General features: G+C 49.1%; 3 protein-coding genes and 3 long non-coding RNA genes across 20 annotated transcripts in view; 4 read left to right on the top strand and 2 right to left on the bottom strand.

Moving 5' to 3' along the window:
- LOC120101758 (uncharacterized) overlaps window positions 1-2,510 on the bottom strand; it is a 5,034-nt gene extending 2,524 nt beyond the window's left edge. The window contains exon 1 of one of the 2 annotated variants that reach the window (XR_010064999.1): window positions 2,374-2,510. This is a non-coding gene — a long non-coding RNA (uncharacterized LOC120101758). Of the gene's footprint in view, window positions 1-2,036 lie in introns of both variants that reach the window. The other variant, XR_005502662.2, reaches the window with a different exon arrangement.
- Window positions 2,448-16,720, top strand: LOC103691935 (uncharacterized). The gene is made up of 3 exons (XR_591789.4): window positions 2,448-2,592; window positions 15,697-15,899; window positions 16,584-16,720. It is a non-coding gene; the product is annotated as an uncharacterized LOC103691935 (long non-coding RNA).
- A 21,879-nt stretch (window positions 16,721-38,599) lies between these two features.
- LOC108350618 (uncharacterized) lies at window positions 38,600-42,155 on the top strand. Of its 2 annotated transcripts, none has more exons than XR_001837468.3 (3): window positions 38,600-39,432; window positions 41,395-41,524; window positions 41,997-42,155. It is a non-coding gene; the product is annotated as an uncharacterized LOC108350618 (long non-coding RNA). The 2 variants fall into 2 exon arrangements; XR_010065112.1 differs by having other exon boundaries at window positions 38,600-40,669.
- Window positions 42,156-71,126: 28,971 nt separating this feature from the next.
- On the top strand, window positions 71,127-193,917 carry Nol4l (nucleolar protein 4-like). 12 transcript variants are annotated; one of them, XM_063285085.1, is made up of 12 exons: window positions 107,480-108,878; window positions 113,697-113,784; window positions 118,717-118,872; window positions 124,587-124,698; window positions 131,772-131,881; window positions 165,884-166,025; window positions 181,477-181,736; window positions 184,215-184,400; window positions 184,481-184,672; window positions 184,848-184,970; window positions 185,490-185,691; window positions 189,547-193,917. In XM_063285085.1, exons 3-12 carry the CDS (start codon window positions 118,801-118,803, stop codon window positions 189,762-189,764), a joined length of 1,617 nt encoding a protein of 538 aa, XP_063141155.1. In that variant the 5' UTR covers window positions 107,480-108,878; window positions 113,697-113,784; window positions 118,717-118,800; the 3' UTR covers window positions 189,765-193,917. The 12 variants fall into 12 exon arrangements, with proteins under 12 accessions (XP_038962600.1, XP_038962599.1, XP_063141156.1 ...); XM_039106677.2 differs by having other exon boundaries at window positions 107,486-108,878; window positions 181,477-181,754; XM_039106672.2 differs by lacking the exons at window positions 107,480-108,878; window positions 113,697-113,784 and adding an exon at window positions 71,127-71,447.
- A 3,316-nt stretch (window positions 193,918-197,233) lies between these two features.
- Window positions 197,234-265,148, bottom strand: Asxl1 (ASXL transcriptional regulator 1). Of its 2 annotated transcripts, NM_001427647.1 has the most exons (13): window positions 264,613-265,148; window positions 258,770-258,852; window positions 256,607-256,609; window positions 254,226-254,334; window positions 209,300-209,420; window positions 209,127-209,224; window positions 208,161-208,254; window positions 207,510-207,662; window positions 207,219-207,382; window positions 207,028-207,124; window positions 204,460-204,565; window positions 203,175-203,799; window positions 197,234-202,011 (listed from the first exon to the last, which is right to left on the bottom strand). In NM_001427647.1, the coding sequence occupies exons 1-13, from the start codon at window positions 264,667-264,669 to the stop codon at window positions 199,138-199,140; spliced, it is 4,584 nt and encodes a 1,527-aa protein (NP_001414576.1). In that variant the 5' UTR covers window positions 264,670-265,148; the 3' UTR covers window positions 197,234-199,137. The 2 variants fall into 2 exon arrangements, with proteins under 2 accessions (NP_001414576.1, XP_063139907.1); XM_063283837.1 differs by lacking the exons at window positions 258,770-258,852; window positions 264,613-265,148 and adding an exon at window positions 233,922-233,985 and having other exon boundaries at window positions 197,236-202,011; window positions 256,607-256,640.
- On the top strand, window positions 263,574-267,115 carry LOC134486328 (uncharacterized). Its single transcript, XM_063285211.1, has 4 exons — window positions 263,574-263,594; window positions 264,482-265,101; window positions 265,827-265,863; window positions 266,804-267,115. The coding sequence occupies exons 1-4, from the start codon at window positions 263,574-263,576 to the stop codon at window positions 266,822-266,824; spliced, it is 699 nt and encodes a 232-aa protein (XP_063141281.1). The 3' UTR covers window positions 266,825-267,115.
- The last annotated feature ends 13,437 nt before the right edge of the window (window positions 267,116-280,552 follow it).

Genomic DNA, 280,552 nt, shown 5'->3' with positions numbered 1-280,552 from the left:
ACCTGCATTACAGGCAGTTGTGAGCCATCAGATGTCACCACTGGGAACTGGACTTGGGTCTCAGGAAGATTAAATCTGTGAGTATGTGTTCTTTTTTTTTTTTTTTTTTTTTTTTTTTGGTTCTTTTTTTTTTTTCGGAGCTGGGGACCAAACCCAGGGCCTTGCGCTTCCTAGGTAAGCACTCTACCACTGAGCTAAATCCCCAGCCCCGAGTATGTGTTCTTAACCACCAAGCCATCGCTTCAGCCTTTTTTTAAAAATTAGTTTTAATTTCTAAAGTTTTAATATTCTTCGTTAGCATGTATTAACTATGCACAATAATGGGTTATGCCAGTCATACACATCCCAATGCTTTTATTCTTCTTCTTTGAGACAGGGTCCCACTATGGTCTTTGCTGGCCTGGAGCTCACTATGTAGACCAGGCTCCTCAAGCACACAGAGGTCTGACTGCCTCTGCCTCCCAAGTAATGGGATTAAAGATATGCACCACTGTGCCCAATTTGCATAATGTGCTTTAGTCATATTCATACACATACGCGCACACATACACATGCACATATACACATGTGCACACACACAGTTACTCTCTCTTGCCTCCCTCCCACCCCCACTCCCATTGCCCCCTCCCCCTTCTTTTTTTTTTTTTTTTGGTTCTTTTTTTCGGAGCTGGGGACCGAACCCAGGGCCTTGCGCTTCCTAGGCAAGCGCTCTACCACTGAGCTAAATCCCCAACCCCCCTCTCCCCCTTCTTAATGTCCTCCCTGCTTCTCTGATGTCTTTTTATTTGGGAGACCCAATGAATTTCACTAGGGTTGTTTCCAGGACTTATGTTTTATTTCATTTTATTTTTTGAGACAGGGCCTTACTGAACTGCCTGGCTGACAATGAACTTGGAATCTTTCTGCCTCGGCCTCCTAAATCTCTGGAATTACAGTATAAATATGTGGCTGATACCTCCATTAAAAAGTCAGTATGGGGTTGGGGATTTAGCTCAGTGGTAGAGCGCTTGCCTAGCAAGCGGAAGGCCCTGGGTTCAGTCTCCAGCTCCGGGAAAAAAAAAAAAAAGTCAGCATGAAAAAATTTAAAAATTAACATATTAATTCTATGCAATGATGGATTTAATTGTGACAGTTACATATATAATCTAATGTCCCCATCCCTTTACTTAAAAAGAAAACTATTTACAGTTAGATGACAGTAAGACACACCTTTAATCCCAGCACTCAAGATGCAGAGGCAGGCAGATCTCTGAGTTCAAGGTCAGCCTGGTCTTGTACAAAGTAAGTTCCAGGACAACCAGGGCTACACAGAGAAATCCTGTCTGGAAAAACCCAAAAATCTATTATAAACCAAGCATAGCGGTACACACACACACACACACACACACACACACACACACACACAGAGCAAGTGATCTCTGAGTTTGAGGCCAGCATGGTTTCCATAGTGAGTTCCAGGACAGCCAGAGCTACATAGTGAGAACCTGACTCAGAATAAATAAACGAATTAACTAACATGTTACATTTTATTTATTTGTGTGTGTGAGGGGTCAGAAGTCAATTTTTTTTTTACCAAAAAAGTGTGAGTTTAAGCTGACATTTTCATATACCAGTGCTTTCTATGTGCTCCAACAATTTACTCTTTTTCAAAACAGGGTTTCTCTGTGTAGCTCTGGCTGTTCTAGAACTCACTCTGTAGACCAGGCTTGCCTTAAACTCACAGAAATTCACCTACCTCTACCTCCCAAGTGCTGGGATTAAAGTTGTGCACCACCACTGCCTGGCCAAATGATTTTATTTTATCCTTTTTATTTTATGTGTGTTAGTGTTTTGCCTGCATGTGTGTCTGTGTGAGGGCGTCAAATCCCCTGGAACTGGAACTACAGACAGCTGTAAGCTGCCATGTGGTTGCTGGGAGTAGAACCATGCTCGTCATCGGGTACTTAGCCATTGCACTTAACCGCTGAGCCATCTCTTCGTTCAGCCCCTTCAAACAAATTTTTAAAATGATTTTTAAAATATGCATATGTGTGTACCTGGGTTTGGGGTTGTTCACTTGTGTGGAGGCTTGAGGTCCTGGAACTGGAGTTACAGGAGGTTGTGAGCCCCTGAGATGGGGTGCATGAATGAGCCCATCGTCTGAAGGCAGACTGCTGCACTCTTCGCTCCCCAGTCACCTCTCCAACCTCACCTAAGCCCTTCCACGGGCATTTGTCTGTCACTCCTCCCAAGAGCTATAAGCCGTAGGAATTCCTAGTGTTCTGATATACACTTGAGGATACAGAAGCCCAGAAGGGCTAAGCATCTTGCCCAAGGTCAGGAAGCCACTTACAGAAAGTACTCACAGGGAGATGGGTTGGCCCCAGTACCCACCTAATCTCTATGTGTGAGCCTACAAAGGTACAGAATAACTCTTTCGTTGCTCAGCAACGCGGCCATTCTCTGAGACACAGAACGTGGCCAGCGTTTCAATTCTGGGCCCTTGGCAAAATGTGTCTGGTCGAGTTCTTTGGGGCTTCGTTAAATGAAGTATGCTGGTCTCTTCCTGGGAAGATGCAGCTGTACGGAAGGGTGGCTTTGAGTCAGAAAGAGGTAGGCTGGCCTGTCCCTGCTCTCCTGTCCTCCTGCCTGTCCGAGGGCTTCTCAGTATTCTCCGCAGCTCCACAACAGCTTCACTAGTCAGTGAAGAAGATCTCGCCACCCTCTGTCCTCACCCAGCATCGCTGCCTGCAATCAGTTTCATCTGCTTGGAACCTCACCCAGTAGAACCACGCCCACCAGGGCCACACCCACCAGGGCCATGCCCAGCCCCTCTGGCCCGCCAAACAGAAGCTTCCCTAAGCTCTTGGAATGAAATCCAAGTTGACCCTGGTTTTTTGGCTCATCCCACCACCACTGCTACCCACCCCCCTCTCTGTCTCTCTGTCTGTCTCTGTCTCTCTGTCTCTGTCTCTGTCTCTCTCTCTCTTTCTTTCTCTCTCTCTCTCTCCAGGGTTTCTCTGAGTAGCCCTGACTTTCCTAGAACTCACTCTATAGACTAAGCTGACCTCGACTCAGAGATCCACCTCTGTCTGCCTCCAGAGTGCTAGGACTAAGGGTGCCCGCCACCCCTACCCCCCACCTTCCACCCCCACCCCCACCCCAGCCCGTTTCTTTTGCTGTCTCTTTCTTCTCTCCTCCCTCCCTCTCCTTTTTTCTTTCTTTGCTTCTTTCCTTTTAACTAACTTTATTTTTTTCACAGTCCATAAAGTCCTTTTATGTCCTGTTCCCTCTCCCCCAAGGCCTCCAGCCTGGCGAGGGGCCATCCAGACACAAGACTTAAACAGCCACTGGCTCCTATACCACAGGTGAACCTCCCGGTGCTCACCGAACACACGCTGTTCTGGACAGAGCATCTGATGGCCAGCAGGGGGCTGCTCCATAGGCTGGGCTGCTTGGCAGTCCTTCCTCCTCTGGGAGCTGCCTCTGGGTTTGCTCCACTGGCCTGGGCTTGCTGATTACCCTGTCCCTGGTTTGGAGCCAGCCTCCAGTTCCTGCAGCTCAGGGAAGGCGTTTCTCCTACTGTCATCACACACTTTTCTTCCCCCCTGAACTTTACATGCCCAGTTTTATGGCTTCAGTTTTGTGCAGCCACCATTCATGCTGAAGTCTTTCAGTTTTCCTGCCTGGGTGAATAGCTTTTGGCTTTGCAGCTCTCTTTAGGGATGCCGTGCTCCCCTGGTCCATCTCCAGCCCCTGCACCAAGGAACCCAGTTCTGTTTGTGTCCTGACAAAGATGGACAGAAGGCTCCAGGGTCTGGCCTTGTGTAGGCTCACAATACCCTGGCTGTCCCCATTTTTATGGAAGAACTCTGCAGGGTAACAAAAGTCTCTCCTGACAGACCTTTTTCCTTCTTTCCTTTTGGTGTTCTGATTTCATGTAGCCTAGGCTAACCCTGAACTCACTATTTAGCTGAGGGTGATCTTGAACTCCTGGTCCTCTTGCCTCTAGCTCTGAAGTACTGAGATTACAGATGTGAGACACCAAGTCTGGGTCTTTTTGTTATCCTGAAATAACTCACTCTCCTCTTACCTCCATCACTGAATGGCTGGGGTCATAGGTGTGTGCCCCATGCCTACCTCAAATGTTTCTCCAGCCTGGGCTAAGGATCTGACTCGGTGCTGGAGAGTGTGCCCTGCTTTTCCAGAGGACTCGTTTGATTAGCATCACCCATGTGAGGAGGCTCACAACTACCTTTAACTCCAATTTCAGGGATCTGACACCTCTGGTCCCCATGGGCATCTTTACTAACATGGGAGTACGCACACACTCGTGCGCATGCACACATGTACACACATATGTATAATCAAAAATAGTACAATTAAAAAAAAGTTTCTGGGCTTGGAGAGATGGCCCCGCCCTTAAGAGTCCTTGCTGTGCCCAGAGGACCCTGGTTTGATTCCCAGCACCCTCGTCAGGTGGCTCACAGCTGCCTGCAGTTCCAGTGCCTCCATGCATGCCATGCATTTAAACTCATTCAGGCAGTCATGCATGGAAGTGAGAATAAGTAAAAAAAATTTTTGAGTCAGGGTTTCACTCTGTAGCCCTGGCTGGCTTGGAACTTGCTTTGTAGATCAGACTGGTCCCAAACTCACAGAGAGCCACCTGCCTCTGCCTCCCAAATGCTGGGGTTAAAGGTGTGCGCCACTGTGCCCAGTCTTAATACCTTTCAAAGTTTCCTTTTAAAAATTAAAATTTTCGGGTTGGGGATTTAGCTCAGTGGTAGAGCGCTTGGCACAAGGCCCTGGGTTCGGTCCCCAGCCCCGAAAAAAAGAAAAGAAAAAAAAATTAAAATTTTCTTCACTATCTTGCTGTCCTGTCTTGTGAGACTCTTTCCTCGGTGTGTGTGTGTGTGTGTGTGTGTGTGTGTGTGTGTGTGTGTGTGTCTGTGTGTCTGTGTGTCTGTGTGTGTCTGTGTCTGTGTGTCTGTGTCTGTGTGTCTGTGTCTGTGTGTCTGTGTGTCTGTGTCTGTGTGTCTGTGTGTGTCAAGGGCCATGTCTTTAACACCAGGCTGTACCTGCTGCTGGGGAGAGGTTGGCTGAAGCAAGAGCGGCCCCAGGGGTGGGGCCTGATTAGAGACTTAGAACTTGCTGTGTGAGTCTGAGTCGCTACAGGAGTGTGAAGCCTTCCTGGGCTGCATCACGAGAGCTTATTTGGCATCTGGGGTCAAGAGGCAGGGCCTCAGTGACATGGGTGTGGCCAGGATGGACCTGGGTTTCACTGGGCAGCTCCAGAATTGACTCGACCTTGGCAGGGTGCACAGTTTCACTCTATGAAAATTCATTCATTGACTAGGATGACGAGGACCTGAGGGGAGGCCGCGTGGACCGTACTGACAGGATGCAGTTTGGGGACACGCAGGCCTCAGGACTTCTGGATTGTCACAATAACCTGTGTTCTGCATGCCCACTGGTCCTCAGGGGTACTTAAACAGGGCGGAGCCTTGGCAGGGGCTCTGAGCTATCACCCTATGTTCTCTTTTCCCTCAGAGGACCCCAACTTTGTTGCAATCTGAAAAAGAGGGCATCCCCTCTGTTCTCTGGGGAGCAAGTGATAGCTGTGGGGTAACTAACGGCTCTTGGCCAGCAAGGCTGATGACATGAGGTGAAGCTCCAGAATTCATGCACAGGAAGGAGGACCTACTGCTCAGAGTTGAGCTCTGAGCCCGCACATGCTCACACACACACACACACACACACACACACACACACACACACACACACAATCTCTGAACCCCACACATGCACACACACGCACACAATCTCTGAACCCCGCACATGCACACACACACACACACACAATCTCTGAACCCCACACATGCACACACACACACACACACACACACACACACACACACAATCTCTCTCTCTCTTCTTTTTTTTTTTTTTCTTTTTTGGAGCTGGGGACCGAACTCAGGGCCTTGCGCTTGCTAGGCAAGTGCTCTACCACTGAGCTAAATCCCCAACCCACACACACACAATCTCTGAACCCCACACATACACACACACACACACACACACACACACACACACACACACACACACAATCTCCTCAGGAGAAAGGCAGAAGGAAGCTTCCAGGGTCTGGGGGGATGGACAGCTGTCCCAGGGAAGGGAGTAAGGACACAATTCTGAGGGTGTTTCCAACTCTGTGGGACTCCCACCTGGCTGGGAGCTCACTCTCTGGAAATCTATACTGTTTGTACTGTACCTAGGCTCCCCTACCCCAGAAAGAAAAGGCTCTCTGGGGTGCCACCAGGAGGGGCTGCAGGGATGGGAGAACCCGGAGGATAACACCACCCGAACATCAAATGCTGTGTTCCTGGTCTCACTTTTCTGAACGCTGCTTCTGAAGGAGCTCACACGGTGGGGGGTTGGGGGGGTGTTCCGGGCTATGGTTTGCTTAGTTGATTTGCTCATTTGTTTGTGTGGTGCTGAGGATTAAAACCACACCCTCCTGCAGGACAGGCAAGCGCTCCACCACTGGGCTGCACCCTCAGCCCCCAGCTGCCTTTTCTAAGCTGGGAACCAGGGCCCCTCAGGTTGGACTTCACCTCCCAGGTTAGAAGAATCCAGCTTTGGAGGCACCCAGAAGCCAGATGGGCCTGGTTATCCCTTCCCACACAGGAGACTGAGAGCCTGCTCAAGCTCCCGGGGAGGGGGAGTGCCACCTCCCAGGGTGACAAGGGTCAGCTCTTCCCAGTCTCATTGCTGCACTCAGCAGTTCCCAAAGAAAAGCAAGAAACAAAGACAGCAGTGGAGGAATATTCTAGTTTCCAATCTTGAAAGGCTCATCCTGACAGGAAATTTATGGCTTACGAGTGACCCCCAGAGGCCACAGGACCTCTGGATTCCTTGAAGGCAGCAGCCCATTGGTAGTCCTCCATAGTAGACACATCTGGTAAAGCCTGGCCCTCTGTGAGGCTGCCCTTGGTCTCCTGTAGTTTGGCCCACGAGGACAGAGTCCAGGACCTTATGTCCCACCTGAGGCTTCAGGGACAGGTGTCCGAAGGACACCTAACCCTCATCCCAACTCACCTATTTCTATCCCTATATCATTTATATCATATAGATATAGATAAACTACATATCTGTACCATCTATTACCTATATATATATATATATTTATATCTACCTATATCTATGTATCTTTCTCTGTATTGTTCTGTGTTTATTCATAAAAGCAGTTTACATTTATTTAAAAAATTAGAAAACTACAGAGAGGTAGAAAGCATGTGTCACCCCACTGGCCAGAGATGGCGGCCGGGGACACCTTTGTTCAGGCCTTCTGCTGGAGGGCCCTGTGCACTGCCACCGAAGTCCTGTGTTACAGCTTGCCTTCCCCACACTTGGTTGTTCCAGGAGAGTGTTTTTTTCTCAGCATTACAATTTTCTTTAAAGTTATTTAATGATTCCATAATAGCCTATTAATAATTTATTTAGCCATTCCCCTATTTCCTTTTCTTCATTCTATTTTAATTCTCCCCCAAAGGAATTTAGTAGTTTAAAAATTATTCTTAAAAATAGGAATCCGGGAGCCAGGCATACTAGCATGTATTTGTGAATCCAGCCCTCCAGAGCCTAAGGCCAGAAGGTCTCAAATTCAAGGTCAGTTTGGGACATTTATCAAGACTGACTCATGGGCTGGAGAGATGGCTCAGTGATTAAGAGCATTGTCTGCTCTTCCAGAGGACCTGAGTTCAATTCCCAGCAACCACATGGTGGCTCACAGCCATCTGTAAAGAGATCCAATGCCCTCTTCTGGTGTATCTGAAGACAGCTACAGTGTACTTATATAATAAATAAATAAATCTCAAAAAAAAAAAAAAAAGACATACGTGCAGGTAAAATACCCATATGCCAAATAAATATTAATTTTTAAAAAGTTTCAGGCAAGTCAGACAGTGGTGACCTTTAATCCCAGCACTCAGGCAGAAAAGGCAGGGGGATCTCTGGTCAATAGACTGAGTTCCAAGACAGCCAGGGCTACAAAGAGAAAACTTGTCTCAAAACAAAACAAAAGTAGGACTAGAGAGATGGCTCAGTGGTTAAGAGCACTGTCTGCTCTTCCAGAGGTCCTGAGTTCAGTTCCCAGCAACCATACGGTGCCTCACAACCATCTGTATTGGAATCTGATGTCCTCTTCTTACAGGCAGAAAGCTGTATGATGTATACATAATAAGTTAATAAATATTTTAAAAAGGAAAAAACTAAAGTAGACTAAGATATATGGTAAGGCCCACTGGCCTCAACTTCTCTTTTAAAGATTTTTTTTTTTCGGAGCTGGGGACCGAACCCACGGCCTTGTGCTTGCTAGGCAAGCGCTCTACCACTGAGCTAAATCCCCAACCCCTAAAGATATTATTATTATTATTATTATTATTATTATTATTATTATTATTATTATATAAGCACACTGTATCTGTCCTCAGACACACCAGAAGAGGGCATCAGATCTCATTACAGATGGTTGTGAGCCACCATGTGGTTGCTGGGATTTGAACTCAGGACCTCTCGAAGAGCAGTCAGTGCTCTTAACTGCTGAGCTATCTCTCCAGTCCTCGACTTCTCTTTTTTTTTTTTTTTTTTTTTTTTTTTTTTTTTTTTTTCCGGAGCTGGGGACCGAACCCAGGGCCTTGCGCTTCCTAGGTAAGCGCTCTACCACTGAGCTAAATCCCCAGCCCCCTCGACTTCTCTTTTAACAAATATTTTATTGTATGTAGACCAGACGGACGGACCAGGAATCTCGAAGCTTCCTGGTTGGGTGATTTCGTAGAAGCTATGCTTTCCCTGAGCCTCTGTCATCTTTTCTGGAAAATGGAGCAGATGTGAGGTATTAGAAGCCTTAGCGAGGCTCACAGCCACCTGGCACAGCTTGGTCAAGTGGGGAGCACTTGAGAAGAAGCGTCAGCCCCGCTGGTGGCATGACCCTAGCATCTGTCTGTGGTGCGTCTCCCTTAGCAGGAGTCAGCCGGCCGATCAGTGGAAGGCCGTGGCCGTGGGATGGTCTTGTGCTGGGAGGCAGTAGCGGGTTGCCGATCCCCTGACACTCTGGCAGCTATCCCTGGCACCTTGCCTTGGCTCTGTCACTCATGTCCTTCTCCTGCTGGGAAGGGCACAGGCTGCACCTGGGGCCCAGCTGGGAGAGGAGCCTGGTTCCTCTGCAGAGTTGCTCTCCCATCTGCCCTTCAGTTCGGCTCTGCCAGCACTCAGCTGAGACAGAGACTCAGGCAACTGTGCACGGAGGCCTTGTGCATGGGGGGAGACGGCGGCCATTCCCCGCACCTTCCGTCTTCGGCTTATTCAGTTCGTTATTTAGTTGGCTTGGCTGTTTTCCGACAGGCTCTCACGTAGCCCAGGCTGGCCTTGGACGCCTGATCGTTCCGTCTCCACCTTCTGTGCTGGGGTTAACAGGTTTACAGTGCCTCCCCTCCCCTCCAGGCTTCCAGTAGGGGAGAAATAACGTTCCCTGAGGGAAGGGAATGAAATCTGTCTAGAGACGGCAGCTTGGCCACGGCCACTCACACTCTAACACTTACAAACGAGATGACCCAACACTACCTTCCAGACAAGAGAGGGTCTGGCCCAGAGCCCAGCTGGCTTTGTGCCGAGGCCTGCTGTTGACTCTGTGGGATATGGGTGAGTGGCTTTCTTCTCCCAGTCACCTGGGAAGCTAGGGCAGCTGCCTTCCGGGGTTCCCGGAAGTACCTGTGAGGTCACTTTCGAGGGGTCTGCCTGGGTCCACAGTGGTTGTCCCAGGTGCAGCGTGGTGAATCCCCCGGTCAGTCACAGCTTAGCCGTCTGCACAGTGGAGATGGGATACTACCAGTTGCCCCAGGTCCCGGGTAACAGAAACAGACTGTGATTCACAGGGTGTGAGTCTGACACACAGAGACTGCCCACTTGGCCAGGATGATGTGCAGGTTGCTGCCATGCCTCTGCTTCAGGCCTCCTGCCCAGGGCTTCTCTTCCTTGATCACACCAGGCCAACAGAAGGGGCAGAGTGACCTTCATCAAACTGGAAATGCAATCTCAGTGTCCCTGGCACAGAGTGGGTGGGGCACCTGTACAGCAGCTGCCACCAGCTCTCCTGATGGCCCCCAGGAAGCCTCGGTGCGGACTGGTCCTCAGGACGGTGGCTAGCTACTAGGGTCTCATCTGGCAGGCAATGACCCTTGGTCTCCTGCTCTGTCATCCATGATGCTCCAATGTCTCACAGCCTTCTGCTCACACTGTCCCCGATTCAACAGAATGCCCACAAATGCTTCGTGACTTTTTTTTCTTTTCTAGCTGTAAAAGTAATTCTTGTTTATTGCAGGGGGAAAAATCAGTAAATTAAAGTTAAGGGCCAGATATAATGGTTCAGCACTTTGGAGGAGAAAGGGGAAGGAAGGAAGATCAGGGGTTCAAGGTAATCTCTGACTACATAGCAAGTTGGAACAAGCTGGAGGCTAGCCTGGGCTAAATGAAACTTTGTAAAAACAAACAAACATAGTTCCCAAACTTTCAGGTGTTATGTGCATATGTCAACAGAATTGTTGTTTGTTTGTCTAGTCGTTTGGTTGTTTGGTTGGTTTTGGCAAGTATGGGGTCCTATGTTGTTTGCTTTTCATAAATGATCTGGAAAGAGAGGAGCTAAGAGCTCATACTGCTCTTTCAGAAGACTCAAATTCAGCATTCACTCCCCTGCTGGAGGGACTGAACACCCTTCTTTGGACTCACACAGGCACAGCTACAAGCATAAGTACACAGAGACATCACTTTTAAAAACTGCTAATCATGGGGGTTTGGGATTTAGCTCAGTGGTAGAGCACTTGCCTAGCAAGCGCAAGACCCTGGGTTCGGTCCCCAGCTCCGAAAAAAAGAATTTAAAAAACAAAACAAAAACTGCTAATCATTGGGCTGGAGAGATGGCTCAGCGGTTAAGAGCACCCGACTGCTCTTCCAGAGGTCATGAGTTCAATTCCCAGCAACCACATGGTGGCTCACAACCATCTGTAAAGAGATCCAATGCCCTCTTCTGGTGTGTCTGAAGACAGCTACAGTGTACTTATATATAATAAATAAATAAATCTTAAAAAAAAAAAAAGAAAAAAAAACTGCTAATCATGTTGGTTCACACTTTTAATCCCAAAACCCAAGTAAAAACGTCGGGCATGGGGTTGGGGATTTAGCTCAGTGGTAGAGCGCTTGCCTAGCAAGCGCAAGGCCCTGGGTTCGGTCCCCAGCTCTGAAAAAAAAACAACAACAAAAAAAAAAAACCAAAAAACAAACAAACAAAAAAAAAACCGTCAGGCATGGTGGGCTGTGTCTCCCTCCAACGCTAGGGAGGCAGAGACAGTGTCTTAGGGTTTCACTGCTGTGAAGAGACACCATGACTAGGCAAGTCTTACAAAGAACAACATATATGTGGGACTGGCTCACAGGTTCAGAGGTTCAGTCCATTATCATCAAGGTGGGAACATGGCAGCATTCAGGCAGGCATGGTGCAGGAGGAGCTGAGAGCTCCACATCTTCATCTGAAGGCTGCTAGTGGAAGACTGACTTCTAGGCAGCTAGAATGAGGGTCTTAAAGCCTGCACCCAAAGTGACACATCTACTTCAACAAAGCTACACCTCCTAATAGTGCCATTCCCTGGGCCAAGCATATACAAACCAACGGGGACAGGAACACAGGCAGGAAGAGCCTGGGGCTAACCAGTCAGAAAATCTAGTCTAACTGGTGGCCCTCAAGCCAAAGAGAGGTCCACTTCAATACAGGTAGTCGTGGTGGTGCATTCCTGTAATGTCAGTGCAGAGCAGGAAGAAGAAGGTGGGTCTTGGGCTGGAGAGATGGCTCAGCGGTTAAGAGCACTGACCGCTCTTCCAAAAGTCCTGAGTTCAAATCCCAGCAACCACACAGTGGCTCACAACCATCTGTAATGAGATCTGATGCCCTCTTCTGGTGTGTCTGAAGACGACAGCTACAGTGTACTTATAAATAATAAATAAATCTTAAAAAAAAAAAAGGAGGTGGGTCTTTATGAGTTCAAAGTCAGCCTGGTTTACATGGTGAGATCTAGGTCGGCCAAGGCTATATCTAGAGAATCTGTCTTGAAAAGGGGTGGGAGACGGTCACCCCAATCTCCAGTTCTCAAAGGAGGGAGATTTCTGAAGATGGCATTTAAAGTTGCTCTCTGGCCTCTATATCATGCACACACACTCACACACTCATACACAGACACAACATATCTCTCTTTCACACACACACACTCACACACTTACTCACACAGACACACACACACACACACACACACACACACACACACGTGCGCGCGCGCCTTTAAAATTTTTGACATGAAAACTGGTTATGGCAGCCCATTCCTCTAATCCTTGAGGAAGTAGTGGCAAGAGGACCAGGAGTTCAAGGACATTTTCCATTGCACAGGGAGTTAAGCCCAACATGACCTACATGAGTCCCAAGTGCTGGGACTGTCTTTTGACACAGAATCACAGGTATTCAGGCTGGCCTCAAACTTACTCTGTTGACAAAGATAACCTTGAGTTGTCATCCTCCTGCCTCCACCCCTGAGTGCTAAGGTTATAGTCATGAGCCAGGAGAGGCAGTTTAGGCTATGCTGGGGATGGGACCTAAGGTGTCCTGACTGAGTGTAAGACACACCCTCAGCCCCCTTCATTCACATTTGTCATGCTAGGGGGTTGTTCTACCATTGAATGATACTCCCCGTGCCTCCTTATTTTATTTTTTCATTATTATTTTTATCGTTCATCCTTTTTGATGATGTTATTGTTCCACATGGAAGAGGATGAACCTACCACAGAAAAAGAAAAAGGTTATTTTCGTGTTTTGTGCTGTCACAAACTATGCCATTATTAAAATCTTTATAATATGTTCCACCACACTTGAAGAATTCCTCATAGAATTTTCTAGAAGTAAAGTCAAGTCTTTGGACAGGCTTAAACAAATAAAATAAAAAAGAGGGCCCAGAAAGATGTCTTGGCAGTTAAGTGTCTTGTGGAGGATCCAAATTCAATTTCTGACACCCACTGTTTCTCCAGCCTTCATTCGAGGGAGATGGATTTTTTTCGTTTAAACTTTTTATTGTATGTGTGTCTTTTGCCTGCATGCATGTCTGTGCACCATGTGTATTCCTCAGAGGTTAGAAGAGGATGTTGGGGCCCTGTAACTGGAGTTATGGATGGTTGTGGGCTACCATGTGGGTGCTGCATAGCAAACTCCCATCCTCTGCAAGAGCAAGTTCATGATAAGCCATCTCTCCAGCAGCTTGAGGGACTTAAAAAAAAAAACCTATGAATAATGCTGCTCTTCACAGCCACATGAGTGTACCTGTGAATGAATGAACCACATGAGTGTATGTGTGAATGAATGAATGAGCCACGTGAATGCATGTGTGAATGAATGAATGCATGTGTGAATGAATGACTGGGCCACGTGGGTGAATGTGTGAATGAATGAATGAATGAATGAATGAGTGAATGAGCCACGTGAGTGAATGTGCAGCTCCTTTCTCTTGATTCTTTGTTATTTCTTGACATAGGATCTTGGCATGTGCTGGAACTCTTGATTCTCCTGCCTCAGCCCCTCAAGTGATGGAATTACAACCACGGACTCTCATACTCAGAACGTTTCCCTCTAATAAATGTTCTCTCTAATAGTTGTATAGTTTGGGCTTCCCATTTAGGTCTGCAGTCTGTCATCAGTTAATTTTTGTGCAGTTGTGAAGTAGGGGTCCGGTCCTCTTTCCCACGTGATTAATGTCTGCTGCCACATTTGTTGAGAGGTTGCCCTTTCCTTATTGATCTGGCTTGCTGCCTTTGTGAGCAGCTGACCTCAGGTGTGAAGGTCTATCCTTGGACTCTCAATGCTGTCTCAGATGTGAAGGTCTATCCTTGGACTCTCAATGCTGTTCTACTCATCTCTACCCACATCTCCTGATTACTACAGTAGCCTGGGAATTTTTACAATGGTAAGTATAGTACCTCCAGAATTGTTTCTTCTCTTTGTCTTTCCTTCTTTCTTCCTTCCTTTCTTTCTTTTTTTTTAAAATATTTTTTTATTTATTATATATGAGTACACTGTAGCTGCCTTCAGACACACCAGAAGAGGGCACCAGATCTCATTACAGATGGTTGTGAGCCACCATGTGGTTGCTGGGATTTGAACTCAGGACCTCTGGAAGAACAGTCAGTGCTCTTAACCACTGAGCCATCTCTCCAGCTCCTTTCTTTCTTCCTTCCTTCCTTTCTTTCTTTCTTTCTCTCTCTCTCTCTCTTTCTTTCTTTCTTTCTTTCTTTCTTTCTTTCTTTCTTTCTTTCTTCTCAGATCTTGCAGTTACAAATAATTGTGAGCTGTCATGTGTGTGCTGAGATTTAAACCCCAGTGTTCTGGAAGAGCAGTCAATGCTCTTCACCGCTGAGCCATCTCTCCAGCCCCACCCCAATGTTGTTCCTTTTTAAAGATTATCATTTTAACTCTCTTGAGTTTCTGTGTGAATTTTACCATTAACTTGTTCATCTCTATAAGAAACCAAGTTTCAGGCTGAGGACAAATCTTAGTATTAAGCTATTTGCCTAGCATACACAGAACCTGAGTGTGATCCCCAGTAAAACACACACACACACACACACACACACACACACACACACACACACACACACTATGTGGACCAACAAAACAGAACTCCAAGCTGTAATGTTAACAGGGGTTTCACTGAGACTGAAAACCAATGTGGAGTTTTATCATCATAATAGTATTAGGTCCTCAGATTCACGAATACGGATATTTAATTGATTTTGGCTATTTAAACATTTTAATCAATGCTTATAGTTGTCAGGGTATAAAGTTTTACTTCTGATAATTTTATTTCTAAACATTTTCTACATCTCCCCTTTTTCCTCACTACCTCCCTCCTTCCCCCAGGATAGCCTCTGGATGTGGCTGACAATGACCTTGACTTTCTGATCCTTCTACTTCCGACTCCCAAGTGCTGGGATTGCAGGTTCGCGCCAGTCATACCCAGTTTTATGCAGTTCTGGGGACTGAACGCAGACACGCATGCTAAGCAAACATTCTGGAGGCTGCTGTCCAGTCCAGCCTGTGTAAGGTGTTTGGAGAGCTCCATGAAAAGCCACTTGGTACCGAGACGCTCTGGTTCCAGTTTTGAGTCAGCATTGTCTCTTCAGCCACTGCCTTTCTCTAGGCTTGTTTTCACTTGTGTTTAGGAAGGGTAGTTCGCTCTTCCAATAATGACCTGCCCCACCCAACCTTAAACAAACAGCGGTTTCTGTGTCCGCCACTTTCCCAAACTGCCACCAGAGGGTGCTATAGACCAGCATTTGGCTGAGCTCCCGGCACGTCCCCTGGGACGTTGAGCCAACCCGGTGTTTTCCTGAAGCAGCGGGTTTTGCTAGTATGGGCTTCCTTGTAGCCACCTGCTCAGGCCCTTGTGAGTGAGCCCTAAACTCCTAGGATGATGGGGATAGGGGCGCACTCTTGAGGCCAGATCCCTGCCAGCTTTGATAAATGGCGTAAGGTCCCAGGGTTCCCCGTGTCATGGACGACAACCTTGAGTTTCTCAGCCTCCAAAGGGTTTCACACCTGGGTCTCACGATGGTTCGGTATTCCTTCCATCACAGAGTTACTTAGTAGCAAAAGTGCTCATCCAGTCTGCATGCCTGGCCGTCAAGAAGATTAATACGGCCCTTCAAAGACTTGGATGGATTTGTGGACCCTGCCGTCCTTGAAACCACAGTATCTGAAATTCCAGCTGCCTGGGAGCTTCTCAGAGGGTTCAAGCCTACATCCCCAGAACCTGAGAAGCAGTTCCTCCTCCAACGAGGTTAGAAGTTGCCTTTGTTTGGTTTTGCAATTGACCTCTCCCACTCCAACCCCCCCCCCAAAAAATCCTACTCAAGCCCTTGCATAGAGAGGCACCCGAACCTCCCTTGGAAGGGTCCTGTGCCTACATTCTTGATATTGTGAGAGTTGAGACAGAGTTAACTACTGTTCAGACCTGCTTCCAGCTTACTAAGCACCTGAGGCTGGCCAAAAGCTCCTGATCCCTTTGCCTCTGCCGCCCAGATGCTGAAATTATAATCGCATATCTCTGTGCTGAAAGTATTTTTTCTTTTTGTGTTTCCTCCCCCCCCCCATTCTTTTCTTCAGAGCTGGGGACTGAACCCAGGGCCTTGCGCTTGCTAGGCAAGCGCTCTACCACTGAGCCAAACCCCCAACCCCTTGTGTTTCCTTTTTAGTTAAGTTCGTTTCCTTTCATGATGCTGGGGAAGAACCCAGGGCCTTCCACATGCTAAGCAAGCACCCCCCTGGACCCATATCCCCAGATGCGTGACTGCCTTTTCTCTGATTCCAGACTGGGATCCCCTGGGAGGTAACGAGTCCCAAGTTCATCGTGGTCTCCTTTGTGAGGCCTGAGCCTGAGTTCTGCATCCAGTGGCCCGTTCCACAGGGAGGACCTTCATGAGCGTCCCACTCAGCATCTCTAATCACTCTATTTTGGTTTTAGTTTTTCAAGACAAGGATTCCTTGTGTCAGCCCTGGCCATCCTGGAACTTGCTCCGTAGACCAAGCTGGCCTTGAACTCAGAAATCTGCCTCTGCCTCCAGAGTGCTGGATTAAAGGTGTGCACCACCATCCTGCCAGTCACTTTTTTAATTAAAAAATAATTTAACTTAACTGTTATCCTTTGAAATAGCTTATTGCATTTTATGCTTATAAGTGTTTTTCCTGCGTGTATGACTGCGCACCATGCACATGTCTGGTATGCTGGTCAGCCAGTGCTCTCAGCCACTGAGCCATCTCTCCAGCCCGCCGCTGAGCTTTCTCACCTGCCCCTCTAATCTCCCTCTCCAGGGCACAGGCCTTTTGGAGTTGGGACGGTGGTGTTCTAGTGCCAGGCCAGTCAGAAGACCCCTGCGGTCGAAGGTCAGAGTATCTCATAGCAGTCGAGCTGATTCTGGACTGTTTCACCTGAGTTGTCCCCTTTGATGGCAGCTCAGTGGTTCTTCCAGGTGGGGAACCAGCTCCAACTCCCAGGACACGGGCATCAAGGCAGGGGCAGATGCTTCCACTGCCAGTGGGAAGTGAATGGGGCTTGGACTCTATCTCAGGTCTCTGGAGAGCCATCGAGCCACACGGCTGCCTGGAACTAACTTGGGGCAGGACTGGACAGTTTGGAGTCTTTTTTTCCCCACTCTGTGGAAACCATCAAAGGTTGGAGGTCATTTGTTTAACTTTCTCCAGACATGACTGTATTGTTAAGGCCAGAGAGAGTGTTGGGGACCTCTCCCTCTCTCTCGATGTAATAAAAATAGATCCCCAAACAAAACAAAACGGGAAAACAACTAAGACTCTAGAAGTCGTCTTTGCGGCTTTGTTCTTATTAGACTTGAACTCGAGAGCTCAGCAGTGACACATTTGGAGTTGGGGCGAAAAGGAGCCCCGCCTAGGCTCAGCACAGTGCCCACAGAACCCACCGCTGGTTCAGGATAGGGGCCACAGTCTCCAGCTTTGCCACTGCTCGCCTTTATCTGGGGAGAATTTGGGGTGGTGGGAAGGCGGGGGAAGTTGGAGGCAGGGCCGGCCAAGGTGGGCAAGAGAGATAGGGAAGTGGGGAGGGGGCCCGCCCTCTGGGGAGGGGTGGAGGAGGGAAGGACAACGCAGGACCTGCACAGTAGGAGGCCTCGCAGGCCCGGCCCCTCTTGTGGTTCCAGAGCTTCTGGTGCCTTCTATCCTTGCCAGGCAAGATGCAGCACCTTTAATTAGCACGCTGCAATCTCTCCCGATTCATCACCGTCGCAGTTTAATTAGCCGCAGGAGGCGCCCCTGCCCCCAGTTCTTGGCTGAGCAGCTGCCTCTCTCACAGAGGTGGCCACCACCTCAAAATGTCCCCTGTCACCCTCCCATACTCATTTCCCTCCCCAGAATGTGGGGTGGGCACAGCCGGCTGCCTGGCTGAAACCTCAAGGAGACTGTGGGGCTGAGACCTTTGTGCTCAAGACGCTAAGCAATGGCTTTCTTCTCGGGCCCCCTTACAGGTCAGGTTGGGCTGGCCTGGGCTGGGCCAAACCTCCAGTTGAATGGGGCTGCAGCTGAGCTGTCCCACCGTTAGAGATTGCTTTCCCCTTAGGAAGCTGGGGGGTGGGAGGTGCTGTGCCCTGCATTTCGATGCTGCTTTCCACATTTCTTCCTCTTCCTCCTCCCCAGGTGGAAGCTCAGAAAGCTGGCAGAGAAGCTGAGCCCCGGAGTGGGGCCAGGTCCTGGGACTCCACTCTAGATTCTGGGGCTTCGCTGGGAGACCTGAGGTGGAGGAAGAAACAGGGCAAGGCGAGGTGGAGCTGGGGAGGATGGGCCAACAGGAAGTGGGGACTGGTAGGCACGAAGCTTTGGGGTCAGACCAAGAGTTACACTATCTGTTCTTAGACAGGAACAGAGTATAGCAGCCGAATTCAGACAGAACCCCCACTCATCCCCCTTTCTCCCCAAGTTTTTCTCCCTGAAGACGGTTTCTAGGGTGTTTCTTTTCATCTCCTTTTTCTTCAGTGGGGGATGGAATGTTGGGCCAGGGCCCGTTCTCTGCTGCTTCACCATGGCTGACTGGGCCTTCTATGTAGTCTAGGCTGGTTTTGAACTGCCTGTGTAGCTAAGACTGACCTTGAACTTCTAAGCCTACTGCCTCCCCCTCCTAAATGCTAGTATCACCATTGGGTACCATGATAGTTTATTCAGTGCCAGGGGATCTCTCCCAGGAGTTTATGTGATAGTCAAGGGCTCTTCCAATGGAGCTATGTGCCCAGCCCTGGTTTTGTTTGGTTTTATTTGTTTAGACAGGATCTCACTAAGGTGGCCTCTAACTCTGTCCTCCTGGGTACTGAGGTTATGGGAATGCACCACCACGCCCCTCATTAAAGACAGGCTCTCACTGCTGTGTAGACTTACTATGAAGACTATGAAGGCCTCAAACTCACAGAGATCTGCCTCCCCCTCCCTCTGAGTGCAGAGACTAAAGGTATATGCCACCATGCCTGGCTCTGGGTCATTTCTTTTCTTTTTTTTCTTTTTTCTTTTTTCTTTTTTTTTTTTTTTTTTTTGGAGCTGGGGACCGAACCCAGGGCTTTCTACCACGGAGCTGGGGACAGAACCCAAGGCCTTGCGCTTGCAAGGCAAGCTCTCTACCACTGAGCTAAATCCCCAACCCCCATTTCTTTTTTTAAGATTTGTTTTTACGGGGTTTGCAAGGCAAGCGCTAGGCCCTGGGTTCTGTCCCCAGCTCCGAAAAAAAGAAAAAAAAAAGATTTGTTTTTACTAGTTTTGATTATGTGTCTATGTGTCTGGACGTGTGTGTGTGTGTGAACGCAGGTGCCCATAAAGGTCAGAGGAACTGAATCTTAGTGGAATTGAACTCAGGGCCTCTGGAAGAGCAGCTCCTGCTCTTAACCCTTGAGCCGCCTCTCTGATCCTGTTTTGTTTCATTCTGTTTATTCTTTTTCGTTGCTGTGACAGGAGCTTGTGATGTCTTGCTATGTAGTCCAGGCTAGCTGTAAACTTGCCATGGAGGTTGGCTTTCAAGTTGCAATCCCCCTGTCTCAGCCTCCAAGGACTGGGATGGCAGGCATAAACCGCAGAACCTGGGCAGCCCAACCATAACAATAACAACCATCAGGACCTTTGGGCTTCCGGGTGATACTTGTCAGGAAGCCTTGGACAGGTGACTTCTCTATACTCTTGCCAGTCCCTTGCCAAACACACGCCAAGAGCTCAGCTTAAGTCACTCACTCAAGGCTACACAGCTAATGTAGAACATGAACTCGAGAACCTCTAGTAACTTGTAAATGAGGGAAATGAGGCACAGAGAGGTTGAGCAACCAGCCTCGGGTCTCCCAGCAACAAAGTGAACTAGTACACAGAGTCAGCCTGACCTTACCCACTACTGCCAAACTACATTGTTCTAGGCAAGTCACCACAGCTCCTCACCACATCAGAGCCCCTGAGCAGTTAGGGTTGGGGATGTGGGCCTCCTATCTCGCTCCAGTGGCTGCTCCTGGAGGTCAGCAGGAGAGATATCACAGGAAGAGCCATGAGTCCCCGAGGAGAAAGAGTGTGGCATCTGCCTGCCCCAAAACCCTTGGCTACTTTTTTGCTGGCCCAGAACCCTCAGAAGCTGGGAGCCCAAGGACTCGGTTCTGGATACTGCCCCGCTATGAAGAGTAGGGCTGTCAAGAACAGCAGAAGGGGCTTCTAGCCACACCTTGCCCTGTCCCCTGTGTGGAATCTGTTTCTCCTGCTCTCTGCTAGATCCTGTGTGGAAAGTCCCATTTTTTGTGTGTTTGAGACAGGGTCTCATGTAGTCCAGGCAGGCCTCAAATGCCCTTCAGAGTAGAGGATGACCCTGAACTTGCAGGACCCTAAAATGTTGTTGGATCCTGAGCAGAATGCAGGGCAGGAGCCTATCAGGGGGCAGCCAGAACGACAGAGAGCACTGGCTTTAGACAAATTCAGGCCAGGTTTCTCAGGAAGGCATCCCACTGGCAGGGTGACCTTGGACAGGGGGACTATACCTTAGCATGCTCAGAACACTGACATTATCTGTGTGTCCTGACCCCAGATTAAAGACCATGAGCCACCACGGTCAGGTTCTGCAGAGCCTGGACTGACAGAGGCAAAAGTCAGGTTTGTTTTCCTTATTGGAGCCCCTCCCTCTCTTCCTTTTGAGACAGGCTCTGTATGACCCGGGCTGGCCTTCAACTGTGAAGTTGAAGAGGAACTTGAACTTGGGATCTTTTTGTGTTCGCCTCCTGAGTGCTGGGATAAGCCAGGCTTTTTATCCCGTGCTGGGGACTGAACCCAGGGCTTCACTCACACATGGCAAGTAAGCGCTCTACAGACTGAGCCAGATTGAACGGCGTCCTCTGCCCCTTCTCTTTTTTCTCCTCACATAGGCCAGGATGGCTTTAGATTCACAAATCTCTTGCCAGTGCTGGGGTTGGCGGTATGAACCACTACCCGAGATGGCTAGTTTCTTTTTTGTCATTTGTTTGGGTTTTGTTGTTTTGCAAGACGGGGTCTCTCTGTGTAGCCTTAGGTTTCCTGGAATTAACTCTGTAGACTAGGCTGGCCTTGAACTCACAGCTCTGCACCTTGAGGGCTGGAATTAAAGGCTTGTACTACTTCTGCCCAGCTCGGTTTCCGTGTCTACAATGTGGACCACTCTCCCTGATTCCCTTCCTGCATCCCAGGTCCTGAGAGCGTGGGTTAGCAGGAAGCCAGGGTCTAAGGGGCAAGATGGTGCCGAGGCCTTAGATCATGTGTGGTACATCTGAGGCAGCCGCACAGTCTGTGGGAGTAGGGGTACGGGGGCTAGAGAGGTGAAGATACTAAGTCCAGCACTACTATGACTTCACCACTGTGAGCCCCTGGTTTCTTCCTCCGTAAGATATTATCAAGATGAATCGAGGTCTTAGCGTGTGCTGGGCCTTTTCTATGGTGTACGGTAGCTGCTCAATAAATGTCGCTGTACTCCGTTGATTAGTTAATTAATACAGTTTCTAGACCAAGGCCATCTGGGAGATGTATCTGGTTGCCGACTGCTAGAATTGCTTAGATGTGGATGGGGAGGTATTAGAGGCCTCTTGAAAGTGGCACTGGCCCTACTCACTGACTCTGGGTCACGGGCTTCTCTGAAGGGGCCGGGCTCTTGAGGCTCGGACTCACCTTCCTTGCCTGAGGCTGGTTTGGCTCAACCCAGAGCCCTGACAGGTGTTTTGTCTGTCTCTGGGAACCGGAGGCAGCTGTTGGGGGTAGAAAGGGAGCTGAACCAAGCTCGGCTGGGCAGCAGTGGGTGCTTTGGCCATTTCCTGATTGGGCGAAGACTTTTGGGTTTTCCTTCTTCTTTCCCTTCGGCTCACTCAGTCCTAGAGAGACCGCTACGTGCTGTCTGTCCATCTGTTCACATTCACTGAGCACCATTTGCAGGTTCGGCCCAGCCTGGCCCAGCGAGGCTTGCGTTCTAGCTTTTGTGAGCATTTGGGTAGAAGGCCAGATGCCCAAAGATGTCCTGGGGACCAGGGTGGTGGCACATACCTGGAGTCCCAACACTCAGGAGGCTGATGCAGGAGATTCAAAAACCTGAGGCCAAACCAAGCAACACAGGGGAGTCCCACATCCAGGAAAAATTACATTTATCAGATTGTTTTTCCACAGTGGTGCTGGGAAATGAACCCAGGATGCCATACGTGCTAGGCAAGTGCTATCCTCAGGTTTCATTTTTATTATTTTTGTTTGTGTGAGACAGAGTCTCACTATGTAGATCTGCCTGACCTGGACTTTACTAGGTAGACCAGGCTGGCTTTGAACTCACAGAGATCTGTCTACCTCTGGCTTCACTGGGATTACAAGCTCATACCAGGACACCACTCCTGGCTATAAATGGCTACTTAGAAACTAGTTATCGTCATTAGTCATTACAGCGCCGTCGTGGATGCCAGAGCATGAGTGTTTGGAGTCTGTCCTTTCAGTTTTGGGGTTGAACGAAGGTCATCAGGCTTATCTGGCAAGCATCCTCACCTCACTGAGGTCTCCTTGAATTTTATCACCTGGGGACAATGACCGTGAACTTGACTCTTAAAGCCTCTGTGTCTCCATCTTTGAAGTCATTGTGAGGTTTGGTTGGTTTGTTTTGGTTTTTGTTTTGTTTTGTATTTTGTTCATGTGACAAAAAACGAGAACTCCATAGGGAGAAAGGTTTATTTTGGTTCTCAGTTTCACAAGGCTTGGTGTAACTTTAATTATTTCAATCCTTATTTTTAGTGATGGTTCTTAAGTGCTTTAACCTCCCTTGTAGCCCACCACCCACCAGAGGTAGTGGAAAAGAAGGGATACAGGGTACTGGACCAGTTTAGAAAGGTTCTTTGGGGGCTGGAGAGATGGCTCAGTGGTTAAGAGCATTGACTGCTCTTCAAGAGGTCTTGAGTTCAATTCCCAGCAACCGCATGGGGGCTCACAACCACCTGTAATGAGATCTGAGTGTGTCTGAAGACAGTGATAGTGTACCCACACACATGAAATAAATGACTTTCTTTTTCTTTTTCTTTTTCTTTTTTTCGGAGCTGGGGACCGAACCCAGGGCCTTGCGCTTGCTAGGCAAGTGCTCTACTACTGAACTAAATCCCCAACCCCAACTTTTTTTAATTTAATTTAATTTTTTTTAAAAAAAGAAAGGTTCTTTGGAGCAACTCCCGTCTGAAATCGGCAGTTCAGTTCACAGGTCAGCAGCTGCGGCTTGATCCACCCGAAAACACTTCACAGATACACCAGCAGTCCAGTTGATAGAGTCAGATTAGCAACAGCAGTGACACGACCTAGCAGAGAAAGCTAGGCCTCGGCCTTGGCAGGAGTCGGCAGGAGAGACCAGTGGGAATACCAGGAGATGTCCTTGGATGTGTCTCTCTTAGGGAAGCAAAGATCATCGAAGACTCAAGACCCACAGTATTGCACAGCTAGCTGTACCAGCAAGCCAAGCTGGGCCTCTATCACTCCGTGAAGTCCTATTTTTACCCTCCAAACATCACATGTCCTTCGAGTGCCTTGCCTCAACATGTGCATCCAATCAGCCCATGTCTCAGTTAGGGTTTACTGCTGTGAGGAGACACCATGACCAAGGCAACTCTTATTTTTGTTTTTAAGATTTATTTATTATTATATTTATACGAGAACACTGTCGCTGTCTTCAGACACTAGAAGAGGGCAACGGAGCCCATTACAGATGGTTGTGAGCCACCATGTGGTTGCTGGGAATTGAGCTCAGAACCTCTGGAAGAGCAGTTAGTGCTCTTTTTTTTTTTAATATTTATTTATTATGTATACACCATACACCTTTCTCCCTACATGTAGGCCTGAATGCCAGAAGAGGATACCAGATCTCAGCGTAGACGGTTTTGAGCCACCATGTGGTTGCTGGGAATTGAACTCAGGACCTCTGGAAGAGCAGACTGTGCTCTTACCCTCTGCACTCCAGCCCCCCCAGTCAGTGGTCTTAACCGTTGAACCATATCTCCAGCCCCAAAGGCAATTCTTACAAGGACAACATTTAATTGAGGCTGGCTTACAGGTTCAAAGGTTCAGTCCACTATCATCAAGGCAGGAACATGGCAGCATCCAGACAGGCATGGTGCAGGAGGAGCTGAGAGTTCTACATCTTCATCTGAAGGCTGCTAGCAGAAGACTGGCTTCTAGGCAGCTAGGATGAGGGTCTTAAACCCACACCCACAGTGACACAACTACTCCAACAAGGCTATACCTACTCCAACAGGGTCACACTTTCTTTTTTTTTTTTTTTTTTGGTTCTTTTTTTTCGGAGCTGGGGACCGAACCCAGGGCCTTGCGCTTCCTAGGTAAGCGCTCTACCACTGAGCTAAATCCCCAGCCCCAGGGTCACACTTTCTAATAGTGCCACTCCCTGGGCCGAGCAAACACAAACATGACAGCCTGAATCCACAGAAGCAGCAAGAAACTACGGCACGCCAACCAGTGCGTGCGTTTCTCTCTATGATGTTGCACCAAACGCAGCTCAACTACGAAATGTAAGGGGGACCAATACATGTGTGTTGTTTTGTTTTGTTTTTAAGGTTATAAAACTGCTTTAATACATGTGCGGTGTTAGCCAAGAATCCTTCGCCACACGTCCTTTCACGTGGTGCTTGCTTTAGCAGAGCATCCTCTCTCCAGTGTCTGCTTCAGCAAAGTCCCTTCACACGTCTGCCTCAGTCTTCCATACCTGTGTCCACTTGAATGAAACTTTCCTCCACATGTTTGCCCCAGCAAAACACCATCCAACTGACTTTCCAAAGAACCCTTGTTTCCCCTTCAGCTTGGTCAATGCTGACATCCTTGTTTCTAGGCCTGTCAGGAGGACACAGTGAGGAGGAACTACTGTCCTCGGGAGCCAAAGCGGCTGGGTCAGAGACGGGGTGGGGGATGCTGACAGAACATACCCCCAATGCCTCACCCAGTGACCCACATCCATGCCCACCTAGCATTCATTCAGCTCAGATCTCATCAGAGGATCCGTGACTGAGAGGCGAGGGCAGTGTCTTCATTGGGTCACCGCTTTTGTGCCATCAGCTGGGGATCAGACCTTCCACACATGGACTTTGGGGGCGGGGGATCACTTCACATCCACACCATCCATAACAACGGACTAACTGAGCCTGGTTTTGGAAGTCGTGAAGTTGAAGGAAGGGGTCACACAGCCACTGACCTTACACCCACTAGGGCTTCAAACATATTCTGCCACCAGACACCCCCACCCCCGCTATGACTACTTTTGTGCCCGTGAGGAGAACTGGCCAGGCTACAGCACCTACCTGACACGTTCTTGTGCTTCAGTCAGACCATAATTTAAGTATCCATCGTTTAAAAGTTGAGTTTGAGGGGCTGGGGATTTAGCTCAGTGGTAGAGCACTTACCTAGGAAGCGCAAGGCCCTGGGTTCGGTCCCCAGCTCCGAAAAAAAGAACAAAAAAAAAAAAAAAAAAAAGTTGAGTTTGAGGACAGACCCGGAAGAGCCCTGGAGAATTGGAGAGTCATCCTCTGCCCACACACCTGCCATGGCCCGTCACTGGCCCCAGCCACATCGTTACGCCCTGAAAGGATCTGGTCATTGTGTGATATAGCAGAGGAACCGAGACCTGGCGACTCCAGCCCTCCAGGTGTTCCTGGGCTCATTTGCTTGGCTTAAAGCCAAGTCATTGCTGCTGCTTGGCCCCCCAAGGAAGAGGTGGCCTCAAAAGACTGTTGTGCTGTCTACGGGAGGGACCTCCATTATGTTTCCACAGACTTGGGCAAAGGGAAACCTGACAGGGTGGGGAATAACTCTTCTGCTATTTTAAATAAGTGTTTCTCCCATTTGTGCCTGCTGTGGGCCAAGCCCTCCTCTGGGATATTGGTGTTTTTTAGTTGGCTTGTTTTGTTTTTGTGCGAGTGTTGGGGCTCAGACCTAGGTATTCTAGGGAGGCGCTCTTCTACCAAAATGCAGTCCTAGAGCCTTGAAGCTCTTCTCACTTTCTTTTTGAAAAGTTTATTATTGGGGGTGGGGCAGAAAAAAAAAAGAAAAGTTTATTATTATTTTAGGGTAAGATCTCTCTATGTAGTCCCGGCAAGACTTGAACTCACTAAGTACACCAGGCTGGCCTTGAACTCCTCACAGAGATCTGCTTGCCTCTGTCTCCCAAGGGCTGGGGCTAAAAGCCTTTGCACCTGTCTTTAAAGGTTTATTTTTGAGTATATACACCTCTCTGTCTCTGTCTCTCCTTCCCCTACCTCCTCGTGCATGCACCCGAGTGTGTGTGTGTGTGTGTGTGTGTGTGTGTGTGTGTGTGTGTGTGTGTGTGTTGTATATGTACCACGTGTGTGCAAGTGCCTGCAGAAGTCAGATAAGCTGTCGGATCCCTTGGAGCTGAAGTCTCAGGCAGTTGTGAGCTTCCTGTCATGGGTTCTGGGAACTGAACTCAGGTCCCCTGGAAGAGTGCTCTTAACAGCTAAGCCAACTCCCCAGCCACTGTGTGGCTTCTTGAAGACTTAAATAATTCCCGTTAGGGACTTGAGGACCCCTCGCCATCTGTACTCTGCTCGCCTCCCTGTTATAGGTCGGTGCATGAATTAAATAGCTTAGGCCTTTTCCTAACCGGGGCTCAAACCCAAGCCCTCTCACATGCTCGGCAAACACTTTCTCACTGAACTACTCTCGAGGCTGTAGTTAGGGCACCTCAGATCTCACCCTAAAACTGCCAAGAACCAGTTCTAGTACCTCCGCACACAGGGAAGCAGAGCCTGATTCAGAAGCGACTGTTCTGGTCGGTGACAAGTGACAGGACTGTGAGCTTCAGGTCCACGAATGCAGGGAGCCAAGGAGGAGCAGCCCAATATAGGCAACTGACCATCCAACCCAGCATGCTCCTCTCCAAGCCCAGGGGGCAGCTCCCTGTGTGCTGGGGAGAGCAATAGATAGAGAAGCCTGGACCTCTGCTTATTGACCGGCTGAGGGGGAAGGGAGCCTCCGTCTTCCCTCAGGCCTGGTCCCTCCTGTGCTCCGTTGGAGGCAGCTGCTCTGGGCCTCTCAAGCACAGCTGCCACCTGGTTTGTATCCTGTCCTTCTCTGCCCTCTGACCCTGACCCCCTTCTTTTCATCTTATCCAGCCCCTCCTCCGCTGGGTCCTCAGCCTCCTCTGGAGTCCGGTGGACCCTGGCATGAATCCCAGCCCAGCCTCTGCCCAGCACTGTGACTTTAGACAGGGGATAGCACCTCTGAACCTAATTCGTCCTCCTGAAACCAAGCTTCCAGACAGAACCTGCCTTAGAACCGGTTTGGGTCTGGTTCTGACAACCCACATATTTGCTTTGGTCTTCTGACCCAATGACTCGGGCTCGCTGGCCTCGGTTCCTTCAGCTGCAGAAGGGGACCAGACTAGTACATCAGAGATTTAGGAATGAACTGAGGAAATGCAGAAATGCTCAGGGTGACGACAAAGCCAGGGTGTGTGTTGGATTTATTTATTTTTTTTAAAGATTTATTTTATTTATATGAATACACTGTAGCTGTCTTCAGACACACCAGAAGAGGGATGGTTGTGAGCCACCATGTGGTTGCTGAGAATCGAACTCAGAACCTCTGGCAGAGCAGGTCGGTGTCTTAACCACTGAGCCATCTCTCCAGCCCCGTGTGTTGGATTTATTATCCACCATCCATCCACAATCCGGGTCTTTTGGACTGTTGTGAAAAGAATGGGATTCTGTGGCTTCTCCCCAGGCACCACATCGTTGGTCTCTGAGTCTTGTCTCTCCTGCTGCCATCAGACTAGACAGACTAGAAGACTCTGCTCTACACACACACACACACACACACACACACACACACACACACACACACTCACACACACACACTCACACACAAACACTCCTGATACAGGACGGAGCAAGAAGGAGAAGGACAGAGGAACAGGGGAAATCTAGGCACTGGGAGGAGGGATGGCAGGTGGTATTGTGTGACTTAGTGCAGGGTCTGCTGTGCTGGGAGGTTCAGTGAGAGGCTGCAGGGAAGACTCAGCCTCTCAGACCAACCCTCCTCAGCACTGGTTCCTTACATAGTGCGCCTGGCCAGTGGTTACAGAGAACACAGAATTGTTTTTGTAGTTCTGGGATTGAATCCAGGGCCATAGAAGCACCCTGTCACTGAGCTCCATGGCAGGCTGGGAAATAATTCTGGGAAATTATTTCTAGGCGAGAAATAAGGAGCTGGGATGTAGCTCCCAGGGTAAGGCCTAAGTTCACCCCAATGCAGCAGTAAAAGGAAGGCCTGGTGGGGCCTGGAGAGCTGGATCCCTGCCTAAGAGTACTGTCTGGTTTTGCAGAGAACCTGGGTTCAGTTCCCAGCACCCACACGGCAGCTCATAACTGTGAAATTCTAGTTCAATGGGACTGAACACCTCTTCAGGTTTCCATGGGTACTGTTCACATGTGGCCCACAGAGTTACATGTAGACACAGCACCCACACACATAAATCCATAAAATAAAAATGAATAGATCTTACCAAAATGTGCCAAGTACACATTACTTATTTATTATATATTTAACTTTCTGTTGTTGTTGTTGTTTTTCGAGACATGGTTTCTTCACATAGCCCGGCTGTCCTGGAAGACAGCTCTGTAGACCAGGCTGGCCTCGAACTCACAGAGACTTGTCTGCCTCTGCATCCTCAGTGCTGAGATTTAAGGCGTCCACCATAGTCCGGTTTCAGGTCTTCCTTAGATTTTGTCTATTTTCTTTTTTTTTTACAGTAAAAACTTGGAGCAGGGAAGTGGTGGCGTGCGCTTTTAATCCTAGTACTCAGGAGGCAGAGGCAGGCAGATCTCTGTGAGCTCAAGGCCAGCCTGCCTGGTCTACACAGAGAAACCCTGTCTTGAAAAACCAACAAAAGGGGCTGGAGAGGTGGCTCAGTGGTAAAGAGCACTGGCTGCTCTTCCAGAGGTCCTGAGTTCAAATCCCAGCAACCACATCGTGGCTCATGACCATCTGTAATGGAATCTGATGCCTTCTTCTGGTGTATATACAATAAATGAATTAATGAAAAAAAAGAAAAAAAAAAAAAACCAACAAAAAATGTCTGGGACGTAGCTCAGTGGAAGGGTACCTGCTTAGCATGCATAAGGCTCTCGGTTCAACCCCAGCACCAAAAGAAACAAAACTCCTGCTTTCTGTTTGCTAGGTGTGGTTAGCATTAACTTTCAGTGTGGATAGAATCTAGAATCACCTGGGAGATGGGTCCTGCCACGCCTGTGAGGGATTATCTCCACAGTCTTAATAATGTAGGAAGACCCACCTTGATCCTGGGTGTGACCATTCCCTGGACTGTATAAAATGTGAAGAAAGCCCACTGAGCATCCACCTGCAGTCGTCCCATCCCCTCTGCTTCTCCTTGAAGCCCAGGATTCAGTCCCCACCATAGCAGAAACCCAGTGTGGTGGTGCAGGCTTGCCGTCCTGGCATTCAAGAGGAAGGTCATTATCTGCAGGTTAGAAGCCAGCCTGAATTGCAGGAAACCATCTACAAACAAACAAACAAACAAGCAAGTCGTAGTGGGGAAGGGAGAAAATAGCCAACAGGTTCCACTGCCCCCTGAGGATCTGTAGGTAGTTTATGGCCACTAGGAGAGGGAGAAAGATTCTCTTCAGTGGTGTAGCCACTGGTAAGGTGCCGGTATTCTTGTTATTAACTCTTATCTGTGCAAGCAATTTTACTGAGACTCCCAGGGTACAAAAAAGAAGGAGGAGGAGGAAGAGGAGGAAGGAAGGAAGCAGGCAATCGTGAAAGTGGAAAGGACATCAGCTAGAAGGAGAGTCAGTGAGAGAGGTAGGGAGAAGGTCAATGGGAGATGAATATCACTGAAATACAGTACAGAGGCAGGTGTGGTAGCGTGCACATTTATTCCCAGCATTCAAAGCAAAGGCAGGTAGATCTCTGTGTGTTCTAGGCCAGCCTGGTCTATGTAATGAGTTCCAGAACAGCCAGGGCTACCCAGTGAGATACTCTACCTCAAAAGAAACAAATGACACAAAGCAAAATCCATAGGATAAGGGTTATAGCCATGGCTTAATGGACCAAAGCACTTTCTGCTCTTTCGGAGGATCCAGATTGGATTCCTAGCATCCACGTGGCCGCCTGTAACTCCCGTTTCAGGAGTTCCGACGCCCTCTAAAGGCCCCAGGCATGCGTGTGACACACAAACACGAATTCAGGCAAGATATTCACACACACAGACTAAAACCAAAAAATATTTAAAACTGAAAAAAAAAAAGCAGGGGGATGAAGAGATGGTTCAGTGGTTAAGAGCACTGACTGCTCTTCCAGAGGTCCTGAGTTCAAATCCCAGCAATCACATGGAGACTCACCACCATCTGTAATGAGGTTCAATGCCCTCTTGTGTGTCTGAAGGCAGCCACAGTGTACTCATGAAATAAATAAATACATCTATTAAAAATTAAAATAAATGTAGTATAGTTATACAATTGTGAAAATGTCATACTGAAATCTATTATTATATATAATTAATTTATGCTAATTAAAATTTTAACAAACAAAGGAAACGCATCGTGGCAGTCAGCTCACCAGAGAACCACTCTGAAGGGCTCCTCACTTCTCCCTGTATTTGTTCACATGTACAGACAAACAAACACTAACCTAGGGTCTGAGGAGAGCTGGCAGACTTTCAGCCTCCTGGGCAGGCTCAGTGGTAGAGCATTCACTTGACATGTGCAAGCCCCTGGCTTCAACCTCTACAAAGTGAAAAGCAACTCCTCTATTTATTTATTTTAGGCTTATTTGTTTATATATTTCACGTATGTGAATGTTTTGTGTATATGTACACCTGCACGCCAGAAGAGGACATCGCATCCCGTTATAGAGAGTTATAAGCCAGCTTGTGGGTGCTAGGAATTGAATGCAGGACCTCTGGAAGAGCAACCAATACTCTTAACCCCTGAGCCATCTCTCTAGCCCCTCATCTGTATCTATCTATCTATCTATCTATCTATCTATCTATCTATCTATCTATCTATCCATCTATCCATCCACCCACCCACCCACCCACCCACCCATCCATCCATCCACCCACCCACCCATCCATCCACCCACCCACCCATCCATCCATCCATCCATCCATCCATCCATCCATCCATCCATCTATTGCAATTAACAAACTGTTCCTTTTGTGTGGAGGCGAGAGGACAACTTGTGACATCACTTTTCTCTTCTCCCACATGAGTCCTGGGACTGGAACTCAGGTCGTCAGACTTGGTTGTAGGCACCTTTACCAACGGGGTCATCTCATTGGCCCCACTTTCTTATTTTATTTGTTTAAAACTTAAAAATAATTAAAAATAAAAATGTAAAAACATCTATTTCTGCATGGGGGATACACATGCACCATGGTCCCTGCACATGTGATAGTCAGAGGACGATAGGCACAAGTCAGTTCTCTCCTTCCACCTGTGGGCCCTGGGAGTTGAACTCAGGTCGTCAGGTTTGGTGATAATTACCTTTACCTGGGGAGCCATCTTGCCCGTCCTCTTCATTCATTTACTTACTTACTTACTTACTTACTTACTTACTTACTTATTTAATATTTTGTCTTTTTCCCTACCCCTTATTTAATATATTTTTATTGATAACTGTCTTTTGTAGCTCAGGCTGGCCTCAAACTCGAGATGTGGCTAAGGCTGACCTTGAACTCCTAATCCTCCAGCTTCCATCTTCTAAGAGGTGGGATTACGGTCTTGTGACACAACACCTGGCTTAAACAAACAAAATCAACTCAAACAATCCCCCAGAACGGAACTCCTTTAGTGGCTCCAGTCAGAACAGTAAGATGCTCTATGGCTTTTCTGGCTCTGGGCGCTGGGTTTGTACCTACTTGGTCTTTAATAATAACATTGTAGCAGGCACCCTCCCTCATGTGTAACTCTATGATCACCTTGCTCATTGTTATTTTGTGTTATTGTTGGTGGCAGTGGAAGTGTTAGTAGTTTGTTTACAGGATCAACTCCAAAACAAGAACAGCTAGGTAGCTCTGCTGGTCCTAGATCTCTCCAGGGAGCCTAAAGAGAGAGGGCGGGCTTCCAGGAGCCACAAGTCTCTGGACCTGGGGAGTGCCTCAGGCCCAGCTATAAGGACTAGCCAGCTCTTACAGAGGCCTCATGCTACCCCCATGGCCAGCCTCTTTGTCCAGTTGTAGCTACCAGTACGTTTGGCCTCCTGAAGTTCTTTCTCACCTTCTGAGCCTCCAAACAAGCTTCCACGGAAGTGTCTCCAGCTCCCCTCCACCCAGTCATGGTTGGGGTTGGTCTCGGTCCGTGTGTGTGTGTGTGTGTGTGTGTGTGTGTGTGTGTGTGTGTCCCCTCTCCTCTTCTCCTCTTCCTTCCTTTTTCCCTCTTTCTCTCCCCACTCCTTTCCCATCCCCTCCCTCTTCTCTCTGTTGTTTCCTCCAAGGTCAAGTTCAGGCAGGTAGAACTGGCTCCATTCAGTTCAGGTGAACGTCCGTTCCCTGAGAGAGGAATGAGTAGGAGAACGGAAGCTGACCACCCTGTAGAGGAGTCCCAGACACAGACACAGGGTTCCAGACCCAGTGCCAGGGATGAATGAATATGAGGCTTCCATGACTGAAGGCTGGGGACCTGGGGGTGCTGTGCTGGAAGGGAAAGAGGCTATTCTGGAGAGGCAGATGCTGTGCACACTGTAGAAGGAAAAGTATCGTAAACTCTGGAGCCCGGACGTAGGCTCACATCCTGTCTGCTGCTTACAAGCTGCATGACTCTGATCTTAGCTTCTCTGTGTCTTACATTTTCCAACAAAAAAATTAGGGTGTGGATGAAGCTATGGTTCAGTAGTGAGTGCTTCCCAAGCACACACAAAGCCTTGGTTCTATCTCCTGTACACATGCCACACCACACATACCACACCATCACTACCACCATCTCTCTCTCTCTCTCTCTCTCTCTCTCTCTCTCTCTCTCTCTCTCTCACACACACACACACACACACACACACACACACACACACCGTTACAATCACCATCACCAAACACAAATCAGGATAGTAACTACCCTCAAAAAGTGAGGAGCAGGCTTGTTTAAATTCCTGGAGCCAGGACATGCCCTATGGGGAGGCCTCTCCAACCTTACCCCGACCTTGCTGACCTCTGGGTGTTCAGGCACACATATGGGCTGCTGTCTCCTCCTGGGGTGGGGGTGGGGGTGGGGGTGGGGACACCAGACACAAAGGACACGACTACTCAAGGGCAAGTCCAAGCTGGGAGGATAGATACAGCTGTGTTCTTCATACAGCATCCTGTTGGAAGGTCTGTCGGGGGAAGGCACGAGCTCACTCTTCTGCCCTCAAGTCCAAGGTCATCCTCTGGTCACAGAGAGGCCTGCCCTGCCCTGCCCTGCCCTGCCCTGCCCAGAAGAATGGTGGTGGGCCCACCTTACAGGGTAGTATGATGCTGTTTCCTCGAAGCCAACCCTGACTGGTTTTGGAGAGAGGAAGCCACAGTTGATTTAGGAAGAGGGTCCTGGAGAAACCTGAGACACCCAACCCTGTCTGGCTCATAAAGATGCTGTCTCCCAGGTCTTGTCGGACCTCAAGTTCCCAGCCAGGAGGCCAGGCTCTTTGCTTTGGAAGTTTTGGGCATCATATATATTTCAGAAAAATATTCTCATTATAAAAAAATCTCAAACATTGGACTGGAGAGATGGCTCAGAGGTTAAGAGCACTGACTGCTCTTCCAGAGGTCCTGAGTTCAATTCCCAGCAACCACATGGTGGCTCACAACCATCTAATGAGAGCCGATGCCCTCTTCTGGTGTGTCTGAAGACAGCTACAGTGTACTTATCTATAATAAATAAATACATCTTTTAAAAAATTTAAAAACCGGGGCTGGGGATTTAGCTCAGTGGTAGAGCGCTTACCTAGGAAGCGCAAGGCCTTGGGTTCGGTCCCCAGCTCCGGAAAAAAAGAATCAAAAAAAAAAATTTAAAAACCTCAAACATTAATAAAGCACAGCCAATAAAGAGCAATCAACGTCACCCAATTTTCTGAGCTCTGTCCCCTCAGACTTGTGAGTTGGTGAGATGTGTAGACATTTTCCTGTGATGGGCACACAGCCCTAGTGCTACCCCTGTGCCATCCATGCCCACGTCCAGGTCCTGGTATTAGGTACTTGTCTGTTTAGGTCTGCTTCTCACAGAAACGCTAACATGCATGTTAGATGAAAGATGTTTTAGTTTTCACTGGGCACCTCGTGGACATTTTTTTGTGTGTCAATACATACGAAGTCACCTCCATTTTAGTAGCTGAGGAGTCCTCTTCCTTCTCTTTGTCCTCCTCCTACTCTTTGTCCTCCTCTTCCTTCTCTTCATCCTTTTCTTCCTCTTCCTCTTCTTCCTCCTCCTCCTTTGAGGCAAGTGTCTCCGGTGTTGTTCAGTCTGGTCTCATTCCTATGTCTCAGCTTCCAAAGTAGCTGGGACTGTAGGTGCCTGTCACTATACAGAGCCTGTCCCCAACTCCATAACATGAGCTGACCCCTCATTCTCTGTGCAAACCCTTGCAATGCTGGGGTCAGAACCCGGGCCTCTGTGCACCCTGGGCAAGGGCTCTACCGCTATGCTGCACCCCCAAGCCTGGACAGTCTGTGGTCAGTAAACATTTAATTCATCTCTAGTGTTTAGCTTTTGCAAGCAACCTGACAGGTTCACTGCGAGCTGAAGGAGTTTCTCAAGGGCAGGGGCTCACTAAACCTCTGGTTTCTTGAAATGCACAGGTACGCAAAACAAATTGCCCTCTATGAAATCTGACATCCATCCTATCCCATCCACTCCTAGACTCAAGTGGTTCTCGTGCCTCAGCTTTCCTAATACCTCGGACTATAAGACATGGACCAGCGCAACCCTACGTGTTGAGTTGACTTTAAAACATTGTAAATTTACACATGCACACACGCACACACACACACACACATACACATGCACTCAGAGAGAGAGAGAGAGAGAGAGAGAGAGAGAGAGAAACACTCATTGTATGGATGTATTTTCAGGTGCTACATCATGTAGGTGGGGGATCAGTGGACATCTCGCAGGAGTTGATTCTTTCCTTGTCCTTGGTGGGTCTTGAGGAGTGAGCTCAGGTCATCAGGCTTGGTCGCAAGCAACTTTACCTGTTGAGCCTTCTCAGGGCCCTGGAAAGACTTTTCGTTGTTTGTTTGTTTGTCTGTTTGTTTGAGGTAGGGTTTCACTTTGTTGCTCTGGCTGGCCAGGAACTCACTATGTAGACCAGGCTAGCCTCAAATTCTCAGTGATCTCCTTGCCTCTGTTTCTAGAGTGCTAGGATTTAAAGTACCCATCACATTCCTGGGTCTGGGTCTGGGTTGACTTGAAAAATGTTTTTATCATTTCATCTTGTATGTGTGTTGATGTTTGCCCACATGTACAGATGTAAATTCCGTGTGTGCCTAGAAGTCAGAGAGGGCTCCAGATCCCCTGAAGCTGGAATTACAGATGGTTGTGAGTCATCGTGTGGGTGCTGAGACTCAAACCTGGATCTTCTGGATGAACAGCCAGTTCTCTCAACCGGTGAACCATCTCACCACTTCCCCTGGCTTGACCTTCAAAGGCCAGGTAACCTGCCAGTCATCTTGGCTTGCATCCCTGGTGAGAAGGAGCTCTGACCTCCGGTTGGGATGATGTCAGGGGCAAAGGGAAGAAGTCCTCCCATTCATATCTCTTCAATGGCATTTTCTTGGGGTTCCTTCACAACAGATCTGGGGATGGCTTACCCAGCTTGGAGTCTTCAGTGTCTCAGTGTCCGAGATGCCTGAATTCCCACAAAGGCCGAGATGGCAAGACAAGAGGGCAAAGGGCTGGAGAGATGGCTCAGCGGTTAAGAGCACTGACTGCTCTTCCAGAGGTCCTGAGTTCAATTCCCAGCAACCACATGGTGGCTCACAACCATCTATTAAAAAAAAAAAAAAGAGACAGTCTGGACTGGACAGAGAACAGGAACCTAGGATTCTTGACTGAGAGGAGAAAAGGAGGATCGCTGAGGGCTTTGGGAGTGGTGGTGACAGGCTATGGTGCTGGAGAGCAGGGGTCAGTGGTAGGCTGTGGTATTCACTAGTTAGCTTGTTTCTTTCTTACTTGTTTTTGTTTTGAAACAGTTTCACTATGTAGCCCAGGCTATCTCAACCTCGCCTAGATCTACCTGTCTCTGCCTCCTGGGATTAAAAGTGGGTACTGTTACAATATAATGGCAAGTTATCAACTCTGATATGATCTATAATTACCTGGGAAGAGAGTGTAATAAGGGATTGTGTAGATCAGGTCGGCCAGTGGGAATGTCTGCTTTGGAAGGGGCTTATCTTGGTTAATTTTTAAATTATTAATTTTATGTATGTGAGTACATTGTAGCCGTCTTCAGACACACCAGAAGAGGACATCAGATCCCATTACAGATGGTTGTGAGCCACCATGTGGTTGCTGGGATTCGAACCCAGTAGACCTCCAGAAGAGCAGTCAGTGGGCTTAACCACTGAGCCATCTCTCCAGCCCCTTATCTTGGTTAATTAATGCAGGAGGTCCCATCCTGGCCATGGAAAGCATACTTTAAGTTTGGGTTCTAAACGTGGAAAGTGAGCTGAGCGAAGCGTGCGTTCTTTCCTCTCCGCTCTGGCCCATGGATGGGACGCGGTCAGCTGTTAGTTCCTGACACCTTGACTTTCCTGCTATGACAGACTGTACCTCAGAACTGTGAGCTTCAACAAACCCTTCTTCCCACAGACATTACTGTCACGGTGTTTTCTCACAGAAATAGAAAAGAAACAAAGACACTGAGCCTCTGCTTCCCAGTCTCTATGTAGAGACAATAGAACTTTCCCTCCAAGAGAAACCTCAGGGCAGAGACCTCCTGTAGAGGGACAGCCATGAAGGAACTTAGGACTGGGGATATCTCAGCGACAGATGGGTGTTTCAGCGTGTATGACATTCAGGTTCTGTCCCCAGCATTGTACAGTGGGAACGTCCTGGCTAGTGTGGCTACGGGCCTCAGTGTATATCAGGCCCCAGTTGTTATTGTTGTTTTTCCATTTCAAATGTTATTTATGTTTATTTTATGTGTATGTCTTACTTGCATGCATGGCATGCAATACCCGCAGAGGCCAGAAGAGGGCGTCAGATACTGTGGAACTGGAGTTACTCTCAGTCGTTAGCCGGTAAGTGGGTGCTTATGAACAGAACCCAGATCCTCTGCAAGAATAGCAGGTGCTCTTGATTACTGAGCCACCTTTTCGGCCCCAAGCACTCTTTTTAGTTTATTAATTAATTTACGTATTTGCTTCTTGCGTGCTTGCATATGTGTCTGAAGCACATGCGAACAGGTAAGACCCGGATCCCTTGGAGCTGGAGTTACAGATGGCTGTAAGCTACCTGATCTGTATTGGGTGCTCAGGAACTGAATCTGGGTCCTCTGAACAGCGAGTATTCTCAAGCACTGAGTAACTTCTCCAGCCACACCCCCCCCCACCACATACCATTATTTTTGGAGTGTGTGTGGCAGTGGTGGTGGGGTCAGGTCAGGGTTTCTCTGTGTAGTCCTGGCTGGCATGGATCTTTCTGTGTAGACAGGCTGACCTTGAACTCACAGAGCTCCTCCAGCCTCCTGAGTGTTGGAATTAAAAGGATTCACCATCACATCAGTTTTTTGGAGACAGGGTCTCTCACCATGTAGGCCAGCTGGCCTGGAACTGCCAGCTACATAGACCAGGCTATCCTCCCCAGTCTGCTCCAGAGGGCTGGGATTAAAGATATGTACCAGCACACCTGGTGCCAGGTACTCTTTGGTGCCTGTCCTGCCCCAACTCTTCTGTTACGCTGCCCTCATTGTCACCTGGGTGATTGTGAACCCTACACGTGGCTGGTGACTTGTGGCACTCCCTGACTCAGATGGCTGTAATTCAAGCTACAGCTCTCTGCGGCCAGCTCAGGACTCTCCTGCACTGGTACCCAGCTCTCTCTGCACACACTCAATAGACCTTATACTGTATGGCTAACAGACCTTAGCTAGGGGCAGCAGGACTCCACTACCCAGTGTCTGCTCTCCAGGAGCTGAGAAATAGCTGTCTGCTTTGGGCCTGGGGCTGGCTACAGCCTTAGTTTCTGATCTAAGATAGAAGAACTGGCAATCTGACTTGACAATTCCCAAGGGCCTTGTTTGTCTCCCCTTCCCCCCCTCCCCCATCCCCCATGCCCGTCCTCTGGCTTGTGTACCCAGTTGGCATAATGCGGAAGGGAAGGGTGTGGGGCTCTGTCCAGACCAGGGGACTGGCAAGAGGTTTGAGTTCTACTCTCTACTCTCCACTGCTACCCCTGTGATGGGCTTGCCTCTCCTCTCTCCACCTGGATAAATCACTTCATTCCAACAAGCCTCAGTTTCCCAGTCACGGAGAGACTTCCCTCCTCCTGTCCCAGTGGCCAGCTGCTGGAAGATAACCTGGAAGTCACTGGGGAGAATTATTGCCGTGACTGTACGTATGACACCTAAATGACATCGAGACCGAGATGCCCCCACGACAAAGGCTGGAGCCCTTGCGGTTTTCTCTGCTGAACAGACAGCCTCCCTGGGGTTGTCCAAGCACCAGCTTGAACTCTCCGTCAGCAGATATCCCCTGAGGGGCCCTGGACTATCTTAGTTAGGGTTTCTCTCGATGTAAAACACACGGCCAGAAAGCAACTTGGGGAGGAAAGGGTTTATGTCACCTCACAGATTATAGTCCATCACTGAGGGAAGTCAGGGCAGAAAGTTAGGGTGGAAACTGGATGCAGGGACTGGAACAGAAGTCATTCAGGGGTGCTGCTTACTGGCTTTCTCCTCACACTTAGCCTGCTTTCTTTTAACCCGGGACCACCTTTTCCGGGTGTGGCACTACTCACAATAAGGTAGGCCCGCTCACACCAATCATCTTCAAGAAATGTCCCACAAGGCAATCTGGTGGCAGTGTTTTCTCATTTGAGGTTCCCTCTTCCCAAACGACTCTAGCTTGTGTCAAGCTGACACAAGACTAGGTAGCATTGTGACCACGGGGAGGGGGAGGGGAGGACACGCAGCCTCTCTCTCCTACATCCTGTCCCTCTTCTTCTTCCTCTTCCTCTATGACCCACTACCCTGCCCTGCCACCTGCCCTACTTCCCCTGGGCCTGCTCCTGTCTCAGGAACTCCTAGATACTGGGATCCGGGCACACCTCCTCTGCCAAGTACCCTCCAAGGTCAGCCGTGCAGAGCACCGTGAGGCCAAGGGGAGGGAGAACAGTGGCCTTGTGCTCTGCAGCCTGCTGTCCCAGCTACTGTTCCAGAGCCCATGTGCTGCTGTGGTACACCCCACGCCCTTATCACAGGAAACCATCCCAGGGTCTCTTCCTTAGGCCATTCTGTCCTTCCCTCTGCTCTGACCTGTCCTTTCGCCCCTGTCAGGCCTTCTACAGGCTCCTGTCTTTCCTGCTGTCCCCAGACTGGGTGAGGAGGACGCCCCCCCTTCTCTTTAAGAGGGAATTTCTTAAGTCATAGCTGTGCAGGTCTGGAGGGGGCCGTGAGCCTGAAAGGCGAGAGCACCCCAGCTTCCCAGGTGCAGCGAGCCTAGCTGGGCGTCTGGCACCTTCTGCGCTCCTTAGATGCATGCTGGATAGTTGAATGGACACCCCTCACTACCCTCCACATGGCCACCCAGGGCAGTTAGGAGTCTGTGTGACTTCAAGCACAGCCAGACTGAGCTATATTTAGACAGCAGGGCCAGGGCGAGCTTCTGGGGCGGAGGAGGTGGCAGAGCCCTGCAGCGGGGCCCCAGGGGACTCCTCATGCAGTGGGACAGCCGCTGTGTGAGAGGCCAGAGTCATTACACTCCCACAGGCTCCCCTACCCGGGAAAGGCAGGGACAGTTTCCCTGGAGGCTCTCAGGCTGGCTTCAGAAGCAGCTCGAAAAATAAGAGCGGGTCTGGTTGGTCAGTTCTGACGCTGGGCCAGGCTGAGGGCAGGAGTTTGGGGGCTCCTTCGGTCAGTTCCTGTTCTGTCGGCTTGTCTTCCCTCCCTTCCTCTTCAGTGGGCACCTAGCCAGGCTAGCTGGGTGTGGCCAGTGGGCAGCCCAGGAGGGCTTCTCCTAGCCTTGGTCACCAGCTAGCTACCCAGCTCTGGGGCGGGCAGGAGGCAGGATGGATGTTCGCAATAATTACCCAGCTGCAGCTTCCTCAGAGCGGCAGCCATAGCAACGGGGCTGGCGCCCCAGCCGCGGCCAAGGGGCAGGGGGAGACATGGGCGCCTTGGGAAGGTCGGGGCGGGTGGCATGAGCCCTAGGCACAGCCCCCAGCTCCCTCTGTTGGCACTCTCACGGGCTCATTCGTCTCTGGGGGCGGGGGAGGAGGCTTTGTCAGCACCAGGAGGCTGGCATAGCCCAGGGGAGTCTCAGGGGAAGCGCCATTCCCCTTGCCAGGACCTGTGGGACAGTGAAAGCAGGTATGGGGGCGGGCGGGTGTGCCTAGACTTCCAGTACTTAGAGTTCAACTGGGCCGGTGCATGGCCCCCCTCTTCAGCTGCTAGCCACAGACCCAGGACGCCAAATGTAACGACCAACAATGCCATCCCTCTCTCCAGGACTGCTACACCCTGTGGCTGCTGGAGCTCCCTTAGGAACTGATGTTTATGGCTCAGACGCCCAGGTCCTCTCAAGGATTGGCAGGATTGGCTCTGCTTGGGCTTTTTTTTGTTTTTGTTTTTTTGTTTTTTTCCTGTGAGGGAGGGCCTTGGGACCACCAAATCACCTCACCCACTTTATTGTAGGAGGGCCCGCCTCCTTCCTTCCCTCCTGTGGAAGTTGGACTAGTGGGGACTGTTTGTGCTCATTTTATAGGCAGGAGAATGGAGGCCAGAGAGATGCTCTTGATTCATCCCAGGAGTCCCGGTCTCCGCAGGGCTGCGGAGCCGCTTGTCCCTCCAAGCTCTCTGGTTGTGCTGTGCATTGGTCAGCCAGGAGTTGGGACTCTGACCTCAGGGGGTTGAGTCAACTTCTCTGATCTTTGGTTTCTTCTTTGAAAGACTAGGGGTGGAGCAGGATGTGTCCCTGTAGACCGTGCAGGGCTTAAAGAAAGAAAGCAGAGCGAGGAGTATGGCACCTGGCTCGTGGGAAGTGTGAGCCAGTGTTACAGCTAGAGAGGTGTCTTTTCGTATTGTTGTTCCAACAGGGGGAGGCGAGCAGACCTTGATGTTTACCGAGGCCCCTTTGGCTCTGCCGGCTCCCTAAGGTTTTTCTGGGCTCATGCCAGCTGGGCCGGGCAGGCTCTGGGACGTGGGAATTCACAGCCCAGTGAGGAGGTGGGTGCTAATAGGCTAATCCCAGGAGTCCCAAGTCTTCCGAGTCGCACCACCGGTCTGAGGCATAGACGGGAGGGAGCAGAAAGAGGTGCGAACAGGCCCGAAATGGAGCCCTGGGTGGGGCAGGGTCCTGGAAGTTTGCAGGGACTAATGTCACCCCTGTGGGGGTGAGGGCTAGAAAAATCAGAAGAACATTTTAGAATAGAGAGTCCCTGGAGGATCTGAAGAGGGGGCAGGGTTTGGGGGCATAGGGAGACTTAGCTTGGGCTGGTTCGTGGGTCTTCAAGACCCTGAGCTCTAGAGCGTGACTCTGAAGTGCGCCTAGCTCTGTCCTGGTGGGGTTTTGTCTACTTGACACACAGAGTTATCTGGAAAGAGGGCGCTCAGCTGAGAAAATGACTCACCAGATTGGCCTGCCAGTGATCTCATGCGATCCTACAGGACATTTTTTTTAACCCCGTCCCCTGGGCAGGTGGTCCGGAGGTGTGTGAGAAACAAGAAAGCTACAAGGAGTAAGCCACAAGCAGCACTGCCCCATGGCTTCTGCTTCCTCTAGTTCTCCCTCTGACTTCTCTTCATGATGGACTGTGATCTGGACATGTAACCTGAAATAAAGCCTTTTCCTCCCCAAGTCATTTATGGTCATTTTTTTTTTGTCATAGCAATAGAAACCCCAGCCAAGACAGGCCTGGCATGTGTTATGAGTGAATGAGTGAATGACTTAATGATGGAGAGCCATCTTCTGCCCTAGCCCAGCACTCATGCCCTCTCTCTGCCTCCTCCTTTCCTCAGACTCTCTCCCAGGCACCCTAGCCTTCCTGACCGGCTTAGTCTAGTCATTTTATCAGTCACCTCCTCTGGGAGCCCACCGTATGAGGTGAAGGATCAGGAAGTAAATGGAAAAACCCCAGCTCAGCAAGCTTGCCACTGTGTGAGGAGAACATCCTCAGGAAGGAAAGCACACACCAGGCCAGTCAGGACACCACTGGAGAGTGGCGTTGAAGGATCAATAGGAGTGGTGTTGAAGGACCAGGCTGCTGAGCTGGAGGACAGCCCAGCAGGGTGTGCCATAGAGGAAGGTAGCAAATGTATTGAACTCCGACACTATGTCTGGCCAGTGTTCTGTGTACGCTGGTGAGAACTTTTTCATTGAAGTCCCATGCCTTTTTCTCCTCTTCCTCTTCTTCCTCTTTCTCTTCCTCTTTTTCCACCTCCCCCTCTCCTCCCCTCTTTCTAGAGTTTAGCCCTGCTAGACTCAAATTCATGGATGATCCTTCCACCCCAGCCTTCCAAGTGTCTCCAGCACCAGCATAATTCACTTTTATTGAAGGATTGAGGCCCAGATGTTAAGTGACTTGTCCAAGGTCACACCATGCAAACACCAACATCTGTGCTTTCAAATTGAACAGACATTAGTACAGGCTAAGCTGGACCATGGAAGTCTAGGAATCAGTACCCGGTCCTGGGAGAGCCACACTGACGTAGGGAAGGTGGCTGGGATGGTCCAGGCCAGCTTGGAGGCGGTTGTAATAGTATATAAGAGGGGTGGTGAGGGTTGACCCCAGTGAGAGGTATTTACAGAAGACTAGACAGGTTGCCTTTGGGAGACACAGAAAGGCAGGAGTGGTTGGAGAGGCTCCTGGTGGACGTGCGAAAATCAACTGGGGCTGAAGTTTGCAGAGTTCTTGGAGGAAGCTGATGCTCTCTCTTTGCCAGTTGGTTGTACATGCTAATGACTTTATAAATTCTCTCTGCGACATTATGTACTTTAATATTAAAAGGAGGAAAAGAAAGAAAAGGCAGGTGGGATAGGGCAACACTTAACCCAAATGAAGTTGCCTGAGGCTCCTATCTCAGGCCCGGTGCCACTACGGATTTCCCAGCAAGCCAAGGGCAGAAGGCATCACCGAGGGTGGCAGTGACCCTTGAGTGTGCTTGTAGCTGTTGTGGATGGAGAGCCCAGGCAGGGGGCTGCCCTGGGTTCCTTCTAGATGCTGCTGGAACTGCAGAAATTGGAGAAGTTTCTGGAAGCCTGGCATCAGCATTCCTTCTCTCTCTGGTTTCTCAAAGCTGGTCCAGTAAACTGAGCCCAACTCCGCCCCACTCCCATTCCCCTCACCCCACCACCCCAGCTGCCCACTGCAACAAGACAGGCAGGTGGAGGCTGGAGCTGCAGGTGCTGTGCGTGTCATTTGAGCCAGGAAATTGCTGCCCCTATAGGGAGGGGAGTCCTTACAAGAAGGGGGAGCTCCATTCCCATGGGTGCCTTCCAGTTAGCCCACTGGCGTCCCTTGGCTCTGAACCTGGGACAAAAGTGTTGCTCCATTGGCCCTGACCTGGTTATAACCCCCACCCCCCTCCTAGGCATCTGAAGCTATTGTGTATGTGGGGGCGGGGCGTGGAATTTGGTGGGAGGAGCAGGTTCCCAGGGTGCCTCAGTCTTGGGTATGAATCCTGACCCCAGTTAACCCTTAGGTGCCCATAGTCACACCTTGATTTCTCTAGTCATCAGCTGTTTTGCCTGTCTCTGGCATGGCAGAATGTGGAGGCTGGCAGGTGCCTGGCCAGAGATCCTGAAAAGAATGTGCTCTATTCCCCCACCCCCATTCTCTTCTCTGTCAGTGGACATGGGGAGAGAAGTGTCCCAAACTGATCCCAGCGGAACCACTAGAAGCCAGTGAGTCTGAACAGCCGCTGTGAAAGGCCTAATGTACTGTTAGCTCGGCGTCCAGATGGGCACCCAGTGCAGAGCCCGCCTAGCCAGATGGCCGAGGCCCAGGGGGCCAGAGTCGGGACTGTGGAGCACGGGCAGCTGAGGCAGCCCTGCTCTTTTGCTCTCTTGGCCTCTAGGCCCTGCCTTCTCCTGCAGCCTCAGCTGCCGTGGCCTGCCTCCAACAGGGGTAGTGGGGCTGCTGATCTTGACACCACACTCTGCCAGCTTTGGGAGCCCTGTCTCCCTGTGACCTTGTCCTGAGGAGGCACACAGTCTGTGCTCAGGAAGTAGCCCAGCTAGGTCATAAGGCCCAGCTTCTGCTTACGTGACCTACATCCTTTTCCAGAGGACCCCAGGGTTCTTGGTGGATGAGACCACCCTCAAAATCCCACCATGGCTGGCTGGCATTCCATAGGAGCCTAGGATCTACATTTCCTGCCCAGCCACTTCTGTTCCAACAAGGTCTCCTTATGTAGCCCAGGCTGGCCTGGAACTCCCGATCTGATCCTCTGCCTCCAGTTGCTGAGTGCTGGGCTGCAAGTGGGTGCCCCCCAGGTCCAAGCACAGTCCACTTTGAATCCCTGGACCTACTCTCGCTCCCACTGCTGCAGCCCTTCCTGCTCCTGTACGGCAGCTCCCTGCTCTTCAGTCCTGGCTTCCAGGCTGCCTGCTTCTAAGGGTCCTCCTCAGTAAGGACCTTCTACATGCCCTCCGTGTGCAGGCCTCCCCTTCCGTGGTAAAATCACTTGCTTCCCAAAATAAGCAGCTGATTTTTGTATAGGTAACAGATTTGCATAGCTCAAAATTTAAAAGGTGCAAGACAAGATGCAGAGAGAAGAAAGTCTGTGTGTAAGAGTGTGGGAGTGAGTGTGTGTGTGTGTGTGTGCCAGTGCATGTGTGTGTGTGTGTGTGTGTGTGTGTGCGACTGAGCCATTGCTCACTGTGTCTCCTCTTCTTTTCTTTCCCTTCCTTCCTTCCTCCCTCCCTCCTTTCCTTCCTCCCTCCCTCCTTTCCTTCCTTCCTTTCTTTTTTCTTTTGTAAGTAGACAGTAAGGTTGTGTGTGGTGGTGAGCACCTGTAAATCTAGCTCATGAGAGGCTGAGACAGGAGGATTTCCAGTTTGAAGCCAGCCTGGGCTGTGCGAAGACTGTTTAAAAAGGAGAGAGAGAGAGAGAAGAGAAGAGAGGAGCGGAGTGGAGCGTAGAGGGAAGGGGGAAGGGGAGGGGAGAAGAGACAGAGGAGGGAAGAGGAGGAAAGGAAAGGGGAGGGAGGAGAGAAAAGAGGCGTAGAAGACAGTCCACCACGCACCATACATGTGGTTTTACCCTGAGGTGAGATTTTGTTGTTTATTTTTTTTCACTTTACTGGTTTTTACTTGTAGAATTTTAAAGTCATATTTTAATTTTTGTTTTTTATTTTGCTGTTTGTCTGTTTTATGGTGCCAGGGGTTGTACTCAGTGCCTTGCGCTCATGAAGCAAGCATTGTACAATTAAGTGACAGCGGCCACAGCCTTATTTATCTGCTATTGGTTTTACATTGCTCAGGGTGGTCTTGATCCCTCTGTGTAGTCCGTGACTCAAACCTGAAATCCGTAAGACTGGACGATGTAGTTCAGGTGGCAGAGTTGACTCATGACTGAAAACCTGATTTGATCCTAGGTGTCACATAAACTGAGGGTGATGCTACACCCAGCACCAGGAAGGTAGAGGACAAAGGACCTGCAGTTCAAGGTCACCCTTGGCCACATACTAGGTGTGAGTTAATCTGGGCAACAGGAGGATTTATATTAAAAAGAAAAAGGGGGGGTTGGGGATTTGGCTCAGTGGTAGAGCGCTTACCTAGGAAGCGCAAGGTCCTGGGTTCGGTCCCCAGCCCCATAAAAAAAAAAAAAAAAAAAAGGGACTCATTGCTTCTGCCTCCCAAGTACTAGGGTTATAGGCATGCGCCATGGATCCAGCTTTAAAGGGTCTTTTCTTTGCGTTATATTTTCTTGTCGTCTGGATGTTTTTCTTTTTCTTTCTACATTTACCCACGGGCCAGAAGAGGGTGCCAGATCCCATTACAGATGGTTGTGAGCCACCATGTGGGTGCTGGGAATCGAACTCAGGACCTCTTAGAAGAACAAGTAATGCTCTTACCCTCTGAACCATCTCTCCAGCCCCTCGTTATAGTTTCTTAATGAGACAAGTTCCCAAGCGGCTCAGGCTGGCCTCTAACTTTGTCTGATTCTCCTGATTCCACCTCCTTAGTGCTAAGATTACAGGTGTGTGCCACCACACCCAGCTGATGTGGGGCAGAGAAAACAAAACAAGGCTTCCAGCATGCTAGGTAAATACTCTGCTAACCAGGCTACCTCCTCAGCCTAAAAGGGTGTTTAAAGAAACAAAAAAAGGCATAGTGGTGCCTGCCAGGGCTCAGGTGGTTAGAGGCATGCGGATCTCAGTGAGGTCGAGGCCAACCTGGTCTACAGAGAGAGTTCCAGGACAGTCAGGGCTTTACAGAGAAACCTTGTCTCAAAACAAAACAAAACTCACCACAGAGCATGCCCTGCACACACACACACACACACACACACACACACACACACACACACACACACACACACACACAAACACACCCCCCCGCCCAGGTTATTCCTATCACTCTCTGGCTTTTGTGACTTTGGGCTCTCACCTTCCACAGCTTCATTCCACCCAGCCCCCCACAGCCCTGCTGGCCTCTGACTGCTCTCTTGCAGAGAGAGGCTGCTCTCCTGTGTGTGGCAGAGCAGGCCCACCCCAGGACCTTTGCACTGCAGGACAGGCGCACCCCAGGGTCTTTGCATTGCAGGACAGGCGTACCCCAGGGCCTTTGCACTGCAGGACAGGTGCACCCCAGGGCCTTTGCACTGCAGAACAGGCGCACCCCAGGGCCTTTGCACTGCAGAACAGGCCTCAGGACCTTTGCACTGCAGGACAGGTGCACCCCAGGGCCTTTGCACTGCAGGACAGGTGCACCCCCAGGGCCTTTGCACTGCAGGACAGGCGTACCCCAGGGCCTTTGCACTGCAGGACAGGTGCACCCCAGGGCCTTTGCACTGCAGGACAGGTGCACCCCAGGGCATTTGCACTGCAGGACAGGTGCACCCCAGGGCATTTGCACTGCAGGACAGGTGCACCCCAGGGCCTTTGCACTGCAGGACAGGCGTACCCCAGGGCCTTAGCACTGCAGGACAGGTGCACCCCAGGGCATTTGCACTGCAGGACAGGTGCACCCCCAGGGCCTTTGCACTGCAGGACAGGCGTACCCCAGGGCCTTTGCACTGCAGGACAGGTGCACCCCAGGGCATTTGCACTGCAGGACAGGTGCACCCCAGGGCCTTTGCACTGCAGGACAGGTGCACCCCAGGGCCTTTGCACTGCAGGACAGGTGCACCCCAGGGCATTTGCACTGCAGGACAGGTGCACCCCAGGGCCTTTGCACTGCAGGACAGCAGAGCCACCCCAGGGCCTTTACACTGTAGGACAGGCCCACTCCAGGGCTCTATTCAACTGTCACCTGGCCAGACAAGCACCTGTGATTATCTTGGCTCAAATAGCCACCCTTCCACCTGTCTCTATTGTCCCTTCTTCTTCCTGATAGTGCTAATCACCGTCTGTCTGTGATGGGTTGTATTTGCTAGGAATTCATAGAATAAGCACTCAGACTGTCTTGGTAATGTTCCATCCCAGCACCTGTGTGCGTGTGTGTGCGTGTGTGTGTGTGTGTGTGCACGTGTGTGCGTGCAAAAGTGTGGGGAGATGCTAGATATCAAACTGGATGCCTCCCTCACATTAAACAAATGTCCTTTCATTTTGCCATACGCCAGCCGTTCAATCTCAGGATATATAAAACAAAAAACTGTGTAAATATTTGTTCTCTGAACAAATAAACAATGCTATGGATGAAGAAGTTTACGCGCGCACGCGCGAGTGTGTGTGTGCATACTTTTTGTCCAAAGTCAGCATATAGTCATTGACATTTAAGCACCTCAGTCTGAGACCTCCTTTGATGCCCAGTTCCTAGCTCTGTAGTCTGGGGCTGGAGTCTGTGGGCCCTGAGGTCCTCACTTCCATTGTAGGAACCATGACAAAAATGTGGTGGGATTTTTCTGGAGAGATGGGTGTTTCCTGAACACCACAAGGAGTCCCTGGCCTCTACATCCATTCCGAGTCCTACCCAGGCTGGCCCATTAGTAGCTACCCAGCACGTTGAGAAGACTCCTGGCCTTTACCAGTATTTGGAACAACAATCCCAAGGAAATATTTGTAAAATCCTGAATTGTCCTGAAGAACATGCCAAATTATTAACCACCCAGCAGCCCCAAAGTGTTCCTTGACAATTTATTCTGACACGTACGGTTTCATGAAAACTGAGTCCTCTAGGTTGGCAATGTGTATCTCTCTCCAAGCACCCCACCCTAGCCAGGGCGTTGATTGGGAAAACTCAGCCAGCTTTGATCTTTAAGGAGCATCTGCGAGAATGACTGGGTATTAAGGGACATATCCCAGGGACATAACGAGCCATGATTTCCAAAAACTGCCCAGCGTGGGACTTCTTAGGACTTTACTAGAACCTTGTCTGGGAAGACAGATCCAGCAACCACAGATTCTTTTTCCAGTTCTGGGGCAGTCCAGTCCTGCCCAGAGCTGCCTTCAGAAAGGCTTGCACATTGGTTTCATGTCCAACAGGCCCAGGGCTAAGTCCCAGTGAGGTGCTTCTCCATGTACGTCAGCTACAGTACTCCCACCTGCCCTGGGCCCTCAGGGGACAGACATGGATAGAGTTCGGTGAACTCAAATTTAGTCTCAGAAACCCTCACTTCCAGTTTGGGCAGTGCTGCATACACTGGTGTGTACAGGCAGATGTAGCTAAGTGTCCCCGGATCAATTACCATCCCTTCTGATCCAGTCTTCCTCATCTATAAGATAGGGGGAAACATCCAAACATGGGGAGATTTGGGCATCCATTGGCCATTATGGAGAGAGTATATGGGTAAGGCAAACAGACCCAACCCAGAGCCCACCCTTGCAGAGCTCATTCTAGATCAGACTCTGATGAGCTCAATAGATAAGTTCTGGATGCTGGAGAGGCTGTTCGGAAAGGAAGATGGGGAGGCGGCAGTGATGAGACATCATCTTCAATGGGGAGTCGGGATAGAGGTTTTTATTCCCTTCTAGAAACCAGGAAGATGCTGTCCCCAAGGAGACTTCTAGAGTCTAGTGTATACCGGCCAGGGTCACTACTCTGTCCTCCATTGTGTAGGCGACCTATCCAACAGGGATTCATTTGACCAAGGGCTCTTGGTGCTGAGAAGAGATGATCTTGATGGGTGGGAGGCTGTCATGAGGGTTCTGAGGCCTCTGGAAGCCACAGGAAGGTTCTAGGTGGAGGGAGGGCATGAGCGGCATTGCCATGGCTGCTAGAGGGAGCTGGCAGGGCAGGCACAAAGTAGGTGGTAGCCCAGTGTGGCAGGCAAGGTGGGAACCAAAACATGCAGGCCCCACTAAACTTAGACTGTTCTAGAAGATTCTCCCATCTCTCTGGGGACAAGTTCCAAGAGCCACAGGCTGAGACTGATTCCATTACCTCCCCAGCCTCTGACTCCAGGCTCCTCCTGGCTCCTTCCTATGTCCTTGGATACAAGTAGAGTGTGTTAGCCCAGGTAGGCCACTGCCAAAGTCCTCTGCCTGGACACCTGACGGTTCTTCCTCCCTGCTTTCCGGTTCTTTCTAGATGCTACCTTCACTCGATCAAGTCACCCAGAGACAACACATTTCACCTCAGCCTCCACCTTCTGGTTCCTGATTCTGTTGCAGTCCACCCATCTTTCCATCTGTTCATTTGTTCATTCAGTCAACAAACACTCACTGTGCCCAACTGCAAGTCTACCTAAGTGCTGCTTTTCAGGCATCTAATGAGGAACGAGACAGACAGGGCCTGGGCTTGTATAGGTCCGCACACCAAGGGCTTGTATAGGTGGCACAGCAGCCACCTACAAATGCCTGTGGTGTTTCAGGAATACTGTAAAGGTGTGGGTGGCATAAAGGTCTACGTGGTAGGGCCTGGTCCAGTCAGGTGGGGGTCCTGGGGGCTTCCTTGAGGATTTGGATACTGAGCTTCTGAAGTTGGAACGGACATCTCAGAAAGCCTGGTTACGGGGCTTGAATAGTGTGCCAAGTCTCTCAGGTGGGCAGGAGTATGGTGGATATGTAGTATGGCCTGGTCGATCAGTGGTAGGATCGAAAAGATGGGGATGTTGGGAGATAAGGTTCATGAACTCTATTTTGAGAGACTGTGGATGAAAGGAAGATGTTCCAGGGGAAACTGAGGCAGTGGGAGTGGGGTCTAATTTTAGAAATTATCTATCTATCTATCTATCTATCTATCTATCTATCTATCTATCTTCTATCTATCTATCTTCTATCTATCCATCTATCTGTTTGTTTATTGTATGGGTGATGTGTCTACATGTATGTTTGTGTACCAAATGTGTACAGTGCCCATGGGGACCAGAAGATGGCATTGGATCCTCTGGAACTAGAGTTACAGAGTTGCAGGCCATTATGAGCTGTTGTATGGGTGATGAGAACTGAACCTGTTGTCTTCTGCAAAACCAGCATGTGGTCTTAAGAGCTGAGCCATTTCCAGCCTCATAATGTATATCCCAAGTCTTTATCCTGCCCTCAGAGAGTGCCCCAAAATGTGGGACTGTCAGGGGCATAAGGAGCCCATTAGGGTTGGCATTCACACTTCACTAAGGTTGGACTGTCACCTCAAGAGACCCAGATCATCAGCTCAAGGCTCAAAGAAGAATCATGTCCGTCATCAGAGAGCCTTGTGCCTTCTACTATAGGCCTTTTGGCAAGTATCATAAAGGTACTCCTGGTTCCTGCAGATCCCCCAGGAGGTCCCGTATCTGAGAGGGGACTGGCTTCTGGGCTTCAGTCCTTCCTTGCAGACATACTGTCTGGTCCCTACCCACCCATCCCCATGGCTGCAAAAGAGACTGCCTGAGGACACGCATCTGTAATGGTCTAAGGGCCCTGAGATGCTTGCTTATTCATGCCCACAGCACCTCCTCAGTGTGTGGAGTTGGGCTGTGGCTGAAGCCTGTCCCTTTAAAGAGGACTTGGTCCTTCTTGCCCAGCCCACAGTCCCTGAGGAGTAGGAACTGGGCAGGCCTGGTGTCTCCCCTGGCTTAGACAGAATGGTTCCAACCTACCACGACAGCCTGGGAGCCACACCACCCTGAGAGCTTGCCTGGAGCCTACACTGAGCGGTATGACCCAACTGTGAAGCCCCTGAGCTGGGGTGACCAGTATTCTGTTTGCCAGGCCCTGAGGAGAGCAGACTGTGACCATCCATCAAGGCCAAAGCCATCCCACGCCAGGCAGGCAGCCTTCTGTGTGAGGTACTGCAGTTCCAGGCACCAGGGCCTGCCCCTCGAGGGACATAACTGTGTGACCTTGAGTGTCCCCTAATTTCTGAGAGCTCTCATTTCCTCAATGGTCCTTGAGGGCATGGCCCCTGCCTTGTCCACCTCAGGCCTCTGGGAAGTGCTGGCAGCTAGAAGGGGCTTGAATCTATAGTGTGTGATTCAGGCTGTGTGCACGGGCAGTAGCAGATGCCCCTGGGCCCCTGGATGGGCAGATTCGGGGCAGAGCTTTAGTGAATCAGACACAGGGCCTGGCCGAGCATGCGGAGTGGATGTGCGACTGTGAGTGTTCGAGTTAACGCGTGTGCAGAGCTGAAGAGTTGGGATTTCTCTCAGCTTTCAGAGGTCACCTTTAAGGGCAGGCAGGGCAGGGAGTCAGAAAAGGAGTTCAGGGAGTCCCAGAGTGGCCCCACTTGGCCCCTCCAGGCTGGATTTCTTGCCAGCAGAGAAAGATAGGAAGATTACTCCTTGCTCTGGGTTTCTAGAATCTCTATGCCAAAGTGGTGAGCAAGACTGAAGGGCAGATTTCCTTGTAGGCCCCCTCCTTGCAGTTACAGGGAGAGGATACATAGAAGATTGCTTGGCTTGTACCTGGCTCCGTGGTGACTGTTTGGTGAGGGAGGCAGGTGGGAGGGGAGGAGAGAAGTTACCAGGAGGAGGAGGCAATGCCATGGGGAAGAGCCAGGAAGTTTGGGGGTGACCTTGGGGACTAGACAGGTTTTCTTGGTCTCACATCTGGAGGCGCTGACCTGGGACAGCACAGACACTTCAGAAGCTCAGTCCCTGCGGGTGTGAATCTTGAGCCCCTCTGCCTGTTCCCAGAACTCATCACATGATAGAGACCAACGTCCAGCAGCCTGAGGAGCACACAAGCTATCCAAGGAGCCAGACTGGAGCCACACGTCCTGTCCCACACAGACCTGGGTCCTCTGTGCATAGAGCCTGAGGGTCTGGCAATGTCACCCAGTAAGCAAGCAGATCAAACCAGGACGGAGGCAGTCAGCTATGCCTGGGCTCCGAGGAACTTGTGGGACCAAGAACAGAATGGAGGATTTCTCCCCAGGGGGAGGACACACAGAAACACAAGGGAATTATCGGAGCTCTCCTCCCCCATGCCAGCAGGCTCACTGCCCACACTCTGGTGCCCAAGGCCACCAGTGTCTATCTGGCTCATGGCTTCCCCAGGGCCCTGTAGCCAGGTCTGCTCATTATGCGAAGGCCAAGGAGGTTCTGTCTGACTCCTCGGTGGCCCAGAGTACACACCCGAGGCCTGCTGCTGCACTGGGTGGGCAAGGGTCCGAGCCAATTCCGGGCATCAGCTCCCTCACTCAGCGGCACTGCCATAATTATCCAGCCATCCCCGTCAAGTGTACGGCAACCATAGCAACAGACAGATGTTCTGTCCCAGCCATGGTCCACAGCAAGGCAGGAGCCAAGCACGAAACTTAACCCCTTCCAGCTCACACAAGCAAAGATAGAACAGACCGGGGACTGGGGGATCTGGAGACCCAGGGACCCTGGACTAGGCACCCAACTTTACTGCTCTGTCAGCCGGGAACGGAGAAATTCCAAAGAGCCTAGCATTTCTCGTACTTCCTCTCCAGATTTACCCCCCTCCGCCTTCCTCCCCACTTCTTCCTCTGCTCTAAAATCGCACTTGGAGGTAGAGGTCATACTGAGTGTGGGTCTGAGTTAGAGAGCACCTGGCACAGTCAGGGGTGGGGTCGGGGTGCCGAGCTGAGCCCTGGCTGGCATTCTTATTTGCTGCGTGACATTAAGTAAGTGGCTTATCCTCTCTGAACTTTCAACTGCTGCCTTTATATACAGAGGTGTAGACTCTCCATCCCACAATGTTCATTGCTTATCTATTGTATGTGAGGCCCTGGGGAGACTGCAGGGAATGAGATTGTGGGGGCACTTACACCCCAAAGAGATGGGGGCACTTAAAGCATGGGCTAGCAGCCACCAAGCGGTTAAAAGGATGGGGAGCAAGCTTGGGACAGGCCTGTGTGACAGGTGATCAGGGAAGGCCTCTGAAGAGGTGGCCTTTGAGTTGCTGCCCAACACTGAGGACAATGGACAGAGTCTCTGGCAGAGAGATTGGCCAGGGTAAAGGCCCCATGGAGGGAAGGAGGGTAACTGGCTATCAAGAGAACCTAAGGAGCTGCAGAGAAGCTGGGAAGGGCAGGGCTCTGGGGTCCTAGGTGTGACCTGATCCTGGGAAGGTTCTAAGAGGTATAACTGGCCAACAACCACCATTTCTCTCCGCGCCCTCGACTGGTAATGTCCCAGCGGTCTGTATGGCTATAAAATTGAACTTCATCTGACAGCAATGCCCCGCTCAAGGGGTCAGGATGGTACCACACGAGAGGAGGAGGTCAGCCCCTCACTTGTTAGTGGGCTTTGCCCCAGAAGTTCAGGGCTCAGCCCATTCTGAGCACAGCAGGGCCCCACCCTGGTTAGCTATTAATTAGCAGAGTCATGGGGCCCCCTGCAGAGAGAAGCCTTGAGTCTCTGGCTCCCCATCTCCAGCAGCCCCAGGTCTGGCCTGACTCTGACACTTCCTGGTTTTATGGTACTTAGCTTCCATTAGCCTCAGTTTACTGTCCAGGAGAAAGGCTCAGTCTTCTTTCCACCTTGCCTCTGCTCACTCTGTCCTCCGAGGAGTAGCTGTCCCACCACTACTCTCCCTTTCTGCATAGCACAGGATGAGCAGGGCCTTTGCACCTATTGCCTGCTGTACTAGAGCATTCCTCTCTCGAACAAGTCGCTGGAACTTGGCCATGTCACTTCCTTGGGGAGACTGATCACTCTGCGTAACACTGAAGTATCTGCTGTTGTGTCTTCTCTTGTGTGTGTACACAAGGGTTCCATTTCTCTCTCCAACCAGGGTTTCTTCTGGCACTGTCCTCGGTGCTGGGGACGGAACAGGATAGGACAGACAGCCCCTGCCTGCCCTTGTTGGAGGGCAAGTGCTAATGGAGGGGACAGACAAGGAGAGACAAGGAGAGAGGGGTGGGGCTGCTAGCTGGGGCAGTGAGGCAGAACTGTAGCGGAGCAGAAACTTGAGTGGAATACCCTCCCTCCCCCCCAGTGCGCCTGGGAAGAAGGTCACAGGTTTCTTCCTTTGCTCCACTCTTGGCACCCTGCACTTAGTGAGAGTCTAGGATTGTTGTCGCTGCGAATTGGGGTCATTACAGGAGCTCTTAGGCTGGATCCACACACACCACTGTGATGGGAGGCTGAGGCTGAGTCTAGGCAAGGAGCACCAGTTGGGGAGATGGCTCCTCATGGAGGTGGGAAGGAGCCAGAAGGAGGGGCTTCCATGCTGTTATGACCGGGAACTCATCCCCAGGACTCTGCTGTAGAGCACAGAGGGTAAGACCAAGTGAAGGCAGGAGAGCTCAAGGAGCTTCAGGGAGCCTGAGCTGGCCTGGGTGATGTGAGGGACGGTGGTGACACTCTGAGGGATGAACCAGCACCTCGATGAATGAATGGCCTTGGCCCTAGGCACTAGCTAGCAGGCCACAGGTTTCATAATGGGCCAAACACAGGGCAGAAGCCACTATGCTCCCAGAAGGGACTAGCCACCAACATCATGCATAAAACGAATCGATCTGTCTGATGTCTGAGAGGTCCTGCAAGTGCCCAGGGGAGACAGCAGGTGGAGAAGGGAGTATGGTAAAGTTGAAGAGGAACCAAGGAGCTTGAAGAAATAGGCTTTGGTGATTAAGGGAGCTCAAGTCGTCAATATCAACACAAGAGACTCAAGCTGCCAGGGGGATGGTGGACAGAAAGGGAACAGAAGACCATTATGAACTCAGGCCTGGGCAGTTAGCCATACTCCTCACTTCACAGTCCAAACCCTGCAGCCCAGAGATGTCAATTCTTCTGCCTAGGGTCACACAGCCAAGCAGCAAGGGCGAGTGCCCTCCGGTCTCCTACATCTGTTTGTCAGGGGTGGTCAGATTAGTTCACAGAGCAGGCTACTGCCACGCTGGAGATTGGTGTGACAAGCTGTCAAGGATGTGGCCGTGGGAGGTAATGAGTGACCTCAGGTCTCTTGCTTCCTCCTGGGGCTGGGAGGCTATAGAAGAGTTGCCTTCAGATATCGAGTCCTGTCTGTCAGGTCTGTGAGGAGAGACTGACCAAAGCTAACATCCAAGTAAGGGTATGATAACCCCTCCCACCCCTGTGAGCACTTGAGCCTACAAGAAGGCAGGCATGAGGTTGGCAGGATGGGAGGCCTAGGGCTCACAGAGCTATATGGGTTCCTGCTTTGAAGTCTCCCAGGAACATTGGGAGCCCTAAAGAACCAGTAAGGGTGAAGAGGGAGGAATATCCTGAGAGACCCTTTCCTTCTCATCCCTGTCAGGAGTGGTCTTGCTTGTTACTGTGGGAGGATTCTAGGTGTCAGGAGTGCTCTGTCCCCCTCCCCCAACCCTCCACTAAGCAGCTCTGAGCAGATGGCATGTTTTCGCCCTGACCTAGGAAGTCAAGAAGGCTCGGTACCCTCCTTTCTTGGACTTAATTTGTTGTAGGCAAGTGCTCTAACCTTCCTAGCATCCTCTGGAAGCCTGGATGGTATCGAGTCCCCTGCAGATGGTTAACACAGACCTTCCTCAGAGCTTTCTGAGTTTGGCAGGGGAGGAGTCTGCACCTACAGCAGGGAAACTGCTCCTAGAGTTAGTTCCCACCAGGGCGGGGGCTGGGAAAAACAGGGCCGCCATGCTGAAGCACACTGTGGCGAGTCAGGGGTGGTGTTCTGTGATACATGTCTCATTGACCTGGGACAGACACTATGCATCTCATTCCCAAGTGCCTCCATTTGGAAAGAAATAAACTTAGCCCAGGGAAACATGGTAACCTCCTCTTACCACACATTCAAGCTGACCTCGAAGGACAGGGACTGGCCGCTTCGAGGACATCTGTCAGTGTCTGCCCTTACATCCCCTATCGGGCCCCAGCGTGAGACACTTCCTATATGTCAGGTCCCTAAACTGTCCCTTAAGGACACCAGGAAGACCCAGAAGGGATCTCATCTCCTCTTATGGGAAACGCAGAGAAAGCAAGAGAACATGTGAGGAGTTGGTGATCCTGAGCGGGGAAAGTCTTTTCTGAATGGAGACCTAGCGCCTCTCTGGAGGAGGAAGTACAAAGGCAGATCTAGAAGCTTTGCCTTTCTGTTTCTCCAGGTCCCAGTGAGGCAGGAGTTACAGTAGGCCCTTTACAGAGAAGGAAACCAAGGCTCGGCAGGCTGAAGCAATATGGTCAGGACACAGCCTATCCCTCGTCCAAGCACCACAGTCCCCACGCTCAGGAGGCAACGCTGCCCACATCCCCTGGCCTCTCTAGGAGGCCCAAGGTTTCCTCTGAGTGAGCCTCCCCAGCGCCCACTTTCACTTCCCAAAACTCAGACTTATTTTCGATCCTGCTGACTTCCTTTGTCACTGAGGACCCGGCAGCAGTAGAATGGAGCCGGCCTTTCCCAATGCCTTCTGGCGCCACCCAGCACGGTGGGTCTGCACCCTCCACAGCGTTTTTCATGTTGGTGTTGGTCCCTGATGCCAGCCTTCTCTTGGCCGTATATGCTGCTTAGCCCATGGCCCCATGGCCGAGGCTCTGTGGGGTGCTAGGCCTGGGGTCTAGGCCTGCCTCCTGTATCCTGGCCTTTGTGACTTCGTGCAGATGGCCGTGAACCTCCAGTTCCTTGTATAAGAGGAGACTCAGCAGTCCTCCTTTAGCTGCTAGGAGAAGCCCTCAGGGGTTTAGTGGAGTCAAGCAGCATGGAGTTCCCAACTGTACCCATAGTGGCAGGCGCTAATCAGGGCCCGAGCGCTTCAGACTCTTGTTCTCAAGAAGCTAACATTCTTTGGAGTGTGCGAGTTAAGAAAACCAGAATGAGAAGTTGGGGATTTAGCTCAGTGGTAGAGCACTTGCCTAGCAAGCACAAGGCCCTGGGTTCGGTCCTCAGCTCCAAAAAAAAAAAAAAGAAAAAAAGAAAAAAAAAACCAGACTGAATATGTCAACGAAACAGGATTTCTGGAAGCAACGTGGAATTTTCTAGAAAGATCTGTATGCTGTACAGGAGATGGAACCCGGGGCCTGGTGCATTCTAGGCAGGTGCTTAACTGTTGAACCACACCCCCTATCCTAGGCTTATCACCTTACATGGGGAAGTCAGGCCTCCTGAGGAGGAGACTGCGGTGGGCTGACATGCAGGTGTGACAGAGCACTGGCCTTGCAGCCACCTAGAAAAGGCCATGCCAAACAGAGGATACCATGTGTGCCTGTTGAGGGGCAGGAGAGCCATGGAGCTGTGCTGCAATGCAGGGTGAGCGGCTAGGGGACCAAGGCCATGCAGGGCAGGAGCACTGGGGCAGATGACTTTATTCTGAGAGAGGTGGAAATTTGCAGGGGATTTTGGAGCAGGGAGCTGGTGGTGTGATTCGCTTTAGTGGTCTCCTTCTGGACATAGTGAGTCACTATGGGGCCCAGCTGTGGGTCAGAAGAGACAAGGGAGGCAGAACCTACTGCCTGTGGCTTCAAGTGGAGGTAGCAATGCAGTGGAGAGACAGAGTCACACGTGTCTGTGGCTAGATCTGCTGTCAAGGGAGGGTCAAGCACGGCGGGCTTCAGTCAAGAGACAGGTAGCCTGGGCTGTGGCCACTGACATGGGATGATCTGGGCCAAGCAGGCTCTAGGTGGGACTAGGGGTTCAGGTGTAAATGCAACTTGCCAAGATGCCCAATGGCTTCTGAGTCAACAGGAGGCAAGTGAGACTGAAGGTGACAAGAGAGGACAGTGCCTTTGCCAGGCCTCTGGGCTTCCGTCTTACCCTCTTGCAGGCCAGGCAGTACCTGCAGTGCCATATATATATGTGTGTGTCTGTCTGTCTCTGTCTCTCTGTCTGTCTCTGTCTGTCTCTGTCTCTGTCTCTCTCTCTCTTTCTCTCTCTCTCTCTCTTTGTGCCAACCACAGGCCCTTTTCACTTAGCAGGTAGGACTCTGTTCTATGAGCTCTGATTTGGTCTTCCCAGATGTAACTAACACATCCTTTTACTTTGGCTGCTTCTCCATCTGTAAGAAAGAGTAACTGAGTCCCTTTGATTCCAACAGAGGGTCTGTAAAGTTTCCAAGATTCAGCCAGGGATTCCTGGCTATCTGGCTTCCTCTGCTTCTTTCTTACCTGATGAGATCTAGGGTAAAGCGTCTGCTCTTTTTTTTTTTTTTTTTTTCTTTTTTTTTCGGAGCTGGGGATCGAACCCAGGGCCTTGCGCTTGCTAGGCAAGCGCTCTACCACTGAGCTAAATCCCCAACCCCAGGGTAAAGCGTCTGATATTCCCTCCCTGTTGCCCTACCTGTCTTCAGGGGTCTCCCACACGCACTTCCTATGGGAGATGTAGAACATAAGCGTGTACTGGGACCTGGAGAATAAAACTTCCAAAAGGTCTGGGTGACCTGTGGTAAGCTCCTCTCCTACTCTGATTCTGCTTGGCCCCCTAGAACCTGGCAGGCACATGGTGTGACTGACAGCTGCACCAGCTGATGTCCTGTCAGGAAGAGGTGCTCTGCCCACACTCCTCCAGGTCCTGGGCCCCATACCTACACTGGCAGGTAACATCATCTCTCTGAGCCAGCACCTCTGTGCACCTTAGCCCCTGGGCCATTTAAAGCCAGGGACCACATGAGCCACTCTGGGTGCCACTTCTGCTTCTGACAATCACAGCATGTGGGCCACAGACTTTCACACAGGTGATCTGGCTTATTCAAATGGCCTGGTTCATAGAATGGTGGGGATGGTACAAAGAGCTAAACACACACACACACACACACACACACACACACACACACACACACACACACACACACTGAAGTCCAGGATGGCCTTGAACTTGGGCTCCTCCTTCTTTACCCTTCAGAGTGCTAGGTCTCTGGTAGGTGGCACTTCATCCGCCCACCCTGAGGGTTTGCCCACCCTTTCTGTAGTCGGTTGTGTGATCTTCTTCTTCCCACCAATACACCCCAAAACAGAGTTGATATGTGTCCTGCAGTTCTGGGACTCTGTCAAGCCCCAACACTTGGCAGGAGGCTATGAGAGAGCAGAGAGGTGGGAACATTCACAGTAAACAGCCGTCCATCATGGCTCCACCTTCTGAAGGAGCTTACAGTGAGGACACTCAGCAGCCTCAATTCTGCCCTCTGCAAAGGTATCTAGTGAGCAGAGTTGACCTGGCACTGCCTCCAAAGGTCAGTGGTCATCCGTCCACTGGCTCACCGGCTGCTTGCTGATCATCTGCCCAGGGCTGACACTGGGGATGTGACGGGATCAGGCCCAGTCAGCCCTTGCTCTCAGAATTCACAGCAAAGGATCATCAACCCAGGAGTCATGTGGATGTGAGGGCATGGAGGCTGTTATATAGGTGGGAGTGAGCTGGGGGGAGTCTGGGGGCTCAAGCAGGAGTGAGTGGATTTGTGGTGCGAAGAGGGGAGGGGATGTGCAAAGGCCCTAAGGTAGGAGGAAGCTAAGGAGCTCCAGCAAACAAGGTCAGCGGACCTGAAACCTTCAGGAAGAGCAGAGGAGAGCAAATCTAACCTTGTTGGGTCAGTAAAGGGGTTCCAGACCAGGACAGAAGGGGCTGTGGCAACCTTCCAAACAGCTCATGGCACAGATAGAGAAACGGAGACGATATTGGGTTAAGGACATGGCCAGGTTTACAGTAAATCAGGAGGCCCAGGATTAACTCTAAAGTTTCTTGGCTGCCCTGATCTTTTGGCCCCATGAGTGGCCCAAGAAGAGGGAGAGTGGCCATTAGCAGAGCAGCTGCCTAAGCCAGGGTCCTGGGTGGACACACTTCACTGATGGGTCCCTGGGCCCAAGACCAAGGCAAGGACTGGCCTTAGGACTCCTTTCCACAATGAGAGCAAAAGGAACCCAGAGAGGTTATTTGATCCAGCTGCTGTCTCCAGCCTCCCCCTGCTGTCTCATCCCAAGCCTCTGTGGCAAGTAGAAATGACAGTCCCCACTGGTGGATGTACAAAGGCAAGAACATAGTCACAGCCTCCTGATTCCCACTTTCAGGCTCTTAATGTCACCCATGATCTGGGCTATAGCCAGGTTAAGTGGCACTTCCTGATGTCTAACTGACATCTACCTAGATGCTGAGCTTCCATTTTCCTTGCTGGAGATGTGGGAAAGCCCTGTGAGGCACTTCATGGTGTCTGACTCTCCATCTGAGGTGAATTTCGAGGTAGGAGGCTCAGAGACCCCTCCCAACCCAAGACTGGTGTGGTCGTGTGAGGTAGGGGTGGGGGCGGGGGGGTGGGGTGAAGGCAGCAGACCATTTGTCATTGGGAAGCCTCTAGAAAGAGCACTCCAGGGACAATGTCCTTCTGGACAGCCCAAGGACAGACACTTCCTGAGAGACAACAGTCCTAGGCCCCAGGGGCAGCAAGCGCCAGTGGCGAGCCCAAGGCCTCAGCTCCCTGGTGGTCTCCTCTCTATACTGTGCTCCACCCCACAAAACCCAGTTCAGAGAGCTGGGATGAAATGCACGCAGGAAGAGGCCACTAAACTAAACAATCAGGCTTGGAGGGGGAGGCCATCTACTGCCTGGGGCTGCACAGACTCAGGAAGGGAACCCACCTGAACCAGACTTTTTTTTTTTAAATCACACTGGGTGGGTGGGAGGGCAGGAATTCAGGACCTGGCTACCTCTGAAATCCTGCACCTAGCATTAGCTGCTTTGCCTCCAGGGGCCATCACTCTTCTGTGGATTCAAGAACCTGTGTGCTCAGTATTGCCTGAGAAGGCCAAGGTCACAATGAGCCGGCAAAATTTGTTGAGGGCCTACTGCGTGTGAGACACTCTGCTAAGTGCTTTCCTGTATATCACTGTAAGAGTCAGGCTTCACTGTTCAGTTAACGTCATACAGCTGGTCAGAAGTGGTCAGGGCTTGAGTGCAGAAGGCTGGCGATGGAGCCCTTTTAATATTTTGATGCAGAAGTGACTGACTTCTACTTTGAGGGGCCTGTGTCAGCAGGGTTTTAAGAGAAGGGCACTAGCTGAGGAGACAGGGAGTTAGATCCAGGATCCAGATTTTCTGTCAAGTGTCTACCTTCTCTGGGCCTCAGTTTCCCCTCTTCTGAGATGGAGAAATTGGGTGAAGTGATCTCAAACTGGAGGCTAGGCCAGCTTTGATTTTTCCTCTTCTTCCAAGAGATCTGAAGTGAAAGTCCTTGGCTAGCTAGAGAGTTGACCAACTAACCTATCTAACAAGACCTTGAGGCAGTATGGAATGTCATGTCTGTAAACCACTCCGTGGATACCTATTTATTAGCAGGTGGGAAATTCACAAGGAGCGGTGCTGTGTGGAGGGAGGAAGGCCGTGAAGCACACGCCACTAACCATGCTGTGTGCTTCTTGCTGGGCAGAGCAGCTGGGGTACTTGGTGCTTGGAGGCCTAAGTGCTTCATCCTTCCTGAGGTCCCATGGGAGCACAGCAGATACAATGACTGTCAAACTGGGTCTTGAAGGATACACAAGAGTTCTCTAGAAAGAGTCATTCCAATGAGGAGAACAGCCAATACAAACCATCGGCAGGGGTGTGTGTGTGTGTGTGTGTGTGTGTGTATGTGTCCAACACAGGGAGTGAGAAGAATGGAAAGCCTTGAATATCAAGGAGTATGGACTTGGCCCCTTGTTCTGGAGTATAACAGGGGTTGTATTTGAGAAAAGAGACTCTGGGGGTTGCTGTGGAGAGAAAACTGTTTCATCAAATAGGACACTTACTTCCCTGGGCCTAGTGGCTCTGAGACTGGACTCTTCAGGTGACAAGAAACCAGCCCTAAGAGATGGAGGGTTGTAAAAAGGGCTTCAGGCATGGCTGTGGAATCCAGGGCTCTGCCATGCTATCAGAGACCCATCCACAAGGGGCTACGAGGACCTCAGGTCATGCTCAGGTCTGTCTTGCTTCAGCTGCATCTGTGGGGAAGATGGGGCAGGGAGCATTTCTCCAAGGACATGGGATGCAGGGCAGGGCGGGAGGAGTGAGTGACACAGGTGACCATGCACAGGAGCTGCAGCCCTGTGGTTGGAGGACAGTCCTTGCTCAGCTTACATTGCAGCTCTGTGGTCAAGGCATGGCTGAAGCAGGTTCTTCAAGGAATTAGGCCTGAAAGCAAGGCCCAGGCAGGGCCACAGAACCTGGAGAAATGGTGCGAGTCCTGAGGTGAGGGAATGCTGGAAACAAGGGGGTGTACTGCTCAGAATGAGCCCAGAATGCCCATGGATTAAAGAGTGGAGGGGGTTGGGGATTTAGCTCAGCGGTAGAGCGCTTGCCTATTGAGCGCAAGGCCCTGGGTTCGGTCCCCAGCTCCGGAAAAAAAAGAAAAGAAAAAAAAAAAAAGTGGAGAGAGGTTAGGCTGGAGCCAGACACTGGGCCACATTGAAAGCCACATGCCAACAGCCCTACTGGCTGTCCCCTTTGAGTCTCCCAGTCTGGGGAAAAAATGACTCTTTGCTCAGTCATCTCCCATAGCTTTCCATAGCCCAGTGGTTCTCAACCTGTGGGTCGAGACCCCTTTGGGGGTTGAACAACCCTTTCACAGGGGTCGTATACTGTCTATCACGTGACAGATATTTACATTAGGATTCATAGCAGAATTACAGTTATGAGGTAGGAACAAAACAGTTTTGCGGTTGGGAGGGGGGTCACCATAACATTACAAACTGTGTTACCAGGTCACAGCATTAGGAAGGTTGAGAACCATTGCTGTAGCCCATCCAGGGGTCATGCCCCCAACCGCACTTGGGCATGGCCCCCTCCCAAGTCATGACCTGTCTACTTCCCTGTCAGAAACATATGACCCCTCCTCCTTCCACTCAACCCCGCAAGGGACCAGGAGGCCATCAGTGGAATGGGTCTTCTTTACTTTGAACACACAGAAAATTTCTCTCCCCTCCCCTTCTGTGCTGCTTTCTCTCCCCTTCTCTTCCCCTTTCCTTCTCCTCCTCCTCCTCTTTCTCCCTTACCCCTTTCTGGGACACAGTCTCTCTGAAGCCCATTTGAACTCGCTATGTAATCGAGGCTGGCCTCAAACTCATGGTGCTTCCCCTGAGAACCGGGCTGTGCCAGTGGCCGGCATGCATGGAGCTCGTTCCTTGGAGCTATTTGCCTCACACACCCCTCAGCCAGCCACACCAAATAAGCTTGGGGTTTGGAGCCAGGTAGATCTGGTTTGAATTCTCCGGCAGCCTATTTGGCTGTGTGATGTGTCTCCCCAGAATGGCAATTCCTGACCTATTAATACACAGACCTGTGTACCACACAAAGATACTCCCGGCGGGTCCTCAGCGGCTCTCAGACTTGTTCAGTTGCACTCATCCTACCCAGTGTGACTCAGGAAAGCCAGCTTCCCATCTCCCCAGTGCTTGGTGCACGGCAGGGAATGTGGCTGTTTTTCGGTGCCAATCAGACCCATGCTCCCCACCTCAGGCCTTCAGTGGTGAGGCAGAGGGAGTCCTAGGGCACTACCCCATTCTGTGACACTGACCTGGCATGCCGCTGGGTGCTGGAGTCCAGCATCAATAAATTACTGGTGAGTTCAGGTGACGGGACAGATCCAGTGTCAGCTTCCTTTGTGTCCTATAGGAAGCCTCCAGGCCCCTTAGCCTCCCTTCGCTCCCCCCTCCCCCGAGGGCTCCATCTGTCACCTTGATGGCACACCCATCTGTCCTATGTTAGGATGGCATCTCACAAAGGTTCTGCCAAGCGGGCACTTGGCTCCATTCTACAGATGAGAAAACTGAGGCTGCGTAAATGGGAGCGACTTGCCAGTCTTGCTTCTCCATTGCATCAGAAGTTTCTATTACAAGGCCCACTCTGCACACACATTTAGGGTGGTTCATCCCTACTTGGGAGCTTGAGATAGAGTGTGTAGTTCAGGCTGGCCTCAAACTCATGATTGTCCTACCTGGGTCCCCCAAGTGCTGGGATTACAGATGTGTGCCACTCTACTGGCTGGCTTCATTTATCACTGTTGTGAACATTGTAGATACCATGGTGGACAGGACAGAGTCCCTGCTTTTTGGAACACATATCCTGGTGGGTGAGGGGCCTGTGAGGGGAGAAATAGGCGTCATTGTGGAGGGAGATGTTGAGAAGACAGACCAAGCAGGGCAGGGCATGGAGTGAGTGCCCAGGGGACTTTTCAACAGGGCAGAGGGAGCTCCTCCGGGGAAGCGATATTTGAATGAAACCCCTAATAAGTTAGTTTCCACATCGCCTTCAGTTTTAACTTCTGGGAAGGTGGTGGCTGTGAAAGTGGGCTGTGTACCCATAGACAGCCCAGGTCACCCCAGAGGCAGAGACCTCATCTCTCTTCTGTTCCTTGCCCTGAAGACTTCCGTCTGCTGAAGGCCCTCGAGTTTAAAATCTCAGTCTATCTTCTTGTCTCAGTCTGGGCATGTAGCAGAGTGTCCGTACCCCATTGGCACCTATACTCCTAGCTCTTGAAGATGGAGTCAGAAAGAAGTTCAAGGTCGTACTCAGATACATAGTGTGAGGCCGGCTAGAGGCACTTGTGACTTTGTGTCAAAAAAAAAAGGGGTGGGGTGGGGAGCAGCTTAGTGCCACAGAGGCTGAGCAGTATCCGGCTGACTACTGATTCCCCACACCGAATGGCTGTCTGACACAGAAGATGCTAGAGCAAATGTCCAAATGAATGGTTGGTAGACATAATAATAGTCAGAGCTAGCATTTAGCAATTGCTCATTTGCACACAGCCCTGAGAGCTGGGGGGAGGGGAGGAGACTATCATCAGTATCCCCATCTTACCAGCAGATAAAAGACTACAGATAAGAGACTTATGTCACCAAGAGCAGGGGTAGGAGAACGATCTATATATGCATGCAATAATTATTTATTAAGCTACAAACTTTACCCCGGGTAGTAGAGGATGTTGCAATTGTGGGTTCAAGGCAACATTAGGGAAAGCCCAGTGGTCCATCAGTGCTCCGAGGAAGTCCTTGAGTCAACTGAGGGATGGGGGTGAACCTACAGCAAGTCAGGTGGCTTAGACAGGCCAGCAGGGAGATACCGAGGTGATTGTGGCTTAATAGAGTGGTGTCAGGCTTGGCACTAGCTACTTCCAGCCCTCAGGGGGGTGGGCCTCTGTCAGGGCCTGAATCTCTTGGCTCAGAGGCCAAGCCAGGAGCTTCCCAGCACAGCCTTATGGGCCTTGTGGTCATTGTGTGTTTACATTCCCACTGTCCTGAACCTAGGAGAGCTCAAAGAAAGGCAGGTGATCTGTGATAGGCAAAGCCAGGTGCTCTGCAGACCAGCTTCTGTCCTTTTTGGGGATTCAGTTGATCTGCCTACTGAGCTTGGCTACCTCATGCATTGTTAGTACCACTGGAAGGGGTTGGAGGCCTGGGGTTTGGACATATGGACCAAGAATTAAAACAAACCACCTCCCTTTCCAAAAACAAAAACAGAAGCAAACAGAAAAACAAACCAAAAGCCCAAGGTAGGGACTGAAGAGATGGCTCAATGGTTAAGAGCGTTTGAATGTGGGTTCAGTTCCCAGCACACACATGGAGGTTTACACCGCTCTGTAACTCCAGTTCAGGGGATCTAGTACCCTCTTCTGGCCTCTTGCAGGCTCTCCATGGACCTGGTACACACATATACATGTAGGCAAACCTCTCATATACATAAAATAAAAGAAAAGCACCTTAACAAAAAGCCAAACAGAGGGGTTGGGGATTTAGCTCAGTGGTAGAGCGCTTGCCTAGGAAGCACAAGGCCCTGGGTTCAGTCCCCAGCTCCGGGGGGGGGGGGGAAGCCAAACGGTATTTCACTAGGCTTTGCCTCATGGGGACTTCCTTTGTCCCCTTGACAGGTGTCTGCAAGGGGAGGAAGAGAGGAGTAGTTGTGGAAGATGCCCTGACCCAGCATCCTCTGCGGGCAGGATACAGTTGATAGGAACAGGCCAAAGGTCTAGGGATCTGTTTCCACAGCAGTGGGGATGAATATGGGGGAGAGAAGGCCGCCTTCATCCCAGGAGTCAGCTCTCTTCAGTCTCTTCCCAGCACCTCTTGGGACAAGAGGCTACATATGCCTGGTATTGGGGGGCTTTGGGGAGAAGCTCAGGCTTCCGATTTCATAGCTTCTAAGCTATCTTCTTCCCTTCCTCTGTACCCCAGTTTCTAACTAGCTCCTGTGGATCTAGGATACAATCAAGATTCCCCACCCCACCTCCACCCCCTGACATCGACACCCCTGCTTTATTCTGGGCATAGTGGCACATACCTTTAAATCCCAGCACTCGGCAGAGGCAGAGGCAGAGGCAGAGGCAGAGGCAGAGGCAGAGGCAGAGAGGCAGAGGCAGAGGCAGAGAGGCAGAGGCAGAGGCAGAGAGGCAGAGAGGCAGAGAGGCAGAGAGGCAGAGAGGCAGAGAGGCAGAGAGGCAGAGAGGCAGAGAGGCAGAGAGGCAGAGAGGCAGAGAGGCAGAGAGGCAGAGAGGCAGAGGCAGAGGGGCAGAGGGGCAGAGGGGCAGAGAGGCAGAGGCAGAGGCAGAGGGGCAGAGGGGCAGAGGCAGAGGCAGAGGCAGAGGCAGAGGCAGAGAGGCAGAGGCAGAGGCAGAGAGGCAGAGAGGCAGAGAGGCAGAGAGGCAGAGGCAGAGGCAGAGGCAGAGAGGCAGAGAGGCAGAGGCAGAGGCAGAGGCAGAGGCAGAGGCAGAGGCAGAGGCAGAGGCAGAGGCAGAGGCAGAGGCAGAGGCAGAGGCAGAGGCAGAGGCAGAGGCAGAGGCCGGTGGCTCTCCAGGAGTTCAACACTAGCCTGGTCTACATAGCAAGTTCCAGCCCAGCCAGGGTTATAGTTATACCATCTCAGAAAACAAAAGACAAGGCCCCTGCTCTCCAACCCCTCTCTGCTCACCAATTCCACTTTCTAGAAGATATTTTTTCTTACCAAGATCTTTAGGGAAACGCTTTGGGTTTTAATTGTTTGTTTTTTCAAAGACAAAAATGTAGCCCTGGCTATCCTGGAACTCTCTCGGGGTTGTTTTTGCTTTGCTTTTTTTTTTTTTTTTTTTAAAGACAGGATCTCTCTACATAGCCCTGGCTGTCCTGGCTCACTTGGAGATCAGGTTGGCATCCAACTCACAGAGATCCATCTGTCTCTGCCTCCCAAGTGCTGGGATTAAAGGTATGTGCTACTATGTCTGGTTTGAAAATTTTAAATTACATTTATATATCTGTTTTCAGGGAGGGCAGCGGGACATGCCCTGTGGAGGTCAGAGGACGACTTGCAGGAATTGGTTCTGTCCTGTATGTGCGTCCTGAGGGTTGGACTCAGGTTATCCGGATGACCGGCAAGCGTCTTCACCACTGAGCCGTCTTCCTGGCCCCACCTCACAGGAGGGCCTTTTGTCTCTGCTGTTCCCTCTGCCTGGAAGGCTATTTGCCCAGACCTTAGGATGGCTGGCTCCAGGGAACCCACCACGGAAGGCACCTCTCCAAGCCTACCTCCTCAGAGGGGCCTGCCTAACCCCTAAGAATAGCAGCTACTTCCTGCATTATTTACTTCCATAGTTCTCCACAGTGTGCTGTTTCCATCATGGCCCCTTCCCTGCAATCTCAATGACTGACAGCTGGTTTGCTTGAAGGCCATTCCCCCCACCCACTGAGGAGTTTCAGGAGAGTGGGACCTTGAGATTCCCTCAACCATGTTCCCATTAATGTTTGCCGAATGAATGAAACACCAAAAAACAAACAAACAAGCAAACAACCCGGTATCAGTAAATGTAATTTCCCACCCTTACTACTATTTGGCCCCCATGAAAAAGAGGACTTATTGAGTACCTTATATAGCAGTTATCCTTACATATAGTATCTTTAGTATTTCTATCCATGACGTACTGCCTCTCTCACAGATGATAAAGTTGGGGACACCCAGCAAAAATGGAAGCTGCGGGGCAGAACCTGGGAGCATGGGGGCATGCTACTTCAAGCCTGTTTGACTTCTGCACAAAGCTCACCAGACACACTAGACCTCAGTCCAAGATGAACAAGTAGGCATTTACAACCTGAAAAGCAGGCAAAGACCTAGACTGGTGGAGAGGTGGTCTGGCTTAGTGGTTATTTGGTGGACTGAGACTATGGCCCCCGCCACCCACAGGACCCCCTTATTCAGAGATCATGAGCACCTGCAGGCAGAAGACTTTGGCTCTTAGAAGGGGAGCCGGCTGTAGGGATATCTGTACATTTGAAAAGTCACACAGAAGCCCCTATACTCCAGGGCTGGTCCTCTTTTGCTAGAACTCTCCCTTTTCTGAACCCCAGTGGAATCAATCCTAGCTATCTTGAAGCTTCCTATGCTATGGAGACTGGCCTTGAACTCAATCTTCCTGCCTCTTTCACCCCCACCCCCAGCTCCCAATGGCCATCTCTTTAAAGTGGGTACGGCAGCAGGGATCCAAAAAGAGATCTTGGGAAGATGAGGAGGAAAAGTGAGTGTGGTGAAGTTGTTGGCGTATATAAAGTAACATAGAAATGTAAATTATCTAAAAATAATCTATGTGACATACAGAGAGGTTGGAACTTGGAAGACCCCTTAGGTTCTTCCCAGCATTTATTGGCACCTACGGTATGCCAGATGCTGTACCAGGACTGGGAAATTCAGGGATGAGTCAGATATGGGCCTTGAGCATCTGGGGACTCTGGCTGGGGAGGGCGTGTAGCTCCCACCTGAGAGGGGAGGCCTATGTGTGAAATGGTAAGTGGGTGCCAGGCGGAAGTGAACAGAAACTCACACCCCTAATCCTTTCTCATGACCTTGAGCAAGTCAAGCCACCTCTCCAATGCCCAGACCCCCTTCTCTAAGATGGGGATGGCCTCACAGCTGCCAGGGACTGGCTCGCAATAGTCCCGATGACTCGGTTATGGATACCTAGGAGTTTTTAGGCAGGAAATGGTCCTGTTTTAGGACTCAACTCTTGAGTGATAATATGCCCTTAAGAGTGGCCTGGTGACATGGGGGTGGCCGCCAGGGGACAGCAGAAAGGATAATGCGGTAATTTCTTATGCCCCGTAAGAAAGGAAGGCAGAAATCCTGAAGTATTGGCTTGTACCTTTATTTATGCTTGTAATTTCATAGGGGAGGAGGAAGTTCTATACTGGTCAGATCTGCTCCGGCGGGAGGGGGTGTGAGGTCACTAAGTTTATTCACTAAGGGATTCTAGGCCAAGGTGCGCCCCGGGAAGGTCAGGCTTCTCAGCATGGGTTTGTGGGTGTGTCAAGGTCTTCAGAGGCGCAGTGAGGTTGGCTGTAGTGAGGCCACTGGACAAGGTGACTTCTGTGGGGGCCTGGGGCTACCCACCCCCACCTACACTAATGCAAGGCCAGACAATCATTGGGGAATTCAGACGAGGTGGAAGGAGAGAAAGTTTGGGGGTCCAAAGGGTGGTGGCTTGGGGTTCCCCCGGGGGAACACCCCTATTCTGGCACCCACACTGACACCAGAGAGATCAGGCCATTTGCGGGAGGAGGAGAGGAGCCTGTCCCAGCTGCCTGGGTTGGGCTACCTCGGCTAAGACGTCCCAACCTGGGAGGCTGGGGACGCCTGTGGCTGGGCTAGGGTATGTGCCCTACTCCCCGCGGGACAGTCAGCCCGTCCCAGCAGAACGCGGCCTTCCAGGCTGTGGGCCGGACCGGCCGGATGGAACGCGATCCCTAGCTGGGTACTGCGCGCCTGCGGCTGTAGCCCTCTCGGCCACTGCGGGTGCAGCAGCCCCCGCGCCCCCAGGGGCCGGGCCGGGCGGGGCTGGGCGCGCGGGCGCGGGAGGGAGGGGGGCGGGCGGCGGCGCAGCCTGCGCCGCTCTAACAGGTGGGATCCCGCGGCGTGGTGGAGGCGGGCGCGGGAGGAGGAGGAGGAGGAAGAGCAGCGGCAGCGGGAGCCCCAGCCGGAGCCGGAGCCGGAGCAGGATGAGCCGCGCAAGCTGACAGCCACCGCTGCCGCCCGCGCCTAGGCTCGGTCTCGCTCCCCGCGCCCGGGGCCGCTCCCCGCCTCCCGCCTCTCCTGGCCGCCCGCGGGGCGGCCCGCCCCCTCTGCACCTCCGGGCCCGAAGCTGCCTCCATCGCTCCTGCATCCCGGCCGGGGGGAGGAGGAGGCGGAGCAGGAGGCGAGCCGGAGCCGCCGCCGCCGCCGCCAACGCCGCCGCCGCCGCCGCCGCCCGAGCAGGACAGAGCGCGCCGCAGCCCCGCGCGTCCGGCCGCCGCCCGCGCCCATCCAGCAGCCGCGCCGGAGCCACACCGCGGGACAGCCCGGGCCGCGGCGCGCCCCTGCCCAGCCCGGCCCAGCCCAGCCCAGTTTCAGCACCGGGCGGCCCGGTGGCCGGCCCGCCCCCGAGGGCGCCGGGCGCGGCGGGAGGATGCCGAAGCCGACGCTGCTGCTACGCGGGGGCTGGGAGCGCGAGCGCAGCCCCGGGGACTCGGAGCTGGGCCGCCAGTTCCGGGACTGGTGCCTGCGCACCTACGGCGACTCGGCCAAAACCAAGACAGTGACACGCAGCAAATACCAGCGGATCGCCGAGGTCCTGCAGGGCGGCGGCGGGACCGGCGCGGGCAGCGGCCCGGCGGCGGGCGAGAAAGGCAAGTTCCAGTTCTGGGTGCGCTCCAAGGGCTTCCGCCTGGGCAGCGGCCGGGAACCCAAGATGGGCCAAGTGGTGTATGTGCCGGTCAAGACGGGCTCGGTGAGTGCGCGCGCGGCGGTCGCGGGCCAGTCCCGTGGCCGGGATCGGGGCGGGCGGGGGCGGGGTGGGGGTGTGGATGTGTGTCCGAATGGTGTGTTTCTGGGGTTGTCCGTGTGTCTAGCCCACCCGGGGCGCGCGCGTCCCTGCTCACTAGCCCTCCCTGGCCCGCCTGGGCAGAGCTCCGGGTTTGGGGCGTCCCTGCCCCCCTCTGCGCCGCTGCTCGGGCCATGGCCGTGACGGGCGGGCTGTCCCAGGCTGCTCACCCCAGCCTGTTCTGTCCTCTCGTCCCCTCCCCTCCCCCTTTTCCCCCGCCAGCAGGCGGCTGCTACGGAGCTCCAGCCTTCCCCCCTCCCGCCCCGAGGCCGCCTGTCCCGGGCGCCTCGCGCTCCCGCCCCCGGGCCGGCTGGGCGGTGTGTGTGTGTGTCTGTGTGTGTGTGTGTCTGTGTGTGTGTTTGGTGTGTGCGCGCGCGCGTGTGTCTGTGTGTGTGTGTGTGTGTGTGTGTGTGTGTGTGTAGGGTGGTGCTGCGGGGGTGGGGAAGCAGGGGCAGCGGCGGGACGGGGAGTCCACTGGGCCTCCCGGCACCAGGGGAGGGGGCTAGCTCTGGCACTGTCGCCCCGACCCCACCCGGCACTGGCCCGGGGAGGGGCAGCTAGAGCCGCAGCCTGGCGCAGGAGCAGCCTCCCAAGGGTGGGTGGGGCGTCCCCGCCGCCCCCTGGGCCCGGCGCTCCCCCCACCCTGGGACGGGGGCGGCATGACCTATTCATCCCCTCCCCTCCCCCGTCTCCCAGGCCGGCCCCGGTGGCGCTGGGGAGGGGGCGGGTAACCGCAGCCCCAGGAAAGGAGGAGGCCGGTGGCCAGTGGCCGGGCGGGGGCATCCCCTTCGGTTCGGGGCGACCCGGAGAGGGCGTGAGGCTTGGGCCCCGCGGCTCCCCCCTGCCGGGACCTCATTGTTCTGCAGAAGGTGGGGGCTGGGGGGGGCGGCTGCTCTCCGGGCGCTGCTGAGCTTTGAACTTTCCGTTGCCCAGACCTTCGGGTAGTGTGTTCGGTCCCCGGCCCGGCCCGGTCGGGCCAGCTTAGCTTTCCTCCCCGCCGCCCCTCCCTGGCCTCGCCCGGCCGGAGCGCTAGAGCCCGGCCGCCCTGCGCCGGCCTCCCTCCTCCCTGTTCCCCCGCTCCCCCCTCCGCGCTCCTCCCCCGTCCGGCGCGCCCGCCCCGCGCTCAGCCCTGTCCCCGGCCGGAGCGGGCTCTTCACACACAATTGATTCGGTCGTTACGAAAAGTGCACTTGTCCCCTCCCCCTCCCCCTCCGGCGGCCGCCCGGGCCCGGCCCGCGGGGTGAGGGGACCGCGAGGGAGGGAGGCGGGAGGCAGAGTGGAGCCCGAGGCGCCTCCCCCCCGCGCCCAGGGGACGGGGCTGCAGGCCGCGGGGAGTGGGAGCCGCGAGCGCAGAGGGCTGGCGGCCCATCTGCGAGGAGCGCTGATAACCGCGCCGCTGCCGCTGCGGCCGCCAGCAGCCCATCTGCGCCGCTGCCGCCTCCGGCCGGACAGGGAACAGGGGGCAGGGCCGAGGGGCGCGCCCACCGGCTTCCCGGAGCGGGAGAGTGGGCTGAGTCCCTGTGGCGTTGGTTACGGAGCCCCAAATAAATGGGCACTCGTCTTCAAACCCAGGGAGTCTGGGTCATTGTCCCCTGCTCCGATAGATCAAGGATCCTCCCCCATCCAAATCACTGTCCATTTTCCCTTACGGGGCAGGTGAGCTGTCTTCCCTTCCCACCCTGCCAGTTTGGGACTTCCACTTGGTTCTTCCCATCGTGAGACCCCTCCCCTCAAATCAAGGTGGTTCTTCCTAGGGCAGCCACCCACCAGACTCTTGGCTCGATCCTTGCCTTAAGCCTTCAGGGTTTCCCAGGTCAGTTCCCACCTCATCTTTCTCCTGGCTCCCTTTCCCAGCAGCTTGTCTTTCCCCAACTCCTTTGTAATCTAAGCCAGGATCCCCAATTCATCCACTATTGGGGTTCAGGGGAGATGCTCCCACACCTGGTGGCTGGCTTTCTGTCTCTCTGTGGGTTACCCACTCCCCTAAGGAGTGGGAATCATGAGGTGGTGGTTTGTCCAGCCCTTTATTCCACACAGCTGCCAATGCCAGAGCACCCCTTCCCATCCACTTACAGAAGCTGGTGCTAGGCCTGGGCTCACAGTCCTGCCTGAGCTAGCTAGCTAGCTGCTTCAGATCTTTCCAGAAGCCCACTCAGTCTACGTTGCTTGCCTTTTACAGCAGGGACCTGACAGGCCTCCACCCTGGCTCCAAGACCAATAATAAACCTTCCCCAGGGGACCACCTGCCTGGGAGGCAGAGAAACGGGACCCAGGCCTCCCTGCCCAGGCTGCCGGGAGGATGACAAACACAACAGGCATGTCCTCCTGTGACAGCCTGTCCCTCCAGTTCCCCATGCCTGCTTGCCTGGCCTGCCTGTCCCCAGAGAACCTGTTAGTTACCTGCCACTTGCCTAGCCAACCAGAGCCAGCCACTGGTGTTGCCACCCCATCACCAAATCTTTTCCTGGGGTGCTGCTATAATTTTTCTATGCTCATTTTCCTTTTAGCGGATCTAAGAAGCAGACTCTGCTGGAAATTCTGAGGCAGCCCTGACCTCTTCCGAGGAGGGCCTCAATTGAACCTTTTATGAAAGATGTAAAGGGTCATCTCTCTCTGCCTCTACCCATCCACACACACACAAGCACATGCATACACACATGTGCAAACATGCACATGCATACACACATGTGCAGACGTGCACATGGAATAGAAGTTGTTGTTGCTTCTGGTGTCAGTGGGAAAGATTTTGTAGTCTTGTCTTGTGTGGGTTTTTGTGAAGGTCATTGGGCCATAAACCTTTGTCTATGACATTTATCCGGAGTCTCCAGGCCTTGGGGATAGGCCCCAGGACTTTGAGGTTAGCACTGGGCATTTGGGAAGGGCAAGCAACTTCTCTTGGGACACCCGACTAGCAGGGAAGACAGGTACCGCTGACAAAGTGATATAGAGACTATACTGCAGAGACTATAGAGGGAGGGCCGGTAGGGAGGGGAGGAAATGCCAGGGAATCAGGGAGCCAGAGATAGGCTTCAGCAGTTCAAGAGTAACCCATCCTGTGTGTCTTCTTACCAGCCTCAAGTCCCCTTTCCTCCCCCTACAATTCTATGAGGAGCTGTGGTCAGGGCCTTTTCCCAGTTTCCAGGCTAGCTTCGGGCTTCAGGTCTATGATCTGACACTTGTCCTGTCCCATCTGGCCCTGAGCTTTTCTGGGTGTGTGTGACAAAGGCTTAATCTGTCCGGACGGGCCAGGGCAGAGAGGAGGGCGCAGGGAATTACACTCAGCAGGGCCTCCTGCAGCTGGGGCCCATGTGGGGGTGGGGCTTTGCACAGGAGGGAAGCCTAGCTTGGGGGAGGCAGGCTGGTCTCCTATGCAGGTTGTCACAGGAAGTGGAAGGTGCAGGCAGAAGACTGAGAGAGGGCGGAGTCCCTCACTGGTGCTCATGGGGATAAGATCTCTTTATGATAAGAGCTAGCTGGCCAGGGCCTCTGGCTGGGCGAAGCTGGGTTAGGCTTTACTATTTCTTGCGTTTGACCTGCTTTGACCACATTGGTGGCAAAGCAAGGGAAGTGAACCCTTCCAAGGGAAGACCCTCAGATTCTGTTCCAGCCACATGGACCCACATGGTGCTCTTCCTTCCGCCTGGCCTCTGAGTGGGACTGGCCTTAGGACCTGGGAGGGCTACAGATTAGGCTGGGGTAGGACTCCAAGCCAGCTGCCAATTCTCAGGTCAAGAGAAACCCCCAGGCTCTTTGGAGAGAAATTGTCTCAGCCCAACAGCACCAACTTCCAGTACACAAGCCGAGGCCCCAGGGAGAGGCAGCTTATTGGTGGAGAGCTAGGACTGGGGCACAGGTCTCTGAGCTCCACTATGGCCTCTCCTGGGCCCAGCACATGCTTTGGATCCCACCATGAGTGCCCTATTCCTCCAGGGTCCCCTCGAGGATTGCCCAACTTCACTGTCAACAGAGGGCTTTTGCGAGCTGGACCCCAGGTGTTGCGCTGGCCAAATTGACTAATGGTGGTCTTTTCCCAGTTTGCAGATGACGTTCATTTAGTGGAAAGCATTTTCACAGTCTGAAGTCTTCCTCCCCAGAGCTTTTGTGTAAACCTTTGGCACCTGCGGCCACTGGCTTGGGCGGGAAAGGGCCTCCTATGCTCTAGTAACACTGTAACAGGCTTCGACTGAGTAACAACAGGCTTTGACCTTCAGTGGGATACCTACCTCAGTGTTCTTTCCTTTTCTCCAAACCCTCACAGCAACATCTCTCCTTCTCTTCCTCTCTCCTATCTCCTTCTCCCTTCTCCCCCCCACCCCCACTTCTTTTAGACAGGGTCTCTCACTGTGTAGCCCCTGGCTAGACTGGAACTCTGTGTAGACTAGGCTGGTTTCAAACTTGCAGGGATCTGTCTGCTTATGCCTCTCTAGTATTGGGATTAAAGGCCAGAGCCCTCGTGGCACCTGTTTCTCTGTGGACCTACTGTGTGCCTGTCACTGTGTTGAGATGCCACCTCAGCTTGTGGAAGTCTTATAGCAGCTTAGAGGCCAACACTGCTATTATCACTACCAGACAGATAGGTAAACTGAGGCTTAGGGAACTTCAGAAATTTCCCTAGGCTATTCTAGTGAGTGGGTGGGCCTTAGGGCTGGGTGCTATCTCATACACATTTCTGTTCTGACTCAAGGTATATTGCTACCTAATCTAATTTAAATGTCTAACCCTTTCATGATCGGCTTTCAGTCCCTTGCATTTTAGTCTGAATTTGTTTAGAAGAATCCCTCTGGTCAGGATGTCTGGTACTGTAGCTTGGTGCCTTGTAAGATGTCTGGGATTTTTCCTGGAGTACAATGGGAGAAGCTTGGGTGAGAAAGGTCTCTGTTATCCTGGGTCTTGGGGAACTTTGGGGACAGAGTTGACAGTGATGTCTAGTACAGGTCCCATTTAGATTCCTCAGGAGTGACAGAAGGAAACCTTTTCATTATTAATTAAGCCTCCATAATTTGGGTTCCACGTCCTGGAACCTTGGGAAGGCATTTTCGAGCTAAGTGTCATTTGGATGCTGAGTGTCAGGCCATGACTTTCTTAGGCATCTGGCTCAGGGTTACTCCTCTGTGGTGGGGACAATGTGTACTCTTCTTCCTCCACTAAACTGCCCTCTCCTATGTGACCAGATGTGCTACCTTCCTGTCCAGAAGGCCAGACCCTGAAAGTGCTCCCGGGAGCACCGATGGGTGGGTTGGGGTGGGGAGGCCTGCGTGGCTAGGGCTCTCCAGGGACAAAGGGTGCCAACTGCAGACAAGTCTTGGCTTCTCCGAGTCAGCTCCTACCTTAGAGATTGGTACTGCTGACAGCGCTGTACACAAGTGTCAGACCCATGGGCTCGAGCACATGTGCACAGTGCCTGTGCGCAGTGCACATACACAAGTCAGCTACGTGGGTATGCCTATCAGTGTGTTGGCTGAGAATGCTGGTGGGAATGTGTGCCCGGGTATGGGTGTGGGCAGGTAGAGGGAGGCAGCATGGTTGTAAGCGTCTGTTGGCAGATGTGGGAGCACCTGGGGTGCTGCGCTGGCAGACCATGGGGTGACTGTGTGTGAGGTTCTGATGGAGAGACCTGGCTGGTTGGTGGCATGCTGATCATGGGCTTTTTTTTTATTATTATTAAAATAGCCAGGCCAGCCCAAGTGGCCACCCTGACTCTGGTGTGTCTCTCTTGGCCAGATGACTGGAAATAAGTGAGAGTGATTGGAAGATGAGGCCTTAACGGTCCCCTCCTACCCCTAGGCACAAAGTCCAGTCCCTAGGGCAGGATGGATCCTTCTGGGACAGATGATTCTGAACTTCAAGTGAGTAGGTTGGGTCCCATGGACAGGATCCCAGGAAAACAGGCAAAGGATGCAGGACCTGGACAACCTGGGAGAGCCGCTGCTGTCCTTGAGGACAGTGGTTAAGGAATGCGCTCAAGGTCACCCTGCTAGTGTGAAAACCAGGCCTGGCCCCTGAGCCTCAAAACAGGCAGAGGGGTGGGAGGAAGCTGGAGGGCAGCCTGTTGTGGCCACTGGCTTGTTAGAGTAAGTGCCACACTTGGTCACGGTGAGCCTGGGGCAAAGGCTTTCAAGCCGCAGGGCCATGGGTCTGCCTCCAACCTCACTTGTGGGACTAGTGTGAAGTTCGTGTCCCAAAGCACATGGGTCCTACGGCAGCAAGTGGTAGGAGAAGTTAGCTGCTGTGTCAGCTTGCTGGGCCTTACTCTTCTCATCAGGAAAATGGAGACAGTGATGAAAGCTGTCACGGACTTGGAATGGGGCTGTGGGAATGGAGATCCAGCCAGTCCTTGGCACTCAGTAGGTGGCTGCCAGGATTTGGTCCTTGAGATTGTGCGGGAGGCATCTCTGTTCTTCTGAGCCAACCGGGGCCTGGCAAACTTGGCAGGAACTCACTGAAGCCCCTTCTTTGTACCCCTCCTCTGTGCTAGGAAGGCCGAGGGGAGGGAAGGCTCACCACAACACAACCTGGTAGGCCCTGTTGAGCGCCCACCTACTCCGTGCTAATCTAGTAGGCCAGGGTCTGAGCAGGTCTCCCAGTCACCCAAGCTCCTACCATGTGCCAGTTAATTAATGTGCTCCCTGAAACCTGGGACTAGAGGGGTCAGTAGCCCTTCCTGGGTTCCCCCAGTAAGCAGGGCTCAGGCGCCAGAGCTCTGTCTGGCCCTGTCTGAGCTGTGGGAGGGGTAGCAACAGAGTGTCCTCAGCCTCCGCCCACCCCAGGCTTACAGAGCCCTTGCCTGAGGGCTCCAGACCTCCATCAGCCCTTCCACCTGCTGGCCCAGCCTGGGGAGGCAGATGCCATCCTCCCTCCCGCCTTCCCCCTCCCCTCTCCTCTTCCCTTGGTCCTGATCAGCTGCAGCTGCAGGCCTGGGCAGCCTCAGGGGGTTGGGAGGCTGGAGGAAAGCTGCTTGGCTCTTGAGGACAAGGTCACCAACCTCTCAGTCTTCATTTCTCTTGGCCACTCCGGGGACATGGGGCTCCTCTGAGGAAGATAGGAAAGTGAGGCGGCATGGAGGGAATTCACTGGAGGTCCAAAAATCAGGTTGTTAAAAGCCAAGTCATGCCCCCCTCCTCCTCTGCCCTGCTGTTCAGCCCTTCCCTCCCATCTAGCCCCTGCACTCTGCCCTTCTGGGCGACATCTAGGAGGGGTATTTTGCTGTTTGTTTTTTCTCTTCACCTTACCTTTGTCCCCTTACCCAGCCAACTCATTTGAAAACTCTGGGTTCTGTCTTCAACATCTCAAGCCCCACCACATCTGTGCCTCCTTCCCTGTCCCCAGCCCTGACCAGCTTGGAGGGGCATCAGCTTCCTACTGGCTCCCACCTCTACTCTAGCCAAATGATCTCTTCCTCATTCATACAGTCAGGGGAGACTTGGAGAAAAAAGCAAAAGCCAGGTTCTGTCGCTCTGCCCAGAGCCCTTCAGGACTTTATCTTGCTCCTGGACTTATTGGCACATACCTGTAATGTGACCCTCAGTGTTCAGAAGGAGGACAGCTTGGGCGCAGCCTGGGCACTATAGTGAGACTTCGGCTCAGAAACAAAACACAAGATCCCACCTCACTCAAAGTAAGGGTGGAAGTCCCAGAGCCCTGTGCAATCTGGCCAGCTGCCGGCTGCCCTTGTGCCTGCTGTCTTTATAGCTTTCTGCTCTCCCTCATCCATCTGGCCACACCCTGCTGGCTTCTGCTATTTTGCAAGTGCAGTAGGCCCCAGGGCCCTTGCACTGGCTTACCCCATCACCTCCCTTCATCCTAGAGTTCTGTGTGGCTGGCTAACTCAGTCTCCTTACAATCTTTGCTAAATATCACCTTTTCAGAGAGACCTCCCTGAGGTCTCTTGGATGCTGTCCCCATCTCTCTCTCTTCCTGTCACCCTTATCTGCTGGGGTAGACAGCACTGCTTCAGTGCTCTACCTCAAGGTAGACAGCTTTATCGTGGATCTGTGTGTTTAGTTTACTTTGCATCCCAATGGCCTGGAATAGCCCCTGCCCCTAGTGGGAGGGGGTTTCCCTGCACCGAAGGGTTATTTGTGCATCCCTCTGAGTAGGATTCTGAGAACTGTCTGTCCAGTCCTGCACTCCAGGGCCCAGGGCCCCAGAGCCATTCCCAGTCTTCAACCTATGAATGTCTGGAAGGTCCTCAGAGAATTGACCTTTGACCTAGGCCTTAAGGTACCCAAAGTATCTTTCAGTGATAGAAGAAATGAAGAGCCAGGTGGACGGTGTTGATGAGGGCTTTGCAGGATGGAGTCTGACTGGCTTTCCCCAAGGCCAGGGATGGCAGCTGATTTAGTCTGCTGAGAACAGAATGGCTTCAGAGTCCTGAGGACTTTATGGGGAGTGGAGGGGTGGGGGTGGGGGGCTAGATAGGGCCAGTTGAAGAAGGGCCTGGAAACACACACTGGGGAGAACAAGGCGCCTGTAGGGCAGTTGAGTAAGAGTTGAAGTTAGGTTGATTTAGAAGCTGAGGTTGTGGGCTCTGAAAAAGGAGAGAGAGGGGTTCAGTCAGAGAAGCAGCCATAGGAGATTGCGGGCCTGGGGGCTCACCTTGTAGGAGATGGGAGAGTAGCTACATTGGAGTGTTGTGCGGGGATGTGATGGGGAGAGGGATATCTAGGAAGCCAGGAGACCGTGGAGGCACTGGTGGATCTGGATGTAGCTGTAGGTGGGGGTGGAGTGGGCTGGGGATGGGGGGTGGAGGTAGGGGATAGGGGAGGTCTTGAGTAGACTCTGGTGAGTAGAATCTAAGTGTCCACAAGCCCTACGGTGGCTGAGGGAGGTCAACGGGGAGCCCCAGTGACTCAGGCCTCGTGGGCCAGCTCAGGAGTTGCCCTGTGCACAGGAACTCTGGGTGCCTTCCTGCTGAGTTGGGACCATCATCCTCAGCTCCTGGGAGGCCTCTGCTTGGGTGGATGACTCAGCGTTTCTCAGCCTCTGAGGGCTGAGCGAATATTCCAGCAGACAATGGCACCTTCCCTCATCAGGCCAGGCCTGAAGGGTGTGAGGGGTGGACAAGAACACACCAGATCCAGGACCTCATTTGCATCTGTCCATGGGCCCAAGCTTCCCCAGTCTTGTGCAGTCGTTAGCCATCTTGAGAGGCTGTTATGACCCCATTCTGCAGGTTAGCAAACCAAGGCACAGCCTGTGTCAAGCACCTAGCTAGGTAGCCACTAGCAACTTCTGTTTCTTCCTCAGAAAAATGCCTTCTAATGGGGGTTCTTTAGGGTTGGTGGGGAAATTAGGAAGGAACTGAGTTAAACCTGCTAAGCGGGGTTGACATTCTCTTGGGGTGTTAAGGGATCTGCACAGGCTCGTGGTTAGGCCGGAGAAGTTATAGGGAAGACCAATGGCAGACTAAGTGACTGTGTGACTGTGTTGCAGTGCCAGTTCTGATCCTAGCCTTCTGTACTGATGAAGTCTGTATCCTGTGGGTAGGTGGGAAAGTTGCTAGGCTGGTTAGAGTAGGAACTGTTGCTCCATCTCAGGCACTGGGGGTTGGGGTAGGGAGGGGCTCCTGCAAAGATCCTAATGTCAAGCCTCTGTCCACCTCCAGTGAGATCCTCTTTCGGGTCACACACAGGAGAGGCTGGATGTCGGAAGTCGGAAGTCGCTCTTGGAGCACAGGCAGGAGCTCAAGGGACCTGGGGCTTCTCTGCAGCTCTGGGTTGAGGGGATGGGGGAGTCCGAGGTTATGGGTGGTTTTGTTTTGGTGATGTTGTTAGAACCCAAGACTTGTGTGTGTTGCACGCTCAAGCCTTTAGGTTGATCTCACGCTTTCTGTGTGTATGTGGAACAGCAGGGAGCCGGAGGCAGGGACCCACCTGAGACCCGAAGCTCTGCCATTTGCTCCCTGGCAATCTTGAGGACACACCCCCTTCCAGCCTCCAGTTTCCTCGTTTACCACATGGAATGATGGGACTGGAGGTGTAGCTCGGTGGTCTTGATCTGACTTCGCACAAACAAGGCCCTAGGTTCCATTCCCGGCACCACAAAATATTTACTTATTAGTACGTGTGTGTGCCTGTGTGAGTTTATATGTACCATACGTGTGCAGGTGCCCACGGAGACCTGCATGTTGAGTCCTCTCGAGTTGGAGTTGCAGGTATTCGTGAGCTGAGTCATGTGGGTGCCGAGACCGAACCCAGGCCCTCTGCAAAACTAGCAAGCAGAAGGACTGAGGCATCTCTACCCCAGAGTGATAGCCATGCTCCGTCACGGGGAGCTGCTGTCAGGGCTGTGACGGAATGGTCAGTGAGCAGCAGCCCTGCCTGACCTCTGAGCTCAGTGGCCTGGCCTCCTGGCTGAGTTCCTAACTGACCTTGTTCACTGAATGACCTCGAGAAAGTCCCTGCCTCCCTTCAAGCCTGTTTTCTCTTCTGTGAGTCCAGGGGTCTCCTCTGTGTTGAAGCCGTAGGAAGTAGGGGAGACACCAAAGTTCTTAGCCCTGACCCTAAGTCCTGTGGTAAGCAGCAGCTGCAGGAGACTCTGGGATTGAAGGTCAGAGGTGAAGCTGTGGGCCAAGGTGGGAGAGAGTGAGGGGGAAGGGGTACAGGGACTCAGGCATGACCGGGAGGGGCTACTAGGAAGAGGACATCAGCCTCCAGGGTTGATTGGTACCAGGCACTGAGGTGAACTGGTTGGAAGGTGGCTTTTAATCCCACCACTTGAGAGGCAGAGGTAGGCAGATCTCTTAGTTCCAGGACAGCCAGGGCTATACAGAGAAACTGTGTCTCAAACAAACAGACAAAGAGCTGTGTGGGGTCTGGGGTCTTCTGGATTCAAATCCTTGTTCCCTTACTGGCTGTGAAACCTCAGAAACAACTTCAGGTCTGCATTTCCACATCTGCAGAATGGAAGAGTGATGTCAATGCTCTCTGGGGGTTATGGGGATGGTTAGGGGTACACTGAGTCAGTGCCCCTCTGTCTTTCCTCTCCTCACGCTGCTGATAGAGTCAGGCCCAGAGAGGTTTAGTCCATGTGCTATGGCTGCACAGCAGTAAGAGACAGAGCCAGGGACTGGGAATCATATGATGCAGACTGACTTTGCCTCTCCACATCACCCATCCTTTGACAGACAGCTGGGCGGGAACCCAGGGAACCCTAGGTTGTTATGTAGGCTTGGATGTCAACTCTTGCAAGGAGGAACAGGGTCCTGTGAGTCCACAGGGCAGATTGCTAACTCTGGGCCACGTTGTTGCTCCACATCAGCCCATTACGGGGGAGAAACTCGTACCAGCTCTATGGGGAGGAGGCCCTGTCCTTTACGGTGGCAGGAGATGCAGATTCAGTCCAGCCACTGTACTGCCTGCACTCCAAAAGAACGGTATAGCTGGATGGTACAGGAACTCAGGGTGGGGAGAGGGTGCCATGGAGTCAGGGAGGGATCAAGGAAAGCTGGTGTGAGCCTCTGATTCTGGAACTGGAGAGCGAGGGGCCGGGGCTTCCCAGGGGAACTCAGACCCTGTGCACACAGGTACTTGTGAAATACTTGCTTATGGTGAGTGTGCATGTGCACAGTTTAAGGCAACAGTAACTCAGCAGCAACCCCCAGTGGCCAGCTCCTGCCCCTGCCCCTGCCCCTGCCCCAAGCTCTTCAGTCCTTCAGTGGACAACTTTGTCCTTTGGACTCTGGAGCCAGGCTGCCAAGTCTGAATCCTGAGTCCACCATCTACTTGCTGTGTGACGTGGGCAGCTTGCTTAACGTCTCTGTTTCAGTTTCTACATCTGAACAGTGTGGGATAATTACAGGGCCTGTTTCAGTGAGAGTGGAGGGCTTCACATTGGGTGTGTGTGTGTGATGGGGATCTGGGTGTGGACTCGCTGCTGCCACTGGTCTTCATTGTTGTGTGTGCATAGCTGTTAACACTTCACGTGTAAGTTTAAATGTTTGCTGAGATCCCCCTCTCAGGTCCCAGAGCTCAGTTTTTATGCCCCACTCCCTCCCCCTACTGGAAGAGGTCAGCTTGAGGTCAGCCCCATCCATAGCTCCAGGTCTTGTGGCAGGCCTCTGTGTAGAGAGTTTTCAGGATGCTGTTGGGCTCCAGGACTACGCTGCTTTATCCAGGGCTTGGACAGATCCTCTGCCTCTAGGCAGAGTGCTTTAGGCAATGGTGGGTACAGGAAAGGAGAGGGGGCCAAGGAAAGATCTGTGGCCAGGCCCCCCACGATGTATGGTCCTCCCTGCACCTACTCAATCTTGCGATTTTTGGAAAACCTGTGCAGCTCTTGCCCTGGGCTCCTGAGAGGAAGAGGTGGCAGCAGGTTGCTGTGGAGAGCTGAGGTGGTGCCCCAGGTATGATGGAGGGCTGGGGTTGCTCACTGAGGACCTAACTGGCAGGGCCCTGCCCTCAGGAGGATTTGCAGCTGAGCCTGGAATGCCGCAGCCTTTTGTGGATCCCAGCACAGCCGAGAGAACTCTGCCACAGTGCTGCTGAGTGGTGGGCAACTGTGGGAAATGAGGGAAGCAGTCTGGTCCTCCGTTGCCTCCTCCGTGTAACAAAGCCTGGTGGCAGAAATTTCTGTGCACAGCTGTGGGATGCAGGCAGGGGCTTCTGGCCCAGGACCCAGCTCACGGCTCTGCATTCAGCAGCAAGCTGCAGTTGTTTAAAAAAAAAACAAAAAACAAAAAAAAAGGCTAACATGGAAGCCACCAGCAAATGGCACAGGGCTAATGGGCATGGTGGCCCCTACACACGGATCCAGTACTCGGGAGGTGAACGTGCGGCAGTCTGAGTGACATGCTCAGCACCATCTCAAAACACAGCCTCAAAGCATCCAGTCCAGACCTGAGTGGTCTGGGTCGCCCATTCGCTGCCAGACAGCAGGACCTGCACCATTATTCCACCAGGGCATGGGAGTAAGGGGTGGGCACAGCACAGCCGTGACCTCCTGCCCCCAAGAATATAGAAACTAAGGTTGGGGAACTGGCGGCCAGCCTTGTCCTGATGGTGCCAGCCCCATGGCCACTTCTGCCAACAATCTCCAGTGCCAACCGGCTACTCCCGATCTGGCTTCTCTGGGAAGTAGAACTCTGAGGGTGAGAGGAGTGAAGGGCCTTTGCTGACACCTCACCCTGATTCTTGACCCTTCCCACAGGAGCACTCACTGTCCTTCCTCCGTCTTCCTCACCATCGACCACCATGTATTCATTTAGTCACTTAGAGGGGCCTCCGGGGATGCAGTGTTGAGCCCCACAGGTATGGCTTCTTCCCTGGCAGAGTTGAGGAGACAGTGTGGTAAATAGATGTTGTCTAGTTATGACGACAGTGTTAGTGAGATGGCGGTTGGTGCTGATGATCACGGTACAGTGTTGGTAACGGTGATGGTGGCGGGACTGGCAACAGTCACAGTGGGGAGGTGCGGGTGAGCATGGTGGTGGTGATGTCACTGGTGGTGGTGTGTAGAGGTGATGCTGATGATTATGACGATGGTGGTGACAGTGGTTGCAATGAAGCTGGTGATGATGGGTGGTAATTATGCTGATGGCGGTGATGATCTTGATGGGGAATCGTGATGGCGATGCTGGTGATGATAGTGGTGATGGTGATGATGATGGAGGTGATAAGGTGGTTGTTACAGTGGCAGTGGTGGTGGTGGTTGTGAGGAAGGCTCTGGTGTTGATGAGACAATCGCAGTGGTGGTGATAATGGGTTGGTGGCCTATAACCGCAGCACTGGCGGCAGCGACGACAGGATGGTGGGAATGTGTCAGCTCACAGTTCAGTGAGCGCTCGTGGGGCCATTCTGTCCTAAGCGCATCCTATGTGTTTGTACGTTGGCTCCTGCACCAATCCTGCGTGGCATGGAGATCTTACTCAACTTACCTAGGCCCCCATGAGCCAGAAGTGAGCTCCAGCTTGACCAGCAGCCACTTCAGCTGTGGCTGTTTGCCAGGGGCAGCATGCGGCCCACCTCCTCCTCCATCTCCTCAGGCCCCTTTCTTGCTTTCTGGGACCAGCACAGAGGGGAAAGGGCCTGAGGATGACTTGTCCACGCAGGGTTTGTGCTGCCTGTCTTCCCCACAGCACCTTGTCGGAGTGTAGAGCCACCCACCATGGGGCCACCCAAGAAAGTTCCTTTCCATAGGTAATGTCTTCTCAAGACGGAGTCTCACCCCGGGGAGGCAGAAAAGATTCTGTTTTTCACCCACTCTGGGATCTGGAGTGGGCGTGGCTGGCAGAGGCTGGGGCTCTGACGGGTCCTATCCTTCCTACCTGTCAGGGATGCTGTCCTGGGGAAGGGACACAGGGAGGAGGGGAAGGAGTGGGGAGGGAGAGGGAGGGGATGATGGGTGAGGGAGGGAAGAAGGGAGCCAGGCTCTGTGCTCTCTGTGCTTGCAAATCCAAGGTGATCCCATGTTGGTAAAAGGATAGGTCTAGAGGCAGAAGACCATGATACAAAGATGGCTCCTAAGCTTTCTGAGGGTCCCAGGTCACCTCCATTCCTATTTCCAGACCTCGGTTGTGCTCACTGTGCCAGACACTACAGTGAGAACTCAAAGGACAATTCCTAGGGGCTGACAAGATGGCTCCACAGGTGAAGGGTCTTGCAGCCAAGCCCAACAACCTGGGCCTGATCTCTGGGACTCCCGTGGTGAATAGAGAGGACTGACTTCTGGAAGTTGTTCTAGAACCTCTCCATGTGCACCGTGGTCTGTCCCCCACCTCCCCCGACCCCATACACACAAGTAAACAAATATAGTACAAATAAAAAGAAAGAGGAAATCCTCGCCACTAGAGAACCGTCACGTTGGCACTGGTCAGGTGACAGTAAACCCCGAGGGTGCCTAGCTTGTCAGGGGCGGCAAATGCCAGAGAGCAGGGAGCAGAGGGAGTTTTGGGAGTGTCAGGGAAGGTGTCCCAAAATGGCAGTTGAGCAAGACCCTGAAGGATGGCAAAGGAAAGGAGCTGTGCAGGTGTCAGGTGGAAAAGCATTCCCGGAAGAAGGAAGAGCAAGCACAGGGCCCTGAGGCAGGGGTGTGCCCGCGAGTTTGAGGAACAGTGAGGAGGCCCAGCTCTTGCTGCCTTCTTATTTGGAAATCGGAAGAACAGCTATCTGTTAGGTCTTCTGAGACAGTGTCTCACTCTGGAGCCCTGGCTGTCCTGGGTCTCACTATGTAGACTAAGGCTGGCCTCGAACTCACAGAGGTCTGCCTACCCCTGCCTCTCAACTGCTAGGATTAAATGTGTGCCACTATGCCCAACCAAAATGATTTATGAGACTTTGTACCACATTCTTGATGGAGCCCGGTAGGGTCCTTGCCGACTGTCCCTTTAACTTTTTTTAAAAAAAGATTTATTTATTATATACGAGTACACTGTTGCTGTCTTCAGACACAGCAGAAGAGGACATCGGATCCCATTACAGATGGTTGTGAGCCACCATGTGGTTGCTGGGAATGGAACTCAGGACCTCTGGAAGAGCAGCCACTGCTCTCAACCTCTGAGCCATCTCTCCAGCCCCTCTTCAACTCTTAGAAGAGTAGGTTTTATGACCTATGGTGACCTGGAGGCAGAGCGCTGCCATCTTGACTTCTCACTGGAGTGGCTCTTGCCTACCTGGCCCTGGATCTGAACTATGGGGTCTACCACTTTTCAGTGTGTCCTTAATGGGGACACGGTGCCTTAGATCACGGTGGCAATGAGATGGCAGAGAATCCTCCAGAAATCGTGCAAGGGCCCCGCTTCCACCCTAGCAGCAGGGTGTGCCCAGTGTTTAAAACTAGAGGCCCATCTTCTGCAGGATTCGAGTTGTTCTCCTGCTTTGCAAGCCTGTCGATTTATGTGGGTCTCACGAAGAAGAGGGGGCAAGAAATAATAGCCCCATCTGAGGCCTGGAGTACACGCCTGAGTTACCTGTGCTCATGGTGAGCATCGGACAGAAGGATACAAACACCAAGGTCTCCTGGCTCCAGGAGGTTCCTGGTGCTTGGATGCTCATCTGCGGCCAGGACCGTTCGGGTCTACTTGGCACCTACAAGCCAGCAACATAAGACATCCCCCCCGCCCCCTACAGTAACAGCCACTCAGATCTGTGGTGCAGAGCAGGTTTTGCAAGGCATGGTCAGGAGGGCTGAGGCGATGCTGGTGAAAGGCCACAGCTGGGAGAAAGGCAGGCCACAGGGCAGTGGGGGTGGAGCAGGTCTGGGACAAGAGGAAGGAGTGCTTTTTCATGTGACTGTCTCCTTGGCCTGTGTGTCCAGCCAGGGAAAGGAGAGCAGGGTCTCCAGACTGTTCTGTCATAGTGCCCCCACAGATAGCTGCCCCATCCATGTGTCCCGAATTTCAGGGAAGCTACGCTAGGGGACATCACAGCCAAGGCAGCTGAAATTCCAGAGGGACACACCTGTCTGCGGCAGAGAAGCCAGGACCTGGAGCAGGTCTGCCTGACCCTGAGCCCTCAGGTGCTGGCAGGTGGGCCTGTATCGGAGGACTTCTTTCTCCCTTGGCCCACTTTCCTGGCTTTCCAGCCCCTGATTCGAAATCCAGCCCAGAAGTCCCAACTCCTCGGTTACTGTAGCCTCAGTCCTCAAATTATTTGGCTTCTGGGCACTGGAGCTCGCCGTGCTGTGCACGAGCCTTGTAGAGGATACCAGACCAGGAAGGAGAGGCCAGGGAGCCCACTTAGGTTTACACCTTGAAGGACCTAGACAAACTTTCCCTGGCACAGCACGAAGCCACATAGAGTGAGCAGTTTATCTTAAACAAGATGCAGAGCCGGGAACCCCAGGAGCCCGTGCCAGGTACCGGCGGCGGTGGCGTCTGACTTGCCATCCTCCTCAGTCCCTCGAGGTCTGAGGTTATTGGTGTGAGCCACGCCACCCTCACGTTTTTGTATTCTGCAGCTTCCCCCCCTCATGTGGACAGCTGCAGGGTGGGAGGCGTGAGCCGGGCACATGTGAAGAGAGAACGGCACAGAGTGAGCTGGACGAAGAATTCTAACCTCGTTCCTTGGTTTCCTAGCTGGGGCTTTGGTCCAACCCATTGTCTGCCCTTCCTCAGTTTCTCACCTGTCATGGGCTAGGCCGGGCTGGGCCGAGAGCCATAGCTACTCAGTGAGCTGCAGGTCCAGAGAGCAAGGCATCAAGAGAGAACTGGTGGGCATAGTGGGAGGTGCCAGTTTCCATTGTTCAACACATACCCCCTAACTCCCAGTTCCTCCCTAAGAGGATTTCTTCTTCTTCCCAAGGTGTGGTCAGGTGACCCAGCCCTAACCGGAGCTGTGTGCAGATGCTGCTGGGCCTGGCTGGTGACGGGTCCTTGTGGATGAGAAGCTAGCTGCACCAAGGGCGCTTTTGTCCCTCTTTGTCTCCTCTCCTGCAAATTAGCAATTACCTTTCTTGCTCCGAGCTCTGCCCTTCCTAGGAGAATTGCTCTGCCGAAGCCACCTGGCCAATTAGTGGGTGGCCACCCGAGACAAGCTTGGGGCCTGGCCGTCAGAATCGGGGCTACCAAGGCATGGGAGTTGGCTTTACCTTGCAGAGACCAAGTGACCCTGGGCCCCAGGGGAGCACAGCTTTCCTATCCTAGGGCTCGAGTCCTGTTGCTCTGGCTTTCGGGCTGTGTGACCTTAGATAAGTCACTTTGCCTTTCTTAATGTCGGGGTTATGTGAAGTTGAGAGGCTGGCATCTAAATAACAGATTATTGCTTTGGGGTTCTGTCTGTCTGTTTGTTTTCCAAGACAGGGTTTCCCTGTGTGGCCCTGGCTGTCCTGGAACTTGCTTTGTAGACCAAGCTCATCTCGAATTCAGAGATTCCCCTGTCCCCTGCTTCTGCTTCCCAAGTGCTGGGATCGAAAGCCTAATAGTATATATTGTTACTGTTATTGTTGTCCCTGCCGTTGCCTTGGGCTCAGGTGTGGGAACACAAGGAATGCCAGCCCAATGCCAGCCCTCGGCCCCAGCTATACCATGGTGGCAGGGCAGAAAAGAGAAGCCTAGTTATGCCTCAGTCCCTGGGGCAATAGAAAGACTTGGTTTCTGCAAGACCAGGCTTCCTTTACTCCTCTAGAGCTGTGTGTGGCCGTCAGGACTGACTGTCATTGAGTGAGGGCAGAACCAGAACTCTTCAGGAAGAATTGATGGCAAGGCCACCTCTCTATAGCACTGAGGACTCATGGGAAAGGCCTAGGAGGGGGTGAACTGTACATAGTTGGAGACCACCAGCCTTGTGGGAGAAGATGGGGGCACCCCGAGAGCAAAGGAGTCCTGGAGCAGGAGATGGCTGTGTGCAGGACCCTGGGCTGGGTGACATTGGACACACAGGGCGAGTATACAAGTCTGGACACTGGGGACAATGAATGAGGGTCAAGACCAGGAGATGGGGCCAGCCTGTCACCCCTGAAGCCAGGCCAGACTGGCTGTTTCCCATGCCCTGCCTAGAAACTTCGGGAAGCCGCCTCAGGCATAGCTGAAGGAGGTCCCAGCTTGACCTGGGAGGACTAGGTTGGAAAGACTTTCAGGAAGGGTGAACCTCAGAAGCTAAGCAGAGGGTGGCTGTCCCCAGCAGGGGTGGCAGACTGTGGGGAGACCTGGAAGTACCCACAAACCAGGGTCCTGCTGCTAGGGATGGAACCCAGGTCCTTCTGCTTACGAGGCAAATGTTCAGCCTGTGAGCCAGATCTCCAGCCATTAGTCTGTTTCATTTTGGCATTGGGGACGCACAGAAGGCTCAAGGCACATGGCTTGGCATTTGGTTTTTGGAGTGGGCACACAGTCCTGCTAGCAAAGAACTCAGCAAGAGGCACGTCCGTTCGCTGTCCTCTTCCCTGGTGTATGACCGGGGCAAAGCAAGCCTGAGGTCGCCTCAGTTTCTGTTTTTACCCAATGAGTGGGCGTGGGTCTCCTATCTCCCTGAGCGTTATGGAGCTAGAATACTGTCTTTGTGACACGTCTGTGGCAGTAACCCTGTGGCACTCACTGAAGAGGAAACTGAGGCACAAAGACATGGACTTGCTTAGGAGCCATACCTGCAATTTGAGCCCAGGCTATTCTGACCCCAAGATCCTTGCTGCTCACCTTTGGGGAGGCCTCAAGCTTGGCTGGGGCGTGGCCCAGCCCCCAGGCTGTTCCCTAGGGCCCAGTTAATCCCCTCTCAAGGCCCACCGGCCCAAGAGCCAATTAGTGTCTTCATGCTAGGGCGCTGCACCTGTCCCCAGCTCTGGGAGGCCTGGCCCTGGGTAGATCCTTGGGCCCCACCCTCTAGGCACCAGCTTCTGTTAGGAGAAAGGACTGGGCTCAGGCTTCTTCAGGGCAGCTGGTGGGGTTTGGGAGTGTGTGGTGATGAGGGAGTGATAAAGTCAGGGAGAGAAGTGTCCCAGCAGAATTTTTCACAGCCAGGCTGAGCCTCCCACTCTCCTCTCAGAACCTCCTTTCTCTTCCCCTCCTGGGGCCATGGGTTCCCAAGATCCCCAGTGCCGGGGGCTGCTGGTGGCACTGGCTGCAGTTTCTCACCTGCACCACAGGGTCTGGCTCCAGTGAGAAAGGAGGAGGAGGAGGGAAAGAAAAGGTCCTTGAGATGGTGACAAAGGTCTGAGTGTGGGCCGAGAGAGCAGTCTGTTTCCAGGCAACTGCTCTACCCTGGGCTCCCCGCGGCGGCGGGCACATCCGTCATGCTGGAGCTCTGGAGCTCTGCCGGCGAGGGAGCTGGGGCTGCCGACCTGGGCCTGCAGCCCAGGCACACATCCCGTGGCCCCCAAGCTCAGCCCTGCTGTGCTCTCGAGGCCCCCTGTCAGGGGTTGTGTTAGAAAGCACCGTGTGGCATAGCTGTTGCTAGCCAAGCACTATCAAGTATCTAGCCTGGGGCCTGAGGCACACAGGACAGAGCTTCCACTCGGTTCCACAGACTGTGGGGTAAGACAGTTGCTCACAGGCTGGCTCCAGACCAGGCTTTGGCTGTTTGTTCTTTGATGTGCCCCCCAATCTTGCAGGGCCTCAGTTTCTTCATCTGTAAAGGGGACATGATAGTTCTTACCTTGTAGGACTGTTGTAGGGATTAAATGGCTTAGAGGCAATCCCCGAGACTCAGCGCCCAAGGTAGAGTGAGTGTCCTATAAACACGAGTGTCTCTTCCTCATTACTAGTTGCTTATAATGAGATGGTGCGCTGGGTGTGGTAGCACACACCTGTCACCCCAGCGGTTGGGAGAATAAGACGGGAGGACTGTGAGGTGGTGAGTTTGAGATCAGTCTGGGTTACACAGTGAGACCCTGTCTCAGGATGGGAAAAAAGACAGGAATGGAAGTGAGTGGGGAAACGAAGGATCCATTGTGGACAGAGGCAGTTGTGTGCCCTGCTTTTAAGTGGAGGGCCTTAGGCAAGTCACTGTGAGCCTGGGTTTTCTCCTGACTCAGCTGGGGAGATGATCCGTGGGTGCCCTGTCCTCTCAGTGTGGATTTGAAGCCCATGGAGAGCTGGCAGAATGAGAGGCTGCACAGCTGGGCCCCACCCTGGCAGCACTCAGGATCCAAAATGGTCCTCGTTCAGCAGACCTCAGTTGCTGCGCACGGGGTGCCCACCTGGGACCTGCCAGGCTGCCTCTGCCAGTCCTCCCACCCACCTTGTGCCTGCCGGATTGTGCTGCTCCCTAACCCCCACCCCCATTAGCCTGCCCAGTCATTCTCCCTGCTCCCGCCTCTGCCCTTCTGCCCGGCTCCAGCTCTCCCTCCTCCTTTCACCTCCTTTGTGGGAATAACCTCTGCGGTGCCCTGAGAGAAGAGAGGAGAGGAAGGAGGCAGCCCAGGGTCCAGAGGCCTGGCATGCCACTGGCTTTTGTCTGGGCCCTGCAGTCAAGAGAAGCTGCGTCCTCTAGGGCAGGGCAGGCGCCTGTCTCCTGGCTGCTCAGGGAGGCCATGTGGGCGGCAAGGCCTGGGCAGGCCTGGGCTGGCAGTGGCCCCCTGGGACAGCCTGGCCCACTCTGGTGAAAGGAAGGCAAAAATCACCTTGTCCTTCTAGAGCCAAACACAGGCATATGCTGCTACCTAGTGTGTGTCAAGAGAGAGGACAAGCCACCAGAACCGGGTTACCATTCTTGCTCTCTCCCCCTCCCCTCCCCCCCTCCCCTCCTCCTCCCTCTCCCTAACGCTTCCTCTCTCCCTATCTCTTTCCTTCCTTCCTCCCCCCCACTTCTCTCTCTGCCTGTCTCTCTGTCTATGTCTGTCTGTCTGTCTCTCTCTCTCTCTCTCTCTCTCGCTCTCTCTTCCACTCCCCACTCCCATTTTCTCTTTCGATTTGTTTTGAGACAGGGTCTTGCTACTACTGTCTTTTTAGACTCTGTGTGTGTGTGTGTGTGTGTGTGTGTGTGTGTGTGTGTGTGTGCGTGCACGCGCGCGCGTGTGCGTGCCTACAGAGTAAGGACAAGCTCAGATCTAGTCAGTGTTAGAGCACGCAGAGGAAAAGGCAAACCCCTTGCACCACTATTGCTGTTTCTGCCCTGGGCTCTGCCCTTGATGTGGGGCTTGAGTTCCTACTGTGTGTCAGAGCTTTGCCCAGAGGACATTTCAACTCAAGAAATAGCTACCTACTGTGTGCCCATTTCAGATGGGCATTGGAGATGCCAGAAGAAGAAAGACCTAGGGCAAGGAGTGTTGTGGCTAGAAGGAAAAGGAAGGGAAGGGCTCATACCTGTAATTCCAGCACTCAGGAGGCAGAACTCTTGGATTGTCATGAGTTCAAAGCCAGCTTGATCTACAGAGTGAGTTCTATTTCAGCTTGAGATACAATGAGACCCAGCCTCAAAGAAAGAGCAAGGGAGGAAGGAAGGGAAGAAGAAGAAAGGAAGAAAGGAAGGAAGGAAGTAAGGAAGGAAGGAAGGAAGGAAGAAGTGAGAGAAGAAAGGAGGGAAGGAGATACTGTAGGAGGTCCTACTATGTACCAGGTTCTTTGCAGAACACTGGAATTTGGAACCAAATGGGCCTTAACACATCTTGTGGATAAGGAAATCTGGGACCTAATTATGACCTGGGGTAACCTGGTGGGGAGGCAGAAGGTGGCAGACTTGACCTTGAGGTCCCAGGAAGACTTCTTGGAGGAGGCAAACTTCAGTTTGACAGTGTAGTCCTACCCACTAAGTCCCCTGAAATGGTTCTGAGATGTCATTGGCCTTGCTTTCCTTTCCACAGGTTTGGAGGTGGGGGACTCACCGCCCAAGGAGGAACACACTTTCTCTTTGCAGTGAGGTGACTTCCCCTCTAACCAGTTCTTAGTACATTGGTTCTAACCTGGGTCCCATCCTTGAGTTCCAGCAGCAGCAGAGCTGTCTACAGCCAGCAGGCTCACTTTCAACTTTCCAACCCCATTCCACCAGCAGCCAGAGCAATCTTCTGAAACATAAATCAGACCACAGCAGGGCCTAGCCCAAAGCCCTTCTGTGGTTCTCCAGGGGCTCTTAGGACAAAGCCCAGAGTTCATACTGAAGCCTTGGAGGCCTGAAGAAAGGGTCATGACCCATTGGAGCCTCCACCTGCCTATGTGGCTTCAGGGTGGGCTTGAGCCCAGACGAATGCTGGGGGGAGGTGGGCAGTGCAGAATGATGGGCTGGGGTGTCTTGGAGCTGGCTCTGTGTAACCTTGTCTCTCGGTCCCTTTAGCTCCTTAGTTTCTCTATCAGTAAAGTGAGACATCACCTTGACATCACCAGAGTCATATCCAAATTGCTGGGGTACCTGAGACTTTTCATGCCCTTCGTCTCTCCACACACACTGGAGCTGTGAGCTGGTCAGGACAGCAGGACAGTTGCCAGGAGTCCCATCTGTGGTGAAGGGATGGCCCTGCTCCCTGGAGAAGGCTTGGAGGTGTTCTGTTGTGTAGTAGACGGCTTGCCAAATGGTTGTACATCTGACACTGTGTGTGTGTGTGTGTGTGTGTGTGTGTGTGTGTGTGTGTGTGTGCGCGCGCGCGTGTGTGCGTCTGCATCTGTGTCTGTGTGTCCGTGAGTCTATGCCTTCCACTTCTGGCTTCACTGTGCACCTGTGGCATGGCCTGTGGTAGGTCACTGCTCCCTGTGCCCTGGGACCTCTGTTGACCTGAGGTGAGTTCCTGAGAATCTCTCCTCAGTTCAGCTCAGACCTGTTGAGTGGGCCAATAGAAGGGGAAACAGTAATTCCCCCCTGGGGTTCAGAGCATTTGTGTTGGCAGATGCCATAGCCGAGGCCCCAAGGCACGGGAGGCGGCGGCCAGAGCTGAATTCAGACAGGCCCACCTCTGACTGTGTGGCTGCTCTGCGCTCACCTTCCTTCTGAGCCTCTGCTTCCCACCTCGGGCTCTCTAGAGTGAACTTCTGGTGGAAACCGGTGCTGACTGAAGCAGGGCCTGTGTGAAAGATGAAAGGATGGGTGTCAGCCCTTTTGGCAAACTTTGAAGGGGAGGGGGCGGGTTCTCTGCCAACTCCTTAGGTTTTCAGAGCTACCTGGCCCCACCCAACTTATCCTCTGGCTGCAGGCCATTGCTTTGTTGTTGTTGTTTTTTCCTCCAAAGAGTAACATTTTCAAATGTACTAGAATTTCATTATCTCACCAATCCAATTCATCAGACACAGTGACAAACAAGGTTGCCTCCTGGTCCAGCTCCTGCTCTTCCCCAGAGCCACCGGGGCCATCTTGGTTCCTCTAGAGATGATCCTGCATACATATATAGGCAAGGATGTATCTAAGTTTGGTTCCTCTCCTTTTTCTTATTATTTAAAAAGCTACAACTGTTTATTTAGTGCATGTGCGTGTATATGTGTGTTGACATGTGTGCCATGGTGTATGCGTGTGGAAGCCAGAGGACAACTTGAGGGAATTGGTTCTCTCTGGACCATGTGGGTCCCTGGGCTGAAACGCAGGTCTTTAGGCTTGGTAGTAAATTCTATACCCACTCAGTCGTCTTGACATTCCTGGTTTATTTTGCACACAAACGATGTCGTCTGTATGTGCACCGTACTAGACAATTCACCCATTTCAAGTGCACGTGAGTGGTGTTTGCTATATTCTGAGTCACATCACAACCAACTTTTAGCACATCTTCATTACCTCAGAAAGACTCCCCATGCCCCTAGGGCAACCACTTGCTGTTCTCGGCCCCTTTCCAGGCTGTCAGCCATTAATCTGTTTTCTGTCCCTGAGGACTCTCCTTGTCATGCCATAGATGTTCTCTTGTGACAGACTTCTTTCAAGTGTGTTTTTAGGGTTCTTTACATTACAGCACCTTCTTCATTCCTTTCCATGGCAAAGTAGTATTTCATTTTATAGGGCATACCATAGTTTATTTACCCTTTTTTTTTTTGGTCCCCCCCCCCCCCCCCCGAGCTGGGGACCGAACTCAGGGCCTTGCACTTCCTAGGCAATCGCTCTACCACTGAGCTAAATCCCCAACCCAGTTTATTTACCCCTTGATGGACACAAATTATTTTCATATTTTGCTTATCATAAGCGATATGGCTGTGAACACACATTTTAGTCTGCACGTACTTTTCTGACTGGACTAGCCAAGGTCACATGGCTGCTCCACACTTTAATGTCTAAGGAGCCACCCCTTTCCAAAGACTTGAGACCTTGTCATTTTCTTAGCTTTGCACCCATGGAAGGGCTGTAATTGTTCTGCACCCTTGACAACACTTGCTATGCTCTGCCCTCTGGATTAGACCATCCCTGCAGGTGTGAGGCCTCTCGCTGTGAGTTTGATGCGCCATGCCCCGGTAGCTGATGACGCTGACAGTCTTTTGGTCATTTGTATGCTTGATTTAGAGGAAAGTCTGTTCATATCTTCTGCTCATTAAAACAAAATGAAAGGGGTTGGGGATTTAGCTCAGTGGTAGAGCGCTTGCCTAGGAAGCGCAAGGTCCTGGGTTCGGTCCCCAGCTCCGAAAATAAAAAGAACCAAAAAAAAAAAAAAAAGAAAAATATTGTGTCATTTACTAGTGAATTGTGAGAGCACTTACCCATCCTAGATACAAGTCCCTCTCAGATGAACTATTTGTGAATATTTCTTCCAGTTTGTGAGTTGTCTGGTCTGCCTCCCTCCCTCCCACCTCCCCCCCCCCTCCTCTTCCTCCTCCTCCTCCTCCTTCTTCTTCTCTCTCTCTCTCTCCCTCCCTCCCTCTCTCCCTCCTTCCTTCTCTCTCTCCCTCTCTCCCTCCCTCCCCCTCCCTCCCTCCCTCCTCCCCCCTCCTCCTCCTCCTTCTTCTTCTTCTCTCTCTCTCTCCCTCCCTCTCTCCCTCCTTCCTTCTCTCTCTCCCTCCCTCCCTCCCCCCTCCCTCCCTCCCTCCCTCCCTCCCTTCCTTCCTTCCTTCCTTCCTTCCTTCCTTCCTTCCTTCCTTCCTTCCTGTCTTCTCTCTTTCTCCCTGTTCTCCCATTTTCAGTGCTGTAGGTTGAACTAGGGCCTCGTGCATAGTACTGACACACACTGACAAGCACTGAGACACAGAGATTCATCCTGGAGTGATTTTTACTTCATTTTCAAGACATGGTTTTTCTGTGTAGCCCTGACTGTCCTGGAAACTTGCTCTGTAGACCAGGTTTGCCTTAAACTCACAGAGATCCACTCTCTGCCTCTAAAGTGCTGGGGTTAAAGGCATGTATCACCACCTCCGGCCTACTTTTTTCTTTCTTTTTTTTTTTTTTTAGGATAAGATCTCAGTAAGTTTCTCAGGTAGGTTTAATTTTTTTTTAACATTGATTTATTTTGTGTAGGTGTGGATGGGAACATGAGGATAACTTGTGGGAGTTGGTTCTCATGTGGTTCTGGGGATTCAACTCAGGCCATTAGTCTGGGGAGCAGGTGTCTTTACCACCTGAGTCATCCTGCCAACTCTAATACACTCTGTATGTGTCTGTGTGTCTGTCTCTCTGCGTGTCTGTTTCTCTGTCTCTATGTGTCTGTCTGTCTCTCTGTGTGTCTGTCTTTCTGTCTGTGTGTCTCTGTGTGTCTGTGTCTGTCTCTGTATGTGTCTGTGTCTGTCTCTGTGTGTGTGTCTGTGTGTCTGTCTCTCTGTGTGTCTGTGTTTGTGTCTTTCTCTCAGAGTCAATATATTATGCAGGCTAGCTTCAAACTTGAGAGTCCCCCTGCCTCATCTTCCTGAGTCCTGCCTTTTTAATTTCTTGACAGTGTCCACTGAGGCACAAATGTTTCAAATTTTAATGAAGTCCAATTTGTCTGATTTTTCCTTCTTTCATGTTTTTACTCTTGTGTCACATCCAAGAACCATTGCCTAATCTGAGGTTGCAAAGATTCATTCTTGTTTTCTTCTAAGACTTTTAGTCTCTGCATTCTTTTGGTTGTTTTTTCTACTAAGCAGTAAATCTGTGCACTGTTGGCACAAGAGCAAGTAAGAGCATAAAAGGACGGTCTCATTCTTTTTTATAGCTGCATAATATTCAACTTTATGGACACACTATAATTTATTTACCCCATTTTCCATTGATAGACATTCAGAATCCTTCCAGTACTTTGCTTTCACATGACTTCAGCGAACATCTGTGAATATAGATGTCCACTCCACACTAGTGAGTTTACTGAGATGTATAACTGCTCCATCCAAGAGTGTCTGCTTTTGGACATGATGCCATATTTCTCTCACTGCCACGAGGCACCAGTTGTCACTACCAACCACCATGTCTAAGATGTGACCCATTCATTGATCTGGCTGGCATGTACCACACATTCAAACACATACTTGGTCCCTAAACAACGTCCTGAAAGCCAGAGTGAAAATCCATACTTTACAAGGATCATGTGATCCGTGTGGCTCTTGACTCTTGACTCTTGACCACCCCCATTCAGTCCCTATGTCTTCAGAGGGCCTTGGCCACCCACTTCTGAACTAATTCCCAGATGGAGGAGATTGGCAGCTGTGCCTGGAGAGTTGGAGATCACACTTCGGTGAGCACACAAAGTGTGCTCTACAGCTGAACGTACTCCAGCCTAGAAGTCTAACTTCACATCAGGCAAGACTGGGTCCAGTCCTGGCTCAGTCAGTGTCTCCCTTCCTGGTGCCTCAACCTCCTCATGTGAGTGCTGCCCTCTGTGTTATGAAGAGCACTTACCCCATCGTTGTCCCTGTTGGAAAAGCACCAAAGGAAATAAAAGGGAAAAAACATGGGGGCAGAGTATGAGAGAGAATGTATGAAAGAGAGACACAGTGTGTGTGTGTGTGTGTGTGTGTGTGTGTGTGTGTGTGTGTGTGTGTGATGCCTTTCAGGGAGAAGGACATTTGACTGGACCATGAAAGGATAGCTTTGGGCAGGCAATGATATTCCAGGCAGGAAGATGAGTGACAAACATTTCCTGGAGAGACAAGACGCAACACGCACATCTGATCTATAGACCAAAGTACAGGTACCACCAAAGTCCACTTTGGTGAACCAATGAGTTTTGTTGGAGTCATGGTACAGTAATATGTGTGAGTAGCTACTCACAGGAGCAGAAAGGACTCAAAGACAGCTGCATCACTAAAGCCAACCCCAGCATGGGTGACAGTTCACAAAGCTGGGAACCTGGAGCACAGCCTGCAGACAACTCAACAGGTTGGAGAGTGTCTTTTATAGGTGCTTCAGTTGATCTAAATCTCTTTTAGGCAGCTTGGCTGGTTTTTGCAGCTCAGCTTCTTCCTGTCAGAGAGAGGCTCTCAGCTTTTACTGTTTACTCTGGCAGGGAGGGACCTAGTATATCTGGTCAGTTTCAGGGACTTCCTGCAGCTATTTTGAGTTGTCCAGTTCATACATTCTTCCTGCAGTGATTTCTAAGTCTTGGAGGGGTTGACTATAGGTATCCACTAATGGCTAAGAAATGGGCCTCTATGCCACAGTAACAGCCACGTGTTGTTGTCAGACGCTTCAGCAGTGGTTGAGGCTGATGACAACAGAGATCCATAGGCATAAACACACGTTTAGAAGGCAGTGTGGTGGTACATCACATCCATATGAGGAAAAAAAACCATAGAAGTTGCTTCCTTATTGGGACCACAGGTTTTTGTTCTGGCTTATGGTGTCAGGCTTGAACATCCTCTTGTGGAGTGGGCCTTAAGTTCAATTGGAAGGGCTGCTGCTCTTACCCAATAGCCAAGCTACGATCGCTCAAGCAGGCCCACCCTCTCTGGCTTGATAGTGTTTCAGTAAGTAGGGTCCATGATCAAGCAGGGTGGGGTGGTAGGAATGTCAGATTTGCCTTAATCCCTAGGGGGCAGTTGTGGGAGCCACCAGAGTTAGCTTGAAGGCCTGGAGGTCTGGGTGACATCAGACGTATGGTTAGGAGCTAGGGAAGGGCCATGGTGCCGGTGGTCCTGCTCATCTGCAACCTGAACGGCCTTCCCTCTCTAAACCTTATTTCTTCTTGAGAAGTGGCCTGAACAGAGCTGAAGAGTGAGGTCAGGGGCCAGGCAGCCTGGGTTGGTCTCTAGCTCTGCCACCTATGAGCTATGTGACCTTGGTTATTTTCGTCATTTAGCCTCTCCTGGATGTAGTTTACTCAGCAATAAAAAGGGGGTGCCGCTGCTTCCTGGGGTCACAGTGAAGAGTGTAAGGCTCGTCCGCAGGGCTCGCTGCTCATCAGTTGTTAGCACCTGCTTTATGCCAGGCCCCAGAAGATATTGTGGGGCCACCTCACAGAACCCTGACAGGAGCCCCGGTGCTGCAAGCCTAACATCACTTCAGGTATCCGCACTGTCCTGGACCAGGCATCGTGCTTGCTAACCAAGTGCCTTGCCTTTGAGCCACACCTTCAGCTTGGGAATTCAAAAGGAAATTATTTTTTGAATTTACATACCTCTACTCACTATGAAACTCACTATGTAGATCAGGCTGACCTTGACCTCACAGAGATCTGCCTGCCTTTGCTCCTAAGAACTGGGGTTGGTCTGTACTGCCACACCCATCTAGGAGTTATACTTTTAACATTGTGTCGTATCACTCAGGCTTTTGCCAGACTGCAAATTCTGGTTGCAAGGACAGTGGGAATGGAGCGGCCTGTTTTGCCCTGCCCTTCTCACAGACTAGTTCCGGAGAGTGAGTGTAGAGGCTGGCCCTAGACCACTAGCACATGCTTCTCTCCAGCTCCTGTGCTCAGTGTCGGCAGGTGGCAGGATGCCCTTGGACACTGGGTAAAGCCTAAAGATGAAACAGACAGGAAGTGGTGTAAGAGAGGAGAGTCAAGGATCTCTCCAGGTGCCTGGCCCAAGCAAGAGGCACTGGAGAAGACGTTGGTGCAGCAGGCTGAGTGGTGAAGGCTGGGGCTGTGGACATGGGAGGAAGGACCAAGTGACAAAGGCTTGCTGGACCAGTACATGTTTTCCTTGGTGTCCCAGAAAGTCCCTGGATAGTACTGGCTTTCAGAGCTGTCCAGTAGCTTATCTGGAGGCAGAGGAGAGGTCCAAGCTATTGATGTGAACCTGGTGTCACTGTGAGATGACTAGGAGACAGACCAGATCCCAGGACTGAGCCCAGAGCACGATGACATAGAGATCACAAGGTCAGGCTTCCTCTTTCTGTGGAATTCTTCAACTTTTTAGTATTAGCAATAAATTAAAAATTGTAAAACTCACACAGGTCCCTGGAACATGCCCATATCTCCCACTGGGCCTGTGGCCTCCTGGTTGGGGCCTCTGGTGTGGATGGGTGAGTCAGACTGTCTAGATTAAGTCCCAGCTTTGTGACCCTGTATAAGCGAGTGACAGAACTGAAGAACTTCTGGTTCCTCATCTGGAAAATGGGAATGATCACAGTGCCACCTCCTGGTGACATAGTAGTTTCCGGACCGACAGCTCAAATAAACTATTCAGGATGGCTCTTGTCAGTGACCAGGGTGTTTGAGTGGGGTCTTCACTCGCTGTGTGAACTTGTACTGGTTTTAGTCCTCTTTGAGACAGCAGTTTTTTTTTAACTGTTGGTGTTGGAAGATGTCCTGGGTGTTCCTGAGGCCTCTGAGTGCCCCTCTGCCTCTGCCTGCCTCTCTCCTTCCAGCCTCGCCTACCTGCCACTTCCCACCCTCTACCCTGTCACCAAAATGATCTTTCAAAAGCCACGAATCTTAGCACGATCTTTTCCTGCCTGGAGAAAATTGTTGTTGCTGCCCCTCTGACTTCAGGAAAACGCCCTAGCTAGAGTCCCCGCCTGGCATGGACGGGGTAGGAGGGGTGAGGAGGTGGGGGCACTGGTTCTCATCTCTTCACCATCATCCCTTCATACCGCCCCTGCTTGTATTCCAGCAGCCTCTGCTCTCACCTTGATGGCCACATGTCTCTTGTGCTGGCATCCCCACCCACTGCCACAGCCCACACTCCTGCCTTCTCATCCACCCCGCCGTTACCCGGTGTCTATGTTTCTCAGATCCAACATTTCCTTTCTCCCAGTGATCCACCCACGGTTTTAAAGCCTCCTTGCTCTCTTCCTTATCCTTTTCTCCACACCCAATCTCTATGAGCAGTCAGGAGAATTCTGTTGGCTCACACTTACCACTTGGGCAGCTGAGGCAGGAGGACTGCTACTAGTTCCAGACCAGGTTGGGCTACACAGTGAGTTCTAGGTCACTCTGACAGAAAATGTGATGCCCCTACCCAAACGAACGAGAATTTGGATTGTGTCAGTACCTGCTCAGGCTTTCTCTGTGGCTGCCTGTGACAAAGGAAGTCAAGTCAGGGCTTCCATATACACTGTACATAGCTTCTGTGCTACTCCACTTACTGCTACCAATGATGGCAGCTTCCTTCCCACCTGCTAGCCTTTTGCCTAGAAAGCTTGCCTTCTAGAATGACTTAAACATATCACTTCAATGGCATCTTTGTGGCCACCACACTTCACTGGCAGATGAGAAGCTGCCTGGTGCTTGTGGGCACTCTTTTGGTTGGCAGAATGGTCTGGCCAGATAGCACATCCTCTGTGAAGCCTTCTTTCCCCCATCCTCCATGAGATCAATCCTTCCCATAGCATCTTTAGGCAGCAGAGACATCCCCACAGGGCCTCCTGTCTTCTTGGTTCTCTTACTTTTGGTTCCCCACACTCAGTGCAGTTCTTCATAGAAGCTGCTGGAAGCGGGAGCTGTAGTGAGGAGAGCTGTCATCCTTGGAGCCTGGCCTCTGCTAAGTGCTTGAACACACCCTAGCATTAATCTTCGGAACCCTGTGGGGTAAACTCCCCTAAAAGCCCCATTTTAAAGAGAAGCCAATGGAGGTTTGCAGAGAACCTGAGGTCACTAGCCAGTCTGCCCGGGCAGGGGCAGTTAGTGAGTCCAGATAGAGTACCTTTCACATGCCAGGCTGAGCACTACGTAAATGTCATCCCCTCTGGGATGTCTACTGCACCACACCCCAAGGCTGGGAAACTGAGGCATAGACGCTTGGGAAGCCTTCACAAGAGGGTCAGGCTTTGGCCTGTGGGTCATGTGCACCACACCGTGACATATCGAGGCATTGCAGAGCCTTCCATCTGACTTACCTGGGAGATTATTAGCACCCCAACACTAGGGCTAGCCTCCAGCCCTGGGAGGAACTGGTTACTGGTTAGTCCCTGTTCCAGCCATTCCGCAGCTGTTTTCTGAAACCCAAAGATACAGCAGCCGTCCCTCTCCTAGCCACAGTGACCCCCAGCACCCTCTTGCCCAGACAGCCCTAGGGAAGGAGCAGTTCCATAAACATGAGGCTCCCCAAGGGCTCAGGAGGGGCACTGGGCGCTGTACAAGTCCTCAATATTATGGCTTTATTGTCATTTAAATGGAGCCTGCCTCAAACAGGCCACCCAGTTCTAGCCACCAGCGCTGGACAAAACCTCCATTGAAAAGCCAATTACAATCACTCCATCTAAATTGTCATGGATTTGTATAGAAAATTACATCTCCATTTAGTCCTGAAGCAACGTCCTGGACGTGGACAGAGGGGAGGCTGGCCCGTTTACCTCGCCAGCTCAGCGCGGGCGCCGCAGGCCGAGAGAAAACCCAAGCTGCCGGTCTTGGCTAGCCCAGGAACAAAGGCCAGTTTGTGGGGGCCCAAAGAGAAGCTGGGCCTCTGAGGGCGTCTCGGATTCCAGGCCTGGGCCCATGGACCCTGCACTGCCAGCTGGTCTCCCCTGCTGGCAGCTCTGGCCAGACAAGCTTCTGACAGCCGGCTTTAGGCGGCCGTCAGCCCTGCCACTATCCAAGGGGCCTGGAGCTTGGCTCATGTCCACATGGCCAGGAAATGAAGGAGGTTAGCCTGGGGATCACTGGCCTGGTATGGTGAGAGTTTGAGTCATTCATTCATTCATTCATTCATTCATTCATTCATTCATCACTGTCATTAAAGGGGCTTCTTTTTTTTTTTTCTTTTTTTTGGAGCTGGGGATCGAACCCAGGGCCTTGCGCTCGCTAGGCAAGCGCTCTTCCGCTGAGTTAAATCCCCAACCCCCTAAAGGGGCTTCAGGAAGTATGAAAAGCACAGTAATACAGAAATTAGCTCCAGCCTCAGGGTGTCCTGGCTTCCAGTCCAGACTCTGTCCTTAGCAGACACTTCAATTCTGAAATAGTTGTTAAGTATCTCCTCTGTACCACAAAACAGAACGTGGGTGAAGCCAACAGAATGCTGCATCTCCTTGTCCCTTAAAACCAAAGGGAGATGTGCTCTTTTGAAAATGACCCAGGCTCTGAGGAAATGGACAGGGGCTACCTGGCTCTTATGGAAGAACCATGTGAGTAGACAATTCTAAAGGAATAAGCCAGAAGACACTCCAGGCCAAGGAAACAGTATGTGTGTGGATGGGGGCAGTTGGGCAGGCTAGGACAGCAGAGTGAGCATGAGTGGCTGGTGCCTCTGTAGTCTGCCTCTTTAAGACTCGGTTTACACGGGGTTGGGGATTTAGCTCAGTGGTAGAGCGCTTGCCTAGGAGGCGCAAGGCCCTGGGTTCGGTCCCCAGCTCTGAAAAAAAAAAGAACCAAAAAAAAAAAAAAGACTCGGTTTACTCATCTGTAATATGGGCACAATGATGGTACTATTCCAGCTGTTATGACTAGGGTTAGCCCAAGGCCCCGCTCAGGCAGACATCCATGCTCACTTTCAGTGCATGTGCACGAAGCAAAGGGTTCTGGAACCATGCACTGTTGAGTGTGACTGCGTTTAATTGTATGTAAGACTGTCCCGTGACTCCATATGGTTATGTGACTGTGAGGCCATGGGTTCATGTGTAGAACTATGTATGGATGTGATCATTTATGGACAGTCACTCACCTTTCCCGTGGTCTTGCCCACACACAGTGCTCTCAGACTGACTATACGTGACTGCGTCTGACTGTGTGCCATGGCCTAAACATGCCTGTCTGGGCCCAGTGGGACACCTGGCTGGGATGGCTGGCAAGCACAGAAGCTACACTAGGGCAGGACAGGTGGGTGCAGTGGGTGAGGAGGGCAGAGTCCCCATCCTCCACCACCCAGTCCTACCAGGTAGACTGGCCAATGCAAAAGCAGCCCCACCAGGGACTGCTCTGTGTACAGAAAACAAGTTCTTCTGGTATCAGCTCAAGTTTGGCAGGAAGTGGCTTTTGGGTGGCAGGAAATTGGATTCAGCTCATATCAGTGCCAGCTGAGGAGGCAGGAGAGCAGTTATCTGGGGCTAAACAGAGTTACCAAGAAGAGGGGCCCCTAACTCTCCATACCCGATAGTGTGGAGGGCCAGCCCACCCCTCCTGGTTGTTTGGGATGGGGATGGTGAAGGGTTGGAAGGAAGAGCTGTGCCCACCCAGTCAAGTGCCTGCTGTGTCTTAAGACCCGGACAGCCCCCTTCCACCTCTCATTTACCCCCTCATGAATACAGACCATAATAAGTGGACTTGTCCAGGGTCACCAAAGCAAGGAGCTCACAATGCCAGTGTCAGTGGAGAACTGTAGTATGCCCACAGTGTATAAGGCTAGCCCATGGACATCACAGTTGACCATGAGGTTCTGAACCCACTTCCCAGATGTGGAGCAGTAAGACCCAGAGAAGCTCATTTGTTGAGTCTGGAATCTAGGTCCAATTCCAGGTCACTTCCTTGTGCCCAGCTTCTAGGGAAGAGCAGTGGCCATCTACAAAGCAATGCCTGTCCCCATGGGCTGTTCACTTAGATGCCCAGCTGAGGAGCTGACCCAGTTGTTCAGTGGCAAGCCTGGGTCACACTTGGACAGGGCGGCTACTTTTACCATGCAACAGAGAGCGCTCAGCTCTGGCAGTGCAGACAGAGAAAGTCAGACCTCTGCCCTTGGATAGGGACTCAGCCACTGGCATGGGGCTCTGTAATTGAGTTCTTCTAAGGCACAGCCCTAGGACCTGTGTCCTTTGACCCCCACTAGAGCCCCTGGCAAGGAGGCTGCTAGTCCTGTTCTCATCCCCCAAAGCAGCACCGGGTTGTTGCCTGACTGAGATGCTGATTTGAAACCCAGTTTGCATGTCGTTTGCACATTACTCAGTGTGTGTCAGAAGGAACGAACATCTCCCTTTCCGGGAGAGGGAGAGGGCTGCCTGCTGGAGGCCCCCCTGCCCTCCTCCAGACAGCAAAAATGCCAGCCGGCTAGACGGGAGCTACGCCCTGGCCTCTGACAGCACCAGCCTGCTGCCACCTCCCCCATTCCCTCCTCGAGCCAAATTTAGGCTGCTCTGCTTCTGAGAGATGGGGAGAGAGGAGGCAGGAAACCATGAGATGTAGGCTGCTAAGCCAAGGCCCATATAGGGTGGGGCTGCCCCAGGGGTACCCCTGTTCCTAAAGCCCTGGGCCTAGCCTCCCCCACTTATCCCCACTCGAAAGAGGCCCAGTTGGTTGAGGAACACTGGGTTCTCTGCTGCAGGATAAAGGTGCTGGCTCCTTTATCCATGATGGAGGGGGGTGGGAGGGGAGGGAGAGAGAGAGAGAGGGAGAGAGAGAGAGAGAGAGAGAGAGAGAGAGAGAGAGAGAGAGAGAAGAGGTCATGGCCAGGGCAGTAGGGAAGGGATCAAATAGCGTCCTCCTGCCCCAGACACTCGCCGCCACTGGGTCCTGAGAGCTGGCTCTGCTTATCTGTACTTCCTGCCTCTCCTTGGCATGCCCCCGATTGTGGGAGGTGGGGGCCTGTGGGTCCAACTGAGTCCGAGGAGACTGACCTCTTGCCCAGAGGTTCCATCACCCCATGGGCCAGCTTCCTGCCTTGGTCTGTCTCCGTTTTTTTCCAAGAGGCTGTCTGTGCTAAGGCCTATGATTTCTGGAAGGCTGGACAAAAATTAGGAACAGCTTCAGGTCTTGAAGCTTCTTGGATTTTTCAGCGATTAGGAGAGGTAACAACTGTGGAGACAGGACTTGAGTTAGCTGAGCCAGGAGAGACAGGGGAAGATGTGAGTTGGCTTGCAGCCACTTCAAATCCATAGTTGGGTTAATAGATCGCAGTAGCTGGGGCAAGGATCTGGAAGTAGGGCTACCTGGGTCTGAAGGACAGCAGCAGTTTTCTGCATCTCTTTCCCCACCTGTAAGATGGGAATAAGAAATTCCTGGGCTGTTGGAAGGTGAAATGAGGCAGTAAATGTTGGACACATAGTAGGTGCAGCACGATGCCAGTCACCAGCGTGATCTTTCTGTCCCCCAGAGCGGTTGGGATGTCCCAGGGTTGTGACAGATGTGGATGTGAAGGGAAAGCATTGTAGGCTCTATGGCCAAATGGGAGGCATTAGGATGGGTGTTCAAGTTTGCATGGACCCTGGGCAAATGGCTACACCCCGCTGAGCCTTGGGAGAGGAGCCTTGAGGCGCTTACCATGGAGGGGCTGGGAGGATTTGCAGGAGCCTAGGCTTGGCACAGCGCCTGGCACCTAGCGGGCCCTCCCTGAAGGACCCAGTAGCACCGCCCCGCACAAAGGACAGGTGGGCAGCGTCGGGATGGAGGGCGGAGCGGGGCAGGTGTGCGGAGCGAGGAGGCAGGGCAGGAGCCGGGGAGGGAGAGGATGGGCGGGCGCGCGCAGCAGGTGCGCGTGGGATGGGCGGGTCCCCCGAGCGGGCGGGGTCTCCAGGTGCGCGGGCACGCGCCAGAGGGCGGGTAGGCCGGGCTCAGGGACGCAGAGCGTCCCTGTGTCTTTAACGTCCCCATCCCCGCGTCCCCCCACCCTTTTGTGCACCCCCCCCCAAGCCGGGCTGCAGCCGTGGAGCCGTCCCCCCTGCACTGACAGCTGGTATCTAATTACTGTGTGAGAATGGAAAGTCAGGCTGTCCCAGCTCCGGGGAGAGGGGATTAACGTCTCCTGCAGAATACACTTCCTCTGGTGGGTTGCCATGGTTACTCTCATTACCTGCCTGCCCGCGAGGAGCCGCGCGAGCCGCTCCAGCAGGCCCTCCGAACCCGGGCCGGCGCGCGCACGCGCACGCGCACGCGCCTGTCTTCCCGCCCCTTCCCTCCGGGGGCGCACGCGCTTGCGCCTTGGGGAGCGCGAGCGCTCTCACCCTTGCCCCGCCCCCCGCCCTAGCAGCTGTCAGCGGCGCGCGCGGCCCGCTGGCCCCTGCGCGCGTTGTCAACAGTCATTAGCGCGCGGGCCGCGCCCCCCCCCCGGTCCCCCAGTCCGGGGTGGGGCCCGCACCTGGGGCCCCTGCTCGTTAGCGAACCCGGGCCGCCGGCTTCGATCCGGAGGGACCGGCCCGCGGGGCTTGTTGGGCTCAGAGCCTCCTCCTGCTTAGAACCCCCATCAGCGGTCGGGTCCCCATTCCCAGCCCTCGACTGAGACTCCCGAGAGAGGCGGGTCCCCAGAGTCTCTCAGGGCGCCCCTCTGCAGTGGTGACGACAGCGGTCATTTATGAATGTCTCGAGAGGGCAGGCATGTTTATGCTTCATTTGGGGTTCCGGCAGCCCTTCTGTGAGGTAGTGAAAGCCGTGGTGGATTTGGTGTCATTTCACACATGAGGAAACTGAGGCCCAGCCCCTCCTCTTCTGAGGGCAGAGCGGGATTGTCCTCAGGCTCTGCCTCACCTCTGGGAGCACCCTTATTGCTCCGATGAGCTAGACCTCGTCCCCGACCCTGCCCTGTCTCCCAGGGGCGGCTTCACCCCTGCCAGTCACCTACTTCCCCAGCCCTTCTACCCCAAAGGGTTGCTTTGACTCGCTGTACTCCCTTCCCTTTCCCTACTCTTTAAAGAACCCAGAGTTAGAGCCAAAAGAAAAGGGGGGCAGGGAAGAAGAGCAGAAAACGAAAACGCAACTTGGGAGTAGCCGGAAGGATGCGGCACCCCTCGCTGTGGCTTGGGGGTCCATCCCAGACACTTTCCCTGTGGCCCTGGGTGTGCATTTCGGTCCTCAGCATGATTTGAAAGAAGATGGAGGTTCAACGAAGCAGAAAGGAGGTCTTGGAATATGTGAGGCTGTTCCAGATGGCAGGTGCGACTCGATGGCAGTGCTCCGCACTAACAGTTGGAGATTGAACACAAGGGCGGAGAAGAGGCAGGTGCCACATTGAGTCCTCAGTGCCTTGCTTATGCATTTATTTATGGGAGGGGGTTTCCTCCCATTGCCCCATCCAGGTCTGCAGAGCGCTTGGCACTGGGCACCAGAGAATTCTACTGTGAGCCCTGTTTTGAAGGGATTGCTTAGTTTCAGTTAGGTAGTATTTACAGTGAGGAGAAATGAAAATATTGTCACTGCTGTATTTGAGCAGGGCCCTCCCCTGCTATCAGACTGCCCCCTTTCAGATCATCACCAGGTTCTCCGGGGACTGGAGAGACTTTAGAAGTTTGGGTGATTCCCCTTTTGTTTCCATCTCTGGGAGGGTTTAAAAATCTCTCCACCTTGCAGCCCCTCTCAGCTCCTCTGCAGCGGCTGACTCCTCCCCTTTGGGTTGGACTAAAACTTTGGCAAGTACCTCTCCTGAAACTTCCCAAACTCAAGCCCTGGCCAGAATGATGACAGTGGGGACCAGGCCCTGTCAGATCTGGGCAGAGCACACCCAGTGTGTTTTGCTGTGTCTCAGCCTCTTTGCTGGTTGGCCTAGATGTGATGGAGCAGGATCGTTGAGTTTGCCTGTGCAATCAACCCCCTGAAGTCCCAAACTCCCACACAAGTGGAAGCCAAAGGTTTTCCCCCTGGGGTGTGTTCTGCTGAAGCTGGCCTCCAGCAGCAATCTCGTTGATTTTCATGCCTCGTTAAGAGTTGGATCTGGAATGCACCAAGGGCGCATATTTTAAGGACGTTCTCTGTGGTTCTTTACTCTCCCTTAGGAGGAACCCACTTGAGAAATAGCCCCTGCTATTTAGCCACATCTCCTTAGCCTTGGCCTCCTTATGGCTGGAAAGCCTAGTCCCCTATTATAGTGATGATGCTATACTCAGAGGTGCTGTTCCCACCTTGGTTAGTATGTAACTTGTTACTAGCCAGTAACTTCAAAGTTGCACAGAGGACAAGAGAACTGCCATCCATTAGGAGTTGTACTGCACTTGCTATCAAGGGTTATTTAGTTGGCTTCTGCGGGGGATGCACAAACTTCCATCAGAGGGACTTACCTAAGGGATGCTCCCAAGGCTTGCCGTGAGGCCACCTGGCAGGAGCCTGCTAAGATGAGTTGGTTCCTCACACTGGTCTACACTCTCCTTTCCATGAGTGCTCTGATCACTTGAGGAAACCAAGGAAACCAGAAAACACCTGCCAAGACCCTCCTAAAGGAACTTGGCCAAGAAGTCAAAATCCAAGGTCAGGCTTGCCCGGGGGACCCTGCCTGTGCACCTGTAATCCACGCTAGGTCTCTGGGCAGATTTCTTGAATTATAATAATACCCAACAAGAGTCTTCCTCCCTCCCAACCCCATTAGGAAAGGTAGTCTTCTCTGGAACCAGGGAACGTGGCTGTATTTAATGATCCAGTGTCACCCCCACTAGTGCTCACTCACATGTCTCAATCATGGAGACATTTCTAATCTGCATTTCTCACAATCTTTTGCATTATAGTCATCTGGGGATGAAAATCTTTTTAAAGCCTCAGAGCATAGACTTGATAGGTTGAGGAAGACATGAAAATACACTTTTTTTTTTTTTGAGGCAGTCTCACATAGCCTAGGCTGGCCTTGAGTTACCCAGAGAGTCAAGACATGGCCTTAAAGTCCTGATGCTTCTGCTTGCACTCTTTTTTTTTTCCTTTTTTTTTTCCCTCGGGGCTGGGTACCGAACCCAGGACCTTGCGCTTCCTAGGCAAGCGCTCTACTGAGCCAAATCCCCAACCCTCTGCTTGCACTCTTAAGTGCTGGTGTCCTAGGTATAAGTCACCATGCACAGTCTACGTGGTACATGGGATTGAACCCAGGGCCTTGTGCTTACTATAAGACAAGCATTCTACCTTCTGAGCCCTAGCCCCAGCACCAGACACCCATTTTTGTTTATATTAAAGACAGGTTTATTGGGAAGCTGCGCTAGGGCGAGTTCACTGGCCCCAAAGATTGAAGTCAGGGGAGTCACCATGGTGCAGGGGAGAAGAAAAAGAGAGAAAGGATGCTCTCAGAGAAGGAAGAGAAGAGACCGGACTTTAATAAGTGCTCCTCTGATTCTAATGTTGCTTATGTAGGACCCACTTTGAGGATCAGAGTTCTAAATATTTTGAAATATCAGATACATGTGAAGTGGACATTTTGTGATTGTTTCAGTTGCTTGCAACCCAGCTTTTGGATCCAGAGCTCAAATGGGCCGGTTTTAAGGGAGTTGACAGTGTCTTAAAGTTGGTAGTTCCCTGTTTTGTTTTTAAAATGAAGACCATGTCCGGTTAGATAAGTTTGGATCTGGTTGGATGCTCTGGAGTTGGGTGGTCTAATAGATGGAGCATGTCACCATAACAATATTCTTCCCTTCAGAGGAAAAAAGCCCCAGTGACAGGTATAGATTGGGAGAGCCAGGAGAGTCCAGGCCCCTCTGATCCAGTCCTAGGAGTAAAAGCTTCCTTCGTCAGTCTAGTGTGCAGCCTGTTTATAGCAATAGATTAAGTGACGCTGACTGGGGTACCAGGCAGAAGTGGGCTGTCAAGAGCATCCCAAGGCTACGGTGAGGACTGGAGCTACTGCTCAGTGACAGAGCACTTGGCCTGGTATGTACAAGGCCCTGGGCTCAAAATTCTCAGAACAGGGTGGAGGTGGGGGATGGGCCGGGTTCCCAAGGCCGTCGGGGAGGCACTTTGCGGTCCCTTAATTAGCCGTTCTCTCCTATTCCTGCTGGATTCCCAGCTATGGAAGGAAGGCATGCCCTCCTGCAACATTTAGCATAAAGGTCATTACCTTCGTGGATGTGGGGCCTATCATTGCTGTCAGATCTCTTTGTCACCTTCCTCCTGCGGTTCTCACTGAGGATGAGAACATTCTGCTGCTCTTCCCTTAGGGTGTCACACACACAAGGTCCAGGTGGCCGTAGCTCACTGGAGGGCTGTCAGTGTATGTCTCTGTGCCTCTGCAAACCTTGTGCTATCTGAGTTCTGTTTGTCACAGGCCCTCCCTCACCAGACACAGACGGGTTACAGGACCCAGGGTTGAAAAGCAGCAGTTTTTTTTTTTTTTTTAATTGACAAGGTCTTCCTGTATGGCCCCCAGTCTGTCTGGAACTCACTATTCAGCCCAGAATGGACTTGCCCTTGAACTCCTTCTTCAGCCTCCCAAGTGCTAGGATTACAGGTGTGTGCCACCACACCTGACTGAGCAATCAATTTTTAGAGACGGAGTTACTGATAAATGGCGCTCTTGAAGTTTCCCTGGGATAATTTTATGGTCACATTAGACCAGGTGCAAAGCCACTGCTTACCCAAGTGTGCCTAAGAATAGAGGTGGGCGGTTAGGCCAGGGACAGGACAGGCACTAGGTAATGGATCTAGCTGTTCTGTGTATGCACGTGTGTGTGTGTGTGTGTGAGTATGTGTGTGTGGTATGTGTGTATGTATGTGTTTATGTGTGTGTATGTATGTGTGTCGTTTTTGAGACAAGGTCTCACTTTGTAGCTCTGGCTGGCCTGGAACTCACTCTAATTTTTTTTTAAAGATTTATTCATTTATTATATATAAGTACACTGTAGCTGTCTTCAGATACACCAGAAGAGGGCATCAGATCTCCTTACAGATGGTTGTGAGCCACCATGTGGTTGCTGGGAATCGAACTCAGGACCCCTGGAAGAGCAGTCAGTGCTCTTAGCCACTGAGCCATCTCTCCAGCCCTGGAACTCACTCTAGACCCAGGTAGTTTCATACTCCCAGAGATCCACCTGCCTCTACCTAAGTCCTGGGATTAGTAGTATGTGCCACCACACATGTCAACCATTAGGTGTATTTTGAACTCAGAGAAAAACTTATTCCAAGTTTGAGGACAGTCTTAGTATCTTATTTAAGAATTAAGTAGAGACTATGCATCTTCCGATGGTGAATATTACCTCATGGGATCTAGTTTGTAAATGCCTAGATCAGAATGACAAAAGACAAAAGGAGATTGCTAAACACAAGGTGTTCAGGCTAAGTGAATCCAGAGGGAGGAGGTGGACCTTTACCAAGCTTGCTATGCTATGCCTCAGACCAATTCTTACCTCCTCTCTTTCACGTGTGTGCACCTTTGTGCATGTGTGTGCGCACGTGTGTGCTTGTGGAGGACTGAGGCTGATGCTCTAGTTCATCACTGTCCTACCCGATTTTATTGTATTGTGTGGAGATCTTGCTGGCCTGGAACTCAGATTCATCTGCTTCTGCCCTGCCTAGTGCTGGAATGGAAAGTTTATTTTGGGGGGGCAGGTCTTACTGTCAGGACCAGTCCCCTTTGCCAGCTTGCCTGTATTCACTTGGATCTGAACTCTGGTCTGCTTCTGTGGCAAACGCTTTAGCGGTGGACTATGTGCCCTCACACACATTTTTCCTTGATCCTTAGATCCATAAAAGTCCAATGAGGACGTTTATGCCCATCCTACAGATGAGAAAACAGTGTCAAGAAGTGAAAAAGAACTTGGTGGTGGTGGCACATGCTGTTAATCCCAGCTCTCGGAAGGCAAAGAGAGGCAGGCAGATCTCTTCAGTTTGAGGTCAGCCTGGTCTACAGAGTGAGTTCCAGGATACCCAGTGAGTGCTAGACCAAGAGACCCTGTCTTGAGTAACTAAAAGAAAAGGAAAAAGTGAACTGGGCCACCCCAGGTGTTTGAAGAGGTGAGGGGTGCTCTCTGCCTCACTGTTCTTACTGTTTTCTTCATCCCTGCCCACCAGATATTGTCTTCCTCTTCTGGAATCTGTTTCTGAATGAAAGTCCTGTCTGCAGGGAGGTCTGTCTGCCTTTAAGCAAGTGAACCCATTGGTATGTCTCTGTATCAGGGCGATCAAAATTATAACCTGCTTCTTTATACTTCTGACATGAACTTTTACGTTTTTGTTTTTGGTTCTTGGATAGGGTTTCTCTGTTTAGCCCTGGCTATCCTAGAACTAACTTTGTAGACCAAGCTGATCTTGAATTCCGAGAGCTCCTTGCCTCTGCCTCCCAAGTGCTGGCATTAAAGGTGTACAACACTGCCAATTAATTCTTAAATTCAATTATAACTATGTATTTGGGGGTGGGATGCACGAGTGCCATGTGGAGGTCAGAGGGCATCTTTTAGGGGTCAGTTAATCCTACATGCCAGTCAGGGATCCAACTTGGGTCATCAGGCTCGGTGGCAGGTATTTTACCCACCGAGGAATAGCACTAGCCCCAAATTAGCATTTTTATGACAGCATCTTTTTTTAAAAATTTTCATATGTGGTGTGTGTGTGTGTGTGTATGTGTGGTGTGTGTGTGTGTAGTGTGTGTGTGTGTGTGGTGTGTGTGTGGTGTGTGTGTAGTGTGTGTCTGTGGTGTGTGTGTGGTGGGTGGTGTGTGTGTGTGTGTGTATGTGTGGTGTGTGTGTGTGTAGTGTGTGTGTGTGTGTGGTGTGTGTGTGGTGTGTGTGTAGTGTGTGTCTGTGGTGTGTGTGTGGTGGGTGGTGTGTGTGTGTGTGTGTGTGGTGTGTGTATGGTGTGTGTGTGTGGTGTGTGTGTGTCTGTGGTGTGTGTGGTGTGTGTGTGTGTGGTGTGTGTGTGTGTGTGGTGTGTGTGTGTGTGTGTGGTGTGTGTATGGTGTGTGTGTGTGGTGTGTGTGTGTCTGTGGTGTGTGTGGTGTGTGTGTGTGGTGTGTGTGTGTGGTGTGTGTGTGTGTGGTGTGTGTGTGGTGTGTGTGTGTGTGGTGTGTGTGTGTGTGTGGTGTGTGTATGGTGTGTGTGTGGTGTGTGTGTGTCTGTGGTGTGTGTGTGTGTGTGGTGTGTGGTGTGTGTGTGTGTGGTGTGTGTGTGGTGTGTGTCTGTGGTGTGTGTGTGGTGTGTGTGTGGTGTGTGTCTGTGGTGTGTGTGTGTGTGGTGTGTGTGTGTGTGTTGTGTGTGTGTGTGGTGTGTGTATGGTGTGTGTGTGTGGTGTGTGTGTGTCTGTGGTGTGTGTGGTGTGTGTGTGTGTGTGGTGTGTTGTGTGTGTGTGTGGTGTGTGTATGGTGTGTGTGTGTGGTGTGTGTGTGTCTGTGGTGTGTGTGGTGTGTGTGTGTGTGTGGTGTGTGGTGTGTGTGTGGTGTGTGTGTGTGTGTGGTGTGTGTGTGGTGTGTGTGTGTGGTGTGTGGTGTGTGTGTGTGTGGTGTGTGTGTGTGGTGTGTGTGGTGTGTGTGTGGTGTGTGTCTGTGGTGTGTGTGTGGTGTGTGGTGTGTGTGTGTGGTGTGTGTATGGTGTGTGTGTGTGGTGTGTGTGTGTGTGTGGTGTGTGTGGTGTGTGTGTGTGTGTGGTGTGTGGTGTGTGTGTGGTGTGTGTGTGTGGTGTGTGTGTGTGTGGTGTGTGTGTGTGTGTGGTGTGTGTGGTGTGTGTCTGTGGTGTGTGGTGTGTGTGTGTATGGTGTGTGTGTGTGGTGTGTGTGTGTCTGTGGTGTGTGTGGTGTGTGTGTGTGGTGTGTTGTGTGTGTGTGTGGTGTGTGTATGGTGTGTGTCTGTGGTGTGTGTGTGTCTGTGGTGTGTGTGGTGTGTGTGTGTGTGTGGTGTGTGGTGTGTGTGTGGTGTGTGTGTGTGGTGTGTGTGTGTGTGTGGTGTGTGTGTGTGTGTGGTGTGTGTGTGGTGTGTGTCTGTGGTGTGTGGTGTGTGTGTGTGGTGTGTGTGTGTGGTGTGTGTGGTGTGTGTGTAGTGTGTGTCTGTGGTGTGTGTGTGGTGTGTGGTGTGTGTGTGTGTGGTGTGTGTATGGTGTGTGTGTGTGGTGTGTGTGTGTCTGTGGTGTGTGTGGTGTGTGTCTGTGGTGTGTGGTGTGTGTGTGGTGTGTGTGTGTGGTGTGTGTGTGTGTGGTGTGTGTGTGTGTGTGGTGTGTGTCTGTGGTGTGTGGTGTGTGTGTGTGTGGTGTGGTGGTATGTGTGGGGGGGTATATAACCATATGCTCACATGGAGGCTAGAGACCATGCCCAGCTTTTTTAGGTTGGTTCTGGGGATTTAGACTCGAGTTCCCATGCTGGGCAGCAAGAGTTTTTTACCCCTAGAGCCATCCACTCAACCTGGAAATCAATACTTTTTCAAAATTGAAGTTTAGAAGTTGGCCATGGTGGCATACACTTTTAATGCCAACACTCAGGAGAAAGAGGCAAGTAGGTCTTTTGAGCCATCCTGGTCTATATTGTGACTTCCAGGCCAGCAAATGCTCTGACTCAAAACAACAAAAATAAGTAATAAAGATGAACAGGTCTACAGAAGACGACAAGGGTCACAGATATTCTTAATAGACTTTTTTAAAAAAGATTTATTTATCTGTTTCATGTATATGCGTACACTGTCATTGTCCTCAGACACACTGGAAGAGGGCCTTGGATCCCATTAGAGATGGCTGTGAGCCACCATGTGGTTCCTGGGATTTGAACTCAGGACCTCTGGAAGAGCAGTCAGTGTCTTAACCACTGAGCCATCTCTCCAGCCCAATAGACTTTTTAATACACTGTGCACACACCTGCATGTCTATATCCAGACTGAGAACTAAAACCTAAGTTGTATTTATTCTTGAGGTTCATTTGGTTTTGGCATTTGGTAAACCTCTAGTTAAAAGTGTATTAGAGGAGGCCAGAGTAATGTCTCAGTGGTTGCTGCTCTTACAAAGTACCTGAGTTTGGTTCCCAGGACTGATATGGTGGCCATTGGTAAGCCTATGAAGAGCTTAGGACTTGAAAGGTTGGGGATCCCCTAAGAAGGTAAAAGTGAGTCCTGGCAGATGTCAACCTGAAGAGATGTGTAATTTCACAGCTCATCTCATAAGTGACCATGAGGGAAGCTGGAAGGTTGTCCACACTGCAGAGCAGTGATGATGGCCCAGCATGTGGCTTTCCTGCACACGTGCATTGCACATGCACATATGTGCTCACACAGATGCCTGCTGTCTGAGGAGTCCCCGTTGAAATGGGTCCTGACTGGCTGGAGGGCTGTGTCAGGCTGGTGAGGCCGTAGCCCATGGTCATCATGCACAGATATTGCCTATGAGTTCTAGGGTTTAGCAGCCCACACCATGGATGCCCCAAGCAGACCAATGGCAAAATGGCCTTCCCATTCTACCTCCACTGCATATCTGTCTGGAAAGACAAAGTATAGAACTGAAGCCGGTCTGTGGCATGCTGGCAAGTCCTGTATTCTCCTTAGAATTTCTGAGGGCCGAACTGTCCATCCTCTGCCACTGTTCCCAGGCAGGCCCTGACCATCCCAACCTCCCTGGGTTGTAATGTTCAGCTCTATCATACACTGGGGGAAATTTGGCCAACCACAAAGCACTTTTGTGTGTGCATGTGTGATACGAGGTCTCTTTGTGTAGCCCTGGATATCTAACTTGCTAGGTAGACCAGGCTGGTCTTGAACTCACAGAAGTCGACAGGAAGTCATGCGTCATCACATCCATTCCAAACAATAACAGCGTTTATGGGAGTAGCCCTGCCTGCCAGGCCTGGTACAGAGCACTGCAGCCCTATCTTCAGTTTGTCCTCATAGAGGTCTGTGGGCAATGGAGTACTTTCTTCCCCTCTCACAGATCAGGGACTCCGTCTGAGGCTCAGAGAGACTCAGGGCCGCACATCACCTACATGGTGGGGCAGAGTGTGTCCAAACTCTGCTGGTCTGCTGCTAGCCAACCGCCTGCTCAGCAGCCCTTGTCTGTCAGTCACCATGTGCCCGGCATGAATCCCACACCTCCACAAGACTGCTGTCCTTGAGCTTGCGTCCTCTGGGGGGACTATCTTAGAGTTGTGCTTTGGGTGTGTTGTCTAACCTCCTTCCATACTATGTTCTCTGAAGCCCCCTAGGGTCTTCCCAATCTACCCAGGGGGGTGACGGGAGAGCTGGTCTCCAGATCTCTGTGGACCTTGTACACTGCGACCAGGAAACACCTTCATGGAGCACTGACCTCACCTAGAACTCATGCCCCGGAGTCTCTTTCCCTTTGGCCTCTCTCCTCACTGAGGTTGGGAGTGGTGTGCAGGTGCCTTCCACAGCTCTTTGCTGCAACGAACTAACTCAGACTTCCTCTTGGCACACCTTGTTGAGTCAGCTGACAGCCTAATGAGAGGCTTGGAGCCCAGGACCACCAGTCTCCCAGCCCAGCCTCATCACATCCACATCCATGTAGCCTCCAGCCTGTTTTTCTGTGCATCTCCCCACACAAAGAGCCTGGGCACTGAGGCTGGCGTTCAGCTGCTGGGGTGGGGAAGGGAAGTGATGAGGGGCTTTTTAGAAAGGCCTAGGTAAAGGCAAGAGCCACCTAGGTGATGGTAGCAGGTCCCCTGGGACCCCAACCCAGGACCACAGTGAAAGGTTACTGCTAATTGGCAAGCTCCTGACGGGCCATATCTATTTAGCACTCCCCCTCCCCAGAGACTTCCAGGATGGTCTTGGCACAGCGTGTGATTCGAGAGCTCTCTGGGAGTCTGGCACAATCTGTCTAAATTGTGAACATGGGGCCTCTTGGTTTCCTAATTTGTACTTGTGTTTCTCTGCCCATTGTTGCTGGTAGATTTCGTAGCCCCCCTCAGCCACCCTGACTTGTACCCTCTCCCCAGATCCAGTGGGTTTCCTATCCTCCCCAGCCCCTAACTGGAACTGTTGGAAGCCATGCTGGACCAGGGAAGCAGCAAAGACCCTTCCCCCTTCCCCTGACCTGTGGCCTGGCCTCGGGGCCCTACTCTCACCCTCCATCAGCCCTGACACTAACTCGGCTTGTCCACCCTGTCACAGGGGGCAGATGGCCTGTCGGAGCCCGAGGGCATCTCTCTGAAACGGGTTGCTGTGGTGGAAGATTTCTTTGACATCATCTACTCGATGCACGTGGAGAGCTCCGCAGAGCCAGGCAAAGCCCCCAAGCACGCTGGGCAGAAGAAAACCTACCGAGCGGTGAGATTTCTGTCTCTGCCTCTGCTGGCAGCCCCAGGCCTTGGCAGGAGGCCATGGGCTCCGCACATGTTGGGCGGGAGGCGGGGCTGGGAGCTGAGGCGTGATGAAGCGGCCTTTGGGGACCCAGGGGGGCATGGGGCAAGGGTATGGCAGCCAGAGATGGCGCTCAGGGTGAGGGGCGGGTTCTGCGGTCAGAGCACAAAGAAGAAGCAGGTTGAAGGGAGGGAGCGAGAGAAAAGGAGATGGGCAGGGCAGAGAGGAAGCCCTCCTCTCCCCAGTTTCAGCCCCTTGTAGCCTGCTGGGGGAGCACAGATAATAAGAATCACAGGGGCCGGTGCATCCACAGCATGGCACAGAGCGCTGCCAGCCTGCCCTAGATGCCTCCCTCCTATGTGTGAGCTTAACCAGGTTACTACAGCACTGTAAGCCAGCCAGCCCTGTGAGTTCCCCAGAGGCTCTGGATCTGAGGACCTGCTTTGTACCTTCAGGGGGTCACAATTGGATTTGGGATGAAGAGGCTGAAGGCAAAAGGATATGTACAAAAGGAGAAATCCTCCAAGACCAGCTCTGATAGAGCAAGAACACTGGGGGCTCAGTGAAAACCCGCTAGCTCTGGACACTGAGTTCTAAGTTTCATGGAGAAGGCAGCGGATATACTGGCTGCCTTTAGGAGGACAGAAAGGAATGGAATGACTCCTAGAGAAATATTACACATCAGGGAAGTGGAAGCAGGGCCACAGACAGAGCAGCAGCCCGGACTTCAAGAGGAGCCTGCTAGGCAAAGGCTTCCTCCCTGTTAGCTCTATCCATCTGTACCCACGGCTCATGCCCAGCTCTGAGCCCACAAGCCAGACGTTTTATTCTCAGCTGAGCACCAAAGGCCATCCTGTGACTAAGGTACGATGGGCTGTTTCCTACTTAAAAAAACAAACCCCAGAACCTCAAGTCACCTGGAGAGGGTCGCCCTGAATAGCAGGCACCTTATATCCTCCAGGCCCCCATGTTGACTTTCTCTTTAGAATTCTATAGTTCTGTTTCTTTGCAGCCAGGCTTGCCCACCTATACCGGGTGAAAATGTCCCAGTGCTCTGCGTAGACACCTGGGGCTGCAGTGGAGCTGACCTGCATGTATAGACATGACTTTCCCATGTGTCCCATTCACAGAATCCCAAATCCCAGAAACCCTTGTCCTCAGATGATGATGGTCTTTTCCCTGGACGGGCACTTAGTTCCTTACTTCTTCAAGTATGTCTGTGCACCATGTGAGTGCAGTTCTCACAGAGGCCAGAAGACAGCATTAGATACCCTGGGCCTGGAGGTACGGACAGTTATAAGTTGCCCCGTGGGTGCTGGGATTCGAACCCCTGTCTTTTGGAAGAGCAGCCAGTGCTTTTAATCACTGAGCTGTCTCTCTTTAGGATGGGCCCTCTGCTGGGAGCCTCAGAGAAGTGAGGAAGCAAACTGAGGGCCACAGGATGATCACCCTGTCTTCCCCCTCCTCTGACTATTCAGTATATGGGCCTGTGAGGAAGGAAGCCAGTCTGAGGGTCTTTGTAAGCGAGGCCACAGAAAGGAGAGCCACCCCTTTGGGACTAGGGTAACCTTGGGACTGAGAAGACTACATTTGCTCATCACTGAGCCTGCTGTGATGCTGAACTTCCCTGTGTGCCAGGCTCTGCCATCAGCCCTTTTCCAGTTTCACCCCTAAGTGTGAGCTATGTAAAAGCTACAGCCATGAAGCAGGGATACCATGAGCCCCATTTTAAGGTGAGCGCCACGGCTGCCTGCAGTCTCTCAGCTGGTGTTCAGAGCCAGGCAGCTGACTGGTACCTGTCCTTCCTTGCCACAGGTCTCCTAGCCACTGGCTATTGTCAGGCATGTGGGCTTGGCTGTCTGAATCTGGTGACTTCCCTGGCTCCTCTGTGCCTTGTCCACAGGGGCTCCTCAGTGGGGTCTGTGGCTCTGAGTGGGGCTGGTCTTGCCAGCTCCTGCACCAAGCAGATAGCTAGACCTTTGCACTTCTGGCTTCTGGTCCATATGCTGCCGTGGGCCCCATTTCCCTGCCCAGCCTGGAGCTGACACATGACTGGCCTGGAGCCGGCTGGGCTGCATACACAGCTGGAATTTCAGCACAGGACCAAAGCTGAGCCCAGCGGGCTAGGACCCTCCTGCAGCAATTGGAGGACAAGGAACTGGTACTCCCACTTCCCCTCCATACCTCCTAACCCTTCCCTCTCTTTCCCTCTTGCCACCTTTCCTGTGCTACCTTATTCCTGTTTCCAGGGCAGAGATAGAAGCTGGATGCTTGCATGTTCCTCCTTCTACCCGCTTCCACTTCCCTCCACCCCGCCTAGCTCCTCAGCCTTGCTCTGTAGACATGAGCTCCCCTTTAGAAAAAGTCCCCAAGTACACCCTGTGCATGGCCGTAGAGAGGCACAGCCTGGCACTGCAGGCTTTCATCATGACCTCGGATGAATGGCTTTTGGATCCGTCACCATGTATTTTGCCAAACCTGAATCCTGGGTCTGCTTTTTTGTCTGTACAGTACAGGGAATTTCAAATTCTTACAGGCCTGAAGTACCTTTGAAGTTGGGAGACAGTAGGGAAGTGGGCAGCCTTGTTCGGGGCACTAAAGGAGGCCAGTTCTTCATTAGGGAAGAGAATCTTTCTAGCAACTGTTCAGCAAAGAATTAGAGAAGAAAGGTTATGCCTTTAAAGCCTGTCTGTAGTTTTGAGAGTCAGGGCAGAAGGCATTTCCATCAGATGATACAGAAGGAGTCACCTTTCAATCAGGGAGCCCTGTCATAGCCTTTCCAGCAGGGCGACTTGAGTATCCAAGGATCCCAGGAGTCTCACTGGTGCTAAACCTGGGGAAGTTCCAGGCTGCTCAAGTTCCCTGAGCCCCTCACACCCACGGAGCTTTCCCCATCTCAGCCAATCTGGGTTGGAGGAACTTTTCTACATCCTTTCCCCCCAGGGATGCTAGGGCCAGATCAGCTTCCAGTGCCCAGATCTGGCTACCCAGGCCACTTTGGAGCTGGGGCCAGATGTGGTCAGCAGCTGCTCCAGGCCCACCATGTGCTAATCCACCACAGGGCAGAAGGAGGATCTTGTAAAGTGGTGCAAATCCCCCCACACCCCGCCCCTCCTCCCAAGCTTCTGTTGGCTTCTGAGTTGGGGAGTGAAAACCAGGCCTTGCAAGTCAGCGACTCTGCAAATAGCTTCTGCTCTCCCTGCCTGTGAAATCTCTCAGTTTTTAACACTAGGAAAAATAGAAAAGGGAAATCCATACATGGTTTCAGGGTCCTGGCAGGAGACTGAGAGCAACCCAGCAGGCAGCCCAGGGTAGCTGAGGGAAGTATACTGGGGACAGGGGTCTTGGAACACCTCCTCCCAAAACATGCAGGCAACCCTCTTATTCTGTTTTGTACATGTGTGTCTATTTCTAGAACAGGGTCTGAAACCATCTGAAAGCTACCATTCTCCTGACATGAACATTTTGTGAGCTTGTGATGATTTCCTTTCTGGTCTTTGTGTGTGTGTGTGTGTGTGTGTGTGTGTGTGTGTGTGTGTGTGTGTGTGTGTATGTATGTATGTATGTATGTATGTATGTCTCCATGTGTCCGTCTATCTCTGGGTGTCTGTGTGTGTCTGCCTGCCTGCCTGCCTGTCTGTGTGTCTGTGTCTATGTGTGCATGCATGTATGTATCTATGTGTGTCTGTGCGTGTGTATTCTGTGTTCCATGGGCACACAAACAGAAATAGAGGTTCCATTTCTAGTCCTGACCAACTAAAGGTTGAATCAAAAATTCTGTGGCACATGAAGGAGGCAGGGTGTGCTGTCCTGTGGGTGCCGATGGCAGTGCAGAGCTAACCCCTAGGCTTCCTTTGACATTCTGCTCCACCCTCTGACAGCCCCAAGGATTTTTTACCTCTCCCATTTCCCTGTGGGACCCACGGCCATAAGATATATCTCCCTGGTCCACTGCTGGGGCCCAGCCAAGATCAGATCTTGTAGTCACCATCCCACCTTGGAGACAGACTCCTGTGCACTCTCAAGGCCAGGAAGCCCAGATAGCTCTGCTCACCCTGTGTGCAGCCCTCAGCAGAGCAGCCTGAGCAGGAACTGTTCTTGAGTCCTGGGAGAGTGTCTTTCTAGTGCAGGTGAACAAGTAAGCCGGGTTCCTCTGGCACGAACCTCACCCTCCTTTCAGCTGACTGCAGCTCTCTTCCCCATAAACACTCAGCTCTTCTGAGACCTAACTTTGGGAGCAATATCTCAGGGGAGTGTGGGACCCCATTATTTGGCCAATCAGCCCCAGCTCTGGCTTTGTCTGGAATAGACTCACTATTCCCAACTCAGCCTGCTCTGAAAGGACTCCCAGAGCTCCAGGCTAGGGTGAAGATGCCTACTTGCCTAGCAAAAAGCCATCCACCTTCTAGTCCTTATCCCTGAAGTGGGCCAACCTTGTCCCCCTCCTCCACTGTGGTTCTCCTATCTGTGTGTGTGGGTTCGCCCTTGTCCTTGACCTCCAGAGCAAGGCAATCAGACAGGGGATTTAGAAGGGAGATAACTCATCAAAGAGACTGCCTGCTCTGCAGAGCATCAAATCAGCTGAGAAGTAACAACTGTGTCACCAAAATTAACTCTAGTTTGCAGCTGGCAGCAGTGGCCGTAGAACTCTGCAGGGCATGAAGCCGGCCAGTGTGGCTGGGCTGGAGCCTTGAAGGCTGCTCCTTAGAGGGCTGCTTCTATCAGCAGAGATTGAGGGTGTCCACTAATCCTTGTCTCTAGTCCCTAGGAAGCAGACTGTGTACTGGCCATGGGAGGAACAGGACCCAGTAGAGTCCAGAGTGGCCCCAAAGCCCTCAGCCAACTTTTCCCGCTGGGCTGTGCTCAGGACAGAATGTTTGGGTTATGCTGCCCCTTAGTGGAGAGGAGCGGAAGAGCTTGGCTTCTAGGCAGAGCATGAGGAAATCAGCTATCAGGCCACCTCTGGCAGAGAGAGGCAAGGTGACATCAGAAGGACACTTTGGACCCTATGGACAGCCAAACCAGAATCAGAGTTTCCCAAAGTGGAGAGCAAAGCTGACCCCCTTGTTAGAGCTCTAGGCTAGAGCTCCCACCCTTCCCTGCTTCCTACCCAGCCTTTTCATATTCTTTCCGTCCCATCTCTACTTCCCTGTCTCCTGCCAGCTCTTCTCCCTCAGTATGGGCGTGTTTGACCTGCAGTACTGCTTCTGAAGAGCTGTGTGACCTCAGCGGAATCCTTGGTTACAAGGAGGAACCTGTGGAAAGTTGGATGCCCCAAAACCAACATTCCATGGCTCTGCCTAAAAAGGTTCTCGGCCTGTGGCTTAGCCCAGGACATCCATGGTAGAACACTGGGCTCTGTTGCTAGGCCAGCGAGGGTACAAGTGGGTCTTAGTTTACACAGCCCTCAGAGGAGAGGCTGTTGTTTTCTAGAGCCGTGTTCACAAGCTCAAGTTTTAGTGGCAGCAATAAAATGTTCTGAGAAGAATAGTGCTTATTAGAGGTTAAAAACTAGATCATGTTTAAATGCTTTTCATTTTCAATTTTTAATCTCCTTTATTCAAGTTTTAAAAACAAGTGGCTCATTTTACAGAAAGGAACGGAGGCCATTGGCCCTCACTGTTGTTGGCGACTAAGTTGCCTCCAAGGTGGCACATGATGTGCAAACTGTTTTCTGGCAGATCGCGGAGACCTACGCCTTCCTCCCCAGAGAGGCTGTGACTCGGTTCCTCATGAGCTGCACGGAATGCCAGAAGAGGATGCACTTTAACTCCAGCGGCCCGGAGCCCAAAGGTGGGGGCCATGCAGCGGACAGGTCCTCCAGAGGCCAGCGTGGGTGGTGGCACTGCCCCGAGAGCCTCGTTTGGATTGGTTTAACTTTCTAATTATTAATTACTTGCTTACTTACTTATTTGTGAGAGAGTTCTCAGCGTATAGCCCAGGCTGGCTCCAAACTGTCAATCCTCCCGCCATATCGTCTCAAATGCTGGGACCGACCATGTGTGTACCACCACACTGCTTCCTTAGTGGTTTTATAAATGTTAAGCTTCTCTCAGAAACCAACAGCCCATCCACCTTGCCCTTGAAGGCTTAGGTTAGCCCCTCTTCCCGCCTAATTTCCAGTTCGAAATGACCAGCCTTCCTGTTCTCTGAGTCTGAGTCTGCCGTCCTAGCCACCTGACCTTGCTCCTGGGGCTGTTTGTCCACTCATGGTCACATGGATCTGGGTCTCTGAAGATAGACACACACCCCATGAGGTAACCTGCCAGTGGTGCCCCCTCACTAAGATCTGCTCCCCGCTCCCCATGCACACCCATGTGACCTCCAATCAGATCAGTGAGGACTGGTTAGAACTGAAAATGGACAGACCACTAGTGGGTAGCCAAAGTTGTCCCTTGCTCTGTTCAGCTCAGTGAGACCATCAAGGCTCCCCTCCAGTATCGTCCTCCACAGCCCATCAGTTTGTCTGCCTGCAGTTGGCTTTGACTGTACCACAGGCCAGCACATTTGGCCATAGTTATCATGGGTGGCTCAGTGTGTTGTGGCTTGGTGGGCGGGGGTGGGGGTTGGGAGGGGAGTACACTGATCAAGGTTCCGGGCCTTCCTATCATACACTGTGCTCTCGGGGTTGGGGATTTGGCTCAGTGGTAGAGCGCTTGCCTAGGAAGCGCAAGGTCCTGGGTTCGATCCCCAGCCCCGAAAAAAGAAAAAAAAAAAAACAATAAAAATACACTGTGCTCTCCCAGCCTCAGGCCTACAAATTATGAGCCACGACAACAGGACAAAGGCAGTGGAGGCAGTTGTCTGACCATGAGAGAACAAAGTAGGAGTGAGAGGAAGCCACTTATCCAGGTAGACCTCTAAGGGCAGGCACCCACCTAGGGAGAACAAGTAGACTGTGCCATGACAGCTGGGTGACAGGGACACTGGCAACAAGCACCTGAGTTATGACACCAGCTGATTCACCAGACCTAGAGGCTTTGCTGCCTGGGAGCTGATGGTACATAGAGCAGGCTCAGAGGTGTGAAGGCCCAGAGCCCAGTGCTGGTTCTGTTGTTGAGAGTGGGCTCCTAGGCCAGGCTGCGTGCAGGGGGGTCTCAGCTCTGTGCATGGGCTTAGTAAGGGTCCCTACTCAGAGAACTGATAAGGCTTGAGAAGTCATCTGTGAGCTTGACACAGGGCTCTAATATGGGAGAGTGACCCTAAGGGGTGCTTGTCACACTGTTAGTCGTGGCCTGGCCCCAAGGCCAAGATAATCCTTGGACTGCAAATGGGCCTGGGGGACTTTTCTCTACTCACACCCCAAACTGCAGGTCTGGACCCTGGTGCTGGCTGCCTAGATCCTGCCCACCCACGTATGCTGGTCCCCTCCTGTTTCTGCCCTAATTGTTTCCATAGCAACGGAGGAGTCAGGCACAACAAAACTGCTGCCTGAAGGAACAGAGGCAAGGCTGCTCTGGGGAGCAGTAGTCTCCCTGCTCTCCTGCTCTTTCCTACTGTGTGGAGGGTGCTCCTCCCCAAAGGCTGCAGGGTCCTCCCTCGGGCTGTGCACTTGTGTGCAGGCACCCTCACAGCAATGTGCTTCCTCTCCACTGGCTGCCTCACCATAGGAGGGTCCTTCCCACCCTTAGCTCAAGGAAGCAGGAGAAGGGGGTTGCTCACATCCCGGAACTGAGTAGAATATAAACCAGCCTGAGGACTGTTTTGAGCCTCTCTCCTGGTGCTTATCTTGACAGGAAGGAGGACAGGTGCCTGCCTATCCTCAGTCTCAGGCAGCTGACCTTCCCACTGCAGAGCGAGCACAGGAAGTCAGAGCACACCCCACAGAAGAGTGGGCCCTGGCCAGGGGCACCCCGTGTGCAGCCGTGTCCCCTGCTGTGTGTCCTATTGCAGGGCAGGGACCTCTCTGAGAATGCCCTGCTCAGAAGCTGTACAGCCAAGGAAACCAAGACCCAAAGAGGTGCTGGGAGTGGCCCCTCATCCAGGCTCCCTCACCCACCTCCCAAGAGAGGGAAGCAGAACTGACTTTGTCAGTAGAGGTCTGTGGGGATGCAGAGACAGAGAAGGAGCCCAGTGTGCAGGGCCCTGGAACTCTGGACACCTTGGGACCATGGGCCCATTGTTAGGTTATGCTGCTCAGGCCCAGATGGCTCCCCTTCCCCTAGACTCTTAGCCAAGAGGCTGCAAAGGGAAGGTCAGAAGTGCCCAACCCCCATCCTGAGCAAAATAGCTGGGTCCATCCACATGCTAGATTTAAAAGGGAAAGATTGGTGTCTAGACTTCCAGTAGAGAACTCCCTATCTGCTCTATGGTCTGAGGCATCAGCCCCCAAATCCTTGCCAGCTTTGTCCTTGGCAGGAGCCCAAGGTCGGGTCTCTACTCATAGTGCTCACCACTGCCTGCAAGCCCCCCCTTCCCTATGGTCAGAGGTAGGCCTCTTATTCCTGTCCCAGGAAGGTGAGGAGGGAGGGGGACACGGGACAGGATGGAGTCTCCTCTGGGGCTGCTGGGAGACTGCCTTGCTTCCTGGCCTCATGCTGGAAAGAAAAGGAGGAAGTGGAGTGGCCCCAGTGAGCAGCTTGTCCCTAGCAGAGTGTGAGCCCCCAACTCCCTACTCCACACAGGAGTATAAACAAAGCAAGCTGCAGAGTCTGGAAGTCCTTGGATTCCAGGGCCTCCACACCACAACCTTTCCTACCAATGCCAGTGGGAACTGATCCTGAGAGCAGCCTGACTTCCTGGGCAGAGGAACTTCTGAGGGTCCATTCCTGCTTTCTCTGTGTGACTACATACTGTGACACAGTTGCAAACTGTGAGCTGGCAACAAACAACACAGGTTGTACTTGTGCTTCCTCTGGAGCAGTTGAATCATCAAGTCAGACTCGCGTGCACTTCCCAGGACCAAGCTTGCATATCCCTCCCTCCTGCCTGTGCTTTCCAGACACGGTCTGCCTGTTGCTGGCTTCCATCTTGCTGTGCTGGCTGGCCTTTCTTCCCCTGGTTCACACACTCACTGAGTGACAGTGGGAGATGCACAGCCTTTCTATGTGGTGGTGTCGTGTTTGCAAAGAAGAAGTGTTAATTACTATGAGCACCCGTTTCCTGGGTCTTTGGGTATATGTGGAGACCTTAGGAGGTGCTCTGTTCTTGGCTGAGAAACCCATGCTGGGCCATTTATACTCTTAGGAGAGCTTTCTTAACCACTCCAAGGCCCTCTGGGCTCCCATAGACTCCGACACACCCCATTTCACCCTGTTCATCATCCTCGTCCCTTAGCCTCTACGCCTTCATGCAGTGAGCAGTAAATCTGAGTGATGGGAGACTCGGATGTGTAAAAGACACCCATTCTGCAGGGCCTCTGGACTTGCCTGGCCACTGACTACCTTCTTTCAATCTAGACTTGGGGTCCCTGTTTAGTGTCCTAGTCTGAACTCCCCAAGGTTGGCTGGTCTTATGGCTTCTCTGCCCCTCATGTGGATGTCCTCTTGTACCCAGCCAGTATCTGGAAACTTCTGTCATCTCTGGACTGAGAAGTTCTTTAGATTAAAGGTTGTGAGAATAGGTACCTGGAGAATGTGAAGATCATTCCATTTTGGAATCTGTGTTGATTGACAGGTGCCTTTGGTATCCACTGTGGAGGTTGAGCTTAACTTGGCCTGTCATATCCAAGGCAGAACCTAAGTTGTTGATCCTTTCCAAAGCCCCAGAGAATCAGGCTGAGCACTTGGGCTGGTTTCCATTTTTCTTGGCAAGGAGTTGTTGAAATGTTGTTAGGTGGTACTTCCTCAGGCTTTCTTCCTAGCAGCTTGCTGGATCACTTAGCCTCAATGATGATGGCTTTTAACTCTCCTCTTTCCATAGTAACAGTGCCCAGTGCAGAGGCATCAGTGGCATAGGCATGACCACCGAATGTGTTGGCACAGAGGACCACGCTGTCCAGACAACTCAGGGAATCCCCCTCTTCCTGTTTGCACTCTGCCTTAACTTGCCTGGCATAGCATGGCATCCTCCCCACGCCAGGCTGCCATTGGCTTTACATCTGCCAATGCTCTACTCACCATATCCAGAGCTTAGATCCCCCAGCCCTTCTGCCATCCTCCTCACTGTGGCAAGCCAGTTCTGACCTCCCATGCCAACTCTGGGGCTCCCTTCCTCACTGGACATGTGTCCTGCCTACCTTAGCTCTGCTGCCCCAACAGGGTGTACACTCTGGGAACTGAGGGACTGGGTGTCTCAAGACCCACCAGTGCAGATATTCCCTGAACTTTGTTTGCCTCCAGCCCTGCCACAGCCATCTTGTCCCCCTCTTCCGGAGCATTCCTGGCTCTTCTGAGGCCCCAGAGCATCTTCTGCTTTGCAGAAATGCTGGGGAGCACAGACCACAGAAGACCCTTTCCTTCTGCCCCCAGACTGCCACCCTGTGCCATGTGCTTTGGGGGATTTCCTCTTGAGCCAAACCATCATCTGCTTTATGCTTTTTGATAAGCAGCCCTGGCATTCAGGTATGATGTAAGTCACATCAGAGCACCTTGCCTGTGTGGGCTGCCAAGTGCAGAGAGCCCCTGTATGACCAGGGCCATTGGAGGGTGGGTGGCCCTTCACAGCCTCCATGCTGTTCAGCAATTTCATGCCAGATAACCTCACCCTTTGAGGAAATTAAAGTGAACTCACACTTCTGGGCCAGAAACACCAGGATTTGGAGACAGGAACATGGCTTCTGTCAGTACCCCACCTCAGCGTTCCTGGAACCGTTTACCTAATGTGTTGCCTCCAACCCAATCAATCCTGGTAGAATGAGGCCTAAAAGTCCCCTAGGGCTAAGGAAGTCAAGTCTAGGTTGATGATGGTCGATTGAAGAGAAGGGGCAACAAGAGCCAGCTCCATTTTCCTACTAGCCAGGTCCAAGTACACAGGATTCCCTGCCCCACCCAGAAAAGGTAGAAAATAAATGCAGCCCTCCTCCCTTTCAGCACAGCACTCACACCCTCAGTGCAGTGTCTGTCTGAGCTCAGTGTGGGAGTGAAAGCTGGGGAACTTGAGTGAGGCCAGTGGCAACACAGGCTCACAACTGACTCTCAGTGCAGCACTCATGATGCACCACTCAGGTGGGGTTTTGTTTTTTTTTAAGTGGGTTGGCATGAATTCGATAGCTACCATTTTGAGTCAGAATCATCAGTATGGACTTATATCAGACTCACAGGTGACCCGCAAACATTTTTAGATATAATTTATTTGTATGTAACTAAGACTTAAGAGCTTAGAAAAAAAAGAGTAAGCCTCTTCCCTTTCACCTGCTTTAGGGACTGCTGCCCCCGTACACATGTTTCTGTAAGTTATCCAAAACAAAATACACTTACCACCACCAAGCTGTCCCTGCCCTGGCCACATAGGAGGGCTTCCTGGGGTGTCTTTATCCCCACCCCATGTTTCTGAGGTTTTTCCTCCCCTTCTCAAGTCAAAGATGAGCCTCGTGTTCATACCTGTAGACATTCACAGGAGTGTCTGTCTATCCTCCTGTGGCCTCGGACGTGACGATGGGTGGGGGTGGGGGGCCTCATTGGTTTGGGTGCTGGCTCTAGAGGGGTAGGTGGAGAAAATCACCTGTGCCCTGTCACCACTGTGCCCTGTCACCACTGTGCCCTATCACCACTGTGCCCTGTCACTACTGTGGTGGTGACAGAGGTGGGCAGGCTCTGCATAGTGGCAGTTGCTTTCATTTTACACAACTCCATCCTAACCCTTTGGTGAAATGGAGACCCTGAAGCCTCTGTGGACAGGAGAAGCCCAGAGAGTAGGCAGTCAGGATGGTGTCCCGGGCACCTTGGGCTGAGATTCAAGAGTCATCTTTACTTTCTGACCCATAAATCCCATCTCTCAGAGCAGCTCCATGAAGGAAAAGATCAGAATACAGACTAATACCTATGCCAGAGTCATTCCCTGTAAGGTTGGCTATGACCAACCAACTATAAGGGTATGACTTAGGCAGAGTATGAGAAAAGACTCAGAGCAAAATGTTTAGGGGAAAATACTTCTAGTGCTCAGGAGGCTGAGGCAGGAAGATTGTGAGTTCAAGGTCAGCCTGGGCTATATAACGTAATTAAAATAAATGCATTTTTGCGAGGAAAGCGAACTATGTGTACATTATGATAGCAAGTATGCAAAGAAAAGTCACAAGGAAAAATAAACAGAAGCATATGCCAGGCTGCTTGGTGCAATTACGCTTTTACATTTTCTTCTTCATCCTTCTGCACGCTGCAGATTTTCTACAAAAAGAGCACACATAGCTTTGATCCTCAGGACAGCAGAGCAATAAGCAGGAGGAAAAATCCTCTGCATGCAATTATGGAAGCACCAGGATTTGGGAGGGTGGAGGGGACTGGGGGTGGCCATCTGGTCCCGGAGAGTGCTCTGATGGGGGGGGACACCTTGGGGCTGTGGGGGCTGAGGCTGGAGTGGGACAGGCAGAGGCAGGTGTTTACCAGGAAGAGCCAACTCTGGTGGAGTTGGAAACTTAATGCCTTCAGGGTCCTGGCAGGCGGCCTGAGTGAGTAAAGCTGTACCCCGGCAAAACACAGTGTCCTGCCTCTGCCTGTAAGATCCTGTGCCTCTGCTACAGGGCCACACGATTGAGTCCCGCCCGTGTGACAGACCTTTCATTTCTTTTCAAACAGCCACATCTCACTTTTTTTTAAACTGGCACGTAACTGGCAAGCATTTTCAACACTGTGTGCTGCGTGCCACACAGGCGCACAGGTGACCAGTGAGTGGCCGCTAGCCCTCTCCTTCACAGAGGCAGCCTCCCACCCCCACCCCCACTCCCACTCCAGGCAGAGTCTGAAGCGGGTTTCCTTTTGTTTTTCCTGCAGAGAATGAGCCTCCATCCCCTCTGGTGTCTGGCATTATTGACTACAACATGCCCCTCACCTCCACCTACTTGAAGCAGATGAAGCTACGAGTGATGAACTCTCAGGAGCAGGTAAGGCGCCTGCTCTCCTATTCTGTGGTCCTCTGACCCCACAGCCAGCAGAGAGGGCGGGAGCATGCTCTCCCTGGCAGTGTCTTCTGAAACCTGGAAACTCAGCCTTGCCAGGCTCTCCCCAAAGACTTGCAAGGAAGAGACGCCCCAGAGCCACAGACCTTGACTCTCTGGCTCTCTCCTCTGACTGTTACAAGGCTGGCTGCCTGCCCGTGGCCTCTGTCATTCTTGGGTCCTAGACAGGCCAGGAAGATGGGCCTTGGAGGTTAGCCCTGGGTAGATAAGGCCTTGGGGCTCCCTGGTTGTCCAAGACTCCCAGATGAGGTTTGCCAAGGGCTGTCAGGCACCATGAAAACAAGCTCTGAAAACTCCCCACTCGTTTGTGTCTCCCCACACATTCCACTCGCTGACCTCCTACAAAGCAAATAGCCTGTCTTTCAAAGAAAATCTGGGTGAGCACTGTCCTCTCCCTCTGCTGCAACCAAAATCAGGGCACTCCTTCCTCACTTGATCTCAAGTGCCCCCACCTCTGCTTACATCAAATCCCCAAGGCTTAACTAAGGGAAGGCGCACTTGTTTCCACATGGAATCCGGGTCAGAACTCTCGGTGTATTCTGTCTTGCACTGCAAGCCTCCTTGACAGTGTGAATACGTGTGGGGAGGGAGGGCTCGTGGCTGGGCCTGGATGTGGCAGGGTGAGTCTGTGTAACAGCTGGGCCTGTGCTACCCACTTTGAGCATTTGAGCAGGCTGTTTGGCTTGAACTGCAGAGCTGCCCCACCCCACCCCCCACCCCATGCCTTTTCTTGAGGCTAAAGGAAGGAAGCCAGCTTTTCTATGGAAGGCCACCTCTGTGTTGCATCTGTGGTTCCCCTCGTACCCAATAGTAACTGCCCTAGGATGGTTGTAGCACTGTTGAAGGCAGTGTGCTGAGGTGGGGGCAGGGGCACTACGTGGTTTCTGCTGTGGGGTAGCAGTCTTAGGGTGTCATTGTTAGTACTTAGGGAGTCTCACTCCCACCGTGCAGATCTCTGATGACTACTGAGGAGGACGAATCATGGCCTTTGTTTTCCTATAACCATCCACTGTGTCACTTCTTGCATAAACCACGCAGACAGCTGAGAGCAGTGCCACATGGCCTTTCTCTCCTGGGACAGGCAGCTGGATCTGGGTCACTGCCGGGGCCAACGTGGTCAGTGTGGTGTGCAGATGTGGCCTCTCCTCGGTGAATCCTGTCAGGTTTTGTTTGCTTTTAAAATTGTAACTGTAGTTTCTACCCTTGCACTGGTAGAAGGTGGCGGTGGTGGTGAGAGGGACTGACAAAGGTGGGGCTTTTTCTGTGAGCCAGTCTCTAGTGCCAAGCAAACGGCAGCTTTCCTGGGGCATCTCACCTGTGGGAGACAGACCCTGTGCCTAGCAGGTAGCTGTAGCCAATTGAGGAAGTGAGAGTCGGGCACAGTGGTACTGCTGGGAGGGTTTTGTCTTCCAGGATATGTGGTCTATTGGTGCTTGGAGTCCGTTGGAGAGTCGGTGGCAGTTAGGGAAGGCTGTCACAGGAAAGAAGGCCAACATTTACTCTAGAAGAAAACTGTAAGAGTATGCAGCCATATGCAAAGGCCCCATGGTCAGAGAAGGACAGACCCCGTTTGAGACTCTTATGGAGGCGGCACACTAGAACAGAATGCAGGAGGGAAAGGGGCCACTCTCAGCCACTCAGAAGCATTGGGCAAAGCAGAGCTCATGGACTGATTGTCCTGGTCAGGCTCAAGCCTACTCCCACAATAAGACTGCAGGAGGGAGTCACCGTCTCCAAGTGCTCAGTGAGTCTGGCCACAGCTCGGTCTGGGATTGGGGAGACTCAGAATAGCCAGCTTCCCCCCTGACTGTAGGGGACAGGGATGAAAGGGCAAACCCTACTTGGGCACTGGCAGGTGAAGCAATAGCAATGCCCACCTTTCCTTGGCCCTCCCACCTGTCAATCTCCAGCCCCCTATGATCAGCAAGGAGCTTTCAAGGCCTCCTGTCCTTTGTCCCTGCTTTAGCTGGCACAAAGGAAAACAGGCAATCTACAGCAGCGAGGAAGGGGCCAAGGACCAGAGTCTCTGATGCTCCTGCTTGAGTCAAAACTAAAAATACTTATCCCCACATTAGCAGCCTGTTCCTCACACAGTAAGGCAGACAGGGCCCTCCCTAGAGCAAGAGGAGGACTACATGTCCTGAGCTACTGCCTGTCACATCCCCTGCCCCAGACCCTCGCTCTGACCACAGAGGCCAACAGCTGCCACCTGTAGTATTTGCATGCTGCTCCTGTGAGCTGTGAGGAGAGCAAAGGCAGTCCCAGGACTGGGGGCAGGGTAGACAGTGTCTGTAACAAGACTGGGGAGGAACAGCAGCCCAATCATTCCTTTGGGGATTTCCAACATTCACTTCAGGAGACAACAGGGAGGCAGGGCGTATGCAGGGTGTGCATCCCCACCTTGTTCTGATCAGACTGTGGGAGGGGGAGGGGAAGGCTTTCTAGCAGCTGGCCAGTGTTTGATCCAAGTTAATATGCTGGGAACTTAGTCCTCCTCTAGATAGATAACAGGAAATATGGAAACCTGATTCCAGGGGTTGGCACCTGGCACCCCCCCCAACACACACACACACACACCCAACACACACACACACACACACATACACACCCAACACACACACACACACACCCAACACACACACACCCAACACACACACACACACACACACACACACACACACACGCACACACACACAAGAAAACTCCAGTGGTAACAGTTACACAAAGGAAGGAGTTCTTCTTGAGGTCTGACTCAGTGCAGCAAATATTGTTAGTTTCCTCAGTTCACAAAATGGTATGGGTTAAATGACATTCTTTACAGGGACCTCCAGGAGCTGTCATCAGAGTGGCTACAGTGAGCTGAAAAACAGGGGTACAGTGTCAGAGAAGGTTTTATTTCCTGCCAGGCGAGGTGGCCCATGCCTTTAATCTTGGCACTTAGAAGGCAGAGGCAGAAAGATCTCAAGTTCAATGCCAGTCTGGGCTCAAAACACAAAGTAAGAGGGTTCCGCTTCTCACAAACCCTGCTAGAGATGCAGAGGTGAAGCCACACTGGTTATACAGTCAATAAATTTATCTTCTTAGAGGAAGCAGGGCACGGAGATGTGGCAAGCCATGAGGGAACAGCTGAGAGCCTTCCAGGAGAAGGTCGAATCCCAGGGACCTGTCAGTTTCTAGGTCCCCTCTGGTGTGCTCAAGGCACTGCTGAGAGTGGCAGCTTAGAGTCACCCATCACTGCCATTCACCTTTTCTTGTTTTTTCATTCTTTTGTAATTAAATATCACAGAAACTATAAAAAAAAGAAAAAAGAAGAAAAGAAAAAAGAAAGAAAAGAAAAGCAAAGAAAAAGAAAAGAGACAACACCCAACAAAACAAAAAGCACAAAAGCTCAAGGATAGTGACAAAGATCCCATCCATCCCACCAATCCTTTCCACTTCTGCCCATTCTATGAGCACCTTGCTGGCTTTGCATCCCACCCTCCAACCTCCACCGCCACCCTTCCCACACCACGTCCCCACCTTCCACAGCACTCCCCAACCCCACCTCCACATCATACCCCAACCCCAAACCTTGCACACCAATCCTATCCCCCATATTACACCCCACCTCCCACACCACGCCCCACCCCCACACTCTACCCTGCCCCCTCACACCACTCCTCACCCCTACCTACCACACCAACCCCCAACTCCCCACCCCACTCCCCACCCTCAGCACCCACACTATGCCCCACCCCCACACCACACCCCACCCTATCACTCCCACACCACACCTTCCTTTTTTTCCACTTTTCTGTGACTGATCCCCCTATGGCGAGTCCTCACCTTGGAAGTTTCTGAGTATCACTTGAGTGGGTACAGCTTTCTTCTGTCATCCACTCATTTGCATATCACACATATATTATCCAGCCCTCCATCCATCTGCCCTCTGTTGTTCTGCCATCTAGGCACTGGTACAGATGCTAAGGAGGTAGCCTGCCCTGTGCCTGTGTGGAACCACAGCTCTGTGAAAGACAAGGGAAACCCAAGGCAATTATCTGGGGCCTGCAGGGAAATCTCAGCAGTGAGTCCTAGTGGTTCCTCACACACAGGGAATGTTGACTGCTCTGTGTCTGCTGTGCATACAGTTGACCTTTGTCCAAAGAGCTTTCATACCACTCTCATGCCACATATTTGATGGTCAGGGCTTAAGATCACAGTCACTAGGGCTGGAGAGATGGCTCAGTGGTTAAGAGCACTGACTGCTCTTCCAGAGGTCCTGAGTTCAATTCCCAGCAACCACATGGTGGCTCACAACCATCTGTAATGGGATCTGATGCCCTCTTCTGGTGTCTGAAGATGGCTATAGTGTGCTCACATACATAAAATAAATAAAATGCAGGGAAGGGAATAACATTTGAAATGTAAGTAAAGAAATCTATCTAATAAAAAAATAAAATAAAATGTTTTTTAAAAAAAGACCATAGTAACTAAAATAATTAGACACCCACGTTCTTTCCATCTGCAAACCTGTCTGAGGCACACTGCCTAGACAGAGGTGTTTGGATGGAAAGTAGAGAGAACCAGAGGGTCAATGGCTGGGTTTGGCTGGAAGCTGAGAACTGCCTTAAGGAAAGTTAGGAAACAGGAAGAGGAACCTAGGAGGGTGTGGGCACCCATGGGTGTCATGGCTGACGGTGACTGCAGCAGTGTCCACAAGAAGTGCAGGTGCCTTCACGTCCCTGTTGTCTCCTTTGCTCTTAGATGCATGTTTAAAGGGAAATCCTACTGTGGAAGTCACATGTGGAAGCAGGACTGCCTTGCCCCTTCCCTGTGCTAGCTTCGTTTCCCCAAAGCTCCACTGCCCCTGCCCCCATGCTCTATCCAGAGGGAAAGCAGTCTGCAGCCTGTATCGTCTCAGTGCTGACGTTCTAACGGTTTACTGTAGCAGTGAGAAGTGGTGCAGTCAGAACTACTGTTCAGTCTCTTCTTGCCTCCAAGTCACCTGTGCCAGAGTATCCTCTGAGTCTTCGTCACCTGGAGCCTGTCTTCAGATGGATTTCCCTCCTGCCCTGCAAAGCACACAGAGGGCAGTGTTCTCAGTCAGGACAGAGCACCCTCCCCCCTCCTCCTTCACCCTGGGCTTCAGCAGATCCACCACCTATGAGCTGTATGGCTTTCCACTTCTCTGTCCTCCAGTTACCTGAAGGTCAGAGGAATAAAGTTTCCTCGGAGTTTTGTAAGATATTTTACATTGTGCGTCGTCTCTGTGTGGGTGTGCTGGTTCCTGGGAGGCCAGAGATAGGGGACCCCTTGGAACTGGAGTTGTAAGTGGTTGTGAGCCACTTGGGTCCTTTGCAAGAGCCTGGTCCTGACTCCGAGCTCCCTCTAGCTCCTCCTGTTTATTTATATTTCTTTGTGTGGTTTGTGTGTGTGTGTGTGGGGGGGGTAGCATTGTGTGCCACAGCAGGAGTGTGGCGGTCACAGGACACTTGGAGAGCATGGTTCTCTGTTTCTACCGTGTGGTTCCTTGAATTGGACTGAGGCCGTCAGACTTGGCAGTGGCCACCTTTCTCTGCTGAATCATCTCCCTACCCCCAGTGTAAGGGGGCCGGCAGGCACTGGGCTGGGCACATTAGAAGCACTTTCTAAAGCTATTGATTTCTTATTTGCAGTGCTGGGGATGGAACCTAGGGACTCACACGTGCTAAGCAGGATCTTTTTCACTGAGCCAGCTCTCCCACCCCACCTCCATACCCCTCAGCCACCACATCCACTTAAAAAGAAAATGAAGACTAAGAGCTGGGCTGAAGCTCAGACAGCACTCTAATGGAGCGATCTGCCTGCAAGCACGAAGCCCTGGGCTCAGGCCTCAGTGCCACAATAACCAGACACTGTGGCCTGTGCCTGCAGTCCCAGCACTAGGGAAGAAGCTCTGAGGCTCAAGGTCATCACCAGCCACAGCGTCAGTTTGAGGCCGCTGCTCCTTTGCTCAGAGGAACTGGAGAAAATGGAGAACAAAACTAACAAAAAGGGGGTGGGGGAGCAGAGGCTGTGGCATGTACATGTCACATTTAAACTATTCTTAAGTGTGTTAAGTGGCCTCAACATATTGTGTTGACAAAGAACCATTACTAGCTGTCTATCCTCACAGGTGTGTGTGTGTGTGTGTGTGTGTGTGTGTGTGTGTGTGGGTGAGAGAGAGAGAGAGAGAGAGAGAGAGAGAGAGAGAGAGTAGAGAATGTAGAGAATGTGTGTGAGTCAAAGGTGGGGTGGGGGAAGAGGCCTGCGGATACCCTCAGACACCATTCTTCAGGTGTCACATCATCATCCCACTGCCACCACCTTTTTTTCTTTTTCTTTTTTTTAAGATTTACTTATTTATTCTGTGTAAGTTCAGTGTTGCTGTCTTCCTTCAGACACACCAGAAGAGGGCATCGGATCTCATTACAGACGGTTGTGAGCTACCATGTGGTTGCTGGGATTTGAACTCAGGGCCTCTGGAAGAGCAGTCAGTGCTCTCAATCTCTGAGCCACCCCTCCTGCCAGCTGCCACCTTTTTTTAAAGACAGAGTCTCTCATTGGCCTGAACTGGCCAAGTAAACTGGGCTGGCTAACCATAGCGCCCAACCTTTTTCTGCCTCCTGCTACTGTGGTTGTAAACATGCACCACCACAGCCGACTTCTTAGGATGGGCTGTGGCAAGCACTTTACTGCATGAGCCATCTCCCCAGCCCTATTTACAGTGTTTCCATGACTTCTGACAAAGCCCTGTGCTCCTAACTACCTGGGGTTTTTTTGTTTTGTTTTGTTTTTTGGTTTTTTTTTTTTTTTGGTCTTTTTTTCCTTTTCTTTTCTTTTTTTCCGGAGCTGAGGACCGAACCCAGGGCCTTGTGCTTGCTAGGCAAGCGCTCTACCACTGAGCTAAATCCCCAACCCCTAGCCCTGTGCTTGTAAAGGTGCCGCGCAGCATCTCCAGCTCTGTAAAATCCTTGTTCAATTCTCTGTTTCTGTGATTTTGGCTCCTTCAGGTCCCGCATAGCTATGACCCAGGTAACTTATTGTCACGTCTTCAAGACGGGCTGTGTCAGAACCTCATCCTTTGAAATCCCTTTGTATGGGACTGTAATTTCCTTCATCCATCTGTCCATCCATGGTATTTGAGCTGCTGGTACTTTTCACTCATTTAAATTTTATTTATTTATTTATTTGTGTGTGTGTGCGTGTGTGTGTGTGTGTGTGTGTGTGTGCGTGTGTGTGTGTGTGTGCGTGTGTGTGTGTGTGTGTGTGTGTGTGTGTGTGTGTCTGCATGCTTGTATGTGCACCATGTATAGCTAATGCCCACAAGAGGGCATCTGAATCCGAAAACTAGAGTTAGGTGCTAGGAGCCAAGTCCAGGTCTGCTACAGCAGCAGCAAGTGCTCTTAGCTGCCGAGCTGCCTCTCCGGCCACACAAACAGATCACTTCTTAATTATCCTTTGAAGCAGGAAGGCATCAAAGCAGGACAGTGTTCCTTTTCTCTGAGCCCTTCTTCCTCTTTTGTCTTACAAACTTTTTCAACTTCCTCTTTGATCGGAATAACACAGAAAACGGTGGACCCAAAGGTCCTGAGTCACAGAGGGTTAAACTGTTCCTGGCTCCTAGGTGTTGCTCTGGGCAAAGAGGGTTAGAAGCCTGAAGATTTCTCCGTTTTTGTCCACACGTCAGGCCGCAAGAGCATTGGGAGGATTAGCAGAATGGGAAAGTGCTCATGGCTCCCGCTATAGCTCACTGTGTATGAACTTGAGTGGTCTTTTTATTTGGATTTATTTTTATATTATGAGCACAGGTGTCTTCTGGCTTGTCTGTTAGTGTACCGTGTGCATACAGTATCCATGGAGACCAGAAGAGGGTGTCAGATCTCTGGGAACTGGAGTTAAAGGATGGTTATGAGGCTCCATGTGGGTGCTAAGAACTGAACCCAGGCCCTCCGCAAGAGCAAATGGTTTTAAGGGTTAAGCCGTCTTTCAGAGGTGTGGGTGTGTCTCCTTAAGGAGCAATCTCTAGAGAGTAGAATTAGATCTTCTAAGTCAGCAGAGAAAGGAAAAGAAACAGAAGTTGCTCAGCCTACCCAAGAGTGAGTCCGTCAGAAATGAGACGAGACACAGTAACTAGCGAGAGAGCGTGAGGACCACAGCTGGAGCTGTGCAGAGCTCACCTGGGGCCCATATGGCCCTGGGCTGAGCACTTAGAACCCCCAGAAAATACCACCAGCTCTAACGTGTACAGGATCGCACACCAGTGAATCACACTACAGCGTCTGAGTGGCTAACTTCCACTACACAGGCAGGAAGGCTCAGATGGGCCTTTTTTAAAAATAGAAAATCCAAGCACTTGGTATTTACACGATATGTTTATTAGTGGTACAGAAAGGGAAAGGAGAAGTAGAGCAAGTGTGGGTGTTGCTGTTATGCTCAGCAAACAAACATTCATGGTTGGAAGGTGCCAAGTGCCAGTGCTGGGCAGCCCCTTCCTGGGACGATCCTTTGCTATCCCTCAGGTGGGGAGGTCAGAAGGCTATGAGGCAGCATCCCGTGCTATGGCACTCAGTCTGGCTTTGCCTTCCTTAACCCCTGACCACATTTGGTTTTTATTCGTCAATGTCTTAAAATGCCAATGTCTGCTTCAGGCAGTACAGATGGACTTGGTGACATCCATGACAATGTGGAACCTTAGCCAGGCCACTTTGTAAAAGTTAGGCCTGGGGCTGGAGAGATGGCTCAGCGGTTAAGAGCACTGACTGCTCTTCCAGAGGTCCTGAGTTCAATCCCCAGCAACCACATGGTGGCTCACAGCCATCTGTAATGGAATCTGATGTCCTCTTCTGGTGTGTCTGAAGACAGCTACAGTGTACTCAAACAAACAAAAAGGCCTGGTTCTTCCTCCTAGCCCCATGCTTGCAGAAATAAGATTCAGACTCAAAATATATTTACAAATACCTTGGCCATGTAACTAGGCTCTTCTCTGACTAGGCCATAGCTTAGAAGAACCCATTCGCTCTAACCTACGTTCTGCACGTGGCTGGTTACCTACGCTCAGGTGCCGTGTGTCTGTCTCCTCACAGATTCCCGGATGAATCTTTCTGTGCCTAGTTCTATCCCAGAATTCTTTCTGCCTCCCGGATGTCCCAACTTCTATTCTGCACTTCCTTATAGGCTATAGGCCTTTTAATTGACAGGCGATGCATCCATAATACACAAGATATTCTCCCTACAACTCTCACCCTCTTCCCTAGGCTCATTTGTGCCAGGGTGGGGGCATGCCCTTTGCTCCCAGATTTGCTATTCCCGCTGGCCGCCTCTCTTGCCTCACCCCTGGTCTCCTAGAAAGAGATCTCTGTGGCTCCTGAGATTACCCCCTCGCCCTCCGTCATGTAATGAAGCCCAGTGGGCTCAGCTTGCTGCCCGAGAGGCCCAGAGCCCCAGTAGCCACATTCTCGATAGAATCTCCTGCCTCTATAAATCTCTGGCTCTGGAGGAGGGGTTGAGCTGCAGCAAGAAAAACAAAAAGCAACTGAAATACTGGCCTTGGCCGAGGCTGCTGCCTGGATTTCTCCAGGCAAGTGTGGTCCTTGGAACATTTCCACTATGGGGGATGTGCTGACAGGGTCTGTCTGTGACCCCAGGGCGGCTTGCCCTCAGAAGTGCCCTCTCCCTCTCTGGAGGTCTTTTATCTTTTCTTTGTTTTTGTTTATTTGTATTCATTTTTACTTCTCTCAGGAGGAATTTTTTTTTAAGTCACATAGACCCTGCCCCAACCTGCTCACTTCAGTTTCTCTTCTCAGTGTAGATGGCCTCTTTTCTTTTCCTATCCCCTAGTCATCTCTCCTCTATTTTCTTCTGTTTCTAAATAACAAGTTTATATTGCTAGCACTTGTTTGTTTGTTATTGTTTTTAATTTTGGACCTTCCTTGTCAGGAATTCCTTGCTGTGTGAGTAAGGCTCAAAACCTTTATCCTATCCGTAAGCCCAGTCATTAGTTCTTCCTCAGTGTACCCTTGTCTCTATTCAGATAAATCACTCTACATTATTTACATTATTACTGTGCACATAGGATTGTAGCTGACCCAATTAGCATGCCATGATTGCATTTGCTTTCCTTGGATTTCCCCAGAGTTGGCCACTGCGTCTTTTCCTCATCCTTGGCCCTGTATCTTTTGATTTTTCCAGTGCTGAGTGTATTTGTCATATTTATTTTTTATGGGCTCAGATTCACTTTCTTCTTTCTTTTTTCCTTCCATTTTCCTTCCTTCCTTCCTTCCTTCCTTCCTTCCTTCCTTCCTTCCTTCCCTCCTTCCCTCCTTCCCCCTTCCTTCCCCTTTCTCCCCACCTTCTCTTTACATTTGGGTCTCAAAACAGTGGACCACACAGCCCAGTGTTTCCTTTGAGTACTTCCAGGTTTCCATTCTTATGATAGATTGCATTTGAGAAGAGTTTCAGATTTACAGAAACACTGAGGAGGATTCCCACATTCCCCTCCCCCAGGCTAGCAGTCTCAACTGCAACATGTTAGCAACATGTTACAGTGGCCATGACTCAGGAGCAGACGTTGATACACTGTTACCTGAAGTCAGTGGTTATTTGAGGATTCCCTGAGCCCTCACCAGCTGCTTCCATCCCAGATACATTATTACACCATGCTGCCCTGTGTCTTAGGGCTCCCCTGGGCTGTGGCACTATTCCGGATTTTCCTGGGTTGTGACGACCTTGACCGTTGTATGAGTGCTGGTCATGTGATGAGTGCTGATCATGTGATGAGTGCGGGTCATGTGCTTTGTGGGAGTTTGGGTTTTCTCTGATGTCTTTCTCAATACAAGCGCTAATGTTTATGGTCTTTCCAAGGAAGAACAGGACACAGTGTGTTCATCATAGACAGTCTGACTGTCAGCATGATTTATGTTATGTTGGCCTCCACCGCACCTGGCTGAAGCAGCATCTACCGGGTCTCTTGCCCAGGGTTGCCCTGTCTTCTTGAGGAGGGACAATGAAGGGGCTGCACCAGCCATGGCTTCCCATGTAGTGTGCTTTTCTATCCTTTCCTTGTCTCTCTCTGAATGGCCAACAAGCTGCTTACGTTTCACTCTGTGCACAGTGTTCCTCCATTTTGTTAGTCTAGTTCTTTTCTGTGGGGGCCACTGGGAACACTTCCTGTTGGCCCTGCACCCTTTCCATGTGTTCCCATTTGGTCTGCTTCCTTTGGTTTCTCTGGCTTGATTTTTGGTTTGTTATGACTACCTGGGACTGCAACACACCAACTCATCTCATCTTTCCTGCTCCAGCTCCAGAACCTGCCATTTTTCCCAGGAAGCCTGCTTCCTCTTCTTGGAGAGTCATACTAAAAATAAATTTGAGGAATTAAGTGTGCTTACTTGTTGGAGTGTCCTCTCTTGTAGACCCCCTAGGTGGACAGAGAAAAACATGTTTTAATTTTCACTTACAATTTTTTATTTATTATATGTGTGCATATGTGTATAGGTATATTTATGCAACAGTGTGTGTGGAGGTCATGTGACAGCTTTTGGGACCTGTCAGTTTTTTCCTTCTACCGTGGGTTCTGAGATTGAACCCAGGTTATCAGACTTGGTGACAGATGCCTTACCCACCATGTTATCTCACAGGCCCTTGTTCACTTTTTAATATTAGCTCTTTATCTATTTAGAGCTTACCCTAATATATTTTAATATATAAACCCCATTTAACCCTTTTGTCTCAGCATCTTGATTTAAACAACCTATTTAGGGGCTGAGGGCTTAGCTCAGTTATAGAACATTTGCTTAGCACGTATGAGGCCCTTGCTTCCATTCCCAGTACACAAAATGATAATGATGATGATGACAACAATGAGGAGGAGGAAAAAGAAGAAAAGGAGGAGTCTATTTTCCCCACAGCCTTAAGAATATCATCATTATACATTACCAGACTTGTGTCCAGTCAGATCTTGTGTTCAGTCCACTGGCCTTTGCCTCTTCCTTCTCTATACTACGTTAAGTAATAAGGCTTTAATTCTCACAGGATTCAGTGCCCTCTTGTTTACTTTCCTTTTCAAAGTTTTACTAAATTTTAAAAAAGTGATTTTGTGGGGAGAGAATTTACTTTTTTTTTTTTTTTTATTTTCTTTTTTTCGGAGCTGGGGATCGAACCCAGGGCCTTGCGCTTGCTAGGCAAGCGCTCTACCACTGAGCTAAATCCCCAACCCCGAGAATTTACTTTTTTAATGTATCTTCTCCTTGTTGGTTGGAGGCCCACCTGACTTGATCACATGACAACTAAGCGATCTGCTTGGCCAGCAATCCTGAGTGTGGGCCTAGCTTGTGCATGGCTCATCTGTGTCTGTGAGGAAGCCAGGAAGGAGGCCAGGAGCTGCCAGCTGGGCCCCATAAAGGCTGTGAACTGACCTGTAGGTGAATAGTCAGGCTCGCCTAACAACCTGCTGGGGTTTGGGGGCTGCAGACAGCCAGGCCAGTGCTCGCCATCCTGAGGTGGGCTTGGCACAGCTGGCGTTTTGTGTTTTAAACGGTCTGTGTAGTTTGTGTGTGTGATATGCACCATGCATGTGCGGTGCCTTCACACCAGAAGAGGGTACTGGATCCCACAGAGCTGGAGTCACAGATGGCTGTGAGCAGTTACGTGCTGGGAACTGAGTTTAGGTCCTCTGTAGAAACAGAAAACACTCTTACCCACTGAGCGGTCCTTCCAGCCCCACTATTGGCATTCTTGACCTCAAGAGGAAGTGGCTTCTCAGGGCAAGGCAGAGGAAAGGGTGGGAGGCTCACTGTTGAATATGTTTGGCTGAGTGTTATCATTTTCCTGATTAATATACTATGGAATATCTACATGTGTGCTTTAAAAACCTGTTGTGACTTCCAAGCACACTAAGAGAACGAGTGAGCTTTTACTGGGACAGCTTGGGTCCCTGGGGCCCAGCCCCTTCTCCCTGCAGTGTCCCTGAATCTATGTGGGAAAGAGATAGAAAATAGCCACATCCCTTTTCTTCTATGGGCTGGTCATCCTGGGCCCAAAAGGGCTGCTGTCTCTGGCAGCTTCTCAAGTCCCTGTCTCTATCCAGGCTATGAGCATTCCAAGGAGGCCCTTTTAATGTCATTAACCAGGAAAAACGTCTGCAGTGCCTATAATTTGCTAATGCAGGCACCATGGCTGTGTAGGCCATGAACAGCAATCCTGAGTGTAGGCCTAGCTTGTGCATGGCTCATCTGTCTGTGAGGAAGCCAGGAAGGAGGCCAGGAGCTGCTAGCTGGGCCCCATAAAGGAAGGGAAGCTCTGTCATCCCAGAGCTCTGCTGTGAGCTGGCCTGTAAGGCAACCTGGCAGTTCAGCCCAGCTCTGTCCCTAAGGACAAAAGTACCCCAGCAGGAAAGGAGGCGTCTTTCCTGGGCTGGGCCAGGAAGGAGCAGCTCAAATGGTCCAGATGGTCACTGAACTGAAAGTCGACCTTGTGACCTACCACCGAGACCCAATGGGAATTTGTGACCTTGTGCCTTGGGCCTGAGATTTACTTTATTGCACACTGTGTTTGTGCCCTTGTCCTGGTGGGGGTAAACTCTTCACCCCAGTTTTTGGGGTATCTTTCCTTCCATGGCTAGTAAGCTATTTGGAGCATCAGGGCTTTTGTCAACTTTTCTTGAAGGCAAGACTTTCCTGTTAAGGAACCTAAACGCAGCGACTGTAGCTCTCACAGTCTTGGGAGGCAGCAGGTCCTTTCCAGGCGGACTTGTCACCCCAGCAGAGAGGAACTCACAAGGCTGTCTCCATGCCGTGAGTGGCAGCCTAGGGCTTTGTAACCAGACCTGGAGGATGCAGGAGGGTTTCAGCCGCCTCAGCAGCTGATGTCTGGAGATCAATTAGAGATAATGGCCCTGTGTGGACCTGGAGAAGCCACAGCCAAGCTTTTTCCTGGTTGTAACTGTGTTTACCTCATTAACAGGCTCACTCTCTTTTGAGGTTGGATTTGTGCTGGCTGCTTTGTTTAATGAAGAGGAACCAGTGTAGACCCTTGGCAGGCTGGTAGCTCTGCCGCCCCCATTCAGATGGAGAGAAAAAGCCCTCAAACACACACACACACACACACACACACACACACACCCATCACACACCACACACACACCACACACCACACACACACACACACACCCATCACACACCACACACACACCACACACCACACACACACCCATCACACACACACACACACACACACCACACACCCCACACACATACACACCCATCATACACACATACACACACACACCACACACACCACACCACACACACACATGCCACACACACCAGACACACCCATCACACACATACACACATTCATCACACACACACACACCACACATATACACACCACACACACCCATCACACACATACACACATCCATCACACCACACACACACACACAAACATACCACACACCCATCACACACACACACACACACCACACACACACCCCACACACATACACACCCATCACACACACACACACCACACACACCACACCACACACACACAAACACACCAGACACACCCATCACTCACATACACACATTCATCACACACACATACACACACACCCATCACACACACACACAAACACACACACACACAAACACCCATCACACACACACAAACACACCACACACACAAACAAACATACCACACACACACCACACACACACATACACACACAACACACAACATACACACACACACTACATTCACCACCACCACCACCCCACAGCAGAGACTCTGCTGCTGTTGTATGTGCTTCTGAGGATATCTCTTCCTTCATTAACTCAGAAGTCATTTGTTGTAATAAATGCGGGAACTGCTGACACCAGGAGCTCTGCTCTGGCAATAAGGGCATAGAATAGAGAACCTGTACATCATGGGTGCACATATGCACAGGTTTTGGAGATGATAAAACAAGAAAAAATAAATAAAACTAAAAGCAAACAACCAAAGAAACAGGAAAGGGAGGGGTGTTTGGGGTGAGTTCAGTGGATAAGACTGCATGCTTCTGAGAAAGAAAACTCTGAGGAGGCGAGCCAAGTCCTGACTGATGGGAACCAGTCAGCCCTCTGGGCTTTCCTGCAGAGACAGCGGGTACAAAGGCCCTGGGGCAGGACTGTGGGGTGAGGGTAGGATGGAGGGAGGGAAGAGCAGCCTGCAGAGGTAACTCCTCACAGGGCTTGCCAACTGAGTGCAAAGTTTACTGTGTGCCACATGCTGCCGCCAGAGCAGAGCAGGACCTGACCAGATATGAAAGCAAGTGAGAGTGAACTGGTGGCCCCAGTTCTGAGCATGGCCGCCTTGTTTTCCCTTCTGTGCTACAGGTTCCCTCTTCTTTTTTTTTTTGGTTCTTTTTTTTTGGAGCTGGGGACCGAACCCAGGGCCTTGCGCTTCCTAGGCAAGCGTTCTACCACTGAGCTAAATCCCCAACCCCCAGGTTCCCTCTTCTAATACCAACCGCAGGACTGGGCTGGGTCCCAGCACTTAGCAGAGCCTAGTTTTTACTGTGGAGTCCCTTTTACAAGGGAAAAGGTATAGGGGTCCAGGGCGTTGCTGGCTGGCGTCAGATAGGAGCGTCAAGTCTAAGGGAGGCCCAGAGCCCACCACCAACCCTCATCACCACCATTTTCCCCACACTCCTGGCTGTTCCCTAATAACAGGACCTGGAGAGCCATAAGGATGCAGTCACCAGAACTCCCTACCCCCACCCCAAGAGCACAAGAGATCAACCCCACAGACCTCACCAGCCTGAGGTCATTTAAAAGGACACTGAGGATAAGGCCTTCCTGTTAAGGCACTTAAATGCAGGTGCTGAACACAGTGGCTGTGGCTGTCACAGTCTTGTCTGGGGCTAGAACCTTGCTGACTGGGCTTGCTGTTGTCCTTCCTACTGTGTCTACAAGTCAAGGAACTGTACACTTGTCTCCCCAACCGCACTCTACAAGATAAGCCCGAGGTGCCTGACCCTGAATACTATCTCATAGGAGTCCACACTCTGTAGAGAAGGGACATTGGACCCCAGACAGGAGCCTTGTATCCAGGTATCTTGGTCAGAAATTTTAACAGCCTGTGTAGCAAAGTGTGAGGTTCTTTCATCCCTGAAGTGAGGGGGATGCAAGTCCTGCTGTAAGGTCTGCAGTCCATGTGTGTATCTGGATTGTGCTGTTCAACTCTTCCGTAGGCTTTGACCGTCCTATCCATCCAAGGTGAGAGGCGGGTGGTGCAAGGCTACTTCAGCAAAACAGAAGCATCCCCAGAAGTCTGTCAAGTCATGTGCTGCCCTTTAGGACACACTCTAGATAAGCAGAAGGGAGGCTGCAAGAGAGAGAACTCCTACTTTTTATCCTGTATACCTGGGGAGGAATGTATAGGTCTGAGGTAAGCTATATTCTGCAGTAGGACCTGCCGTGCGTGGCCTCGGTGCCTTCATGTGAACTTGGTATTGCCTTTGGATGGTAAGATGGTTCTGTTGGGGCAGGAGAGAAGAGGGAAAGGAAATGGGGCAACTAGAGGCAAGGAGGAAGCAGCAGCAGCAGAAGTCAGTTGCTTAGTGCAGGAAACTGAGGCTCCATTTCCGAACACTAAGTAACCTGCATGAAATGACATCAGCGAAAGGACATTCCTGCTTCCTGACACTGTTGTTTCCTGAGGCAGGGGAGAAGCAGAGAAAGGAAAAGTCATCAGGGTAGGGTCAGCTTGAGGTCATCAAGGCTCCAGTGCCCCTCCAGGTTCCCTCGGTTTCACCAGACAAGGCACAGGTCTGCTGATCTACTGTGGGCCACACAGCGGGGGCTTCGTTTTGTTGGACTGTGACTGTCATCAGTGACTGGAAACTTACTCATCATTGCCACTAGTCTGCACTCAGCTTCCCACAGGCTTTCTGGCTCAGGAGTCCAACTTTAGTAGGGCATGCCATGCATCCTAGAGACCCAAACCTTGGTCTGAACCCCAGAACGCCCCTTGCTTCCAGCTCTGTGACTATTTTCACCCCACGGCCTCTGTCCACCAACCAGCTTCTTCCCTGCTGGATGACTTCGGTCGTCTAGTCTCCCAAAGTCTCCAGCCTTCCTGTGCGTGTGGTATTTACGTCATTACTCTGGTGTGAGTGGGAGCTGAGAGTGGCAGGAGTTGGTTCTCAGGTGCTCAGGACGCTACAACATGGCAGCTGGCTTGGCTTGTTGCCTTCTCAAGTGTTCAGTGGATGCTCATTGCCCATAACAACCCATATGCAAGTGAGTATAGAGTAAGCAACTTGTAGTTTTACACACTTCCCACCTCTTCTAAGCAATATCTGGACCAAGGAATAACACTGTCTATACCACAAAGATCCTCCCAGTCACTGTGGCAAGCAAAGGAGACCACGAGCCTGACTTTTAATAGACAGATTGGGTTTGCCTGTTACAGGCAACTGAAGCACGTGCTCCAGCTCACAGGCTTGTGAACGTAACCCTGTACACCATCAGACATTGTACCTTTCACTAGGCTCCTGTCATCCTCCTTCCTGTCTGTGGTGACAGAAGCCTGGCAGCTTTCTGAGGGGGACTACTACGAATGGCCCTGCTAGGAGTACTCTAAGGGAGTATTGATTTTGTTTTGTTTTAGGGACAGGTTCTCACTGTGTATCCCCGGCTAGCCTTGAACCCACTATGTTGAGCAGCTGACCTTGAACTCAAGAATTTACTTCTCACCTCCTGAGCACTTCGAGGGAAGGCTCGGCACCATTCCTGGCTAGGGCCATCTGTCCATACAACTCCCTGAAGTGGAAGGGCTGTGTAGGGAGGGCATTCTTGACCTCATGATGGAGCTTCTCCCATGAAACTATGAGAGGAGGGAGAAGAAGCCTGGGGAAGAGCTCCACGCACTCAGTCAGAATCCCAGCATGGGTCCTGCGTTCAGCAACAAGCCAAGCTCTGCTGGAGTGAGGGCCATGGTGCCTGAACAAGCCCTGGTAGGCCCTGCTGTGTGACATGAGGTGAGGACTCTGCTGTCACCTTAGTCCCTGAGCTTGCCGTCAGTCCGATAGGAGGGAAGAGGCACAAGGCAGAAAACTGTCAGTTCCACATCTGATGACAACACTGACAGGAGCCTGCCTCCCGACGGGCTGTCAGTCACCTTGGCACTCCTGTGAGTTCAGCAGGGGCTAGGCTTGGGGCCAGTGGGCAGGGTTTGTTGACTGTCTGCATCTCCCACCTAGCAACCCCTCCCACCCTGTGTATCTGTCAGCTCAGCTTACATGTCACCTCAGCAGAGGCCTCCTGGCCATGCTACTTCCTTCCCTGCAGCCCCTTGACTGTCACGCTCAGATAGGACACACCTCCTATGAACAGCGTCAGATAAAAAAGCCACATGGTCATCTGCCCTTCTCCCTTCCTGCTCGCCTGCAGGTCCCCAGAGAGACCTCTCTGCATCCCCTCCCCCCATGGTAACTGAACTGGCCATGGCACCTGCACAGGCTAGGGGCTCTCCACATATTTGTGGTAGGAGCACGTACTTGAAAACACACAAGTACAGAGGCATGGAGGGTTGGTTGATCATGGATGAAGAGGGACAGAAGATGGTGACTCTGTCACCACAGAGTTCCCAGAAATGACCTGAAGATTAGGCCAAGGGCTGCACAAGGCCTTGAACAGAACAGGAGATGGGGGCTATCTATAGAAGGTTTCAGAGTAGGAGTGTGGCATGACCACCTGATGGCATTTTAAATCAAGGCAGCTGGGAGTTGGAGAGAAGGCTCTGTTTTAGAACACTTGCTGTTCTTGTAGAGGACCTGGGTTCAGTTCTCAGCAACCACTCAGTGGCTCACAACCACCCATAACTCCAGTTGTAAGGGATTCGCACATACATACACGAAGGCAAAATGCTCACACACATTAAAAAAAAGACAAGGCACTCTTGGAAAGGAGAATAATGGAAGAGTAAGTGACCTGTGGTCATGGCTGTGGGGAGCACATGTCTCCCCAAGTCAGGCTTCCTCACTGGCTGGACTGCCGCCCCTAGACTTCAGCAGAGAGCCCAAGTTGGCTTGGAGGTTGCCGCTCGATGAACTGGCTACTAGGAAGAATAAATGAGTGAACTGAGCCACCCCTCTGCCTGTTCTACCCAGAGTTGTGGAAATGGAGACACCACTCACCTCAGACTTCTCTCCAGGTCAGAGAAGAGATGCCTTTCAGGAGCCTCTGCCCTCTCTTCAGAAGATTCTTCCCTCCTTTCTTCACGCTGGTGTTGTACCCGGGCGTCTTCACATTTATTCCCGACTGTGCTGCACACAGAGTTTATGGGGGTTGAGATGTGTGCTGGCCTCATCAGATTAATAGATCTCTTTTTAAATATTATTTTCTGGGGTTGGGGATTTAGCTCAGTGCGCAAGGCCCTGGGTTCGGTCCCCAGCTCCGAAAAAAAGAAAAAAATATTATTTTCTGTGTGTATGTAAGTGCTTGTGTGGATGTTTGTATCGTGTGTGTCCAGTGCATGAGGAAGCAAGAAGGAGGATTAGAATTGGATTTAGAGGTGATTGTGAACCACCATCTGGGTGCTGAGAACCATACCTGTGTCCTCTGTAAGAATAGGGCCATTGAACCATCTCTCCAGTATCTTAACAGATGTCTTAGAGCAGTAAGACAGATAAAGACAGATGAATAGAACAGAAAGACCATTTACGACTAATGGGCGGTGGCGAGGTATTTGTTTACTTAGTGGTACTGAGGATCAGATCAAGGGCCTCATGCAACCAGACAAGCATCTGTCAGAGTACTGCCTCTCAACTGTTAGTATGTGCAATTTAAGAAAGAATATTAGGGCTGGAGAGACAGCTCAGCAGTTCAGAGCACTGATTGTTCTTCCAGAGGTCCTGAGTTCAAATATCAGCAACCACATGGTGGCTCACAACCATCTGTAACGGGATCCGATGCCCTCTTCTGATGTCTGAAGACAGCGACAGTGTACTTAATAATTAAATTAAAAGAAAAAAAAAAGAACAATGGTATTAATGATGGCAGTTCATGCCTGTAATTTCAGCCTTTGAAAGGCTGAAGAATAAGATCGCTATAAATCTCAGGCCAGCCTGGGCTACATAGTATGGTCCCAGTCAAAAATAAAAAATAAAGAAAAAAACTAAGATAGTTTTATTAAAGACTGGACTGTAGCTCATTTTCCAATTGCCCTCACGAGGCACTAAGTCTGATCCTTAATGGAAGAGGAGAGGAAAGGAGGAAGTCCAGCTGGAAGGCCCGTGGTAATCTAGTGTTCAGGAGGGTGAGGCAGGAGGATCAAAAGTTCAAGGCCAACCTCACTATAAGGCGAATGAGTCTCTGGGCAGGTAGTAGGTGGGTCACTAGGAACCAGACCATTGAGAAAAACAAGAAACTTAGAAAACTTGGGTTGCGTTTACAGCTCAGCTGGTTAAGTGCATGCATCGGTGGCGGCTCATGTCTTTAATCCCAGCACTTGGGAGACAGAGGCAGGAAGATCTCCAAGGAGTTCCAGGATATCTAGGGCTACTCAAAGGAACCTGTCTCAGCAAAAAAGCAAAGCAAAACAGCAACAAAAGAATGTTCCCACCCACCCCCAAAATCCCAGGTAGGCATGGTAACACTACCATGTTACCGAGAGGTATCAGCCCTCGGGAAGCAAAGCCAGGAAGATACAAAGTTTAGGGTTTAGGGTCAAGGCCAGCCTGAAATAGGAGACCCTATCTCAAAAAGACTGAGACCTCTGTTTCAGTAACTGTGTAGAGATAAATATAAAACAGACGCAATGCTATGTAAGATAGATGTTCCAGAAGATAATTCAGATGAATTATAACAAAACCTCTGAATATATGGGAAAAAACCTTCACCTCTAAAGCTGTGAAGAGAAAACCCAACTAAACCTGATGATATGATTGTAAAATTTCCTTATGTCAAAACAGCAAAAAAAATTAAAGGGCAGAGAAGGGAAGGCACAACACACACAACAAACACAAATGTACGTGCGCGCGCGCACACACACACACACTCACACACACTGTATTCACAGAGATGTCCTCTTTTGCTCACTGCCTCATTTCTTGGCATGCATGCACAGGCAAGTCTAGCTTCTTATGTGGATTCTGGAGAGCACACTCAAGTCCCCATGCCTGTATGAGCACTTGGTGAAGGGTTACTATTGCTGTAATGAAACACTGTGACCAAAAACGATTTGGGAAGGAAAGGGTTTATTATGCTTACTTTTCCAGGTGACAGTCAGTCCATCACTGCAAGAAGTCAGGGCCAGGGCTCACACAGGGAAGGAGGCTGGAGGCATCATAGATCCAGAGGCCCTGAGGCATGCTGCTTGCAGGCATGGTCACCCTGCTTTCTTTTCTACTTTTTCCTTTTTGTTTGTTCGTTGGTTGGTTTTCTGAGACAAGGTTCCTATTGTGTTGCCCTGGCCATCCTGGAATTTGCTAGCCTGGAACTCAGATTAAGCCTGCGTTTACCTCCCAGAGTGCTGGGATTAAAGGCCTGCACCATGAGCTAAGCCTGCCGTTCTTATAGGACTAAGGACTACTAGCTCAGAGGTGGCTCCACCCACAATGGGCTGGGCTCTCTCCCATCAATCACTAATTAAAAAAATGCCCACAGCTTGCCTAAGCTTTTTGCTTGTTTTTTGTTGTTGTTTTGGTTTGGTTGGTTTTTTGTTTGTTTTGTTGTTTTTCTTGGTTTTTTTTGGGGGGGGGGTTGGGTTTTTTTTGGTTTTTGTTGTTTCGTTTGTTTGTTTTTTGAGACAAGGTTTCTTTGTGATACCCTGGCTGTCCTGGAACTCACTCTGTAGACCAAGCTGGCCTTGAACTCAGAGATCTGCCTGCCTCTGTCCAAGTTCTGGGATTAAAATTTGAGATTACAGAGGCATTTTTTTCAATTGAAGATCTCTCCTCTCAGATGACTTCAGCTTGTATTAAGTCAACATAAAATCGCAGCACCATCCTTGCATTCACTGAGCATCTCCTCGGTTGTTTTATTTTCTTAGTTTTTAAACAACAACAAAACATGCTTATTTGGGGGCATGAATAGGGGTGCTTGAGTGTGTGTAAGTTGAGGATTACTTGTGAGTATATTCTAACCTTTACCATGTGGATTCTGGGATTGAACTCAGGTCACCAAGCTTGAGAGCAAACTGTCACCCACTGAGTCACCTGCCAGCTCCCCCACCCACTCGTCCAGGCTGGCCTTGAACTCACCACATAGGCAGTAATGACTTTGAACTCTTGGTCTTTCTACCGACACCTCCTGAGTGCTAGGTTATAGACATGTCCAGATTATACAGTTCTAGAGATTGAATGAAAGACCTTAGTCATGCTTGACCTGAACTCTTAACAACTGAACTACATTCCCAGCCTCGGGTTTCTAACTTCAAAGTAGAAGACTTTCTGTCAAGTAGTTGAGGAAATGAGGCTTACAGAGGCTGAAGCATGCTGCCTCATTTGTGTGGTGTCAGAGTTTGAATTGGTCCCATTGGGCTAGTTCCTTTCTCTTTGTTTATTGTGAGGAACTTGGGATGGGTATCCAGCGACATGTCATTGCTGAGTCAGTGTCTGTCTGTCTGTCTCTGTGTTTGTCTCTGTCTCTCTGTCTCTCTCTGTCTCTGTCTCTCTCTCTCTGAGACCTCATCTATTCTATCTGCTCTCCTGCCATCCCTTTAAATTCCATCTGCCCTTGAGCTGAGCCTGCATGGCCTTAGCAGGCCAAGTGAAATTCCCACACCTCTCAGCTGTGTAAGCTGGACACACTCAGGCACCCTGGGTCCTGAGCCCTGCTGTGCTGGTCTCCCCCAACTGTAACACTTGACACCACAGAGCTTTCAGGACCTTTATACCACAAATCAGTGTGAAGACCAAGTCTCAAGGCCTTCACCCAGTTGTCGGCCTTTGCCGTCAGGAGCATGCTGGTCTACTCTTGAGGTGGCCTGAGCCTCTCCTCGGCCCATCTTCTTCCCACATCACCCTGTTCTCCTTGTCTCCTCCTACCTGTGCCCTTATGTCCAGGGCCCACATGTTACATTTACTGGAAGGGTTCGTTAGTTTCATCAACAGTTACATTAATGGTAATAGGTGGCTTTTGTTTGTTATTTGTATTTTGGCTTTGGGGATAGCATCTTGACCTAGAGTCCAGGCTGGCCTCAAACTTGAAATGATGACCATGTTTTCCTACTTCCTTAGCCAGTGTGACAGACATATACCACACAGCCCACTCGTGGGTGTGTTTGAACGGCCCAGGACTGCTTGTCCGCGGAGAGCCCTCTTTCAGGGTTTCTTGTCAGGGTGTTTTCTCACTCAGAGATCCAAGCTTTTGGTGGGAGGGGCCTGGCACAGCGAATCACCAACACAGACAATGCTTCTGCCACCTTCAGAAGGCTCACAGTCACATCAGGTAACTGCCCTTCGGGGGCAGTGATTTGATGGCTTGGTTGGGAGGCGAATGCTGTAGTGGGCAGATTCTCCTTCCCCTCTGTCATTAAGAAGTAATTTGTGGGGTTGGGGATTTGGCTCAGTGGTAGAGCGCTTGCCTGGGAAGCGCAAGGCCCTGGGTTCGGTCCCCAGCTCCGAAAAAAAGAAATAAAAAAAAAAAAAAAGAAGTAATTTGTGGTGACAGATGGCTTTTCAGATGTTTTCAGATGCTTGAACGGTGTCCACTCTGGTTGGACTAGGTTCCTGTCCTTCCTTGTCTCCCCTGGCCTGGTGCTCCATAGTGTTCGCTGCTGAGTCTAGAGGTGACACAAATGCAAAGGCCAGCCTTTCTCCCTGTGCCATGAAACCTTCCCCACATTGGGAGGTCGGAGAATTCTTGGTCAAAACACTGGGTCATCTAATTTTTTGTGGAGACCCACAGTGTGGCCACTTTAAGGCCAGAGGGACAAGGACACTGAAAACCACCAACACAAGGTTCCTCAAGGAGGGTCAGCTCTGTGAGGACAAGTCTTGGGAGGCTCCCTGCGTTCAGAAGTGCTACCCAGCCAATCAAGGTGCCTGGCAGGCCCCTCGGAGTCTGTGGGCCATGGGGCTTGGGGTTTCGTATTGCAAGAATGGTAATGGTGCCAGTTAGCTGCTCTGCCCTCCTGAGCTACAGTTTTCTATGAGTCTGAGGAGAGGTGGGTTATCTGGGCTCAATTCTACCTTTGAACTTCAGCTGCCTGTGGCTTTATATTTCAAGCCCAGATGTCCACTGCTGCTGTGAAATAGTGACGTGAGCCAGGCGAGGTCAAAGGCCTCAAGAAATGTTGTGGAAAGAGGCAGGAAAATCCCGAGCCTGAATTGGCATGAGCGTAGCCAAGACCCTAGACTCCCACACCTCAAAGGATAAGAAGTAAAGGTCTAACAGAGAAAGCAGGAATTGGTGAATTGATTTGAAGACACATTACATTTCAAGAGTAAAAGGCGCTAATGAGTAACAGGCCTAAATCCTTTTTTTTAAGGCGTGGGTTTCTTATTGACAGTAAAATCTTTAGCATGTGCCGAATGAAGTCTGTGTGCTGTTAATTTGAAGTGTTGTCATCTTTTTCTAATCCATGAACACGGAGCTCCGAACCTGTGGTTGTAATTACAGACCAAACCTGTAGAGGGAGTCTTGTCTACCATAGACTGTTCACAATGCAAAGCTTTCAGAGGAAGAAAGAAAAGGGCTTTTAAAAGAAAAGTTGGAGGGTTAAAGGCAGTCTGTTTCAAAATTACAAACAATCGCGGTGGTTGTCTCCTTTGCTCTCCTCTGCGGGCTCCTCTGTAAATGGGTTGTAGAGTAAAGGAATCTGTAGAAATTGCCCTTCCTTCTAGAGGAACCAGAAGGTGGGCTCGTTATTGGGTTTCTTTTGGGGGGCGGGGCATCTCCCCACAGAATTCCAACCTCTCTCTATCCTTATTAAAGCACAAGCTTTATTCGAGGCCCATGTGTTCTAACCCGGGCTTTGGACCTGGTGGTGGGAATTCGGGGGGCGTCTGCCCCTAACCCATTTTTCTCTGTCGAGGTTTTAATTCTGCGGTTTGGAGACTGGCTTGTTAGGTCTCAAGCGAGTCTGAGGTTGCCCGGAGGTTCAGGATACCCCTCTGGCCACCTCGCGCCGCCCCATTCTATCTTCTGAAGCCGAGGCGGAAGATCTGTTTGTCCGGAGGAGGACCGCACCTTGAGTCGGCGTGCGCCTTCCCTTCCCTGCAGAGTCCATGCAGATTGTGCGCGCCCAGGTCTGGGCAGTATTCTTAATATTATGCTATGACTTTACAGTTGTAGCCAGCGCGGCGTTAGAAGCCGGCACCGTGTGGTCTGCTGGAGCACAATGACCCGCAGAGTGGGGCGGGGGCCCTCGGAGGGAGCTGGGAGCGAGCGGGCGGCGGGTGCTCCGGGTCGCCGGAATGTTTGGGTCGAACAGGTGAGCGCAGCCTGGACATTGTAGCTGGCCGCTGGGCAAAGAGGAGGGGTGCAGGGGCGGGTGCAAACTAAGTGGTGGGAAAGAGACAAAGGAAGAGTGAGAGGCGAGATGGTGCAGAATAGAGGAGAGGGGAGGGGAGGGTAGGAGGCGGCCCGTGGGTAGGGTGCTGAGGAGCTCAAGCTTGAACTTGATCGAGAAAAGGGGGCCCTGAGATGTGGGCGGGGGCCCGACCCACAGTCAACCACGTGCCTGGCTTTTCCTTGTCATCGTCCCATTAGGACCTCCTAGGGCTGAGCACTCCGGTCCCCTATCCCTGCACAACGAGCACCCGCGTCGCCCGGGATTGAGAGACGCGTAGGGTCGAGGGCTGGAGGCCCTATGGCACCAAGAGTTCCCGACGATGCCTGCCTTAGTCACTTTCTTTGGGCCAAGTCTCTCTCTCTCCTGGTCTGAACGCAGACAGCTTGCAGGGTATGCCCCCACCCCGCCCAGGACTTGAAGTCCGCAGCCTCTGGGAGCCAGGGGCGAGCCCAGTTCCCATCGCCTCCTTTCCCGGGCTGCGCGCCCCGAAGGGATCTTCCTCCAAGCTCTTCTCCCTTAAGAGAGCTCTACCCAGGAGTGCACAGCGGCGCGTCCAGCGCGCTCTGGTCCTCATACCTGGCCCAACACCCCCCCCTTTTCCTCCTCTTCTCCCCCACTCTCCATTCTCCTCTTCCCTCTCCCCGGGTGCCTCCTTTTCCTCTCTTCCCCCTCCCCCCCATGCCCACTCCTCCCTCTCTCCCTCCCCTCCACCACCTCCTCCTGCTGCTCCTCCTACTCCCCCTGAGTGCGTCCTCCTGCGCTCCCCTCCCCCCGGCCCCCGCCCCGTGCCCGGTCCCGCCCCCTCCCCCGCCTCCCCGTACCCGGTGTCCCCCTCCCCCTTCCTCCCGGGCCGCGGCGCCGCCGCCGCCGCCGCCGCCGCCGCCGCTCGCCTGGGCCCTCCCCCTGGCCACCCCCGCCCCCGGGCCGGGCAGTGACGCGCCGCGGCGGTGCCAACCCCTCTCCCCCGGCGGCCGCGGCGGCGGCAGCAGCAGCAGCAGCTGGAGCAGTGGGGCTGTCACCGCCTCCCGCCCGGTTCACTCTCAGAGCTAGATCGCCGGTCTGCACCTCCCCGCCCGCCCAGGTACGGAGTCCTGGGGGACCGTACGACCGGGCTGGTCCCGGGCCCTCGGCCGCCGCCCCCTCCTCCTGCCCTGCCGCTGGCCGTTGAGCTGCGGTTAGGGGAACTGGGGGGTTCCGAGGAGGGGGACTCACGGGGAGCTTCCAGAGCTGGGCGAGCTGCTGGCCCTGGGTGGAGTGGGCTGGGGCTGGGGGCGGGCGAGTGTGCCCGAGAGCGGGGAGGGGCGGAGGCTGCGCTCAGGGGCTTGCGGGGCGTCCTAGAGGTGCGCCTAGCTTCAAGTACCCGGGGCTGCCGGGCGCACCCCACTCCTGGCCGTGCGCGCCGCCGGTCCTGGGGGGCGGTGATTGTGTGCGCCGCGCCGCGGTATTGTGCCGCGGCCACGCCGTTTGCAGCGGGCTCCGCACCTCGTCCCCGGGAGGTAGACGTTCGCTGGCAGCGGGGCGGGGGCCAGGCTCGGGTGGCCTCTGCCTCCGGGAGAAAGGAAGTGGACTGTGTTTGGGGATGTGGGGACGGGAAGCTTAGAGTGGTAGGGAGGGGCTCCTTTGCCACGGCGCGGGGAGTTGAGACGCGGTTTGCACAGTTGAGCCCACTTTGGTAGGTTCCTGTCGCTCCACCAGGGGACCGACAGCCCATCTCATGTGCACCCTTGGAGAAGAAACTAGGGTGTCGGGGACCCCTGGTGAAGGGACACATCGCGTTGGGGGCCTCCGGAGAGCACGCGCAAGGGTTAAAGTGGATTTACACCTCCGCCCTCTGGCTGCTCGCCGCCCTTCACCTAGGGTTCCTAGGCTGGATACACTGGCAGGCGGTGTGTATGTGTGTGTGTATGTGAGGGGGTGCAATTCGCCTTCCTATTCCAGCCTCTTGGGTTCAGAAGTGACCCTACTCTCACTCGGAGCTGCATTTGCGGGGAGTCCGGCCGCCTCTACCAGGCCGTTCTTCCTGGGGGAAGTTCTCATTAAGCCTCGCTAATTAGCATTATTCCCGGAGAAAGGTTAAGGTTAGACCGTCCTTTTCCATATCGAGAGCCCCCTCCCTGCCAGTCCCTTCTCCCTCCCCTCTCCCTCAGAGCACAAAAGCACAAAAAGAAAGTGTGAAGAGGCGCAGATCAATGGAGAAGCCACAAACCCATTAATTCAAATGGAACCCTTTCCCCTCTAAAACATTGATTTTTCTTTCTGTCTGCTCTGAGGGGAGATGAATAACCTCCTGATTTTACCTGAAATGGTGTTTGGACTCTGTGATTTTTCCCCCTCTTTCTGAGGATTGTGGCCTGAAATAGATTCTCCCTTGAGATAAAGCCCTACTTATCCCAGAATCAGCTGGAAACCCCCTTCCCCCACCGCACACACCAGTGTTGGGGCCTGGGGAGAGTGTTGATGCTGTCTTTACTCCTGCGGGCAGAGAGCCTGTGATGGTGGAGTCAGGTCGCTTGGCCTCTGAAATACGCCTGCTTCTGAGCTGAGGGTTGGGTGTGGAGGGGGAAAGGGCCCATTGATGGACCAGACCCCAGTGGGTAGCTTAACCCCAGGTTGTAAATTACTCTTTCATTGGAAAGCCATTTGAGCCCAAATGTCTGTGAATGCAATCCAGGCTCCTCTGCTGGGCTGTCCTTTAGAGCAGTCTAAGGCAGCACCTCCTTGTGTTCTCTCTGCCTCAGTTCAGCACCTTCCTGCCAACCAGTGGCAAACTGCACCCCATCCTACCTCCCTGCTGAGAAGGATAACTTTGAGGAACTTCTTCCCATGGGTGTCAGCCACCCCCAGGCAATGGGGAGCGGCTCATCCCCTAGTTGCTCAAGAACTTTTTAGTCTAGCCTGAGTCCTTTTCTTGGAAGGATAGCCCAGAGAGGGTTAGCTCTGAGTGGCTGCCCTCTGGCCATCCTTTTGGCTGGAGGAACCCTGCTTGCCCAAGAAACTCAGATCCCTATTAGATGGCAGGAGCTGGGGTGTGTGTGTGTGTGGGGGGGGTTATCAGTGAGGTCTCCTAGTGAGGAATGCTGGGAAAACAGTCAGTTGTCTTTGCTTTGGAACAAAAGCCCATATACTAGTGGGAAGGTGTGGAAAATGCTCACTCCAGCATCCAGGCATCCACTATGCAAGGACGGTAGAGCATGCACATGGGTATGTGAACAGGCGTAGCACAGCAGTGTGAGAGTGTGCTTGTGAGTGTGTCGGGGAGGGTGGTGAGTGATTGGCTGGATGGAAACCTTCCTTACTTCCTTTTTCCCTAGAAGAGGGTTTGTACAGTTAGTGAGCAGAGGAGGCCTGTTAGTAAGGAGTGGAATTGTGTGGGCTGTGTCTCAGGAAGACTCAGCCTCCTCTGGTAGCCAGGTGGACATTGACAGGTACTGACTCAGATCACTCTCGTGTTTCTTTCATACAACAACATCACAACAGGGACGTGAGCCTTGGCTTACTCTGGGGCTGAGAGTTTTCGGTTTCATTAGTAAGTGCCTGATGAACTGCAGTAGTTAAGGTGGGGTCAAATGTGGCCCAGCGCCTGTTGTTGCTATGCTCTGAGATGTTCGCGGTGCTCACCCCAAGCAGCTCAGGGGCTGAGTATGCCCTGGCCTGGCCGGGTGACCCAGAAGCCACGTCCTAGTACAGAATGCTAGCTTGAGAGCAACGGTCCACACTGGTGTTCTTTCTAGCTGCCCAAAAACTTGGGGGCAGTGCAGAATGGGGGGCTGGCTGGCTGGGAGTATCTGTTTCCTGTCTGGCTAAGAGCATCCTTGTACATTTCCACCCCCACCATGGAATGAAACCCACACCCGTGGCTCCAGATCAGGCCTTACGGCCTTCACTGGCACGGAATTCTCGGTAAATCCTCCTCCCTTTCTTTCTCAAGTGAGTGGTAGAGATAGAGTTACAGCGCTTAGGAAAGGCCTGGAACATACTGTAGGAGGCGCGCCCCAGAATCCCAAGTCCTGTAACATGCAAATGGCTGGGCCTCAGAGGCACCGGGAACCCAGTTCCAGAGAAGTTGACCCCAGTTGTAAAATAATCAGGTTACTGATAGCACCTGCCCATAGTTACAGCCATGGATACAGGCCTGCTTCCACTTCCTCAGCAAGGCTCCCGGATTCCCCTCCTGTGGGCTGCAGAGGAGGAAAGGCCTGGGCTAGCTGGGGAAGAGAAACGGAACTGGCTCCTGAATTTTAGACTGAAGACAAGAGGCCCAAGGGTTTGGTCAGTTCCTCTCTGTCTGCCCAGGTCGGGGAGTGTCCTAAAAGCTGACTGGGTACTGCCACCCTGCCCAGCCAGGAAAGAAGTCCCTCTTCGGGAATTTTGGCCCTACTGCCCTGTGACCCACGATGGCACACGCTCTATAGTGCATGGTCTGATGAACCTTTACTGCTGGGTGGCCAAGGCCACAGGCCTCAGGATGGAAAGGGCAAAGGCTAGGGGGACCTAGCCCCAGCTGCCTGCTCAGTCACACAGAATCTCAGGAGAGGGATTTTAGAAGCATGGCTTCCACATTTTCACTTTCAAATGACTATCCCATTGAAGTTACTTAAGAGAGAGGGAAAAATTAGGAGCCCAGATTCTCCTGGGATTTAAGAAGGGAGCAAGAAGTGACCTACTTGTGACCTCTTGGAGAAGCAGCACAGGCAAGCCTCAGCCTTCACACTCCTGACTTGGGTGGACCGCCTCCCTCCCTCCCTCTTCAGTCCCTCTGGACTTGGGTGATGGGTCTGAACTGTGTGCTCTGGTAATTGTCTGTGTAATTAGCCCGCCATGCTAGGCTCAGCTCAGGGGACAGTAGAGAGCTTGAGTCTTACCCTCTGCAGTGACTGGCCTTGCCCCATGGACAGCCAGGTTCTGCTGGCAGCATCTTGCAGAAGACTTTCTCCAGGTCGGCGCTGCAAGTGTGGGTGTTAAGGGTTGTGTCAATCTGGTCCCTCCGCAGCTGCAGCTTACTTCTCTCTGTTTGTTTGCTGAGACAGCAGTCAGCATCTGGGTTCTCAGAGACCCCAGAACTACCTTTCACAAAGCAGCAGTTGGGGTGGTAGAAATGCAGAGCCTCTGTACAAGTCCCTGGAGAGAGACATTGGTATTCAGTAACTGTGTGCGTGCGTGCGTGCGTGTGTGTGTGTGTGTGTGTGTGTGTGTGTGCGTGCGTGTGTGTGTGTGTGTGTGTGTACACGTGTACATGCACACGTGTGCTTTTCTATACCTGCAAATGGGTCAGAAGTTTTAGCTGATTCCTCTCCCGAGATAAAGTCTGAAGTTAGGAGCCCTCCTTACCCCTGGGCAAACCGTCACAAAGTGGATGTTCCCTAATGTCCATCAACTCTTGGGCATACGGAGCCCCACTGCCTGTGAGCTGCCTTTGGGTATTATCTCGAGGCACTTTGTCATTAAGGAGTCAGGTACTTTTGATCAAAGGGTGGAAAGTGTAATTTCATGGCTCTGGGCGCAGACTGTCTGGATTCAAATCCCAGCTCTGCCCTTGACTTTGTTGCTCTGGGCAGTAGGGGCAAGCCTTTGGGGAGCATGTGTGACTAGACCTGAAGAGAGGCCTGCCCTGTGGGTCCTTACGGGACCAATGTAAGGAAATCTTATGAAACCCTTGTCCCAGAGCCTGGGAGTTGGGCACACGTAGATATTGGATGCTTTTTTTCTTTCCAGGTAATTTTGTTGTCAGTGTGAAATGTGGTTCATCTAATGGGCAGGGTGAGGTAGAGTCCATTTTCCTGAACAGTACAGCTATCTGAGCCAAGCAGCCCTAGGCCATTTGCAGGATGACTAGCAGCTTTAGCTAAGGGAAGCATGCAGCCTCTGGCCAGTCAGCAAGGGTCCCAGTTTTCATATGACCCCTCACCCCCTCAGGAACTTCACAGTGGGGCCAGAACTCTTTAATTATTAGATTAATGCAGCATCCTCATTAAACCCCGCGTCTTGTCAGAGTTTAGTAAATTCAACAAGTCTTGCTAGTCTTGTGGGGAATTCAGAGGACTGGCAGCCTGATCCTTACTCTTGGAAGGACCCAGAGCCTTCTGGGATGAGACAGGAGAGAGCCCCACAGTAGGTTTGTGATTCAGCATATGGCACAGATAGATGGGCAGGTCATTTAAGAAGAGGAACTGTGTGGCAAGGTGGTGGTGACGCTCACCTTTAATCTCAGCGCTTGGGAGGCAGAATTCAAGGTCAGCCTGGTCTACCGAGTGAATTCCAGGACAGACAGGGCTACATAGAGAAACCCTGTCTTGAAAAGCCAGGAAAAGGAAAAAGGAAAGGAAAGGGAAGGAAAGGGAAGGAAAGGAAAGGAAAGGGAAGGAAAGGAAAGGAAAGGAAGAAGAAAGCAAGCGAGTGAGTGAGCGAGCTGTGAAGCACAGGTAGCAGCTGCTCCATGGACGGGCAGTGGCATCAAGGGCAGAGGTAGGGTCTAACTCCCAGCACTTAGCAAGACACTTGGCCCATAGTTGGTGTCCAGGGGATTTTCGGGTGAATGAATGAATGGGTTTGAGTAAGTGATTGCAACACTCTGGAGGCTGAGACAGGAAGATTATAAATTGGAGGCCAGCCTAGGCTACATAGGTAGCTCCTGTTTCTTTCTTTTCCTTTTCTTTTTTGTTTGTGTTTGTGTTCTTGGAGGCAAGGTTTTTCTGTGTAGCCCTGGGATTCGATCTGTAGAACAGGCTGGCTGCAAACTCAGAGATCTTCCTGACTGTCTCCTGAATGCTGGATTAAAGGTGTGCATCACTGTGGCCTGGCTCAAGTAGTTTCTGTTTCAAAAGACAAAACAAGACTATTTAATTCATGCATTCCCACAGTGTTCTGCTTCTGCCTATGCAAGGAGCCCAGGGAAGAAACCCTGATTCTGTCTCTCAAGAGCCTATCCAAGGGCCAGCGAGGAGCACAGAGCCTCCACTGTAGCCCTGCTCTGTACCTCCCAGAGACCCTTCCCTGTTGCACTCTGTGCAGAGAGAACCTGCTGAGCTTACATGTCCCTGTAGGTGCGAGCACACGGGTTGTCATGAAGGCAGGCTGTGGAAGATGAGCTGAGCTTGTGTGTGAGGTGGGTGTCCCAGTGAATGTGTGTGACCAGTGCTTGTTTGGGGAGCTCACACTGGGCTCGGTCCCCAGGGTTCCAAGGGTGTTCATGCAGACTGGCAGTGTTGTGGCTCAGCCTCTGTCCTCTGGACTCAGCACAGAGGGTCCACACTGCTGCCTAGAAGCTGTGAATTCCAGGAAACTGCCTGCCAGCAGGCTTGGTTGGGGGAGGGAGGGAGACTCAACCTCCGGTTCCCTAGCACTTGGAGCAGATGTGTCTGCCCCAGGGACAGCAGCAGAAAGTTCAAACCAAAGTGTGTTTGCTCACCATAAAAGAGATGTCTGTGAGAGGGCCCTGTAGGGGCGGCTCTGAGGGTGCTCTGCCATGGGCTCACAGAGCCTATTATATCTTGCTAGGGGCAGGAGCACAGGGTCAAGACTCCACATGTGGCACTGCTGGGCCTTCTTCCCTGTGTGTTACAACTGGAGCCCCAACACAGTTCTTGCTGCTCTTGAAAGGAGGTGGGGTTCCTTCCTGGAGGGTGGCTGGATTAAAGGGGCCCCATCCTAGGGGTCCCTGGATGACTGGCTGAGGGCACACGGAAGCCAGCAGTCAGGGTGGAAGAGCAAGCTCAGCCTCACGAGCAGGCTGGCCTATGTTCGGAAGGCCTTAAGCACCCTCTCTCCTTGTCCCTTCTTGGTTTGATCAGAACCCTGGCCCGCCCCACCCCCTTCCTTCTCCACACTTCTGGGTTTGGCCTGCTCAACTCTGGAAGCTGCCCAAGAGCATATCTTTGAAGCACAGCAAAGGTTAGGAAGGAGGAAGACAGAAATGTCCTCTGGGCTGGGGGAGTGGGAGAAAGGAATTCCATGTATGCTCCACAGGAGTTGGCTGCAGGCCTGACGGGGACTGCCACCTTGGCCTCCTCCGTGCCCTGTGTGTCTCGCTGTGTCTGGCTGTCTGTCGGGTGCAGGCACTGTGCAGTGAGCCCTCTTCCTCAGGCTACAGTGGGGGTGGGGTGGGGAATGGCGGCTCTTGTTTACCACACTCATTTCAACCTTGGCTCCCAAGGTAAGTAAGAGGCAGGCTCTGCTCTCTGCCCCACAGGATGTGAGACCTCTTAATTGTCTTCAATTACAGACAGCACCGGCCCTTAGCCCGGGCTTCCGACAGGAACTAGAGCCTGAGCCACTTCAGGAGGTCAGGGAGAATGCCATCCAGCCCTCACTGCATGTTCTTAGGGCTCCCTGTGCCCTCTGGGACCCTTCCTAGTCTGCTCAAAAGGCCACCCAGGCCCATTGTATGCCTGCTCCTATTGAACACTTGCCTTCTTTGTCCCTGCTCAGGATGAGACTTCTGTGAGCAGTGAAGATTTTGATATGAATGACTCCACATGGATGTCAGCTGACCCCCACCTGGCCTCCAGCCTGAGCCCCAACCAAGAGGAAAGGATGCGGAGCCCGCAGAACCTCCATAGCCAGGAGGATGGTGAGTGCCCCTTGGCAGCCAGTAGGGCCGGTCCTCATTGTCCTGTGAGTGGCCTACATGTGCTCTGGGTGATGGGACCCAGGTGACACTTGGGTGTCCCTGTTGTACTTGAAAGCTGGTATTGTGAGCATCTCTGCAGTCCTGACTGCCCAGAGAGAGCAGACTGTTCTCATGCAGGGCCCCCAGGCTGGGGAAGGGGGGGCTAATCTCTCATCTGTCAGTTCCTATCCATGTTCATGGGCTTGTCGGGTGAGGCCTTCAGGATTATCAGGACTCAGGTCTGGGAAGATCAAGAATGTGTGTGACCTGGAGCTGTGTTCTTTTTTTTTTTTTTTTTTTTTCCCCTCTTTTTTTTCGGAGCTGGGGACCGAACCCAGGGCCTGGCTCTACCACTGAGCTAAATCCCCAACCCCCCGGAGCTGTGTTCTTATGGCCTGGGTGAGCTGGCTTTGGAACAGGGCTACCTGCCTGATCAGTGGCCAGGCACTTGGTACCTGGCCAGGATGTACTGGGCTGCAATCTCTGGATTATTTCTTGGGGTTGGAGAGATAAAATCAGATGGCAGAGGTACACTCCATGGCTCTATGTAGAGCCTGAGAATGGGCTTTAGGCCCTGTGTCAGCTTGGCCTGACCAGGTTGGAAGTGTGGAATAGGACCCGTAGGCAGAGCTCCCTGGTAGGGCTCTTGTTTCTAGGAAGGAGGTGACTAGGATTAAGGGATGAGCCCAGAGCTGGGCCTCAGAGAACTGGGGTGTAGGAGCTGGTTATTAGGAGGGTCAAAGGCCAGGGCTTGGAATGTGGGAGGGAGGTACAGGGTTGAAAAGGGGTGTAATGTTAACTCTGAAAAAAAAAAGGGTGAGTCTTAAAGAGTAAATAAGGGGTAGGAGCCTTGTGGTTTGGGTCAAAGTTCATCTCCATGGCAGAACCCACACGCTGGTCCTCCCTCCTGGTCTGAGTCTGGCTTTGTCTGGGAGGAGTCTAGCAGCTGGAAGTGTGTGGGCCCGGGGCTGGGTAGTCGGGGGTGGCTAAGTGAGGAGTGGGGTGTGAGGCTGGCTGTGGAGAAGAAAAGGCTTTTTGTGCCTCGATGGCTGTCCCGGTCAGCAGGACCCCCTCATGCTGTGGGCCTCCAGACTGCTGCTGCCTTCTGGCCTTCCCATGGGGTGGAGCCCAGTGGGGCTGGGGGTGGGTGTCTGGGGCTTCAACAAGGCAGCAGCTGACCTCCAGCCTCATCTGCGCTGACTGAGAGCCACACCCAACAGCCTACTAAGAGCTGTGCTAGCAGTGCTTAGCAAGCACCCCCTGGGTATGCCCTCCCAAGAACGAGAAGGTTTTTAAAGCCCTGAGTAGTAAGGCTGTCTCAGTCTCTGAAAGGTCTGCTTGTGCTGTTCTTGCTGTGGCCACTGCCCGAGAACACTAACTTGGCATCTCAGTGGACTGAGGTCCTCAGGATAGTCAGCAAACCAACTGGGGCTTTCTGTAAGGGCTGCATTGTTCTTGGCATCCCTTGCTATGATCTAGAACTTGGTGATGATGCATTCCAGATGACGCAGAGACTGCTGGGGTTAAGACGCCCTGCAGCTGTGTGCAGCAGGGTTGCACATACATCTCAGGCTCTTGGCTATGGGCAGTGGACATAACATAGGCAGACTGGCCTGCTGAGAGAACTAGTGTTTATGAGGGCAAACAGGAGAGCTAGGAACAGGGAGGATGGTGTTGACCATGACCCACCAATGTCATCAATCAATCAGTGGCTGAATCTGGAGGCCGATGTAGCCAGAGACCAGCTCAAATCCAGTACAGAATATCATCCAGCTGGTTTAGTCTCCTGTGACCAAGGTGTAAGAGGACTTCCCCAAGAGGTTTGCTTGGTCATGAACATAGCCTGATGTCATGGTACAGCCTAGCTGTGTCTCAGATAGTATAGTGGATGGTATAGATGTGAAATCTGGCCCCACGAGTGAGCCCTGGTAAGACTGTGTCTCTTGTTCTTGAAGGAGTAGGGGTGAGAACGAACCCAGCAGGTGGCTGCGGTTATGCACTCCACACCTAGCCACAGTTCTGCTTGTGTGTCCATCCCAGAGCCCCTGTAACCCAGCCTGGCTCTTAGTCCTCTGGGGCACAGTGGATGGTTAGACATCTGAACGTCTCCCTTCCTCCCCTCGTTCTGCAAGGTGCGCTTGCCTTGTGTTAGTGCTGGCCTCGGCTCTGCCCTGTGCTCCTCCAGCTGCGTGTCTGGCCCATTACTAGGGCCTGCTGAATGTTGGTGGCCCAAATGAAAAGGCAAGCTGACATTTATAGAGACTGCCCCCAAGCTTGGCAGCCAGGGGAATAGAGGCCCCTCCTTGTTAGGGACAAGTTGGGTTCTTTGTTCCTGAGACAGCACCCCAGTCTGCCAGGACTGCAGGGCTCCTGGGCACATCCACCCTTGTCGACCCAACCCATGATACAATCAAGAGTGATGGCAAGAAGCCAGGCTGTTTGTATAGGCTGTACCTCTAGGGTTAGTTAGAGCCCCTCTTTAAATTATGTTCGTTCGTTTTTGAGACAGGGTCTTGCTGTATGGCTCAGACTAGCCTTAAACTGGTGTGGTCAGTCCTCTCCCCTCAGCTTTGAGTGTTAGGGTCACAGACCTATGCCACCACTCCGGGCTTTTCTCTTTTTGTTAACAAAGGTAGAAGGAGACTGGGCCCTGGTGGCGCAGGTCCAGAGGGTGGAGAGCACACAGCTTTCACCAAACTCATGTCTCTCTCATACCCTCCTGTCCCTCTAGCCTCATCTCCAGCCCTCTTTCTCCAGACTTTCTTATGGCCGTTTCCCCGCCCTCTTTGCTGAGGTCTTGTTCTTGGGTCCCTATAGCCTCATTCCACAGGGCTTGCCCAGTTGGGCTGTGGCTGCCAGTGTGAAGACACCAATCCTCTCCTTTCTCACAGGGCAGTCTGGTCAGCACCAGGAGAGGCTCCCTCTTCCTCTACCTTAGCAGGCATTTTATATAAGGTGAAAGGGTCCTCGTGCACTAAAAGTAACACACGGTTCCTCCTGTCTCCTGCCCATGAGTACCCCAAGACTGCTCTCGGTTTTGAACTTTGATTTGGGTCTGCCAAGGCTCTGTGTGTGCCAAAAGCTTGGGAAAGCTTCTGGCCTCTGAGTTGCCAGAGACTTGAGACTGTGCAGAGCCCTTGAAGTCTGGTATCGCCTTGGTGCTGGAGAGTCTATCATCCTATCATGGTCCATTTGTGGTATTCTTTGTGTAATGCCATGTCTTCCCCTCATACTGTTAGCACTCCAGGGACCATACCCAGCCAAGCACAAGGCAGTGTTGGGAAGGAAGGCACTGGTGAGTGAGTGAGGGGATGGAGGTGTGAGTGTGGCAGGAGGTAAGCCAGCAGGTCCTGAAGGGCCCTGGTGCAGGGCCAGGGTCCCAACCCTGTCCGAAGCTGCTCCTTCCTTTCCCCTGCCATGATTCTACTAGGCCTCTCACAGTGCCCCTTCCTGAATGGAAAATTTGAGGCCTGCCCTCCAGAAGGGATGCATGGGGGCAGGGAACGGACATTACTCATCCCCCACCTCCACCGTCAGACAGGAAGCTCTCGCCAGGGGATAGTGAAGGGTCCTGCTTCCGCCCTTCTGCACACAGGCTGTTGGGGGTTGCCTGGCAGGAATCATGCAGAGCACTGAAGCCTTTCAGGGCTGTGTGCCCTTCTCAGATGGGGCCCTCCTGCAGCCTGTCGCTGGGGACCTGCTGGACATAGGAGCTTCCCTCTGTTAGGTTGGGACTCCTACTTCCTGCAGACCAGTGCCGCCTCCTGGTGCCCAGTACTGTCCAGGGTGGAGTCAGGGAAGGGTTTTCAGCAGCCCGATTAAGTGACCCATAAGGTCATCAGTCCCTCCAAAGAGTCCTGGCTTTGGCTGGAGAGCGTCAAGCACAGGGAAGTGGGGACCCTGCTGGACTGTCACCTTCTTGAGGATGGCAGCTATGGATATACAAATAGATATTGCTGTTTCCCTTATTACACTAGTTTGTGCAGAGAATTTGGGGCAGGAACAAAAGAAAGGAAATGGTACCGGTATTGAGGGCTTTCCTCAGGCTTCTCCCGCCACTTGTCATTCACTCTCTTGGTGGGAGGATCATACCCTGCTACTTACTCTTCTCCTTAAATAATGGCTTTTCCCTCTTTCCTGTCATTGATTGGTTCTGTTGTAGTAAAGGTTGTCCAGTCTGCCAAGTGACCCAAGCCCACTTTGGCCGCAGCCCCAAGTCCTATCTATGCACTGAGTTCCTCCAGAGAGGTCTCCGGTATGGAAATAGCTTGTCCAGGTCACAGGAAGCAGCCAGCTAGAGTCATTTGTCCTTTGCTTTGTCTCAGCATGTCCCTGCCATGTGTAGATGCTCAATGAATAACTATTGTGTGGCCATGGACTGATGGGAGCCAGGGAAGGGCTTTTAGAGGAGACACCAGGCAGCAGCCTGTCAGAGGAAGCAGAGTGAGCCTGTGATCCCAATGCCCAGTCACTTCCCGTGATTCCAAGCCGCAGCCAAGAAAGGCAAGTGAGGGAGGGAGGCCACAACCATACTGCAGTTCGGGAGGGTTCAGGGCTACTTCTGTGGGCACATGGTCTCCTCTGGACCTGGCTTCCTGTAGGTGGGTCCCATCCTCTGCTGTGCCCACCCTTAGAACTCTTTGTCTGAAGACCAAGGCTTCAGGCCTCTGGCTTCCGCTGCTTTGAGGGGGCCTTCAGCCAGCCGGCATCAGCAGTGAGCAGGTGGGGCCTAGAGTTCCTGGCTCAAACTTCACAGTGGTCCAGCCCTCTTCTCTGGCCAGATCCAGCTCTTAGGGTGCTGTCCTCCAAGATTCTCTTCTCCCCTACTTCTCTCCCTCCCTAGGCTCTGGAAAGGTATGGGGAAAGAAGGACTCAGGCACTAGCTCTCCTATCTGATACATGCCCAGGTCCTACCTCTGTTCCTTCCTTCTATATGTTCCTGAGCAAGTCATTTCCCTCTTTAGTAGTTGATAAATATCCCTGTACCCACCTTACTGAGCTGCTGAGGACTGGATGATGTGTGGGCACTGGGAAGGGTCATGGGTCAGGCTGGACGTGAGGCTCTTGGTCCACTGGCACCTTCAGGCTAAAATCATGTGGTGTCAGTGATCACTGTAGACCAAAAGGCCCTCCACCTCTTCCAGATTCTCTGATCCTTTCACCAGATTTGTTTGGCCCAGTCCTGTTTCTTTGGCCTCCTCAGGCCCCATGGGCCTCTTCCCACAGCATTCTTCCTAAACATAGAGTGGTGTCCCTTACCTTAAGATCTTGGTACTTTAGAAAGGGAGCCAGAGCTGGTCATGGCGGTTCATTCCTGTAACTTCAGTGCTGAGGCTGAGGCAGGGTGATGGTGAATTGGAGGTAAGCTTGGCTACATAGCAAGTTTGAGGACAACTTAAGCTCAGTAGCATAGATTCTGTTTCAGAACAAAAGCTAGGCAAGCAGCTGGTCCTGAGCTCTCCCAGCTTGGCCCATTCCCACCCACAGGGACTGCCCAGGGACTGCCCGTGACTCTTGAGGCCATGAAGACCCTGTCTATTGACTCACAGCTGCGTGTCTCTGCATGGTTCCCCGGGGAGTTGGACTTGAATAGAGGAAGCGATGGAATGAAGAGAAGACAGACAGACAGACAGACAGACAGACAGACAGACAGCTGGGATTGGGTGCTCGGAGTTCTGAGATGGAAAACTGAAGCGTGTTTATAATATATAGAGTTGAACAAGGACGCAGGGTTTGTGGTACACAGCTTGATCAAGGACTGGGTTAGCTAATCTTGGTAGAATCAGTCTGTGTAGGGGAGCAGTCTTCAGGCTGTAAACATCTAGGGAGAGAAAGTGGTAGTGAACATTTCCTATGTACATTGTCAATATTCACACTCAAACCTGGAAGGGAGGGTCTGCCACCTCCCTGAGCCCTGCCTGGAGAAGGCTTTCTGGTTTTTGCATGGGTCTGAGACTTCAGAGTCAACAGTGCACACATTCGGGGCTTCCTCCTCTCCCAGCATACAGACCCTGCCTGCTTCCTGCTCCCAGGCTTGCAGGTGACTGAGGAGACAGCACAGGCTGTCTGGGGAGCGGCTGTCTGGGGAGCTGTGGCCAGGTGACAGTGCGTCTCCTGTGTGCTGCTGCCCAGAGCACTCCTAGCAAGTGACAGCTCAGGTCAGCCGCTGCATGACTAGTAGAGGAAGGGATAGTTGGGGGCTGGGCCAGAGCTGTCCCCGCGTGGGTCTCCCTCTACGGTGCCTCCCCTTCAGTAGGTCCCACTGCTGGAGCAGCACTTGTCTGGAGTTTGGCGCTCTTAGCCCTTACAACTTAGTCACTGTGGACTCAGCCCTCATGATTGGACAATGCTCTGGTTACTGTCCCATGGAGGAAGGAGTGGCCCCCACTACAGCCTCCTGGGATGGTCTTAGACACCCTTTGTTTGATATAGGGGTCTCATTATGCAGTTCGAGCAGGCCTTAAACCTGCTCCACCACGCCCAACTCCACATTGGGCTATTTTTTTTTAAACTTTTTATTCTATGTGTGTGGATATTTTGCCTGCATATATGTGTGTGCACTACTTGTGTGCTTGGTGCCAATAGAGTTCAGAAGAGTTTGTCAGATCCTCTGGAACTGGAGGTACAGATAGTTGTGACCCACTATGTTGGTGCTGGGAATAGAATCCAGATCCTCTGCAGAGCAGCCAGAGCTCTTTGAACCATCTCTCCAGCCCATCTTTATTCTTTTTTTAAAGATTTATTCATTTATTATATATAGGTACATTGTAGCTGTCTTCAGATACACCAGAAGAAGGCATTGGATCCCATTACAGATGGTTGTGAGCTACCATGTGGTTGCTGGGATTTGAACTCAGGACCTCTGGAAGAGCAGTCAGTGCTGTTAACCACTGAGCCTTCTCTCCAGCCCCCATCTTTATGTCTAAAGAAATCTCAGCATTATTGGAGATTGAATATAGGACCTTGTGCATGGTAGACAGCATTCTACAGCCAAGCTACATCCCTTGCTGCCATAGTGAACTCCTAAACGGAGCTACTCTGCCCCACACTATGGGTCTTCGTCTTGTCCATCACCTGACCCTGTTTGTCTCAAGTGATGTTTTGTGATGCTGTAAGCCAGGCCTAGGTCCTCTTCACCCCCTATAAAGGAAGAACTATTTGCTCTGATTTGAGGCACCAAACATCTGACCACAGCAATAGAGACTCTCTCTTTCCATATCCAAGAGTTCCAGTTCTTCTAGGGGTTGGCCGTAGGCCATAAGGCAACCCTAAGTCACAAAAAGTGCCCATCAAGCTGGCCGGTCTGCAGACAGCAGTGCTAGGCTGGGTTGCAAAAGCGAGAGGCGCTAGGAGGCAGCTCCAAGGAACTCTTTATCACAGGATCAGGCAGCACTTGGTCTTGCTCTGACCCTGTCTGTGTTACTGGGGCCCCTAGATGCCTGGTAAGGACGCTAAGGCAGGAGAAGTTCTAAGGTCCATCAGCATGAGGGTTACTGTTAAGCAAGGGGGATGGAGACCCTGCCCTCCCTTCCTCCTCACCTCGGAGATTAGCCCTGGCCTTGGGCGTCTGGTAGACTAGCCCTGCTGCCAGTAGACTTCCCTCATCTAGCAGTATCTAGATCCCCTCCTCTGCTGGGGCAGACTTCCCTCATCTAGCAGTATCCCCTCCTCTGCTGGGGCAGCCCTGCTGTGCTGAAGAGGGGCTGGGTAGGGCCATACAGGTAGGTACCACCCTGGCCTGAGTTGTTTGAGGATGACTCTCCCAGGAACCAGGAAGTAGCTAGGCCACACTGTCATTGTCGTCATCACCCTGACCTAAGGACTACGATGCACCAGCCCTAGACCAGCTTCCGGGAGGACAGGAAGGGTTGCCAGGGGCCTGCCAACTCCACACACAAGCTCTCAGGCAGAGCCCTGCCCAGTGAATCACTCACACACAGTAGCCTGAAGTGGCACTGCTTGCTCTCAGAACGAATGATTTGTGGGGGTTGGGGATAGCAGGCTGTAGGGAACCTAGCCTAGAGCTTTGTACTTCAAGTTGGTATTTATTTCTCATTACTTGTGCTTGGCCTGTAGCAAGAAGAGAAAGTGGTAGGCCTGGGAAGACAGACCAACAAGGGTTCCATACTGGGAGCATTTCCTCTGGGGTAACTTGCCAGTGTATACTGGGGGAATCCATAGTGGAGGTGGGCTGAGGCATTCTTTGTGAAGCCATCTGGGTGCTGCTGCTCTCTCTGGGAGACTGGTGACTACTGTGGGAGCCTCTGGCCCTTCGCTGAGCAGTCTCCTGTAAAGGGATATTTGTACTCCCAGAGCCTGACACTCAGATCTGGTGCATACTTGGTGTCCATGCCCACCAGCAAAAGTGGTTACAGCGCCTAGGCCACCTGCTCTAATACCTTGTTTCTGTAGTTGGAACTTCTGCAGGGGCCTGGACGCTGGGGTCCCTGCAGACCTGGGCGGTGTGAGACTTCCTTCACTGGCAGCTGCTGAACATTGGGAGAGAGTTGGTGCAGAGGTGTGTGATGTTCATGAAGACACACCTGTTCACTGGCCTTGTCATGAATACAGAAGCTAGACTTGAACTTCCTATGTGTAGAAAGAGCTGATACTCCTGCCTCGACCTTATATAATAGTGGGAGTACAGGCTTGTACCACTGCGACTGACTTTACAAAACATTGCTAAAATCGTGTTTTCACCTGGCATACATGAAGCTCTGGGTTCCACTCCTAGCACTGTACAAAAAGCCACCACCGGGCTGGAGATATGGCTCAGTGGTTAAGAACACTGACTGCTCTTCCAGAGGTCCTGAGTTCAATTCCCAGCAACCACATGGCGGCTCACAACCATCTGTAATGGGATTGATGCCCTCTTCTGGTGTGTCTGAAGACAGCTACAGTGTACTTATATACATAAAGTAAATAAATAAAATATTTAAAAAAAAAAAAGCCACCACCAAACTCCAAAGAGTCCCCACCCCACTCTCAAAGTAGACCACGTGCATGGTTACAGTCACTGAGAGCCTAGGCAGTGGTGCCTCAGAGGAGGACAAGCAATGTTGAGACTGCCGTACACTGTGAAGGAATGTGCTGGGATCCAGTTATCAGTATTATGGGCTGCGTGTTAAGAAACACGAGTGGATCAATGATATGGCTCAGCTGGGGAGTCCTTGCCTAGTGTTCATAAAAGCCCGGGTTCCTTCGTTAGCACTGCATGAACTGGGCTCTGGTGGTGCACATCTCTAATCACTTGGGAGGTGAAGGCAAGACGATCGGAAATTCAAGGTCATCCTCAATTATATTACTAAAAAAAAAGAAGAAGTAGAGCCTAGGAAAGGGGTGGGGGTGGGGGGAGCACATTCTCTCTGAAGTTCTGGCCGCTGGGCTGATTAACCACAGGGAAAGAAACAGGGAGCTAAGAGAGACAGCTGGGTGACAGCAGAGCCTGAAGATCAAGTGGAGAATATGGGCCTCGTGGTTGGTCACATGCCCAATGTAGCCTTATCACCTAGGGCAGTTGGATCCCTTGGCCCCCATTTGACCCCTGGTCCCTCTGCTGGCTTTCAGAGAACACAGATGGGCTCCAGGAGCTTGGTGCTTCTTGGAACTATGCATTGTGTAAACACTGCCCAGACCACTGGCCTTTGTCAAAGCAGGCATGGGTGAGGGATGAGGTGGAGAGCCCTAGTGAGGTGAACACCCCAAATTCAGAGGAATGGGTGCGCCAGCCCACAGCCCAGAGCTTCCTTCCAGGCCTTCAGTGACTCCTGCCTGACATGTGCGGCTGCCTGGGGTGGAGGGTGCTGGGGGAGGGGGTGCTGACTCTAGCACTTCACCTTCCCTACCTCCTTTCTGGCTCCCAGCTTTTATGTCTGAATTATTGATGCCCCTCCTCACCCCTGCCTGGCTGCTGCTTTGACCAGAGCCTCACCAAGGGGCCCATGCTTCTTCCAGCTTTCCACCTCTGCTACAGCAAGCAGCTTGCCTGTACACCAAACTTGTAGGCTCTTGTGGCCTTGCCACCTTCTCCAGCTTTGCTTAGGGGATGGTGTGGGTTGCCCACTGGGGAAGGGTACCCGCTGGCTGTGGCCCCAGAGCCCAGAGTGGTGATTGGTGGTTTGCACAGAGCTAGGCCTGTGCAGGCTGCAGGGCGCTGGCGCCCACATAAGGGCATTGTTTGCTGAGGTAAAAGGAGTTTTTGTCTCTTTCTGGAGACGGGACAGAAGGAGGAACAATTTCCCCCATTCATCACTAATTCTCCCATTTGAATAGCAGCACATCGCCCTGTTACAGTGGATGGGCATGGCAGGCCTCCTCTGCCCTCAGGCTCTCCAGGCACAGGTGGTGGGCTCTGGGTCCTCTCAGCCTGGGCAGTCACCCTTTGCCAAGATGTGGGTGCCCATTTTTGTGGAAATGGACAGAAGGGATACATTCCTGCTGCTTCATGAAAGCCTCCAGGGCAGCTCTCTAGGCTGTTCGCACAGTCACAGGTGGGGCAGCTGAACCCTGCCAATGTTGTCGTGGATTCAGGTAAGTGCATGCCCTAGAGGAGGACCAGGTAGGGACAAGAGGGTCACCTGAACATCTTGTGTTTCCACTTCCAGTTCCAGGTCTTGAGTAGGTCCTAAAGAATACCCTAGAGGAGAGGCCATCATTTCAAAAGGGCCAGGGCTCCAGGCCTGTAGTGCTGTGGGGCCAGCTGGTTATTTCATGGTGTCATAAAACACTGGAGCCTAAGAGGGCGTCAGCGGCAACTCCCTGGGTTGCAGATAAGAGAAGTCCAGGAGGTGGCTGTGCCCAAGGTCAGGCTGAAAGTGAGGCAAGCTGAAACCACTGGCCCAGCCCACCATATGCCATTCAGGCAAAGGGTGTTGGGTGCCTCTGAAGTCATGTTCCTTGAGAGTGAGGAATAATTTGCAATGGATCAGATCCTAGCTGCCGGATCTCTGTACTCTCTTCCTGAACCATATGGGGTAGAAGGTGGGACTGCCCCATTCGTGGGGCAGTACCAGCAGCCCCAGGGTAAGTGGGAAGCAGAAAGTCCAGCTCCCAGGGCCTGGCCCCTGGCCCCATTTACTCAGTGACCAAAGTAGACCCACATGATATAAAGTGGCCTTCAGCTAGCTTTGACAATAAGGAAGTTGTTACTCTTGTAACCAAATAATCCAGGATTACCTTTGGTTTAAGGCATAGCTGGATTTTGGAAGTTTGTTAGCCTGTCTCTAGATTGCCCCAGGATGGGATCCTGCCTAGCAGGTCTAGCTGCCCCCAGGTAGAAAAGATCAAGTCTGACTTTTGTGGGACCAGCTTGGTTATATGGCTACTTACCAGTGGCTATACTGGGTCACGTTGACTGGCTGGGCCTGGGGTATACATGCTTACCCTGAGGAACCATAGAAGACCCAGGAGCCCTTGCCAGAAGAAGGGGTGTGGCTTACAGGGAAGCAGGAGTGATCTAGGCCTAACTGCCAGAGCTCTGCAGAGGCCCAGGGACAACTTAGCAGCAGGCAATAGACACAATTAATGAACAGTGTGAGGAGGAGGTAAGTGTGCTGGAAAACTAGGTAAAGAGGTTAGCATGTCAGTGTGGGGGCTGGGTGGGGGAGGGATTCCTGACATAGTAACCTTTAAGCAAAGACCTGGAAATAAAGGAACAGGAAGTGAAGGACAAGGTCTGGAGAGCCAGGAACACAGTGTAGCAGCAAGAGGTGACAGAAGTACAAAAGACCAAGGCCACAGCAAGACGGCAGGTTGAGCTGCAAGGGGAGAACATGGCAGTAGGCCCTGTGACCCAATGGGAGAAAGGGGCCACAGCTACAATCATGGGGCTGATGGACAGTGTGGTTGTAGGGCCAACATCCTTGGGATGAGTTGTGCAGAAGAGCAGCCAGAGCATGTGCTAGGCATGAGATGGGATAGGCATGAGCCTTCCCTGGGGAGGCCATGTTCAAGGAAGCTCTGAAGGAAGGGCAGAGCAGTGTAAGAACCAGGCGATGCGCTCCTGGCTCAGCCAGTGATTCGCAGTTTCCCACTTGAAGTGCTCACTTCTGATATCATAGTGTGGGGCCCCACATGTCCATGCTGCAGTCTGGGGACACAGTGTAGGAAGCAGGTGAGGAAGAAGGAAGGAGGTGTTGGGTAAAAGAAGCCAGCTCTCACTTCTGAGTGCCTGCTCCATGCCAGGGAGAGTTGATGCCATAAATGCTGTGTTACTGATGTAAGGGTCATTTGAAAGAAACACGAGGAGAGGTGGCCTCCTTTGAGATCACATGGGTGATATCCACCCTCTTCTTAGCTCCTCTGCATTATGCTAAAACTTGCCAGCCTCTCCAGTTGGGAAACTTGGGCCTCCTGTTAGGTGGCACTGGATCAGGCTGAATTACAAACAGGAGCTAGCCCACAAGGCGGGACCGTACGCTAGGCAAGACTTAGGGAGGATTGCAGAATGCGTGCTTTTGCAATTGCTTCCCCCCACCCCCTCAGATGTGAGCTGTGTCCTGCCCCAGGTGCAGCATGGGTAACGTGAGGACCCACTGGCTTGGAGTTTTTTTGTGGTAAAATACATACAACCCCTATGGGCTGTATACTTCAAACTCCAATCAGCATCGTTATTTTCCCAACTTCTCATCGTGCCAGACAGCAGCTCTGCATCCCTTCTCAGGCGCTGGGGAGCCCCACTTCACTTTCTGCCTCTGTGAGCGCCTCTATTTTAGCCTGTGCAGTTAAGTGGAATCATTCACTGTTTATCCTTTTGTGTCTGTCTTATTCCACATAGCATAATGTCCTTATGGTTCCTCCATGTTGAAGCATATATCTAAATTTCATTCATCTTAAGGTGGAGTGTTCCATTGTATGGCTAGATCACACGTTACCTATTCACTTCTAGGGGCTTTTGAAAGTGCTAATAGTGTACACTGGTCCCTGAGATGTTTAATTCTGGATATCTACATAATAGTTAGGGTTTCCACTTCTTCCATATGTTTGCAGTTCATGGCCAGAGCAGTTCGCAAGCTCTGGTGTCCTGGGGGCCTCACCTACTCAAGCACTTTCCTTGCCAGATAGAGATGGTTATCTGACATTAGAGAGATGGGTGCCCCCATTACAGCCAGCACCCGTTCTTTCTAGAAAGTCAGGTGGTGTGAGCTGGGCCTGCAGCCGAGGCCATAGTGTTGGCAGCTTCTCAGCCCCGCTGACTTGGACCTCGGTTGGGACCCCAGGATTGCCCTGTGTGTCCTGGGCAGCTCCATAGCACGTACATGCTGCTTGCTCCAGGCAGACAGACAAGGCAGTCCTTCTCTGTCCCCATGCAGGGTATGACATTGTAGCTGGCCTTAAAGCCGTGGTGCCCATGGTAAACACAGTGACTGTTGGCGTGGTGTCTGATGAAAAGCCGTTTATCCTTCCAGAGGAGGCATCCAGTGCCCTTCCAGGCCAATCAAGTGGCCTGTGGGTGATGGTCCCAGAGTAGAAGGCATAACTTTGGAAGTGGCTAAGAACAGACAAGCTAATTAGCCAAGGTGGACTTTCAGCTTTGTTCCCCAGCCCTCAGGTGCTGGAGCCTCTCTTGGGTGCCAGCTTCTACCAGTGGTTATATGGGGGTACTTGGGACTATGGGGAGTACTTCCTTCTCAGGTGAGGCAGCAGGACAGAGTAATGAAAGCCCACTGAAATGGGCCCAACTGGAAGGAGCAGGGCAGACAACGCCCTAACCCAGCCCAGAGGCACTGGGGTTAGGGTGGGAGCTGGCAGGGCAGGCTGCAAGGTCATGAGGCTAGAGCAAGAAGTGTAGGAAGGGGCTAGCAGTGGCAAAGGGAAGCCCTGAGGTGAGAAGGCCTACGCTGAGAGGTGCCAAGTGCAGCAGGAACTCCGCAGCCGTGGGTGGGAGAGCTGCGGGGCAGGTGGCACCTGTCATGCCCCCATCTCCCAGTTACTGTCACTCCCAGTTACTCCCAGTTACTTCCTTAAGATGTAGCTGGTCCTCCAGGCATACTGGCACCCTGGTTTTAGTCATCACCAGTACACAGTATTTTAGACAGGACCAGTACACAGTAGTTGCTCTAATGTTGTCAGGTAATTTGTGTTTCTCTTTAACCTTCTAGACGATATTGCCAGAGGAGACTCTCAGCCCATCTTTGAGGGCTGAATGTTTTGGCAGGGAGGTCCCAGATATAGGGCTTGGAATCAAGCCCGCAGGATAAAGGTGGAGCAGTGTTGCCTCAAGGTGGCCTGGGCAGTACAGCATTGCCCAGGTGACCTGCGGCAGCTGAGGGGGAGGAATACCACTGTACCACACTTCCCCCTCTACTCAGGGCCCTGTTTGATGGGCAGACTGACCCCACCCTCAGACAGCTGGGAGGCAAGTGATTGGTTGGAGTACTAGAGCTGCTCAGTCACCCAGGGGACACCCAGGCAGTGCACTGCCCAGTGCTCAACACTGGGGACTAAATCTTCATCATCTGCTGGCTACAGGAGTGGGGGTGGTGTCAGCTCGACCCCATCCTGGAGAAAAGGGTGGTCCAGGATATGATCAGGGTTCCCTCCTGCTTCCCTACTTGCTAGGTTTAGCTGCAGAGCCTCCAGGATACCTAAGCACCATTGGTATCCACATGGGTGCTCACAGCGACCCTGAGAGGTCTAGAGTAGCTGCTGCGGCCCCAGCTAATGAAGCAGGAGGCTGGGACCTGTAGAAAGAGAAGCCTGGAGTTTATTTAAAAATGTGTATTTCCTTGGAGCTGAAGTTTATCCTTTGGATCCTGCAATGTAGCCCTCTCCACAGCAGGGGGCTCCAGCATCAAGAAAGCAAGAAGAGCAGCTGAAAACACCAGAGATACAGCCCCCAGACTCCGCAGTTGGCTTTGGGCTATCTGAGGCCACTTGGCCAGGCACAGAGAGCAGAGGCTACAGATGTGGCTAGACTCTGTATAGGAAGGCAGGGATGAATAGGGAGCTTGGCAGTGGGGCTGTCACTCAGCAAAAAAAAAAAAAAAGAAATTCAAGGGTCCCCTGTGCAGAGGGACTTGAAGGTGGGAGAAGGGGGAGGCAGTTTTGAGCAGTAAGATAAGGCTAGTTCTGCAGCCCTGGAAGGGTCTGAGGGTCCGTGGTAGGCTGCCCTGAAGGGGAGCTTGTCTCCAGCATTTGTTAAGTTTGGAGGTGAAGAGAAACCTCTGCATATGCTGATCACCACTCAGCTCCTAGTGGCCCCACACCCCCACTCTTGCCTCAGCCTAGCTTGTAAGCCTGAGTCTCACTGCAGATCCCAGAGCATCGGGTGTAGAGAGCAGAGCACATTTCCGCTTTGCGATGATAACATTACAGGTTCTCTGGGGGAGCTTCTGAGGCCACTACACCCAGCAGGGCCTCTGGAGACAGTAGGTGAAGAGACAGGGCCTCACACCCAGGGTTCTTGTTCCAGATGACTCCTCCTCCGAGAGCGGCAGTGGCAACGGCTCCTCGACCCTCAACCCATCCACCTCCAGCAGCACACAGGGTGATCCCGCCTTCCCCGAGATGAATGGCAACGGAGCTGCAGCCCCCATGGACTTCACTGCCAGTGCTGAGGACCAGCCCATTAACCTGTGTGAGAAGCTCCCGCCTGGCACAGCTCTGGGCACACCATCCTACCCCTCAGATGGCTGCGGCACTGATGGGCTGCGGAGCCGCGTCAAGTATGGGGTAAAGAGCACTCCTGAGGTGTGTGGGGCTCCAGGCTGTGTGCCTCTGGGATGTTGCGGGGCTGGAGGTCATGCATGCTGTAATGAAGCTGGAACTGAGCCTGCCCGTGTGCGACATCAAGCCAGGGCAGTAGTTGTGGTCACTTCAATGATTTCCTAGAGCTGCACTAGAACGGCAGATGGCTTGAGGGTACCCCAAATACTATGTCTTACTTCACTGAGAAGTGTTTATCTGATGGTTCCTGCCTGGATGGAGAAGTGGCAGATAATGTGTTTCCCGGAACACAGTCTGCTGTAAGGAACAGCAGCAAGTGGCACATTTGTGACAGAAGTGTAAGACATTGCTGAGCGTGGTAGCCATGCCTGTAACTCCACTACTCGGAATTTGCCTGAAGCAGGAGGCGTGCAGTTGGAATCCAACCTGGGCTACATACAGAGTTGCAAGTTAGGACAGCCCAAGCTACCACAACAAGACCTTAAAAAACAAATAAGAAACTTACAAAAGGTTCAGTTGTTAGAGGTGATCTGAGTATGATCCTCCAAGCACCGACTCCACAGAGCTGTCTGTCCTCTGACATTGATACGCTCCATGGCCGGTATACTCCTTCACACCACACACAGCTTGTGAAAGGCAGCACAGACCTCCACTTCACGGCTATTCTGTCTGCCTGTCCTCATTTTTTCAGATGATGCAGGAAAGGGGTGTGGAATTTCTCTCCTGACCATGTTGATATGGGTGTAGGGGTGGGGAAGGTGGGTGCCCTACCATGGCCCATAATTCCACACAGTCCTGAGCCATTAAGGTTTCCTGACAGGGGCCAGCTCTCCTGGAGCACCTCTTCAACTCTGCCCCACTCCTCAGACTCTTCTGCCATGGCCTCTTTTTCAGGGTGGGACAGGACACATGCTCAGGACATGATCTAAAGGGACAGGATGGGGTTGGTGCCATGTGTGTAGCACAGCCCATGGGGATCAGCCTGGAAGTAGGTACAGGAACCAGACAGAGCAGCTGTCCCAGGCAAATTTGGCTCAGTAGAGAGAGCCCTCAACCCACCTTCTACCATGGCCACGCAGTGGCACAGGGGTGGGCACCAAGGGCTCCCGCCAGTTTTCTTATTCTGCTCTGGCCCTGGCAGAGGATTCAGCTAAAGAATCACTTGCAGACTTGACTTGTTTAGAGCCAGCTAGTAGCCAGCCCTCTGCCCTGTAGATGTTTTGACCCCAGACTGCTATTCTGGAAGGCTGGAGTTCTGCCCCTTAAGTCTTTGTGTGGTCATGGTAAGAGTGGCCTGAGGGCCAGAGGCACCAGGCCACATGTCTCTGTTGAGTTGTTCTGCTGGAAGCACCAGGTCCTTCTAGGCCAGGCTGTGGCCACATCACCGTGCCTGACTAACTGTGTTCTCCTGGGTCCAACTTATCTACTACATGCCAATGTCCTTGAGAGAAGAGATGCTGAAGTCAGGGCATGCCACAGATAGAAACTTTAAAAAGCAAATGACAGCAGCCTCAGAGGCAGGGCTCTGAGGGTAGGCAGGTATTATGGAGCTGGCTCACAAGGGGCAACCTAGTAACTGGGAAGCGGGAGAAAGCAGAAGCCGTAGTCCAAGGAGAAACAGGCAGTTGGTGAAGGCTGAGAAAACCCAGAAGCCCAAATAGATCCTGGCACACAGAAGGGGCTGGTTCAGGGGAATCTTTTTTTATGTGTTCTTCCCGTAATATGACTAGTCCTAGAATGGACCCCACCAACCAAGGAAGTGGCTGCCACCTTTGCCTATAGTGTGACTGAGGGAAACTTTGTGTGGGAGCAGAGTGCTTAAGTCCTTCCCCATTCAAAGTCGAGCTACAGCAGGCAGGCTGGGTCTGCTCTCTCCCTTCTTGAGCACCTGTTTTCCCAGGCTTCAGAGCAATCTCTTGGGAGATAGGCAGAAACAGCCTGGCCCGGGAGCTGGGGACTGCACCCTGCTTTGTGGTCCTACTGCCTTGGCTGGCTCCCTTTCCCAGCCCATCTGCTCCTCCCCGATAGACTGCACATTTGCTGCTCTGGTGACAGCTCACTTGTCAACTCAAGGCAGCAGTCCCCTGGGGATCTAGGAGGAACCCTGGAAGCCCAAACAGATCCTGGCACACAGGAGAGGCTGGCTGATTGCAATCTTTTCTGGTGTCCTTCCCTCAACATGTCAGGTCTTGATGTGGGCATTGCCACCAAGGAAGCAGCCCCTACACTTTACCCATTGTCTCTAAGAGGCAAGGCCCTTGTGTGCTCTTTCAGTCAGGCCTCTAGACAGTAGCCCAGGGACACTGAGGACAGAACTGTTGCTCTCAGCTCACAGTGGGAAGTGGGGATAACTTGCTGAGGATCTTGCAGCCAGGACTCTTATGGTGGGGACCTGGGTGAACTCACCTACCCGGTCACCAAGCTTACCATGGGAGACCAAGTAGACAGCCACCTAATTTGTCTCTGCTTCTTGTCTGGTTTCAGTCACCCCCCTACAGCTCTGGGAGCTATGATTCCATCAAGACCGAAGTCAGTGGCTGTCCCGAGGATCTGACAGTGGGCCGGGCCCCCGCAGCAGATGATGACGACGATGACCATGATGACCATGAGGACAATGACAAGATGAATGACTCGGAAGGCATGGACCCTGAGCGGCTCAAGGCCTTCAATGTGAGCACCAGGCAGGGCTGGTGGGACACAGATGGGTCTAAGGCAGGGCCAGCCTCCTCCCATGGCCTGTGTCTCCCCAGATGTTCGTGCGGCTATTCGTGGATGAGAACCTGGACCGCATGGTGCCCATTTCCAAGCAGCCCAAGGAGAAGATCCAGGCCATCATTGAGTCATGCAGCCGGCAATTTCCTGAGTTCCAGGAGCGGGCCCGCAAGCGAATCCGCACGTACCTCAAGTCCTGCCGCCGCATGAAGAAGAACGGCATGGAGATGGTGAGCACCTCCTCCTGGCCACCTTGGCTGTGGCACCATCTGTCCCCAACCCTTACCCCAACTTCCCAGTAGGCCTGCTAGTCAGATGCTGGGGCCCAAACCCCTGCTTTGCCATCCCCTGGCCAGGACCCTCCCAGTCTTAACAACAGCACTGTGTTGTGTCTTCTGCCTGCAGACCAGGCCCACTCCTCCCCACCTGACCTCAGCTATGGCAGAAAACATCCTAGCAGCTGCCTGTGAGAGTGAGACGAGAAAGGCGGCTAAGAGGATGCGCCTGGAGATCTACCAGTCCTCACAAGTGTGTGCTCATGCTGGCTACATGTAAAGGGTCTCACCCATGGGGAGAGGTCACTGGTCATCCCATATACACCTGCAGCTGGGGTGGACAGGGAGGTGGGAGGGCAGCCATCATGTAGCCCTACAATTACAGCACAGTGGTGGAGGGGAGAAAGGATGAAGAAAGGAGGGTGCCAAGGGGTGGGTGGGGAATGCTAGAGGACTGTCACTGAGGATCCCAGACCTGTTGGAAGGAAGGCTGACTGGGCATGAAGTACTTGCTTATAATCGCAGCACTAACGAGATTGATATGCGGAGATCACAGGTTCTAGGCCAGTACAGAGAGGATCTTTTACACTAAGTAGAGACAACCTAGTATGTCCATAGAGAGATGTAATGGGGCAAAGTGCCCAGGGAGAGAGAGACAGCAGGATACCACAGGCTAAGTCATACCATCAGGCCCCAGGAAACAGCCTTGCCTACCTCATGAGTAGCCTTGCTGTCCCCTGGGTCCCCAGCAGCACCACCTCCTCCTTTGCAGGAAGAACCCATAGCCCTGGATAAGCAGCACCCTCGGGACTCTACAGCCATCACCCATTCCACCTACTCACTGCCAGCCTCTGCCTACTCCCAGGACCCTGTGTACGTCAATGGTGGCCTCAATTATAGCTACCGCGGCTATGGGTCCTTGAGCAGCAACCTGCAGCCCTCCGCTTCCCTCCAGACAGGAAGTCACAGTAATGGTAAGTAGGGTCGGGCCTGGTCTCCAGAGGAGTGTCTAGCTTGTTCTACATAATAGCCCTTGGGAAGAGCAGGGCAATGGCTCTTTAGATGAGGTCAGGAAAACCTGGGCTCCCTTTCATCTCTCATGGTAATTGCTTCTGCCAGTCACTACAAATGCACCTCTCTGGTCCTGCTCCTCAAAGTTCCCTGTGAGTTGGCAGCAGAGCCAGGATCTGGCCCCGCCTTAGCCCCTCCACCCATGGAATCCCTATTCAAGTCATCTGGGTGATGGATAAACATTCCGTTGGTTCTTCTCCTCCGTGCCTATGAGTGCTTCCCAGAGATCTCTGCTGCAGTGCCACACGAGGGGGTAAGACAGACACTTCCTGCACCTCCTGTGGCATGAGATATTTTATCTTACATGGGAGCAGATCAGCCATCAAGACCTTCTCTAGCAGGGGCAACAGGGAGAGAATGGTCAGGGGGCTACTAGGCTTTGGTAGGGATTGGGAGCTGACAGGCTTTAAGCACAGAAAGGCTGTGGCCTGTGCCTGACCTCCATCATCCTGTTCTATCCAATCCTGTGATGAGAATGTTTTCAGGGACAGGGCAGGAGGCAGAGGCCGCGTGCCTCCATGTTATTCAGGGACCAAGGAGTGAAGGAAATTGAAGACATTAAGCTGCTGCCTTAAGGGGGCAGGCAGAAAGAAGAAAAAGCACTTGCTGGTAGGTGAGCTCTGGGGTTAGGAGACCCCTGACTCTCCCTGAGTAGCAAGGGAGAGGACCAATTCTGAGCCCTCTTAGAACAGCCAGGCCGTCTCTAGCCACCCCTTGCTCTATCTTGCTTGCTGTGCCCCACAACTGGGAAGGAAGTGCTAGTGTCTGGAAGGTCCCTGCCTGGGCTTAGCCTCTCATCCCTTCTAATGCTTCTTAACCTAAAATAAGAGGCTGTCTAGCCTAATCCCTAGAGCCAGGCCAGAATGGTGTGCATCAGGGGTAGAACGGCTGTTCCAGGGCCACTCTCCTTCCAGTCCCCTTGCTAGAGTGTCTGACGTGGGCTTCAGGCTCCGGAAGGTTAGAATGCTCTGGGACACTAGTACCAAGTGGCTATGGAGGATGCACAGGCAGCACATGACAAGCCTTTACCGGGTACATGGAGCCTGTGCTGCCCTGGGACTGCAGCTGTGGTGGCAATCTGGGCTCTCATGAGTGTATGGGTCCTGAAAGACATGAGCAGCAGCCAGGACTGAGACCAGGAGGCAGCGGTTTGCCCATGAATCCCATCCGAGACCATGCTGGTTCCTTAGAAATGGGTAGGACTGAGATCTGGTCATTTTTGTCCTTACTAGGAAGAGGCTTTTTTCTGTGAGCACTAGTGTCTCCAGCAGCTGGGAGAAATAAGCTGGGTCACAGAGCCACCCTCCCAGTGTCCTGCCCAGTCACAACCTTTCATGTGATTGGTTTTGCTTAGACCCTACAACAGCTCTGCTAATGGCTCATCCTCCTCTCTTTGCTCATGAGCTTGTATAAAATCAAACCCCGCCCCTCTGGCCTGGGGTGCTAGGCAGCTTGTGTCCACACTAGCCCACTAGGGGCCACTAGCAACCTGAGAGTCCAGCTGTAACTGGAGCCTGCACAGAGATGGCTCCAGATCAGATCAGGAACTGGAGGGCTGGGGAGCTCTCTAAGCAGCAATGAACACTGAGATTTGGGGATAGAAGGATAAAAGAAACCTGGGGCCACCTCTGGCAGTGGCAGGTGGCCTTTGTTATCCCCAGACATTGTCTAGATCAGAAGCAACCAGAGAAAAATGAAACCTATTTCATTCCCTCTTAGTCTTGCAGTTGGGCTACCACCATGGAAGCCGCTCACCTGCTGAGCTCTGTTTTTGTCATACACATCTCTTCCTCCCATATTTGATTGTAACAGACTTAACTGTTCTGTATCGCAATTTCAAGAGCATCTTTATTTACTTTTGTGGTACTAGAAATTGAACCTAGGGCAGGTACTTTACCTACTGAGCTACACCCCCAGCCCCAAGGGAACTTTTTAGCAAACTATTTACATCCTCTGGTCAGAGGAGACAAATAGCTGTGTTTACAAACTGTCCAATCAGGGGCTGGAGAGATGGCTCAACAGTTTTAAGATCACTAGTTGCTCTTCCAGAAGACCTGGGTTCACTTCCTAGCACACACATGGCAGCTCACAACTGTCTGTAACTTCAGTTCCAGGAGACCCGACACCTCACACAGGCATATATGCAAACATCAATGTACATAAAAATTTAAAAAATTAAAAGCCAACAACAAACTGTCTAACCACAGAGGCCAACTTCTTTTCCCAATAAGGAGCTGCACCAACTTTCTTTAGCAACAGTTGTTTCCATAATTTATCTTCAGATATTCTAGTGTAGATATTTCCAAAGACAAGGTTTTGTCTTTGTAAGTGCAGCAACGTACAAACCCAGCCATCAAAACCCACAGGAAAATAGGGCCATGCTAATGGCCCAGAACAACAGAGACTCCTGTAGATAGCTTCTGGGTTGAAGGATGCGGGCAGGGGACTCAGAGGAAGAATGGGCAACAGCCAGGAAAATGAACTGTCTACATGACAGGGGGTCACCAATGGCATGGCCTCTCATTACCCATTTCTCTTCATTGCTTGTTTTCTTGATAAATACCTACAAGGCCTTTCAAACTCCGGTCACTTCCATGTCTGAGAGTCTATTTCAAAAGCCCCAGGTCTGCTGAGTAGCCTAAGTCTCTCCTGGTAGGCACTGCAGCTAGTTCTCCAGGAGGCGGGAAAGCCCATGCTTCTCCAAGCTTCTTGGAAACTCTTGTTCCCAAGAGGCGGCTCCTTGCTTTGCTTTGGAATTAGAAGCTCAGAGGAGTTCAGAAAGTGCCCATGAGGTGGCAGAGACAGACTTGAGCACGCACCTGCTGAGTTCCAGTGCTGGCAGCCTAATCCATGGAGCTCCTAATGGGGCAAAGAGGTGGCTTGTAGGCCGTCCCCTTTTCCCCAGGGGTTTTTGAGAGCTTGGGTTTTGTTGTTTGCTGTTCTTTTGTTTGTTGTTGTTGTTGTTGTTCTGTGTGTTTTTTGTTTTTCCATCAGTAGAGGACAGACAGCAGACTATTCTGCCCCCCTCTGTGCCCTTCTGTCCCAGGAACATCAGCCTTCTTACTTGGGACAGTGAAACTCTTCAGAGGAAGAGGAGCTGAGGTGCTGAGGCAAAGCAAACCTTGCCTCTCTTCCTTCTACAAGTCCCTGTAAAACCTCTAGGGGCAGGGTGTTCACTGTTTCTCCAAACTGGGATGGTGGCTGTTCTGTAGCGCCCCCCCACCCCCCAGCCTTCTTCTGGAGAAAGGGCACATCCATCCTACTGCCCCCTAAACATGCCAACAGCTCTTTCCTCACAGTGCCTGTAGCACAGTTCCCTCCTGGACTGTTTCTCCCCTTCCAACCTTGACTACCTTGACCTGGAGAGTGGCAAGGCTCCTTACCTGGGGCCAGAGCTGGGATGTACATCTGGTGGGAGTCCTCAGAAAGTAGTGAAAGGTACAGGTAGAGGCAGGAAGCTAGGTTGGAACTGTGCTGTGCCTGATGTCAAAGCTCGTGTTCTTGATGCAGGCCTTATTCCATTGTTTTCGTTTGCCATGTGATTTTTGGTAGAACTTGGCGCAGCCTCCCTTTTGCCTGTTGCATGGTTGACAATAAGGTTTAGCCTACAACCCTGTCATGTCAAAGCCCCATTTTAAATACTGGGAATACAGCTACTGGGGAAATAGACCAGGGCTTCCAATTCTATGCCCAGATGCAAGCAGGGGCTTTGGCTTCCTCTAAAATTTAGACTCTAAATCATCTTTCCCTCTCTACAGGGCCCACAGACCTCAGCATGAAAGGCGGGGCCTCCACCCCCACTCCTCCCACACCTACCCCTTCCAGCAACAGCACCAGCAGGACCATGCCCACAGCCCAGCTTAGCCCCACGGAGATCAGTGCTGTGCGGCAGCTCATCGCAGGCTACCGAGAGTCTGCAGCCTTCCTGCTGCGTTCTGCAGATGAACTGGAAAACCTCATTTTACAGCAGAACTGACCCCGCTGGCCCACAGAGTGCACGACGCCAGGGAAGGAGGCTGTCCCAGCCTGGACCCAGCTTCCTGCCTCAACCAGTTGGTACACTGTTTTCTGAAAGAGGTGGGATCCAAAAGAGCTGTTTCTAGCTGCACTCCAAGCATCGGAGACTTTGGGCACAAGGACACTTTTTCCTTTTTTTTTTTTTTTAATTTCACCACACGGGTGCTCTGACCTGCTTGGAAGGAGGCCAGTGGGGCAGCTCTAAAAGGGTTGAGGCTCCCCTGAAAAGGCACAGGGGCTGCAGCTCTATTTGGAATCACCTTTGTGGACCCTGATGTTAGAACCCTCCCCCCCCCCAATAATTACCTTTCAAGTCTTAGGTGAGCAGAATTGCATATTTATTGAGAAGAGCAAAAGTGGACCCTTTCTCTCCCCTTAGTAATTTATTTTTCTGAAATGGATTCTTTTGTGTTTGTACAGATTGCCAGTCTGTGTCTGTCTAATCAGAAGGATGTACCCCTGTACCTAACATTCCATATCACTACACGGATGTAAGCTGGGGGCCAGCAGAGTTGGGTGCCAGCTCACTGTCCTGAGTGCCCAGCATACCCTTGGGAAGGCCACCACACTCCACTAGGCTGTCTTGTTGCAGATCCCAGTGCTGCCACAGGGACACTGCCAAACAGGGGGACCTCACCCACACTCACTACAAACAAAAGCCCCTACCCATCCTACAGAGTCCCAGTCACACGGTCACCTGTACTCTACCTCACACTCCAGCGTGGGCTTTTCCAGGATGTGCTCCAAGTGTGTTCTGAATGGCTGTCTCCCCAACTCCCACACAATGTATCTGTCTGCTGGGAGGTAAATCAGACCCAGTGTCCAAGAAGCAAGCCCAGAGGGGCTTGGTCCTTAAAACCAGCAGCTCGCCATTGCTGGGCTCTTGAAGATGCTTGACATGATAGAGTCGGGAGCTAGTCAAGGACCCAGTTCTTATGAACACAGGCTCCACCCAGCCCCCAGATAACCTGCTAGAGGGACACTTCTCTTTGTCAAGCATCTGTGTGCCCAAGGGGGGATTACAGTTTCCACTCCTCACCTCACAATGGGAGTAAAGGGATCAGATCGTCAGTGAAGTGGAGAACTACTTGCATTCTCCTAGGACCAAACTTTCTTCTGGAAAGGCCTGTCCTGTAAGAAACCCAGTCCCTGGAGTGTGACAAGGGACAAGAAAAAGCTGACCTGGTTTCCTTCCTCCCTGACAGGCACTTCCTTTTGCTCTGTGCAATACCTACCAGTGCTGCTAAAACCAGGGATTCACCCAGACCTCAGCAGGCCAGGGGGCCTCTCCCTCAACACTCCGTAGCCATGACAGCAGCACTCCGCTGCCTGCCCCTGCCCAGAGCTGGCAGAAGCCCTGTTGCCTTTCTTCCCTCAGAGCAAGGAGGCCTCAAGGGAGCCAGGGGCTGAGTGGACACTAAGATAACCACAAAGAGCCACTCTTGGTCCCAAAGCGAGTGCCCCTTCCCAAACTGGTCTATGGCAGGGACTGCTGGTGGCAGCCTGACAGACTATCCTCAAATGGGTGGGCAGGCAGTGCCAGTGCAGATGCCCTACCTGTTGAGATTCAGGGCTGTAAGGCAGGGCTCCCCACCCTGCACACTTCCACACTGGGGTTAAATGTGGTCTTTCACAGGGCCTACAATGCCTACCCAGCCACACCACCTCTGCCTTCATGTGCCCGCTCACCAGGCTTCTGGACTGGGCCAGGACACCTGAGTCCCCTTCGTACAGCACAAACCCAGTGCCCAGGGCCTCCCCACAGCTGGCCGGCCATGTGCCCAGTTCCCCACCTGCTCAGTAGGACTCCTGGATGTTTGAATTTGTGTAAATATTTATTTTTGTGTGTGAATACTTCAAAGTAATCAGTAGATCTTTTGCAAAATGTTACCCCAGGCAATTTGTGAAAATGTTAATGTTGAAAATTGGCAGAGACAATCGCCACCCTAGAATTTCTGTTATCAATTGCTTACCACGTTGTGTCTGCTCCCAGAGGCAGTACCCAAGCTAGACACAAAATGGCTTGCATTTTTGAAAGAAGACAGGAGAGAAGAGACTAGGCAGAGGCTTCTCCCTCTCCCCTCATAGGACACATCTGTAAGAACGAGCATAATCTACATCTAAGTGGTGTTTTCTAACTGCAAGCAGTCTTGACCAGCCACCAGCAGCCTGCACCCAGAGTACAGTGTGAGCATAGGTTCCATGTGTTTTGCTTCAAGAGACATAGAACCAGTGCCAGTGCTGATGGGTTCCCGAGGGGCTGCAGGCCAGTGGATGCTGGCATGCTGACCAGAGAAGCGGTCCCCAAAGCCTCAGAGCAGCCATATCAGGAGCAAGTCAGTGTGGACACAGGATTCCATTATCTAGTTCAGTCAGGGAACTTGTTCTGTTTTCCTTTTGTTTTAAAAGATGCAGCTTCAAGCCCTCCCTTCCTGATTTGGGCCTGCCTTTTCCCAGGAGGAGCTTCTCCAAGCCTTGTCCTATAGCTACTTCAGTGTGATGGAAGCCTCAGGGCACAAAGTAATCATTGGTGATGTCAAGTCACAATGGAAATGCAGTGTAGGATATTCAAACCCCAGAGTCCTCACAGGGCAGATTCCCTAAGGTATCGAGAAGTGGTGGATGATCTGCTAGACCAGTGAGAGTGTATATGACCCATCTGAAAGGATTTTTTTTCTCTCACCACTCAACAAATGGACAGTTTATTCCCAAGGACGGTGTTGGGGAGGAGCAGGCAGGGGCAGGAGGGTCTTAGAGGACTTGGAACAGGTGGAACCCATCTGTCCCTCCCTATTCTCAAGGGCCACAAATGACTCCACAGGTGGTTATAGAATTAACCACCAGTTCATTCTCAAAATGCTGCTTTGAACTCAGAGGGTTGATACTTTTAATTTGTAATTTTTTGTAAAACTTTTTACAAGATAGTAAAGTATTTCACCAGAATACCAGTTTCAATCCGTCCGTGGTCTGATTTTTATATAATTTAGTGGTGCTTTAGAGACTTTGTTTTGTTGTTTCTGAGCGTAACAGCTCAATCCTCTCTTGCCTGTATCTACCTAAGACCAATGTGAACCTTTGTATTTTGCTCCTAATTTTGGACTCAGTGGAAGTGTACTGTTTACATGTACAGATGCCCCATCCCTGTGTTTTCTGCAAGACGCGCGCTCGAGGAGGAAGATTGCACCTCACTAGCTCATCTGCTTAGCAAAGCCACAAAACAAAACCTCTCACTTTGTACCCGTTTCCACCTAAAAACAAAAACCTTCACCACCTGGAACTCAGATTTGCCAACACACTCTGCCTGGTAGACGCCCCGGGCCTCTATCATGTGTTCCCTTAGGAATCAAGGCAGCACCTCCTGCCAGCTGGGTGCGAGACAGCACACAGAGGAGACACTGATGCAGGACTTTACTGCCCAGCTCTGGGAGGAAGTTCTCTGAGCAGCAGGCAATACGAAGGTCAAGAGGACTCATGGGCCTTCAGGAGCAAGCCAGGCAGGATTTAGGGACAACACAAGAGGCCATCAATCTGCTGGCATGACTGAGACACACTTTGGAAGAACGTGAGTTCCATGTAAGGTGAGACTGTGACTTTGAGTGCAGATGACACAAGCACTTCAGGGGAGGGTCAGGGGCTCCAGACAGTAAGCATAAGGCACTTACCGCAAGCAGTGGATGGCACCAACTTTTCAAGGTGACTTTATTAATCAATGGTTTCACCGCTAAATTATATTTTTACAGATATGCACCTATGCAACTTAATGTGGCTCTTCTAAGCAGGTGAGGACCTCCTCCTCAATGCTCTATATAAAGTGTTTGTGTTCTGTATAGTGAGTTTCCCAGTAAATGTGGCTTAATACTTTCATTCTTAGGATGTGTCTTTCTACGTGATGCAGCTACTAAATTCTGTTTTGTTTGTGGAATGACTAGCACAGGCCGATGCCCTCTTTCCCTCACTTACCAGAAGACCAATGAGCTGTTAATGAGCGGTTATCTCCATGGTATTACTGCTAAATGCACTGATGTCATAAGTATGTGGAATCCTTTTCCTTTTGAGACTGTATATCATATACCAGACTGAATCTACTTAATAAACACTGAACAACAAACCCAGCACTGAGCTTCAACTGTGTCCCACCAGCAGTAGCAGCACTGCCACCCTGTCCTAGTCCTTCTGACTCTTGTTTGGAAACATCTTCCCATGAATAGAGTTCACCTTTCCCTAGTCAATAATTGGTTCACAGACATCCTCAATAGGTCTGCTCAGACAGAGAAGCCTGCAATTTCATTCTGGCACCTGGCATGTTAGAAAAGGAAGAAAAGGTGCCCGTCAGGTGCCCAGCACTGGTGGCAGGTCTCCTGTGATGCAATCAAGTTTCAGTCACCTCATAACCCTCTAGAGACTGCCGCAGAGGTATACTGTGAGTCACTCCTCGCCTAAGTTCAGTAGTCAACCACTAAAGAATTTGGCTTCAGCTGTGTGACAATGAGTTCTACCTTGAAAGAAAACAAAAGGCCACTTCCCCTGGCTTTGATTTGTATAGTTTTCACCCTACTGCTCATTTGATCATTTAGGTTAAGCTTTTAGGAAACATTACAGGAAAATGAATGGGAATAAGTTGATTATCATGAGTTTGAAAAAAGTTGAATTAAAAAAAATATATAAATAATATACATACATATAACACACACACATATATTTACAAATACTAGTTTTTTGTTTTTTAAAAGAGAGGGTCTCTACAGAGCCCTGGCTGACCTGGAACTTATTATGTAGATAAGGCTGGACTCTTAACTTACAGAGATCAGCCTGCTTCTGCTTCCTGAATGCTGGGATTCAAGGTGATGATCCACCATGTGTGGTTACATTACCAGTTATAACCGCAAGCAAAAATTCTGTAAAGCAGTCAAATGCTCATACTAAAGGCCAAGAATGATCTGTCTGCAGCCCTCCCTGTGCACCTGAGCTGAACATATGGGGTTAGGTATGGCACCTCCACATACCTCTGAGAGGTGGGGGTGGGAGGGTGTCAAGGGCCAGTAAATCCTCAATAATGCCAAGAAAGTTCCCATCCTGCCGAAACTACTGCTGAGATTCACTAGGGACCACAAAAGCCCCGCAACCTTCACAGAACAGGATTGCGGATCCCAGCAGCCTTTCGAGCCATCAGAAAATGCTTACCTCTTCAGTGAAGCCGCACAGCACACTGGAACCACAGGGAACCAGCTGCAGGACACAATACTGGATTGTCCCTCTTGCTTAAGGTGATGCTTTCAGCCCACTGCTGTTAACAGTTGACACAAGACACCATCAACTGAGAAATGTCATTTAAAAAAAAAAAAAGATTTGTTTAAATATGTGAGTACACTGTAGCTGTCCTCAGACGCACCAGAAGAGGGCATCGGATCCCATTACAGATGGTTGGGAGCCACCATGTGGTTGCTGGGAATTGAACTCAGGACCTCTGGAAGAGCAGTCAGTGCTCTTAACCATTGAACCATCTCTCCAGCCCCCGGGAAATGTCACCTTAAAGCACTGACAAGATCATTCAACAATACTGGCAAACCTTTACCCAGTAAGGGAAAACAATCTCTTGTCCTTTTAAATCTTTTGAAATACCCTGCCCTCGCATGCACAAAGTTTTGGGTTGAATTCCCGGTACCACATAAAACCTGGTGCAGTAGTTCATGCCAAGCACCTGGAAAGTAAGAGGCAGTGTCAAACCTGGGATATATGAAACAATGTTTAAAAACAAAACAAAACACTAGGTAAGGTATGCCTTTAATCCCCAAACTCAGAAGACAGAGGAATCTCTGAGTTCACAGGTAGCCTGATCTACATAGTAATTTCCCGGTCATACAGGGCATCCTTATATGAGACCCTATCTTAAAAATAAAAAGTCAATCCTTCCCAACCCCAAAAATACCCACACCATACTGGTAGAACCTAGTACCAAATATAAACCAATAGTATCAACAATCTAAACCAACCTTTGCGAAAGGTCTGTCTCCATCTTTTTTATGAATTCAGATTTTGTTAGGCTTACCTTTTAGGAACTGTTACATGAAGCACTTGGTTCTTTCAAGAGCTTGTGTGCATCCTGACAGTATGCAGCAGATGCACTTCTTAGTGGTGTCTTCAGAACGGTGAATATCCACCTATGGAGGCAAGGCAGCACCCAACAGTACTGTGCCAGGAAATCTTGGGCCAGGCTTTCACACTGATGTAATGGAGACAGGAGGCGAGGCATAAGTACTGCCCAATTTGGGGTACAAGTAGCAATCTCTAGGTCACAAAGCCCTACTTTCTCTATAGCTTACATGAGGAAACTGAATATGGGCACACATCTTGAGTCTGGTATTGCCAATGTGTACACAGGCCCCACACCCTTCAGACAAAGTCCTATTTCATCAAGAGCATGTTTGATATCAAATGGACCTCGTGCTTTCCTTGTTCCTTCCTTATTGGTCTTCTAATCTTTGCTCTGCACTCAGTAGCTAGAGTGGGGCTGAAAACCAAATGTCACCTCACAGCCTGTCTGGCCACCTCGGCACAGCCCTCAGACCTGCATCCTGAGCTCCCTCTGGGGCAAGGGTGACACAGGCAGCAGTCATTCCCAAGTTAAAGTCTTGAGTTTATGGAGCTATTAATCCTTGCTTAGCCGAAGTCCTCCTCGGTGGCAAGTGTACCAATCACTCCATGTCAATGCAGTCAGCACCCATTTGGACAAGACAGTGGCAGGTAGTGCCCAGGCTTTTGAGTGGCACAAGATGTAGCCTGTACTCTAGCCACTGCCTCATTTTTAGAAACAATGCCATCCCCGGCCAAGGCTGTAAGCTTATAAAGACATGAGTCTGACATGGCAACATGGGGGAATGAGAGAAGTCTTCACCAGCAAGAGCTCGTTGTAATCCAGCAGGAATGCTCAACAGCAGCCCTCAAACCTTCTGCCCAAGTGCCCACAAAGCGCGCTCCCATTTTCAGGTGCTGTACTTAGGTTCACTTCCATCCGTATCCGCTCTGCTTAGTTATGTCTGAATGCAATCCTAAAACTGCATTTGAGCACTCCTGAAGTAGTTGTCCCTGAAGCTCTTGGCATCCATGCAGTCTTGTTCAAACAGTAGTGACCCTGAAAATGCCTCATACCATGAACAAGGGGCCAGGTTGTCACCACCTCTGTGAATCTATATGGCAAGTAGTGTGGATGAGTTGCTGGAAGGAGGAAGCTTGACTATTATAGTTCCCGTCACACCCATTAGCTTTCCAGCTCTTACACCCAATGGTAACATCACCAAATCAAGAGTCCAAAGACCAGTGGAGCTGCCAATCCACTGCACACAGGAGCCCACAGTTAGGAGGAGCTGTCCTGTTCTGCACTTAACCCCACCTCCCCACACCCCCAGGCAGCCACAGATAACAAGGAGCCAATGCAGGTTGTACAGGTTTATTTTCCAATACCAGTGAGACATACAAGAGCAGCGCTTTTCTGAGCAGCCCCGTGGACCAGACCACTGTCAAAGGTCGCACAAGAGGAGGACTGGACATGCTTAGCTCCTGCTCCTGGTCTTTGGTAAAGAGACTTCTGAGCACACAACATGGACTTGGCCAATACTGAATTCACTACCAGTTCCTCACTCATACTTCATGGATCCCCCAGCCCCCTCCCCACCAAAAAGAGAGCCACCTCATGAAATGGCAGAGAGGCAGCTTACAAAGAAAATGAGACTTGCTCAAGGCACACAAATTTTTATACTTCATACAGAAACACTCACACAAGACGACAGACCTAAATTAAACAAGGACTCCCAACTTTCAAGTAAAAATACAGAAATGGTAGGAACCAGAATGAGGTCAGACAAATACAAAGGGCATCTACTTGATGGAACCATGTTAGGAGAGAGGCAGGCAGCAGGCATGGCTTTGTTCCCCTGAAACCTACTGTCAAAAGTAAGTCAAAAGGAGCCTAGCGATCCCCAATATTGCTTTGACAGGTGATGACCCTGGAGCCAGATCCAGAAGCCTGTCTCGGGGTTGTCCAAGGAACTCACCCATGAATCCAGGACTTAACACTGGTGATGACAATTTGTCATATGTGGCGGCAGCGCAGCCACTCAAGGCTGGAAGAGAATAGATACAAGGAACAAGACATGTTCGATCAATGGTGTCTGTGGCGCGCAGACTGCAGGAGATTCCCTGGTGACACAGGTGACAAGGCACAGGGCCAACCATAGGTCACAAGTCAGTAACTTCCTTCTCACATCAGGCAACACAGCACTCAGTGGTTTTGACAGTTGGTGCACGGAAGTAGACAACACCATTTTAATCAAGGGTGCTGAAGACGTAAACTAAGGAAGAGACGTTCATGTTCTCTGTACAATACATCCATTTACAGAATTGGCCAATACTGTGTACAACATATAAATACAGGATAAAACGTTAGAGGTGCATAGAGCATACTTACAGAAGCGAAAAGGTTCACTTTATACATCCAAGAATAGAGTTAAAATATAAAAATAAGAAACAGACTGCTTGGAAATGTAAAATGACTTTCACATACACAAGTGCATGGGTGCCCACTCCCACGGAATCAAATGTGACGGGTGGGTGGCAAGCAGGAGTCCCCTGCAAACATCTGTACAGTTGACTCTGAAGTCTACAGATGGCATTTCCACAGCAGACAGCCCTATTTCCAGACCCCATTGTCCAAGAAGGGCTATTCAAGCTTCCAAGAGAATCCGTGGATCCCTGGGTTACAGATTAAAGTTCCAAACTGGGTGAAGCACCAGAACCAAAGGTCAACTTGGCTCCATCAACTGGCAAATGACAGAAATATGACATCTAAGTCATTGGGTGTTTGATCCCCTGGTGGATAAAGACGGAAGTTACTTTAACCCTGTGTGGCTTCTGCAACCATCAACTCCCCAAGCTAAGCAGCAGATGGCAGGGAGGGCAGTGGAAGACGGACATTCCTGCTCAGTGCAGGCAGGGGAGTTCCATCCATGGAGAACCCAACCTTCCTGCTTCAATTTCAAGTCCATTTGGGTGTCAGACAGGTTGCCCTGCCACACTGTACTGCCTGACTACAAGAGGGTTTAGGCTGGATGGTCTTAGGCAACCATAGTGCCCCCTTCTCCTGGAAAACCCTTCTGGCAAGGCTAGAAGGGTGCCAAGTGACAGAGGGCTTCAGCACTATAAATTTCATGGGGAGGCAAGATTTATCTCATCTAGAGTGAGAGTTCATTATATCAGTGATATTCTGTATACAGATTTAAGATCAACCATTATTAAAATACACACACTAAATGTACAATGTTTCCAATGGCCATAATTTATTATCTCACCACAAGGCACAATACACAGAGCTTTGAAGGTCCAATGCAGTCGTCGTGGCAGAACGCTCCGCAGCCTTGGCACATGATCATGGCTTTCAGGCTGCATGCACACTGGAGAGAGATGCTTTCTACTGCACTGCTGTCAGTGAACATCTGTAGGGACAGTGATGCAGTGTGGCCTGTACCAAAGCTGGCTTTGTGGCTCAGCTGCACCACACCACCAGCGAGGCCTCTGGGAAAGGCGGCCGAGCTGGAGGAGTAATTAAAGCTGCTGGGACTCAGCTGCAGTTTGGAAAACTTCCCGTACAAAGCCTGCTTGATGCTGAGTTGGGAGGGGATGGAAGGCGGCTCCAGGGGCTGACTGAACCCTTTCCCTGGCTCTCTGGGTAATTTCCAGAAAGGCAGGTCCACAACAAAAGGCATTCCTTGCAAGTGACCCACTAGTTCCAGAGAACTGTACCCTGCAGCTTTTCTGTTCTCTGCATCTGCTTTAATGGGATCCCTCAAAAATGTCTGCTCTGTCTTGATGCTGCCAGCAGAGACAGCTGGTGGTTTGGGCGTCCTGTTTTCCCTTGCAGTCTGCACACCATCAGGCACAGAGTTTTTGCTTGGTTCTATCTTCCTACTGGGAAACACTGGAGGGACCTCAGCAGGTAGTGGTATCTGCTCTTCAGACCTAGGGTACTGAAGGGTGGCAACTGTATTCCTAGGACCAAACAGTTTCTTCTCGCGACCACCAACATCGTTCTGATCACTCAGGGTCCCATCTGTCTGCTCAGAACCAAAGGAGAGGCTCACATTTGTGGAGGAGAAACATGGCACTTTGGAGGTAGTGTGATCTCCTAGAAACTGGCCTGGGGCAGCACCCGGATCACTGCCTTGAGACAGGGAATGGGCTTCTTTCTGCTCTTCACAAAGGAAGGAAGAGAGATGCTCTTTGGAATCGATTTCTTCCAGGTTGCTAGAGGAAGGTGTCAGTTCTGTCACTGGATGCTGGGAGTCTGAACTTGGAACCAACCTGGCAATCTTCTGGGACATTCCAGGAGCTTTGGAGGCCTTTGCCCTGACAAGACCAGCACTTGCTCCATAGCTTTGGGCCAGAATAGACTCTTTCAATGTTTGTACAGAACCAGGGTTGCTTCTGGCAACTAGGTGATTGTCTCCCCCTGTACCTTGCAGAGTGCCTCTATCCTGGTTCTGTTCTCTAAGTGGCAGATGTGGGGATTCAGGTTGGTTGCTTCTATGACCTGGAGCAAGAACCTTCTCCAGGGGCAAATTACCATGCAGCAGGTGCATCACAAGTGGGTTTGTAACCTCCGCTGAAGAACCAGGCTTTGGTGGGCACACAGACCGGGGCTGGCACTCAGTACTGGACAGCAGCAGGGAGTCTGGGATCTTGTGGGGGACTGCACATACTCTAGATACCCAGCTCTGAGGAGTAGCCACCCCTTCTGTCCTTGTAAGCACACTTAGGTCAGTGCTTGCCTTGGACAGTGAGGCAGATGGATCCCAGTCCTGTTTTTCACTCCCACCCAACAACCCTTTTACCACTGTGATTTCACATGCATCAACCTCACTGCTGTCCTCAGAAAAGTGGCCTTCAGAGTCAGAGGCTGTATCTGTGGATTCGTTGTGAGGACTCAGTATGTCAGAGATGCCGTTCATTTCCAGTCTTTCAAGGTCTACCTGCTGACTGTCACTGCAAGTGCTGCCCAGGACTCCTGGAGGAGGTGCAGTCCAGTGTGAAGCACAGCTCTCATGGTAGGGCAAAACTTCTGCATGCCCCCCAGGCATGGCAGCCACAAGGGGAACAGTTCTCTCCCACCCTTTTCCATCCTGGGGTTCCAGACATGGTGCATTTTCTCTGGCTTCTGGATAAGATTCTTTTATTACCTCATAATTTGACAGAATGGGTACCCAGGAGCCAGGACTACCAGATACAAAAGCCTCAGTTTTCAAAGTTTCTTGTCTACTCTCCCTTATGTGGGGGCCTGTGGCACCAACTCCTAATTCATCATCAGAAGGTCTATCCTGTAGGGAGTTAGCCAATGACAATTCAGATATAAAAGCAGGTGTCATATTTACAGGCTCCTTCATATTATCAAAGATCTGGTCATTTCCTCCTCCTAGTATATCTCCCAATGGAGACTGTCCAGAACTACCCTCTGAGGGAACGGTGGGTCCTTGGTCTTCACCACCCTTCTCCCAGGAAGGAGTACGAGGCTCACACTCAGTCCTATCATCTGGAAGCAACTTAGCCTGCTCTGCTAACATCTCAGCCACTGGAGTTTGGGAGGACAAAGGGGGCAAAGCCTGACAGGGCTGGTCTCCAGTGGGAGCAACAGGGGGTTGGGAGGCATCTTCCAGTCCACTTGTAAGCACACCCGGGGCCCTCGTCAACAGGCCGTTCTCTTCCTTTCTGAGAGAAGCAGAGTCCTCTCCTTTGGCTCTGACCATGGCGGCATCAGCCTGAGTGTGCTCTCCATTCAGAGGACAAGACGGCAGTAGTTGTGTTCGCTGTAGATCTGACGCACTCTCTCCAGGGTTGCTTGAGGCTCCCCTGGGCTCAGAGTGGCCACAGGCCTCACTACCATCACCACTGCTGCCGTCTCTGCCACCTCCCTCATCGATGGCCCCACTGCCACCTCCACCCGGGCCACCCCCCCCTCCGATGGCAGTGGCAGCCGCCTCTCGATTGCAGTGGTAGCCTCTCGCCCCTCGGGCCTGCAAAGCACGGGCTTTAATGTCTGCGAGGGTCCTGGCACCAGTCCAACCCCGGCAGGAAGACTCCGTGATGGGGACGATCCGGGGGCATATCTGGTAAGTGGGCCGACCTTTAGCCACCCAGGGTGGTTTGATACGTGAAAGTTGAATCTACAAGAAAAGCATAAATAAAAATTTTAACAGGGGGGTTGGGGATTTGGCTCAGTGGTAGAGCGCTTGCCTAGCAAGCGCAAGACCCTGGGTTCGGTCCCCAGCTCCGAAAAAAAGAATAGAAAAAAAAAATTTTTTTTTAACAGGGTGACCCGACCTAGGAACTACAAAGCAAAACTGAAATATAAGTCATCTTAGAGGTAATAGCCTAGAAAACTCATTTTCTTAACAATTACAGTAAAATGGCTACCCATGGTATCAAGAGTCATTTTATGCTACATGAAAAGTCTCCCCACTTTTTAAGATTTCGTTTTTAGAATCATTCATTCATCGTATACCTGAATGCACACATGCCACAACACACATGTGCATGTCTTAGGCCAACTTGTGGGAGTCCATTCTCTCAATCCATCAAGAAAGTCCCCATTAGATTTAGCAGCAAGCTCTTTAGTCACTGATACAAGGCTTTACATTGGCAATCCTCCTCCTGCCTTAGGCCCCAAGTGCTGGGATTATACAGATAGGCCATCAAACCCATCTTTCAAATTTAATTTCTAATTGGATCTTATGAGTTATGAAACAATCTAACAATAAAAACATAAAACCCCAGGATTTTGACCTTGAGATAATTTTAACAAAAAAAAGTGACTCATTTGCTGGATGGTGGCGTTGCAAACCTTTAGTCCCCGTGCTCAGGAGGCCAAGGCAGGCAGATCTCTGAGTTCAAGGCCAGCCTGGGCTACAAAGTGGGTTCTAGAACAGTCAGGGATACACAGGAAAACCTCTCTCTGGCAAAACAAAACAAATGAAGAGGAGGAGGAGGAGGAGGAAGAGGAGGAAAGGGAAGAAGGGTAGAGGAAGGAGAGGAGAAAGAGGAGGAGGAAGAAGGGGAGGAAGGGGAGAGGAAAAAGAGGAGGAGGAAGAGGAGGAGGAGGAAGAAGAGGAGGAGGAGGAGGAAGAGGAGGAAGAGGAGGAGGAGGAGGAGGGGAGAAGTGTATTTTTCTAAGTCAGTCAATTAAAAGTTTTCCTAAATAAAGTTTTATACACCACGTAATTCATGCCAGGGCCAAGGAGCCTCTACTTTATTCGTGCCCCTGCCAAATGAACTCATACTCCTCAGAAAGAAATCTGATACATGAGACTGTAAGTGCCAAGTATCTTACCCGGATGGGCGGGACTTTGGGCTCCTCTTTAGTGGGCTGTGGCTTTTCGGTGTGAACACTTTCAATTGTGTTACGAAAGGACTGACGATCTTCAAGCCGGGGCTTCTTTTCGGGAAAGGATGCAGAGGCTTCCTGCTCAAAGGATTTCCTCTTCTGATCCTTTGTCTCTTGATCCACACTGTCCTGAGGTAAGGTAGGGGTTCTGTCTGGAGATGTAGAGGCACAGGCCAAGTTGTCCATTTCTGTTTGTATCTGGGAAGCCACAGGTTCACTTGGACACTTGGGACCCTCCTGTCCAGATGCTGGGGAGGACACATCTGGCCCAGGGGGACTGTTCACCCCTGGTGAGTCGGTCTTAGCATCTTTAGAGAGTGAAACATCTGGTGCAGCATTTGCATCTTTAGCAATCCCTGCTTGTTCTGGCTCCTGTTTTTTGTACAGATTCCTTCTAGATCTGGTTCGGAGATCTGGCCGAGAACGTTTCTTAAAATGCCCGTCCCGTTGACGGGTGTTGGGCCCACGCTGTGGCCGCACTGACTCCCCTGAGACACAAAAGCCACTCTTGATTTTGGCCTCCTCCTGGTCTTCTTTCTGCTGCAGTGATTCTTCTTTGGTCAAACCCAATCTGCAAATCAAACTCACATCATTAACTACAGGCCAGAGAGTGTTTCTCTCTTATTTCTGGAACAATACACACCCAGATAACACCACTAGAATGAAACAAATCTGCCTACTGCATAGCACTAAGCGCAGAAACGACAATAGCTCCCTGTGGGTAATAGTGAAGTGAGTCACCTAGTCATTCCCAGGCTTTAGGGACATACTCTACCTGTCCTTGGTATACAGGGCATTCTGAGTATCTCTAAGTCCCTTAGACAAAACAGCATGTTTGTAATATAACCTATCTATATGCTCCTGGATACTTTATTTTTTGTTTAGTGTTGCTAGGACTCCAATCCATGGCCTCCCACATGCCAAACAAACACACTTACACTCTACCACGTCTTCTCCCAGAGGCTTTAAAAAAAAAAGGAGAAAAGGAGCTTTCCCAGCATCACGTCTACAGATCTAGCCTCACTGAGTGTGATACTCGGCAGTAGTTAGTCCTGTGTTCATCAGTGCACAGAGAGCCATGGTTTCCTCCTTAAACAATCCTTAGTTTGTTCAAACTATGCATACAGAAGTGCAGATATGAGTGGCCACTGTAAATGGCAGGTATTTGGACACCAACTGCCTATGTCCCAACAAAATGCCCAGAGAGAACTCATACTACTGAAGGCCTTACTTCTGTCCATAGTAATCTTCAAAGAACTTCTCCTTCCATTGTTCCACCTTCTTCTCCTTTTCCATTTCTTGTCTTAGCCTGACTTGCATCTCATGAGTGAATTCACCTAAAGAGAAAAATGACTTCCAGTTAATGAATTTTGGATACTAAAGTATCTGTTCTACAGACATTGAAGTCTTCTAGTTCCACAACAAGCATTTTATTGTTTGGTGTGTGCCCATACACTCATGTGGAGGGCAGAGGATAACTTTGGGAATTATCAAGGCTGGTTTGCTTTAAAGATTTATCTTTATGTATGTGTCTGTGTATGCCATGTGCTGAGGCTAGGAAAGGGTAAAAGACCCCACTGAGCTGGAACATGGGTGCACCAAACTAAATACGTCTTCTGGAAGAGCAGGGTGTACTCTTAACTGCTGAGCCATCTCTACCCAGATGTACATATTTTGTTTGAAATAAGATCTTTCACTAGACTGGGACTTACTACTCAGCCTAGGCTATCTTGGCAGTGAACCTCTCCACAAGCTGCTGATTCCCACCTACTCAGTGCTGGCCGTGCTACTATAGCGCATGTACAACAGGCTACCACTAGGTTTTGTGTGTGTGTGTGTAGAGGGGGAGCATTCGGGGATTAAAATCAGGTCTTTATGATTACACGGTAAGCAGCTTACCAACGGGACCATCTCCTCCAGCTCCTACAAGGCAGTTTTTAAAAAACAAAACAAAACAAAACAAAACAAAACAAAACAGAGAATTTGACTCCTAACTGTCAGTGGACCTCCCAGAGCATACTTCTAACTCAGGACAGAACTAATAATTCTATCTAAGAGAGAGCTACTCCTCTATCATCAGTCCAAAGCAAGCAACACATTCATCAAGACAATGAAAAACAAAAGACCATTCTCGAGCTTTATCCTTGAGCCTGGCCATTTGGTGGCACCTGGGAGCCTGGATTTAAAGGACTCGCCCACCCTAAGTGATGAGTGGTTCATTATGCTCTCGATGCTGACAATACTACCCATGCTAAAGACACCTGCTTTCTTTTTAGGAACTAATGCCTTATATTAATACCTCTTGATAAACAAGCTGGTGAAAAATGAACAATGAATAGAACTTTTAGAACTAGCAATGGCTTCCAACAGAAGCAGCTCCTAATAAAAACCCTGGGTACCAGGGCTTGGTGGTTAAGAGTTTGGCTCCAGGTGCTGGGGATTTAGCTCAGTGGTAGAGCGCTTACCTCGGAAGCGCAAGGCCCTGGGTTCAGTCCCCAGCTCCGAAAAAAAGAACCAAAAAAAAAAAAAAAAAAAAAAAAAAGAGTTTGGCTCCAAGAATCCATGTTAAGTAATTTACAACTAACTTCCTCTAAGGGAAAAGAACACCTATGGCTTCTGGAAGGACTTCAACTCTTGTGCACATATCCAAAGACACACATACTCCTAATTAAGGAGCAAAACAAAACAAAATCCCGTGTGCTAAGTCTACCAAAATTCTCTGGTAGACATTGTTTTTTTTTAAAGATTTATTTATTATATATACAGTGTTCTGCTGGCAGCTATTATCTGCAGGCCAGAAGAGGGCACAAATTTACATTACATTACAGATGGTTATAAGTCACCATGTGGTTGCTGGGAATTTAACTCAGGACCTCTGGAAGAGCACTACTCTTAACCGCTGAGCCTTCTTTCCAGCCCCCTGGTAGACATTTTCACACCATCACAATTTACTTCTGAGGTATTCATTCATGTCCTATGATTCAATCCACAGAAGTTTCAGAAACCTGGGCCTGGCTGCCCCTGTATGTTACCTGCGTGCCTTTTTCCATTGCCGATCTTACTTTATATTGTTCTGCTGTAATAAACCCCACCTCTGTACATAAACTGTCAAAATTAACAAAACTCAGGGGGTAATCTTGGATCCTCTCCACACATTCACCGTGAAGCTACTATAGAGAACTAAATTCAGAGAAGTTAGTATCTACTCTAAGTGACTATGGCAGAAAGAGAGCATGGCAGAAAGAGAGCATGGCGGCAATGAGTATGTCATCTTGGGGCGCTTTTCTTCACACATGCACACAATGCCATTACTGAAAGGTATAGGTATATACAGTTTTAGTGATAAAAGAACATATATAGAATGAATACTCCTAATATGTGGTGTTTTCAGAGCAATGTGCCCTATTAATAACCACCATGAACTAGTACAATGAGCAAGCCCACCTTACATTAATATCTTCTCAGAAAAAAAAGTGGTGAAAATTAACACATGGATTTTACACACTTGATCTTAGCAAAAGCCTGAATTACGAAGTGCTTAAGTTGTTTTCTTTTCTTGATGAGTATGGGTGTCTGATGCATGTAAGTCCATGCACCATGTATGTGCCTGGCTCCCTAGGAGGCCAGAGGAGGGCATTCGACCTCCTAGAATTAGAGTAACAAGACAATTCTGAGTTTCTACGTAGGTGCTAAGAATTAAACCTGGGTCTGCTGGAAAAGCAGGAATGCTCAACCTCAGAGCTGCAAAATAACCACACACAACAGCTCTCTCAGGCCACATGCTATGGAATCTACTCACCTTCAGCCAGGCGTTCCCTCCAGCTCTGAGCTGCGTGGGTGAAAAACTCATTATTGAGTGCACTGCTGCTGAGGCGCAACAGGCCATCCGTCCCCACCTAGAAGGGCAAAGGATAAGACAGACACAATAAGGCAACTTGAGAGAACAGGAGCCCGCGCGGGCATCGACCAAGAGGAACTGTGCACAGGCACCTGTCTATCCACTTCAGGCAGGAGGAAGAGGAGTTGCTGCTGGAAGTGTGATGGCAGGGCATGGAAGGTCCGAGAGTTTATCAAAGCACGGAGATTGGTGTTAACAAGAATGGACCCAGGCGTCTCAAAATCTACCTCTTCCCCTCTGTTGCGCTTCATTTGACCTGTGATTTTTTTGGAAGCAAGAAGTAAGGATTTTTAGTTTAAAGGGGGAAAACGTCCTGAGAGAACAACCTCTCAGTCCTGCAGAGAGCCCTTTTACAGACAGAGAAATATGTGACTCCTTCTCACCTGTGGCTGGCTTCCGGAAGCCTCTCAGGAGAGGGGCAGGGTCCCGAGTGACCTCAGCCTGGCTTCGAATAGTACTGTTGCCCAAAGCCAGAGAGCCGCTGCTGCTGCTGGATGGACTGCCACTCTCACCATCTGCATGACGGCCTGAGAACCCTGAAGGCACAGCACTTCATTGTCAGAAGCATCATAAGCTGTACTCGTGGCTCTCAGACAAGCTTAATTCTCCCAGCACTCGCTCCCTGACATGCTGCTGTCAATAGAGGGATGCTTCTGGCTCCCAGCCCTGAGTTGGCAGGGACCATTACCTCATGGTCTGGCTTAAAATATCACTAAATAATGCCAAACCACTGGCAGAGCCATCCATCATCAGATGTTCATGGCCAACCCTAGAGTCAAGAAGAGGGTTCATGGCAAAACCCAGCACAAAGCTCTAATCAATACAATACAATACAATACAATACAATACAATACAATACAATACAATACAATACAATACAATACAATACAATACCACTGCCTTCCTGGGTTCTCAAGGCTTTTCTTGGACTCAGTAACTCTACCGGCATCACACTGTTAAGTCAAAAGTTGCTGACAGAGATAGGTCCCCAGGACCCTAGGAAAAAGGACCACAACCACTGAGACTATACATACCCGATGCAGGTTCAACGTGGGCCCCGTTTACCTTCAGAGGAGTCAGAACAACACGAGGCAGCATAACCCCAGTCCTTTTCTTTTGTTTGTTTGCCTGTATTTCCAGAAGGGATTTAAAAGAAACAAGGAGTCAATCTGTAGGGTGCTACAGCATTCCTTTAGCTCTGCCCTATTCTTTCATGTCAAGGGCTAGTGATGCGGCTCAGTGTCTAAAGGAATTTATTCCCGCACAAACCTGATAACCTTTTTTCAACCCCAAAATCCTAAAGGGGAGGAAGAGAACTGACTCTCCAAAGCTGTCCATTGATCTCCACTGCTGTTGCAAGTGAACACACATATACACACATATAAAATTTCAAAGTTCATGTAGGGATTGGAGAGATGGTTCAGTAGTTAAGAACACTGTCTACCCTTCCAAAGGATGTGGGTTTGATTCCGTGCACACACATAGCAGCTCACACCCATCTGTAGCTCTAGTTCCAAAGGATTTGATTCCTTGGTCCTAATCCAGACCCCCCCTCCCACACACACACACACACAAACTCTGCACATACACACATGTAAGCAAAACATTCATACACATAAAAGAAAAAAAAATCTTTAAAATCCAGTTCACACGCACACAAGAGCTCCCAGGCAATGTTAGTACAGGTATGGACCAATGTCAACGCACTAAGCATTCCCCTTAGCTGGGGGGTAAAAAAAGAATCAGACACGTTGTCCCCATCCTAGAGATAAGGAACTAGTCACAGATGGAGGTGACATGGGGCTGAGGATATAGCTCAGTGGTAGTGTTTGCCTAACCTACAAAGTCCTGGATTCAGTCCCTAGCACTGTAAAACAATGAATTTTACTCTCTCCATTCTTCAAATACATCTCTTGACACTCTGCTTAAGACAGACAAACCCTGTCACATGTCTGCTTTCACCCACACGATTCTTCTATCGTGTCTATCGAGCCCATTACCTGTGAGGAAGCCCTGTGGCCGTCCCTGGGATTGGAGAGGGACCTGCCCTGAGGCTCTGTAGCGCAGGATGCATTTGAGGATGTTTCATCCAGAGACACTGGAAGACAAGGAAACCAAAGCTGAGCCCCTTGGCACTGCCTGGTCTTTCCCTGACTCTTGCTCTAGCACTTACCATCATTTTCACCACTCACAGTGCTGGCTTCATTAGACCCACAGCTTTCCACATCAGCGGAGTCCTCTGGTTCTTCTCCATCCAGTGTAGCTACATTTCTAGACCACTGCACAGCATCTTTCTGTGACAGAAAAGTTAAAACTCAGGTGAATAAAACCTTTCAAATCCAACGAGCACAGTAAACATTCCTAAATACAGGCTTTTTGTTTGTTTCTTTGTTTTTTGAAAAGCTAAGAGGACCCTCGTGCTCATTTCCTCAGATGTTTCTCAGCAGTTGCTATCAGTAAAGGATGCAAAGGGAAGGGCTAGAAAGATCCAGAAATTTCTCCATAGGCTTAGAGTGGAGTCCTATTGTCAATCTAATGCTGGACCCTGCTTCAGGCTGAGGGGTACCAGGTCTTTTCCATTACCACTGAACAGTGGATCAGAGGAGATCAACTGCTCCTTGAAGCAGCCATCTCTGGGACACTTAAAGCACAGTATGGTAAAAGGGCTGGTTTTACCAAAGCAAATCAGATAATTAGGTGGCCTTCACAGTAGGCTCTGCAGAGAAGAGTAATCAGGTGAACCAAGGTGCTGGCCATGTGAGGACCTCTGGGTACCCCCCCTGCACAGATCAGCTCAAAGGCCCCTGGAGCCCAGAGAAACACCGCCAAAGACAGTGCAAGCACACAGAACGTATGCTTTTGAAGATGGGTTTGCAACTTCCTCTATGACTGTTTCACTGATCCTAAGATTTAAAATATCATTTTCTTTTTGAGAAAGTATAGTTCCAACTTGAACTCTTAATTCCCTTGTCTCTACTTCCTCCTCCCAAATGCTGGGGTAACAGGCATGCACCATCGCACACAGGCATGTACTCATACCCCAAAAACTAAAACCAAACCAAAACAAAAAAGTTTACCAGCTCTCTTAAGCACTCCCAACAGTATTCACTGTGAGAGCTCAGGTCCCCCATAGTTACCAATATTTGGTATTGGTATTTCCATCCTATGGGCAATGGTATTTCATGGTTTTAATTTTTTTTTTAAAGATTTATTTATTCTATATTAAGTACATTGTTGCTGTCTTCAGACACACCAGAAGAGGGCATCAGATCCCATTACAGATGGTTGTGAGCCACCATATGGTTGCTGGGATTTGAACTCAGGACCTCTGGAAGAGCAGTCAGTGCTCTTAACCACTGAGCCATCTCTTCAGCCCATGGTTTTAATTTTTATCTCCATGTAAACTAAACCTCCCAACTTATAAATAAATAAAACTTCAAAAAAAAAAAACAAAAAACAAAAAACAAAAACAACAATGGGGCTGGAGAGATGGCTCAGTGGTTAAGGGCACTGACTGCTCTTCCAGAGGTCCTGAGTTCAAATCCCAGCAACCATATGGTGGCTCACAACCATCTGTAATGGCATCTGATGCCCTCTTCTGGTGTGTCTGAAGACACCTACAGTGTACTTATAAATAAATAAAACTTCAAAAAAACAAAAACAACAACAAACCTCCCAACTATGTTGCCGATGAAACCTAGGATCACCGTTAGTCAACATCTCAGTCTTGTTGGGCATTAAAAAAAAAAAGTCCTCATTAGTTATTCCCTGTCTTCCTATTTAGGAGTTAAGACTAAATCTCCAGAGACCCTGTCACAGAACACCACAGGCATCTCCATGCAGTGTTTTGCTCACATTTACCTATTACTTATCTGTATCATTTTACAAAAATCCTTTATCATGTTTTAATTGACGGGGGGGGGGGCAAACACATGGGAGTTAAGGTTACCCCCTTTTTTCAAGGTTAGCCCTCTCCTTCTACTGTGTGGGCCCTAGGATAAAACTCAGGTCATCGAGTTTGGCAACAAGTGCTTTTCACCAGGCCCCATATATGCTTAAATATTTTTTTTTTTTTATTCTTTTTTTCGGAGCTGGGGACCGAACCCAGGGCCTTGCGCTTCCTAGGCAAGCGCTCTGCCACTGAGCCAAATCCCCAACCCCGTTAAATATTTAAGTATCAACTAGGTTAGGAGAATTGCAGGTTCAAGGATCACCTGGGCTACATAGCCAACTCCAGGTCATCAAATAAAAAGAATAAGCAAGGCCCAGAGAGATGGCTCAGCAGTCAAGAGCATGTGCAGCTCGTCCAGAGGACCCACGTCCACCCAGCACATGCAGTGTCTCGAAGCTGCCAAGTCTCCACACACCTGTGGCCTCTGTGGGTACCCACACGTAATTTTAGGAAAATGAAAATCCCAGGTAGGATTTTCCTTTCTTCGTGTGTCTTTCCTTGGCAAGAAGCAAGTACTCTTTTTAGAAGGGAAATTGAGGACCATTCAAATTACAAATAACTAAACCCTAAGAAGACCCAAACCCTTCAACAGTTCACCACAGTTCCATACCAGTGCATGATAAGAAGACACAAGATTAGAAGACAAGCAGCAGAGAATTCTATATCCACAACTAAGATTTCAGAGACTCAGATCATACTGTGAGGGTAAAAAACACATGCAAAATTCAAGCCACATAGTTGGAAACATAGTTCAGTTGGTGAATGCTTGCCTAACATCAGTGATTCTCTGCAACCTGAACACTTGGGAGGTGAAGGAAGAGGACCAGGTGTTTGAGGTCATTCTTTTTTTTTTTTTAAAGATTTATTTATTATATGTAAGTACACTGTAGTTGTCTTCAGACACACCAGAAGAGAGCACTGGATTCCATTACAGATGGTTGTGAGCCACCATGTGGTTGCTGGGATTTGAACTCAGGACCTCTGGAAGAGCAGTCAGTGCTCTTAACCACTGAGCCATCATTCCAGTCCGTAAGGTCATTCTTGATTACAGTATGAGTCTCAGGACAGCCAGGGTAATTGTATGAGACCCCCCTTAATTCATAAATACATAAATATCCTCCAAAACATGTAAGCAATCTTAACATCAATAAAAACATTACAAAAGATAGAATACACAGACTATAAATTACCCAGGCATAAATTCCACAAGAGAAATACAATCTTAGGAAAAAAATGTAACATTATGAGGAAGGCGTAAATCTAAGTAAAGAGCAAAATCATGTTTTGCTTCTGTTTTTTAAATGTATTTTCTTGTATATGAATGTTGTGTATCTGTGCACCACATGAATGCCTAGAAGGGTGTCGGATCTGGAACAGGAGTTACAGATGGTTAGGAGTCATCATGTGGGTTCTGGGAGTTGAATTCAGGTTGTATTAACAGCCAGGGCTCTTAACTGCTGAACCATCATCTCTCCAGCCCCCATATTCTTGTTTCCTGAGATTTATTTTATGTGAATTTGTGTTTTACTTGCAAGGTGTACATATGTGTACCACATGCATGCACGGTGTCCAAAGAGACCAGAAGAGGGCATCAAATCCTCTGGAAGTGGAATGAATAGATGGTTGTGAGCCACCATGTGAATGCTAGGAACTGGAGTCCTTTGCAAGTAGACTTAACCCCTGAGCCATCTCTCCAGCTCTCCACCCCCTCCCCGATATAGGAAAGCAAAGGACCCCAAACATCAAAGGTATCTTTCAAGAACAGGATAAGGGCAAAAGCTCTTTTGTAAGACAGGGTCTCACTAGATTGCTCTGGGTAGCCTGCAGACTATGTGACCAAGTTGGCACTGAATTCACAGATCCACCAGCTTCTGTGAATTCTTCCTTCTCCAGGATCTAGCCAGGAAAGTACACTCTTCATCAGGAAAATTTCTTTTTGCAGCAGAGGCTGATAGAGAAAATCACAACCTATCAAGATGAAGAGTTGTGCAGCCCAGTCCTAGTGGGTAAATTTATCCATACCACAACTCTTATATCCAAGGTTCAGTGATCATTTTGGAAGAGGCAGAAAAATTCCAAGAGCTAGAGTTTGCTGTAAGACTTTGTCTCCTAGAAATGTCAGAAGTAGTTCGATTGGTAGGGGGAACGGAAGAGCCCTGAGGGACCCACTGCTGCCACTGGCCAAGTCACCATCACACCTGGGAGGAGCTGCAGTTGTCAGTGCAGGCCTGTCACCATCACCACAATCATCAGCAGTGAGGGGAAGACTCAGCAGCCAACGCTGTCCCCGACACCAAGCCAGGCTCCACTGCAACGGTTTTGTGAACAGTAAATGTAAGGTTCAATGTAAGAACAGGTAAAGTTTCATCAACAGGAATGACACCAGGTAAGAAGTATTTGTACCCCAGACTGCCATAAAGAAGAAGAACTCCAGGAAGTACCTTCGCAGTGTAGGAGATGGAGAGACCATGGAGTTTGATGTTGAAGGAGAAAAGGGCGCAGAGGCAGCAAATGCTACAGATCCTGGTGGAGTTCCAGTTCAAGGCAGTAAATACGTAGCAGACCTTAACCATTACAGACACCAATCACGTCGTAGGGGTCCTCCACACAATTACCAGCAAAATTACCAGAATAGTGAGAGTGGCAAAAAGAGCAGGGATCAGAAAACACTCCCAAAGGCCAGGCCCAACAACGCCAGCCCTATCACGGGAGAAGGTTCCCACCTTACTAGATGTGGAGACCTGATCACGATATTCTAACCCCGCTGTGCAAGGAGAAGTGGTAGAGGGTGCTGACAATCAGGGTGCAGGAAAGCAAGGTAGACCAGTGAGATAGAATATGTATTGGGGTTACAGACCACAATTCTGCAGGGGCCCTCCTCGCCAAAGACAGCCTAGAGAGGATGTGGCAATGAAGAAGACAAAGAAAATCAAGGAGATGAAACCAAAGGTCAACAGTCATTTTAAAGTCGGTACCGTGGCAACTTCAATCACTAACGCAGATGCCCAGAGAACCCTAAACCACAAGATGGCAAAAAAACAAAAGCAGCCGATCCACCAGCTGAGAATCCATCCACTCCAGAGGCTGGCTTACCTCTACCATCATCTGGTTTGGTCATCTAACAAGAAGAAATGAATATGAAATTCCAGCAATAAGATATGAACAAAGATTGGAGCTGAAGACCTTAAGTGCTTGCTTTGTGCCCACTGACCAGATCCACTAGAACTATCTGCATTATGCAACATGGGGCTTTTATTATTTTTACCTAAAGATGTCTGTTCTTGGTAATGACAAATGTATTTAAGGGGGAAAAAAAAAAAAAGGTCTGGGGGTTGGGGATTTAGCTCAGTGGTAGAGCGCTTGCCTAGGAAGCGCAAGGCCCTGGGTTCGGTCCCCAGCTCCGAAAAAAAAAAAAAAAAAAAGGTCTGGTTTTTCTCAATACACCTTGAATGGTTTTTAAATTGTTTCATATCTGGTCAAGTTGAGATTTTTTTTCCCTTGTGGAAAGGTTTAATGAGAGAAGAAGAGTAGAAGAAGAGAGAAGTAAAGGCCAGTCATGAGCACGTGGAGGGGAGGAGGGGAAAGGGATGGGGAGAGAAGGGACAAAGGGAAAGAGGGCAAAAGGGAAAGAACAAGGAGCAAGAACAAGAGCTGAGATTTTTAAGAACTTCATTTTCAATTTGTAATAAAGTTTACAACTTCATTTTTTTCAAAACAGTCAACAAACTGCAAGCACATGTTAATAAAGATCTTAAATTAAAAAAAAAAAAAAAAGAAATGTCAGAAGCTACAACATGAAGTCTCACCAACATGACTGACTGCCTAAGCAGGACTTGAACAAGTATGCCACTAAGTGACTAGCTGAAATGGAGAAGGGAAGGCTCAGCTGGCCTCAACACTAGACAGAGGACTGCAGCAGCTAGGAAAGTCTTTCCCAGGAAGAGCACATCCATTGGTTACCAAATGGTCAGCTCTGAAGACATTCAAACAAGTAATGTCATAGAGACTGAGCAGGATCTGGGAATACATACATGAATATATATCACACATACATACATCATACATATATACATATTAAAAAAAGGAGAAAAAAGTCCATGAATTTGAAAGAGAACAAGTGGGAAGGCACGAGGGGGGGGGGTTGGAGAAAGAAAAGGGAACAGGGAAGTGACATAATTATAATCTGAAGACACTTTTTAAAAATTGCTCAGCAGGGAAATGCTTCTTTTAAATAATTTGCCAGTGATTAAATGAAGTAGTTGCTAGGGTCTAAAAGGAGGGGACAATGAATGACATCACTAAAAGGTCTGTTTCTTTTAGGGGTAATGAAAATGTTCTAGAATTATACCATGGTACTGTTTATAACCTTTGAATATACTAAGAAGTCATTGAACCGGTCACTAACGGGGAAAACTGTATGGTCTATGAACCTTGGTTCCATTAAACCTTCATCTAAAATGTCTAATTATGTTTTAATTTTAATAAATAAATCATTAAGAATAAAATTATTAAAGCAAATTCTATGTGCACTTACGACTTCACTTTTAACATTATTTTAGATTTCTCTAGTTTATGTACAGAGTGTTTTACCTGTTTGTATGTTTGTGTACCCAGAGTTCAGAAGAGGGCATAGGATCCTCTAGTATTGGAGTTGTGAACAGTTATGAAACAAGTGCTTCTAAACCACTGAGCCCTCTTGCCAGCCACCAAATTTCATTGTTTTTAAAAAATTTTTATTTTAATGTATGTTTGTTTTAATGAGTTTTGTTTGTATCCATGTTTGTGCTTTGTAAGGTTGCTTAGTACCTACAGAGGTCAGAAGGCATCCGATTCCCTGTGACTGGGGTTATCTACAGTTGAGAAATGCCATGTGGGTGCTGGGAACCAAAGGTAGGTCCTCTGTAAGTCCAGTCAGTGATCTTAACCACTGACTCATCTCTTCAGCCCTGAGACATGACCATTTCTCTTAAACTTGATATAAAAATAGTTCTATTAAATTTGAAATTTATTTCAACATTGAGCTGTCAAAGAAAAAAAGGAAATAAATACTGTTATTTTTTTTTTCTTTTCTTTTTTTCAGAGCTGGGGACTGAACCCAGGGCCTTGTGCTTGCTAGGCAAGCGCTCTACCACTGAACTAAATCCCCAACCCCAAATACTGTTATTTTTAAAGTGAGCACACTCTTATAGTTTAAAGAGAGAAATTTTGTGAATTTTCATTCATGACAAAAAAGGAGTTTCTATCAACCAAGAATAATTCCTCCCTGGGATTTGCAACTCACACCTGCAAGACAAGTTTGTAGTTAGTGGTAACTGACCATGGCTCACCACCCCTCTAAAACCCTCAAGTCTAGGTGGTTTAGAATTCATACTTTCTTCAACTTTAGAATGAGAACAGAGTAACATTATTAATACTATATTAGCACCACCTGCAACATACAATCAACTACATTTTAATATTCTTAAAACAAAACCTGTACACATACCAAGCAAAATAAACAGGTGAAAAAACTGGACCAGAGAGATGACTCAGAATTTTCTGCCAATCTTAATGGTCTAAGAAGTTCATGCTCAGGACCCATTAAAAGAATGTTACCTTCTGAGACAGACAGACGGGCAGAGTGGCACACACATGTAATCCCAGCACTTGGAAGGCCGAGGTAGAAGGATGACTGACTACTTCCTGAGCTACACCAAGAATGCCAAGGCAATCAACAATAACAAAACATGCTAAAGGACTGAGGTTTTACAACCCCACTCTTCTCATAAATTATAAAATATAAAGAAAATTTAATCAACTATTTTATCAAAGCCCAGATTCCACATGCTTGAGCATGCCACAATGTGAAAAAATAAGGCAATATTTCAGTAGAGAAACTCATATAAAAAGAATTACTGTGCAGTTAATTATTTTCATAAAAACTTATTAAAAATGTTTACTCACTTATGTTTATTTCACGTGTATTGATATTTTTGACACCTTGTATATCTATGTATCATGTACTTACTTACAGTGGCCTCAAAGGCCAGAAGAAGGCATCAGATTCCCTGAAACTGGAGTTAAAGGGGTTGTGTGCTGTAAAGTGGGTGCTGGGAACCCAACCTGGGTCCTCTTTAAGAACAGACAGTGCTCTTCCCTGCTGAGCCTCTCCCCAGCCTCAAACAGTTTTTTTTTTTTTTTGATTCTTTTTTTTTTTTTCGGAGCTGGGGACCGAACCCAGAGCCTTGCGCTTCCTAGGTAAGCGCTCTACCACTGAGCTAAATCCCCAGCCCCTCAAACAGTTTTTATTAAACTAGTTTTATGAAAGCGCCCTGAAAAGCCTTGATAACGTGTATTAGAGATAAATGAAGACTGGTATGGTACACTATTGAGCGGCAGATAAGGGAGTGAACATGCCCATAGTGCATGTTTTTCATGGCCACATATAGAAAGAAACCTGGCTGACTGTGGGTGGGAGTGGGAAAGAGACACGGAAGTCAAGGTCATTTCCCACCTTCTCTGCAGGAAGGTGGCTTGAACTATTTAAACATAACAACCGAACCATACTTCTTTTCATCCCCTGAAGCACAACAGAAATAATAAAGAGAAGGGGAGATAAAAGACAGCAGAGTAAAAATACAAACAGAATCTAGAAGGAGGAAAAGAGATTCGGCAGGGGAAGAAGTCAAAATCTAATGCAACAGAGAAAAAGCCACTAAAATAAGCCAGACACAAGTACAAAAACCAAGGACACAGTGGTTGGGGGATACATGAACCACTGTAGATAGAAGTAAAACACAGAGCTACCAAAAATGAGAACTTGCTGTTGTTTTGGACAAGCAGATTCCTCAGATCACCTCCTTGTCACTCAAGTAAGACTCTTCCAGCTCTGAAAGACCTGATTTATGTATGTTCTAGTTACTCTGAACACAAGAAATTCTGAAAGACGACAAAAGGCACAACCCAAGGAAGTCAGACACCACACTCTAAATAGGAACAAAGACAATGTACAAAGGTAGCTATGTTCCTAGGGTGGCCTCCAGAGATCCCCAAACACCGTACCTGTTCTTTGCTGACTGCCAAGCATTCAAAGGACTGTCAGGTCCAGTAGCCTAAGCCTGTATTCCCAGCTACTACAGAGGCTGAGGCAGAAGAACAGGGGGCGGGGGTGAGGGGTATGCCACGGCTCTAGGTTCAATCCCCAATACCAGAGACAGAGATGGAGACGTAGACAAGGAGCAACAAGGTACCAAATTGCTCTTCCTCTTGAAAAAAATTAACAGAGCACATCTTCAAGCACAAATAACCAAGGAGCCCCCTCAAACCATGTAGGTTTCTACTTATTCTGGTCACTCAATGCTCACAGCACAGAAACCATCAGTTCTCTCAGTATGAAGGACTCACCAAGGACTAGCAGATATTTAAGCACAGCTGTGAGAGGAAAGACAAGCAGAAGTAGAAACTGAACGGAAGAAGGTAAGTCAGCACAGTAAACATTCTCTAAGAGCTCTACACCAGCACAGGATGCTGTCATGAAGAAGCGAAGCACACACTGTCTGTCAGAGTCAGGAACTGTCGCTGACTGCTCCTGCAGGGGCCCGGCTCAGTCCTAGCACCCACACGGCAGGTCACACCTGGGCATTACTCCAAATTCAGGATGTATATGAGATACAGATATACCCATGAGCCAAACACTTACTCGCATAAAATAAGTAAATCTAAAAACATAAAATTAAAAATAAATGACCAAAAAGAAAAACAGGCACTAGTTACAGAAGTCTTGTTTTAAACAAACAGAAGGCCCAGAAAGAAAAAAACAAAAACAAAAACAAAAAAACAAGAAATTGTACTCAAAAGGCCAGGAAAACAGCTTAGGGGCTGGCCTGATGACCTTAGTCCAATTCCTGGGACCTAAAACAAACAAAACAAAAAACAGAAAAAAACTGTATCCAAACGAGAAGACCCAAGTTTCCAGGTTTTATAATTATGGCAAGCGGCCCACTCTAATGAATAAAAGATCTGTTTCGTATTATATTACACAATTTCAAAATTCAGAGAACACCACACACTGGCACCTCTCTGAAGCAGTTCTGGAGAATGAAATGTGAGTAAAATCAAGACGCACAGGTAACACTTTAGGATTCATCCAAAAACTCCTAATACAGTGTAGAATATAGAATAAAAAGGTGAAATAGCAGCTCACCTCCCACATACCTGTTTCTCAAAAAGCAACTCTATTCACATGTGCTCTGTATAAATAAACTACACAGAGAATGTGCACAGAAACTACAACAAATGAACAACTGAATCGTATGAGCTCTAGGAAAGAAAAGGAGAAGTGAAGAGAATTCCAAAATGAAGATAAAGGAAGCCTTCACATGAGGGTTGGAGAAGGCTCAATGGCTAGGAGCACTGACTGATTTGATTCCCAGCACCCATATGCAGCAACTGTCTGTAACTCTAGCTCCAGGGGATCTGACGCCATCTTTCAGCATCTATAGGCAGCAGGCATGAAAAGCAGTACAAAGATGTGTGTGTGCAGGCAAAACACTCATAAACATAAAATAATAAAAATTTAATACTTAGAAAACAGCTATGTGAATACCAACCAAGTAACCAACTGACCCCAATGTGCCTGGGTCAGCCATGAAAGTTCTGCCGCAGAGAAAGCAACCCCTTAGTCTGGGCAGACAGGGAGTGCTGCCATCCCCTACAAGAGCTCCATACTGGAAACAAGAAAATGACAGTCAGGCTGAGGCCCAAATCTTGGGAAGGAAGAAAGGAAAGGAGGGAGGGAGGGGGAGAGGGAGGAAGAAAGGAGGAGGAAGAAGAAAATCAGCAGGATGGCTATACAGCCAGGGAAATTTACAGTTGCTGGGAACACTGGGCTTCCACTCTTCTCAATGTAACCTATTTTGGTTTTTTTTATTCCCCATCTTTGATTTTTTTTTTTTTTTTTTTTTTTTTTTTTTTTTTTTGCCATAGGGTTTCTCTGTGTAGCCCTGGGTGTTCTGAAACTCAGTCAGCCTCAAACTCCTGCCTACTCCTGCCTCCCAACAGCTGGGGCTAAAGACATGCACCAACAGCAGCCAATATTTTATTTTTAAACAGAGCAGATAATCACAAGAGTCTAAACCATAGTCCAGGGTATTTAGACGAGTGTCACTGGTCCCTGCCCTCCTTCACCATCACACTCCAAGTCTTCATTCCACCCCTCCAGGAATGGAATGGCACTGCTTTCTTTTCCTAGTATGGTTTTTGTGCACCGATGATAATATACCTATCTATTTCATTCTGTCTCTGTTCCTAGTCATATACTCCCTGAAATGCCTATAATAGACAATACTCTGCATTTTTTTAAAGTATAGAATAGAGTTTATTCAGGGCATGGGGAGGGGGATTAAGAGGGTAGTAGGACAGAAAAAGAGAAAGGGAAGTAGAGAAATATAAGAGTGGAGGAGTAGAGGCCAGCCATGAGCACGTGGAAAGGGGGGTTGGGGAATTGGGAAATAAGGGACAAAGGGAAGGAGGGTAAGAGCAAGAGCGCATTTTTGTTTTTAAAAATATATTCTAGGAAGTCACATTATGATTGCATTGGCAGATTTGTAATTTTCTTCTCAGTTGCAAAATACTCCACAATATGAATGATAACGTAGCAAGTTTATATAACCGCTCCATAGGACAGTGGCACTTAGATAATCATTCATATTTTGCAAAATAGGCCTTGGGCTGGAGATAGCCAGTGGGTTAGAGCACTTGTGTAAGCATGGGGACCTGAGTTGAAATCCCAAATGTGCGCCTGTAACCCATGCATGGGAGAGCAGGGCAGAGAATAGATTGCTAGAGCTTGCTGGCTTCTAGCCTAGCTCCCAGCTCAGTGAGAAACCCTGTGTTAGGCAGAGAGTAAGAGGCCATCTAACTTCTTCCTAAATGCCACAGACAAAACACAATCTCAGTCTGTACAATACAACAGAGTGTATGAGTGTATATAAATTTCAACTTCACAAACAAAAACCAAAAAGATAAATCGAAATTTAAATTAAGAACCCTTGCTATCTTCTTCCCTAATCTAGTAGTCTTCACTTCTACGAGGTGGCACAGAGCAATCGTGTGTATGAATGTGACATGCTACAGAAGTCAGAGCCCAAAAAGGGAAGACAAAGCCTAAACTTGTGTCCCAAAAGGTTGTTTATAGAGCACGGAACTTAAACAGGTGAAATGACCATCCAACCATGAGGGAAGAGGAGTGCCAATCCAGTTTAGGAGTCCAATATAGAGGGATTTTAATCCAGCAACATAGCTACTCTGGCTGGAATGGACATACTGTTAGCACATACATTTAACCTTTAATCCGTAACAGTTAAGTAAGTTAGTAGAAGGAAGCACCAAGTTCAAAAGTGATCTCTAATTGAGAGGCAGACAAAGTGATAAACCAGAAAAAGACTTGACAGAATAGTGTATATGCCCAACTCTCATAAAAACAGAGAGAACAATAGAGGCTACTTAAGAGAACAGTGCCAAGAGAAAAAAAGAAAGAGACAGTTTTACTGGGACAGTTGTACAGAGACAGGGTGCAGAGAGAGAACAAGCTAGACACAGGTGAAGACAGACAGAATGAGCCAGAGAATGTGAAGGAGCCAGAAGATCAGAACAGATTGCTAGTTTGTGTGAGGGCCAAGCAGAGCGATTCAGCCAGAAGCCGAGGGAGAAGCCGGATTCAATCAGTCAGCTTGGAGAGGAGTATGAGTCACAACAGCTGAACTGAACCAGCCAGTAAGGAATCAGAAAGATCCAGAAAGGGTGAGTGGATTCAGCAGCAAGTCTCAGAGGCTGAAAACATCCTAGGCCTAGGTCAGCAGATGGAAGCAGTGCATCAATCTCCAGGTGACAGTTACTACAGAGAGTAAAGCTGCATCTACAGTCCAAGAAGGCTAAGAAGAGGGCACTCAAGGATGCTGGGGGTAGGGTTAGCAATAAGAATAGTTACAGAAAGGGGCTGGGGATTTAGCTCAGTGGTAGAGCGCTTACCTAGGAAGCGCAAGGCCCTGGGTTCGGTCCCCAGCTCCGAAAAAAAGAACCAAAAAAAAAAAAAAAAAAGAAGAATTACAGAAGGTGGAAGGATGGCTTAAACAATAAATATACTAATAGATTTGTCTTTTAGTTTATGTTTATGTGCACAAGTAGATGCCAGAGTTGCTCTCCACTGTTGTTTTAATTTCCCTCTCCCTCACCCTGCACCTGTGCATATGTGTGTGTATGTATGTGCATACAAAGAGTGTATATACATCCATGCCATGGAAAACGTAGCAGTCAGAGGACATTTGGAAGTTTGTTCTCTCATTCTGCCTTCATGTGGGTTCCAGAAATAAATCTCAGGTCATCAGGTTTGTGTAGCAACTACTTTTTTTTTTTTTTTTTTTTTTGTTCTTTTTTTTTTTTTCGGAGCTGGGGATCGAACCCAGGGCCTTGTGCTTCCTAGGCAAGCGCTCTACCACTGAGCTAAATCCCCAACCCCCACAACTACTTTTATACCCCAACCCACTAAGCCATCTTACTGCCCACTTCACCCTACCTCCCACCCCCCTTTTTTTAAAGCCAAGACCATCTCTCACCAAATCTAAAGCTACCCATTTGGTTAGGCTGGCTAGGTAGTCAGCAAGCTCCAAGGACTCGTCAGTCTCAGCCTCCCTAGTACTGGAATTACAAGCAGGCACTGCCACACCCAGTGTTTTATATAGGTTAAGTTCATTCATTTTTTTTATTCCTGGTAACATTACCATAATTTACAGGCAAAGTAATAACACAATAGGTTTTTAAAAGTCCTCAAGAATGTATAGCATTAATATTAAGCAATGTCGGTGTATTTTTTGCATGCTATGGCTATGACAGTTCTCAAAAACAAAGGTCTGGCCACATGATATAATCACATGAACATATTTTCTAAAACCAAGATAAATCTTGGCATGGCATGAGTTTGACTGTGAACTATTGTCTGGAAAGACTTTCAAAGGCACTATGCAGAAGGATGTTGGATGCCCTAACTGGAAAAAACCAGCTGGGATGGCAGAAAGACTCAGGTAGCCAGCCGTTGTGGGACAGGATACCACAGGAGACAGTCGAAGAGTTACAGAGGAAAACTCAAATGTGTTGCTGTTCTACCTACAAGTATAGTGAAACTACCCAAGATTACATTTAAGCCAAAAGAAGTTAGAAAGGTGACTGGCCATTATACAAGACCTGGCATAGTGGTCCATTACTCAGATCAGAAATGTCAAAACAAGTCTCATGGTTCAGAAAAGGAACTAACCTTGGAAGCAAGGAAAATCCTGACCTTAACAACTGAGCACCAAGCACACTGCTTCTTAGCCAGAGAGATCTTACAAAATCTGCCACGGTTTCCATATAACTTAACAAATCTTTTACTTTTTGATTTTGAAGATTTAAAAAATTTAATGAATGTTTGGCTTGTGTGTATGGTTTGTATACTGTATGCACGTCTGCTGCCTGAGAGGCCAGAAGAGGGAATCCAACCCTACAGAAGTGAAATGAAAAGCGGTCGTGAGCCACCATCTGGGTCTAAGAACGGAACCTGAGTGCCCTGCAAGACGGAGCAGCGAGTGAGCCACCTCCCCAACGTCCCAATGACAAAGTGGGGCTTCCTTAAACGTTAGAGATACTAACACATAACACCCAAAAAGGTAAATCTGCACCATCTGACATCCAATAAAAAGTCATTGGGCATATAAAGATATGTATGTATACTTAAAAAATTATCCTTATAGAATTGAAACCAACCCAGAAATGACACAAATGCTAGGAATAGTAGAAAAAAAAAACTTAAGAGTGACACCTGTGTTTCCCTACACTCAGAAACTTAAAGAAGAAGATATATTTTTATTGTGTGTGGTATGGGCATTTGTCTGCATGTGTACCTATCATATTCCTATAGTGCCCACACAGGGAATGAGCAGAGGGCAACAGATCCTTTGAAATTAGGAGTTAAAACTGGATTTACCATGTGGATGCTGGGATATGAACCCTGGTCTCTGAAGGAGTAACAAGTGCTTTTAACTGCTAAGCCATTTCTTTAGCCCTTGGTTTTTGAGACAGGGTCTCCCTATATAACTCAAGCTGGTTTTGAACTCACAACCTTCTTTCTGCCTCAGTCTTCTTTTCAGTTGGGATTAATCATGCAATACACTGGGTTTAGGCACCATTTAAGGGCTAAATCATCATTCTAAGAAAAAGCTGGGCATAGGCCTTTGATCTCAACACTTGGGAGGTAGAGGAAGGCACATCTGTTTGAGGCCATCCTGGTCTACAGGGTTCCATCTTCAAAAAAACAAAAAACAAAAACCAAACCAAACCAAACCAAACAAACAAAAACCAAACAACCACCCCACAATCAATCACCACCACCACCACCACAAAAAGGTTATTTTTGTTTTCAATTACGTGTGTGTTTGTGTATGGTGTCAAATCCCTTGGAGCTGTACTTTTTCAGTCAATGGGTATTGGGGACCTAACTCAGGTCCTCTGCAATAATAGAATGTATTTTTTTTCTTCCCGTCCCCTCAATAGAATGTAGTCTTAACCTTATCACTAGTCCCAACCTCTACCTACCTATCTACCTAGCACCTACCTAATCTATCTATTTTAAGGAAAAACAAAACAAAACAAAACAAAAAACCACTCATACAACATGATTACATTTGTTTCCATGGTAACAGTATCAGAGTGGATTTCACTATGCATACCAGGCTAGCTTGAAGAATTGGGATTTCAGGAGTACACCTTCCTTCACTCTCAGTCTACAAGTGAACCATAAAACAAAGCCCAATGTGAGCAAATTTGAAGAAGAGTCTGGGACAGTGAGGTAACTCAGTAGGTAGAGGCGCTTCCCAATCACACCTGGCAACCTGAGTTCAATTCCCAGGTCCCATAGAGACGAGACAAGACTCTGTCAAGCTGTCTTCTGACTCCCACAGACACACCAGGACACTCTGACATGCCTCATAAAGAACCCAAAAGTTTTGAGTATTACAAGGCTATAAACAAAAGGGCATATAACTAGTAAATTAAGGGTATGAGTGACTCATAGGCAAGATCTCTTAGATAAGGAAACAAGACAACTGAATGCAGTGTTACATCCAACACTGTGTTCTTAACAGAAAAAGCAGATGGACCGATTCCTTAAGCCTCTTCTGGCAGTAGCCGTGCTGTACCAGTGTGAATTTCTTAGTTTTAAATGTACTACAATTGTGTAAAACTGAGGTGCCCAACCTACGACACTGTTAAGAAGACACTGTGGTCTACAAATGTTTTAGGCATCATTAATGAACACTCTTTGGGCTACACTTATATTGGAGAGAACTATGTAGAGAATACACAGGAATGCTGCTATCTTTCTGATTCCCCTTAAAAAAATAACGTTTTTACTTAGTTTTAAGTTAGATGTAGGAACTGAAGAGATGGCTCAGTAGGTAAACATTTGCTTTGTAGGCAGGTGTACCTCAGGTTGGATTCCCAGCACCCACATGAAAACAGAACAAACAAAATGCAGGTCTGAATCACTTGGCTTGGGAGGCAGAACAAACAGGTGGAGATTCCTGGAGCTCATTAACCAACCGGTCTCCATGAAGCAGTGAGTTCCAGATTGGGGTAGAGAGCCATGGCTGAAAACACTGAACTCTGGCTGCACACACCTACACAGGTACTTTCTTTACACACAAAGAAATATACAGTCATATACATCATACATACACATGTATCCCTACCATACAACTTGGCCATTTAATACCACTTTGTTCTTGGAAAAACAAAAGGACGCTCCATACAAGACTGGTAAAGAGATAGTCACAGAATCTTCCTTGTAACACGCAGATGTTCTCCATGAGTGAGCCTGTCAAGTCACTAGAACAGAACTAACCAGTGACAGTGAACTACTTACTGTATCCAACAGCAACAGATAAATCTCACATTCAGCACACTGAGCGACAAAAGCCACATGGCAGATTATCAGAATGGTTCTGACAATGTTCTATTCTATAAAATGACTTTGCAATTCCCCTCAGTGAGAGAAATGTCTTCTGCTCTTTGGAATTGACATGACTAACAGACGCTAACTAACGCCTTTTGCAGAGGCACTACACACTAAGGATGCTCTAGCATAGCTGGCCAATCCCTAATCCATGGCAAAGATCTCTCAACTCCTCACCTCCACAGTGAGAACTGCCAGATACGGGGAATCGAAACTATCTGTTGCTGAAAACTACAATGTGTGACACAGAGGCTTAAGATGTACTTACATTTTGGAGCTTGCTCTCTTGCTGCTACTGGAAACCTTTAAGTGATTCCTGTGGCAGTCTCCCAATAGCTCCAGTCAACAGCATACAAGGGAGGAGGGCTATTATATGCTACCCAACATGACATATTACCACAGACTCAGTAGCCTAAACATACATTTTTATTTCAGTGAGAATTTTGGGCACAACCATGGCTGGAGCTCCTGCTGAGGGGTACAAAGTTCAAGTCAGTAGGGCTCACTTCCTTCCAGGACCCTCAGGACCTCTTGAAATGTATGGACACAGTTACTGTAGAGAATTTTCTATGTAGGACTAAGGTCACTCCCAGGACTTTCAGCACAGACTTGACTTTCTGTTCCCAGTGTTACAGTCCTTGCCTCGTGGCCTCACACATGCCAACATGCATCTACAAAGCCAGCAGACTTGCTCCAATCTTCCACTTCTGAACATCAGACCCTCATCTAACTGAATCAGGCCTACTCAGAAAAACATTTTTCGGTTACTGTCAATCAAATGTGAAAAGTCTCTTCACCTTTGCTTCTCCTACAGCTGAACACAAATTACACTAATCCCCCACTCCCATAAGGAAAGAGATGACACAAGCACAAGGTTTATCAGAGATCATCTGAGAGAGTCTTCTGACACATCTAGCTTCCAGATCATCTGTGCTGACGGAACTAGACCATGCAACCACAGAACTATAAGTAAAGTAAAAGTTGTTCTACACATTCATTAAGTTCTGGGACCGCTTGCTGCACAGCTAACACTAAGTGAAGTGTGGTGGTGTGCACCTATACTGTGGTCCATCACTAGGACCTTTAATCCTGTACTAATCTGAGTCATATATCTAAAATTGTCTCAAAATACACACCAAAACCGAACAAAACTCCCCTATACAAAAGGGTGGAGGGCTGAGAAGCTAATAGCAAACACACAAAAACTTGTTTTTAAATGATGTATGTATGTATGTATGTATGTATGTATAGGAGTACACTGTTACTGTATTTAGACACACGAGAAGAGGACATCAGACTCCATTACAAATGGTTGTGAGCGATTCCCAGGTGGTTGCTGGGAATTGAACTCAAGGCCTCTGGAAAAGCACTCGGGGCTCTTAAACATTGAGCCATCTCTCCAACCCCACACAAAAACTTTTAATATACACAGAATCAAGGGAGTCAAGCATCAGGCCAGATAACTTTACAAGTGGACCAGTAATTCCAAAATAGAAGGCACAGAGAGCATATTTTAAATCTAAAGATTAAACATGCGAATGCAACTAGCGAATGCATTTTTTCAATGGACTCCAATCCTACAGCACAGCCAACATTCTGAGGTCATTTTTCCTTGTACAGATGTTTCAAAGTTACACTGATGAACAGACTTTAACAGACTTTATGTAGTTTTAGCAAGACATAAAAGTAATTTGGTTTCACTACAGAGAAGCAAATGCAAAGAGTACTAAGGAAACAGCAGAACTGACAATTTTAAACTGACGGTAAAATTCCTTATCAAATACACTGAAAAAAGAATGCAACACAATTTTAGGGCTGGAATGCAGGTTAAGTTGGCAAAGTTGCCTAGCACACAAAGCCCTGGGTTTACTTATCAGCACCACATAAATTAGCCAGGGCGGCACAAGTTTAAAATCCCAGTACTCTACATAAAGAGGCAGAAATACTGGAAGCTCAAGGTCATTCTTATCATGTAGTGACTTAGAGGCCAGCCTAGGAGGTCCCACCCCACCTATATTACCCCTGGTGCCAAAGAAAATTAAGGTGGGAGGAGAGGAGGAAGCAGTACAACCATAACTGTATTTCAGGTGTTCATCACTGACCCATTAAAAAGAGACAGGTAAAGAATAAACTGAATTTCTGGGAGAAAAAATGTTTTATTTTTTTAAAAACTGGGGATTTGGGGACAGCGAAGTCAATAAAGGCCTGAATTCTATCACAAGGACACAAGTTAAAAGAGACAAATAAAACACACAACTACCCTCCCAGGACACACCTTTAAACTCTGAAGCTAACTGAAGGCAGGTGTCTTGAGTTAGAGGTCAGCCTGATTTATCTACATGTAGACTTCCAGGCCAGCAGAGATACATGGAGACCTTGTTGCAAAACTGAGCAAACCATAAACCTAGGCAAGTTGGCATGCACTTCAGACCTCAGTTCTGGGGACAGGAAGAGAGGTAGACCCCTGGGACTCACTGGCCAGCCAGGCAAGTTTCACTTGTTGAGCTCTAGGTCGAGGGTGTGGTTTGGGGCAAGGGGTGAGGATGGCACCAGAGAGAAGAAACCCAAGTCCTTCTTTGGCCTCTACAGGCACAAGTGTACCTGAATACCTCTGGGTAAAGTAGTAAAACAGACATGGATGGAGTTAACAGATTTAACACTACTAGAAAAAAAATGTTATCAGCAGGAACAGTCCAAAATAGAAAAAAAAAAGTTTAAAGCAAAATTGTAGGAAATCAAGGAATTGTGGGATAATTTCAAACAGCCAACATACAAGTAATTAAGTCTCCAAATGGAGCAGGAGTGGATACAGAATCTCAAGAATTAACCAATGTCATTCGAGCAGGAAACAAAATCTACACCAAGAAATAGGGAAGCAAACTGTGCTAGGCTGCATCACAATCGGATTGTTAAAAATAAGTAAGAAAATCTTGTGGGGTGGAGCAACTAGCTGAGCCTCCATAAAAAGGTATCTGCCACTGAGCAGTACAGCCTGAGCTCCATCCCGGAACTCACAGGATGGAGAGAGCCAAGCCCCTCAAGTTGCCTCTAACTTACAACATGCAAAGTGGCATACATGTACCAGCACCAAGCAATCTGCCCACACACATACTTTAAAATTCTATAATTTTATGTGTATGAGTATGTTATCTGCATGAGTCTGTGCCCCATGCATATATACATGATGCCCACAGAGGATAAGAAAGGGTGTCATGTCTCCTGCAACTGGAGTTACAGATGGCTATGAACTACCATGTGGGTAATGGAACTGAACCTTAGTCCTCTACAAGAGCAGCAAATAGTCTTTAATGGTGAACCCTTTTTTTTTTTTTTTTTAAATCTTAACATTAACTAGGAAGGCCAAAAAGATGTTACTCATTGAGAACAATTAAAACAAGATTTCTCATCATAGATCATGGAAGCCACAGTGCAAAGTCTTAAAAAAAAAAAAAAAAGTCTACATAAAAAATTCTCTATCAAGCAAAGACAGCCTATAGGGGAAAACATTTTTTTTTTCAAATACCCAAAGCTTAAAAATATACCTATAGATCTATGCTACAACAAAATAAAAAGTCCTCTGCAGAAAGAAAAGGATACCAGAAAGCTACATACAAGTAAAAAAGAACATACGAAATGTTGTTCTTGGGCAAACAAAGATTTTACTAGCTGTTAGGAGTACATGCTGGTCCTCTGGAGGTTGAGTCCAGTTCCCAGCACCACTATCAGATGGCTCACAACTGCCTTTAACTCCAGCTCCAGGGGACTGACACCTCCTGTGACATTTGTCAGCACCTGCATATATGTGGCATATACTCAGACACACAAACATCGACATAAATTTTTTAGAAAAAGAAAAAAGTAAAACTGTCAGTCTCTGTTCTTTGGAGGCAGAAGGTCATTCTCAACTACACAGCAAGTTTGAAAACAGCTTGAGTTACATGAGACCTCGTCTTGTTAAAAAAAAAAAAAAAAAAAACCACACAACTGTCAAAAAAAAAAATTGAGTAAAACAAATTGTAACAAAACATGACATCTGTAAATTCACCGTACACAAAGTAAAAGGATAGAAAAATACATTCCAGGTAAACACTTGAAAAGCTTCCGTGCTTAAAGGAAAAGGTGTAGATTGGAAGTCAGTGGAGATGGCTCACTTGGCAAACTGTCCAGTGCACAAGCATGAAAACTTTCATTTGGTGTCCCCAGCCCTAAGAAAAAGCCTGGTATAGTCGTATGCATCTGTAACTAGAGCCCAGTGTAGCTGGTAACAGGCAGATCCTTGGAACTAGCTGGTGAGCCATTCTAACCAGTCTGTGAGCAGTAGGTTCTAAAGCTAATGTGGACATGTACTGAAATTATGTAATCATGAAATTAGCGCATTTGATTTGTTTATGCACATTCTCCTAACAATAATGCACTTGACAGCCTAGTTCCTTCACCCACATATACCCCTCTCTAAGCAAAATACCCACATCCTCAGAACTCTTCAGGCCTCCATCTTCAATGGGCTACCCGTACAACTTTCACCTCTAAACAATACTAAAGTTTTCACACACACATATGGACAGTTTCTAATCAAGTGCATTCCCAAATACTTGAGTATGAAGAATAGAAATGCCAGTCTGGCCTGAACTACTTTTTGGTGTGTGCACAGTAAGGCAAATCATGTCCATTAGTGAACTTTCAGTGAGAATCCCTATGTACACATTCTCACAACTATGCATAACTGGGTGTGCGTATGATTATAGGACGGATGAGCACAGTAGAGAATTATATAATCTATCATTCAAAAGATAACTATTCATACTTGACTCCTTAGTACTGCCCTCCCCCTGTTCTTGGGCCCCATAAAAGAAAGCCCCAATCACCTAAGCTACCGATGCTTTCACTCATGGTCTGCTATCAATCCTGATAACGTCATCAATCCTGATAACATCTTTGTCTTAAATCTGTGTGACAATTTTCCTCCCAATAAAATTATCTTGCTTCTTTTGTAAATCTGTGTGAGCCCTTCATTTCAATTTCATGAGTAAGAGGCCAAAAACCTAAAAACGCCCATCCTGGACCTCCACTTACATTTAAGATACCCACAACATTGACCTCTGTCTGACAATGCTCATAAATGTGTGTGCACACATATACACTATATACAAACATATATTTTAGATCAAACACCATTGCCAGATACAAAGGCAATCATTTCAAATTGACAAATTTGTCAAAAAACATTTATGTATATTATAAGCAAATTTCAAAATCTACTCAGCAAGTACAACCCCCCACTGCTGGCCAAAAGACAAACAAACAAAACGAACAGACCCACTCATCACTATGTGAACACCATAACAGTGGCACACACATATAGGTGCCTATGAGGCACTTATAAGAACACACACTACCAGCCATAAACAAGCCTCAAAAAGTTGAGAAGATTCAAAACATACATGCCACAATGTACTTACTTGTCCCCATCAAAGAGCTCTGGGTAGTCCCCAAGTATTAGGAAACTACAGACCACATTCCTAAATAAGTTAGATGAAATCAAAGAAACATAGAAAGATGTTGTCTATCGTTAATAAATGACCCAAATCCCCATCATAAAACACTGGAGAGGGGAAAAGAACAAGCTAAATTCAAATCAAGCCAAAAAACAAAGAAATAAAAATGCTTTTAAGTCAACCAGACAAAAAGTAAATGAAACCAACTACTACTTCTGTGAGAAGATCACTAAAGTAGAGACCATTAGCATTAGCCTGAGTAGTCAGATCAGCAACACCCCTAGTAATCACACACACCTTTACAACAATGGCCTTCAACTCTCCCAATAGTGTTGTTACAGGCATGCGCCACCATGCCCAGCTTTGGTGGAAATTTCTAAGTAAATCTTCAGGGTCTCAAGTTAAATACCAGGCTGATCTACACATTGAGTTAGAAGCCACCAAGGATACAATAATTAAGACTCTGTCTGAAAATAAAAGCTTAGATGTGTTAGGGTTGTAGCTCAGTTTACAGAGTACCTGCCTAACATGCATAAAATAAAAGCCCCTACTTTGATATCTAGAACTACCTAAAACCAGTATGGTAGCATACACCTATAATTACAGCAACTGGGAGGTAAAGGCAGGATGATCAGAAATTCAGTATCATCTTAAGTTACAAAGTGAATTCTAGGCTAGCTTGGGTTACATGAGAACCTACCTTGTAAACAGTAAGTAAATGACTCACTCTGAGTTCACTAGCTTTACTAGTGAATTTTACCAAACAGTAAAGGAAGCAATACTTCCCAATAATTCTTCAATAAGACTAGCATGGTATTACTACTCTTATTTGAGAATCAGACAAATACGTAAGATATATAAACCAGTATGTCTTACAAGATGGACATAGAAATTGTTAACAGATTCTGACAACTGAATCCAACAATATAAATAAGGAAACATCACGATCAAGTAAATTTTGTCACAGAAATACAAAGAGGGTGACATTCAGACTGATTTTTTTTTTTTTTTTTTTTTTTTTTTCGGAGCTGGGGACCGAACCCAGGGCCTTGCGCTTGCTAGGCAAGCGCTCTACCACTGAGCTAAATCCCTAACCCCCCAGACTGATTTTTAAAATCATCAGATATCTCAGTAGATGTAGAAACAAATTGAAAAGCTTGAACATTCAATCCTAGCGACAGCTAAATATTAATAGATTAATCTGGGTAAATGGGCTAAAACTCTGTTTCGTATCATTTAATGTGTTAAGTGTCAATTTTTTCAAGTTTAGAACTATTTCCAAATTGAATGTCTTTTTAAATGACATTACATGAAAAGCTGAGTTCAATTCCGATCAGCTCAGTTAACTGTCAGCTATAATAACCACTGTATAGGCCGAGGTTCAGAAACAAGTAATTCATAGAAAGTCATTCTGGGGGTTGGGGATTTAGCTCAGTGGGTAGAGCGCTTGCCTAGCAAGCGCAAGGCCCTGGGTCCGGTCCACAGCTCCGGGGGAGAGGAAAAAAAAGAAAAGAAAAGAAAAGAAAAGAAAGTCACTCTGGCTTGGGGGTGGGGTGGGGGACCAGGGTCCCTCGTGTAGCCCTGGCTGTCTTCAAACTCAAGGGATCTGCCTGCCTCTACTGGGATTAAGGTGTGCACTACCACTGCCCAACCATTCTGTCAATTTTTGACTAAACAAAGTCTCTAGAGCCACTACATATGTAATTTATTAATAGTTCCATTTAAAACAGAACCAAACAGCAAATATACTTCTGGTTCTCCTCCAAGTTGTGCCTAATAAAAATACTCACCCCATGGCTCTGACAAAAGAACAAAAAACAAAACAAAACAAAACAACAACAACAACAACAAAACAAAAACCAAATCACACAGACACACATAAAGGCCAGGTGTTGGCTTACTAAGAGTGCCTGTTGCCAGGCCTGAGGACCCAACTTCAATCTCTGGGACCCACAGGATAGAAGGAAAAAACCTGATTCTCATAAACTGTCCTGATTACCACACGTGACAATACTAATTATGTAAATATATATAATTTTAAAAAAATCACAAACAGTATAATTTGTGAATTTTCACCAAAAACCTAGGGTGAGAGTGGGCACAGTAATCTCAGCATTTAGAAGGCTGAAATAGATGAACCACGAGTTAAGCCCAGCCTTAGCAAGATCCTGAAAAACATGGGATGGGAAATAGGGGGGTACCTTGGTTTGAACTAAGTAGACAAAGCAGACATATACATGTAAGAGAAATAGTAGAAACAGATTTTGAGCTATAATTTATCACTCCAATATTGTCATGGAAACATTAGAAAGTCAGGATTGCTACGTACCACAGTTGAGAACTTAAGACTCCCTCTAACAGCAGTGTTAAAGGGTTGATCCCTTGTGTTGGTGCTATTGGGAAGGAAAGAAAAATATGTTCTAGTAAGAGGCTTGAGAACAATGGAGGCATGCCCTGGAGACTATGGAAGCCATGTTGTATTTCTTTTCTATAGAAGACATGAGCTAAGTTGCTTTGCTCTGCCAAAATACAAAGATATGTCTCATCATAGGCCGAAAGAATGGGGATAATCTATGCTGGCCCATCTGAGCACTTAATTTGTAGGCACATACCACCACACGTATCTCCCATGATCACTGTACATATCCCATACTGTCTTTTCAATAAATCCCTGGATTCTCATACATTACCTGCCAAGTCATAGCATTGTGTCTTTATCAGCACCCTGAGTATCTCACTACAGTGAGAGAAACCTGACAAACACATGAGTAGGTGATACCACTGATGGAGCATTACATGCAATATGCTGCCACCTACAGCTCATGACCCTAAGATAACTCAGAAATTGCCAAGGACCAGCCTTGGCTTGGAGAGGGGTTCTGAGAAAGGGGTGTTTAGGAGTGGTGAAACAAAATGACTTGAAGTCAAATCGTAAGGTGGCTGGAGACAGCTTCCAGACAGCTTTCTCTCTGTTATGCTTTCATGCTCTCTCTGAGATCTCTAGACAGCTTTCTCTATTTTCTGCTCGAGACAGTTCTCCAAGCAGTTCTCTCTTGCTGTTCTAAACACTTTCCCTGGATAGCTTATCTCCTGCAGATCATAAACCTAGTCTTTTATTTTATATATCAATACAGTCATTCACGTCAGATTTTTTATTATTCCATGAATCAGCATCCAGTGACCCAGCCCCTTAATTCTTAGGGGACAGCAAGCACGCATTTCCTTTTAACATTGCAAAAGCACTCAGAGATCTGCCTGCCTCTGTTAAGCACAGAGGCTAAAGCAACTGGTTGGGACCCCATTCTGAAATTACCATTTCTACCACACTTGGGCCTAACCTTGCTCTGTCTCAGACTGATCCTCAACTCAGGAGTCTGCCTGCCTTTGTATCTTTCTGACAATCTGACTCATTAATGCAGCTGCCTTTGTTGCTTTAGATTCATGTATTCCCTCATAATTCATATTGCATCCTTATTTTCCGAATAGTTGAGAAATTATTTATTTTTGAATTCATGTATTTAGAGTTCTTTTCCACAGCCTTAAGGGCTGTCCTGAACGTCCCAGTTTTTACCATTTTGCTGAGACATCAGCCACACCTTTGCGTCCCAGACTCATGCTATCTCAGATTATCAAGGAGTCATTACTGTTAACAGGGAAGACATTCCTTAGAGGACTGAGAAAATATGTACATTATTCTACCAAAAAGCCTTAAGCCCATGGCAACCATCAATACTCATGGAGGTCCATACCTGCTGTCAATCTGTCCCCACCAAGGCCATGCTGGACTGTAAGAAACTTTCCTGCCTCAGTGAGTTATACCAGTTTTATAAAACATGAACAAATGTGGAACAGACCATCCACTGAATATAGCAGACAGGCCCAACATAAAGTTTCCTATATTCCAAACACAAAAAAACGGGCAGGCCCAAAAGCAAGGGAAAAATTCCGTAATAATAAAAACAAAGAAGCCACCCAAAGCCAACTAAGAGCTAATAAAGCCAGAGGGTTCTGGAGGTGGGGAGCTACCCTAATGCCAAAAGAGAATGAGGCAAATTGAAATGAACTGGATGTATGAAGTATCAGAAGTCACTGGGGCTAGAGAGACAGCTCAACAGTTTAAGAGCATTGGATACACTTCCAGTACCCAAGTTCAATTCCCAGCAACCACACGGTGCTCACAACTGTCTGTAACTATGGTCTGAAAAGGTCGGAATTTTTTTTTGGCCTGAGGGCACCAAGCACAAATGCAGTACAGACAGACTAGTACAACACACATACATATACTTCATTCATATCATATTCTCTCTCTCTCTCTCTCTCTCTCTCTCTCTCTCTCTCTCTCTCTCACACACACACACACACACACACACACACAAACCTAACAGCCCAATCTACAGTCTGCAAAAAAGTTGTCAGATGTTAGAAGTCAGGGTTCAAAGAATCACCTCCAGCTGGAGAGATGGCTCAGCAATTAGAGCACTGACTGCTTTACCAGAGGTCCTTGAGTTCAATTCTTAGCAACCACATGGTAGCTCACAACCGCCTGTAATGGGATCTGATGCCCTCTTCTGGTGTGTCTGAAGACAACAACAGTGTACTCATATATATAAAATGAATAAATAAATCTTAAAAAATAAAAAAAGCCTCAAAAACTGAACTTCTATTTCAAAAGTATGGATTCTAACTAAGGTTGCTCTACCCAAGTAGTTCAGGAAGATGATATAAGAGCCTAGCTGAAAGGCAGCTGGAGGACAAACAAATCAGACAGGCTCAATTGAAACTTTAACCACTATCCTAGTGAAAAGCTCTCACTCAGAAAAACAAACCCCAAAGTTACAGATGCAATTCAACTGATAAGTGTTTGCTTAAAATGCACAGTAACCTGGGTTTGAACCCCAGCCATCATATAAAATGGGGAATGGTGGTACAGACCTGTAATCTCAACACACTGAAGGTATGGAGATTTTGGAGTTTGAGGCCAGCCTAGTCTAGGGAAACAGTGAGACATTGTTACAAACATACAAAAGAAAAAACCTCACAGACTATAATACAAAAAGAACAGGGTGAACATGGTAGTCCCCTGCCTGTAAATCCCAGCACCTGAGAAGTAGAAACTCGAGGTCATTCTTGGCTACACAGCAAGTTTAGACCAGCTAAAGCTACCTAAGGCTCTGTCACAAAACACAGTCAAAATAAAATAAATAAAAATAATAAAATAAAAAGGCTGGGTATGGTGATCTCTGCCAGTAATAACACTCTGGATGCAGGCACAGGAAGATCAAGAGTTCAGTATCATCCTGAAGGGGAGAGGAAGACACATAGAACAAGGGTAGGAAAGAAGACATAGATAGCAGTAGGAGAAAACAGTGTATTAAGTTAGCATTCCTGACATGAACGAAGTTTAAACAGTATTCTGGCTCCTGTTCACAGAGTCTAGACTCACGGTGGAGAAGAGCAGCCAGGGAGGCTGAGCAGAGAGCAGAAAGAATGCAATGATGACGCTCAACTCTTCTCTTTTCTCTTCCTACTCAGTCCAGGGCCCCAGCCTACAGCATGGTGACATGCACATCACATGCAGGGTAATCTCTCTTTAGCTAATCTCTAGAAACATACTCAGGACAGCCAGAGGTGTGTCTCCTACATGACCCTAAGTCCAGTCAGGCTGACAATGAAGATTAACCATCACAAGAAGTATGGAAGACAGAATGGGAAAGTCTGACATGGACATGATCCTTAGACAAAGTAGCTACAATCAAAGGTGTGGGTCTCCCAAATGTAATTTATTCAAACACACACTACAACAAACTTCACAGCACTAAAAACAAAAATGTTTAAAGCAAGCATTAAAAACTGCTCTAAGCCAGGTATGGTGGTGCATTGCCTTTACTAGCGCTTGGAAGGTAGTTTGAGTTTGAGGCCAGCCTGAACATCTTGATCCACAAGTTCCAGGACAGCAAGAGCTAATATGAGACTCTGTCTCAAAAATACAAAAACAAAACCAACAACAATTAGACAACTTTCATGTCATTCTAGAGGAGCTGAGTTGGCCCTTAGCACTAGCACAGTAGGTCAACACTATCTGAAGTCCAGATCCAAGTTCCATGAGACTTTATACCTTCACGGTGCACAAACATACCTGCAAAATACTCATATTTAAATTTAAAACATCTAAGAAACAAGAACAAAAACCAAATCACTAAACAATGAAATACCATCAAAGGGAAGAAGCTGTCCATATGAAATTAATCCAAAACAGGGGTCTTAGGATACGCCAAGTAGTTTGCACCACAAGAGACCCCTAATAGGGCTGGAGAGATGGCTCAGCGGTTAAGAGCACTGACTGCTCTTGCAGAGGTCCTGAGTTCAATTCCCAGCAACCACATGGTGGCTCACAACCATCTGTAAAGAGATCTGATGCCCTCTTCTGGTGTGTCTGAAGACAGCTACAGTGTACTTCTATATAATAAATGAATAAATCTTAAAAAAAAAAAATAGACCCCTAATAAAGGACGCTCACAAGAACAAAGCAAAGCCAACAGAGGAGGAGCAAATGGACTACGGACGGCAGTGGGAATCTGCTGAGATCAGCGTGTTTCAACTCAAGGACTGACAATTTTTCCCTCAGGGGTAGAGATTAAACCAAGGGTTTGGTTCTTATTAATACTATCACTGAGTCATTGCTATCAGAAAATTTTATTTTCTTATGATTCTGGGAACAAACCTAGGGTTTGGCTGATAAATATACACACAGAATACCAGTCCAGAAAGACAGGAAATAACCACAGTGTTAAAAAACTCCTTCCTTTCTCATATACATAGTAATAATGATTACATTTTTTAAAATGAAAAAAAAAATCTTACCAGTGTAATAGAACAACTATAATATTCACTGTAGATTGCTATCAGGAACCATGCAAATCAGGAGACAGGGAATTAATACCTTTGAAATGCTCAAAGGAAAAAAACGTTCGACTTAGAATTTTCTTATTTAGTTAAAAGTGTCTTGGCTAGGGAGACGGCTCAGCAGATTAAAGCACTTGCCACCTAGCGTGGGAACCTGAGTCCCCTAAGACCTACGTGGTAGACGAAGAGAATCAACTCCTGCAAGCTGTCTACTAACCTAAGTGTGTATGCTATAGCATGCTTGTATACATGAATAAACACATGCATGCATGTACGCACGCACACACGCAACTGAAAAGGAGTTAAATGGAAAAGTATTACATGGACCTTGCATTTTATATGAAATTACATAGGGAATATCTTTTGTTTGATAACTTCACAGTTATAAAATATCAGGCAAGCTCTGAGAAATGTAGAGCTACAATTAAAAAGCTAACCATGACAAAGAACAAATTACCTAGGAAACAGATAAACAGGGTAGATTTGAATTCAATCATAACAACTACATTAAAGTCCAGAGGCAGGGCTCAATGGTTAAGAGTACTACTGGGTCTCCTAGAGGACCCACATTCAATTCCAAGAACTTGTATGGCAGGCGACTAACAACCATTTGCAACTTGGGGTTGGGCGTTGGGGGATGGTAGTCATGATTCCAATGCCTTCTTTTGGCTTCTAAAGTCACTGCATGCAAAATAACACAGGCAAACCAGTCATACACATAAAATAAAAATAAAGGTGAAAAAAATAGTCAGCGTTCAAGAGCTGGAGAGATGGCCCAGTAGTTAAACCTGCTTTCTGCTCTCCCAGAGAACTTGGTTCTATTCCTAGTGCTGTTTGGGAGCTCTCAACTCCAGGGGAATTCAATGCCTCTTACCTCCAAGGGTACCCATACTCTTGTATACAAAGAGACGCATGCATACACATAACTTAAAGGGCTGCTGGGTCTGGAGAGATGGTTCCGTGGTTACAAACACTTGCTTCAAGGTGAGAGGAGGTAGTGTATACCTTTAATGCCAGCACTTGGAGGACAGAGGTGAACTGGCCCATGGAACAAGGTCTAGAACAGCCAAGGCTATATACAAAGAAACATGTCTCAAAAAAGGGGGGAGGAAATAAAACTTGTCAACCCAAGTTCAGTTCCTTGCACCCACATGGTGGCTTAAAACCTTCTGTAACCAGGGGGATCAAAAGATTATAGAACGCATGACTCCATTTATATGATATTCTGAAAAAGCAGCAGCGCACGGGCAAACTATGGACCGGTAGTTGCTATATGCTGGGGATGAAAGTGGTAAGGGATTGCTCTATAACTTAACTAAGGTAGGAAGGACTACTGGTGCACGTGCTTGTGATCTCATACAATTCGCCACTGAATGGGGATGGACAAGCATGCAGCAGCAGTACTTCCTGGAGCCAACTCCACTCAACACTGTAACAGCATACATTTAAACTGTACTAAAATACAAAGATAATCAAATGAATTTTTAAAAAAACTCTTCAGATCTGAATGCCTGTACACAAAGAGGGTTAATTTCACTGTACACTGATTACATCAATATAAGAATGGAAGGAAAACGAGCAATTTCCAATCCACAGTACTCAAGGCAGAGCAAGAGGCATTCTGACCCACCACTAGGGAGAGAGCGCATTCAGACAGCTGCTTTGGAAACCAGGCTGGCTGACTTAGTCTTCGGTCTAGAACAACAGCGATCACTCGGTCTCACTGTGGAAACACACACCACAGAGAAGCCAATACATACTTGTGCGGAGAGACATGAATTCAGTGCAACAGTTTGCCAAAACCACAACGAGAAACAGCCAAATACAAGTGTACAACAGACCAACCATCAGTCACACAAGATAGTATACACTATAAAGTATTCTAATTAAACTTCTCACAGATCAAGCTCAGAAATGACAAACAAAAACAAGTCAGTAAAAAAACAAGGACAGTATAAGAGAATTTTTTTTTCTTTTTTTGGAGCTGGGTACAGAACCCAGGGCCTTGCACTTGCTAGGCAAGCGCTCTACCACTGAGCTAAATCCCCAACCCAAGAGAAATATTTTTAAAAGGAACTCTGAAGAACATACTTAGGAACATACATGAACATACATGTCAGTAATGTACAAACTGAGTGGACCTATAAATAAAAACAAAGGGAACTTAGTTGTCAGAAAGCTTGCCTACCTGCCTACAGTGCATTAAGTCCTGGGTTCAATTCTTATCCCACATGTATAGTCCCACAATCAGGATGGTCAGGAGAACAAGGTCATCCTTAGCCGCACAGCAGTATCAAGGTCAGCCTGAGATACATGAGACCAGGTCTTGTTATAAAAGAAATCTGAACAGTTATAATCTGAATCAGGGAGGGAAAGGAGTGGATTCGGAGGAATCAATGCTTGGGATAGCTGTCAGGAATGAGGATTATTATAGACTTGAAGGCCTCCCCCTGCCCCCATCTGCTATTTCTTTTTAAGGACACAAGCTTTATATATACTTTAAAGTTATATATTTTGCAAGAAGTAACATTCTCGCAACCAGTAAAACCACACAGTGTATTGTCCCAACCCCTAGTCCCAACAGTGGACACTAAGCTAGGAGGATATATGCTCAAAGCCAGCCTGAGCTATAATACAGTGCAAGACTCAGCTGTAAACAAAACACCAGGTCCAGTTTATGATAAATGTTTATGATAAACATTCTATCATAAAGAATATCTTAAAAATACCACACCACTGCAGAAAATCAAGAAGGGGACACCACCAAAACTGTACAAAATTTAAAATTAGAGTATCATAGACATCTATATGTAATTTACAAATTCTCATGTAAAATCCAGAGTAAATTATAAACCTAGCCATAGATTCATAAAAAGAAAAGTTAGTCCAGGAAAGCAAGGATGCTGCTGCATTCAGTTATTACCAAATTAAAGAAAACAAATTGTGATTCATTTACTCACAAGTGTCTACTTTTTCTCTAGAGTCTAGAAGGATATAATAAGCTAAATTACAAATCCCTCCCTGTGGTGGTTTGAGTTAAAATGGCTCCTGTAGGCTCATGTATTTGAATGCTGTCACCAGGAACAGTTTGAAAGGATTAGAAGGACTAGGAAGTATGGCCTTGTTGAAGTAGGAGTGGACTTGTTGGAGAAAGTGTGTCACTGTTGGACAGACTTTGAGGTTTTTCTTTTGAGACAGGGTTTTACTATTTGGCTATCCTAGAACTTACTGTGTAGACCAGGCTAGCCTCAAACTCCCAGAGATCCACTTGCCTCTGTTTCCTGAATACACTACCATGTCTGACCTAAGTTTGAGGTTTCAAAAGCCCATGTCAAGTTGTCTCTCCACCTATGGATCAAGATGTAAAGCCCTCAGGTACTACTCAAGTGCCTGCTCCCATGCTCCCTGTCATGTGATAATGAACTAAATCTCTGCAACTGTAAGCCAGGCCCCAATTAAATGTTTTCTCTCTTACAAGATTTGTCTTGGTCTCTTCACTGCTGCAGTGCCTACCATACTCCCTCAAAGGAGATCTATGTATAACATGCAGTCAGAATGTGGTGAATACCCAAGAGGAAAAGATGCAGGCAGGAAGCTTGGCAGATATGCCGGGGAGGGGGAATGGGGGAGGAGGACACGGAGGAGAGGAAAAAGAGAAAACTGAAGTCAGGATGTAATATATGAAAGAAAAATAAACAAAATAAAATAATGCAGGCAAGAACAGGACTAGAAGTCCTATGAGACATGTGATCAGCACAGTGTAGCAGAAGTTAAGAGGAAGAGGATGGTGCTTGAGATGAAAGAGCAGAGGAAAAGGTCCTGAGAGGAAAATGGCAGCGTGTTCAAGGATCCCCAAGAAGTCCAGAGAATAGAGAACAGTGAGCCAGTGAGTTGATGTAATTAGGGTTCTACAAAAGCCACATTAGGGAATGTGACCTTTATTATGAGTGAAGACAGAAAATAGGACAGAAAGGGTTTAAGCAGAGGAATGGTGTAATCTGACCAACAGTATTGTAAAATCTCTTTAGATTTTAGGTTTAGATTGGCTCAAAACAACAAGAAATTTCCTCTATAGAGATCCATCAATGAAAGAAAGAAACAAACAACAAAAACCAAAATAGTTCTTATCTCAAAGGGAGACAAAGACAGTTCATTCTTGAGGTAAGTATGAATGGCTACGGCCTGAAATGCATATTCAAATTCCCCTGGAGGACATGTTTCACTGTGAAAATGGTTACATAAGACTGTATTAGCTAGGTAGCTTATATGAGCCAAGGCATTTACCAAAGCTAATAGTAAGAACCACAGATACACAGGTTACAGCAAACAGGGGAACCCAGTCAGGATTCCAAAAGAACCTAGTAGTCTGATAATACAACTTTAAAAGTTTAGACCAGTGGTTTTCAACCTTCCTAATGCTGTAGCCTTTTAATACAGTTCATGTTGTAGTGATTTCCAACTGTAAAATTATGTTTCTTGCTACTTTGTAACTCTAATGCAGTGTAATGAATCATAAATAAGTATCTTTGTGTTCCACTGGCCTTTTGGGGCACCTGGGACCCACAGGTTGAGAACTGCTGGTTTAGTTAGTCACAAGGCACATGGATGCTGATTGCACAGGAGCGGCAATCACTGGCTTACAAAGGGACTACTAAGTAGTCCAAGTAGTCTACTCTGCTCTGTAGCAACATTTTAATTGTCTACAATCACAGAATTCAACTATTTGGCCTTAAGGAATCTTTAATATAGGTGACTTAGTGTTCTATGGCTGTGAGGAGACACCATGACCAAGGCAACTCTTAAAAAAGAAAGCATTTAACTAGGGGTTTATGTTTTAGAGGGTTAGCCCATGACCATCCGTCAAGAAACAGGCTGGCACTGGAGCAGTAGCTGAGCTTTACATCCTGATCTACAGGTAGCAGGTAGCAAGAGAGACCTGGCTTTGTGGGGGACTTTTAAACTTCAAAGCTGACCCCCAGTGGTACATCTCCTCCCAGGAGGGTCTCACCTCCTAATTCTTCCCAAACAGTTCCACTCCCTGGTGACTAAGCACTCCAACACATGAGCCTATGGGGCCCATTACCAGGGTCATGGCAGTCAGAATGCTAAAATGCTATGTCTTCTGAAGGTAGATGCAGCAAGAATTGCTGATTATATGGGCAAGCAGTGAAGAGTTACTCCAAAGCAAGGTTTCGATCTGAGCAACTTCAAAGATGGGGTTATAGAGTCCCATGCCTTTTGCATGCACTATTCTGTGTGCTCCTATTAAAAACAAAGGGGGTGGGGGCACTTCTCTCCTTACCCTTTCTCTTTCACTATCTGCCATGAACTGCACAAAAGGAAGCACTCAGACATTAGAGAAAAGACAGTGCAACCCCATGGCTCCTCAGACGGAAAATCTGTGCATCACTTCAGGCCTCAAATCCTCATGGTCAGTTTCATAACTGGCCACTTAAAAGATGAAATTCCATTACTGTATAGTCAAGACAGGGGTGGAAACAGCTGTGGGAAAAATAATCATGACATTAGTTTTGTACATGCTAATTCTGAGATGCTATTACATGTGCAATCAGATATAAAATATGTCCCTGAATATACAGAGAATATACACAATATTCAGATGAGACACATACTCCCACTCTGGCACCAAGTATCTACGTAGAAACCACTTCTCTGCTTCTGCAAGAGACAACTGAGATTAAAAAACCACAAAGCAATAAATTCTCCACCAAAGCCTCAACCAAGAGCCACTGACATTTGAGTAAGACTGTGATATCAAAGAAACAGTGCAAGGTAAGAAGAGGTGTGGGCTATAACATGTGAATAATTAAGACATCTATATTATGAAACCTTTCTGATGTAAATTTTGTGTATATCAAACCAAATATCTAGGTACCTATGCACCAGAAAAACACCATAAACTAATTTCCCATACCTGAGAATGCTTAGCCTAACAGCAAAGGAGGGGGAAAAATAAACAACGATGTATATAATCACACACACACACACACACACACACACACACACACACACACAATTCTAAAAGCTTTGTTGGAAAATAAAAGATAAGGGAAGGGAAGAAGGGAAGAAGATATAAAAGATTAGCAATGACCACGACAGCTTCCTTTTGAGGTTAAAAAGGGTGCACACAGTGGATATTTATTTAAGTACACCATTTCATGAAGACGCTGCTGGACATCCCTGGCTAGAGTTTCCTATTTTGACACTAAAAATTTCTATCCTGAATCAATTAATTTTGAGAACTGTTATTGTATTATTAATTGGAGTTGGTGTTGAACAACTATACTAGCACTCAAAAGGCTAAGGCAGAAGGATTAAGAGTTTGGGGCCAGCCTGGGTTACACTGAGTTCCAAGCCATCCTAGGCTGCACACTGGACCCTGTCTCAATAAGCAAATACTCCTCCTACCACAACAGGTTTCTTACTCTTTTTTTCCTATGGTTCTGGAACTCATACTCTGGGTTTTGTGTTAGCCATGTTTTCTACCAATGAGCTACATCCTTAACCCCCAAAGCAAGGTAAAGACAATCAATCTCTTCCATGTATTTTTCACTACATTTATCCAACAGTTTTTCTTTCGAGGAAGGGTCTCATGTAGCCCAGGCTAGCCTCAAATTCCCTACAGTAACCAAGTAGTTTTGAATTCCTAATTCTCCTGCTTCCACTTACCGAGTGTTGGGGTTTCAAGTGTGTTCCACCACATCCAGCTCGACAGACAAACTTTTACTTTATCAACTATTAGATATAGCCAAAAGCAAAATAATATAGCATCTTTGCATCCAAGGCATAATCAGGAGAGATTTATCAGGTACTCAAACAGACATAGAAATTGTATACTTGTAACTGATAAGAAGTTTAGACGCAAAATGAAGAGTTTGAAATAGGAAAGCCAAAACTAGTAGCAGTTTGAGACACCCAGAGAACTGAGAGAAAGGCAGGGGGTGTTGAGTGGGGTCTGAATCTTTATCAATGCCATAGGAACCACTGACAAGTGTCAAACAAAAACAAGTCATGATCACATGTGCTTTTTGATTGTCATGTGAATTAAAAAGGCGAAAAGCAGTTGTTTCTCAATGACGTAGTAGCAGTAGCCTAGACAGGAACTGCTTTAGTCTTTAGTATGTGATGATAAGTTTTAGTTTTTGAAGGGCTTTGTTGGCTGTTGGTAGTTTGTTGAGACAGAGTTTCACTATGCAGCTCTGGCAGGCCTCCAATTTACTCACTATGCAGTCTAGGCTGGTATTGAATGTAGAGATCCTCCTGCCTCTGCATCTGATTAAAGGTATACAACATCACACCAGACTGTTTTTAAAACAGCATTTTTCAGGTTATACCTTCAAGAGAAAAACCTAGCATAAAGAATCATCTGTAGATGAAAGAGAAGGTTAGAATAAACAATCAGTTGACATTAAGGCATACATTTCTAAAGTCACTGGTTCACAGACATTATCTTTCTAAACAAAATAGCCTTTAATGCTCAAGCTTCTACTGCCTCACAGTGCCCCAATAATTTGAAATTGTTCTCCCCATACCTTGAAATTGCTTCTCTCAAGCATCTGAGCAGTGATGTGATCAGCTAAAGCTTCACACTTGATTGACACTAGGGGAGTCTACTACAGCTGAGATCTTATACATACTTCATGTATCACTCTCTCAGACTGCCAGCACCGATGCTGATGCATTCTCAGTCCTCCCTCTGAAAGCCCATTGGAAGCCCCCATGACTCTATAACAATTACATCTGCAAGTCTGCAAAGACAACATCTTGTGAAAAATGGAAAAGCCTATTTGCCAACTCAATTAGCTTCAAACTCTGAATGCCCTATGAATAGCTGATCCCTCCAACGAGTTTACAATTTTATACTCTGGTCAAAGGTGAGTCCTGTTCAAATCCTGATTTTCCCCTCAGAGGCATCTTCCCTATTGTCCCAGTATAAACTGCTTGTCTCTTTGTGTCTGTGCATGCTTGCAGGCCACAAGACATGCATAGATGCATGAAGATGAATTTTAGGAGGATGAATTGTCTTCCTTCTACTGTGTGGGTGCTGGGGATCAAACAGGTTGTGAGGCTTGGCAGCAACCTTGCTGAGCCACTTAGCAACCCCTGCCCACTTAGCATCTTTTTAATGCCACTAATTTCTCTAATAATACCTTTTATCTATAGCTTTTAATATTTGCACTTTCTGTCTACATGTTTCTCAAATCTTTCTACTAATTTTCACTATAAATCTGGCTAAAAAATGCTAACAAGAACCATACCAATTTGTGAACAATTGAAAATTCCATTGCCAAATTAATCAGATCATTACTTTTAAGTTCAATTTCGAAGTCTCAGGATATTATAAAACATAAGATATATTCTGTCAGCCTAGAACATGCTTTAAGTGAGAGGGAAGGTCCACAGAAGCCACTAGAATATAGAAGGGGCAGTGGGATTCCTGAGAAGGAAGGATACAACAGGATAAAAGGCAGCTGCTAAGTAAAAAGTTGCAATTTTCTCAGAATAAACAAATCCTTCTACCTAATACCTGATCTGAAGAGGCATCAAACCTAGTTTCTATGCTGGCTGACCTTAGGAAAAATTCAAACATTTTCCCAAACACGATCATAAGGAATATTATACAGAATCTTTCTCTCAGAAACTGGTGAAATTTAAATATTTAAAAAATAATAATTACAACTAGTCTTTTTGTTTTGGTTTGTTTTTACAAATAAGCATCACTTTAGCTACTTGGAAATCACCAATTCATTTCTACCTCAAGCTACCACAAAAATCACTCACAGTCAGTGTTTTCCTAACCGTTACCTTTACTATGACCATATCATATCATGTTCCAACAAAACTCAGTTCTTGTCTGGGTTGAGGCTGCAATTCAGCACACAGAGTGCTTGATTGGCATGAATGGGCCCTGGGTTTTACCCTGAGAAGAGCATAAACATGATATGGCATGTATGTCTGTAATCTCAGCAGTCTGGAGGTAGAGGCAGGAATCAACCCACACTATATGTTAAAAAAAAAAAAAAAGGGAAGAAAAGGTGCCCAGTGAGATGGTTCAGCAGTTAAAGGCACCTGCCACCAAGACTGACAACATGAATTTCAGTCCCAGAATTCCCAAATTCCACTTACACAGTAGAAGGAATGAACCAATTCCCTGTAAATTATCCTCTGACATCCACACATGGGTTCCTGTGGCATGCATGCTCTTACACACGTACACCAATAAGTAAATAAATGTTATGCAGATGGATAGGTAGGTAAGGTAGGGGGTTACAGGGGCTGCAGTGCAGGCCCAGTCATCACCCACACTGATCAGCTCAGAACCACTTGTAAATCTATTTCCAAAGAATCTAACAACTCTGGCCTCATGGCACTTGAACTCTCCAGGCATATGCAGATACACACATGCAGAATTAAAATATAACAATAAAATCTTATATTTAAAAAAAGCAGTTCATCTCCTAAGCATAAAACAGATTCTGCGCAAGGCTCTGAAAACAGTCAAATTTACTCTTGCTACTACAGTTGGCTGGAAATCTAGACACTTATCATACCCACATTCAGACAGGTATGGTCAAGTACTCAAATGTTTTGCCAACTGAGGAGAGGTCAAAACCTCCATTAAGACTAATGGTTACTTCAGCTAATCAGACAGAGCAAATGGTACCAATCTAACTAGACTTCCTACAGCAGAGTATTGTGATAACAGGTGTCAGTAGGGCCGCTCAGCTATTAGAATACTTGGCCCACAGTTGGTACACCTATTTGTCAAGGATTAGGAGCTGTGGCCTTGTTGGAGGTGAATTACAGGGGTAGGGGTGTGGGGAGGGTTGAGTTTCAAATGATTCCTGTCATTATCAGAATGTCTCTGCCTCCCTTACTTGTGAATAAAGATTTGAGCTTTTAGCTACTGTCCCAACACCCTGCCTGCCTGCCTGCCTGCCTGCCTGCCTGCCTGCCTGCCTGCAGCAATGCTTGCTGCCAATGATGGTAATGAACTCCAACCTTCTGAAACTGAAAGCCCCAAATAGTCTTTCTTTTATAAGTTGTTTTGCTCATGGTGCCTCATCATAGCAATAGAAAGTTAAGTAAGATACCAACTGCTTAGGTTCGATCCCCAGAACACCCACCTAAAAGTAGAAAAAAATAACTTCACATTAATTGTTCTCTCACCCAAGTGTGTGTGTGTGTGTGTGTGTGTGTGTGTGTGTGTGTGTGTGTGTGTCTGTCTGTCTCTCTCTCTCTCTCTCTCAAATAATAATAGTAATAATAAAAACAACTGCGGGCTGGAGAGGTGGCTTAGCAGTTAAGAGCACTGAACCCTCTTCCAGAGGCCCTGAGTTCAAATCCCAGCAACCACATGGTGGCTCACAACCATCTGTAATAGGATCTAACGTCTTCTTCTGGTGTGTCTGAAGACAGCTACAATGTACTCACATACATAAAACGAATAATTAAAAAAATTAATTAAAATAAAAATGGAAGTCAATAGCCAATAATGCAAACAAATCACAAAGAACAGAAAAGAAAATGCCCATAGCTAGCTTACTTTTCATACAGAAAGATGCTATAATGGTAGTCAGTCTTATTGATGTTTAACCCAGAAGGCACTCAAAAGAATTCTGAGGTTCACAGAAGATGCCTTGGAAGCTTAAGTGGTAATGACGGAAACCACAAGAGAAGACTCCAGTCCCTTGTTACTGTTCCAATCATAGCAATTGAAATCTCCATTTATATACTCACTTTATGACACAAAAGAGCTTTCCATAGTTTGAACTCTGCAGTGTTACACTGCAAGTAACACACGAAGTGCTTGGCGAAAACCCTGACCCTAATAAACTTCTCATCCAATCCTCTAGCTTTGTTTTTGAAACATGGTCTTGAGAGCCTCAAACCTTATGTAGCCAAGGATGACCTTCAGCTCCTGATCCTGCCACCTCTATACTTTAGGTCTAAGATGATAAGGTGTGTGCATCAATCCTGTTTCCAGGGCTTTAGCACCACCACATACTAACCACTCTTCTAACATTAAATAAAAGCAAACATTACAAAATGTCAGTAAAATTTAAAGACAATCTAAAAATTAAAACCAAGCAGGCATAACGAAAGTTCTCATCTCAGGATCCGAAAATGTTAAGACGTTACCACATGCAAGTCAGCTGATTGTGTATTTACTCTTGCTTACTTCCATTTCTGTTGTAAACAGAATGTGCAGATTTTAGGTTATTTTTTTCTTCCTGTTCAACAAGCTTATGTCTAAGAATATTTTTTTCTTGCCCCCACTGGAGCAGTTCTACCTAAAGCCATGAAAGAATCTGCTGACATTAGAAATCAATCTTGAAGCCAGAGAGAGATGGCTCAGCAGTTACAAGCACTTACTGATCTTGGAGAGGACTCCAGTTCAATTCCCAGCACTTACATGGAAACTCCTAAGTCTTTCATTCTAGTTCTAGGGGATCCAATGTCCTCTTCTGGCCTCTGCATCAGTTAGGTATGCACATGATACACAGAGATGCATGCATACAAAACACTATACACATAAAGTCAAATTAAAAATACAAAATAAGGGCTGGAGAGATGGCTCAGTGGCTAAGAGCACTGACTGCTCTTCCTGAGTTCAAATCCCAGCAACCATATGGTGGCTCACAACCATCTATGATGAGGTCTGATGCCCTCTTCTGGTGTGTCTGAAGACAGCAACACTGTACCATACATAAATCTTTAAAAAAAAAAAAAAAAATTTAGGATTTTAAGCATTAGAAAGAATGCCTTCTTTCCCCCGAGAGGTACAGTACTATAAAAGGTATCGTCTAAGTATGTTGATGAATTTTAAATGAGTTTTTTACCCCTCAACAATCAACGTGACTACAATTCAAACTCTACAAAGGAGCAATATTATTTTTAAAAATACTTAAAATGTTTAAGCTCTTTATTATTGTACTTTTAAAAAGATTTATTGGGGGCTGGAGAGATGGCTCAGTGGTAAAAATCACTGACTACGGGGCTGGGGATTTAGCTCAGTGGTAGAGTGCTTACCTAGGAAGCGCAAGGCCCTGGGTTCGGTCCCCAGCTCTGAAAAAAAGAACAAAAAAAAAAAAAAACAAAAAACAAAAAACAAAAAAAACAAAAAAAAAAACCACTGACTACTCTTCCAAAGGTCCTGAGTTCAAATCCCAGCAATCACATGGTGGCTTATAACCATCTGTAATGAGATCTGATGCCCTCTTGTGGTGTGTCTGAACAGCTACAGTGTAATATAAATATAATAAATAAATAAATCTTTAAAAAAAAAGATTTATTGGTGAGAGGGTGTGTGCATCTATGGAGCACAGCTGTGGAGGTGAGAGGACAACTTGCAGGAAGTCAGTTCTCTCCTCCCACCATAGTCCTAAGGAAAGGTGGCAATCATCTTTTACTTGCTGAGCCATTGGCTCAGCTGGCTTAATATGACATCTTCCGTTAGCAATTAAAAGAAACCAGATTTGTCCACAGCCTGAGAAAGAAAGATTGACTTCTAATATCAGCAGATTCTTAAAACAGGTTTTGGGGGGTTGGGGATTTAGCTCAGTGGTAGAGCACTTGCCTAGCAAGCGCAAGGCCCTGGGTTCGGTCCCCAGCTCCAAAAAAAAAAAAAAAAAAAAAAAAAAAAAAAACAGATTTTGGTGTAGAACTGCTCCTAAGAGGGTAAGAAACATTACATTCTTGAAATATTAACTTGCTGAACAGAAAAAAGAACATCGACAAACACAAATTAGCCCAAGACTGTACTAACACCATCTTCTGTTCTTCCTTCAGTTAAGACACCATCGGATTAGACACCAAGCTGCAAGATGTGACCAGTTTTCCAGGCAGTGACACTGGCAAGTATAAAGCCAGGTTTTAAGTGGTTGAGAAGCAAACTTAAGGCATAGCTATCTAAAGGACAGTTAGTAACCAAGCAGAAATGCTAAGAGAGCAGTTCAGGGTAGAGGAGAGTCAACTAGGAGCCATGTCATCTAATTTGCATTGTGAAAGAGAACACTGCTTGCCAGGCATCTACTAAAACTCAAAATGGACTTTCATACTGCCTTATAAATGACAGTGGTGATGACTTTATCCTATCTAAAATCCAGACTTACTCTATACTCAGTCTTTCCTTTGTATTTAATGATACATCAGTAATTCTGAGCTGCTAATATGGAGTCGAGTTATATAAATTTCGATTGTAGTTCTAACATTGTAAGAATGCAACAATTAAGCCAGCACTTAGGAGCAGAGGCAGGTAGACTCCTCAATTCCAGGCCAGCCTAATCTAGATAGTTTGAGGGCAACTACGGATACAAAGAGAAACCCTGTCTCAAAAAATAAATAAAACAGTATCCCAACCCCAAAAAGAAAGCATCAATTATCTAATTTACCCCCCCCCCTTTGCTTTTTCCTCTAATGAAAACTGCAAGGGAACTGACATTCCCCTCCTAACTGCTCACTGTGTGTTATGCTTGAATACAACTATAGACACACTGTGTTCAGGTGGCCTCGGAGAGGCCAAAGAAGAACCTGTTCTGCGTTATCACTTTCCATGTCATTCTCTCAAGATCCAGTTTCTCATTAATCTTGTAGCAACAAGCCCCAATCATCTTCCTGTCTCTAACCCAACCAAGTGTTGGGGTTAAACAGGCAGACATTCAAGTCACGCTTAGTTTTTTGTATTTTGGTTTTTTTTTTTTAAGAATTATTTATTTTATGTATATGAGCACATTGTCATTCTCTTCAGACTCACCAGAAGTGGGCATCCGATCCCATTAGAGATGGTTGTGAACCACCATGTGGTTGCTGAGAACTGAACTCAGGACCTCTGGAAGAACAGTCAGTGTTCTTAACCGCTGAGCTATCCTCCCCTCCCCACAAATTCTTTGTGAATTTCACATCATGTACCCCAATCCCACTCATTTATTATCCTATTGTACCCACCCTCTGCCCCTGCAATGCCCCCCCCCACCAAGGAAAAAAAAACAAAACAAAACCAAAAAGTATCTCATGGAAGCTATAGTGTACCACACAATAAATCCTTTTGTCCACATAGCTTTATTTGTAAATGTTCAGTTCATTACAGTACGTCATTGGTCTGGTTCGGGGCCTCTGGTCCCTCACCAGGACTCCTCTAGGATATCCTGTTATTGCCCTTGCCCCATGTGAGGTCCTGCAGCTTTGTTTCTGCAGGACCAACTCCTTCACAAGTTTCAACAGTTCGCAGATGGGGAAGATATAGAGATGGGCTAACTCAAAGCTCTGGATCTAGGCCTGGGTGGTAGCTGCTTTAATCAGTCCACCAGCACTCCTGTACCCCATGCCACCAGTCACCAGAGCCAGTTCTTCCACTTTGCCCAGTCAAGACCAGCTTCTATGAGGAGTGGTGCATCTGTCCTATTGCCCACACCACCACACTTCAAATCCCTGAGTGCTAGGGATTTGAACTCCAAACTTCATGATTAAACAACTGCTTTTACCTATTGAGCTATCTCCCCAATTCCCCCAAAAAGGTGCCTTTTTTTTTTTTTTTTTTGGTTCTTTTTTTCGGAGCTGGGGACAGAACCCAGGGCCTTGCGCTTCTTAGGCAAGCGCTCTACCGCTGAGCTAAATCCCCAACTCCAAAAGGTGCTTTTTTAAATGTATGGCTGTGTAAGTACAGTAGTACTCCTTCTTTTAATGCTTTATTATTATTCATTTTATGTGTGCATTCCCTATATGCCCACACACCATATGCACGCCTGGTACCCACGGAGGTCAGAAAAAGGTACTAGAACCCCTGGAACTAAGTTACAGAAGGTTGTGAGGGACCACATAGGTGCTGAGAATCAAGTGCTGGTTCTCTACAAGAGCAGTCAGTGTTCTTAGCCACTGAAGCATCCCTCCAGCCCTTCTTTCTTTGTTTTTCCATATTTGCAACATTGTAAAGCCAGGCATGGTGACAACCCCATGTAATCCCAGTACTAGTATGACAAAAGCACAAGGATCACATGTTTTAGGCCACTTTGAGCAATCAAGAGTTCAAGGCCAGACTATACTACAAAGAAAGTAAGTCTCTAAAAGAAAACTAGTCTATGAAATAGAAGACAAAGCAATAAAAATTACTATACATTACACCTCTTCTTAGAAAAAGTGTGCATGTGCATGAGATGAGAGATGGCTATTTTGACAGAGCCACTAGGTCAACAAAATCTCAATTATTTGTATCAGCCCTTCATACAAGAGTTTTCAGACTGTGATCTAAATGACAGCCAAATATATCAGAAATGGTAGAAAATAATTATTTATTTCAGCAAATAAGGCTTATTATGAACTACTCCTTTATAACTAGTGTTTTAGTATATTCTGATACGCACATTTTGGTTCCTTTCCACAGAGCAGGTACGTTAGTTGCACAGTAATTTTATCCCTGACAGTATTATTACAAACAAAAACCTTACTAAGGCACATCTGTAATTATCACTACACACACATTTCAACTGCATAGAATCTACTAAGCAAAGCTGAACACAGAAACACAGGTGATATAACTTAGTAACTCCTAATAGTCTATAAGACTACAGCATCTCAGAGCACCGTTAAGGACCAAACATTAGTGTTATCTGACTGCATATTAGGAAAGACATCAATCCACCAGCATCATTGCAAACCCACCAGGTTTTATGCACAAAGCTTTGAGGACCATTGCACTGAAAACTAATTTTACCTTGAGTGTGAAAAGACTAATCCGGCCAGGTAATTTATAAAATAGCCCTTCTCCTCCTCTTGAGTTGGAATGTAGCATGGCATTGAGGCACGCGAGGGGGGATGTCCCACTGTAAAAGATGAAAGGAGGGAAATGGATCACAGAAGTTGTGTCTCCTTAGCCAATGTCCAAACACCCTCGAATTCCTTTCCAAACCAAGAAGTGAAGCAATCAAAGCAGAAGCCATGACTGCACAGACGACTATGAGAGCACGGGGAGACGAACAACTCAAGTCCAGTTGTGGTGCACTCAACAGTTCAGAACACGCACCAGCACATCTGTGGGTTTCCTGACAACACAACCAAGCTCTAAAATACTTAGAGACCACTCAGCAGTTAAAGTGCTTGGTATAAGCCAGGTATGGTGGCACAAACCTGTAATTCTAGTATTTAGGAGACCAGAGAGAGGCCGATCTCTGAATTTGAGACCAATCTGGTCTACAGAGTGAAGAAACCTGTCTCCTGTCTTCAAGACAAGAAAAACAAAAAGCAAGAGTCTGCTGGCTGCTTTCACAAAGGACCAGAGTTCGAGTCCCAGCATCCATGCTGGGTGGCTCACAACCTGTTAACAGTGTTAGCTACAAGGAATCCCTATGCCCTCTTCTGGCCTCCAGGGTATCTAAGTATAGACAAATTAAAAATTAAAAAATTTCCAAGTCATATGTTAACAAACGTTAGAGCACCTATCTTAGCCAGGTGCGCTGGTTCATTCATATAACCTCAGCCCTCAAAAAGCTGAGTAAGGGGGTTGGGGATTTAGCTCAGCGGAAGAGCGCTTGCCTAGCGAGCGCAAGGCCCTGGGTTCGGTCCCCAGCTCCGAGAGGGAAAAAAAAAAAAAAAAAGCTGAGTAAGGAGGCCAAAGTCTGAACTTCATAGTTTCAGGCCATATTGGTCTATATTATGAGAATCTGCTCAAAAACTGAAACATAATACAATGTAATAAATTTTACATTGGGCACATACATGTCTTTAATCCCAGAACTCAGGAGATAGAGGCAGGCAGATATTTGAGTTTGAGGCCACCCTGGTCTACAGAGTGAGTTCCAGGATAGCCAGGGCTACACAGGTAAACCCTTTCTCAAAACAACAAAACTTTTACTATTACAAATGAGTTTTCTCGGCTGAGAGTAATGGTGCACGCCTTTACTTTCAGCATGAGAGACGGAGGTAGAGGCAGGGTAATCTCTGAATTTGATGTCAGCCTGGTCTACACAGTAAGTTCCAAAGCAGCCAGAACTACTCAATACGAGTCTCCACATCCCCACCCCGACCCCACCCAAAAAAAGGGAAACTATTTTGGTTATTGGGGCCAGAGAGATAACTCAGTAGTCAACAGGACTGGAGCTCCGTTTCTAGCATCCATATCTGGCAGCTTACAACAGTTATCAGTACCTCAGGTATGTGATACTTTCTTATGGCCACCATGACACGCATTACCCACCACTGAGCTTAAAACCTGAACTAACTCCTGTAAGTTATTCTCTTACCTCTATAAACCCCCCTCCCCAATACTCACAAAAAATAAGTAAAATGTAATAAATATTTTGAATAAAGAACAAAAACAGGTTTTCCATTATCTACACTGCGATATACATATCATGCCAAATACTGCCATATAGCTTTATGAAAGTATCAGACTAAATGGACCTCAATCCTGATAAGCCTATACTTTTTTTTTGCATTTAAATATTTTCTAATAATACCACCCATAATTTGATTTTTCTTTATTGTGAAAGGGAATGGATGAGTCTCATCTACAGACTTCATTACAAAGAAAAAAAGCCATCAAATGGAGTTAGCATAATGTTTAACCATCCAACTAGATAGTATATCAAGTTCCATTGGCCCCACCACAAATAGTAGCCTTCACAGACAGAACATTTACTAATCTTAACAATGAAAAAGGTGTCAAAACTAGACAAATGCCTATTACTGTTACATTTGCCACTAGAATGTGAGTGTTAGGGTTTACCTGTGCACGTTTTCTTCCCTCTCCCTGCTATGTTAAAAAAAAAAAAAAAAAAGTATCTTAAGCCTCTATTTTTCAAAACTAGCAACCTTAATTTACATGTTAAAAATAAGACTAAATGTAAAAAAGCCATTTTCTACTTTGAAACACACTAGATGCTAAAAATAACAACAGAAAGCAGTCACTACAAGCAAGTAAGTACACAATCTAGAACATCAAACACATGTGCTAGCGTGTCCTACAAAGGGACACCAAGCTGGCAAGTCCCTGTGTGACGACTACACTACACACTACACCTATGTCAGAGCTGCTCACCCATCCTGAGTGCCGCAATTCCTAGAGAAAGAAAACACATAAACAAGGAACTAACTTACCTTCTATTGATATAGTGATCCAACCGCAGGAAAGGCATCAGCACGATGGAGAATAGCCCATGGGGGGGGAAAATAAAGCACAATTAAATAAATAAATTAAATAAAGCACACTGTAAAGCACAGAGCTACAAGTCAAATAGTTAGGCTGTAGCCAACCATAAGCATCCCACCCCACAAAACATTAGCTAAATATGTGACTGAGAAATAACTTTCCTCATTTCAAATGGCTACAGTTTGATTAGCAATATAATACACTAACTGCTTAGAGCTGGAGAGCAAAGCTTATTCAATAAAGTACTTGTCAAGCAAGCTCTCAGACCAGACTTCACATTCCAAAAACCACGTTAAAGAAACAAAACAAGGGCTGGAGAGATGGCTCAGTGGTTAAGAGCACTGACTGCTCTTCCAGAAGTCCTGAGTTCAATTCCCAGCAACCACATGGTGGCTCACAACCATCTGTAATGGGATCTGATGCCCTCTTCTGGTGTGTCTGAAGACAGCTACAGTGTACTTATATACATACATAAATAATTTTAAAACATTAAAACAAACAAACAAACACACCCACACACACACAAAACAAAACAAACAAAAAAATCCACTTGCAGGCCTGGTGCTGGGGACACAGAGACAGACTTGGTAGCAAACCAGCACAGCCCAATTTGCAAGCAGAGGTCCCAATGAGACCCTTTTTCTCAAAAAGCAAGGAAGGACATCTATGATTGTCCTTTGACCTAACACACACCATGCACTTGTACATACATAAACATGTATATAAATAATATCCCCCACAGACAAAATGCTGTTTGTTCCAAGTCCCAAAAAGGGACAGCTATTATAGGGACTCCTCCTTCCTCACTTAAACTAAAAAGGGGTGTGAGGAAAACAGCTGGTATAGTGGCCCAGTGGTGTTAGGAGCACTAACTGCTATAGTGGCCCAGTGGTGTTAGGAGCACTAACTGCTCTTCCAGAGGAGCTGGTTCAATTTCCAGTACCCATTAGCAGCTCACAACTCTATGTAATGTAGTTCTGGTTGTTCCAATTCTCTCTTCTGGCCTCCATGGGCACTAAATGAACGCCATGCATAGACATACACTAGTGTGAAACACACACACACACACACACACACACACACACACACAATAACATTTTTTTTTAAGCCAGGCAGTGGTGGCACATGACTTTAATTCAAACTCTCGGGAGGCAGAGACAAGCAGATCTCTGAGTTGAAGGCAGTTTTGTCTACAGAATAAGTTCCAAGACAGGGATACACAGAAAAATCCTCTCTCAAATAAGACAGACAGACGGACGGACAGGAAGTAGAGGTTGGTATAGACAAGAAAAGAACTGAATTAAAGGCACCCCTAGTATTCACGCCTCCAACTACTTGAGTGTTTCTTACTTGTTTCTCCAGGAAAACTACATTGTAACAAATTGCAGAAACTACTCAGTACACTTGTGTCACAACTGGCTAACAGCTACTTGTGGATGGTGTGAGCCCAGCAGCTGAAAGACGGAAGTGTGAGGGTCAGAGTTCAAGGCAAACCCTCAGTTGAGCAGCAAGTTGAAAGCCACCTAGGGCTGCAAAAGACTATCTTAGAAACCGGAGTGAATGACTAAATCAATGGGTAGCTAGAGGGTTTAATGCCAGAGACCATCCTTCTTGGATCAGAAAGGAAAAAGACTTCAGTCCTGTGGCAGAGAAAGTATAGAGAAAAGAATATATTTATTTGCCCTTCTCTATTACCAAAACTTGTAAAACAAAAAGCGTCTATGAGACCATAAGGCTGTAGTGAGACCTTACTTTAAAAAAAAAATAGTGGGGTTGGGGATTTAGCTCAGCGGTAGAGCGCTTGCCTAGCAAGCACAAAGCCCTGGGTTCGGTCCCCAGCTCCGAAAAAAAGAAAAAAAAAAAGTGTACTAGAAAATAAGACCCAAATGTAGACGTAAGTCACAACCTAAGTAAGGTCTTGTGGAAGATACTCTATTTCTGATGTAAATAAATTGGATATTCACCCACTCACCCCCACCCTCCTCACAATACATACCAGATACACTACCATTACATACTCAACCAGACGGACCGACAGGTGAATTTAGTACTGCATATCAAAGGCACATGTCACATGAAGTCCTCATTTAAATAGTAAGAGCAATACAAACCTCATTTCCTTTAGTCCTTCTGCCTCTATGACCTGCAGAATTTGTTTTGGTGTCATTGGAGCATCCGAGTAGTTTTCTAACACCTGAAGAAATATAAACGTCCTGACTTCAGTGTGAAAGCTTTCATTAGTCTGTAGCATGGCCTGCTATGAGGAGCTGCCAGTGCCAGATGAGATTTACCATAATCAAGATGACTTTAGGGCTACAGATAGGACTTGATGGCAGAAGTGCAAGGCCCCAGCAGGGCATTAAAACAATTACTTCAGATTTAAATCACACACTTATCAGTATATTGAAAGTTAACTGCAATTAGATTAAAAAAAAAAAAAAGAATACGACTAGGTAAAATATTCTAATTCCCAATTCTAGGGACAGATTTCTTAATATCTATGTGTAATACTATATAAGACCTTAGCAACTCTGGAAACTGCATAATTTAATGTTGTTCAATAGAGAATATAGCTGAGTGACAGTGGTACATGCCTTTAATCCCTGCACTCAGTAGGCAGAGACAGCGGATCTGAGTTTGAGGAGGCCAGCCTGGTCTACAGAGCAAGACGTATGCATGTACATACGCATATACCAGGCATGGGGGCACTCACCCTTCATCCTATCACTCAGAGAGGCATGTGAACCTCTTGTGAGGCCTGTCTCAAAAAACAAGAACCAACAAAAAATACTTCTGCAGAACACATGAGAAGATTGAAATTTACTCAAGGACCTTCCAGGCCAAGTGTGGTGGCACATGCCTTTAATCCTAACAGAAGCAGACAAATTTCTGTGGCTTCATGGCCATCCTGGTCTGTACACTGAGCTTAAGACCAGCCAAGCTACATAATAAAACCTTGTCTCCAAAAAAACTCTTGACTAATTCCCATCTCCTATATGGGTGTGTGTACAGGCAATTTTTCGTTTTTTACACAGACTCACTATGAAGCCCCAGCTGGCATGGGACTCACTGTGTAGACTAGGCCAGTCTCAAATTTACAAAGACCTGCCTGCCTTTGTCTACCAAGTGCACCACCACACTAGCTGTATGTTCAGTTTTGTCAGTCAACCTAGACGAGCTCTGAACTTGCCATGTAGCCAAGGAGGACCTGGAACTCCTGAGCCCAACGTCTCCACCTCCCAAGTGCTGGGATCACAGGTGTGTGCCATGCATGCCCAGCTTCAGTTCTTTTCCATTAAACCACGAAATTCTGGGGTTAACTGCCGAAGTACATTTTGCCACTTGACAACACTATGCTGTAAGTTCTGTGACTGACATAACAAACAATGAGGAACCTAATGTCCTGCTTGTGTTAGTTCATCAGTAACTAAGTCTGTAACCGATGTACTTCCTCTGCAATTCTCACTAAGCTGAGCTGCTTCATAAATGTTCCTAACAGGAAAAGGGCCTTGTCATTTCATTATCTCACTTTCGACACCTGTGCAGCTGCTGCGGGCACTCCAGGCTAACAAGTGTAACACCCAAGTTCTCTCTGTCATTTATTAAAGGGGGTTGGGGGTGGGCAGGCAGGAAGTTCTAAAGAAAGGCTACAAAAGACCTTATCACTAAAGGAAGTCAAAGTTTGTAGAAGGGAACACTAAAACAAGCCTCCCATTTTTCCTCCTTAGCCTCTGTTAATTTTTACACTGCTCTTGTCAGTTCCTAATACTGCTTCTAATCCTGATGAATCTTATCCTACCCCAGCCCCGACTTCTCCCAAGCTTGAGAGTCAAGTCGTTCTGTATGACTGACCAGTCTGATTGTCCACTCTTGTTCAACTCTAATTCATCTGAGCAATTCCAGTTTATCTCCCCTCTATCCCTACCCTTTCTTCCTATATTCCTTATCTTAATTGGCACCTTGATGTGGCATCCTTCACTCTCATCTACCTGTCTCAATACCACAACCAGTGACCTGACTCAACAGCCTTTTCAGTTATATCCTTGATCCAGCCCTGTTCTCAAATCCGTTCCAGTTTGTGGTTATCCCTCCTTTTAGACCACATGGAACCTGCCTTGTACCAGGCCATATTCTAGGGATGTACAATCTACCTTCATCACGTTCCTATTTCAGAGTCGTCCTCTGCCCGTCGCCATAAGCAGCAGAGCCAGCCCAGACACTCAAGCACAGGCTTTAGACTGTCAGACAGGGTAAGATTTAAATTCTACTCCTCCAACCTGAAGCAAGGACCTACATACCCAGCCAACCTGAGCCAAAGCGGATCTCTCGCTCTCCAAGTCAGGGTCATTTCTCAAACAGAAAAGAACATGAGCCTGTACCTGTAGGCGCCTAGAAGCTGGGCACACAAAGCCTCTCATTCACCTGTCTGTCCATCTCCTGGCAAGACTGCCTCACTGACACCACACACTTTTGTCCCAGCAATTCCTTTGTTCCACCCCATTTGCACACATTGCACATAATAAATTCACATCCATGTAGTTTTTCTATCCTCCCTCAGCCACTCTTTTTTCATCAGCTTCTGCATATACAGACTCTATGACAAGCCTACCTACATTCCACTAACTGTTCAAGGCTCAGCCCTGAAACTACCTTCCCTCTGGAAGCACACCCTAATCTATGTCAGCAGAGTCAAATCTCTCTTTTTCAGTAACCCCACAGTCCACAGTAAAAATGTAAATTATCTCCCAAGCTGGGATACTTAAAAGGGAAGTGAGGAACTAATCATATTTATTACCAAGATACCTATTTAACTCTCTGTCTCTCCAGTAGCATGTAAGCCTGTAGTTCTGTTCATGTACCTGAATCAATCAATCAATCAAAAAATATCTCTCTCTCTCCCTCTCCCCCCCCCCATCTTCTGAGGACTAGAAGCTCCTCCTCTTCATTGTCTAGGATTACCCAAGTGCCAAACAGGCAAGGCTGATTTAACCTATAATGAGCCTTAGTACGGTTACTGATGTTCACTGTTACAAGATACCACTTCTTTGATACCAGCTGAGCTAGCAAATCTACAAGGGAGAAAGAAGCATGACTGAAAAAATACCTGCTAATTATTTAAATAGTAGCCAGAAAGAGCTTGAGAATCTTGAAACAGAAGATAACAAAACTTTCTAAAGAGAAGTTACATCTAAAGATATAAATTGTATATAAACTACTAGTTTTCAGAACAATCCAGCAGTGTTCTATTGCCAGTCTTTCTAGACCACACATTTTTAGAAGAAAAAACTTTTTTCTACTTGAAAGGAAAAAAAGTTTGATATAAGAATGGTCAGCCATGAATCTGAGCAAAAATAAAGCATGCAATGTAGCGTTTCTCAAAACCCAGAGGAATCAATCTATGTAAGAGTGGTACACAATTTAAAAGAAAATCTCCTGGGCTGTTTCTCCCAAATTGTTCCTAACATGCTGGCCTATTTATTTACTCGACACCTCTACTTCAGAGAGCTAGAAAAACCACATTACACAGTAAGGCCTCTGATAGAAGAATGTCCACTTCTTAAAACTAACAACTGCAAAAACCCACCTGCAGGGGTCTGCTACTCTGCTGGAATTCTCCAGAATCCTATAAGCTTTCCTACACCAAACTGGCATATATAAGATTATTATCTACTCGCCAATTTGATCAAGGCCAGGAGTGATTAGAAGCTCCCACCTGACAAGCACATGGCGTCGCCACTACATTTAATATGAACCGTCCAAAAGCAATTACGAATAGTAATCCTGTGACAAAACTAACTGCACTGCCATTGTAGCTCACTGTTTGCCAGGTGTCCCTTTATGAAGTAAAAGCAAACTCCCCAGCACTCAGTGAGACAGGACTTTTTTTTAATGGGAAGATTTCATCTCCAGTCATCCAACAAACCCCAACAAAAGCACAGAAAATTCTAAAACACAAACCACATAAAAGATATGCAAAATTGCACACCATGTTCCCACAAGTCCTCTTTCAAACGTACAACTACGCCACAAAGAAATTCCTGTCCAGATTACTATTTTTAACTGAAGAGCCACAGAAAAAAAAGAGAAATAACTTAAGATAATTGAGCTTGAAGGTGAGCCAATGATAAAATAGAAATAGCAACCTTAACCTTGGAATTCAAACCACAGTAAATTTAAGAGCTTAAAGAGGCTTAAAATAACAGTGGGATTCCAAACTGCTAGAGCCTTTCTACTAATAAGAGCCCAAAGAGCTTTGAGATGAGAAGATTTCAGAATTGTCAGGACGTAAATAACACAAGATTTGAAGGTACTTTCACCTACCTCTAACAAGTAGAGTTCTGGCAAGCACATTTTCTTTGGGTGCCCAGAGTCATAAACACCTGCACACAGAAACTCAGAACTTCAATGAACAGTCAAGATTCAACAACCTCCATGATAAAATAAAACATCCTACATTTCACCTTTCTCCTCAGCTCCTTCAGACCTAAATTTGTTAAGTGAAGCATGGTTGAAGAAACCCTAAAGTTCCAAGATCATAAAAACTAGCCAAAGGTTCTCATTTTGATTGAATCACAAAAGGAAAAATACACCACCTAGGAGTTTCAATTTTCTTATGCCAAGCAAAAAATAAACCGAACTACATCTTTCACACAAACAATCCCTGTTTCTGTTCCCAGGGTAACAGGAGAAGAGAGATGATCAGGAATATCAGTGGAAATTCTCTGGTAGCTCAAACAGCCATGGGTAAATGAATAACCGGCTTTCAGACTCCAAGAAAAAGGTTCACTCGAGATCTTTATCGACCTCCAACACTTTTGAGGCAGACAGAACTCACTTTCCAGTAAAAGGAACAGCTAGAAAGCTGAGCTTCACTCACTCCATCATTAAACTTAAATTATAACAATTACACATAAAATGCAGGGCGTCAACAGAAAAGTAGGATGCACCCATAACCCTGCACTGTGGCAGTCTGAGGAAGTGACATCTCCGAGATAACCTATTAGAACTGTCCTCAGCAACATTTCCTAAGAACATGCCTCACTCAGATCTTTTTGGCTTTGTATTTTTTAAGTCCAAAAGGAAGCTTTCTCACAAGTCTACTGGAGCCTGGGAAACAGAAAATCCACAAATCCTCTGGGCAGGTAGCTAGCTCAAGAACCTATTTACTTTTTTTTTTTTTTAAACTAAACCCTCAGAAGCCTCGAACAGATAACACATTCTTTGCAAAGTGTATTCAGTTCCTCTACAAAGTGCCTACCCCCATCGCAGTCACAGGGGTTCAGTTTGATTTGAATGTTCGAGGGTCACCTGCATTAAGAATCTCTTAAGCAGCTGGCTAAAGTACTGTTTCTCAGCGGAATCTCGAGTTCAGTGTGTTTAAAATGGGCCCTAGAAGCAGTGTTTTAAACAAAGTCCGCAGGTATACTCCCACTGGGCACTCTACTTTGAGAACCACTACCTAGGGTTCAGATTGATTCTTAGCAATTCTTTCCGACACACACCTGGTTTAAATTGCCAACGCTCTAAATGCTTCTCATGTCCTTGAAACCAGGGGCACTTTCCCACCCCCGCGGTGTCCAGTGACCCACTCCACTGCCCACGAAGAAGTAAGGGAAGTACTTCCGACCTTTCCCGGAAATCTAACTCCCTCAGAAGAATAAACGGCGCTACCCGGGACCCCCTGCTGCTGCCAACGTGGGGGAGGGGAGGCTGGAGCCCGGGCGCTCGGAGGGGAGGAGCTGCTTGCCAGCTCGCCCCTCCGCAGGAATTCAGGGGGGTGTGCAGAAAAAGGCGCCCCAGCCTACTCAGGCCGGGGACCTTAGGAGCTCCACACCCGGGCGGCCCCGCCCCCTGCTGCGGTGGGCAGGGCCTCGCCCCTCCCCCGCCCCGGGAGCCGCGCGGGAGCCCACCTCCTAGACCCCCCGCTGCGCCCCCCCCGGGCGGCTCGCCTCACCAGGCGCGCGGCCTCGGCCCACGTGCGCTCCTTCTTCTTCTTCTGTTTGTCCTTCATCCTCCTCCGCGGCGGCGGTGGCGGCTCCACGCGGGTCCTTCGGGCGGGGCGGGCTGGGGCGGTGGCGGCGCGGGGCTGGGGTGGAGGCGGCAGCGACGGGGGGCGCGTGGCGGCGGCGCGTGCGAGGACTCGGGTGCGGCCGGAGAGGGCGGGCGCACCGGCACTGGCTGGCGCGAGACCCGGCGCGAGGGTGGCGCTGGGGGAGGGGCGGCGGCTCCACGCGCCCGCGCTGCGTCAGTCGCCCACGGTGGCAGCGGCAGCCCCGCGATGGCTAAGGAATGCGGCGGCTCCGCATAACCACGGGGTCAGAGGTCACGGGTCCGGCCTCCGCTTTCCCGCGCTGCTGGGAAACGGAGAGCGGACTAGTGGCGGGCCGAGATGGCGAAACGCAGCTTCCCTTTCGACGCTCGGATGCGTGCGTGTCTGCCGTGGGTATGTGTGTGTATGTGTGTGCCCGCGTGTGTGTGTGAGAGAGAGAGAGAAGAGTGAGGAGGGGGAGTGTGGTTTTTTTTTTTTTGAACAAAAACAAACCGAAAGGGTGGCTGGGATTTGTAGTCCTTACTGGCTCCCTGGCCTACGCCTCTCCGGAAGAAAATGGCTGCCTGAAGTGCTTGGACCACATTTCCCGTAGTGCCCCGGGTCTCTGTTTTCCGCCCACTCTCTTCCGTACCCCGCTGGGCTCCTAGCTTGGTAAAGAAGGGGGCGGGAAGTCGGTCAGGAAAGGATGGGGCGGGGTCTCGCGAGGTTCGGGAACTAGCGGAGGCCTGAGGGTTTCTGGGAGGTGTTGCTGGGAAGGGGCGGTGGCTGGACTCCCCCTGGTCGAGGTTAACCCGTTCCGAGCTTCTTTTTTCTTTTTTTTTTTTTTATTCTAGGGGCGGGTCTAGTGAGGGTTCAGACCCGGAGTTGGTAGCTCCGCCACCCTGCTTCCACTCCACCTCCCACCCCCCACCCCCCCACCGTATACACATTTCTCATCTGCACTTCTGGTGGGTAACAAAAAGTAGGACTTTTCCTTTTTGGCCCACCCCTAAATGAGTCAATTGGCGCATAGTAAGCAAAGACACACTCATAACAGTAAAACGGTTATTGCACGATTGACCGCCCTAGATGATTAACCCATTTCCTCTTGTACTTTTAATACCTCTATATATTTGCAGAAAATGCACCTGCAGTTTACAGCAGAATTGCCGCCAGGTGAATTTGGTGATCCGATAGTAGGTAAACACTTAAGGTCCATCCATGTAAATCAAAATGCACCTGGGTGTATATTTAGAAGCAGTTCCCTGGAGAGAGGTCAAGTCCTAATGTCAACCAACCTAGATTTAGAATCCTAATTGTGACTTCTTGACTCCTCTTAACCCCACTGAGCCTGTTTGATCTGTGTTAGCATGCTATCCCACAACATTGATGGGGTACAAATTAGCATGAAATATCTAGAAGATTGGAGAGAATATGGAAGATCCTGATATTATTGGGCTCATGTAATTTGGCTTCTATTATAGAATAAATGATAACTGTTATTACAAGCTCACAGTGAGCACTGGAGCCTCTGAGCCTTGATTGCAGTGATAGGATGAGGTTTGGAGCACCCAGAACATAAAAGTATTTAAAGGACTCAGCAGTCCTTAATACCTGTCACTCAAGACTCAAATTCAATAAACAAAAATCTACAATGAATAGACTATAGAGGATGAAATTTAGAGTTTTACACCACCACTCCCCTTCTAATTTCATCCCAACAGGGAGAGAAATACTTCTAAAATTATTTGTTTTTTACATTTTAGGTTTTGTTTTTTGAGACTACATACACCTGGCTGGCCTGGAACTCACTGTGTAAACCAGGTTAACCCTGAGAGATCCACCTGCCACTACCTTCCAAATGCTGGGATTAAAGGTGTACATTGGGATTTTGTTGGGGGAATGGGGGGAGATGAACTGAGGGCCTCTCACAATCCCTGAGCTGTATCCTAACACTTTTTAATTTTGAAACAAAACCTTAAAATATACACAGGCTGTTGTCAAACAGGCTTCTATTCTCTTTCCTTTGCCTATGAATACCTGAGGGATTAAAATGCATGCCCCACTACCCCTGGCTTTTGGTAGTGCTGTTTATAATTCTTTGTTTTCAATCTAGGGCAGAAACAATCACCTCTGAGAAGACAGTAAAGCTTCGTTGAGACATTTTGAATCGATCCATATCTCCAACACAGCCACGCACTTGGAAGGATTAAGGAGGGAAGACTGACTGTAATATGCAGGCTTTATGTTTTGTTGTTGGGGCCCGGGCTCAGGTCTGCATGCATGGTGGATGCTTTACCTCTGTTCCACCTGCCGAGCCCTGTCTGTGTTCTGAGACAGGTTCATAAGTGTTGCAGCTTGGCTTGACTGGGCAGTCACTCTCCTCCAGTCTCCAGAATAACTAAGATTAAAAGCCTGTGTCACCAGACCTGACTAAAATGTTCATGTTTATGTTATGGGCAGTGTGGAAAGCAGTTCCTACTCAAAAGTGTTCAACCTTTCATCCATGAAACTACCCCACCCAGAACTCCATTACATTCGTGGGGAAAAGGAGCTTTGCAGATCAAATCCAGACCTTAAGATCATCCTAGACTTCTGAGCGGGCCACTAAAATTACATGGATCCATAAAAGTTTATAGGTGCTTTAAATGAGAAGCATTTCAGTTCACTGTTCCTGGCTTTGAAGTGGCAGAAAGCAAAGGAACATAAGCAGCATCAAGACAGCCTGCCAACAGCAGTAAGGAGCCAGGGACCTTAGTCATTCCACCCAGCAGACCTGAACTCTGACAGTGTAGATGAACTCAGAAACAAGAGTTTCCAGAAAAGAAAACATATCCCGACTTTAGTCTCAGATTGAACCAGGGAAACCCACTCTATGTTTGGACTTGTGGCACACAGAAGCTTGGCATTTCTCAATGTGCTACTGTACTTCTCACCTTGTTACAGCCAGTAAAGTCTAATACACACTGTCAAGCCCCTTAGTCTGTCAGCAAACGCAGCCTCGTTCTCACAGGTGGTTCAGGCTGGGAAAATCCACATATTTCAAGATCTCTATCCTTGTAGAATCAAATTAATGACAGTATCATCATTAAGCATAAAGAGAACGTAGTATGTCCAGATGTCTGGATAAGGTGTGGTTGGAGATGGGTGAGGCAGCTCATGTCTAATTTCATCACTGGGAGGTGAAAGCAGCTACATAATCAGTTTGAAGCCAGTCTCGGATAAACAATGAGACTCTACCAAAGAAAGGAGCGGAAAGTATTTGAAAATTAGATTTGGTCATTAAGGGGTTTTGGTGGTGGTGGTTTTATTTTTTTCCAGTTAACAAGAATCACAAGTTTGTCAGAAACAGAAAGCACATACATTCTTGGTTATAGTGTTTTTTTAAGTTGTTTTTAATCAGTACTTTTATTACAGGTGACCTTTGAAAGTGAACAGGGGTGCCATGGGATGAGTAAGATAAACAGAACTGTTCAACCCTGCCCAGTTTGGCGATGAGTCACTGTTTTCAAATTTATGAGCAAAACACACAAATTAAGAATAATAGAAGCAAGAAACCCAGAAATGCACAGGACATAGCATCCTGATCTTCAGTGTGATCTAGTAACACTAGTTCTAGGGCTGGAGAGATGCTCAGGGCTTAAAAGTACCAGTGTTCTTATAGAGAACATGAGTTCGATTCCCACAACCCATGTGGTAGCTCACAACTGTCTGTTTCATACATGTGGTGTACAAACACAAGCAGGCAGAACACCAATACACATGAATTTTTTTAAGAATTGAAAAAAAATATTGGTTCTTGACTCCAGTGGGCCCGAGTTTGAAACTCTGTAGCTATTCTCCAGTTGCATGACCTTGAACAAATTGTCATAGGACAACCGAGTCCATGACAAAATTCAAAGGGTGATCTGGACAGGGTAGCTCATGTTTGCATGCTTGGGAGGATGAGGCAGGAGAAGGACTTGAACCCTGAAGGTGCAAACAGCCTGGATAACACAGGGAGATCCCATCTCAGAAGAACAGATGAGATCACACTGGTTGAGCTTCAGCATCGCAAATGATCAGCTAGTGTGGAGCTCTCCTACCCCTTTGCACATTGCATTTCTTCCTATGGCTTTTGGTTGGTAACTACACAGTTGCTGTCTGTTTGGACTTGTTTCCTGTATCCCCCAAGTGCCAGCCCTAGTCTCGGCATAGAGAAGCGGTCAGACTGTTGGTATATGAGCCAATCTTAGTAATTCTTTTGTTGTAGAAAGTCTCTGAGGAATGATCCCCTATTGAATGGTCTCATAGCAGTTTTTGGAATGTACTTGTGTGGGGAAAAAACTAACATAAGATTTTACCCAGAATGATCTCCACAAGCGGTAAGTAGAGACTTCATTCCCAGTCTCATTGTGTTGCCAAATTTGCCCACACAATGCATGACTTAACTCATAACTCAAGGGCCAGTTGCAGTCTTTTAAATTCTACTCTTCAGTCTCCCCTGACTCTGGAGAAGGTATTTAAATTGCCAAAATGTTTATAGCGGTTATCTCTAGGTTTTGAAAGACCAGGAAGTTTACTGGTAATTTTTTCATACAAAACATTGCATTATTTTAATTTTAAAAGTTTTTACTGGGGGTTGGGGATTTAGCTCAGTGGTAGGGCGCTTGCCTAGCAAGCGCAAGGCCCTGGGTTCGGTCCCTAACTCTGAAAAAAAAGAAAAGAAAAAAAAAGTTTTTACTTAAACAACAATAGAACATTTAAATTAAGGTGGCAGTTATAACAGTGATGTCATAGTAAATATATTTTTTCCTTCACATCTTCTAAATCTAGAAAGTGTGCTCCATTATGATATAAAAGTAAAATTTTCATTAATATCAACCAATAGTGGAAGCACATCTTTAATAACAGATTCTTCTTCCTACTTTGGTAGACCCCATAGAGTGGCCTCAAAGGGAGAGTTAAGGTAGTTTTTTATCAAGATTGTAGGACATGATAGCTCCCCGAATAAGGTTTTTCTGGTAGAAATTTCTTCATTAAAGACTCATTTCTAATTACTAATCTTTCTTAATGCTAGAAAAAGATAGTTACCATAGATCCTTTTGATCTAAATTTATGCCCTTTCATCTATAATGAGAGGAAAATTTTAAAACACTAAAGTGATATTGTTGTTTGGGGCTGCTTATGTTATTGTTTTGCTGTTGTTGCTGCTGTTATTATGAGACAGCGTCTCTCTGTGTGTATCCATGGCTGTCCTGGAACTCACTCTGAAGACTAGGCTGGCCTCAAACTCAGATCCACCTGTCTCTGCCTCCCAAGGGTGTGCACCACCATGTCTATTTTGCTTTTTGAAGTAGAATCCCACTGTTACCCCAGGCTGGCCTCAACAGTCCCACTGCTTCAGCCTCCAAGTTCTGGGATTCCAGGTATGACCACTGTAGCTCCTAGGATTAGACAAAAGGCATCACAGCTCTGCCGTGTTCTGCGGGACTGCACACTCAGGGAAGCCTGCCATCATGTCAAAATAGCACTCCAACAGCCTTAGAGCTACAGACAATGACCAAGGACAAGTTTCAGATGACTTCAGCCTTGGCCAACAATGGTAACTGCAAACTCCTGTGAGGCCCAGAGCAGAATCACCCAAATGAGCTGAATCCCAAACCCACAGGATCAGAGATGAACTAATGTCATTGGGGAGATAATGGATTGTTTTAAGTTTTGAAGTAATTTGCTACATACCCTCTGATGCCTCATAATGAAAACACCGCTGGAGTTTCTAGGTAGTTGTTACTGGGACTGCCCTCTTAACAAAAGGACCTCCGCACAATTCTGTAAGAGAGTTCAGCGTGCTCCCAGCTACCATGGAGCTCTGCTGGACAAGAGCAGGAGCCACAGCGGTAGTGCTGTTTTATCTTGGAGTTCAGAGAAGGGGAAGCACTGTCCAAGTCTAAGACTGTCTCTCAGAGGTAGAACATTTACTTATATTTGCCCTGGCCTTGATCACTAGTACTGTAACAAGTAATCCCACTTGTCTCTGTTCCTGAATTCAATCCTGAATCAGGATTCAAACTAATTCGGTTTGCCCACCTTCCTGCTCTGCTTCCATAGAGCTGAAAGGCCTAAACCACTGCTCTCAGATGCATTATCTGGACCCCTTCATTCCTCCTCTCTGACACTTGATATTTCTTATTGTTGAAACAGGTCTTACTAGGTAGCCCTGGCTGGCCTGGAGCTTGCTATTAAAGGCCCTAAACTCAATGAGATCTGCTTCCACAGTGCTGTGATTAAAGGTGTCTACATAGAGTCTACAGTTCTATGGCCCCATTTTTACTTTAATTCTTGTAGATTCACAAAGATAAGAAAATAAGGTCACTACCTCAAGGACCTCCTGATCTAATGGGAACCTAGGAGATAGAAATTGTTAACTCTATACATGATGGCACATATACAATCCCAGCACTTTGGTGGATAAGGTAGGAAGGTTGCCATGAGTTTGAGGCCATCCTTAGCTACATAGTGAAAAAGTATTTTTTTTAGTCAGAAAAAGCCAGATGTGGTACCACAAACTGTTAAGCCCAGCACTCGGAACTTATAGGTAGATGAATTCAAGGTCATTCTTGGGCACATAATTCTGTGCTACAAGAAACACTGTCTCAAAACAAAACTATGTTTCTTTAGAGACTAACAAAAAAGGAAGTAGTGAGGACACAGGAGACCTTCAGGAGGAGCTAATACTTTATCTGGGCCTTGAAAGCTCCAAAAAGAGAGTGACTTGAGCAGTTCTAGGAACAAGGACATAAGCACAGTGTAGATAAGTTCAACAGAGGTGTGAACGTGTTGGCCCAGGGCCAGCAGTCCAGTGGAAGAAGTGTGGCGAGAGTGTGTGTGGTGCTGAGGCTCCAACTAAAGGCTAATGCTACACCTGCAACTCAAGCAATGTGGAGGAGACCACCTCCTTAGCCAGGTACCAGCTCCTCCCCAGCCTCACAGCACGGGGCTGACACAGTGATACCAGCCTTTGCTGAATGATCACTGAGCCAGACTAGGTGCTGAAGCTGGTCTGCGATGGGGAAGATTAAGTTGCTATCCACCATGGCTCTAGGAATGTTTTTCTAGCTGAATTTTCCATGTGTTTTGTGTTATCTAGAGCCTCCATTCAAAATATAATTAGGGAAAACCCAATTTGCTCTTAACATTGATGATGACTTCATTATCTGCTGCAAATGGCACTGTCTGCCTGATAAAGCCAGAAACTTTGGCTTAGTCATTGTCTTGTCCCCCCTCCTAGTAGGGGCTCCCCTATCCTAGGAATCAGCCTAAGTACAATTTCTGCTGGCACTGATAACTTCCTACTAGGGTGGGAGCTGTTTGCTGAACCCTGGGGACCTGCAGCATGTGATCCCTACAGTGTGTGGACATAAAGTGATGGCAAGGTGATGCAGCATTTAGTTTATAGAAGCCTGCACTGCTGCTGGAGTTGAGTGATGTCTCAAGGCAAATATAAGCTAGAGAGAAATTATGTCGTAACTTAATTATAGTTATTTTGGGGGCAAAATATTTAAAAATTAATTTCCAAGCCAGAAGTCATGCATTCCTATAATCCCAGCTACTTAGGACACAAAGGCAAAAGGATCTCAAGTTCAAGGCAAGGCTGGGCATTCTAGCGAAACCCCACCACCAAATAAAATGTAAACACCTTTTTCTGTACTGGCAATTCCCCCAGGGTGTAGTTCAGTTGGTAATGCAAATGACTCTGGGTTTGATCACCAGTGGTGAGTAAAGTGTGCATGGTGGCACAAATATGCAATTCCTGCACCAAGGAGATTGAAGGACAAGGGTCAGAAGCTTATGGTCAAAAAGTAGATGAAAAGGGCTGGAGAGATGGCTTAGTGGTTAAGAGCACTGACGGCTCTTCCAGAGGTCCTGAGTTCAAATCCCAGCAACCACATGGTGGCTCACAACCATCTGTAATAGAATCTGATGTCCTCTTCTGGTGTGTCTGAAGACAGTGACAGTGTATTCATAAATAAAAATCAATCTTAAAAAAAAAAGGTAGAAAAACGGAAGTTCAAGGTCACCCTGGTGATATAGAAAATTAGAGACCAACCTAGGCTACATGAGACCATAATCAAAAAGAAAAAAGAAATAAAAGGAAAATATAAAAATTAAAGTCAGGGGAGATTGGTGCTTGCTGCCAAAGGGAACTCCTCTAGTATTGAGTAGTATCCCAGAATTTGCCTGCTAAGTAAACACAGAAGCCCCCAATGTGGTTTTGCTGCCAAAATGACCCTAAAATTCAACTGGGAAAATAGATGTGTCACTTTTGTAGCAAAATGACCTAACTAAGGCCCCATCAAAACTACCCTCCTTTCCCCCCAAAAAACAAGGCCAACCACCATGGGGTTTAAGGAACACTGTTAGTAACAAGCAGAATGGATTCAGAGAGAACCAGCTCAAGGTCCCAAGAGTCAGGCATAGCCCCCTGAGCATTCTGCTCTACTCCCAAGAAAGGCCTCAAGATTAATAGGCTGATTTTTTTTCAACCAGATATTAAAATATATTGGGTAGCTAAAACAATGGGGCAACTTCAGCAAAGGACAGACAGAACTGTTGAACCGAACAGTACAGATCAGTGGGTCAGGTGTGCAAGGAATTATTGTTGTGCACAATCAAAGTGACAAACTGGAGCTGAAGGTGGGCTCAGTGGTCTGGAGTGCTTGCTGCTCTTGCAGAGGACCCATTTGTGTTCTTGGCACCTACATCTGGCGGCTCACAACTACCTGTAAGTCCAGCTTCTGGGGACCCAAAACCCTCTTCTGGTCTCCATGGGCACCCACATACAATGTGCCCCCCACCACACACATGCAAACAGAAAGACAAGAGCAAACAAGCTGGGATCCCATCTTATTAATCTAAATTCCAGTATATATTTTATATTTTTATTTACATATGATAACAAAAGTACTAGAAGGAGAAAATATCTTTACTATCCTAGAGCCGAGATCTTTCTAAATATGGAAGTTCAAAAGAAGTCCATCAAGTCAGTCAGTTGATTTGACTGCCTCAGTTTAATTCCTATGCAGCAACATGAGGGTAAGGGCAGTAAAGTGAAATAACCTCTGCTACCTGTGTAATCAACTTAAATCCTTAAGAGCCATGCAGAGTGCCACATATGGACTCCTAGCACATGAGTGGAGGCAGGAGGATTGATCCAAGGTACATTTTGAAGCTATCCTGGGCTCTACAGGATTGAGTTATTTGATTTTTTTTAATATTTTTTATTTAACGTTTATGGGTACACTGTCGCTGTCTTCAGACACACCATGTGGTTGCTGGGAATTGAACTCAGGACCTCTGGAAGAGCAGACAGTGCTCTTAACCACTGAGCCATCTCTCCAGCCCCCTTATTTGGTTTTTTTAAATTTTTAAGATCTTTTTTAGAAATCAAAATATTACTATATTTGTATGTAGGAGGAGCACACTCGCGTGTGTGGCGATCAGAGGCCACCTTGTCCCCGCACACACACACACTGCGTGTGTTCCGACAGCAAGCACTTTACCTATAAAGCGCTATCACCCGCCTAACAGCAAAATCTCTGTAAGGAGTTGTTTTGCTGAGACTCGGTTTGGCGGAGGTGTGCGTGCTATGCAGCCCTGGCTGACCTGGGAAAGACTGTGTATACTAGACTGGCCTCTAATTCACAGAGCTGGCTCTACATCTCTGCTTCCTCTCTCTGCCCCCGCCCCCGCCTCTGCAGATGTACACCACCATGCCTGCCTTAATTCTTAAAGGGTAATAGAGATAGCTCAAATGGTGATAGGTCAGAATGGCAAATGTTAAAATTATAGGCAGAATTCAGCTTTTCCAAGGATATATGAAGAGGAGCATAAATTACTGCTGGGTTCCTAAGCTTATGTAGTTGTTTTGGAACACAATTCAGCAATTAGTAACCAAATCATGCTTGTTTTGGGTGAATGGGCTTTGGATATAGACAGGTACCTAGTCTAACAGGTATTTGTAACAAATGCCTAGGGAATAAATCAGGAAACTGTAGTCTATGGCTGAGGTTGTCAATACAGCATTGCAAAACATAATTTAAAAACTGGTAACCCCGGGGGCTAGAGATATGGAAGAGGTTTGGAAGCACTGACTGCTCTTCCAGAGGTCCTAAGTTCAATTCCCATCAACCACATGGTGGCTCACAACCATCTGCAATGGGATCTGATGCCCTCTTCTGATGTGTCTGAAGATAGTGACGGTGTGCTCACATACACAAAATAAATAAATCTTTAAAAACAAAAACAAAAATCGGTAACCCCTTCAGAGACCAGCAAGGTTATTAAAGTCCAGACAGAACAATCAAGGGTTAGGTGTCTATTAAAGACAATCCTACACTACACAGTAATGTACTGGGAGTGTAGTGTACATTGTTTTGTGTTGGGTGTTCCAAGTAGAACCCAGAGCCTCACACACCCTTAACTACTACTGAACTAAGCCCGCAGTCCCGTATGTATGTATGTATGCATGCATGTGTATATGTGTGTATATGTGTGTATACACATACCCACACATATATAACAAAGGCAAACTAAAAGATTGTATACAGATAATCAAAAGATCATTTGGCTCTGGTTAATGGACTTTCTGGTGATTTGATTCTTTAAATGTTTCGGTATTGGTTTTTTCCCTCTGACAGGCTTTCAGTATGTAGCCTCTGCTAGCTCAAACTCATGATCCCCAGCTTCTTGTGTATTAGGACACTAGTGTACCCTACTATACCAAGCCTTTGTGTTTTTTACTCTCAAAATAGAAAGCAAGACATGGTGATGATCACATTTGGACCTTCAATACTGTGGAGATGAGGAGACAACTCCAAAACCCGGGAAGGTTAATCAGCTCTGGGCACATCAGGATCTGAACACAGATCTGGTGACACCAAGCTTTACATAATGCTTTACTAGCACAACTAGTACTGTGTGCTATTTAGTAATATACACCTCCTCTTGGGTGCCTGAAGGACGGCTGTTCAGTTCCTTCAGCAACCCTGCAGGATCTGTTCTACACAGAGAGGTGCAGTGGCTTATTGAGGGCAGTAATACGCATCCAGGCTGCTGTGCCTTCAAACCTCTCTGGTTCCTGGGCCCACTCCTACTGCTCTAGTGACACACTCCCTTCATGGAGTCTTGCTCCTCAGCATGGCCTGACAGCTCCATCTTTTTTTTTCTTTTTTTTTTTTCTTCTTCTTCTTTCCTTTTTTCTTTTTCCCGGAGCTGGGGACCGAACCCAGGGCCTTGTGCTTGCTAGGCGAGTGCTCTACCGCTGAGCTAAGTCCCCAGCCCCTGACAGCTCCATCTTATAGCACTTGGTTTGACTACAGTGCTTAAACAGAGATATACAACTCCGCAGACTGCATTTCACATACATGCCATGTAGTATGTAAATGAGTTTTGTGAAGTCTTTTCTGCCAACTCTGTCACACAGCTTTGCCACCTTCAAGTTGCATCTGGCAGAGTAAAAGCCATCACTTGGCAACCATGCACTTCAGTCTAGCTTTCATGAGCCTAGCTGTGAGGTGCCCTGGGGCCTTCCATCCAGCTCCTGACCACCTGGCACACACGGTTCTACAACTGGTCATTTAGAGTTGAGTATGGTGGTGTGAGGCAGACAAATCACATTCAGAACTGGCATGAGGCACATTCTAAGTTCAAGACCGGCTTGGTTCACATCATGAGTTGTGGGCTATCCACAACTACAGAACAAGACCCTGTCCCAGGAAACCTAAAAGGGAGGCTCTTTATGAACATCTCAGATCCTATCAGGGCTACTGCTGACTGACCAGCTTTGGGACCCGTGTGGTCCACGGCTGTTGCACATGAGAGTTAGGAATGGCCGCTAGAAATCTTCTTTGCCTGGACAAGGTACATTTGAAAGCTAATGGCAGAAGTTTAACTGACCTGCTCTCAATCCCAGCAAAGAAGTTGTCTCCCCCACCCTTCTCTGAGAGTGGTCTGGCCCCATTCCTAGGGGACTAAAACCGTGGTGTCAAGCTGAAGCAGTACTTGGAATGTCTGGCATGGTTAACTGTGCCAGAGAAAACCGGTGCTGAGTTTGCCAATCAAGCCCAGAAAACACGAGTGAATGGTAGACAGGCTTACCACAGGCATTTAACAAAATTGCTTTCTGTTATCACAAAGGGAAATAATAACTTTCAAGGCTCATTGGTAGAGCATGCTGGGGTATGAACAGAGCTGTCCTCCTTCATGTGGTGTATATACACTGACACAGTAGCTGCAGAAAGTGTGGTGAGCTGAGATTCTCCTGAGCTATTCTCCACCTGGTCCTCCATCAGCCAGGCCTTACAGATTCCCCAGTCACCAGGAGTGCCCCAGGCACTTGTCTGTGTCCCTTTGTCTGGCATGCTATTCTGTCCTTGACCAGTGGGCAAAACCCACTCATTGTCACCTCCTCTACAAAGCTTCCCTCCATCACTCCTGGAACACATTTATATTTCTCTCTCTCTCTCTCTCTCTCTCTCTCTCTCTCTCTCTCTCTCTCTCTCTCTCTCTCTCTCTCTCCTCCCCTTCTCCCTCTGACAGCAGACCTATCTATCCCAGCCATCTAAAAGCCAGAAAAGGTCATCAGGTCATCTCTTCCAGGAATTTAACCAAGAAATGCACAAATGCAAAACTGGAAAAGGACTAGGAAGGGAGCAGGTACACAGGACCCTCGAGCCAGGCAGAAATGGAGGAAAACCAGGACAACTGTGGAGGTTACTTAACATGGTTCCTAAAAACTAGGCATGGAAAACAGACATGTAATCCCAGCACTTAGAGGCTAAGGCAGGAGAATCTCAAGGTAACATAAACTTGGGCTACATATGGACACTTTAAACACACCTTGGAGCCTAAGAGATGAGTACAAGTTATTCATACATGACAGAAAGCACATGTGTGAATTTGCAAACAGAGTCAAATGGAGGCTGTACCACCCAGTCTCAAGGGCCTAGCAAGGCAGTATGAAGCAGGGGGCAGACCTCAAAGGTACCAAGCATGCAAAATCAAAGCCCTGTGTGTTACACACACACACACACACACACACACACACACACACACACACACCACCTGCTCAGAAGAGTCAAAATACAACTTTCTTCCTCTCCCTGTATCTAAGCAATAGGACCTCCCCAGTGCACAGGTACACACCAGATAGACGAACTGTATGGTTCCCAGAGCTGCAGCAAGAGACCTCTGCCCCTGCACATGCCCACCCTTCCAGCAAGTCCCCAGTTGGTTTGCCTAACTGAAGCACCCAGGGACCGGTTAACCACAAACCCAGTGATTAAAAACCAAGGCTGCAATGACAGCAGCTGCAAGAGCTACAGTTACATCCTTGACAAATGTCACCAACAACTCCACTGGCAGATATGACCACATGGTTCTTAGATACCAAATTCTCAGAGAAAACGTCAATCAAGTGGCAACCGTAGTCTGAAAGGGCCTGCCAAAAATCACAGGCCCCAAGACTAAATCATCAGTGTGAAGTGCAAAGTCTCCATGATTTAGTATTTTCTCGAACAATTTTTTAAAACAATACCAAAGATGAAAATACAGTTAAATGGAGCTGGGCAGCAGTAGCACACACCTTTAATCTCAGCACATGGGAGGAAGAAGCAGGTGGACCTGTGTGCATTCAAGGCCAGTCCGGTCAACAGAGTTCCAGGACATCCAAGGCTGTCAAACAGAGAAACCCTGTCTCAAAAGGCCAAAAGAGGAGGAAGTGGAGCAGGGGAGAAAAGATGGAGATGAAAAGGGAGAAGGAAGACAACTAAATTGGCAGGAATATCCAAGTCACTTGGGTACCCTGTTCTGGATCTATTTTCATTTTGATAGTCCCTGGACAACCCAGAGGTCTAAACCATTTTAACAAGATTCAAATCACCCTTTACCTGAGTCTGACTATTCTCCACTGCTACTTACTAAACCAAGGAAGGCTTTGTGTTTTCTTTATGGAACAGGATGGGAGTAAAAACATACGACACATAATCTGAGCCTATTTTATGAAGATAAACGGCCCAAGTCACATAAGTCACTGTCTCAGTGCTGTGTGGATTTTGTATTTACTTAGGCCAATAGGTGTTTCACCTGCATGTATGTCTGTGTGCCTGGTGCCCATGGACGCCACAAGAGGGCATCAGATCCCCCAGAACTGGAGTTAGGAGTTCTGAGTCACCATTTGCCTGGTGGGAATCAGACTCGGGTCCTCTGAAAGAGAGACATTGTTCTCAGTTGTTGAGCATCTCCCCAGCTGATGTGTGAATTTCTCCCTGGTATTTTGGATGTCCTAGGCCACATCACTTTGTACAGAAGTTCTGCACACTTTGCTGCAGTGAGGGGTTGGGGGCAGCAGGAGTGCACACAAGCCTCAGCACTGTCCTCTATCACAAAGTCTTCACAAGTGCTGTTCCCACCTTGTCACAAACTTTCCCTCTTCTGTGGTCCAGCTCACTTCTGTTCTCTCAGCCTCACAGTCAGTGCGGTTTCTTCAAAGGCCCCTTAGTTACTAACCCTGGTCCCCTTACCATGCTACTTCATGTAATTTATGAAAACTCTATCTATATACTTTGGGTTTTATTGTTTTTGAGACAGGATCTCTCTAATGTAACCTTCGCTGGCCTAGAACTTGCTATGTAGACCAGCCTGGCCTTGAACTCAGAAATCCACCTGCTTTTGCCCCTTGAGTAGTGGGATTAAATCCTATACTTCTATGTTTTTGGTTAATGCTTCCCCTTTTGAAGTGCATGCACCATCCCTTTTCCATGAGCTACATCTCAGTCTGGCTACACTAGTATTTGAATGGCTTAGTACACAGTAGTTACTTGATAATTGCTAAATGGTTAGCTGCTTTTCTAGAGTCTGCTAAAAACAGCTTCTGAGCCTTTTGTCTAATACCACATGCAAAGCTAGAATGCTCAGTTCTGACTACTGGTTTCATGTGATAGACTGTTCAGCAAATCTTCAGCACACAGCCTTAAGCTAGCAATGGTCACTGTTGACTCTTGCTCCAGGGCACACACTGTGCAGGTTGCTTTCATTATATTGCTAGTCACCTGAAGAGCCCCAAAGGTTATTCTTACCCCACCTGACAGATAAGGGCTCCAAAAGCTACAGAAGTAAATTAAGTTCCTTATATTCATAGAGGTAGAGAGCAACGTCAATGGTAGAACTCAAACCTAGCTCAGAGTCCAATGTTTCTGGTAGTTTAAATGCGAGCCATCCCCTTTGGTGCATGAATTTAAAACTCAGGCCCCAGTTGGCAGCTCTTTAGGGAGGCTGTGGAACTTTGAGGAGGCTGAAAGAAGTAAGACACTGAGGGTGGGTGCCCGCTTGCAATTCTTCCTGCGCTGCCTGTGTGGTTGAGACATGATCTTGCTGCTTGCTGCCATGCCTCCCTGCCATGAGGGGCTCTAGCCCTCTGAAACTGTGTGCCAAAATAAACGCTTTCTTCTGTGAGCTGCATTTGGCCATTGGACTTTATCACAGCATCAAAGAGTAGAACTAATATACGCTTCTTCCTGCTGGTCCCATTTCTCTGGAGGAGGTGCATGACCTGCCGAGGTTCACCCAGCAGGCCTGGGAATGCGAGGCTTTACAAGGCCTGAAGCCCATTTCTAATATTTTGGTTTCCTGTAAATAACGTAAGACATTTTGTTTTTGTTTTTTTTTTTAAAGATATGGGTATATTTTAAAGTAAATTGCATAATATATAGTACCTTTAAGAGAACTTTAAAAAGCAAAATACAAAGTTGAAAATTTGCATGCCTCTTGCCCAGACCCAAGTACCTCAGGTCAGGAACTACTACAAAAACATGACACACAGTTTCTG

The sequence above is a fragment of the Rattus norvegicus genome, chromosome 3, assembly GCF_036323735.1.
Source record: "Rattus norvegicus strain BN/NHsdMcwi chromosome 3, GRCr8, whole genome shotgun sequence".
In the NCBI taxonomy this organism is placed as follows: domain Eukaryota; kingdom Metazoa; phylum Chordata; class Mammalia; order Rodentia; family Muridae; genus Rattus; species Rattus norvegicus.
Note: the sequence above shows the minus strand (reverse complement) of the source record. Positions and strands in the feature narration are given on the sequence as shown.

Coding starts and splice junctions, on each gene's coding strand:
- LOC134486328 (XM_063285211.1), top strand. CDS start 263,574: ATGCAGGGCGTCAACAGAAAA. Junction 263,595..264,481: donor TGCAGGGCGTCAACAGAAAA/GTAGGATGCACC, acceptor CGGGGACCTTAG/GAGCTCCACACCCGGGCGGC. Junction 265,864..266,803: donor TACAGCAGAATTGCCGCCAG/GTGAATTTGGTG, acceptor TTTTCAATCTAG/GGCAGAAACAATCACCTCTG.
- Asxl1 (NM_001427647.1), bottom strand. CDS start 264,669: ATGAAGGACAAACAGAAGAAGAAGAAGGAGCGCACGTGGGCCGAGGCC. Junction 207,383..207,509: donor CTTCCGGAAGCCAGCCACAG/GTGAGAAGGAGT, acceptor AAAAAATCACAG/GTCAAATGAAGCGCAACAGA. Junction 207,125..207,218: donor TGCCTGAAGTGGATAGACAG/GTGCCTGTGCAC, acceptor TTGCCCTTCTAG/GTGGGGACGGATGGCCTGTT.
- Nol4l (XM_039106671.1), top strand. CDS start 71,127: ATGCCGAAGCCGACGCTGCTGCTACGCGGGGGCTGGGAGCGCGAGCGC. Junction 184,673..184,847: donor AGAAGAACGGCATGGAGATG/GTGAGCACCTCC, acceptor TTCTGCCTGCAG/ACCAGGCCCACTCCTCCCCA. Junction 184,971..185,489: donor AGATCTACCAGTCCTCACAA/GTGTGTGCTCAT, acceptor CCTCCTTTGCAG/GAAGAACCCATAGCCCTGGA.